At 40.1% G+C, this 242570-nt stretch overlaps 1 protein-coding gene and 1 pseudogene across 9 annotated transcripts; both read left to right on the forward strand.

The window, feature by feature from the left end:
- Positions 1-8817: 8817 nt before the first annotated feature.
- LOC118622369 lies at positions 8818-9613 on the forward strand (annotated as a pseudogene).
- Positions 9614-26911: 17298 nt separating this feature from the next.
- MBNL2 (muscleblind like splicing regulator 2) lies at positions 26912-183585 on the forward strand. Of its 9 annotated transcripts, none has more exons than XM_036249548.1 (10): positions 26912-27117; positions 75113-75894; positions 131714-131878; positions 140377-140577; positions 143533-143796; positions 149848-149901; positions 150538-150691; positions 157606-157641; positions 158921-159015; positions 180792-183585. In XM_036249548.1, the coding sequence occupies exons 2-10, from the start codon at positions 75721-75723 to the stop codon at positions 180804-180806; spliced, it is 1158 nt and encodes a 385-aa protein (XP_036105441.1). In that variant the 5' UTR covers positions 26912-27117; positions 75113-75720; the 3' UTR covers positions 180807-183585. The 9 variants fall into 9 exon arrangements, with proteins under 9 accessions (XP_036105441.1, XP_036105440.1, XP_036105443.1 ...); XM_036249546.1 differs by lacking the exon at positions 26912-27117 and adding an exon at positions 84846-85073 and having other exon boundaries at positions 75105-75894; positions 180792-180909; XM_036249547.1 differs by lacking the exon at positions 158921-159015.
- Positions 183586-242570: the final 58985 nt, after the last annotated feature.

Consider the following 242570-nt stretch of genomic DNA (forward strand, 5'->3'; position numbering starts at 1 on the left):
CCCCTATTTAGAACAATCTCTCTCTCCCAGTCTTGCTCTCCTTTGGACTGTATGTACTTCAAGGACATATTGTTTGTCACTGTATCATCAGAATTTAACACCTTATATAGTATATAATTGGTGTTTAGAAAAATTTGTCAAATATATAAATGAATGAATAAATATTCCTGTCTGAATGGCTCTAAGAATAACTGTATTCAACTACTTGTTTATTAATCTTGCTGAAGTCAATATGTTGATAATTTTAGACTAGAAATTCAATATGGCATGTAGAGTAAATTAGCATGATGTAAGCCATAGTACTGAAATTATATATAATGGCATAATTATACCTGGTATCAGATCATTAAACATGATAAGTGACTTTAAAAGGTTTCCGGTGCATTCTCATTAATGGTTGATTCTTGGTAATCTTGAGCGTTTTTAATATTGCCAATTGACTTGCAACTTGGTGAGAATCCGTTTAAGTTGTGAGAGCCTCATATTCAGCAGCATGTTTTTCTCTTCAACGGTACAGCAAATGTTACTTTATACATTTACTACACTGGACAGCATCAGTCAAAGGTAAGTGGACAATAATCTCCACGGACTTCCATGATCCCAGTAAGACAAATGTGTACAAGTGGCTGTATTTGTTTCTGCCTAGAGAATATTAGTTTTCAAATAATTTTGACCTTAATCTTTCCCTTGCTGTGTCCTATGTCAATTCTCTAAAACTATAACAAATATGAACCACCTTTCTGTGCCTTGCAAGTTTGGTGCTCTGTCCCTCCAGCATCCTCTGGGTATGATAGAACACAGAAATAACTGTGTTGAGGGGGAGGTGGATCCAACCGATATAGGAAGCAAACAACTTTGCATAGAGCCTATAATTCACCAATTTCTGCACAGAAATATTAAAATTGCACTGCATTTGAAATACCATAAAGAGTGTTCTGGGAACTCTAAGAGTAGACAGCCCCTATCCTTCGATTTTTTGTTGCCACTTAAAAATTACTTAGCACTCTTGTGTCATTTAGGGAAGCAGGATCCAATTTAAATGGTTCGGAGAACCAAACAAGGGACTATCTACAAAGGTGAAAGGAGGCTAAAGCCACCTGTAGGAGATGTTGAGGCACCCAGAGGTTAGCAAAGTGGGAAACCATGACCACCTTTAGGTCTAAGGGGGAGAGGAGAGGAAAAGTGTTGCTGGGGCCGTGGGGGAGGGGCCCATGGCAGTAGCTGGAGCTGTGTAAGGTTACAGTCCTTTCCAGAAATGCCACTCAAAACAAGAAAGGAAAATTTCTTCTCCGGGGTGTCCAGGTGATTCAGTCCACAGAGAATCTACTTCAGGGCACAGAAAGGTGAGGATGAGGTAAAGACAAAAGGAGAATAAATAACCAGCTAAACTCCACAAATCTAATTACCACGACCCCCCACCCCACCCCCACACACACATACAGTCTTCTGAACCATCTCCATTTCCAAGATATTCTCTGCCGGCAGGTGTTACTGAAGAATGGTCATTGAGAACCAGCAACCTAAAAACATGCAATTTAAATTGAATGTTCCTCTAATGTCTCTTTTGTGATCCTTGTTATTCAGATTGTTTACATAGACCATGGGTCACCAATTACTTTGCCCCTAGAGCTAGATTGTGGAATGCCAGGAAATTGCTTTCAGTGATACTGCAAATTAAAAAGCAGAGTCACAGAACCTCAAAAGACATTGATTATCCCGCCTGCTACTTGACTGGGGAGGTCAGATACCTCCCATATTAACTCTCCTATCTGTAAACTTAGTGAAAGGCTTTTCTTTAGCTTGAGTAACAAATGCACTTTATTTCATATAGAGATAAATTGTCTTGATATTGTGCTTCTATTTTTATTAAAAAGTTACTGTCCTGTGCATGCACAGTTATTCTGCCTTATATCCTACATGTTTACTAAAAAGAAACTGAAGAATAAATTCATAATCTATGCAATAGGTTCATATTTTTATAAGTGAAATTACCGTTACCCACCCCTGGGTAAGGTGATGAATGTTTTGTATTCCTAGTTATTAAGTTTGTTTCATTGGAGTGTCAAACTCAGCTTTATGTTTATTTATTTTCCTGGAATAATATTGATAATCTCTCAAATGTTTTCTACTACAGTTGGTTTTCTTTTTCTTTGCCTAGAGATAGTGTTTCATTTGTTCAGGCATTTTTTTATTAGTCTCTTTCCCCCCAGCTAGTTATGCCCCTTCTCTATGCTTCTTTATCATACTTAACTCTTGAAAAAAAATCACAGGAACAATATATTTGTGTTCTTTGATCTACAAATGCACTACTTTTATATTTAAAGTACTTGCAATTTCTTGACTGTAGTAATGTTTCTCTATAGAATAATATCAATAGGTATTTGGGATCCAATTAACTAGTTAAGTTTGTTAACTCCTTAAACATTTGCCTGATTTTTATCCTTAGCTGTTGCTTTGCTCCCCACTCTGGTTATGTATCGAGCCCCTACTTCTATGCTGGACACAAATGTTAAGCAAGCACAGACCCTGCTACCAGGAAGATTTCAATATAAATAAGTCTTCCAGAATTACATCTCCTGCCCCAGCCTCCACCCTGGACCTGATTCACCTTCAGTTGCACTCTCCTGACTGTCTAATAGGCATCTCAGACTGAGCATATGTCTAGCTAAACCCTGTACTTCCCTCCACTAATCTGCTTCTCCCAGAGTCTTCCCTTTCTCACTAAATGACAACTCCATCCTTCCAGGTACTCAGGCCAAAGCTCTTGGAGCCATCCTGGGTTTCTTTTTTATTATCACATTTTACAACCATCCTTCAGAAAGACCCATTCTGTCTTCAAAATATATGCAGACCCTCCAACCTGATCCAAGCCACCACTGCCTCTTGCCTACAGCAATAATCCATAACTTCCTCATTGGCTTCACTGTTCCCCATTATCGATCCTAAATGTGTGTCAGATCATGTCATTCCTCCACTCGAAACCTGCCAGTGGCTTCGCATATGGCTCAGAGTAAAAGCAAAAAATCTTACAGATTGTTTGCAGAAGGACCAACATGATTTGCTCTTGCTACCTGCCTGGCCTTATCCACTTTCATCCTCTACCTAGCTCATGTGTGCTGCTCATACTAGTCTCCTTGCTGTTCCCAGAACTTACTGAGCCTCTTTCCCTTCAGGCCTTTGCATGTACTGTTATCTCTTCCTACAGTATTTGTCATCCAGCGTCCTGATAGCTGGCTCTCTTCCTCTTTCACATCTTTACTCAAGTATCACCTTGTAAGAAAACCCTTCCCTTCCCATCCTGTTGACAGAGCATCCCTCTCCCCTAGACAAGGAGAATGGTCTGATCTTTCAGAACATGGGGAGCACACACAGGGGATGGGAGATAAAGAGGAAGAGGAGATGCTTGTGGCCAGACCATTGAGAACCTTGGATGGCGGCCACAAGTGTCAACTTGATCCAAAGACATCAGGGAATTATCGATGGTGTTGCATAGGGTCATGGCTGAAATGACATCGTTGGAATAAACTGATTCTAGTTAGTGTGAAGGAAGGATTCAGATATCCTATTCAAGTTACTACTGTAGCATGGAACTCAGAATGAGAGAAGCCTGGCTTCCAGCTCTGCAGTGTTCTAGCAAGTTACTTAGTCTCTCTAAGACCTCAGTCTCCTCCTCATCTTCCTGGAAGCAGTAGTGGTGCTTTAATCAACAGAGTTGATATGAAGATGAAATGAGTTAATACATATAAAAAGCTTAAACTCTTCTGATATATGGAAAGTAACCTGTTTGCTATTTTCAGAGCCTTATTCCATAGTGAAATTGAAAAACAACGAAAAGGACAAATTCTAAAAACATTTTGCAGGTAGATGCAAAAAGACTCACATCTTGCAAATGCTTAGAATTGAAGAGGATTCTGATGTTTTGCTCTTATGTGTCTGTATCAGCCAGGGTTCTTAATTGCAAGTGCATAAGAGAATCGGCCCTAAACTAAATGAAGCATTTAATCCTGCCTACCTAACTCGCCAAATCTTCAGAATGTCCAAAGAATCAGAGTTGGAAACTATTTAATATGAACAGTGCACAAAGCATACTGCAAAGGCCTTACTGATGCCTTGCGGAGCAGACACCACGATGTGCACCTCAGACCTGGGCAAGGAAGCCAGAACTTCGGCGCTTGCTGTCCTGGAAAGCCCGAAGCATCCAACGGCCACCACTGCCAGAACGTGAACTCAAAATAGGGCCTAGTCTATCCCATTCGTCTCGCTGATGAGGAAGTCATGCTTGGTCTCGGTAGCCTGTGTGAAGCACCTTTGCCAGAGCTTTAAGGAAGGCCGGGAAAGAGACAAATTTTAAAAATGCTTGGAGGCCACAAACCATGACAAATATCAGTTTCTTCTGTGAAGAGAAACTAAGGTCAGGAGAAAGCACGTATTTGCTCGGGGGTAAGGAAATGCTGAAAAGTTGGATTTTGGGTTGAGATCCTAATGGAATACTCAACAGAATATACACAGCAGACATTTGGATGTGGATTTGGGGTTCAGACTGCATTATGGAGATGGTCGTACAAAAGTGGAGATTGCTGAAGCAATACAAAAGCATAAAATTGTTTGATAAACTCTTAATGTGTAGGTTTTGGACATTTCTTCTGCTTTTGCTTTTTTAATTTTGAGAATTTATTTATAGTTGATAAAGTAAAAATGTACAATGCTAAAAATTCGATGATGTTTGATTTTGTTAAGTGACAGGTTTATCTTCCTGTAAACTCTCTAATAGTCAAATAAATATTTAATTTAAAAATTAAATAATTTTTACTTAATGGTCAAATCATTCGATCACTAATGAATTATTTAATTTAAATTAGAATTATTTAATGTTTGATTAAATCATTTAATTTTATTTATAATTATTTAAATTTTAAAACTAGTATGTTTTTATTAAATTTATGATTTCATTATTATTAAATAATAATTATTAGGATTATTTAATATTCATAGTTATTTGATTTTTGCTTTTTAAGTCTTAATGGACAGAATATTGATTAATAAATATCTTGATGCATCAAGAAAGATCAGATACATTTTTAAAAATATGTTTTTATTGGTTTTCTAGAGAGAGAGGAAGGGAGAGAGAAATAGAAACATCAATGTGAGAGAGAAACATTGATCAGCTGCCTCCTACAAACCCCCTACCGGGATCAAGCCCATAACCCGGGCATATGCCCTGACTGGGAATCAAACAGGGACCTCTCAGTCCATGGGACTACCCTCAATCCACTGCACCGCACCAGCTGGGCCAGATTCAATTTTATAGTTAATATTCAAATCGTTTGCCAATTTGGGAGCCTTTACATAAATTTTGGAGGATATTTTTTCCTTCAAGTACTGGATGCATTTCTGATTAGTTTTCCTGCCTCACAGGGTTGTTGTATCAGTCAGGGTTTGATCGGGAAGCAGAGCCGCTATGTGCATTGAAACAAGGAATCCGTCATGGGGCCAGGCCTGCCTGTCAGTGCAGGAGCCTGTGGTGCAGCCTCTGCAGGCTGCTGGCTCTGCACCTGATTTTGAGCCTGAAGTGCGGAGCTTCTGGATTGGCCAGACTGGCAAATGGAAAGGAAAGGTGGATGTGTTTGAGAGCAAGGACAAATGGGAGCCTCCACTGATAAGCTGGAGCCCCAAGAAGTCAACTGGAACCTGTGAGACAAATTGAAGCTTGCATCGGTCTCTCACTACCTCCAACCACAATCCCATGGGTGGAGGGCCAGAGGCTGGGCAGAAGCTGGTGTCTTTCAGCACAAAGGTGCACACGGTCCTGCTCTGTGCCCTGGAGCAGCTGAAGGGACAAATCTTAAGGGAGCTGGAAACAGGAAGAGTTAGGGTGCTGTGCCACACCAACCAGGCCAGCCGGTAGATGAGCCACAATGTGCACACTCCGCCACAGTGCCTGCAGCCTTGCACTGACCTTCACCTCTCGAAGGAAATGGGGCTGTTGTTTCTCTTCCACATCTCGCGTCAAATGTTTCTTGTGCCCTGCACTAACCCAGAACCTTATAAGGAAAGGAATCCAGGGAAACGTAGTTGCAGCTTAGCTAAATTGATACACCACAGTTATAAGAATTTCTACTCATAATATTTGCATTTTATAGGTTATCTCTGTATAGAATATTAATAGACATTGGACAACAAAAACTTCTTTTAGGTTACAGTTTTCACGATTTTGATTGCAAAAAAAATTTTAAATAAATTTGGGCCCTATCTCTTTAAAATGTGTAGTGTACTTAATCCCTCAAGTATGACTTGTATTTAAATAGTTTATTTAATATTCTAGCACCTACAGACAGCACTAAGATGAATGAAGCAATTGTGGAGCATTTTTAACTAAGTAGACTTACTGAATTGCTGTATGCTAAGGAAGCACTTCGCTCTGCCCTGTGTTCCTGCAGACAAGTTGCATATGCTTAGAAAAGTGGGCGAAATGGTTCCTCAGAAAATCTAGGCTGCTTGACCTCTGCCCACGGTCCTGCAGTGGTACAGTGCTCTTACTTATTTTCTTTCAAATTCTACTTCTGTTTACGAATGTTCATTATTTATCATCCATCTTTGTCTCTTCCCCTATTTTGATCTCAGACTCGCCTCTCTCTCAGATTATTTCCTCTCTCTTGCTCATTAAGCTAATAACCTAGAAAGAGAAAAAATAGAAAAGTTCTTCGAAAGCCACTTCTTCCTTGAAGCTCTTAAGTGACAAGCTTTTAATGATTTATTACTTTCTTCTTGGTAAAATGAGGCTGGGGGTCAGAGTCATCTGCCCTTAAGAAGGAAAATCAAACTTCAAAGATTTCTTATCTTCAAAACATATAAACCCTCCTGTCTGATTCTCATCTGGGCTTGCAATTATTTCCTTTCCCTCCATATTACACGATAATGCAGTCATACTTGCAATGTTCACGTGATTGACTATGTTTTGTATTCTGTAAAAAATAAGCTTCTTTCCACATATTATACAAAAACTATTTTTAGATTATGTCTTTCTTGATATATTGGTGAGCACATGGATTATAAATGGATTGGTGGATGGGTAAGTGGATAGATAAGATAGATAAATAAACTGAGTGTCAGAGAGAAAGAGCCTATTTGAAGTCATTTACCTATTATTCCTTTTTAATACCAGCAATTTAAAGTTTAGAAAGATTTGTTCATTAAGGAGATCTTATTTATAAAATAAAATCTATTGGGGTCTTATCTATGTATCTATCTATCTATCTATCTATCTATCTATCTATCTATCATCTATCATCTAGCTATCATTATCTATCTAAATTATAACTGTCCAAACATTCTAGAATCTGAGAATTCTGAATTATAACTCACTAATAGTTCAAGTCCCTCATTTTATGTATAGCAAAGAGAGGCCCTAACAATATAAATAATAAACTTAAGCACAGAAGCCAAAACTTGAACCTAGATTTTCTAAATCCTATTGCCATTTGGAGAAATATATTGCCTAAGCAACTTGCATGTAAAATTGTCTCATTAGATCAACCCCATTTAAGTGTTAATGCTGGAATACAAATGATATGATTAGTGGGTTGGTAGATTTATTTCTTCATCTGTACTAAATTATGTTACACCTATAAGATTATGGCCTTGTGGTTAAATCACAGCTTGAAACTGGATATTTGATGTTTTTGATTAGTTGTTCGTATTTTTAGATGTGAAATGGTATTATGGTTATGTTTTTAAAGTTCTCTTTTAGAAATACATAATGAGATTTTTATAGATAAAATGATCTGATATCTTAGATTGTTTCAAAATAAAATAGTTTGGGGGGAAAATAGATAAAAGAAGTCTAGTCTTATTTGGTAATTACTGAAACTGTGTGATACATACATAGGTGCTTATTATATTATTCCCTCTACATCTTGGATTTTTTCATAACAAAAAGTTAAAAACACATTGCGCCTGGCCTGTGTGGCTCAGAGGTTGAGCATCAACCCAGACACCAAGAGTCACCGATTCGATTCCCAGTCAGGGCACATGCCCAGGTTGTGGGCCAAATCCCCAGTGGGGGGCATGCAGGAGGCGGCCAATCAATGTTTCCTCTCATCGATGTTTCTATCTTTCTCTTCCTCTCTCTCTAAAATCAATATAGAAAAACAATCAAAAGAAAAAGAAATCTATTTAAAAAACAAACAAAAGGCCCTGGCCAGTTTGGCTCAACGGTTAGAGCGTCGGCCTGCGGTCCGGAGAGACCCGGGTTCGGTTCCCGCTAAGGGCACGTACTTCGGTTGCAGTTTGTCCCCGGCCCTGGTTGGTCGTGCGGGTGGCAGCCACTCGATGTGTCCCTTCACGTCGATGTTTCTCTCTCTCTCTCCCTTCCTCTTGCTCCCTCCCACTCTATCTGTACCAAAAAAAATGGAAAAATATCCTTGGATGAGGATAAAAAAAAACAAAAAAACAAAAAACATTGCCACTGGAGCGTTAGAACGATGAGCAGAAGCTCTGGAGTAAGAAATGAGGGAGATTTGCCACTTACTAGCTCTCCATCTATAGAATGGATGTAAAGTAGCTTCCTTGTAGGGTTATAAAATTAAATGAGATAACACATATAAAACCCCTAAAACAGCCACTCCTAGCACTTTTGTAATTACTCAAATTTTGCCTAATGTAGTATTAATGTTGTTGTCATTATTTGAAGAGATGCTTTATCTCCATGGTTTTCTGTTTCCCTCCACAACTACTATAATGGTTAAAAAATAAATGTTAAACAAAAGACATGAATACTATTATCCTGGGTTTTGAGATAGAAGTGCTCACTGTTTTCAGATGACACCTTTTGGCTCTCAGAAGCACCATGGGGTTGGCAAGAAGAGCCGCTTCACAAAAGGTGGAAACAAGGGAGCCAAGCAGAAAGTGGTCGGTCCATTTCCTAAGAAAAATTGGTATAATGTGAAAACACCAGTGACGTTCAATACAAGAAATGTGGAGAAACACTAATCATGAGAACTCAAGGAACCAAAATCGCATTTGATGGTTTCAAGGGTCGTGTTTTTGAAGTGAGCTTAGCTGATCTGGAGAATGATGATGTTACATTTAGAAAATTCATGCTAATTACTGAGGATGTTCAGGGCAAACACTGCCTGACTACTTTCCATGGCATGGATCTTACCTGTGACAAAATGTGCTCCATGGTCAGAAAATGGCAGACCATGATTGAAGCCCACATTGATGTCATGACTGCGGATGCTTATATGTTTGGTCTATTCTGTGTTGGTTTTACTGAAAAACACAACAGTCGGATTGGGAAGGCCTCTTATGCTCAGCATCAACAGATCCACCAAATGCAGTAGAAGGTGATGGAAATCATGGCCTGAGAAGTGAAGACAAATGACTTGAAAGAAGTGGGCAATAAACTGATTCCAGATAGCATTGGAAAAGACATAGAAAAGGCTTGCCAATCTATCCACTCCATGATGTCTTTGTTAGAAAAATCAAAATGCTGAGGAAGCCCAACTTTAAATTGGAAAAACTCATGGAGCTTCATAGTGAAGGAAGAGCTACTGGGGATGGGACAGATGCTAAAGTTGAAAGAGCCAGTGAATATGCACCCTCAGTCCAATAATCTGTGTAAAACTCTAGACTTTTACTGGTAAAAAATAAAAAATTCTATTTGTGATATAAAAATAAAATTTAAAAAACAAAGTTTTTAGATGAGAAGCACCAAAGAAATCGGAAGGTTAGATTGCAGAATGCAGGAAGTAAAAGAAATGTCGTGATTATAAAGATGAACATCTACCAAAATACAAGCAATCTGATATCCTACACTTAGCTGAGAAGTAGACACCATGGGTGGCTCTGGCCTGGGGCTGGACATTGTACTGGCTGTCACAGCTAGCAAACTTTATTCATTGCCAAATAAATTGTTCAATGTTGACTCCCTTTGGCTATTCTTTTCCTTCTGTGCTTATCTTTCTCCCTCAGTTCTCCTTCCACTGCTGATTTTTTTTATCATTTCTGTATGGAGAAGTGACATGGTTAGAATGATGGGTAGACCAGAAGGATCTGTCTGCAAGAACTATATGGGATACGGAAAAGCTATAGGGAAGGATGGATACCTTTAAGTAGAATTAAGGAACCAGCACATAATTCATAGTATAGACCACTTTCAATAAAAAGGTTAAAACCCACTGTTTTGCAGAAGACATTTTGGGGGTCACTGGTATTTTGTTAGTGCCCATTTTAAACACAGTTTAGTGTATGGATGTGGAGACAAAAACCTGGCATTGTTAATTCACATATACATTGATAAATGCAAACCAGATCAGTAACCCAATGAATAGAGGCCAAAGTCTTTAAAATATCATAAGAGTCTACACACTGTCTGAAGTACCACTGACTATCACCCCACCCCCCACATTGTAACTAGTCTAACATATTCTCCTACCACTGCTATCGCCACCCTAGTGTGTCAGGTAAGCATGCCATTATTTCAAAGTCTTTGTATTTGTTTTTCCTCCACCTCAAAAATGGATCCCTCAGGTATCTCTGTGATTTGCTTTCTTAGTGTTTGAACAAATACAACCTTCTTGGTGTGGTCTCCCCTGACATCTGGTTAATACTGTAAACCACATCCATTATCCCATTTCTCTGCTTCACTATTCTACATAGCATTTATCATCACTTAGCACACTATGTGAAATTTAAAATTTAAAATTATGAATCTCTCCCCACCCCATGAAGATATATATTCTTATTTATTTTCTTCTTTAATAGATCCCCAATACCTAGAACACTGCCTGGCACAGTCAGTATTAAACAAATATCTGTTTAACTGAATAAATGATAACAAGTGAATGAACAAGGAAATTAGGCACTCAAGGAGATGTAGAACTTGTCATTACAAAGTGTTGCTCATTCATTTTTCACTGGCAAAGGCCAGTGTCCTCTCCTGCCTACCTATAGGATCTGTCTTCTGAGAACCAGCTATCTGTCTCAGGATCTGATTTGCCCCAGACATTCACAGCAGTGATGAATGTCCCCTTTCTGGGATAAATGCCATGTGGCCTTCCTCTGCAGCCTGCAACATGAGATCATCTTCTCAGTTCAGGAAGCCCTGCTTTTACATGAAAGACACACACATCAGGTGAGGGCTGTAGTTTGTCACAGGGCCCCAGAGCTTGTCTGTAGGGAGCTTTAAGGGCTGTGCTTGAATTTAGTGCCTTGATAAGTTATTAAATGTCTTAGAAATAGGCTTATCTGAGGTAATAAAATGTCCATTTTTAATATTTTACAAAATACATTCAAAAGAAGGCAATTTTGTTCATCTAAGTACACAAAAACAACTCAGGCTGTTAAAATACTAGCAATAAGATAGAATCCTACCATTGTTTCCATGAACATACAAAGTTCATTTATTGTGGAAGCATTTATTTATATATGCTTAAATTAACTGTTTCAGAAAGCAAAATATACACTTCCTTAAGAAGGTTGAACAGTTTTTAAAAATTATGTAAGAGTTGAATGATTTATCAATTTATTTAAGAAATCTTTTCTTCTGAAGGAACAGGAAGGTGGTTGGATTTCAACCCACTTCAGCTCAACCCAGTTCAGTTTCCCCAAAACTTCTAGATGTTGAGCCTCCAAGTCAACACAGTTGTCTATAAAACAAGTCAGTGGGCTCCAGAGTAATGTTCTGCATATAAAGTAAATGACAGAAACAATGCTCCTCTTAAACGCTTTCCTTCACCAGTGTTCTTTTTTAATAGTAAGTTAGAATCTGTAAGTCCTGCATTTTATAACAGAGTTTCCTTTTAAAGCCTCTAATTACTGACATTTCTGTTGGATTACAACATATCAATTTTTCTCCTGCAAGAAGAAAATTCTCACTCAGAATGAGATTTGTCAGGGGGTGACAGATGTTTTTTCGTTGGATGTGGATTTAAGTAAATAGTTAAGACAGTGGAGCTTTTCCTAAGATGATTTAATAAAGCTTATTAATGGGGTTGATTTCCATAGCTGACACGAATAGAATACAAAATTTCTCTCTGCTGCAGTAACACGTCATCAAAATATAGTAATGTTTTAAATGCACTACAGTGTTAAATCTTAATTCTAAATGTACTCAAACTTGTTAAGACAAAAGACAACACAGAGGGAGCAATATTGGAAATGTTAGAAAATAGTTTCCATTTATTTTCCTGTGTGTCTAACTCATGTAAAGTGTTCAGTCTACCTCCTCAAGAATGTATTCATGGCCTTTCCACTGTTATGAAAGAAACAAACACCGAGTTATTTTTGAAATGATAGATCAAGGTTATTAGATCAATCAATATGAAAGCCAAGGAGTTAGAGCAGAGCTTCAGCTCTCAGTAAACATCCCGTCTCTATCAGCTCTCTCCACAGTAATGAATCAGCAAGAAAGCATTTGACCCAGCAAAACTCACCCTTGAGTCTGAATTGTGATTCACACACTTCTGAGCCTTGGAGCATTTCCATGCCCCGGCTTTTGGTCTTCACTCACCGCGGTGGCTGCGGATGCACAGTCTACCCGATAAGTATGTGATGGTTCACATATTAAGATCTCTTAGTCCTCCTTCCGCTTAAAGGAGAGGAAGCAAAGAAGGTTACACATTGTTTGATTCCATTAGTTCCTGACAGTTGATAACTAGTTCTTGGCTGTGGAATTTGTAAAATGTGAGGATTAAGCTCTGAATAATAATAATAAAAACAACTGGCAACATCCATTGAATATTTATTTGAATGTTGACAGGAAGTATTCGAAGTATTTTCTGGACACCAATTCCTATAACCCTTCCAACAACCCTTTGAGGGTTACTAGTCCCCAGTGCAGTGATGAGGAATCCCAGGCAAAGCCACATACATGCTGATCCGTGGGAGAGATGGGACTTGCGTTCAACCACTCTACCATGATGCCTTTTGATAGCAGCAATATAAATAATAGTGTGTATTATGCCGAAGTAATGAAATGAGAGTATGGGATTTAGAGTTAGCAATATGAATTCAGGTTAAATTTGTGCACCAAACTAGTAGTGTGAACTAAAGTAAGATATTTATTTATTTTTTAATATGTTTTTATTGATTTTTTTTAGAGAGAGGATGAGGGAGAGAGAGAGAGAAACATCAATGTGAGAGAGATACATTGATGGGCTGCCTCCTGCAGGCCCCCTACTGGAGATCGAGCCCAAAACCCAGGCATGTGCCCTGATCTAGAATCAAACCAGGACCTCTCAGTCCATGGGCCGAGACTCTATCCACTGAGCCACAGCAGCCAGGCTAAAGTAAGAAATGTAATGTATCTAAATCTCAGTTTCCTAACATATAAGGCAGATTTATTAAAACAAGGGAACAGGCTTACTTTTCTGAGTTCCCTCTGTCATCCATCGGTGGCTCCTCTCCCCCTGCTCACCTCTGTCTCCTAGCACCCTGGATCTCTTCTTTCCTTTCCTGTAACAGTCCATTGAAAAGCTCAACTAACTACTCAGGGAAAACCTGTAAATGGCCCAAGTTGTGCTTGATATCACGGAGAGAAGCATTATAGAGAAGTATTGTTTGTGGCACTTGTTTTGCTGTGGATTTGCATTTCATTTCCTAAAGTGCATTATTGATATTAATATGAGTTACCAAAACCAAATACATAAGTTTGAGGATAAAATTAAACAGATTTCTTTATTGCAGAACTTGTATGATACACTATGTGAGTCTCCCAGTGAACAATGTGGCATACAGTGTTTCCCAAACACATCTAAAAGGGAACCAACCCTTTTTTATTTCCCCAGATCATCTTGCAGGACAAAGAATTTAGCAGGAAACAATGGGGGAAGGTTTTGGACACCGGGGGCCCCGATGGAACTCACTGCTTGGGGTTGTTTCGGTGACAAAGGGAGTGGGGCAATGAGACCGGCCACATACTTCTGATTCCTCTGCAGAGCTGGAACTTGAGCCTTTTGAGGAAGCTGCAGCCTGGCCCAGATTGCGCAACAGAACCAGATCGTTTCTAGAATTCTAGAAGTAACAGGTGATTGATCCATGGGTTTATCTTATCAATCTCCTGGGATATAGAAACCCCAGGTACTGTCCTTAGACTATGAGAGGCAGTGTGGAGAAGTTTCAGTTGCAGCTCTAGAGGGGTCAGGGAGGGGCTTGAGAGAGTTAAGGAAATAATGACAAGATTTACAAACGATGAGAAAAGAGACAGGGGAGAAACACCAAGATGATCTAAAAGTGGTAAACCTGTGACCAGCCCCTATTGGTGCATACCTACCTCAGTCACGTTTGGTTGAGCAGGTTGGGTACAGCACACTCCAGGGGTGCACGTATTTCAGGAATGGTGGCTGTAGAGTGTGACCACGACCCGAGTAAAGCATGGAGGTGTGCCACGCACCACCTCCCTGGTCAAACACAGTGGCCCTGGACATTAACCTCAGTGGCTAAGTAGACTCCCTGAAAATGTGTTCATACAAAGTATTATTTTGTTTTGCCAGGCTGTAGCTGGTTTGTCCATTAAGCACAGCTCGTAAATGTAGAGGCAAAAAAAATCTAACAGGCCACCCAAGCAGCAGAAAACACCCAGGATATGAATTCAAAAATACCATAAAGACTTGATTTGGGTAATTATGAATTTATACATTAAACCTCTATATTTCCTTTAGAACATTTCAGGAAGTTCTCTCTGTTTCCAGGTTTCCAAGATAATCTCTTCCCTTATTATTTTCTTCTATGTGAACAGGAAACCCCACCAAAAATTCACTTGCCAACTCCCTGCTAAAACATGGCAATTGAGGATGACTCTGCTCAGGTTTCATGATTAGACTGTGTCTAAATATGTGTGCCCACTGAGGAGCCTAAATTTTTCACAGAATCTGGGACCATTCTTCACCTCAGCCCCTAGGTTCTATTGAGACCCCGGATGCAGTCTTCAATCTACTGTGCCTCGGTTTCTCTACTTGTAAAATGAAAAGAAAGTGATCTCCCATATTGAGTATGAGTATGAAGTGACAAATTATTGTCAAGTGCTTTTCAAAAGAGAGTGCCCAATAAATACTCAATAACAAGCTTTCCAATATTAAAGACAAAAAGATAAATCAGGCAACCCTTTCTTTCCTCTGAGAACAATGATAGAACTGTATTTGGGTGTCAGTCTAATCAGGGCAATAAGTACTTACCAATTAATTCAGTATGAAAAATGTGTTCTAATTGCCCACTTGGTAATATTTACATTTTTTTCTAGAAATTTGAGAATATTTTGTTTTGCTATTTTCAATATTTAAAAATTCTTTAAAAGAAAGATATTGATTTCTGACCAAAAGACAATGGCTTCATTATAGTTAAATGTGAAATCTTGAGACTAGAAAGTTTTTAAAAAGTGTGGTCCAAATTATTAGCTCAGTGGCATTATATAACCCAAAATGTATATGAGGCAGAGTTATAAATGCTTAATTATGTTAAAAATAACTTTAAAATTAAAAATATCACCTGCACTTCTTAGTCAAGGATCCGAGAAGCTGAGAACTTTAAAAATCACTTTGGAGCATGACGGTCACGTGTGATGACAGCTCATGAAGCAGGGCTTTGTCCCCGGGTACAGCTTGCAGTGTCGAAAGCTGAGAGCCCGATTTCGCCAAAGTGTCACATGTATGTGGATTGTTTTCTATTCATTGATAGCATTTTTTCCTGTCAATATATACCAATGTTCATTACTATAAATAAATATAACTTAAATGATTCTATATCGCTGTGAATTTTTCAAATGCTATTTGAGGCCAAAGCCTGTATTTAAACTTCTAAGTGGAGGAGTCTCAGTCCAGTTTCTGGTGCGGGAAGGATGTCTGGTTGCTGTGGCTCAGCGACTTGTAGGGAATTGTGGTGGATGGAATAGACCTTGGGGAGGGGTGGGGAGAGGGGGACAGGAGTTGGGAGGGACTGTAACATCTGATGCATGATCTGACCCTGTGTGAAAATCCTCACTGAAATTTTGAGGAACCACAAACTTCCAGAAGGTTAACATCTTTTCTCTCTTTAATAAAGGGCAAACATTGTGCTTCTATCTGGATTGTCGCCTTTAAACAAGGGACTAAAATCTAATGAAGATTTCTTTCAGCTCCAGAATCCAGGATCCATAATCTCACCGTAATTGCCCCAGGTCTGGACTGCTTTGCAAAGTGAAATAATTGCGTGAGTAAGGGATCAGGCTTTTGTTGGGGAGGCGTGTGATCCGATGAGTTCAGGGCACAGAGAGGGAGCTCGTGGGCATGAGCCTGGGAGACATGAGTGTACAGCAAAGCTCTAGCAGAAACTAGAGTGCGTGGAAAAAGCACAGTTCTCATTTTGTTTTGCTGTAAAAGAGAGACCTGCTAACAAAGTTCAAGACTGTAATGACTCAGTGAATATTTAAATATAGTTCTTTCTTTTTTAAAACCTTTCAAATGAAGAGATCTATAAAGCTTTGAGATTTCAGAGAAAGAGCACAGGAACATGAGACCAAGATGATGTAGGGTGATGACATCAACATCAGAATGCTGTTGCTAAGGTGAACCTGTTTTCCTCCCTAATCCACATGGAAGGCGAAAGACTTGCCCATTTCTGGTAAGGAGTATATCTATGACACGATCCCTTTTCTGTAGCAAATAAAACAAAGCCAGATGCTTTCTCTTTGCACAAATTATTTTTAAAATAAAGATTAAAATTTTATTATAAAACATAACACATGTTCTTGGAAGAAAATTCAGAATGTTTTATGTAAGTCTGAAATTTTAATTTATGAAGAATGTACACTGAGATCTAAGTGGATATCAGAATGAGACAGTTTGATGAGTCAGCCTGAAAAGAGGAGTATTTTGAATTTAGTGGAAAGGGAGATACGGAAACATCTAGAACTGAAAAGAGAAAGCTGTCACCTTATGATTGTTGACAGAGGGAAGACAGCAGGGGAGTCCTGGGTTTGAAGACAGAAGCAGTCATTTATAGCTGTTGGCTGAATAATGGATGGTGCCATTAGTAAAGAGGGAACAGGGCATAGCCAAGAAATACTATTGAAAATACAAGGGGTAGAACTTAGCGACAGATTGGAGGCCAGTGCAGTTGGACCCAGAAGTCCCTCCCACATGAACATCTTCCAGAATTCTCCCTGGGTTTGCATCTTCTGCTTGGACCATGCTTCTCCAGAGATCCCATGATGAGCTTCCTCACCTTTGCAAAACTCTGCTCCAAGCCTTTCTCCAAGAGTCCTGTCCTGCCTACACAGTGGAAGCCACAGGCATCCCCTCCGACTCCAGCTCAGATTGTCTGATCCCCTTTACTGTGTCCTACTTTTTCTTTTTTTCCCCTTAACACTTAAGCACCCTCTAACTTATGTATGATTTTTCTCTTATGTTTGGAGCCACCATGGTGTAGTTGTAAAGAAAATGGTCTCTGAAGCCAGCCTGCAGGGGCAAATGGGCTTCACCACTGGCTTGTGTGAGGCCCCAGAAAGGCTGCTTAATCACTCAGGTGACTTCTCTCATCTGTAAGATTGGGATAATAACAGCAGGTATTTTCACAGTGTTGTACTCGACACATAGTAATTGCTCTGTAAATGTTTAATACCCAGCTCCCCAAACCCTCTCCCCTCGGGCAACCAGACTGGGCTAGATTAAAGAGAAATATGGAGGATGATACCTGCAAGGTTGGTATGCAAGGACCCAGCTGAGTCTAACAGTCTCCTCAAAAATACTTCCTAGTGTTACATTTATTTTATTCTTTATTTTTTATATTTATTGTTGACACTATTATAGATGCCCTATCCCCCTTTCCCATTGTTACATTTTTAAAAATCTGCTATCTTTTACCCAAGCCTATATACATGTTTATGAAAACACACCCATGAGCCGCGGTTTTTCTACCAGTATCCCCCAGATCGTGTGTGTTCAAACATATCCTTCAGTGGAATAGTTATCCTGTAGTTATGGGAGTTCAAGGGGCACTGTGAGTTCCGCTACTCCTTTGAGTATAAATGATATTCTCAATAAATTGTATCATAGCTGTGAAAAAATGTTTAATCAATAAACAGTCAGCTCCTTCTCCCTTGGGACTATGGGGGCTCCCGGGAAGCAGTTGTGATGAGTGGCATGTGGTACAGGAAAGAGGTGACACATTTTTTTCAGAAATTGGTGTTTTCACTGGAATACGGAATCTAGACAGGGTTAAGATTTGGAAGGGTAGTTATGCCCACTAGGGACCCTCTGCTGACCAGAGAAACCTGAGTAAACAGTCTCCCAGATGTGACTGAGCAGGAAGGCAGTGAAGACTGGGTCCAGCAAGCATCCTAGAGCCACAAGGACTTCCAGGTGACTGTGGTTCCAAGAAATGAATAGAAAGTAGGATTGAAGTAGTCAGTGGTAGATGACTCAAAAGTTTGGCAAACTTGAGGATCTTGATCAAGTAGGAAGATGTGGCATCAGATAAAAGTGGAATGAGGTAAGCAAATATGGACATGTTCCAAAAACACAGGAACGAAAAAAACAAAACAAAACAGATGTATCTGGGCCAACGTTTCCCAAAATGCATCCCCCAGAACAACATACTAATGAGATTTATTAAAATAAAAAAGGTCTAGGGTAACATAATTCTCAAACGTGGCAAACTATGTACTTCTTTTTGGAGATTCACAAAGCACATTCCCAGAATACAAGCTCTGAACAGTCCTTTGGTGAGAGTACATGTCTACTTGGTCATTCCATCGTTTCCTGGCTTTACTCTTCTCTGGCTCCTTTTCCTCGGGAAAATTTTGAGACTAATGTCCAGAGATCTCACCTTCAGGATCACTGCATAATTCTTCAAGGTCCTCCTGGTCAGGTCTCATCTTTACACTTTCCATGCCTGCATTGGGACCAATACATAGCAAGTATTTGATAACTCTTAATCACATGAGTAATAGAGTGGATCTAGGTAGGGTGGTAATCCTGGAAGAAACAAAAAGAGATTAAGATGGGAATGATAAACTTGAAAGAGTTTATCAAGGAACCTTCAACTGTAGTCAATCAAAAACAGTTGTGCTTATTGTTTAAGTGAAAGCTTGAAATCAAGGCTGCACGTACCGTGCACACATGGCATACTTTGTTTCCCATACCTCCTTCAGACTTCCCCTCTGAGATTACAGGGTCTGTTCCAGCCAATGAGCTGACATACTCCCACTGTTGCAGAGGCTTGCCCATGATCTCATCAAGGTCATCTTTTTTCTCAAACCCATGCACTTCAGAACCTTTTGATAAAGAGGTTATGCCCATGCCATTAGAGACCCTTTCTAGGGGTCTGGGATGCTCACTGATATACTGTCAGGTGGCACCAAAGTTGCATTCTCAGTTGGTGTTTTGACTCTTCCCTGGTTTTCACACATGTGGTCCTGATGACCCTTGGAAGGCCCTTAGGCAGCTCCACACCAGTGTTGATGCTTGCCCTTCTGCCTCAAACACGATTTTCTACTCATCCTGCACCACGTTTCAGTCTTCCCACATTTTACTCACTGATTTAACAAATATTTATCATCAGTCCTTTGTGTCAGGAACTGTAATAGGCACTTGGAATATACCAATGAACCAAACACAAAAGGCCCCCCAACCATGGTATGCTTACATTCAGAGGAGGAAACAGACAACAAACAATAATCATCAGGTAGGTTATATATCAGGTAGTAGGTGTTACGGAAAAGAAAGAAAAAGTAGAACAAGGGGAGTGAATCTTCTTCCATCCAATTACTACTGGACCCCTGTCCAGTTTGGCCCTTCATTCAGAAGATGGGCAGGAGATGGAAAAATCCTTCAAGTAATCCAACAGGAAGCAGAGCATGCCAGCTACCTCTAGCATTTCAGGTTTGGAGGAATCAATTCTATGTCAGAAACACTACCTTGATATAAGGAGATGGAGACAGAGTCTAAAGATACTCATTCTTTATTATAAGTGAAGGGTCAAATTATAGTAAACACAATAGTAAATATGAGGAGAGCGTGATCATCTTCCAATTAGCCTATAACACCAGTGGGGATGAGCTACAAAATGTAAGTGTGATCTTAATGAGAAGAATCATAGGAAAAGACTCCTTCCTTCCTCTTTGCACTTATTATCAGAATTCACCATTTTGAAAGGCAAATGGTCACTTGCAAGTTCCCCTCCCATGAACGGTGGGAAGCATAAGAATCCTCTTCGTCTCTTCATGTTCTTCTCCTTTGGCCCACAAACATCTGAAATTCTTAAGGTCCATAAACTTCATCCATATCTCAGAATCTTCTTTTCAAATGACCTCAGTGTCAGGGCTGGGCATGTCAGGGAACCTCTGACCTGATCTCTGCAATTGCAAATGCCCTTGGGCCTCAGGACAGGAGAGAAGCCATTGCACCAGAAAGAACAATGGGGTAAGTTGAGGTTGACCAACCTGTTGGGACCCTCGCCTTAGGGTCATAGTTCCCAAACTGTGCTATGTGTCACCCTGGGAAACTGCAGTGAATTCACAAAGATTCCATGGGACATTTCATATTTCCAGGAGAAACACAGCAATGTTCACATTTGTCAGACACTGTGAAAACTATTAATTTGAGGTAACTCAGTTTCAGAGTTAGAACCACACTACATTCCTTTCAATAGTATATCTTTGCAAAGGTGGACTTTCAGCAGTTGCTAAGATGAAAAGCGCGTGCTCCATGAAAGTCAGCGTGAAGCAGGCAAGAACAGTGGTTCTGATTTCGAGCTTTGACAATTGTATACAGTGCCCAGTAGGCACTCACAATCTATTAATAACTAGTTAGGGCTATTTAGAATGAAATAAAAATATTTTTTTTCTTTCAAACATTTTATATTAACTTCTCAAACAGTTGCTAAGTTGTTAAAACATAAATACTAAGTTGTTAGAACCCAATTCTTTAATAAATAGAACAATTACTTCTTTTGGCCTAAGAACACAGTGAAAACAAAGATGGAACATCAAGAGTGCCACAAACCAAGAAAGTGTGGAAATCTCTACTTTAGTCCATTATCACTGTTTTGACATAGTAGTAATCACTCTTCAGTGAAATCTCACCAGAATTCTAGAATCTACGAATGATGGTGAGGTTGATGATGATAACGCTAGCAGTCATAGTAGTAGCTGACATACACTGAGCGTTTATGTGCCATGTTCTATGCAAAGTATTTCCCAGACATTATTTCATTCATATGCTTTATGCACTTTATTTCATTCCATTCTCCTTAACCCAGAAATGTTGGACCTAATTTTTCCCAGAGTCTTCTGCCCTAGACCTACAGAGAAAATTTAAAAACCTTTTTTGTGATAAATTCCATTGAAAACACTATAACTTTTTTCTGACAATTATAAAGCCAATTTTCTCTTCCCTGCTGCATTTTCAATAACCACACATTAAAAAAAAAAAAAAAAAATTGCCAGTCTCTTTTACAGGATGCAGATTTTCTCCAGAATCCTAAATAAAATTCATCAACCAAAATTAATTCAGCACTGCTCTATGCAAGGCTCTATGCAAGGCACTTTTTGGAGGACCCAAAAAGACCTTAATGCATGGTCTCTGCCTTCAAGGGACTTGCAATAGGTTTTATACAGAAAACAACTAGGGGAAAATTTAAAAAAAACAGCATATACTAAAGGACTAAGTGGGTAAGTATAGGCTAGAAATATGTTGAGAGAGAAATGCACCCTAAGACTGAATTGTTGGAGGCCAATGCCACCTGCAACTTGCCTTCCTGTCTCACTTCTCTCTTGCTGTAAACAACCTTCTTTTGCTTTCTAGCCATCTCTTCTAGAAAGGCTATACTTCCATCTATTCTAGGACACTATCACTTTCTACTTGAAGGAAAACTTTGTTTCTATGTAAATCACCTTCATTTTAGACATCATCAGAGATTAATTTTTAACTTTCCTCTTGCCTATAAGCTTTCCAACTTTGGTATACCCTTCTGTAGTCTAGTGTGTGTGTGTGTGTGTGTGTGTGTGTGTGTGTGTGTCTATAAAATTCATTGTCTCTATGGCTTAACTATCAATTTTTTGCTTGAGCTGTGCATTTGTCTTTGCCATTTTATTACTGGTTCTATTTTCAAGTTATCTGTTTAACCATTCAACAACTATACCCTTCTGTAGTCTAGTGTGTGTGTGTGTCTATAAAATTCATTGTCTCTATGGCTTAACTATCAATTTTTTGCTTGAGCCCTGCATTTGTCTTTGCCATTTTATTACTAGTTCTATTTTCAAGTTATCTGTTTAACCATTCAACAACTATTTAGGTATTATATCACTACATGTTCTAGGTATTGGGGATAAGCTGATGAGCAAGAAAGACATGGTCACTTCTCTCACAGAGATTGGTGAGGTACATAAACAAGTAAGACATATTTACAATAGACTGTGATAATTGCTATAATGAATAAAATGTCAAGGTGCCAGGAAAGTCATGGTGGTCAGGGAAGACTTCCTGCAAGAGGTGGTGTGTGCATTTACTGTCTGATGGAAGATGTTAGATGGGTATAAAAGGAATAAAAGATGTTTTATACAGAAGGAATCTATACTCTAAATTATAAAGGGCATAACACATACTACAGATTAAAATCAGTTTTAATACCGATGTGAAGTAGGGTGAAGTGGGATGAAAGTGAGTTCAAGAGTATTATTGAGGAAATATATTTGAGAATTAGTCTAGGAGTTCATCCTGAAGATAATGGGGAGCCATTTTATGCACATAATAGCATTATAAGACTTGTATTTTTAAAATATCAGTTTGGCTGTGGTATAGTGGATAGAGTGAGAAGTTAAGGCAAGATTGGAGGCAAGAAGTGAAGAAGAGACAAAAAGAAGAAACAAATAATGGTGGGGACTTGAATCAGGGACACAGCGGTGAGGATGGAAAGGTTTGGCTGGCTTTGTGATCTAGGAATTTATGAAACTTGGGAATATTTGAATGTTGGTAGTGAGAAAGAGGCAGGGAAACATAAGAGAAATATAATTCAATAGAATAAAAAATGATTTTAGTTTGGGGCAAGGTGAAAATTAGTTATCTCTGACACATTTCAGTGAAAAATTGGGCCTAGAGGTCAAGAGAAAGAGATGAAGTTATAGATCTTGAATTCATAAACCTGTAGAATATAATTGACAATTTCTACTGGACAAAACCAAAAGTATTGTCTTTTGTTTGAATGCTTCTGGCCACCTCCTTTATTTTGATGTAGTTTTTCATCTGCTAGACACTTGTTCTATGTTTGATTTCTCAGCCATTTCCTTCCTATTTAGTGTATCATGACTTCAATAAACTTAACTTTCTTTCCAGAGTTATAAGACTTTCAATGTTGAGATAAAGAAAGAAGGACAAAAAGAAAAAGAAGGAAGGAGAAAGGAAGAGAAGAAGGAGAAAGAAGAGAATAAACAAAAGGTCCATCTTGAATCCGCAGTATGTTGCACTGAGCATTTCATTAATTCAACACACATTTATTGTTGAGCATCTCCTCTTGTGTGCCAGGTACATGTCAGGTTAAATGCTGGAGAGACAATGATGACTTCTGATGATGACAATCTGGTTGAGAAGATAGATCTTAAGTAATTAACCAAATAAATGTATTGTCATATCCTGTGAAAAGTGCTATAAATTGAACAACGTTTACAAAATCTTGCTCCTCAAAGAGTAGTCCATGGACCAGCAGCATCAGCATCACCTGGGAGCTTGTTAGCAAAGCAGAATCTCAGTATCACCCAAGAACTACTGAGATAGAATGTGCATTTTAACAAGATCCCTGGGGGATTTGCATGCACATTAAATTTGAGAAGCTCTGCTCTAGAGTGCAAAGGACTGTGAGAGAAAACAATAAGTTTTCTCGTGAAGTCATCTTGGAGGTCAGGGAAGACTTCCCTGAAGAAATGGCCTGTGAGTAAGCTACCCAGGTAGGCGGTGGCTGAATAGCACAGGACTTTGTAGGCCATGTTGAGGACTTTGATCTCTTTCCTAAAAGAGCAACCCAAAGATATTTAAAGGTTAGTTTAATCAGCTCAAGCTGGCATAATAAAATGCCAATGGCTTAAACAGTAGAAATGTATTTGCTTATAGTTCTCAAGGCTGGGAGTTTGAAATCAGCAGGCCAGCATGATTGGGTTATGGTGAAGAGTTTCTTACTGGCTTGTACATGACTGCCTTCTTGCTGTGTCCTCACTTGACTGTGAGAGAAATGATTTCTCTGCCTGATATCTTTTCTTACAAGGGCACTTATCCCATCATGAGGGCCCCACCCTCATGGCCTAATTACCTGCCCAAGGCCCCATCTCCAAGTACCACCACAATGAGACTTACGGGCTTTGACCTATGAATTTTCAGGGACACAGTTCAGTACATAACAAAGCTTTTAAGCAAAGGAGTGTGGAATAATCAGAAATCTGGTTTTGAATATTTATTCTGGCTAACATATAGAAAAAGGGTTGAATATAGGAGACCAGCAAAGGAATATATGCAGGAGGCCAGCAAAGAGGCTGCTTCAGTAGCCATGGTGAAAGACCCTGATAGCTTAGACAAAGCTGCATCGGTAGAAATGGAGCAAAATAAAACATTTAAAAATATTTAGGTGCTTCAGTTGACAGGCTTTGATAATGGATTTCCTATGATGGTTTCAGGAGGAGGGTCAATAATGACTGCCAAGTTTTTGGCTTATGCAGTTGGATGGGTATGATGTCAATTCTTGAGATAGGAATCATGAAATCAACAAGTTTGTGCATGGCATTTTGCTAAATGCAATAAACAGTAGCCATTATTTAGGAAGCATTTATCATGCCCAGCCACTGTATAGATGTTTTACAAACATTATAATATACTACACAATTTGAGATAGATCGACTCATCATTAAGGGTAGAGTGGTCCGGTAAAATGAACAGTTCAGAATTCTTTCAAAGGAGACGAAAATCAAAGGGAAGATAATATGAACAAGAGACCCACAACAGAAAAAAGAGGACACGTGCTGATATCTAAAGGTTGGGTAAGATTTTGTTACGTGGAGTTCTTGGGAGTCAGGTGTGGGGATGGAAGGCAAGAGCCAGGTCCTGGAGAAATATGTATGACTCCATCAGAAAGTTCACTTCGGAAAACAGTGTAGAAGAAGTTGAGTAGAAAGGGGCGGGCCAGATTATAAAGGACTTGAAAGTCTGTAATTTAGATTTTATAGAGAAAAGAGTTTGAATATGGAAGGAACATGACCTTACATGACAGGAAAACCTGTCTGGTAACAGGGGAGCTTGAACGTAGGGAGGCTTGAGTCACAGAAGCCGACTTATTAGCGTTGGTATCATCCAGGTTGGAGTTCTGGACTAGCCAAGAGGAAAACTCCACAAAACTTTCTTTCATTGCATGAAAGTAGAAGAATGAGTCAAGGATGACTAAAATTTCAGGAATAAAATGACGAGAATGTTAGTTCCAGAGTCAGAATCAGGAAAATCAGGATGAAGAGATTCGTAAACCTGTGATCATACACTTACATGCAGTATAATGTTTGATCACAGAGATCATTTAACTTTTCAGGAAAATGGTAGTAGACAAAAGCTTGCAAGTTATGATATATGATGAATTTACATTGGGATAAAAAAGATCATTAGATTTGAGTGGAATAAAGCATGGTATTCTGTTGAAGAAATAGCCTAAAATCATATGAAACATTGTGTTTTTAAAATAGAATTGGCAAAATCAAAAGAAACCATTGCATCCTACCCCAACTATAACTTCATTATAGATGCACCAAACAATTGCTTCTAAACAACAGTGCATTAGGTTCAAACTTGCAGATGAATGGGGCTTTGTTCCCGCTTTGGTCTGATCATGTAATCATGACATAGTTTTATAAAATTCAAAATGCTATGTTTAGTGGAAGAAAAATGTATGCTTTTTATACTTTCCCAATGCCATATGTTTTTTTGTGTTTTGTTTTGTTGTTTTCAAAGCATTAGGAGCACTGTTGACTGGTGGGAACAATAACCCTTGCTAATCTTTCCACTTCTCTTTCCTCTTTATCTCAGGGAACTTCAGCACGCCCAGAATATCCTTTGTGGAGTGGCACCTGAGGGGGCTTCATGTGCTGTGTGTGCTCAGCAGTAAACACCTTCCTGTCATCATTGCTTCACTAATGACAATATGGGCCAATGCCCAGTATTTATCAGATGATACTTAAGGTACCTTAGGATTAGGTTAAGGCCCACGTAATCATCTCACGAGGGCCTGCCAAGAACACAAAAAGGTAGTGTATAGATATCAATTTCATTGTTCAGAATTCCCTATTTCAAGTCCCCAGTGGTCTGAAAACTTAGATGAACGATATATGGAATATAGTAATGAACCACTGCAATAACAGATATTATACAGGAAAACTGTGTGTGAGGGTACAGGCATGTTTTGACTTTGTTCACTTGGGCTCACACGTTCTTCCTCACGAATGGAAATCACATGCAAATGTTTTGCAAGGTATTAATTTCCATGGCAGACACTGAATTGTTTTTCCTTTTGAAAACATATGCTCTCTCAAATGGGATGATGACTTCAGCTTCAGGTACACAACCTGGATTTCTTTGGAATCTGCAGAGTTTTGTCTGTTCAAAAGTGTTCCCAGTGCAGCCAGGAGCGTAGGGCTGACTGTCTTCAAGGGTGTTTTCTCCAGCTACCCCTCTCCCTGCTCTGCCAATTATGTGCCACTTTGTCTGGGTGCTATGATTGCTTTCTTCTGAGAGGGAAATTCCTCTTTCATCAGTATGGATGCACTGTTTTCACACACTGCGAGTGCTGTGTTGCTGTGTCAGTCATCCTATTAGGGCCAGTTTCGGGCGAGTAGGGCTGACGAACTGGCTGGGGATTGGCTGCCCAGGGCTGGGAGGGATTTGTCGGGAGGGAGGGCTGCAGCTTACAGCAACAGAGTTTAGACTGTCTTTGCTTCATCATCTGAAGGCAAAATTTTCCAGCTAAGGCAGACGGCGCTCAGAGTACAATAAACAGGGACCGACCGGAGAACTATTTACATGGAAATTTCTTCCTCACGATGCAGGGGAGAAGCCTGGGCCCTTTGATTCTGCCAGATGTTTCTGGGATTACTGTAAAAGGGAAGGAGAGGCAGAGCTAAACAAGGTAGGAGAATCACCTCCCACCCCCACCTCTTCTTCTTCCTCTTCTTCTTCTTTTTTTTTTTTTTTGAATGTTTAAAGAGTTTGCTGCAGTATGCTGCATTCCATGTGTGTGGCTTCAGGGAGCCAGGGAAACTGGATCCCACTAATCCAAACGTAATACTTGCAGGGGACCCTGGAGTTTTACGTAACATTTTGATCTCAGAAAAAGAAATGGCAAAGCTTGGATCTGTGCTGCCTGTTTGGGAGTGCGGCATAAAACGAGTTTCTGTTCAAAGGCTGGATCCGTTTATTATTCGACAACAATTTGAGTCCTTGGGAGCCTTCTTTTTGTTGTTGTTGCTACAGGAAATGTTCATACTGCCATAGTTAGTTCCTGAATAAATAAAGTTTACAGGGATCCTCGTATGTGAAAGCAGACTTGTAATTAAGGGGGGAAAATCCTTAATAATCATCGATTGAATGTTTAGCCCCCAAATATATGTATGTATTAGAAATTAGGGACCGACCTAGCTCGATAATGCCACTGCTGTAATTGGGTTTAAAAAGCACATTTGTAACAAGCTAGTAAGAGGCAGGTTTCTGACAAGTTTTCAATACTGTAGTTCAATGTTTACATTTCTTTTCCTGGCATGTCGGAGCCTTTGTCTCCAGCTTAAAAGTGGAACATTATATTCAAAAGTAAAGCTGGGTTAATAATGCTTACTGCAATTATCTGATCTTGATGCATTTTTAATGAGAACACACAGCCAGCAGAATAATTGAATGAGGGCAGGCCAGCTTTTAAAGCCGTGTATTCACTGTGTCCAACCGGATCAACTTTCTTGCCGAGAAGCAGCCCTGAGAAATGATGGAGAAGATTTATTTATAACACACTTGGCCCAAGAGAAGGGAAGGATGTATTTGTTAGAGAATTCTTTCTGCCCTTTTCCGTTTTAAATTTCTGCCAGGCATGAGGAAACTGTGCTTTTTTGTTAGGCCTCGGAAGCATGTGTTTACAATAAATGTGTAACATTTTTAGAATAGTTAGCAAGCATTGAAGCGAAGGAAAAAAAATCTGATTTGCCTGCCCACCACCACAGTGAGTGAAACATTACTATCCTTTTAAAAGACAACGGTGAAATGGAAAGATATTTGTTAATCAAGTAATATGTGCGTTTGGGGAGATGATGAAGTAATAAAAAAGGAGGGCATTCTTACAATCTTTCGGGAAGATGAAGTTTCTCCCGTGCCCTGCCTGCTTTGTGAGGAACGGTGGAAGTAGGACCCCTCTGATTCCGGGCAACGCCACGTAGATGCGCCCAGACCCACTGTTTTTACTTCCAAGGAGAAGTGCAGGACACTAGCCCAGAACTTCTGACGTCATCTCCCAACTATTTCTGCTGTGTGTTCTTTTATTCAGGCTCGTGGAGAGGAGTCTTTCTTTACATTCTGGCCAGGAACGTTCTAACTCTCAGTTGGCAGGTCTTGAGTTATGTCTTCAGAGCGTAGCCCGTCCTTTGTAAGCCCCAACGGTCCTCCCGCATAAATAGGACACCTTCTCCTACCTGCCTTGTATCAGTGGGTCGGTCAGAGCAGGTTCTCAGCGGGGCTCTGGCCGCATTGGCAATAAAACAGCGGGGAGCAGAACAAGGCCCAACTTCTCTTTGGGGCAGCCCACACTGCCACCTGGGTGGACAGCCCCTGTGGCCCCATTCCCACTTCCCCCGGAGCCACTCTCTAGGACCCAGGTCATGCCACCAAGCTCACAGCTAGTCGTGATGGTGGAAATAGCTGCTTCCATATAAAGAGCACCAAGTCCTAGTGCAGAAAGGGCCAAAGGCAGGGCAGCCCAGTACTACAGGCTGTGAACCCATGTCACAGGTGGCACCCTTGGTTGTAGATATCAGGGGAAGGTTAGTTACTAATAAGGAGCCCTTGAGGAAGGAATTTCCTTTCGAACAGACTGGACTTCTCAGGAGTTCCGGTTCTAGTTTGCATCCTCTTTGGAAATGCTTATGAAGCCTTGAGCAGGCACCTACCTCAATTTTTTTTTTTTTATCTCTTAATAAATTGAATAATGCTTGCTACACTTAGCCTCATAATCATAGCATTTTGAGAGGCCTTGACTTTGTACCAACAAAAAAGAAAGTTGTTTGTCTCGTGGCACAATGAGCTATTTAAAGCACAAAGGGATAAAAACCTTGTACTAATGAGATTGTTGACAAATGTCTTAGGGTATTAAAATATATAGTCATCTATACAAAATCCTTCCCTCTACTTTGTGCTCATGTAAATTTTTAGGGATATTTATCCTTAGCCCAACAGATAAAATTTCCAAGGAAATCAGAGCTTTGCCCTCTGCATCTTCTCCATCGATCTAATGTAATATATGAGAAGCTGTGCAGACCAGGCTGTTTCAGACGTAGGCCTTGCGGTGCCCCAGAGCATGTAGTGCTATTTTTTTGCTTTGACTTTTGCATTAAATTTGTGAAAGTAAAGTGAAGAAGAGAGCAAATAAGAGAAAAGGAGAAAAATACACTTGCAAAATATACTGGTTATGCAGCTTTACTGGTTAACAGCCCGGCTGTCTGCTAGTTGTTGTAATTTGCTGTTGCTATGGTGAAAACAAATCAATATCACATGGCTACCAGCCAGTCCTGAGCTCAGGGAGTGTCACAGAAATTCAAGATCAGGTACTCAAGATTCCAAGCAGAATCAGGAGAAGAGAATTTGGATATTGAGCTTAAGAGAATTCCTTATGGTAGACTGACTAGGATCCATGTAGCATGCGTTTTCTCTTCTTCCTGCCCTTTCTTACTGATAGCAAGAGAAGATGGGAAGGAAGGCATATTGATTTGTTTACATTTTCCAAAATGACAAACCTATTATGAACGTGGAAGTGGGTTGCTAACATTGCAAGGGGGTAGAGGATTCTGATTCAGAAAAACATTGGTACAACCTGCCGGGCAGGTTGATTGTTGAAAACGTAGTCCGGGGGCCTCTCAGATCTCCAGGTACAACTGCACCTGGGAGCTGGCAGGGTCAGAAATAGTTCCTACTGTCATGTCAGGCAGAGAATCCTGGCAACTCTGGAAAGCAGGTGGGTGGTGGAGGTGAAGGGCATCATGGAAGCAGGGAGGTATGAGCCATCACCCTCAGCGAGTAGCAAAGTCAAAGGAACGCTGTAGGTCCGCAGTGAGGCCCGGTGAGCACGGAACCCCAGGGCAGAGCCGAACAGAGCAAAGGTCGCTCAGCTCATTTCACAAAACCTGCATGAGGTCCAACCTGAAGGCCGGGCGAGGACAGTGAGGAAATGGCTGCAGAGAGAGGGAAGGTGGCCTGTGCCCAGGTATTCTTTTCTGGAATGGTCGCCTGAACCTGCTGGGCTTGTTTGTCCACAGATGTGTGGAGCAGAAAACTTGGGGTTTTGAGCTTCGATTTCTCTCTGAAGAATGAGGCAGGAAGTCTTAGGTGGGCTTTGTAGATCAGTTGCAATGCTGTTTTTCTGCTCTTGACTCAGCTCAGTGTTTGGTTTTGAATGCTACAAACTGTGAGGTGCAGCTGTGGTAGTCTTTGTAGTAAGGAGTTCTTGACGGCTCGTGGCGGAACCATGGCTGGGTCTGCATCAGGCCTGTGCCTCCTGTGCTCCGCTTGGTCAGCTGAGGCTAGCTAGTCCTACTTCTGCTGCTAAGAGTGAAAATACCTGCGAAAGGTAAGGCCCTAGGGTTTCTTTTGTGAACCTGAGTTACAGACTTGATGGACCAGTTTTCAGCTGCCGTGCTCTCGTCAATATGGCACAAACTCTTGGGAATAAAAGTGGATCACGGATTTGCCTCAGTGGTCTGACAAAGAATGCATTGTCTAGGAGATCCTAGGTCTGTATATCCCATCAATCAGTCGACAAGTGTTTATTAAACACCTCTAGAGTTGTCTGGCTTCTGCTGCTCGGTTAGAACAAGTCAATCACCCAATACCTTTGTATGTGCAAAATGAAGGACAAAAAGAAGAGATGAAAAATTGTAAGTTTCAAAGACTTTAATAATAACTTTGCTGACTAATGTTAATTTAACACTGATAACAATCAGGCACTAATTGTAGGCTTCAGAGAGTTTTGGGGTTTGGAGGAGAAAAAGAGAAGAAATTTCGAGTTTTAAACATCTATATGTACTTTCTTCACCTCCATGATATTCCTCGTCATAAATGCTGTTTAAATAACATACAAAGATATAAGATGAACAGTCGACATATGAGAACGATGTCTCCTCAAAAATCCCAGATATAAGACAGCTGAGAGCAATCACCAGGTTCAGCAAGCTGAGATTAGCCCCAAGGTGACTGGAGAACATGGGCACATCACCTACAAACCCTTAACCACCAGTCAACAAAAGGAAATCCCAGGCCCTCTCCCACACTCCCAAGCCTCGGGCTGCTGGGGAGACCCTAATGCAATTATCTCATCCTTCCCATCCCTACAGGAAACCTGACTCCTGACCCTGGAGGATTAAACTTTCCTCCATTTTCCCCCTTAAAAACAGAGTTACTTAAAAAAAAAAATCTATTTCCCTTTTAAAACATTCTTTTTTTTTTTTTTTTTTTTTTTTACTTACCCTAACATGAAAATTCGGATGTATTCTCTGGGTATAGGCAAGCTGCAAGGTGAGGGACCTAGTCTGGGGAGCATTGGGAGAGGAGACTGTGGATGCAACTAACAAGCTTAAAGAATTCTTTTCAGCCCTGGGTCTTGGGGGACAGATGGGCAGCTTCTAAGGTTTATGATCATTTACAGCAAGCTGGCTGCTGGAGAAGAGCTTTGGGGGTGGTCAGTCACCTCAGAAGACAGAGAGAGAAGGCAGGAAACCAGGAAAAAACGCCCCAGCTCCCTGGTACTAAGCAGTGTGCAATCCACAATCGCTGGGGAACAAGATACTTCAAAACAAGATAAGAATAGGTCAGCGCACAAGTGTCTTCAGAGGGATAATTAACATATGTATAGTTCTTACTTTTTACAAAGGGCTTTCACAGACATTATCTCAATTAATAGTTCAAATAGAGGATGGAAAAACCAGGGGCCTAAAGTTAGAGCACTGTGGCTGGGGTGTGCTAGGGACCACTCCTGGAGGAGTGATACATCGGATTTTCAAACTTCTCTTCATTTATTGTTTTCAGTGGGGAATTAGCTTTAAACTTGAAGAACCGGGAAAACGTATAAATGTCCCCGGTACATGTATGCGTGTCACTCTCCTGTCCCCAGATGCTTTCTTGGACAACAAGACCATTATAAGCAGTACAGTAGGCAGCCTAGATGCTGAGGCGGAGCGAGAAGACCGGTGGGTTGGCTTCATTTCCCAGCTCGGCCCAGGAGGCATGAGTGGGCAAAACCTAGGCCCCTCCACGGCCCCTCGCGTCCACAGCAGCGAGGTGAGCTTGGCCGTGGTGGCGAGGAGGGGCTTCCAGGATGTAAAATTCACTCATGGTGGCACAGTGGCCTGCAGGTTGAGGAAACCTCCGTCAACAATGGAACCAAATTCAACATATTTCATTTGCTCGTGAGAGCATCTCATTGAGTTCTCTTAAGCCCACTAACAGGGTGAGGGCACCGGGGGAAATTCATATTTTGGTGCCATGTGTTATTACATAGCTCAGGTAACTTGAACCTTAGAAGAACCCCATGAAGTTAATGTGATCCTCACAAAGTTGATGTTGGCCAATAAGCAAAGAGAATTGTGAACGGTTCTGTAATACACCTACGATTCTACAGCCAATACTTGGCAGAACCAGGATTTAAACTCAAGTCCAGTCATACCTCTGAATTCAACAGGCAGGCGACACTATGTTATCACCCGAGCAAATAAAATTGAGAAAATAAAAAGAACTCTCTTGCAGGAGGAAATAAAAGCCAAAGGCAGAGGTAGGAGGTCAATTATTTTAGAAATCTCAGATGTACTTTATATAATTTACATTACAATACATAAATACAGGGTGTAATAATAGTAGTAATGTCTTACATCATACATCATTTTAGTTTTATGCTTATCATCTCTTTCAATGGTCACAAAAATCCCCCTTTTGTCCCCACTTTAGATAGTAAATAAAAACTGAATTTTAGCGAGGTTAAAACTATGTGTTAAAAATCTCACTGGCCAAAAAGTGGGAGAGCTAGTCCTCAAAACTGCCTCTAAGTAAAACTGCACTGCAGTCTGACTTGGAATTGCCTTGTAATGGATGTTGCAGAGTGGGGTAGAGCCCAAATCAAGCAATTTTGGGAAGACTAATGTTTTTAATTAAGATATTGGATTGTTTTTTAAAAATCTATAAATTTCTGGCATCCTAGATGCAAGCTTCAATTAATCAACTAAAAAGTATCAGTGAAGCAAATATTATATCAGCAGTTTACTACTTGTAAGTGTAAGTGCTCTGGGAGTTCAGGAAGGTAGAACTCTGTTTGGGCTGGATGGAGTTGCAGATAAGGCTCCATGAAGGAAGAGATACTTCCTCTACCTCTGAATGGGTCCATTTTGTCTAGAGATCAGTGTTTCTAAAATGGGATATCTAAACCCCAAGTCTAGGGCAAGATCGTTCTCTAGGTAAGAAAAAGAAAAAGTTGAACTTATATCTTATAAATTATTTAGCTTATCCTTTTAAAATGTCAACTTTCTTGCATGTTTGATGACGTATATAACATTAGTATTGTTATGCAAGAATAACATTTATAAATAAGTAACTAGCCTGACAATGGTCATTCTTGCTCAAAAGTAATTTTTCTTATAGGGGTATATGATCAAAAAAGTTTGGATTGTACAGTGTTCAAATTAGACAAATGAAGATCATCCTAAGAAGGAGGAACAGCATGATGTGATGTAGAAGCCAGAGTGGAACTTGACTCTGGAGAACAGTATTAGATGTTGGTCAGCAGTAGGAAATACAGTTGGACAGAGTGGAGGAAATCAGAATATGGAAGACTTGGAGACCTTGTGGAGGAGTTTGCATTCATTACCTGCAACATCACATCTAATGCCTTATAAGGAGTAAGATAAGGCTCGTAAGATAAGGTTAGAGTTTAGAAAATTTGTAACAAGAGATACCACTAGCCAGAAAACGTTTGAAATATTCCAGGCATGATGTTGGAAGGAGCTGGATTGAAGTGGCAGTGTAAGGAAGGAGGAGAAAGGGCAAATCCATCTATCTTGAAGGAAAAATAATAGAAGCTAGTGGGCACGTAGAAGAGTTAAAATGACATTGGAGATTCTAACAGGAGAACTATTGATGGGACCCTAACAAAAAATGGGGGGTAGATAGAAAAGGGGACCATTAGTGGGAATGTGGGGTCAGGGAAGGGAGGGAGAAGATGACTCTGAATTCTAGTAATGGTATTTTTACTTAATGATGGGGTCATCCAAGTGGGACATCCCATAGATATTTGACTGTGGGAACTGGGAACAGCTTAGACACCAGGCTGCAGATGTAAACTGAGACACACCTGTGTTGAAGCCACTGTTGAACCCTTGGGTGCTCACTACCTCCCCTTAGAAGGGAGCATAAATGGAGACAGCTGGATGACCAAGGATGAGCCTTGGGGAATGACTGCTGGGCCTAGAAGAGACTATGAACTAGCACGAATCAGGAAAACAAATACCCACACAGGAGCAAAACTGTCAACCAAAATCTGAGCAACCAAGACTGTTACGCAGCATGTATTGTAAGAGACACAGAATGTTTGCCAGATAAGAGCTTCATAGCTGTATCTTACATACACTATTTACTTTTTAAATAGTAAATCTTCACTAAGAACCAAAAGAAATCATTTTTTATTGTTGTTGTTAATCCTCACCCGAAGATTTTTTTTTTTTTTGTATGCCAGCTGAGGCTCTAACCACTGAGCAAGACTGGCCAGGACCCAGAAGAAAGTATTTTAAAACAGTGGTTATCAAGACTTCTACAGCAATATTTCAAAATCTGCATTTTGAAGGTGCTATTAGTTAGGGTGATTGGAGATATAACTGGACACGGGCCATCCTATTCTCCAAGACCCGCAGGTTCATTTATTCCTGGATCTAGGGCCTGCACGGAACCCAGCCATAAAGACTACTCTGCAGAAATGAGACGTGCTCACCGTGTGCGGTCCATTGAAGCCTTCACACCAGAGACCTGCAGGGACTAACCCAGAGCAGCGCTTCTCCGACCTGCATGTGCAGAGGGAATCACTTGGGGACCTCATTAAAAATGTAAATTCCGATTCAGTAGCTCTGCAGCCGGGCAAGGTTCGGCATGTCCAGTAAGCTCCCTGATGGTGGAGGTGCGGCTCATCCACGAGGTTCTAGGACACAGCGGTGGCTTTGCCAGTATAAATGTGGACAGTGGCCGCCCACTGGGTTGGAGGTGGTTTGAAAGGCGTGCTCCATCGGGCAGGGGGCCAGGACCTACCTTCTCAACCCAGTGGGCCTTTTCAGGCTGCTCAGGCTGGGAGTGGAGCTCAGCTGAGCTCACTTACCCCACGCGCCTTGCACCCTTGCACCGGAGCCGCTGCAGTCGCAGGCACGGAGGGAGGGACTCAGCCCGTGGCTGCAGACGGCCAGTCTGTGGTGTCTCCCCGTGGCTGCGGTGGTTGTCTTTGTGGACACACACTCTCACCAATTCCTCAAGAGATTTGCTAACTGCCTCCAGAGAAAGCTAGTGTGTTTGTTTACATGTCTGTGCCAGAGATATATATTTTTTCCCCTACGAAATACATGTGTTCAAAATCAGCTTTAGATTGTTTTTTTCTCTAGACAGTGGTCAGAACTGGAGCCTGCAAGTCTGACGTGCCTACTTCAGCCCACACCCTCGGTGGGGTAGGTCAGGGAACTTGGACAAACTCATGTTTCCCTTGAGATGTAGATAACGCTGTTCCCCCTCACTCTCTCCGAAGAACAGGAAGAGTATGGAGGAAGTGATAGGTGCAGTTAAAATGGAATTTGTATAAAAATGCTAGTTTTCAGGTCTTGCCCCGTGAAGACATGGTGATGTCTTACGTCTTGTTTTGTGTCTGTCTTCCCTCTCTGGGTCCTTCATTTTTTCTCAATGTCCCCCACATGGCCCCCTCTGTCCCTGAGCCAGGAGTCCACCTAAACTGATTTAAAGGAAGTCTTCTCTGACCAGATGCCCACTTAGTCCACACCCAGATGGCCAGTATTTTATGCATTTTTAATTTACAAATAACCTTTTAAGAACGAAAGGGAACAAGTGTGTTTATCGCATGCCTACTGGATGCCAAGCCCTCTGCTGAGAGCGTGAGGTACATCAACTGAGTTCAACCTTTTACAAAGAAAATCAAGTCCAAAGAGGCTGAGTTACCTATCAGGGTCAGACATGACCAAGCGACAGAGCAAGAGGTGAAACCCTAGCTGGTGGTCCCTAAGCTTCCAGACCTTTTCCAGTCATGCTATGTGGGGGTCGCAACACAAAAGGGGTTTGCTTCAGAAAACCTTCTCCTGCCTTTGTACACACTGTTAGCAGAATTCACTAAATAGTTAAACAGAACACAAACAAGCAATTACTGGCATACAGTGCAGGCATGAGTTCAGTTCTAGCTAGGAGTTCCTTCTCACAAAGGGACTTGGTAAGTCGCCAGGGATAGCTAGAGCATCACCGCCATTGTGATTGGCTGGCCTTTCCCGTACTGTACTCTTAATCCCCTACTTGTGTGCACGCAGTGCATGCTGGGAGGAGCTTAAGGAACTTGGTATGGAAAGTACCTGATAGATACCTTAAATAGATAGTGTATGCAAAAGCTCATTATCCACTGTGAGTCCTGTACAAAAGTGAGATGGTTTGCATTGTGGCTTTGCTACCCTCTGTGAGAATTCTTAGAAATCCCTTGTCTTCTCCATGGACTTACCTGTTCAGGTGCAGTGCTGTTTTCTCTTCCCCTCTCCCCTATCCTCCACCAGGGCATGGGGCTGCTCCCTGACCGGCTGTCCTCTCCCTGCAGCCTCTCTTTCTTGCCCTGCAGGCTCCTGAACTAACCCAGGGTCTCTTTCCCCAGGTTCTGTCCTCTGTGCCAGGGCTGTGCCTGGCATCCCTACTGAATGGCATACATAGATACCCTGTGTTTTCTGGGGTTCTATTCACACCTGCCTCTTAGCTGATAAAAAGGATTATTTATTTGTTTCCTTAGGAAGCCTATCATTTGAACCCTAAAGTATCAGCTTCCTGGCAGCCATCACAAAGACCATCCCCTCAGGAAACAAACAAACCCTATCTCTAGAGTTTCCCAGTTTCTTTTCTTTAAAGTTCCCTGTTGCAACTAGGCTGCAATTAAGAGGCAGGATCAAAGGGACTGACTGCCTCTGGGGCTGCTGGGACCTGCGAGCTTAGGTCTTCTTAACTCTTTCCTGCCCATGACCTGCTACTCCCATGACTTCTTTGTTCCTCCCGGTGCTCAGGTGTCAGAACAGGGGTGAGCTGGGGGGAGACGCACCAGAGCCTGGGAGGAACTTTTCACACTATGCGGGGTTCTGACAGCCCCTCCCTTTTGAGATCCACCACCAACAACACTTACAAATATACCACAGTGAGGTGATGGCCTGGGGGTAGGGGGCAGGAGCTGGCTGGAGGTGAGCAAATGGGAGGGGGGGGGAATGGAGACATCTGTAATAGTGTCAACAATAAACATAAAGTGAAAAGAAAACCCCAAGCATAAGATGAAAACCAGAAGGGAATCCCAAGTCGGAAGGAGTCGGAGCAGCCCCGTTCGGGTTCACCCTGTGCCTACCTGACCTTGTCAGCACTTTCTAATCGCCGCCTGACCACCTCTATTGACTGGACAGTCGCCACCCAGAACACCTATAACCATAGCATTTTATTATAAAATTCTTCCTTGTGTTGAAATGAAATGTGATTGCCCATGACCTCTACTCCTCAGCCCTTGTTCGGGCCTTTGAAGTGACTCTCAGCCAGTCAGATGCCTCTCGGGCAGGTGAACCCTCACATATCCAAAGATAGCAACCAGCCTGCTCCGATAGGAGCAGTTGGCACCTTCCTGATGTAATACCTTCCACTAAGCAGCCCAAGGCCCAGAGTTTTTCTGGCAGTGTTGTCACATTGTTGACCGTGTCACTCTCATACTCATCCCTGGAACTGGCTGTATTAGAGACAGGGGTGGGGTCTTCGCTCTCCCTCAGCTCTGTTTAGACCTGAGTACAATGTGTGTGTGTTTGGGGGTGCAGGGGGAAGCTGATGGGTGGTGGTAGGTGGGGAGACAGACATCTTCCCAAACTGTATGGGATTCTTTAAAAGTGTCTTCATTTCCAACGGTGGGCTCTAGGCACCTCTGAAAATCTTTGGCAAGATGCTGGGCATTGACTTGTAAAACTGCCAATAGGATAATTGATAGCTATATACAGACACATACACGCACACACACGTAGATGGCTCTAGATATAGATTCATATATACAGATGTAGATACATAGATTTAGATTTAGATATAGATGGTTATAGATGTAGATTAATATTTATATATATAGATAGAGACAGACATTTAGATATATATGCACACAGATAGTTACAGATATAGATTAGCATGTATACAGATATAGATAGGTAAAGAGATAAATGATAGATAAGTAGGTATTCACACAATTTGGATACCACGCTAAGACAGTTTTCAGAGGTAAATTGCATGTTTTGGGTTTTCTTTTGTTTTGTGTTTGGTGACATTTCAGTGGTGGCTTCTCTGTGGCTCTCAGCACAGTCCCCAGCAGCTCAGAGACACGCTCTGCCATTGGTAGATGCCAAGGTCATGGAAGGAACTAATTAATCCCAGCTCCAGTCAACAGCAGGCTGCACTGGCCTGCCTCCGTCCGCGGAGGGGGACAAACCAGGAAGGATTTTCTCCCTCGGTTCCTTCAGGGCCTACTCAGGACACCCTGAGCAAACAAAGGAAGGGCCGGTAAACCGTTTCCCGACTAGCTGGCCAGGTTTTTATCTCGAGAAAACCGGAGAAAGCCTGTTCTAAGGCTTGCAAACTTGAGCTGAGACAAGTCCTCCAGTTTTTCTTAGGAAAATTCCCAGGTTGATATTTAACCCAAAGATCCCCAAGCCCCAGCTCTATCACAAACTCTGCCCCCCCCTTACTACTAGTTTTACTAATGTCTTATAAACCCCAGCCAGCATTCCTTGACATGCTGAAAATTTGCCCTTTCTAACTAAAACTACACATTTTCTAGCTGACCACTAGGAAGCATGAATTTTTTTTCATGCTCAAGGTAAAATGTATGTCATATGACCCAGACCACACTAAATAATGGATTAGAAAAGGGAATTGAGAGGAGTGGTAATTTTTGGAAGCATTGGTGGCCAGTGACCCAAGATGTGAAGTTGGAGAGTACTGCCGTCTAAAACACTGTGGGCACCCAAGGTAACGTCAGTCCCCGTACCCAGATAGAAGTGGTGTCTGGAGTTAATTGTTCTGCATCTGTGAATTTTTATTTGATGTTCTGATCTCTTCCTTCCAGCTTGACTATTAGTGCAGAAAGCCCCGGAGAAGCGACAAGGCCTGTGTGCTTTGTCAGAGCCCCTCTCCTGGAGCTGTCTGGACAGTTGGGTTTTAGTCCATGGCCCTCCGTAGTTCCCCCCGGCCCCCCGAAGCTGCTAAAGCGGAGGGGGGGGGACCGGCATGGGAGTTAGTTTCCAGTTACAGCTTGGAACCCAGCAAATCCTGGAGTTAGGCTTGTGACACTCTCCATCTTGCTCACTGCTTAAAACATAAAAAAAAAAAAAAAGAATCAAAACCATATGTTCAATACAATATCAGGCTTCTAGTGTACACAGTGCTATTAAATAATAACCATCGACCTCTCCACATGTTTGAAGGCTATGGGAATAGGAGCCGACCTGCCCTGGCCCAGGCTGAGGCAGGCAGAGAAGGCGATTCTGTTCACTCCCTTTCTCAAAATGGCATGTCGCTGGCCTCCTTCCAGCTCCTAATGGGGGAAACAGAACGAGACTGCATTTACTGACTTATTTCCCTCCTTCACATCTTCCTTCTTCCCCGCACATTTTCAGGATTGGAAATTAGAAACACTTTTCTCCTACACACAAAATTACTCCCTCACACACACTTTTTTCCCCCTTCTTTGAAATGGCAATTGCTGCCAGAAAGGCTTCTCGAAGAACACATGCTTCCCCGGCCAGCTCAGTCAAAGGGCTAGTTTACACTGTAGCCAGCTCGTTAGCCATAGTAGCTAGTTAGGGAGAGGGGTCGCCTTTTGGAGAAGGGAGCATCTGACCGAAATGGAACCTGAGGGGGCATCCAGGGTCCTGATAATAGATTGTTTTCTCCATCTGGGTATGGGTTTCACAGATGAGTTCACATTGTAAAATTCCAGTGAGCTGGACACTTAGGATACATTTGCTTTTCTGTCTTTAATAAGGTTTTGAACCTGGCCAGTGTGGCTCAGTGGTTGAGCATCGACACATGCACCAAGAGGTCGCCAGTTCACTTCCCGGTCAGGGCACATGCCCAGGTTGTGGACCCGATCTCCAGTGGGGGGCATGCAGGAGGCGGCCAATTGATGTTCTCTCTCATCGATGTTTCTATCTCTCTCTCCTGCGCCCTTTCTCTTTCTCTAAAATCAATAAAGAAAAAAAGTAATAAAGTTGTGAAAGTATAGCTGGCTATGGAGAGCTGTCTGTTATAAGATAAGGGGAAAGCTAGTTGCAGGGTCTTCCTGTGCCCTTCTTCTACCCCACCCCTTACCTGTTTCCCCCTGACTTCTGGGCTCCAGCGGTGGGACTGCAGTCCCGTGAATGAGGGGAACAATGAAACACCATGGTATCCTCCTCCTGGGCCAACGGGAAGTTAATGCTTCAGATTCAAACTTGAGAAGAAAGGAAACCATCACTGGTAAATAATGATGATGGTAGTAACAATGCTCCTTCGTCATGGTGCACAAAACATCTCCTTTACTCTCCATGATTTTTGTGTTAGACAGAAACAGGAAAGTTTTGCTTAAAGGGTTTGAGGTTTTATTTTTTAATCCTATTTGGCAATCATGACTAGTGGAAGACAGGAACAATCTGGAGACCTCAGATGACAATGCTCTTTGCCCTTTCTTGCTGTGTAAGTCTAGATTTGTGGCAAGTCTGTGTAAGTCAGGGGAGCGCAGGTCTCAGAAGACAAAAAAGGGTGGTTGAAGATGACAGGAATCCAAGCTTGCAGGTCATCAACACAGATTTGAATCCTGGTCTCCCTACTTAGGATGAACAAAAGTTACCAATCACCTGGCACTTTGATTTTCTGGCTGGCACAAATCAAGATGGTATGACTCAGGATTTTTGTGAAGATTTGGTGAAACAATGTACCAAAGTGCCCCACACATAGTGAAACTCCCCATGTCAACTGGAAGGGGTGAATCATTGTTAATTTAATCTTTGCCTGCTCTGCCTGGGCAAATGTGTTTTACTTAGTGAAGTTTTCTTGGTGACAGAAAATTTTGCAGAAAAGAGGAATACTGTATGTCTTAAATTTCTCTCCCTTCCTTTCCTCTCATGAAATTAATCTTTAGTATAACAGATAGATATATAAATAAATCACCCTATTGAAGGAGGCATGGAAGGCTTCCTGGAGGAGACAGCCTCTGAGATGGCCTCTGAAAGGAGGGTAAGACTACAACACATGCACTTGGAAAGTGCCCATGCAGTTTCCTCTGGAGCATGGGGCAGAGTCCAGGGAGTGCTCGTGGAGACAGAGATCAAATGCTTGGCATGGCCTCCATGGTGGAGGACCCTGAATGCCAAACTATGGATTTTCAACTTTGTTCCCATGCAGCAGAGAGCCACCACATGTTTGTGAGCAGTTAATTGATGGGGCGAGACACTGCTTTGGGGGGATGACTCCCTGAGCACAGTTTAAAGCTGAGAACTGCAGGCAGCCAGGAAGGCGAGGGCGCACTGAGTTGGAATAGTGGCTGCGCGAATCTGGCAGAAGACAATGTGCTGATGCAGGAGCGACTTCCTCAGAGTGTGGGCAGGACTGCAGAAGCCAAGGGAAAGGGAGGGAGGGAGTTCCAAGATGACCTGGAGACCATGCACTTAGGTAGCAGAAGCACACAGGAGGAAGGGGGAAGATAATGCGATTGTTTGTGGTCATGAGAAGTTTGAAGTGACGTTGGCCTGTCTACATGAAATTGTAGGTCTAGACTTCTGTTGAGTACAGAGCTAGATGGGTACTGGGGATTCATCCACAGCAGAGTGGTATTTGAAATCACAAAGGACTTGCGATAACTAAGGAAATAAGTGATCTGGAAAGTGGTGGATGCACAGCCCCAGGGAATGCTTACATTGGAGGGGATTTCCTAGGCACACTCCCATTGACATAGCAAACCGACACACGAAGAGCATTTCAGAGAGGAGAGGTGTTCCTGGGGACATGCGTGTGAGCTTCAGCACCTCTCTCAATGCCTTCGGATCTACAAGAAGGGATTATCCTGTTCACTGTATCCTAGAAATAGTGCTGATCAGTGATACAATATGGACATGGATTAGGGTTTCCTAAAACCAGGTGATAAAGCCAGAGTCTAAAGAAAGGTCAGTAAAGGTGAGGACTGAGCCTGTGACCATGATGTATGGAAGTTAAGAGCACCCCTGCCCTTTGGGAGACACTGTTGGAGAGCGCTGACTGGGGAGCTGAAGGGACCGGGAGAGGGGAAAGTGAAAACATTTAGGGGGTGTGGAATATTTTAGAGCACTCTGAGAGAGGGGGAGGCGAGCGGGGAGGCGGGGCTGCGATAAGACTGTGTCGGTTTGAGGGAAGGTGGGCTGGGCGGGCAGATGGCACCTGGTACCGCTTTAAGCCCCAGGGCTGCAGGGGATGGACGGGTTGAGAGCACCAGGGAGCAATGGTTTTTGAAAATTTGTAGAAATAGCTCTGATTCTGCTACAACAGGGAAGGTGGAAAACATTAGATACATTTTAAGGAAGGCGTAAACTGAGGTTTAAATGCTTTCATTCTGGGAGACTCCCAGAGGCCTGTGTTTGAAACAAATGCTGTTTTATTAAAAATAACAGTAGAGGGAGGAGGCCAGTTTACTGCATCAATTCCCAGTTATTAATTAAAGATGAGCCTTGCATCGTTTCATGCTATACTGAAATACAAGGACTGCTGTTTCTTTCTAATGTGCTTTACCAATGTTACTAATTGTTCTTTTGTTACTTTATCACTTCCCTTAGAGTTTCCCTTAATTTCACTGGGTTCAGCAAAAGGATAATTCATAAACCTAACACCTTCTCCTAAGTAAAAAATCTGCCAGCATAGATGTCACATGTGTAATATTATTAGTCTCCTTATTGTAGTAATCCCCATGCGTTTTAAACTTGAGCCAGTGTCTGAGAAGTAGTAGGTGCTCAATAATTGTTTGTGGAATGCAATCAGATGATTGAAATGTCTTATTCAGACAGGTATTTCTATAGATGATTACTAGCTATGAGCATACTTACAAAAAAGGTCAAACATCTACCCAAATATACCCAGAAATTTCTATTACAGATGAAGAGAGAATTCCCCCATCCCCAGGGACTGTCCACATATTTAAGAAATTGTACTTCACTACTGAAGCGAGGCCATCTGAGCCCTGACCGCTTCAGCCAGGGCTCTTTTTCACACAGCAACTTCAGAGAAGACGTTTGGCTGATAAAGGCAATGGCCAGAGAGAGACTAAGGGCAAAATGCATAAACTGGGGAGTTATCTGGAACGTCCTAACTTTTAAGATAAGTTTTGGTTGCTTCATTGCTGCAGGACAGATACTTCTGGTTTTGTTCAGCTGCACAAAGTGTACAGCAAATCTCACAAAATGGATTGACCTATTTATTTGCCTTTGAGGGCCACTTGAAAACTAAGTAAAAAAAAAAAAAAAAAAACAAGCCTGCCCACAGTCAAAGCCAGAATGAGCTCTTATAGCCACTGGGACAAGGTCATATTTCTGCATTACATTCGCTCCCCCATCCAGTCCAGCCCCAGGAGAAGAAAGAGGTTGTGTTTTCTTCCCAAACCCATTTCAAAAGCCCTTACTAGTTACTCTAAACACTGGTTCTGTTGGCTGCACAAACTCTTGGGAAGCTTGTTCAAAAGACAAATGACAGATTCCTAGGCCTCAGCCCCTGAGATTCTGACTTGGTATGTCTGGGGTGGGTCCCAGGAACCTACATTTATTGCAAAAACACAGAGTGATTTGAGCACAAATGATTAACAGACCTCCTGGCAGAGGGGTTAAGAGACAGTGCAGTTTCTGCGTTCAAGTTCTGGCTCTGCCGCAGAGTAGATGCACAACTTCAGGCGAGTTTTCAAATGTATGCAAATCTCAGTCCTCTCATCTCTAAAATGAGGGTATTAATACCTGCTTCTCTGGGTGATGATTAGGATCAAATGAGAGCAGAACACAGCCCATATCAAAGCAAGCCGTTCAAACAAAAAACTTTCTACACTGCACAGAACACTCAATACATAATATTTGGATATATTTCTCTGGGAGAACATGAGGTTATTGGGGAATAATCCCAAACTAATGCTACGAACCCCCTAAAGAATTCTAGAAAGAGTACGAACTTAGACATTATTATTTTTGCAATTTCTTAAAGTTTTGTTATCACTCACAAAACTTTACTGTTTTTGCAACAAAATGCAAAAAGTTTTTATATTCTACAAAACAAGTTCATGGCAGACTCTTGGGAATACTTATATTTGGTAGGAATTATAAGACACCGGAGCACGTTACCCCAGACTACAGGAATGCAGTTGCTTTTTAAACGAGGAGGCTTGGGTCACATTTGGAGAGTTTCATACAGTGCACGTGTGCAAATGGAGTGCTCGACCCCACCCCACTGTGGTTGAGTTGTTCTGGCACAGACAGAATTGATTCTGTCCCCACTCAGGCCATTTTAAGGTCACTTGAACATATGGTAACTGGCTCACGGGGGGACCAAACTCGTGAACTTAAACTTTAGAAATGAATGAATGAATGAACTTCCTCTGGGGCTAAAAGCACTCCTGACATCTGCCAGTCCGCCCTGGCCCCCTAGGCCCTGAAGAAGGGTGAGCCCTTTGTTGCTTAGAGAATAAATAAGCAAGGATTGCTCCAAGGTGTTTCCTGCAGCCACGCACTCCTTCCTTCCGGGATGTCGGGATGTCGTGGCCCAGTTGCCTGTGTTGGAAGACTCAGTATCGCATATCCTTTTGTCCTTTTTTCCCCACTGAGAACCCGCCCATCAACAGCAGAGAGATTTTCACAGGTGAGGTGCTTGCCGGTGCCCCAGACCATGAGATTTGGGTCACACACAACAAGAGGAGAGTGTGGTGTGGAGCCGTTTGATCAGCACACAGGGAGAAATAAAAACAGGAAAATAAAAAGTAGAGTACAAAGAGAAATTTATGATACTCTGGGGTAGAGGAGAAGTCTTAGTGTTAACTTTCAATTGAGACAGATTTGCAAATATCTCCAAATCAAAGCATATTTGTAAATCTCTAAATCCATAGTGAACCATTCGCAAAAGCCTCACTCCCTCCATTTAGAGAGATTCCAATTGTGTGTCTTGTATGTCGGTGCTATTTAAAGCAAGCAAAACAAAGATGTTTGGTAGCCAGCAACTGCACTGAGGTGTTTACACATGTGCATCTCTCTCTCTCTCTCTCTCTCTCTCTCTCTCTCTCTCTCACACACACACACACACACACACACACGCAGATGCATACTGCAAAAGCCAGTGGAGAACTTGGACATTAACTCTCTTTGGACTAGAAGTCCCAGACACTTAATTTTACTCTAATTCAGGAGTAGGGCAAGGCCATCGGAGCCGGGCCATTGCGCCCGACTCCAGTAGAGTGAATTTTGAGTTGAGAAGGATGCCTGGATTTAGATAACTGCAAATGAGAGCGGAAGACAGCCCGTATCAGAGGAAGCCGTTCAAACAAAAGCCAATAGGAGGAAATGAGCCCTTATTGTGTGCACACATGGGTTCCACAGAAAGGAAATTGCCTGATTCACGACACTTCCCATGCCTCCTGGAGCCGAAGGAAAGGCTGAGTCTGTGTTCCCGTGACCTGGAGGAGGTGTCTTTCTCAGCCCGGGTGGCTGTAGTGATACTGCCAGGATTTCAACAAAACCACCACATTCCTAGACTTCCAGAAACTTTGATCGTAAAATGTGTCCTTAAGAAGCCAAACGGCAATTCCCTGTGTTCTTCCTTGTGCTTTAGAGTGTTCGGACCCAGGAAAAAGTGGAGGCCAAACACTTGGTTCAAATAATTTGGTCTTTTGATGGGTGAAGCTCATTCATTCTTCAGGGTCCATCAGGTAGCTGAGACACAGCCTTTGCCCAGCAGGGCAACCTCTCTACAGGGCCTTTCCCAGCTCCCTGGGGTGGCTGCCTGCGGTAAGGCTCCCATGATCAGCCCAGAGGGATTTTATGTCCAGGCCCCTCAGCTAGACAACAGTAGCATCAACAACCTCACTACCTGCCATCTTCCATCCAAAATATAATCCTGAACCCAAGCTTTCGATTTTGCAGAGTGCAGCCTGGTGCCTGCCTGGAGCTTGTCCTGGGCCCCATGGGAAACAAACATGTATGACATCCCCAGTCTCCAAAGATTTTAGGGTTTAGAAGAGAATCATTCATTTCAGTAAACATAAGAAACAGGAATTTTCCTGGCCCCTGGAGCCCTTGGGTGAGGGGTGGGGCCACCTAAAAGTTGTTAAAGAAGCATGGAATGAGCAGAACTTATTTTTTTCTCCTCTGTGTTGCTTGATTGACAGTTTGAGTACATTAAGTGGCCTGTACATGGAGTTGTTTTCCGCTGTCATCCTCTGAGAGTGGTGGTGGTGGAAGGAGACGTGGAAGACGGCGGAGTCAGGCCTCTGCCTGGACCCCGGGGGTTCAACACAAGTCCAGAGTTACCACCCTGCATCCTCTTCTCCATCCTTGCCCAGTGGGCTAGAGAGTGGACAGAGGAGAAAAAGTTGGTCACAAGACAGCGCTCCTTGAACACATCAAGTTCCACTGCAGTTTAGGTAGATGGTTTGCAATGTACTCTAGAGGATGAAAAATTAAGGTTTGAAATTTTCTTAAAGACTGCTCTTGGGTCATTTATTTATTTAGTCAGTCAGTCAGCGGACCCTAAGTGAATACCCAGATGTTGTTCTGGATGCTGAGCTAGAAAAAAATGTGTTATCCTAACACTTGGACTCAGTTGCCTCATGTTGTCGTCTGACGCAGGGTCAACTTCAAGGACGGGGCACAGTGGTCAGGGAGGGTGGCAGCGGCTCTCTGGGGCAGTGGAGATGGGGGACAGGGCTGGCAATGATTTTCTAAGAAGGAACATTTGAACTGGGCCTTGAAGGATGTACCAAATGACAGCAAGCAAAGAACAGGGAGAAGGGTGTCCAAATCTCCTTCTAATTAGCATGCTCCTTCTAATTAGTGGCTTTTGAGGCTTATCATTGCATCTATAAACTAAGACTAATAAGAAGCTATATATTTTTTTGCTTCTTTTCTCCCCCTACTCTTCAAAGGAGAAAACATGAATTAAGAGTTAATTTGCCTAAAAATGGAATTGCCTTATGACCCAGCAATTCCACTTCTGGGAATGTATCTGAAGAAACTTGAAACATTCATTCAAAAGAATATATGCACACTATGTTCACTGCAGCATTATTTACAATAGCCAAGATCTGGAAGCAGCCCAAGTGTCCATCAGTAGATGAGTGGACAAAACAGCTGTGGTACATCTACACAATGGAATACTACTTGGCCTTAAAAAGGAAGAAAATTTTACTCTTTTTGACAGCATGGATGGACCTTGAAAACATTATGCTGAGTGAAATAGGCCAGTCAGAGAAAGACAAATACCACATGATTTCACTCATATGTAGAATTTAATGAACAAACTGAATTAACACACAAAACAGAGACAGACTCAGTGAGCAGGCAGGCAGCTCTGGTGAGGTGGGGGTGTTGGGGGGGATGGAGGGATTTAGCAAAAAGGAAAAAAAGAGAAAGAACTCATGAACACAGACAAGAGCGTGGTGATTGTGGGGGAGAGGGGGATGGGTGGAGGTAGAAGAGAGTATGGGGGGATAAATGGTGACGGATAAATAAATAAATATTTTTTAAAAATCTAAAATAAATAAATACAATGTTTTAAAGAAAATGTGTTAATTTGCCAGCAAATAGCATCATGTGGACGCAGAGAAACGTGACCATTTTATTCAGCATGGCTAGGACTGCATAGTTTGGGGGACGTACCTTCCAGCACAGATCATATTTGTCCCCAGTTGTCAGAAGAGGCAGGAGAAAGGGTGGGGTGAGCCTCCCCTGCAGGGTCCTGCTGCTTCTCCCTCCACCTCTGCTTCCCACAGCATCAGAAAAGGCAAGAGAAAGAACTCACTTTTCTTCCCAGACCACAGTGTGGACAGTATTTGGCCCTCCCCGCTGGCTGAAAATGACAAAATACAAAAACAATTCATCTCACATGATGCTGGATAATGGTGGTTTCAAAATTCCTCACAGTTTAAAGGCTCATTTACAGGATGAGGTCATAGAAATGCTTGTAAAACTCCAATGTGATGCTTTAGCCATGTTTAGTTTATTTCAAATATTACCACTTGCCCCAAGGAAAATCCCACTTACAAAGATATTTGCAGTGAATTTAAGTTTGCTTGCATTTCAAACATCATGACTTTTTTTTAAAAGAGCTGTCCTGAATAAACACAGCCTGTAATTTTGAACGCAAGCAAGCAATTGAGGGATACAGAGAGAAAAGGAGGCCAGGGCCCAACTGTACTACTGAATAGCTCATGCCCAGGACTGCTAAGGGAAACATGTCATCTAATAACAGAGACATGTCAACGTACATTCAGAATGATTCCACAAACCACTGGCGTTCACTGAGAACCATGAAACTTTGGCTTTTCCGTGTATCCACGGCGCTTTTGTGCCTTTGTTTTACAATGTAGACTAGCTGATAATGTGCCTTGTTCCTCATTGACTTTGCAATCTCATTCTTTGCCACAAATATAATGGCCTGTTTGTTTTTCCACTGATGCACACTGGCCAGAGAATCAGACATTTGTTTCATGGGGCTTGTTTTGAAGAAATCAGTCCTGGGTACATCTTTATACTGCCCATAAAAACAGAGGCTTATCTGGGTGAAAGATACCCCAGGTCTGTGCTAGGGTCGACTTACATTTATCCACTACTATAGAAAATGAAATTGAAATAGAATAAAACTTCATTTCAATCTAATAACCGAAGATCCTGAATTATAGACTATTCATAAAGATGTACACTTTCATTAATTATAACGACATACAGCAATTTGAACTGGCCAAGAGTATTTTATCTCATAATGGCTCTTAAGAAGTTCTTATTAATGAAGAGATAAGAATGATTTATGAGTAGTATTACAGGTATTTATGTCTAAATGAATGGTAATGAAATGCCTGAGAAGTTTGGTCTCCTAAGTAGGGTAAATATTCCCTTTAGAATTATGTCAAGACTGTTAATTTATTCAGCACACACGCCCCCTCTGCCCCCTTTCTTCATAAGTAGTTCAAAGGTAACCTTTAGCCTAGACTGGGGGTGGTTTCAATTCAAGAGGGAACGCTGATCAGTTGGTGGTGGCTGCCTGCCTGGAACTTGTTTTGAAAAAGTTTTAAGTGCCAAGTCCAGGTTCACAGGGAGAAAGGATGGTGGCCAATGCGTCATGCCGGCCATGGATGGGCAAGGTGAGAAGGGGAAACTAGTGACATCCGTTTACTGTTCTTGGCATGGGGCTTTTCCAAAGGGTTACAGAGTTGGAATGCTCACAAAAGTCACCCCTGGAATAGACTGAAAATGATAGTAACTTCTATGATGCTGGTAATACCTTAAGTAAGGAAATTAAGTTTAATGTATTAAATGTAGCTATGGGAAATGCATTTTCATTTTTACTAAGTTTGAGGAACAAGTTATTTTGTAACTCTTTTTTATCCTGAATGTGATATTAGAGGTCAGAATGAACAGGATTTTTGCAGGGACATTTTGTCTATTGACTGAAAAGAATTCCAGAACTTTTAACATTTTGAGAGCCTCAATAGATGTTGGCTACTACTGCCCTGGCTGGGTGGCTCAGTTTGTTGGAGCATTGTACACAGAAAGGTTGTGTAGTTTCGATTCCAGTGTCAGGCACATAACTAGGTTGTGTGCAATCCTACGGGTGGCACATGGGAGACAACCATTCAATGTTTCTCTCTCTCTCTCTCACTCCCTTCCTCTCTCTAAAATCAATAAACATATCCTCAAGTGAGGATTAAAAAAATAAATAATGTTGGCTACTATTACTTATTCTTCTCTCCCCCCTCCCCCCCTGCCTCTCTCATATATATATGAATGGTTATTGAATTTCAAATGTTTATTGCAAACCACTTTGCCTTTTTATTTAAAAATGAAACGTGAATGCCTACGCTTTATGTTAGAAAATTATCTAAACCTAGAAAGGGGAACTTTTTATAGGAGGATAAAGACTGTAAAGTATACAATAAAATCACCAGTATGTGTAAGAAACCAGAATATTGTCCTGACATTTTATACAGTATGTAAATTGCACTTCTAATCCAGAGAAGTCTGCTTTTAGTTAAGCACTGTGAATAAAGTCCTGTTTCTAAAATTCTCCATCTCTGTCTTTTGGTGGGAGGGGGCAGGGTGGTTGGCAGTAAAAAGAGGCTTTTTTTATTCCTCTAAGAAGGCTTTTTATTAATTTCTTTTGCTGAATTTTTGACCCTGTAAAGAAAAAGAGAGCTATTGTACCAAACCATAGAACAGGACAGGCTCCCCCAGACGGGATGTTTCCTTCCTGCTGAAAGACACAGATATCGGCTTTATGGGCTGGTTACAGTCAGCCTTATCGAAAAGCTGGTAGATTTTCTTAATATACTTATTGCTGTTCTGTAAATAGCGTGGGGGCAGTCATGAATCTGAGTCACTTATGGGGTCAGAATGAGACTGATACTGGTCATCTTGGGAAGAAAATATCGAGTAGCCTAAATAATGAAACTAGTCATTGGCATTTTTTCTTATGTGCAGTCTGACAACTCCAAACCAGTCCTTTGAGTACCTGTGATCTACCTCCAAGATTTAATAAGACAGTGCACACTGGGAGCATCTTATTCACTGTATACAATTCTTTGCAAATGCAGCTGATAATATTAATGATGATAATTGTATTAAAAGTTTAATTAAGATGTAAAGAAAGCTCTAAGATTATCTGCCATGTTTCTTTAAAAACTGCAGTATGCTTTACTTGTTTCTTTATATGCAAGAATATTTGGAGGAACAGGGACTTGATACCATGGACTCATGCTTCATCCCAAACCTTAGCCAACCCTTCTAAAATATGTGCTATAAATACTCAAAGGGATCATGCCATAACATGGTATCTTTTTTTTTTTTTTGGTTAATCCTCCTCACCTGAGGATATTTTTTCCACTGATTTTTTTTTATTTTTAGAAAGAATGGTTGGGAAGGGGAGAGAGAGCTAGAGAAACATTGACGTGAGAGAGACACATTGAGGGGTTGCCTCCGCATGTTCTGGGCAGGGGAATGAACCCACAACCCAGGCACGTGCCCTTTACTATGACTCAAACCTGAGACCCTTTGGGTTGAAGGCCAGTGCTCTAACCACTGAGTCACACTAGCCAGGGCCATTAACCATTTAAAATGCAAAAAATAAAAAAATTTTAAAATGCAATGTTCATTTTTGCAGTTAAGAATGAGAAAATCCTGATACCTTTTTTTCTTAGAATCTCTCCCCCACTTGTATTCTAAAATCCTATCAAAACAAAAGAGGTGAAGTGAAGGTGGAGCTGTTTCCTAACGTGTAATGTGAAAACCGTTGTATTTGGCATCTTAGTGGTTAATCTTATGCTACTCATGTTTTATTACTAGAAGTAATAATATGCAGTTATAATTTAACACTTTATGCTGTTCTATGAAAAGCATCATGCAAATTTTACTGTTATTATAAAGCTACAATTTGCAAGTCATTGCCATTCTATTCATTATTTTATTCAATTTCTTTTTTTTTAAGTTGTCCAGCCCCTCTACCACAGCCCACTCACCATGAGTTTGAATTATTCGAATTAACATCAAGTTGTTTAAATAATAAACTGTGTTTTACCTTGTGACTTATTTTTCAGAAAGCCTTTATAGTTATAATTTCTGAATAGCAACTTGGACAATAGGCTATGATATGCAGTATGCTGGGCAAAGTTTACAGTAACTAAAATGTGTCCAGACATAGCAAAACAGTGTGATTTTTCCTATCTTGCTGCTTTCTTGAACTTCAGGATGTTCAGTCTGGAAAGTGTATCCATGTTTTATAAATGATTGTCCCTAGATCTTCATAACATTTGACCTATTGTTCAATTTTAAATGAGGAAATAACATGGTTTACAAGCATAAAAGCCCAGGGGGCATTTTTTGAATTTTTGTCTCAGAACATTTTTGTTTTATTTTATTTTCTGATGATAAAATATTTTCTTCCTGAAGAAAAAAATATAAAATAATACCACATGGTAAGCATTGGGACCTGAAATACTGCATTGTTAGAAAACATGGTTTGAAAGAGCTGCTTAATGCCTAATGCTATGAAAATGCCTTAATTTATTCTAGCATTTTTTGTTACATTGATTCTAATTGTTTATCTTCATAAATTATGCTACGATTAACATCCATAATACATAAATATTTAATCTCACGTCTGTTTTTTTCCTTTAGTATATATATATTCCTCAAAGTAGTGTTCCTGGGAACAACTATATTTTCAGATCCCTTGCACATGTGAGATTATTTTTCATTTTCATATAGGAAATATATTATGATTGAGTTTATTATTTGGAGTAGTAAGTTTTTCCCTCAAAATCCATAGGCATTTTTCTTTTGCCATTTAGTGTTTTATAATGCAAAAGTAAAGTCAGAAGCCAATGGATTTATTTGTAGTTAATTCTTCTTTTGGGAAGAGGAGCTAAATAATTTTAGAAATCTTCCTTTGTCTTGGTGATTGCTAGGAGGTTGGTTCTCAGAGCTTTTTTTTAATTTAATTTAATTTTTTATTTTAGAGAGAGGGAGAGAGAGATAGAACATCAATTGGCCGCTTCCTGTATGCCCCCCACCAGGGACTGGGCCCACAACCTGGGCATGTGCCCTGACCAAGAATCAAACTGGTGACCTCTTGGTGCATGGGTTGACGTTCAAGTACTAAGCCACACCGGCCGTGCGGTTCTCAGAGCTTTTCATTGGTTTTGCCTAGGCCAAGGAAGTTTCTTTGGATCTTTGTTTTTCTCAGCTCCATTTTGAACCTCCCAAGATTTCCTTACCTCTATCTCTTAATTATTGTTTCTATTTTATTTATGTTTTTATTTATTTATTATCTCCAGGGGCATTAATAATTTTTAGGTTGGGTCTTTGTTTTCTGACCTCCGTACCTGTCAGTAGTTCTATGATCATTTTAATCTCTTTCTCCTTTTTCTCTACATTCTGTAAATATGTCTCAAGTATATTCTCCACCTCATTGATTCCATTTGGTACACTGAGAGTGCTTTACTGCATTAAATCAGCTTTTAACTCTATCAAAGTGTTGATTTCTTCACAGTCCTCTCTTAGGTCCACCAATCGCCACCTTTATTTCTGACTTTCTCTCAATCCCTTTTCAATTCAATCTATTGTCTTCTCATCTTTCCTTTCCTACTTCCTAAGATCGTGGAGAAAGGATGAGCTTTCCCGCACTTCATTGAAAACACTAAGCAAGATGTAGTCTTAATATTTCTTCTTCTTTTTTTAATGATAAACCTTGAGCTCTCCATCTGGACCCTCTTTCGTTTGCAGAACCTTCCCATTCCTCTCATATTGGATCTTTGTTGCGTATCTAGCTTTTCATTTGTTGTCAGATTTTTATTCATCCATCCATCGTGAGTACAAAGAGGTCTATCCAGGCTTGGTCTCTTTACCCAAGACAGGGCAGGGAAATCTTTTCATAGCTCCTCACTTGCTGCCTATCAATAGAATCCTCTCCTCAAATAGTAAGTGGGAGATTCTTTGGTGTAAATTCGATTGAGTTCAGTGGTTCAGCAGCTTCAGTGTAGGGTAGAGTGAGTTCTGGCCATGGGTACCCAGCAAGGATGTGTCCTCTGTGCTCAGTTTTCTTCTTAGAGATTACTTCTCTCTACCCAACTTTTCCTTTGCTTGGCCTGGATGCCAAGTATACAGCTCATCTAAGCCTCCTTGTTGATGCTATTTCCTCGTATACAAGGGAGACGAACCATTGAACTGTTAATTTTCAGTTTAATGTAGCTACTGGACAAAATTTGGAGTTTTTCAGTATGACAGTAGTAGCACAGAGATTTCAAAACATATGGCTGATACATTTCCCTTATTTCGAACACTACTTAAAACTTTCTTTTTCCATATTTTTTATCCATCCTTAGTTATCTCCCTGGGGATTTTGTGGGGGAAGCTGGCTATCTACTTATGCTCAAGTTGGCATTATACCAAGAAATCAGAAGCTTGTACTTAACATGTACTGAAGTCATTAAAAATAACTGATCTTTTTGTTCTTTCTTTGAATTGTTTTTTATTCCTAGTAAGACTTCCATGCCTGTTATCAATGAAAGATTCATCTATATATTTTTTGCCCTTTGTGGATTATCTTTTTAATCAAATCAATACAGAATTTACTTGGGGTAATAGCAAAAGTTAAGTTTATAAATGAATTTATTCTCTATTTTTCTAATTATTCTAAACAATACATATTGAACAAGGTACCCTTTCTTCATTGTAGTACTTGGATCCTAAGTTCTTAGGTATTCTGGGATCTCTTTCAAAATACTTTTAGTCAATTCCATTGATTTATCTGTCTATTCCTTCAAAAGAAACAAACTGTTTTAAGTGTACAGTATATGTATCCATCTACGAAGGCCAATTCTATATATCGCAATTCTTTTTCAGAAATGTATGTTCTGTCCTCATCTGTTTCTTCTTTCAGATAAATATTAAAGTTATTTTCAAGTTCTTTCCCATACATATAACAACCTCCTCCAACAACAAAAAATCCTTTGAGCCTTTATTAAAATTGTGTTGAATCTATAAATTACTTTATAAGAACTATTATAGTAAGAAATAATATTTTAAATAACAATGCTAATCTAGAAATATCTCACAATTTCACTCCCTTATTAGTTTATATCTCCAGGTAAAGTTTGTTAATTTTTATGTCTGTCTGAATATATTTTCAGTCAGCATTATTGCCAATTGTTTTATGTTTTATGTAGCTATTATGAATGATATATTTTTCTGCTATATATTCTCCCTGATTATTGCTAGTGAACAAGAGAACTATTGGTTCCATTTAACTTCATTTAGTTATCTTATTTCTGGCAGCTTAACAGAACTCAGTTTTTTCTTCTGAGAAATAAATTCAATTCTCTTGAATTTTCTGGGAATATAATCATATCATCTGATGATAATAATAACATTTTCTCCTCTTTTCCAGTAGTTATGCCAAATATTCCTGTTACATGTTAATGTATTGGCTGCATCATTTCTTTACTTTTTGAAAATTTGAACAGCTGATCTTCTGAAAATGGTCATAAATAAATGATTAGTGACAGAGGTTTTCTCTACATTTTATATCCTGCTATGAATGTGTTTCCCCAGGGAATTTTAAACTAATTATAGCAACCAGAAGTAGATTTGTTATCTTGCTAACTGAAATCTAAGACACTTAACCATCTTATAAATATTACTTTTATGATATTAAAAACAAAATTTAGACTGGACATATGTTTTCTGCTTCATGGAAAGTCTCTTTGATATATAAGTTTAAAATAAAAGAACCATCGCCTTGGCCAGTTTGGCTCAGCGGTTGGAGCGTCGACCTGCGGTCCCGAGAGGCCCGGGTTCAGTTCCCGCTAAGGGCGCGTACCTCGGTTGCAGTTTGTCCCCGGCCCTGGTTGGTCGTGCGGGTGGCAACCACTTGATGTGTCCCTTTCACATCGATGTTTCTCTCTCTCTCTCTCTCTGTTCCTGTCTCTCCCTCCCACTCTACCAGAACGAAAAATGAAAAATGTCCTCAGGTGAGGATAAAAAAATAAATAAATAAATAAATAAAATAAAAGAACCATCTACTTTTTTTTTTTTTGCTCTGTCTCATCCATCCATACATCCATCCATTTATCTTCTCAACAAATATTATTGAACCCTGTACTTAAAGCAAAGAAATGAAAAAGTCTAATTTCAACCCTATAGAATCTCAGCTCAGACTTATTAGAGATTCATAGTTCTGTTCACACAGTTGTACCCCAAAATGTTCATAGCTTGATTAAATGTTATCCAATGAAAAGTTATATACTTATTAAGTTCTTATTACATTATAATTATACACTTATGAGTTACAACTTGATTCTCTAAAGTAGAAACATCTGTGACACATGAGTAAAGACAAATACCACGTGTGGATTCTGTTCATTACCAAAGGCCCCTCTTTTCCACCTCTCCAGCTTCTTACCCAGGTTTCCCAGTTAAAGAAATTTTGGAGCTATACAGATAAATGCAGGGAAATTAAACATGTCTCAAGTTTACGAGTTTTCACATCATAAAAAAAAAAATGCATTAGCTAATCCTCCCTTAATAAAATAGTGATACACAAAAATTTTCTTTTTACAGTAACACCATACTTATTATAATACTTATTATAGAAATTATCATATGGTGTTCTTCAGAAGTTAACATTGTAGAAAATGTGCTAGATTTTTCTTAGGAGTTTTTCAATTAAAACTTTTCAAGCATATAAAATTTTGCCTCATAAATGTGGCTGAGTAAGAATTATTTAGACAGTAAGATTAAAACATAGCACTGAATCATTTCCAATTTTGTTAATATTTATGATTTCTCTTTGAAAAACAAACTATAATTCATGCTTTAAAATCTAAAAATATAAATAATTTCCGTTTTGGAAACATGATGAAGGATTTTGTTACATTATTATGAAAAGGAAGGCATTTAACAATATTCTAGGAGTAGCTCATGAAAATTTTTGTTGTAGAAGTTTAAATTAAAACAAAAACCAATGTTATGGACTTGCCCTATCACTCTTCTTCTTACTTACCTCTAAAATTCCTCTGAAAAGCATTTGCCTGTTTTAAAAATATTTTCTTTCAGTCTAAACATTTGATTTGAACTTGTATTTTGACTTCTTTGGACTTTAAGCCTAGTTCCCCCTTCCTTATAGTTGTAGGGATATACGATGACCTACCATTCCAAATCTGCTTTTTAATTACTGTATTATCCTCAGTCGTAGTGTAAGTTCCTTTTAAAAAGTAGTTAATTTGATGGGTTTTGTAAAGCAAGTTTGATTCTTGTCAAGTGTGAGCAAACACAACTAAACCCTGGTGGGTGCTGCTTCTCAGTGGCGTGAGCAGGCCCGGCGCTCTTGGCTGTCCCTGGATTGTAGTGAGTTATCATATCAGATCGTCTAGCCCCTCGGTGGCACTGATCCAGGGCATACCCCACGGTCACTGTGCACATCTGAACGGTCTGGAGGAGCACCATCTTTTCTTCCGAGGAGGACGAGTGTCCGGGTGAAATCTTTAGCTTCAGTGAACTTGTGCTTCTGCTGTAGGGTAACAAACTAAACCCCAGTGGATCACAGGTATCTCCCTAGAGACCCCTCTCACTACTAGGCAAGAAACATGATTCCAAGCATGTCCACGGTAGAAGTGGCCCTAGAGACTCTGTTGCTCAGTATTTCTCAAGTTTTTCTTTCCACTGAGGCATGCTAATAGCAGAGGAGAGAGGAGCTGGTCCCCTGAGGCTTAGGAGAAGAGACAGAAGTCTCTTTATTTATCTAAAGTCTTCTAAACCTTGCCTTCTACTCTATTATACGTGTTTGCTTTAATATAAAAACAATTAAAGTTACTTGCCCCATCAGTGATGAGACTTTCTCTTTTATCCCAACAAATTTTTAAAGTAAAATTGATGCTTTCTTAAACTACATTATTTTTACCTTTGGCCATGTAGCTACTCACCTGTGTTTGACAACCACTGTTTGGTCCAGCGTGTTCTTTTCTAAGAAATTCTCGCCCGAGGATATTTTTCCATTTATTTTCAGTCAGAGTGGAAGGGAGGGAGAGAGAGAGAGAGAGAGAGAGAGAAACATCGATGTGAGAGAGACATATCGGCTGGTTGCCTCCCACACAACCCCGACCAGGGCCAGGGACCAAAACCACAACCAAGATACGTGCCCTTGACCAGGATCAAAGCCCGGACTCCGGTCCACGGGCCGACACTCTAACCGCTGAGCCACACCGGCCAGAGCCAGCATGTTCTTTTTATGGTTGGGTAAACTGAGGCCTGGAGAGGGACTGTGGCTAACCTCGGATCTCCTGACTCGCATGTGACCATGCGGAAACTAACACTCAGCTCTCCTGTCTCCCACCCTACCCATTGCTGACAATTAGGCAGTTAGGCTGAGCAGGCAAGTGTGTTTGTTTCAGAGGGCCTTTATTTGTATGCTTTTACACTTCACAGATGAAATGCTCCTTTCTTCTAGAGACTTCCTGTGACCTAATGAGCTAAGTGTGTTTTTGATGAGGATGAGAAGAGCTGATCCAATTACCTAGGAAGCATCCATCACGTACCCCTGGACTTACACCTGCAAGCGACCCACCTTCTTTCTGACTCTCGAAACCAAAACGCTTCTCTTTCTGAAGGAAACCATCAGGGAAGCTTAAAGCGTCACTTAAGACAAACAAGAGGGAACCTTTAAAAGTATTGGCTTGGGGTTATGGATCTCTATTATCAGTTTTCTTGGAAAATATGGTAACTACTATTTGAGAAGCTGGATGAAACCTCAGAACGTCTGTCAGCAGAGTTGATGGGGAATTGGTTTTAGCAAACAGAACAGGGAAGAACTCGAGGCCAGGCTTAATACATCTTTGCTGCTGCTGAGTCATTGTTGCTGGAAAAAGTGATGCAGATGGGATCGTCTCTGCCCGGTGCTGCAGAGGTTATCAGTGTGACCTTAACCAAAATGTCCGGCAGCAGTATCGCAATCCTCTCCCACTGCGCGCTAAGGACCCTAGGAATGAAATGCAAGGCTTCCAAATTCTTTCATAGACAGTACCTAAGTAGTCTTGGCAACAACCTCGTGTGGGTGGGACAAAGGAAGTTGCCAGTTCTGTGGCTTGATCAGGGCACGTGGTTGTATGCGCTGTACCTCTGATTCATCAGCGTGGATTTCAGCGAGCCACCCATTTCTCACCGAAATGCACACTTTAAAAATCCTAAGGAAGTCAGTTTGATCACTACCAAGAAGACACATTCCAATAAGCAAAACATCATTTACATATGTACGTAGAGTTTCATTGTAATCATAGCAATGTAATCAATGCAAATCACTTTGCATTCTATCCCTGGTTAAAAAAGAGACTGCACTGGCAAAATAATGTTGTAGATGGAAAAGCATTCCCACACGGTCATGTTGCTTTTTCATACACAGTGTTAGTGACAAAAGCGTGTTTGGTTATTGGACCATGCAGAGCGTGTAAGTAGGTAGCCATGTGATGATCTGCACGGCAGGAATAGGTATTCTTCAGACTCTACCTTTTTTCCTCTCTCATTTTATCTTGTCGGGTTTGTTTGGATTCAAAGCTATTGGTTCTCTTAGAGAAGGAGGCCAGACCAGTTTGAGGAATAAGCAGCATTAGAAGAGCAGTTGAAGTCTGCACATGGGGACGCAGGTGATGAAATCATTTTGGAAAATAATGAACAAGTAACTTGAGAGTGTGTGTGAGGGTGGTATCACAGGTTATGCCAGGTTATTAATTTTCCGACTCAGCAGTATGCCTCTTAAAAAACACTTAAAGGAAAATGGATATGTTTTTGAAAGAAATGTGGTTGGTAGGGGAGGATTAAGGAACCGAGTGAAGTTCACAGGTCAATAGACCTGGGAAAGCACAGCCACTTACATTGAAGTAAGAATTGTAGAGTTGAAAAAATATGCAAAACATGTAGTTAAGACAGCACCATTTAGTCCCTCGAAGTCAAAGTCAATGTCTCAAGATTTCTTGCTTCATCTATACAATACCAAAGCCCCTCGCTCTCTGTTGTTTGTTTGCTCCCCCCCCCCCCCCCCACTGGATGCTTCTGGAAGTGGCTCAGTCAACTCCTGTCAACAAGGGAGCACGGCCCCGTGTGGAGGGTATGGTTGTCAGGTCTACACTTTGCCCCCCCAGTCACAGGAATTCAAGAGAGCGCAGACCCGTTCCTCAGTTTCCCCTTCTGTAAAATGGGAGGAAGCACAACTGTCACCTCAGAAGTTGCTTGTGACCAGGAGCAGTTCAGCCCATGACGTCCCCCCCCCCCCCCATTTCCCTGTTGCACTTCTTGAAGTGGTGACCCACTGTTGCCATGGTGACACAGCACAAGGTAATGTTGCTCAGAAATAATGACAACTGGTGGCAGCAGGGAAGCAGAGCCCGAGTGGTGATTAGTCTCCAAGGAGGGCCCTGTCTGGGCAGAGAGGCAACAAAAGAAGCAGTTCTGGGCACGAGGGAAGGACGGGGAGGGCTTGTTCCTGTAATCCCCGGGCGAGGATGCGGCTACCTGCTTCTAGCAGTTAGCAGGCATGTTACTAATAACCCGTATCAGTGCCTTGCATTTTGATGGAATATACACTCTGTTGCCAGGTTTATCCTTTTTTTATTACTCAGAGCTCCAGGTTTTAAGTGCAATAAATATTTGTTGTTGATTTCAATTCCAGCAGTTAGTTCAATTTCCTGAGAGATAAGGGGAGTTGTGGATTCAGACTCATTTCTGTAGCCTGCTTTCTACTTGGGGCCTGACTGGTTCCTTGTCAATGGCAATTATAAAAGTGTGGCAGGAAATTGATTTTTTTTTTAAACTTCTAGTGTGACTGTAATGACAACAAAATAAAAATCCTGTTTTGATAGATCAATCTCTCCCTGATCCTGAAGTCCTGAGTTCTGATTTTCTGTGGAAGTCTAATGCTGCTCTGTAGGGAATGTTTTATTTTTTTAAGTGTTAATAAAAATATCATCACCTGCATGTCTGACCTTGTTGGTGTCCTTCCCACGGGGTTCCAGCAAACAAGTAGCATTCTGTATCCTTCTGGGGTCTTCTGAACCGTTGGACCGTCCAGTCCACACACCCATGTCTGGTCCCATGCCCGCATACTTGTGTTCTGCAAAGTTAGGGAGTGAGGTTCTTCCCAGCAGAACCTCTCTGGGATGTAGACAACAGCTGGGTTACAGATTCTTAAGAAGAAGGGGACCTAGCTATAGCCACTGCTTCAGGGGATCAGGCAGAAGAAGACCCACTCTCTTTGGTCTGCCTGCAGAGATATGTTAACCCCACGAGGTAAGCTGTGTTGAAGGTTCATGTAGCTCAAAAACTGGACCTTCCCTTGCCAGAGAATACCAGTGCCAGGGATGGGGCCTCTGGGAGCCCAGCATATCAAAGAAGACGTTTGCTCCACTCTCAGCAAGCTGTTCTGCTGACATCCTCCTGGAGCCAGTATTGCTGGCATTCAGAAAGTTCGAGTCCTTCAAACCGCAGCTGCTGCCACTACCACACCAGGAAGACAGGGTTAGGGGGGTGTTGGTGAGCTTTTGGTACATGGTAGCATGCTGTGTGCTGTTCTAGTAGGACAGAAAATGTAAAGAAGAAGAATAAAACCTCTGAGGTATCAAGACCCTAGATCAGGGTCCTTGTTACAGCCCGGGACTTAAGTATCGAACACCTGCTCCTTCCTGGATGCTGAATGCAGAGCCCTGCCACCTCTCACCCCACCTGGAGGCCCCTTTGTTCTAGACTCGGGAACAGGAACACAGTGGTCTGCACCAGCGCCCCACCACCCCATACGGACGCTCCTGTTAGATCCCACAGCTCAGGAGGCCTGCTAACAAATCTAGGCCAAACCCAGACAAGCTGATAAGATTTTCAGAAGCATTCCTAAAAATACATTTTCTCCTTAAATCAGCCTTGCCAATCACTGTACAATCACAGCAGTTTAAGGGCAAAAGTGGCCTTAGAAACTGTTGCACCCCCTCTATTCTAAAGCTAAGAAAGTCCCCAAGTACTGCAATAATGGCAAGAATAACAATGGTTGAGAAATATTTCAAATCCCATCATGAAGATGAAACAAAGCAAACCACAAAGGCAGGCGGAAACAATAGCCATGTAGTATGTTCATTCATTTACGCGTTCATTCATTCATTCACTCCTTCAGCAAGTATTTATTGAGCGCTTACCACGCCCTGAAGGTTTGGTGTTGCACTGGATGTCAGAGATACAGATCCTGCCACCACAGGTATTACATTATGGTTGGAGGAGAAAATGATAAGTAAATGTGTACATGTCAAATAATGATAAGGACTTTGTAGGGAAGAAAGCAGGGTAAGCCAGGCTGAAGAGGTAGGGCCACTGCAATATTCCATCAGGAAAGGCCTCCCCCTGGGCTGTCATCTGAGACTGTACTATCTGGGAGAGGCACATTCTTAGCAGAGGGGACAATAAGGTCAAAGCCTGAGGCAGGCATGTGTTTGGCTGCTCAAAAACAAGCCCAAGGGGAGTGAGCAAGGAGAAAGGAGGTCAGAGGAGGTGTGGGGCTGATCAGGGAGGTCAGTGTGGGCTGTCTGTCTCTTGGCTTTCACACCCAGGCATTGGGAGCCAGTGGAAGTACCTGGGAAGAGAAGTGTCAGATTACATTTCCAAAGAATCTCTCAGTGGGATCTGTTGAGACCAGCCTGCAGGGGGCAAGGGCAGAAGCAGGAGAGATTGGTTGGGGGTGGTGGTGATTGAATTAACATAGGTGAGATAATGGCGGATTAAATACAGGTGGTGAGAAAGGGCTTGATTCTGGATCTCTCAGAACGGTAGAGCCAATGGAATTTCCTAATGGATCAGGTGTAGGCTACCAAAGTAAGGGAAGGAGGGACGGGGCGGGGGAGGGGAGAGTGACAGAGACAGAGACAGAGAAAGGATTCCACCTTGGGAGTCATCACTACCTAGTGGGTTTTAAGCCATTAAGCTGGAGGAGAGAATGGTGAGTCAGCAGCCTGGTGGATTCTGTGTTCTAGCCCTTTCCTCCCTGCTCCACACACCATCCACAGATATGCTGGCTGCCTCCTCCTCTATCGACACTGGCCACCAGGCACGCTCTCTGATCTCTCTCATCTGTATCACCTTCCATCTCAGAAACTTTATGTCAGTGGTTCTCAATAAATGTTTGTTCTGAGCTAGTACCTGGGGCTCATCTCGCTATTAAAGATGCGAACCCCAGGTTAGTACTGTCATCCCAGGAATCTATCAGTGGGCTCTGCGTCCGTGCTTCCTCCAGCACCTGCCTGCCCCTCCCACTGAGACAGGCACTTCTCAGGCCCCTCTTGTGCAGCTGCTCTTCTAATCTGAGGGAAGCCGCTGGCTCTTTGCCCCTTTGCAAAGCACATGAGATTATTCTGTGCTGAGCCCACGACAGATCCGGTGCCTCTGGTCAGGAATACCAGCCATGCCCACTTCTGCGATCACGCACACCTGCCAGATATACACATTAAGGTGCTTTACGACACACTTAGAAACAATTATATGATGACAGATACATTTCCACAAGGAAAGGATAGCGCGTTCCCTCACCTCCTCATTTTCAGGCCCCTTCCTTGTACTCTGGTGATAGCCCAGGCCTCTTTGTTATTTTAAATGGTCCCATCTCTAAGGCCTTGACCTTTGAAACTGGCAGCATTTCTTCTCTGCCCCTATTCTCAGCTTGTGGAGGGTGGATGGAGAAAGCAAGGGAACATCGCTGCCCGTTGCAGAATGTGATCCTGAGATCTCACTAAGGTTGTTCCTCCTGCGCCACTTGACGGCCCTGGCTTCTCTCTCGTTCCCTTCCACTGCCAACAGGGACCATGCTCCACGCCGGGAGTTGTCTGTAAGTGCCCAGCCCCACCTCTGCCTGTCTGGGCCGGTAGGACATCTACCTGACTGAGATCATAGGGGCCACCGTCAAAACTGCCCCATTTCATTTCCCTGCTCTCTCACTGAAAATCAGGCTGTCTCCCTACTTCCCGCCGCCTTTCAGCCCGTGTCTGAAAATGAGTATTTTATTGCTTGCCAAGGCTGAGTGAACACGGAGAAAGGAGGTCAGTGGTCCTGCCCCTCCCTTTCCTTTAGGTGCCTCCTCTGGTCAGTCCCAGCTCTGGCCCACTCGGCCACCCAGCCATTTCCCCAAGCTCCTCTGGTGTTTCTCTCCTTCCATCCAGAAAAGAAAGGAAAGGCAGGAAGTGTGATGGGAGAAGCAGGGAACTCTCCCCTTCTGGGTGCTTCACCTAGTAGTGCCTGCTTCCACTCTGTGAGCAGACCTCAGGTTCGAGGGTGTCACTTCTCCAGGAATGCACTGGTGACCAGTGTCCGTCTGATTGCAAAGCACAGAGAGTTCAGAGCTTTCCTTGCTGCCACATGGTGTTCTTGCAGCACCAAGTACCCCCAAGAGCCCCAGGAACACCCCCCCCCCCCCGGAGCTGTGAGCCACAGAAAGTGCTCCCTGGACAGTCAGCAGTGCCGGCCTGGTTATGACATGTCGCCACTACTAACTCAGTTCTCACGTGCCTTTGGCCTCCTGTGGCAGTGGGCTTCTTAAGCTACTTCCTCCATCTGGGAACTCCAAGCTTCTCTCCTGGGACCCTTGATGTTGCGATATTCAAAGCATCTTCTGTCTCTCATTCTTTTTCTGCGGTTTCATGGCTTCTCTTTTTTTCTGCCACCTCTAAATAACTGAACGAACAGTCCTTGACGCCATTCAAGGTTTTCTCCTAGATATATGCACAGATGTAGATGTTATGAAATCTTAATATGTGTCTCTCTCCCTCACACTCACTTTAGCCGTTCGGTGGTTTTAGCTGTGTCTCCATGACCACGACCTCGAAGCTCCCATTTCCACTGGCTTCCATCTCCTGACACCCTCCCTCCTGGGCAGAGTACCAGTATCTTCCTGCCCACACAGGACTCACACTGTGAAGTCCTTCCTCTTTGACAGATCTCTTCCTTGCTTTCTACATTCCCAATCCCCAAAGAGGATTTGTTTTTAATGAATTTACCCCAGCCATGATCTGGACTCGCCTCCTCCTTTCCACCACTGCACTGTAATGTTCAGCCCGGATTATTCCTTTTTGCCTGGACCATTGCTATACTTTCTAACCAATTTCACCCCCTGTGAGCTCTTCTAATTCTAGTGTATCCTTGGTGATGCGACCAGAGCACTTTCTCCAGTTGGGTTCTTGTCTGTATCTCTCCAGTGCTCCCCAACATCTACCATTCTAGTGATCCTCATATTTTATACCCATCTACTTAAGTCACACTTATGTAGCCTAAGACCCTACAGCACTGTTATCAATGGGGACAATATCACTCCCTAAAGAGAACTTTGGAAATTTAAAGAAGCATTTTCTCCGTTGTCTGAATGACTAGGGAGCATCTCTGGAATGTGATAGGCAGGAGTATCGGAGGACTTTGACATCTTGCAGTGGATATGACTCCCTTGGAGTTAAGAACAGGCTTGTATCTCATGACTTCTGAGTGTCCTACTGGACATCCTCATAGATAAAAATCCTGTTCATAGTGATTTGCGTCAAGATCTTAACTTTGTTTTGTATTATTTACACAAAGTGGTTTTCTTTAAATTTATTTTGTATATTTTGGACAGTCTTAAAATAACTCAAATTTTCAAGAATGCCATAGCTGTAAATTGAGGCAAAATTATTCTTTAACTTATTAGGAACCTTAACAGAAATTGTTTAGTGTTTTGAAAAGCCCCATCACTTATCACACCTATGTCGGTCTGCACCTGTGTCTGTCATATTCGAAATAAGCTATATATACAGGTATGAGTGTCTGACCACTTCATTCTGCCTTCTAATATACTTGTGTCTGAATACTGAAATTTTTAAATCACATGATTTATTTTATAAAAAGTTACTTCCTCTGATAATATCATCTCAGTTACAGCAATATATTGGAATTTTTAAAAATGTGTGCATGTTTATTTATTTATTCATTTTTTATCCTCACCCGGGGACATTTTTCAATATTTTGTTCAGATAGAGTGGGAGGGAGAGGGAGAGAGAGAGAAACATCAATGTGAAAGGGACACATCAAGTGGCTGCCACCCGCACGACCCAACCGGGGACAAACTGCAACCAAGGTACGTGCCCTTAGCGGGAACCAAACCAGGGTCTCTGGACCGCAGGCTGACACTCTAACTGCTGAGCCAAACCGGCCAGGGCAAAAAATGTGTGCATGTTTAAAAATGTCTACATTATTCATTATTTTCATTTAGCGGTCATAAAAGCTATATTACAAACATCTTGCCCAAGAAAGGGAGTATTAGCATTTGTAGGTCTACCGGCAGATGAAATAGCTATTCAGCTGGTAGTAACGGAAGAGAGAAAAGGGAAAAGGTCAGCTGCAAGGCAGTCCCGTCCACCAGAGGCTGTGGCCGCGGAAGGAAGTGGAAGTCCTGACAGAGACTTCTCTGGGAATTCGGGGCGAGACTGCAGCCTGCAGCTCGATAATCATTCTCTCTGACTGCAGCCTCTGGGCCCTGGGCAGCCAGGAAACCGGTAAGTGCTGTCAGTCTTAAATGGTATCTAATGCGATTGCTTTGATTCTAATAAGAGCGGCTCCTAACTGAATTATAAATGTTTACATGGAAAGCACAGATGCAGGGGAAAACATAATTTGAATACAAATATGTGTTGAATAGATTATATCTGCTGTAGTTGCAGGAGCATATTTAGAAATTTCTCCTCTTCCAGCTGAAGATGGGGTTTCTTTCTCTGGCCATTCCTGGAAACCACAATGAACATGGACTGGAAATTTTCATGTGTTAACACGAGCCCTGATTTTATGACTTTTTCACTCGTGCTTTAGGATATAAGACACAAGGGGAAAAAATTAGTTGGGAATGCCTCCTTTTATTACTGTTGTCATGAACATTGGCTTATCTGACTCACCATGTGACCTTGGGTACCCAGGTTCATTTCCCCTATGGCAGTGGTTCTCAACCTTCCTAATGCTGCGACCCTTTAAGACAGTTCCTCATGTTGTAGTGACCCCAACCATAAAATTATTTTTGTTGCTACTTCATAACTGTAATTTTGCTACTGCTATGTCTTAGGTGACCCCTGTGAAAGGGTTATTCAAACCCCAAAGGGGTAGCAACCCACAGGCTGAGAACCGCTGCCTCTGGAAATGTATTTGGAAGTACGGGCGTGTGCCATGAAAAATGGAGACATTGTCATTAGCGATGTGGGTTTGGAATGAGTCTTGAAAGAGCGAATATCACAGGTTTGTCTAACTAATACTCTAGGAAGGACTTCAAGTGTGTCCGTCACAGAAAGGGACCCTCTACTTCCCTTTATATACACTTGATTTATTTTACAGAAATTTATAACTTTCAGTGAGTAGAAGTTATTTCCACCTGTTTTATGTGTGTGAGTGTGTGTGTGTGTGTGTGTGTGTACATGCACGTAGATGTAATAAGGATGCCTCATCTGAGGTTGGTAATGGTTAGATACCATACAGAGAGTACTAATAATATATGACTAAGTACATTTTGGTTGTAGGACATATATTTATGGCCTAGGTATTTTTTAAGCCCCTCGATTCCGAAGAGGGACACCGAACTTCAAAGAGCTTATGTGACATTACACAGCCACTTAGGGGAGGGGGTGACTAAAATCGGGGTTGAAAAATTGGTCCTTACCCCTAAACCCTGCAGAAGTTTCAGTGTACCATTACATTGATATGTTCAATACATTTAAAAAGGAATCCATTTAAAGGTGTTTAGGAATAAGAATCTTAAGGACAATCACTTTTGCTGCTCCCTTCACTCTTCTTCGGAAAGTCAGTTAGGTTCGTCATTTCTTTTGCAATGGGACCTTTCTCCTTCCTGTATTTTTATTGGCCCACTGGGCTTCCCGGGGCTAAGCCCCAGGGAGGGACCTCTTCTCAGTGGCTGTGATTACGGGGCAGGATTACACCCACTCTTGGAGGTCAAGTGGCTCTCAGCCCGCACTCCAGGCCCCGCTCCTCCAGGTCCCTCTCCAGCCCAGGCGTCGGCATCTGTCTGATAGGCCAGGATGCAGCTGAGCGGTTCCCTGATCAAGGGAAAGAGCACATTGAGAGCTATTTTAATGTAAGCTCCAGAAATAGAGGTGGGATGCTCAATCATGGAACCACTCACAGGAAGGAAAAATCGTTTTTGAAGAAATATATTTTTAAGAATTTAAAAAAAAATCAAAGGTAGGAAACACAACGATCCTCAAAATTAGACCTAGGAAACCCAAGGAGACATCGCCTCTTTATTGTAATTAGATTTATGCAAAATAAAATTAAAGGCATCCCATAAATTACTTAATGGATGATGTCTGACTCAGAAAGCAGCTTGTTTTGCGAGGATCCTTGAATCAGCGCCCTAGGAGGCCGGTGCCTGGCAGACAGCTACACCACCCGAGATGACCGAGAGTAAACCGGGGAGCGGGGAGCGTGCGCGGCAGAACTATTTTCCTTAAGGCAGTCTTACATTTGGAACAATCTCAGTCTCAAGATCCGACAAGATTGATGTTTCTCCCTTTAAAACCATATGAACCAGCTACAAAGCCCAGGCGAGGCAGGGACACCTGGGGTCCGCAGCCCGGGCTTGTCCGAGGGGTGCGGGGTGCGGAGGGAAGGGAGCCGGCCTCCTGGGCTGCAGACGGAGAGGCCGAGCTTCCCGCACTCCCCGCCCCTTCGCTGCCAGGCCCGGCGACCCGCCCTGTGAGCCGCACATTCCTCCCCACAGTCAAATGTCACACATTTCTGGGAATCTAACACCTACACGGGTTTTTAATATATTTTGAAAAATGAAGTGCTGTGTGAGTGAAGACCCTAAAAATAGCTTGGGATGGATGATTTGTAAAGTTGAGTGGCGAGTCCTTTGGCTTTGCAGGAAATACAGCAAGAACCTTGCTTCTCTATCCTTGAACTTCAGTTTTGCCTTTCCTTTGAAGATGAGTCACCCAGGGAACCTGACATTGTTGTATCTGGTGTTCTCTGGAGAGAGTGCGGGCTCCGGAGCAGCCCCTCTGTAAGGACTTCTAGTCCTAAGAGACTGAGGACCGAGCGGCTGGTCCCCAGGCCCCCAAGACAGTCCCTTCTCAGACAAGGGTCCTGTGAACAAACGCCCGTCCACCCCCACCGAAGGCCTGAACAAAGTCTGCAGACTATGAGTTAGTCTATTGTTTTTTGAACTCTCATGGAATGAGGTCTTATCTAGGACAAATCTCTCAGGTGTTTTCTGCTTAGTCTAGTTTTGTTTTGTTTTTATTGATCAGAAACATAGCCACGGGGAGGGGGCGGGGAGCCCCCCAGCCTACTTTCCTGTAATTGTTTTTGTGAGAATCAGTGAACCCAAGACCCAGTGATTAGCTCAGGACAAACATCTTTGTTCCCTCAGCAACCAGCGTGATGCCTGGCACAAAGGAGGGGCAAGAAGTGCTTACTGCAGTGGTTCCCAGATGAGCTTGCTCAGAGCCGCGCCCTGGAGAGCTTGTTGAAACAGACTGCTAGGCCCCAGCCCCAGGTTCCCATTCAGGACCTCTGGGCTGGGACCTGAGAACCAGCACTTCTAACAAGCTCCCAGGGCTCCAGCTGCTGCTGGCCCAGATACCACATTTTGAGAATCGTTGGGCGGAAGATTCTGGGTTTTGAAGTTCAAATAATTTATCCCTAAGAAAACTCCTTACCCTAACCCCCAACCTGCTTGCGACAGGGTAAGCCAGTAGCACCAGCTGGAATCTCCCGCAGGATAACACGGAAAGCCCCCATTTGAAGACTTCTTCTTTTAGATTAGACTTTGGTCCATGTGAAAATGCAAACGCTCGTTAGAGGGAGATCCGGAGTTCGTATGACAACCATTTGTTGAGCATATTCTACATACCAGCCACTAAACTGAACTCTGGAGATTTGGAAATCAATATTTACAGTTCTTGCGAATTAGAGACTAATGATATCTACTTAAACATTATTATCAGACAGTGTTGAAAGATAGCCCATAGAGTGGTTATCGGAAGGGGAATGAAAGCCCTGGCTGGGTGGCTCAGTTGGTTGGAGCATCATCCTGTACGCACAAAGAAGGGTTGCAGGTTCAGTTCCCCGTCAGAGCACATACCTAGGCTGTGGGTTTGATCCCCTGGTTGGGGCAAGAATGTGAGGCAACCGATCAATGTCTCTCTCTCACATCTGTGCCCCCCCACCTCCTCTCTCTAAAAATCAATAAAAACATATCCTCAAATGAAGATTATAAAAAAGGGGGGATGAAGGCAGTCCGGCAGGAGCACCATTCCAGGGTGCAGGGTTGGTTAGGTCTTGGCAGGCTGGTGACTCAGCTGCCCCTTGCAGGGACCGATCATCTCTCCGCGAGGGGCTGGGAAAGGCAGGAGAGGGACGACGGGAGGTTGCCGGACGCCTGACACGGGTGAGGAAAGGCAGAACCAGCAAAGCAACAAGGCCAGAGGAACAACTACTTCAAGTTTCTGCCAGGTTCTGCCCTGGGAGGAGCTGATTGGAGAGGGCTTGGCTGGGATGTGGCCAGTAAACCTGAAGCACAAGTCAAAAAAAAAGTAAGAAAATGAAAGCAAAGCGTTGGGAGAAAGTTAAACACAAAAAGGTAGAAAGTCATGTGAGCAGGAGACCCTTCTCAGTGCAGCTCAGAAACTTCTAGGAAAGGTGGATGGTGCCTTGCGTATGTAATTAGGGCCAGTGCTGGCAAAGATGGGACCTTTCTGAAAATTAGAAATGTACCTCTTTCCATACAGATACATTTTAACAGGGGCCCCTCTAGGCAGGGGGAAATGCCACCCACTCTTCCCCCCTCACCCCCGGCGCTGGGAATGTAATCAGTGGCTGGGTCTCCACCGAGCCCTCAGACCAAGAAGGCTCTCTGTCGAAGCTACCAGCCTATTCGAGCTACATGTCACACCCAGGGTGCCCACTTGGACCCTGAAAGTATTTCATTCATTTCTGGGTTTGTAGAAGCTGGGGAAAGAAAGCATGCTTTAGGCCTTTGTAGTTACACTGTGACTTTTGTACTTGGAGGAACTTCTCTGTGGTTCCCTTCGGCTGCAAACTAAGACGGTCTGAGACGTGAGGATGCCCCAGAGACGTGGCCCCGAGTGGACCGTGCAGTCAGCTCTTTGATCTCCGAGGCACTGTCCTGCTTTTAGAACGTATGGCTGGAGCAGATTCACCCCAGGTACACTCTGGTCATTGAGACAGAACTACCGCAGAGAGCGGAAGCCCGAAAGTGGGTTTGGTCAGTAAATATTTACAGAGCGACAACTCCTTTCATCACCTTGCTTTCGGTATGTTTATGTTTCCTCTATAATCTGTTCTTCGTGGCAGCAACCTTGTAATGTAGGCAGGAACTATTTCCAACATTTTGCAGATGAAGAAACTGGATCTCAGAGAAATTGACTTTCCCAAGGTCATAGGAAGGATCCTTGGCAAAATGGGGGCTACAAATGCTAGCTATTAGGACAGGGTACTTTTCACCAATCCAGAGAATTCTATGTTGGCTGATAGAAGAAATGCATAAGCCCCTAACACAGCATCATCAACAGAAATATAATGTGAGCTACATAGATAATTCTGAATTTTGAGGCACGAAAAGTGAGCTTAATTTTAATAATAATATTTATTGCAATTTGTGAAATGTACTATCAAGTCACCGTGTTGTAATCATAAAATAATATTAACGAGATGTTTTCACATTCTTTTTTCTATACCAAGTCATTGAAATGACTGTGTATTTTACACTTAGAAGTTTTGATTTTATATACATCTCAACTTAGATGCTGAATTTTGATTGCAAATACTTGATCTGTATTTAGATTTTATAAAATTTACAACTGAAAAGTAGATTCATGTACGCAAGTTGGTCCAAGAACATTTAAAACAAAACTTTTCCGATAACTAAGTTGAGGATCAGTTTTAAGTTAAATTTACATTAATTAAGAATATGCCCTGGCCAGTTTGGCTCAGCAGTTAGAGCGTCGGCCTGTGGACCAATGAGTCACGGGTTCAATTGCGGTCAAGGGCACATACTTCAGTTGCAGTTCGTCCCTGTCTCTGGTCAGGGTCAGGCAGGAGGCAACCAGTCGATGAGTCTCTCTCATGTCGATGTTTCTCTCTCTCTCTCCTTCTCTTTTCCTCTCTCTCCTTCCCTTCCACGCTATCTGAAGATAAATAGAAAAATATCCTCGGGTGAGGATGAAAACAAAGAATACACACAATTTTTAAATTTGGTTTCTCTGCAGAACTGGCCACATTTCAAGTGCTCAGTAACCACATGTGGCTAGTGGCTTCTGTTTCAGAAAGTAAACCCTAACATATAACCCTTCCTCTGGGGAACCTGAAGTCTGGCAGAGGTGACATGTATCTTGGTTTATGTGTTAGCATAATTTAAACTTGTCCCTTGATGACCATGTTAGTCTTCTCCATCCCTTACCCATCATTGCCCATCCCCTTTGGTGGCCTCCCCTAACCTAATCCAGACCTGTGTGTCTTCCTTGTTCCCACAGTTCCCTGCCTGTACCTACTCCAGAAGATGGAGGTTGTGATGGCCCAAGGGAGGTGGTGTCTTTGATAACAGTAGCTCTATAACCTTTAGGCTAGAAACAGAGAGCAACCTGGGAGAAAGAATGGGTTTCTTGGAAGCTAGGCTAGCAAAAGGACCAGGTGTGGTGTGATGCACCTTCCTTTCCTTCTGGAACATCTTTGACATGCACAGGACTCTGTCCATCAGAAAGCGAGGCTCCTCTGCTTTAATAGCAAGTTCATCTCGATAGAGTCTGACCATCTAAACTCTACTTGGATTTTCACAGTAACCAGAAATGGTCATCTGTGTCTCCAGAAGAAAATGTGTCTTGATATCTAAAAGTGTAAGCAAAAGTGTATCATTCACAGGTCTGGGTTGCGGGCATTGTTCCTGTTTTAGGAATACTTGAGTAATTATCCGTTTCCGTTTATGCATAAATATATGTTTGCCTGTTTATTTTCCTTCATGGGGAACCTTGTCAAAAACTATGCTGGTGCCTTTGAGAATGAGTGTCTCCCGTGTCGTGGTTGTCCTGTATCTCTGCGAGATCTTGGTCCACAGGATTCAGGACTCCATAAACATTTTTGCAAATATAAATTAGGTGTGTTCAAGCTATCGTTTTAAATGTCCTTATTGTCAGTGCCTCGGCTCCACAGAACACACAGGCAGAAATGTTTCCTTGTCCTTGCTTCCGCCATCCTTTGTTCTCCAGGGGAGTTGGAGGTGGGGGTTGAGGTAATGAGGGTGCAGGTCCAGGCTGGTCTGCGAAACCTGACCCAGAGTAAATTTGGTTATTAAACTCATCTTCTTAACCGCCCTTAAGTTAAGCTATTTGATGTTAGCTGCTGGGAACACAATGCTGCCAAACAGACAAGCAGGAGCCTGCCTGTCGCCTCAAATATTTTACAATTGAAGTTAGGTATGTGTCATAGCTTTCAAGGTTGCCAGTTTCCTTAAATGCACATCCAATTAAAACTCATTCAAACACTTCTACTAATAAGAAAGAGAGGCATTGGGATGAAGTAGCACTTCCCACTCGTCCCAAGAGACGCCCTGCTCAATAAATGTTCCATGATCACATAAGCTTGAGAGACACTATTGCGTCTCTTCCCCTATTAGAAACTCGTTCAAGGCTGAAAAAAAAAAAAGACCTATTGCATGGAAGCTTGTTCAGGTTGGTTTACCTGGAGTTAACTAAACTTGATTGATTGTGGGACCTACATTCAGGAGCACTTGAAAACCACTTAAGAATTATTGTTCTCTGAATTTATTTGGAACATGCCGATTTTAGACAATGTGCTTCCAGTCTCCGTTAAGTTCTTAGTTGTACCTTTTTTAGAAGGACACCAGGCTAAGCAAGTATTTAAGGTTGCTTATGGCATACACAATTTATGAAAATGGTCAAGTTCTGGTATTTCGTCCTTTATTCTGCCTGACTCAGTAAAGTTATATTGTTAATGCTTTAATAATTTCATAGTCCTTTAAAATAGTAAAAGAAATGAAATAGACTGCTTTCAGAAATCTGAATTTACTAACTACGTTTTTGTTGAATATATTTAATTCCAGCATTTTAAAATTGTGACTCCATTAAAGTCTAAACTAAACTAACCTAAAACCAACTTGCATTCATTCAGTGAGTGAGTCAATCATCAGTTAAATTGAGGCCCTCATAGCCATGAACTAAGGCACTAGGGACATAGACTAAAAAATACAAATAGTCCTTATTCTCTGAGGGTTCACAGCATAGAGGGGGATACTAACATTAAGGAAATAATAACAGTAGACAGAAAAGCATAGGAGATACAGAAATAAATATCAGAAAACTTCTACCTATTCATCTCCAAGTTCAAATCTCTGTAAAATAAAAGGGATATAAAGAATAAGGAGCCCAAAATGACAGTGTCCTTATTGTACAGGAGAGGCATATCCCAAATAATTGTTTATAGTATTTTCAACAATAAAATCAATGGCCCAAATGTGGAATTGATTGGAAGCCACGGTTCTATTACACTGTTTTGGCGATTAAGCACATTAGATTGAATTGTTTCAGAATGCCTAATTATTGTGTCTGCCACACTCATCTCTTTGAATCATTTCTAACTTTTGGACTGCTGCCTAGATGGGTCACTTCTGCAATACGGTTGCAGTTGTGTATTTTTTCTCCTTTTTTTTAATGCATAACTTTCTTCACTCTACTCAAAGCTCTCAGTTGCATTTCACAAATTCTAGATAAGAGCTAAAGAATTTGTTAAAAAGTGTTGATTCCATTAAGTTTGGGTGTAAGCTGAGCTTTTATTGATATTTTGCAGGTTCATGATTTAAAAGTGCCTGTGTGAAGTTGCTTCTGCTGGGACCTGCAGCCTGGGAGCACTTGTGTTTTCAAGTCTTGTTTTCCTGTCAAATACACGTTACACTGACCTTACGAGTGGATGAAGATACCTCAGTTGTCTGACTTTACCAATTGCTGATTTCAGAGTTTAAAAACGTGGGAGGAAGAAGAAGTCCTGCTAAGATCTGAACATCTAAGTGGCTTATTTTTCCAGCATCGTCAATAGCTGTGAGCTTCAGAACTATATATATTCTCCCAAGGAGTGCCATGTTTTCGAAGTCACTGTATTAAAAACAGGCGTGTCTGCAAAACAGTCAGGAGACTTGGACGTTTACAGCCAGAGATGACACTGAGTGTGCTTTTATTTTGGCCCGCAGTCTTCCAGTGGGGCACATTGATTGATGAGTGACTGCCTGCCAATACATTCTCTTTTCACTCTGTTTCTTAGATTGGACTTCATTAAGCAATTTATCACTTACCTTCAGACTTACATGTGGGGTTGTTCACAACAGTAGTTTTGGATCATTGGAACTTGGATTGATTTCATCATTTAACAGAAACTAACAGAATCCAAATTACTTTATCGTCATGGCTTTGAATGTTGCCCCAGTCAGAGATACAAAGTGGCTGACATTAGAAGTCTGCAGACAGTTCCAAAGAGGAACGTGCTCACGCTCTGATGAGGAATGCAAATTCGCTCACCCCCCCAAAAGTTGCCAGGTTGAAAATGGAAGAGTAATTGCCTGCTTTGATTCCCTGAAGGTAAGATAATGCATTTTATGTGTCATAGCAATGCTGCATTGGACTTTCAAGTGAAATGTTTTTCATTGTATTTTTATAAAAGTTGAACTATTGTCTTTAGATTCTGTTTTCTTGTTGGTGGTGACTCTTGGGAGATTTTCACTCAATTTTTCTTATACCAGGCATATATAAATTTTTTACGGATCCATGTTTAAATTAAAAATATATGATGCTGTATTTTTGGTCTGATATGACATTCATGTACCCAAGAGTTTTAAATCAAAGTCTGGCTTGTGACAACGAAAGATGAATATTTTATTAATGTTTAATCTTCCGGAGGTTATATAAAGGTGAAGAAATTGAATGTGTCACTTTCGTGTACCAGTTATCTGATTCACCTCGTCGAGAATTTTCTACTCTTGAAGCTTTCTTTCTTGACCAAGGGCTTCCTAAAATACTTCTGAATATGATTTTCATTTTCTTTGACAATTTGACATGGCTAATACATTGTCGAGTACACCCTCCATACTCCTGGAGAGCCTACTATGTGAGAGTAACACCTAATACATTACAGAAGAAATGGGTGTGATTCAGGATGGCACCCTTGATGAGTAAATGTCTGGTAGGGAAAATACAGCAACTACATCAGCAAATAACCATAAGGCAAGACATAATGCATACCTCAAGGGAGGACTAGAGATGACTTCTGCGAGGGTCACAGAAGGAGAGCTGGTTTCCAGCTCACTGTTTCAATAAGTGTTTCTGGAGGCTGTGACCTAAGCTGTATACTAAGTTGGGTGGAGTTTGGACTTGAAGAAATGGGAGAATAATAATGAAAATTCTAATGGAAGGAAATGGGGAGACTTAGCTCATAATTCTTTGAGGTTTATTTTACCCTAAAATTTTGGATTCTATGAATCTCAGATTGTCTAGAACAGTCCTAACATTATCATGATATTGTTTACCATGGAGATAAGATATATAGCTAAAAAGAGCTTATGTTTATATCTCTGCATCACTTTATTTAATAAGCTTAGCAAACAATAAAAAAATGTTGATTCATGCTTTTGATATATGATTTGGGAAATTACTGTACCATGAGTTTGCAAAATAGTGACCTTAGCCTATTCTTGGGTATTGAAAGGACAGGATAAGGTTTTAGGGAAAATTTTTTCTTAAAGAAAAAAAAAAAAAAAGTCTTATGATTTATAAGTCAAAATTAAAATGTGAAATTTCAAATCATATATTTAAGTATACGTTAAAGGGAAAATTTGTCTATTCACTAAAAGCAGAAGACTACATTGATAGCCCAACTGAAGTCTTTAAAGTGTTAAAATTTAAAAAAAATAGATATACTATTAACTCACCATCTGCCTTGATTTTATTCTTTTTTTAATTATTATAAAATAGTTGATTAAATTTTAAAATCATGAATCATTTTGTCTACACAGGAATGAGTAGATGGACAAAATATAATTCATATAAACTATAACAGTATAAGCAATTCTTATATTTATTTTTAAAGTAAAAAAATAAATATGTATTTGCTTCTGTGATTATCACCAATAGAAGCAGTCACTATAAAAGGCATTGTAGATTAAAAACCAGATCCCTTTGAGATGACATGGAAGGACCTGGAGAGTAATATGCTAAGTGAGATAAGCCAGTCAGAGAAAGACAAATATCACATGACCTCACTTATTTGTGGAACATAATGAACAAAATAAGCTGTTGACCAAAAGAGATCCAGAGTCATGGAAGTAGGGACCAGACTGACAAACCTCAGAGGGATGGGGGTGGGAGGAGAGGGAAGAGATAAACCAAAGAACTTACATGCATGCGTGCACAACCAATCCACATGGACACTAGGCTGGGGAAGGCAGGAGGGGGGTGGGAGTGGAAAGGAGGGGGTCAACGGGGAAGAAAGGCGGACATCCATGATACTTTCAACAATTAAAAATAAAAAACAAAAACCAACAACTCGACCATAACAACTTCCAGATACGAAAACTGGTCAGAGATAAGAAATTCCCCCAAAGCCTTCATTTTATTAATCCAAGTCTTCTCTTGTTGAATGTTAACTATTAAACTTAAACTGACATTTTAGCTAGTTTCTTAAAACTTTTAATTTTTTAAACTAGTCAGGGAAATATGAGGAAATTGTGCCTGACCTAGTAAGGCCAAGTGTTTCTTGAGTGTCAACAGGACAGCAGACCCTTGTAATTCACGTACACTGTGGGTCCACCAAGACCACAGTTTTTGAGGATTCCAAACTGTGGAGGAAAGATCAAGAACAATTATGTAAAAACATAAACCAAGCCATGAGAATGCTGAGCACTGCTCAAGTGAAAAGGAGCTTTAAAAATAATTTTCAGAAGTGCCTGATAGAACCATTTTCCAGTGTTGAAGCATAGTTATCTATTGCCTCAAGTCATCAGTTCCTTTTTGGAATTGTAAATTTTCAGCGTATTTAATTTGAGCGTGTGTTATATATTTTTTTAAGTTGTCAAACTGTAAAGAATGTGAAAAGAGCCCATAGGCACAGCAGTGAGACAGACCAGAATCTGAATCGCTGCTCAACCACTTCCCAGCCTTGGGTGGGTCATTTATCACCTCTTACCTTGTCTCATCTGTGAAAGGAGGGTGATCACCTGTGAGACTGACTGAGTGTGCACAGTGTCCAGCAGGGGCTGGTACACCCACCTTGCAAGGTGGTTGTAAGGACTGCAAGACCTGTAAATAAAACACTCACTCAAAAAGAGTAGCTAAAAAGAGTGATGATGATAAATGTAATTGAAAAAATGTAGTTGAAAAAATAAAATAATATAATATAACCAAATTCAGTAATTAAAAACTAAATAAAATAAAGCAATACTGTAGGTTTAAAAAAAGTGATGCTGATGATAATACTTAAGCTATTTAATTTTATTTCATTTAATATATTTAAAAAGACAGTGTTGTCCAGTGGAATGAGTCTGCAGTGGAAAGAGAGAAGGGAAGGGGCTTTGAAGTCAGACAGGCCAGGGCTTGACCAAACCCTGGCCAGGACACATTACTTTACCTCCTTGATTTCGGTTTTCTATTATTGAAAACTGATAAAACAATTCCTACTTCATAAGACTAACTGGCCTAAGACAAGCCAGATGCCCAGCACAGGGCTGGGCATGGCATTGTCGTTTCTTCCCCTTCATAATAACTGTCACAGTATAGGCATTGATTTGGACCACTGGCTTTACAGGCAAGACGTGACCAGCTCTTACAACATCCAACTCTGAATGTGTCCAAACTCAAAAATCTCCTTCATGAGTGCTAAAACCTCAGTGATACAGATTAGTCATGACATTACAGTCATGTTTGGGGCAGACATCATGTTTATTGTCATGTATACAAGATATTTTCTGCAAACACTGTGAGATAATTTTATTCATAAAAATAGGTAAAAGGAATTTAGTTGGCCTCTCAGTATAGAGACAAGTCCGCTGTGAGGCTGGGGTATTCCTTTTTTTGTTTTTTGTTACGAGTTATTTGTATATGGGAATAAACTTCCACAAATGCATACTAAACAAATTTGTGGGTGTTTGGAAAAGAGATTTGCTGAGAAAAGAGAGATATACATATATAAATACTTTTATAAAAGATGTTTCAGGAAATATAGCAGAGTTCTTCCAGTAACGTTTGTACTTTATTCACAACGCTTACCTTGTTGCATTTTATGCGAAACTACTGGGCATGCAAGAATTTGTGATTTTTTTTCTTTAAGTTGCAGTATTCTTGTGAACAGAATTGTTTAATTCTTTTCTGGAAAGCTAGAACATTCTGGAACATTGTGTTCCATAGCAATGTTAACTTAACAAAATACAAATTGCTTTATAGCAACAAACATGTCTATAGCAAAAGCCTTGAATACCCATCTCTACACGTCTGTGTTCAGAAAACAGTTTCCCTCACAGTCTGAGATTTTTCTTTACAGGTTCTTCCTCCTGTAACTGATAGACATTCATATGGACTTTTTTGCAAATTAAAACATTCAGAGATGAATCAGCTTTAACACATTGAGAGTAAATGTTTTGGCATTTATCACTTTCATCAGTATTTAATGTATTTGCTTGGACATCTGAGTTTGAATTCAGCTTAAAAAAATGAACCATTTTTTAAAGTATGTTGCTAATTTTTGCAAAAAAAAAACCAAAAACCATCCAAACAAACAACAAAACAAAACTCCTAGAATATTTGAAAAAAATTTTTCAGACCTCGCATAGCTTTTCACAACGAAGACTAGTTCAAAGACAGTGTGATTCTTTAGTCCTTAAGTCAGATGATGTCACGCCTCCATTCAAGGCCTTCTCATGGTAACCCATCTCGCCCAGAGTAAAGATCTTACAAAAGCTAGACAGCCCAGGAAATCTGCTTCCCACTCTCAGTCACCGGACTTCAGACCTACCACTGTACCCTCCTCCAAGCCTTTCCAGCCACCACTTCTTTGCTGTCCCCTGGATATGCCGCGTAGGCTTCCGCCTTAGAGTGTGTACACCTGCTCTCTGGTCTGTCTAGAATATCCTTGCCTCAGTTATATGAAAGCTTGTTCTCTTGTTCCCTTCTGATCAAAAATGCCAACAGTGAAGGCTTTCTGCAGTTTTCTCATTGCTGGGATCCCCTTTCCTCACCGTCTTGCTTTGCTGTTCTCCCTAGCACTCATCACCATCTGGGAAAGGATATACTTGATGGGTTTTGTGCATCATCTGTCTCCCTTCTCCACTCTGCCAGAACGTAAACTCCATGTAGATGGTGATTATGTCTTGTTCGATCGCTGTTGTATCCCAGAGCCCAGAACAGTGTCACCTACATAGTGGATGCTCACTTGGCTGGAAGAGCATGTTCAGCAGGGCAGTGTTGAAGCTTCTCAAACAGGGCTGCTGCATATGGTTGTACAGGGATGCACTGTGTACTAGAGGTGCATTTCTCACTGTGGACCATGTGATCAGCACCCCCTAGAGTTGTGCAGTGCAAAACCTGTGCATCAGTATCTCAATAGATTTTTACATCAGAGAGTTCTGTTCAAGAATTGGAGTCATAGGTAACTCAGGAAGTATAACGCAACATTGGAAAATTGACAAGTAAATTATTTCGTTTTCTCTGAAGCTTCATGTGATACAGAAACTAATTTTTATTACTCTTTCATTTTTTCTAAATTTCAAAAATGTCAAAAAGTAGATCCTGCTCATTTATCTATGGGATGCTGGCTATAAATTGGCTTGTGGCAAATAATATTTTAGTCTTCATATTTATGGATGAAAATTTTAAAATTAAAAGTGGTAGGTATGAGACTATTTCAGACATTTCTTAAGAACATATCAAAAAAGGTATCAGATTATATGCATGTATATGTAAACAAGGACATAGACAATGCTGGGGGGTGGGATTGTCATGTCAATGGGGGGAAAAGGAGAAACATCTGTAACAAAAATAAATGAATAAATATTTTCTTTATAAAAAAGTATCAGAATATGTCCTTGACTTTAATTTTGTGTTCTTGGATTGCCACTGAGCTCTTTAAGTAGAGGTTAATTCTTTGCAAAATGTCTTGAGTATTTTCTAAATTATATGCCTCATTTTGGCCTGATTCAAAAATATAATCTCAGAAAATTATTTGTCAAGTTATTCTATTTTCAATGGAAATCAGTGTATTCATACAGAGCTTGCTATCTGCCTGGCATTTTTTATGCATTATTTATTTCTTCCAAAAATTCTGTAAGGTAGCTATTATACAATCAGCTATTACAGATACGGGCAGATGTTCAAACATGTAAAGGAACTCACTTGCAACTTGTAACTGGTTGGGAGGGGAGCGGACCCAAGGAAGCGAGGCTCTAAACCTGCACCATCATTTCCTCCTCCTAACTCCTCTTACAGAAGACATCACTGATGCACTTAATTCCAGAACTGCTAACAGCTGAATAATATCCATGTTTAACAAGTTTCACATATTAAAGTATAAAAACATTCTAAAATAGAGGCCCTCAGGAATAGACCTGTTCACAAAATTAAATATTTCAAAAACAGAGAAACTGTGAGAGAAAGCAAGGTACATGTGTGTGTTTTTGTTTGTACCTGAATGCAGATATTATACCCTCACTTACTAGGTCTCAGTCACGTAAATAGTTTTGGTCCAAGGTGTGTCTGTGTGTTTCCATGTGATTCTGAAAGTATACATGATTTCAGATGTTATCATATAGTAAAATGCAGGACAGGATCATACTTGAAGGATTCTTGGACCCACCAATTACACTCCCTGCATAATAGGTCCATTTCCCTATCATTTGACTTCTACCCTCCTGGGTCCATTGACCACATCCCCTTCATGCCCTCCCTCAGAACTGTTCAGACCTCCATATAACAGTTTTCTCCTCTAAGTAAGTGTCCTAGTACAAGCCTGTAAGCTTCCCAAAGACAGGATTGTGTCTCATTCATCTTCGTGTCCCAGCACCTAGCTCGACGTCTGGCACATAGCAGAAGTGCAATAGCATCCATCCAACGAAGGCATAAATTAACAGAGAAATCCCTACAACTTTTCAAAAGAGACTTATTGATGATCTTCAGTGAACCTCAAACCCAAAACTTTTCTGCATGGCTATTCCCCATTTTCTTTAACATTTCTGGTTTTGTTTTTTGTTTTGTAAGCCTGGCCAGCCTCTCCCTAGAATTCTCCCCTGCTCTTCCCCCCCGCCCCCATGATATACTCCTGGTTCCTTTGTCACTCCACCTTTCCCTCCTGTTTTACCTCCAGTGCCACTCCTTCCTCCCCTTGCTCCCTAACGTGGAGTCTCTCCAAGATTCAGTGTTGGTTTTTCCTAGATCAGGTTCAGTGATTAGTGCTAAAAGTGTGTCTACACGCACGTATTCAGTTCCCACATCTGTGCCGATCAACCCCAATTCTGCTGTGTGCCCTTTCCTTGACAACTCTGTATGAATGGTCTATTGTCACCTGCAGTTCAGCCTATCTAAATCCAAACCTTCATCCTGTCCCCACCCCAAGCCATCACCCCACTTCAACCCTGTGCCTTGTTCCCTATTCACAGAACCTTAATTTGATCCTGATCGCCATGTCAAGGACTCTTAGTTTTGTTTGTTTGTTTGTTTTCCTGCTTCTTCTGATGGTAGGGAAGTATAATATCTTTAAGAATTGTTGAAAACTATGGAATCTTTATCCAGAAAAGTGGCTATACTTAAAGACTATTGCAAACAATGTCAAGATCTCAAGGGCTTCATGTTGGTATCTAAACACTATCTATGAGCTACCAGTAAAGAAACCCTCATCTACAGAGAAATCGGACACAGTAAAGTGGGCAGAAGAAGACCAGGGGGTCATTAAAGATACTTTTTGGTTATTTCTCAAATTTGTCCTGAGCCAAGAAGAACACCAAATCTTTCCTAATCAAGTCACATTCTGAGGGTCAGAGGGTTAAGACTTCAATATATCTTTTTCTTTGTGTGTGTGTGTGGGGGGGGGGGGGCGGGGGGGAGGAGGGAGTGCACAATTCAACCCATAACAATAATATCTAAACCTAGAAAACACCAGAAATCAAATGCTGTAGTCTAATTGAATAAGCCTGAATTTGGTTTCAGAATCCATCTCCACACTTTGCCTTGAATAGCCACAAGCTCATTGGAGTTGGCAAGAGAGGAGACAAAAAACTTTAGTCTTGCCCTGGCTGGATGGCTCAGTTGATTGGAGTATCATCCCATTCACCAAAAGTTTGTGGGTTCAATTCCTGGTCAGGGCACGTTCCCAGTTGTTGATTTGATCCCAGGTCAGGGTATTTATAGGAAACAACCAATAGATGTTTCTTTCTCACATCGATGTTTCTTTCTTTCTCCCCCTTTCTGTCCCTCTAAAATCAGTAAAAACAGCCTGGCTGGTATAGTGATTGAGCGTCAACCCATGAACCAAGAGGTAGGTTGCTGGTTCAATTCCCGGTCAGGGCACATGCCCAGATTGTGGGCCCGATCCCCAGTGGGGGGCGTGCAGGAAGCAGTCAATCAATGTTCTCTCTCATCAATGTTTCTATCTATCTCTCCGTCTCCCTTCCTCTCTCTCTAAAATTAATAAAGAAAATAATAAAATAAAATCAGTAAAAACCTATCCTCAGGTAAAGATTAAAAACAAAAATAAAAACAAAAAACTCCAGTCTTTGCTACTGAGTAGAAGAAGGAATATTGATAAATTGACCTTCTATTATCACAATATTCTGTGGTTAAAACATGTAAGAAAAAATAATTCCCAGAAAAAAAGAAAAGGCAAAACTTATTTTCCCCCAAAATCTATGGAGTAAAATATTAATTTTAACCTTAATTATAGTCTTTAGTAGTTACATTTGTTTATTATTCACTTTGTTTTTTGGCAATGATGTAAACTTTTGTTACCCTGCATAGTAGTTCTTAGGAAACCATTTCTCACCAAAGCTTAGGGAGAATGGCACATTTATCATATTAAAGAATTTGTTTAATATTCTATTTTGTCAGTACCCTTCTTCTTTTATTCAGAATTGTGGTGATTTATTTAAAAATTTTATTTATTTATTTATTTTAGAGAGAGAGAAAGTGAGAGGGAGAGAGAGATAGAAACACTGATGAGAGAGAACATCGACTGGCCGTCTCCTGCATGCCCCTCACTGGGGATTGGGCCCACAACCTGGGCATGTGTCCTGACCAGGAATCAAACCGGCAACCTCTTGGTGCATGGGTTGACGCTCAACCACTGAGCCACTCCGGCCGGACTCAAAATTGTGTGTTTTTTAATTTTAGAATGTTTTTGATACCATGATGAACTAGGAAGCAAAGATTTAAAGTTAAAACCCTGGCCTGAATATATCTGATCCCTGGCTTTCCTGCATATAATATCATATCACTTCATCTCTGTGGGTTCCAGATGCCTCATCAGTAAATATTCATTCATTCATTCATTCCCTCTGTAGCAAACAAGAGGTACAAACTCGAAATCTGCAGAATCAGCGAGTAATATGAATGAGAGACTCAGCGCTTACTGTTGGCAAGACACAGGGATCACTGGAGACTGCAGAACATTAACTGAAGAACACATAACCCTTCTAAAGATGGCAGCTGCCACCCAGCCGCAAACAGCTGTTGCCTGCCTTGTGAGAATCCTGGGGAATTTTAAAAAAGAACCAGAAATACAAATTTTGGTGTGAAGCTTCTCAATTTCTTTTTAAATTTTTATTTAATTAATTGTATTGAGGTAACATTGGTTCATAACCTTATATAAGTTTCAGGGGTATAACATTATAATTTGATATCTTTTTTTTTTTTTTGATATGTGCCCCTAGCGGGAACCAAATCCGGGACTCTCTGGTTCGCAAGCTGACACTCCAACTGCTGAGCCAAACCAGCCAGGGCTAATTTGATATCTTATGATCACCACCAATCCTCTTTTACCCATTTCTCCCTCCCCTCACTCCCCTTCACCTCTGATAACAACCAATCTGTTGTCTGTATCTATGAGTTTGTTTTTGTTTTGTCTTTTTTGTTTTATATTTTTTTCACATGAGTGATACCATAATGGTTTTTGTCCTTTTTTGTCTTACTTATTTCACTTAGCATAATACCCTCAAGGTCCATCCATGTTGTTGCAAATGACAATATTTCATCTTTTTTATGGCTGAATAGTATTCCATTGTATGTATGCACCACATTTTCTTTATCTGTTCACCTGTTGATGGACACTTAGTTTGTTTCCATAGCTTGGCTATTGTGAATAATGCTGTTATAAAATAGGAGTGCAGATATCTTTTCTAATTAGTGTTTTTTCATGTTCCTTAGTTAAATACCCAGAAGTAGAATAGCTGGATCATGTGGTAGTTCTAGTCTTAACTTTTTGAGGAGCCTCCATACTGTTTCCATCATGGCTGTACCAATTGACATTCTTATCAACAGAGTATGAGGGTTTCCTTTTCTCACATCATTTCCAACATGTTATTCCTTGTCTTTTTGAAAATAGCCATTCTAACAAGTGTGACATGATTTCTCATTGTGGTTTTGAAGTTTCGTTCTTTTTAAATCTTGGCAACAAATTAAAATATTTTTAAACCTTAAAGATCAAACAAAACATGTCTGTAGGATAGATTTAGCCTGTAGGCTGCCATGTTTAACCTTTGAAATAAACAAATATTGATCAATTAATAGATGTTGCTAAATACTGGGAATAGAACAGCATATATAGCATCTTCCAACAGTAGATAATCAAAAGCAGAATGAACTTACTCTGCTCCTCATCATTTTGAATGGCTTTATTTACATGGTGATTTATTCTCTAGTTTTCCCCTTACCTCATTGGCAACTGCTTCTCCCTCTCCCTGAATCTCCTTCCTCCTCTTGACCTCTAAATGCTGGCAGCTCTCCAGGAGTGGTCCTTGAACAACTTCTCTGCATTTCCTCACACCCACAGTGGATGCCTTACTCGTCTTTTAGCTCATCAAGCATGGTCTTGCCTCAGAACCTTTGTACTTTTGGCCCCTCTGCCACAAAACCGGACTCATCCAACCCACTGGCCGTAAACATTTTCTATATGCTGAATATTTCTTAATGTCTATGTCCATCCCTGATTTCTCCCCTGAACTCTAGACCCATGTATTCAATTGCCTACTGACACATCTACCTGGATATTTAAGTGACATCTCCAATTTAATATGTCCACTTATAAGTTCTTGATTCCTCCTTCAACCCATTTTTCCCATTGTACCTATTCCCAATGGATGATACCATGCATTCGGTTGATCAAATTAAACATTTTAAAACCCAACTTAAATCTTCTCTTGCTACTACCACCATATCCCATCCATCAGCAAGTCTCATTCTCTCTGTCTTCAAAAGATATCCTACATCCAAATACTTTTCAGCACTACTTTCATGACTACTGCGCCCCAAACCATCATCATATCTCACATGGACTGTTATCATAGCTTACAGAAGCTCTCACTTTGCCACTCCCTACTCCAGAAGACAGAGTGTCTCATAAATGGCATGTTATTGTCTTGCTCAAAATCTTCCAATAGATGTTCATTTCATTTAAGGCCCCATGTGATCTGCATTTCTGGCCCCATAGGTTGACCATGCTTTCCCTTACCACAGTCTCCCATCACATTGGCCTCTTTGCTCTGTGGGGCCTTTGCAAGGGCTGTTCCCTCCACCTGGAATGCTCTTCCCTCAGATAACTGAAAAACTCAGTTCTTTACTTTACTCAGAACTTTGCTTAAATGTCACACATCTATCCACAAAGACTTCCTCAGAACTTATCCTTAAGTGATGTTATCCATCCACATGTGTCTTCCTTGTCTGTCTCCACTGTTCGAAGGTCAGGCTATCAGGTAGTACCCGGCAGCTGCTGGGGGCTCAGTCATATTTCTAAGAACATAAATATATCCCTAAATGCTATACGTTTAAATATGACTGTGCCAACAAAATCTGATCACTTTTCTGGTTACCTGTTGCTCAACTTTTTTTCCCATTGATCTATAGGCAGGAAAAAAATATCAAAGTTAAAGGCTTTGTACATATAAGCTCTTTGGTTTCCAAAGGTGTTTCTGGGTCATTTCATGTTTGAGGCTGCATGGTTAGGCAGGTCCTATGGAGACTTGCCCCCAAGTGTCAGCTAAGAGCCATTAAAAGTCATGTAGTGGTTTGTTGGGCCACCATGGGCAACTTGACAGTTCCCAAAAGCCTAACCATAGACAGATGCTGGTGCCAGACATTTTCGCAAAATAGGGGGTGTGAAATACCTTTGTAGTTTTGTTTTGTTTTGTTTTATATTTTGGTAAGAACACCTAACATGAGATCTACCCTCTTAACAAATGTCTAGGTGAGCAATACGCCATCGTTAGCTATAGGGACTGTGCAGTGGAGCAGATCTTGAGAACTTAGTCATCTTGCATAACTGGGACTGTATGAAATACTTTTTTTTCCCCATGAAGGTACATTCTTTCGATTTGATGGTTCTTTTATTCCAAAATTGTTTCCTTCTTGTTTTTTCTGATTATTATAATATTCCTTTCTTTTCTAAACAAAAAAAATAGATGAGTTTTGTTGTTCTTTTTTCCTTAAGGGTCTTACTCAGCAAAAGAAAAAGTGAGCAACTCTATGTCAGTTTCTCATTTTTCTTGGAACTATTACTGCTCCCTACCATGCAAAGGGAGGGTCCTATCTCTCCGTATTGTCTGGCCCGAAATCCCCACCATCGGAAGTACTCCTTTGAGTCACACACGCAGGAAAGGCTTTCTCCTTAGAAAGTCACTGTTGAGTTCACATGTTACCTGAGAGGATGCTGGAATTTCTTCAAGCCTTTTCCTTTTAGCAAATGACAACAGCTTGATCCACTGACTAAGCCAGCGATTTTCAACTGGTGTGTGTTGGTGGGCACACTGGTGAGCTACAAGAATTTTTAAAACATGCAGGACCTGACTAGTCAGGGGCACTGACCTCTTTTTCCTTAGGTTGTCAAATAAAAAAATGACAACAACCAACACAACAAGAGCCATCTGGTGTGAATGAATCAAAATGATACCTATTTTTTTGCAGATCGGCAATATATATATATATATATTTTGGTATGTCTCAGAATTTTAATAACTAGTGTATGTGTGCCATGAGATGGAAAAGGTTGAAAATCACTGGACTAAGCTAAATTTCATTTTGGTATATAGGAACGAGTCCCTGAACCATGCAGGAGGCTCAGCCCTGGCTGGAAAGACCAGGGTTACTCTGGGGTAGCTTAACCAATGACAAACTTCACCTGTTTTACAATTCCCCATGGACTGACCTGCTAATACTAAATAACATATTCTTTCCACTTGGTTTGGTTCAATTTCCTCTGGCTCAAAGATTATAGTCTAGTGTGCATTACTTTCTCAGCACTGTCATGGCCAAGAACAAAACCGATAGAGGATAAATCCTTTTCCTGAACACCCACCTTTGAATTTCAGGAAGTGAGTGGATGTTGACATATTTATTTGTGATCAACCTTACCTCACCATCTTGCCTAACCAACCAGCACTTTGGGAATGTGACTGATGAGACTATTCCCTGATGACTGAGATCTTACCTATAATGAATATTAAGCCCTGTAGAAGATGAGGTATCACCAGGAGATAAGGGAAAGGAAAATGACTCAGAGGCCTTAACCTAGTTAAAACCAAACAAAATGACTGGATTGAACTGTAGGCATGTTTATATTTCATCTGGAGCATTTCATATTCTTAAAAATGAATTGCTTATAATTTTTGACCAAAGTAAGTGCTGTGCATACTAAGGTACATTAGTAATCAATATTAATATAAAAGCTTATTTGGTGAAAAGTAGAGTACAGTACATGTAAACTTTTTAAAAAATGCCCATCTGGTCCACATCTCAAATCTCATTCGGAAGAATATTTCAAGTGCTCCCAGCCCTTAGTAAAATTGTTAATAATGACACTGAAGATATCATTTCCACACCTGTCATGAAACTAAGCGCTGACCCAGATGCTCAGGATCTAAAATTAATCAGCAGCAGCCTCATTTGAGAAATTTAATTCACAATGCTTCTCTTGCATTCCCGCTGGGCACTAAGTTGTTAACAGGAACTGTTGTCTCTGGAAACTACTGGAATAGCAGACTTCTTAATAAAGAAATCTAGTCGATCCAGGTGTTCTGAGCAGCATGTGAAACTGAAGAGAGAAAAATTTCATTTTCTAGAGAACTTCAATATCTTATTTTTGTTGTTGTTAATCCTCACCAGAGGATATTTTGCCTTTGATTTTCAGAGAGAGTGGGAGGGTGAGAGAGAGACACATCGACTGGTTGCCTCCCACACGACCCTGACCAGGACTGGGGACTGATCCTCAACTGAAGTACATGCCCTTGACGGGAATTGAACTCAAAACCCTTTGGTCTGCAGGCCGATGCTCTCACTGCTGAGCCAAACTGGCCAGGGCAGAACTTCAATATCTTTATCCATTTGTTTATTCTGCGAATAGTCATTGAGCCACCACTAAGTGCAGAAACAAGACGCAGGAAGCTTCTTCCTGTGGAACTCAGAGGGGAGGAAACAAGAACGAGAAAACAGACTAATCAAATAATCACCATATGTCAGGACTCCTATTCATTCACGGAATACTGAGTGCCTACCAAGTGGCAGGCATTGGGCCAGGCACTCACTGGCATTAGTATGTTCTAAAAGCAGAGCGTTTTCCTGACCTCGTGGGATTTTCATTCTAATGAGAGTGACGGAAAACAAATGGGTAGAAACAGCTCCCTCACCCTAACAAAAATCAGTTATTTCCAAGCTGTGAGAACTGCTAAGAGGGAAATAAACAAGGTATTGGTACAAGACAATGTGACTGGGGATGAATTTAAAAAGAGAGGGTGGACCCTGGGATGCTTCCTCCAAGGGGTTGCTTTCTTTTCCTTTCGTTTTTTTTTTTGTTTTTTTTTTCTTTTTACTCCTCACTGGAAGATAATTTTCTATTGATTTTTTTAGAGGGAGTGGAAGGGAGAGAGGAAGAGGGTGAGAGAGAGAGAAGAATCGATGTGAGACAGACACATTGATATCTTGCCTCCTGTATGCACCCCGACTGGGGCCAGGATTGAACCTGCAACCCAGGTTCAAATAGACCCTTGACCGGGAATTGAACCGGTGCCCCTTCCATGTGAGGGCCTGGACTCCAAGGGGTTGCTTTCTGCGCGGAAACCTGAAGGAGGCAGAGAGAAGAGAGAAGAGCTTCCCCAGGGAAAAGAGCACTAAAGCCTTGAGATGAAAGCACTTGGCCGAGTTCTGGAAACAAGAAGCCAGGGTTAGACCATGAACAGGTGGTCAGGGGGAGAAGGACCGGAGACGACGAATACGAAGAAACTGTGCAGGAGTTTGAATTCTGTGCTCAGTACCAAGGTTTCAGCATGAGGATGACACTCCCCTGGGCCTTGTGACAAGGCCGCTCTGCTGGAGAAGGAGTTGCAGGAGGAGACGTTCCGAAGTATGTGCGTGGTCCAGGTCACTGCAGTGCTGCCAGACAGGGAAGGTGGTGGCAGAAATAGAAAGCAATGTATGGACTTTTATATTTTGGAGGTAGATTTATTCGGAAAAGTGCATCATGACAGGTTAGTAAGAGAACCAATTACTGTGCATCCTAGCCCGATTTGTTCCTTACCTTCATGCTGCCCAGAGCTGATTGTTTGAATGGAATGGGGGAACTTCACTCCCCTTAAGAGTGTTTCTCCAGCCCTAGTTGCCCAGCTAGTTATTTTATTCTTTTTTTTTTTTTTGTAATTGATTTGTTTAGACAGAGACAAAGGGAGAGGGAGAGAGAGATAGAAACATTGATGAGAGAGAGAAGCATCAACATTGATTGGCTGCCTCCTGCACACCCCCTACCGAGGATCAAGCTGGAAACCTGGGCAATTGCACTGACTGGGAATCGAACCAGCAACCTGTTGGTGCAAAGGTCAATGCTCAACCATTGAGCCACACCAGCCAGGCTGGTTACTTTATTCTTAATGTTCTCTAAGGTTATTCTCTCTGTGGTCACTCAGGAGCTGGATGTAAAACAGAGCTCCGGGGAGAACTTGGTTTATTATCTGAGCAGACGCACAGCTTATAAGATCAGACTGCTAGTATAGAAAATCCTTCTAAATGTGTCTTGTGTGATTGAAGCTCCTATTACTTTTGATTTATTCTTGGTCCAGTCTTGAGATTGGCTTGAATCTCATGAACTTTTTCTTTGAAGTTTTAACAGAAAGTTCTATTGGATAATTTATTTCTTAGAATCATTTTTTATTTCCAATTTTAATCCTAAATTTAAAAAGCTAGATTCTTCTTACCTACTTCTTTTATTACACTGTAGAAAATGTTGCCAAGATCCAAATTCATCTCTCAGAGAGCTGTATGTCTCCCAAATTTCTACAATCTCTAACTGAAGTAAAAATAACTTCTTGATAAGTGGTACAATTTCTTTTTTATTTGTTTATAGACTTTCTTCTCATGAAGTTTCTATTGAGTTACATTTTTCTCAAATAATTATCCATTTCACTAAAGTTTTCAATGTAATCACTCAAAGTAATTTATTCTGTCTCAATCTTTCTAATTTTAATAAATATATTAATATATTTATTAATAAACTTTTAAATTTATTTCTCTTCCTTCTGTTTATATATTTGATTAAATTTGCCAGATTTGCCAGAGATTTGTGTTTTATTTGAAGAACATGTTCTTGGTCTTAGCTATCAGTTATACAAAAGATAGATTTCTTTTTTCTCGTTATGTTTCTTGTTTTTTTTTTTGTTGTTTTTTTTTCCTGTTTTTATTATTTTCTTTCCAGCTTTCCTGGAAAGAAAATAATAAAATTATTTTTGTCTTTTTTTTCTGAGTTCTTATCCTATATATAATGTTTAGTTCTCTTTCTGTATTCTTTTCTTCAAAAACATTTAGGGCTGTGAATCTACTACATAAAACAGCTTTGTCTGCACCTCATATTTTCTGTTCAATAATGTTTCACATTTGCTATTTTCTAGTTTCCTTAACTCAGTTATTTATATGACTATTTCTAAGTAACCAAGTAATTTGGGATTTTTTTTTTTTTTTGCTTTAAAGTTTCAATATTAGTTTCCAGTAATATTTTATTATTAAGATAATAAAATTGTGAAATTTTTACTTTAGAAAGGCATTGGAATATTTTTTGGTTTAAAATATATGATCTGTTCGTAAATGGTACATGATGCTTGGAAAGAGGCATTTTCTGTTCTTAAATACAAAGTTATATCAATGCATAGATATTTATCCAAACATTGAATAATTCATGTACTTTATGTCCTTAATTATTTATTTTTGTCTCCTTGATGTACCAGACAGTTATAGTAGTGCACGAAATTTTAATTCTACTCATGTAATTCCTTGAATTTCTAACAACTTGTACTTTTTTATAGAATAACGCTGTTATTTCTGCTTAGTGTTTCATGATTTTTATGGCTTTTTTTTTTTTTTTTTTTGGTATGTGCTGCTAGCGAGAACCGAACCTGGGACTCTCTGGTCCACAGGCTGACACTCCAACCGCTGAGCCAAATGGGCCAGGGCAGCTTTTTCATGATTATACCTTGTATCAAAATGCAATGAAACTTTTTTCCAAGGTTATTATTTTGTAATATAAGTGTACTATCCCTCCTTTTTTCTTCATGCTTTCCAAATATATGTTGTATTATTCTTTTACTTTTAAAAATTGATTTTAGAGAGAGAGATAGGAAGAGGAGGGAGAGAGAGAAGAGAGAGTGATACATTGATTTGTTGTTCCACCTATTTATGCATTCATTGGTTAATTCTTGTATGTGCCCTGACTGAAAATTGAACCTGTAATCATGGCATATCGGGACAATGCGCTGACCAACTGAGCTAGCTGGCCAGGGCTATTATTCTTTTACATTCAACTGTATTATGTATTATATATTTTTTATTTCATGTAAACTTCATTTCTTTGAATTTGATTTTTAATTTAAAAATATTCTGTGCCCTTGATATTAAATTTTTCTGTTATTCTTCTTTTGGAACTTTTGTCAATGGCCTACAGAAGCCTCACTAAAGGCATTGTCACATGATGGAATTGCACCAAAACAGATAGAACTCATTGACTTCTGGTGTTCCAGAGATACTAGAAACACAGAACGTAATAGACCTACTGGTCGTATTTATAAAGATCAGGTTCGATGGGAGAAGAGAGATCAAGCATCCACCATGAACTCTGTTGCGCACACTTGGTGGCAGGCCACAAGCACAGTGCACAATCTTCTTGCAAAAGAAAAAGACTTCTTTGACTTTCCCAATCCCAAACTCTCCCATTATCTGTTTCCCTTTGGGCTCTAACTTCTTCCAAAACTCCTCACTAATCATGTAATGGTTCTGTTCAATATTGTGCCATATTCCTTGGGAGAGACATAGAAATGTAAGACTCAGTCTTACTCTGAGGGATTTTAAAAAAATAAGTGAGAGACAAAAAGCCATACGAAATTAATGATTAAATACTAAATTATTTGGTACTAATTATTAGTGAATGAGACTGCCTTTTAAAAGAGAGAGAATTATTGGCTGCAGTGTTAGGGAGCTTTGTAGGCTAGGTAGAATTCAGCTCAAAGGAATGACTGATCTTCATGATCTGTATCCTATCCCTGTGGCTCCCAAATGCTTTACCCTTGATCTGAAGATACCTGTTCAGTAAGTCTGAGTGTGGATCCCAGGAATCTGTACTTTTAGAAGCTCTTCAGTGATTCATATACGTAGCCAAATTTATATATTATTTTAGCCCTGGCTGGGTACCTCAGTTGGTTAGAGCATCGTCCAGTATGCCAAGGCTGTGGTTTGATCTCCGGTCAGGGCACATACAAGAAGCAACCAATGAATGCATAAATAAGTGGAACCACAAATCGATGTTTCTCTCAGTCTCTCTCTCTCTCTCTCTTTCACTCCCCCCGCCCTCAAATCAATAAATTAAAAAATATATATATTACTTTTTTTTTATCCTCACCCGAGGACATTTTTCCAATTTTTATTCAGATAGAGCAGAAAGGAGAAAGAGGAAGAGAGAGAGAGAGAGAGAGAGAGAGAGAGAGAGAGAGAGACATCGATGTGAAGGAAACACATCAAGTGGCTGCCACCCACACGACCCAACCAGGGCCAGGGACAAACTGCACCTAAGGTACATGCCCTTAGCAAGAAGGGAACCCGGGTCTCTCCAGACTGCAGGCTAACCGCTCTAACCACTGAGCCAAACCGGCCAGGGTGAAAATATTACTTTAAAAGATCTCATCACACACTCTGAAACTGTTTGTTCTTCTGCATAAAATCCATTAAGCATCCTTGAAGTTCTTACTTAAAGTTTCCATTTGTCTTCCAATGTTCCAATAAGGCACAAAAAACTATTTTGTTTCACTGGTAGAACTTTCTAAGTCAGGATAAAAAAAAATATTGGACACCTGTCCCACCCCCTGCACCAATTTTAATTTCAATATCTACAACACAACAGCCTAGAAGTCATTAGGCTTAACTGTAAACTATAAAACAACCAATCCAGTTATTGCCAGTTTAAACTATTATGGTGCCATTGGGAGGAGGGAACAACCAGGATGTAAAATTATGGGAATGACTTAGTGAGTGAACTGGATATGTTTATACTGGAGCAAGATTCAGAGAAGACATGATAGCCCTCTCCAGATATTAGCATTTTGAAGATGAAGAAAACTTGCTCTATGTAAAGAATGGAGCCAGTGTATGAGGTCTACAGACAGGCATTTGTTCAATATGAGGAAAAATATGTAAACGTGTCTGAAGGGATAAGAATTCTCATCTCAGGAACTGCTCAAATAATGCAAGCCTGGGATTTGCATTGTGTCCTTTGAAAGGTTATTTCTATTCCAAAGATACAAACAAACAGTCCCATGCAGAACTAATTACTAAAATGGCCAACCTCAGCTTAGCAAGAGACATTTTCCCCGGTGTCAGTATTGGAATATTTAGTTGCCCAGCAACCGGTAAATATCTATGACGCAATGGAAAATCATTAGTTTGTTGTCTGAGTTGATTGTACAGCTCCTAACACTACACTTGGTTCATTTCATTGATGATAAGTATTCCCATTATAGTTTGTTACAAATCAAGATGGTGCTTAATTGTGACTTGCACAGTTCTAATTTTTATCAAACACTGGCCAGCTGCACAACTTAGCCATAATGTACACAGTAGAAAGAGACGCTTGGTCCATGCAGGGGATGACAGGATAAGGGAGGGAGAACAGAATAATTTGGGGATCTGTAAAACTGTTAAACAAAGTTAAATCTAATAGTGTTCTTAGAGTGAAAGTACAAGTTTAGTCACAAACTCTTCAACTTTGGAATTCTGTGGATTTTGAAAGGGGGTTGGGGGAGAGGTGTACTCCTTGGTACCCTGGATTACCAAGTGCCCTAAGCCTGGGAACTGTAGTTTCTCCTCCTCCTTCTTCTAAACTTCATGTGGTATCTCTTCACAACTTTCACAGATCTTTCCATAGTCATGACTTGATACAGACCTGCAGACTTTACAGTAGTACAAAGGAAAAGGTTTTTTTTTTAATTAATTAATTTTTAATTAATTTATTTTTGTTACAGATGTTTCTCCATTTTCTCCCATTGACACCCTCCTCCCCGCTCCCACCCCCCTTCACAGTGTTGTTGTCTGTGTCCATGGTTATGCATATATGCACATAAGTTCTTTTGGTTTATCTCTTCCAACTCCTCCCCTCCCCAAATTCTGTGGATTTTTAATAACAGCATTTAAGGTACAGAGCAAAGTGTAAAGGTATAACACATTATAATCATAACTTTCTATTCCCAGTCTCTTAGGAAACTAACAAAAATGTATCTGGATAGTTTAAAAGTTTGATCCTGTTTATAAAGAGCTGCTTTACATGATAAGAACCAAAGAACTGTTATTTGTCAAACTTCCGCATTAAACATCTGCCAAGATATCTTATTAGGTTTCTCTATTAATGACTCCGTACATAAACTAAACCATGGAATCCTGTCAGATTCTATCCACACTACATAGCTGAGACACTCATTTCTCCTCCTTTGTTGGATCTTTCAAATCCAAATCATAATTTACAAAAGTGATTGACTTTCTCCCTGAAAGATTTAGAATTGCTCTAGGTAACTTTTTATTAGCCAGTCCAGGACATTTGTACCACCATATAATTAATAGCATTTTTAATGAAAATGATGGCATATTAATTGGTAATTTTTGGATGAGTGTTCTTCCTAATTACTTATTAACCTTTAAATCAGATATACACAAGAGAATGGAGCAAGATTTATGTCTTTGAGTATCTGAAAGCTTTTTCAAGGTGCTTTTTATAAAAAGAATCCAAAGGCACTGTTTCCCCACCCCCTTCCCCCCAGAGGAAACTCAAAATTCTATCAGGAGCTAAGTGTGGTATGATGATTAACACATTAATATGCTATAGAAGTTTCAGTGTATCTATTCTTGGCACTTCAGTGAATCATCATTAATAGAAGTATGGTTTAATAAGATAGCAAAGATGATGCCATCAATTTTTCTTTATCATTTAAATTCATAGTTATAAAGAAAAAACCTATTATTAGTTGAGATGACTATTATATATTCAAATAGTCTACTTGAATATATGTGTATGTGTACGTGTGTGTGTGTGTGTGTGTGTGTGTGTGTGTATTACAAAATGAGGAAGGCTAGGCCCACAGATTTCTAGATCTTTGGCTCCAACCATCAGGTCTGACTTCATGGAGCTGAGAAGGCTTCATAGGTAGCCATGGTGAACCTGACTCATTGCCATTTATTTTTATTTATTTAAAAAAAAATTTTTGTCCTTTATTGATTTTAGAGAGAGAGGGGGGAGAGATAGAAACATCAATGAGAGAGAACATCAATTGATTGCCTCCTGCATGCCTCCCACTGGGGATCAAGCCCACAACCTGGGCATGTGTCCTAACTGGGAATCTAACCGATGACCTCCTGATGCATGGGTCAACGCTCAACCACTGAGCCACACCAGCCGGACTGACTGATTGCCATTTAAACAGTAGGTCCTTTTTTAAAAAATATGTTTTTATTGATTTTTCAGGGAGAGAGAGAGAATCATCAATGTGAGGGATGATTGAGGATGCCTCCTGCGTCCCCTTACGGGGGATTGAGCCCACAACCTGGGCAAGTGCCCCGACCCAGAATCAAACTGAGACCTCTCGGTCCATGGGACGGCTCAGTCCACTGAGCCACACTGGCTGGGCCAGTGTGTCCATTTTAATGAGTAAACATAAACTAGATGAAGAAACAAATCACTGGTTTTCTGAGGGCAAGAGTCCATTTTCATTTTCTCGAATGGGAAAGGGCATCCCACTCCAGGGTCTTCTCTGTGTGCCTGACTTGCTTTGAGTTTCTGTTGGGCATTTCTGTCTAACACTGTTGAATGAGAGTTACTATTTTGAAGTTACTATTTGAATGAGAGTTACTATTTGAGTGCTTTGCACGCTTTCTGGAGATTCATTTTGTACCTGTCACTTACCTACAGGCCTCTACCCCTTTACTTTTTTTACTTTCTCTGTCTCTGCCTTAATCCATTCATCAAATGTATTTATTGAGACCCAGTATACTCCAAGATCTCTCTTTGGCATAGAGGGTACCGCAGTGAAGACCTCATACCTGCCCTCAAGTTGCTGAGGGTTTGGTGAGGGAGGTGGGTCAGAGGTAAATATCGGGCCACTGTCTTACAGAATGATAAGTGCCAGGAGGGTATCTCTGTGCCCTAGAGCATGGTGCTGGGGTACACGCTCTGGGAGCACACTGTGGATTAGCCAACTCAGACTGAAAGAATGAAGGTGGTGTTGGTGGGTAAGATGGCAGAACATGCCATCTCTGAATCTTCCTTCTCTAACTCCATGGGGCCACCTATTTTTTGTTGCCTCATCTTTGTCCTTTTGCCCTATTTTCTGTTGCCTCATCTTTGTCCTTTTGCCCAGTTTCCTAGGTCTCTCTATCTTCCATGTCTCCCTATGAGATCAATAGCTGCTTAAAGAGTAGGCCCTGTGAGGCCCATTCATCAAACCATGACACAGCAATAAAAAATAAGACACTGCTGAAAGGCCCTGCTGCAGACTGGAGTAGGCTGCAGGCTGAGAAAGGAGTGTGAATAGTCATCCTCCCACAGTGCTTTGCCTCCCAGTTCCAAGAGGTCTGCCTGCAGTTGCAGATGAAGTTGTAATGGAGGCTCTGCTCGCCATTCCGAAGAAGAGATAACTGCCAAAAGCAAGATGCAAAGACAAAATACTAAGCTGTAGAAAGAGCAGCAATAAATACATATACACAGTCAGAAATAAATGTTAAAATGAGTAGATAAAAATATTATTTGAAAGAACAGACAAATGAGAGAAAGTAACAATCACAGCTGCCATTTACTGAGCACATGCTGTATATCATCAACTGTACCAGCCATTTGCAGTCTCTAATGTGTAATTCTTAAAACAAATCCTTGAAGGCAGATTCTTAAAACAGGTCCTGAAACAGTCTTTGTCACCAAGTATGAGCTCAGTGACTATTTATTGAATAAATCAATATTTCTATTTGCTTGATGCCTGTCTATCTTCTCCCCAATCCCTGGAATAAGTTCCTTGAGGGCAGGAACATCATTTTGCCTTTTTCTATATCCCAGGCAACTAGAATGGAGGCTGGCACATGGTAGGCACTCAATAAATACGCCTTTTTTGAAAACTGAGGACACTGAGACTTAGTATGGTTTAGTATTCTATGCAAAATCACACGTAAACTGGGATGATTGGAACTTGATCCCAAGTCAGCCAGTGCTCTTCCCTCCACATCACACCAGCCTGGCCTTTTCTTCCATACAATTATTCTCCAATTATGTCAGACTGCCTGGCTGGTGTGGTTCAGTGGGTGAGCCATGCATCAAGAGGTCACTGGTTCGATTCCCGGTCAGGGCACGTGCCCAGGTTGTGGGCTCGATCCCCAGTGGGGGGCATGCAGGAGGCTACCAGTCAATGTTCTCTCTCATTGATGTTTCTATCACTCTCTTCCTCCCCCTTTCTCTCCCTTCCTCTCTAGAAATCAGGAAAGAAAAAAAAAATTTTTTTTAATCATGTCAGACCTGCTTATATTCCAGAGACAGTTTGCTGTCTATAATTTATCAATACAGTTTTGTTTAAAGGACTTAGCACAATAACATGTATTGGTGAATACAGTTGGCTCTTGAACACAGTGGGGGTTACAGGTGCCAACCCCCCAAACAGTCAAACGTCCACATACATATAACTTTTGAATCCTCCCAAAACTTAACTGCTAATAATCTACTATTGACTGGAAGCCTTACTGATAACATAAAAAGTACATTAACACATTCTTTGTATGTTATATGTATTATATACTGTATTCTTACAATAAAGTAAGCTAGAGAAAAGAAAATGTTACTAAAGAAATAATAAGAAAAAAATTTACAGTATATTTTGAAAACAATCCATGTAGAAGTGAACCTATGTAGTTCAAGCTCATGTTGTTCAAGGGTCACCATGTTTAGCACCCATTAAAGTGGTGATTATTAGGTTTTCTAAGAAAGAATTTGGGGGAGGGGAGAGAAAAGGATGGAAAATTTCTTTCTTCCTGCCTGTGTTACAAAAGCACTGGAGGCTCTGGCTGGGTGGCTTGGTAGTTGAAGTGCATCCTGTACACCTAAAGGTTGTGGGTTCGATTGCCTGTCAGGGCATATACCTAGGTTGTGGGTTCAAACCCTAGTCAGAGTGTATACGGGAGGCAACGGATCAATGTTTCTCTCTCACATCGATGTTTCTTTCTCTTTCTCTCTCTGAAAAATATATCTTTGAGTTAAGGATTAAAAATAACCCCAATCCAGACCAGTATGGCTCGTGGACTGAGTGTTGGTCCATGGACTGAGAGGTCCCAGTTCAATTTCCAGTCAGGGCACATGCCCGGCTTCTGGGCTCGAATCCCCGATGGGGGGCGTGCAGGAGGCGACCAATTGATGTTTCTATCTCTCTCTCCCTTCCTCTCTCTCTAAAAAACCAATGAAAACATATTTTAAAAATAAAATAAAACAGAGGCAGAATGGACGGCCGGGCCCCTGCAGCGCAGTGGGGCTTCAGCTATTGAGATGATGTACTTGAGTCTCCTCATCAGAATTTATTTACATTGTTAAAAGGTAAAGACAAACTCACTGATGCTTTATGGCTCGTCCTCATAATTATAAGTTCACTGTGATAACCTAGCATGTGAAGCAGACTGTCTAAGCTCATAGTGTGAGAACGTGGTGAAGCACGTAACTCGTAGCGAGCCTGGCCGATTTGGGAGAAAGGCAAGAGGAAAGCAATGGGGTGTTAGGAATGATGGGATGGGGGCCGGCAGTTGTTACAATCTTCAGAATAGTCTAAGTGACTCGGAGTTTCAAAAATTGTGATTATTGACGGTGTTGAAAGCATATCATACTAGATTTCAGCTACTTTCATCTTTCTAGTTCTAGATTTTTCTGAGTCTTTCTGTAATAATCTTTTCTCTCTAGTTTTAAAGATTGCTAATATTGACAATGTGATAGGGAATTATGCACTCTTATAAGCTATGGGAGTACAAATTGGCTGAGACTTTTTGGAGGACGATTTGGAAATATAAATTATATTCTTAAATGTTTATAGTAGTCAAGTCAGCAATTCCATTTTTAGATATTTATACTAAAGAAATACTGACTATGAAGAAAACAGCATGTACAAGGGTGTCCATATCAGTAGTCTTAATAATAGTTAAAAGTAAAAACAATCACAAAATTAATCCACAAGGTAATTTTGGGGGGCAGTTAGTTAAATAAACTACGGGTCATTGATACTATGTGACATTTAAAAAATAAGTTAGAATTACTCTACCTATCTGTCTATCATCTATAGCAAATGCAAACACATCTGACTTGGAAAAATCTCCAAAACATACAGGAGTGGGTGAAGTAGGTTTACAGGTGTAATACAAATAAATAATATGATAATTAATAAATAATAATACAGGAATAAACTGTATTTTGCATACTCACAACTAAAAACCTACTTTTACCCACCCCTGTATTTAGTAGGGGAAAAAAAATTAGTTGCAATACTTTATACACTATTATCTGTTTGTATTTATAATACATCCCAAGAGATATATTTCTACAGGTATATATGTAATGTACCTATTTATATGTATTGGAAATTGTATTATAATATCACTTGTTATAATATATCATATTTCATAATGAATTATATAATAGTTGAATATAATATATCATAATGTATATTATATAATTATATATAGATATATAATTATAAAATGCTGCAAAAAGAGGCTGGAATTCCTTCTATATCATGGCTCTGCTATTCTTTAAGCCTTAGAGTCTTAGAATATGTGTGGCCAAGGCTGGGTCACTGCTACATCCAAGTTCCAAGCAGCCTGAAAAGAGAGGAAAGAATACAGAAGGCGCTCACTCCCTGTCTCAAAGGTTCCAAGTTACATTTAACACACATCAGTTCTACTCAACAATCTACTGGTGAAACTTGGCCAAGCATCTACCAAGGAGGACTGGAAATGCATCCCCAGGCTGGATGACCACATACTCAACCGCAGATTAGTGTGGTGGAAGTCAAAGGAAATACGTTTTGGTGGACAGCTAGCTGTCTTCTCCGCCATCCAGAGAACATAAACACAGAAAATGGGAACACAAAGTTTGCTCTAGAGTGAGGATGGGCAGCATATCAAAGGAAACCTTTGCTTCATCAGTGTTCCTCGAGTTTTTTAATGTGAGTAGGAGAGCTTATGACTGCTTTGGAGCTGGTAATGAGGTCAGTTGCCTAAGCTCTTGTCTAATTCTGAGTGGGTAATAGATCCACGCGGCCCACTTGACCTCTCAACTCACCTCTCATAGCTCTTGCAATGCCGCTTTTCTATTCGTGTTCTTCTCCACCTTTGATATCTTTACCCTGCTAACCTCCATTGAAATGCTTCAAAAATTTGGTTGCTAAACACCTACTGGATTGTAATTTTATTAAAAATACAGGTGGCCACCAGCCTTTATCTTTGCACTGGGATTTTCTCATTCACTCTGTAGCTCACAAGTATGTGGTAAAAAGTTGGAGTGATGAGACAGAATTTTCATTGACACTCTCCTTCCCCTTCAGAGAGGCCGGTCTAACTGGCCAAACAAGACATCAGTGTCTGAATAAATGAGTAACAGTGGCAGTTGATTGTGCCCAAGTTAGTGGCAAAGCCATTAAAATAAGAACTTCAAAATGGTAAGTGATCACTGGGAAGGAGGTTTAGGTGCAGATTCCTCAATGAAGCAGGACTGGAATTGGGTCCCTGGGCATGTGCTATAGGTGTCTAGACATGAGAACATGAATATGTATTGGGAGGATGGCATGAACACTTACTTATTGCCTGCTATATGCTGTGTACTTTGCCAGGCAATTTGCAATCATTATTCCTTTTACCCTTACAACGTATCATTATTTTACAGATAAGGAAAGTGAGGCAAAGAGAGCTTATATTAATGATTCCAGGTCCCAGGGCTCGTAAGTGGAAGAGGTGAGATTTGTGTGTCTAGACCTATTTATTTTCTGGATCAATCTAGAAGTATCTGGTTTCTGGTTACCTCACTGTGTCTCGGAGCATTTCAGGCAGGAGGAAAAGCAGGGGCGATGGAATGGAATGGAGATGAGTCTGGCCGGTTGAGGTGCAGGGAGGAGAGCAGGTTGAGTGGCAGGATGTCATTACATATGCTTGGGGGTTGAGGTCACCCTGGTGTTTGAGTGCCCTGGGAGGAAAGGATTGAGTTACTTTACAGGAAGTGCTGTATCATGCTTCACTTGGCATTGAGCTCTCTCCCAGCCCAGGGGGAAAAAGTTCTATGAGTCAGTCCAGCTCCACTGGCCTAATTTAACAATTTAACCAGTTAGAGGGGTTTATTAGCAGAAAACAAACCCAGCCTGTTTTAGCTCATCAATAGCAAATGGTGATGAGTCGTGCGTGGCCACAGGTTATTTGTAGTCACTGGAAACAAGAGAAGGTGGCTCTTCCTGCCCAGACCTATGTGGGCTTAAGAGCAGCAAGCTCTGCCTACCGTTCTGGTGCCTTCTGGTGGACCCTGCCTCAGTGCTTCCTGGGTGAGTGTGTGGCAGTGTTCGCTTAGAGATGTGCCCTTTAAAACCTCTCCAGGTAACTGCAGCAGGTCTTCAGCACATGCTCAGCCTTGAAGCTTGCTCAGCGGTCTCTCCCTGGTACGGGAGCCATCTTCGCTTGCCCTTCCTCAAGAAGCCCCTCTCATCTTGAGAGACAAAGCAGAAGTTCCCTTCCTAGGCTCTTTCCCCTTCTGTCATTCTCTGACCCAAGCCAGAGACCATTGCCAAAGAGCTTTCCTATAGAAGTGCCTCATTCTGATCAGCCAAATGGAAGGAAAGCATCCCAGTCAATTTAAAAGATGAGGCGGGAGTATCCTGTGTTCTGGAGAAGCCGAATGCTAAATGGAGTAGTTCCAACTTTTCCCTGAAGCAATGTGTTCAGGTGGGAACAGCCTTGGGGTTCCTCGAGCAATGCGTAATCTGGTGATATCCTGTAGACTAATTTCAGATCTTCTTTTGCCCATTTTGTGGTTGTGGAGACAGTCAGAGATTTGAAATAAATCTGCAGCCCCCAGGAGGCAGGCAGAGGGTGTCCGAACCAGGCCCTGTGTGACCGCCGACCGGCGCCTCTGCGCCTCGTTGCGCCGCTTCCAACGCGGCTTCAGGCTGGAGCTTGGCACGCGGGGGCATCGCAGTTTCACTCCCAGAAACGGGACAGTTGTCGGGCAAAAAGACATGTGAGTGGGCACGGGGACAAGTTTGCCGGAGGTGAGGTGTCAGAGGTCTATTCTGGTAGGAATTTCTTGAGTATTGGAGACTGCAGTTGGCAATGCCAATTTAGGCAGCAGAAGTTATGAGGCTACAGCCCCTTACGTGAAAAGAAGTAGCGTCAGAAGAGGAGGGCACTGGGGGTGGGCAGGGGGTTACCCGCAGTGAGGCCAGGAGAAACCATAGACACCAGCCAAAAATTGGAAAAGCATCAGAGGGGAAAAGAAGGGGGCGCCATGATCGGAGACTCAATATGGACCACGTGGAGAGTCCAGAAACCAAGGGAGGCTCAGCCAGCCAGCTGTTTTCTCTAACCTCTCCAGGCTGCTACCACGATGTTCTGAATCATGTCAAATTCATTAATACCATATCACGTTCTATTGAATTCTGTAACCACGAAGGACAAGGAAGTATTTACTTGCTCAGGAACCGCTGCTTTGGGTGGCAGACGCCCCTGTTTTCACAGCAGTTCCCTCCAACTGGGCTTCCTTTTCCGAGGAAGTATTTGCTGAACATTTGCCTTACATAAACAAATAGAAAAATAATAGACTATACTCCCTCTGAACGTTATAGGAGAGGGTAGGCTCCCATTTAATGAGGTTTGGAAACAACATAGCAATTTTGACATCCTGTCAAGCTTGTTAAATTGCGATTCTACCAGAATTTTACATTGTGCCAAGAACCAGCAGGTCCCAGGGTATAAATTAGGCATAATTGGATATGCACCAGTTCTTTCAGGTCACTGGGATATAATTTAATGCTATAATTAAATAAATGATACTGTTGTGGCCTATAAAGTTCTCTCCCAAAACTTCTAGCCCACTCTCCGGAAGTGAATGGGGAAGTTGAGTCCATTGTATGGTTTATGTATGTCTTACATAGCTGACCCCACAGCTGAAGAATGGCTCTAACCCAGACCCATAGGTTTATCTTTCCAATTGAGGGGGCAGGGATTTGCATTTTTAAGAAGTTCTCTGATTAGTTCTGTTGGAAAGTCATATTTGGAAAATACTGTTTATGTTACTCAGTGAGGAAAGTTTTGTCATGTATTTTATTCCCCTGAACTTTGTCGAGATGGACCTGGTGGGTTTAGGTAGAGAGGTTGAACCTTGCCTATACCAACTATAAATTAAAGTTTAATGTTAAAAATATATGTACCTTTTTACATAGGTCAAAAATATTAAAAACAGACATATTTTTACTTTTTAATTTAATGATATTTGCTATTGTCTTTTTCTATGTTACCCAAATTCCCTAATATATTTGACCTGGGCCAAGAGTGTAATGATCTGAAAAGTGAAGGATTTTACAGTAAATCAAAATATAAGATCTCTGAAAACCTGGTTTTGGATTCCAGATCTATCATATTGATAAGCTGGCTGACCTAAATCAAGTAATTTGCAAAGTAGCAATAACAATGCCAATACGTAGTCTGCTTAGCTCATAGAATTTTCATAACTATCAAATGATATGCTGAAGATGACAGTGCTTTGCACACTATTAAATGCTTACAAATAAATTCATTACTATATAGAATTAAAATAATAAGCTCTTTGTTTTGACCTCCAGGGCAGCCCCCAAAGAGGGGAACGTGGGAGGGGTTCCAGCTGTGCTCAGAGAGGCTCTTTTTGACTTTTCTGCCTCATATCTGATTTCTATATTGGTTTTCTACATAGGTTTCATTGGAATACTGCTGCTCAGGAAAAAGGGGGTGTTGAAAATCACTCTTCTGTATCCTCTTGGGCTTTCTGCCCAAATTCTTTCTTCTTTAATTGCCAGCCTACCCTTAAGCAAGTAACTGCTCATTATCACCTTCACAGAAATTCTTAAAAGCTGAAATTCCAGTTCACTTCCTTCCTGACTTCTTATCAGGAATTCTGATAAAATTCTTCTGTTGAGTTTAAAAGTAATAGTTAAAGTGTGTTTTTAGATGAATTACTATTATTTTCAAATTTTATTTCTACTATCACTATGCATAATTAAGAAATTACTATAATAGAGTTCCTTCTTAACTAATTGCAATCTACTGCTTGGAAATAAGAGTGAAATGTTGGGCTTATACATGTATCTGGCAAAATAAGCAAATCAGAAAACGGATCAGTCCCTAATGCTCAGCTAATATTGAGTCAATATAATTTTAGGTTAATGGCTTAAAAGCCTAAATTATTACTTCAAAATCTCAAATCATATTTGTAGGCTTTCTATATTTTTTGTCAGATTCTTCTGGTTAGTTTCTCATAAAGAGTTCAAGACATTTGACAGAGAGTGAGTGAACCAATCATTAACATTTCTAAGAGGAACTGAACAGGAGAGGAGGCGGAAGAAGGGATAGAAAATAGGAAGGAATGGAACAAACGCATACACACACACACACACACACACACAGGTTAAGGGAAAGCTAAACAAACAGAATTGCAATGGGGCTTTTCCTGCCCCAAGCACGGAGGCATGCTGACATTGTTGGAGCCCTGGCTGAGCAGCTTCCTACTGCTAGTCTGCACATACTTCCTCTATTTACCACACAGAGGGAGATGGAGAGAGAGAGAAATTTTCTAAAACCACTTCCCAGTCCTTGTTCACTGCATTACAATCTGATTTTTACTCCCAGAATCCACCAAAACTGTCCTTGATGAGATCCCCAATAACTACTTATATGCCATATCCAATGATCATTTTTGCAATTTACTCGACCTCTCAGCAATATTTGCCAATGTTAGGTACTCTCACTTTCTCACCAGGTAATGCCACTTTCTCCAAGTCTTACTTTCTACACGTTTTAAGGGAAAAAAGACTTGAACATATTTTCCTTAGACTAAACCAAAACCGTATAGTTTTCCCAGAAATGTATGAATGAAAACAAAGTGGTTACTTTGGAAGCTGACATGCCATTATATTAGATTTCAGAGAAGTCAAGTAATCCCATATTTCATATGACTCCAGGTGAAAGAAAAAATATTTAGTCAGCAACAGGAAAGGGAAAAGTAAATCCAAAAGCTCTCTTGTGCAGATTTGTGTTATAAAACCCGAACAATTTAATGTAGAAGCAATATGGCAAATTATATTAGTCAGGGACTATGAATCACTTTTTAGACAAAAGAATATTCATGATACGTTTGTCTTTTAAAGATAAAATAGATCTCTTGATCATAGAATCACAAAATCGTCAATCTTGAAAGACTTTAGAGACTTAAATTATTTTCAACCCAGTGCCAAGACAGTGACCCCTTCAGGGCAAGGATCGTATTTTCTGCTTCCTCTTCAAAATGTCCAGAGTGCTGAGTCAAGGGCTGAGCACTCCTGAGATTCCCTTAAATAACAGTCAGTGATGTGGATGCTGCTCATTCACAGGTCTAGGGGCTAAAAAGAAAATCTCAATTTCACTTTCTGGAATTGTCTTTCTCTTTGTTGACAACCTATTTTGAGCCATAGAACTATTATAAAAATAAGGATTATATCCCTGTGTCACTCATTGAAATGGCATGCAAAGAGCTACACTGGAGCTTTTGTTGCCTGACAAGCTTTGGCAAGCTGCCACAATGCCTGCAGGCCCCAGTTTATGCAGAACCTGCACATGACCTGCCCATTCAAATATTGTTTTGAGGGCCTTACCTTTATATCACCACAGTACAGTCACTAACAATGATTCCAGATCAATACTCCTCTCAGAGTTGTCTAAGGAGTCCTACCAGCTGTCACTTAAGGGTAATTAACACATCTTTCTCAATTATGCATGCTGGTGGAAGAATTTCAAACATTTGGCTGGATAACAAATGCATCCCCTCTGCTAGAGAAAGGTCATTCCTCTGGCCATCTGGGTATTTACTTTTCTTTAGAAATGAATTTCCTGGTAAAAATAATAATCTCCTATTCAACACTGGCCATGCCCACAGACCAACCATCTTAAATGTTACATCTGACCTTTGTCTTATTTATTCCACTATTCACATACATCATGCTTAGTGTGCATGATGTTATGACGAGAGCAATCTTAGATGACCTTGATGTGTTATTGATCCCCATAGCAGAGTATCTCTTTTAGCTTTGGTGTGTTCATAGAAGGTACCAGCAACCACTTTGAGGGAAGTTGTAAAAGAAAAGGCCCTGAAAGATGTGCAGAGATGGTAAGTCCTGACTCTTAAGTAAGGGCAGGCTAGCAGGAGGGAACAAACGTGGTTATAACACTATGGTCATAACCCTTAACTGCCAGCAAGGTACCAAAACAAAAAGCCTGGTGGAGGAGACATGTCTGAATGGGACTAGGAAGGTAGTGGAGGAGAGGACATCTGAGAGGGGATGTGAGCCACAGAGCACAGGCTGGAGGCAGGCAAGTGTGGGATGTTTGGAATCCGAGAGTGATGCAGTTGGACTGCAGTGTGGAGGAATATGGAGCGTGCAGGGTGACGAAAGGACAATGCTGCATTAAAACAGGATTGTGGGAGAGCTTGAACACCAAAGTGAGGAATTTGAAATTCATTCGGTAACTCAAGACAGTGAAAGATTTGAGCAGGGAGATGAAAACTTGGAAAAATGAACTTTGCAACTGTTAGAGGTTGACTTGCATCTCCTCCAAATTCATATGTTGAATTACAAAGTGTAGCTTTATTAGGAGATAGGGTCCTCACAGGGTTGATCAAGTTAAAGCAGGGTCATTAGGGTGAGACTTAATCCATGTGACTGGTATTCTTATTGAAATGGGAAAATTGTATGCAGAGGTACACATAGAGGAAAGACAATGCAAAGAGACACAGGGAGAAGATGGCATGTTGAAACCAAGGTGAAGGCCCAGAACAGATTCTCCCCTAGAGCCTTCAGAGGGAGGGTGGCCCTGCCAATACCTTGGTTTTGGATTTTAGCCTTCAGAACTGTGAGACAGTATATTTATTTCTGTTGTGAAGTCTCCCTGTCTGTGGTACTTTTCAGCCCTAGCAAACTAATAGACAATGATAGTGTGTGAGATGGAATAGAGGGGACAGAATCCTTGCTCTAGCAATGAAATAGTACATGTCTCGCAGAGGATGGTGGCAATGGGAAATCAAAGGAAGAGAAAGAGATAGAGATGCTTCATGATTGAACCACTGGCAGAAATGTCAAGGTACGAGGTACAGCAAAGAATCAGCTCCTCATGCTTTGTTCAGGGTTTGCACTGGGCATGAAAAGGCCTGGGTTCTAGTTAGTCTTGGCTCTAACTCCAAGCAGTTCTGTGATCACTGACAAATCCCATCTCTCTTTCTAGGCTAGTGTCTCTATTGCAAAAGGAGGGGATTGCTCTAGATCATCTTAGATCTAAGAATTTTGATTTTATGACACCAATTAGATGAAGAAGTTTTATGTTAGATGCAATAAATAACACGTTTGTATGTGTGCTTTTGTGTACATAGGAGTGAGCTTTATTTTATAGTCCACCTATTTCTACAAGGAATTAGAGGGAGCCTTCAAAATTCAGCATCATGGTTTTTAAAAAGAACAACAAAGTGGAAAATCAGTCCAAAAGAAACAAGAAACATATCACAGGTCACCTGAGATGAACTCATTATTGGATTTGAACTGTAGCTCCAAGTTTCCTGGCAATTAAAGCAACAAGAAATACATGTGCTCATTGTCTGATAAAAATCGGTGTAATATGATTAGTTCTTGAGAAAAACATCTAGATATGCTGAGTGCTCAGATAAGATTACACTTAAGAATATGCTGATTCAAGATACCCTGAGAGCCATGCAAAAATCCATACTCTCTAATCCAATAATTCCACTTAAACCAAGGAAGTAAAAATGGGAGGCAGGACTATGCTATAAAAATGCTTGTCACAAAAATTTTTAAGAAAGTGCAAAACTGTAAAGAACCCAAATGGGAGAAATCATTCATTGTGGTGCATTCACCCAGGGAAGTGTAATGCAGGCATCAAGAACTAGATCCCTCGCTGCTGAGAGGAGCAAGCTGATGATAGGCCCAGTGAAAATACCCAGAGGATAAAATTATTTCTTCACCAAGATTTTAACTATATAAAGTGGGGAAAGTATCAAAGCAAGTCCTCAAACATAGTAATAACTATAATAGGACGGTGCTCTTAAAAGTGACCCTCCCCCACCCCCACGCACATTTTTCCAAATTGTTAAATTGTTAACAATTAAATTTTAAAAAACAAGCCAATTCACATACTTTAGTTTTACTTTCTAGCTACATATTGTAGGATTACATCTTTTAACTATAAGAAAATGCTAAAATAGCAAACTGAAATTTTATTACTTGGGGGGAAAGCTGTTAATTTCTTGAAATAGTTTTTGTTTTGTAGAAATTGTCTTAACATTGGATGTTGGTGGTCATGCGGAAGCCCTCCTTGTTTGCTTCTAGGTTACTGAAGCTGGCTAATGTAAAACCGTGCTGAAATGCCGGTAAGGGACCAGTGGTGGGTTAGGCTCCATAAGTCCTCTGCCCATAGCACCTTCCTAGGCCTCCATCCCTTGGTTAAATCTATTCTAGTCAACTCCCAGGCACCAATATTCCCCCTTGGCATGACCTGCCCCATTGCTCATTACAGATACTTTTTCTCTGTGCCATTCTCCATCTTGTTATTTCTTTGAAGGAAAAGAGCGCCTATCCCTGGTATATATTCGAATGACACTAATTATGACCAAGAACTAACTACTAGTGTTGAGTTGAAACACTGAAAAATTTTTACTTATTTTTAATTTATTTTGGTTAATTCTCACCCAAGAATATTTTTCCATTGATTTTTTTAAAGATAGAGTGGAAGGGAAGGAGGGAGAGAGAGAAACATTGATGTGAGAGAGACACGTGGATTGGTTGCCTCCCACACAACCCCAACCTGGGTGGGGATAGAACCTGCAACCCGGGTACATGTCCTTTACTGGGAATCAAACCTGCAACCCTTCGGTCCTTGGGTGAATTCTTTAACCGCTAAAGCCAAACCAGCCAAGGCAAAACACTGAAAAAATTTTAATTTGTAAATCCCCACGGCATGTGAGAATAACCTAGAAATGAGCCGGACTAGGCAATAACTCCAAAAAATTGGTTTATAGAAGAAAGATTTAGGTGCACATGTCATGAGCTGGTCCAGCCTTTGGCAAACGCTTCCAAACGTGCAAGAATCAATCCACATTGATAGGATGCGGGGGTGAAACCCATCATTTTGAGTGGCGCAGAAAAAGCATTTGATAAAACCCAACCGCCTCTCGTGATAAACAGAAGTTCCTCCTCTACTTGCAGCATTTCTCCCGCTTCGCCTTTCTTTTCTAGCTTTTTCCTACTTTTGCATTTTTCTCACAATCTACTATTTCCTTTAACCTGAGCAAAAGGATTAACAAATTACTCCACACTAACGTTTTAATGATTTCAGGTTTTTTTTCATTGTAAAAAGGCCTGGATCAGAAAGAGTAGGAAATATCTCCAAGAAGCGAGTCTGTAATGCTGAGGATCAGACCAGGAAACCCCAGGAGTCTTTCTCCTCCCCAGTGGTCTCACTGACTCACAGTCTGCTCCAACAGCAGCCAGTGGGTTTAAAATGGAAATGTCAATAGCCTATGACTCAAGCATTCATGTACCGTTTGTCACTTCCTACTTACCGGTTTTTGAAAAATTAAAATCCTTTTTTAACATTGAAGAATTTTCTCTGAGCTCCATACTACTAATTATGTTTTTATTACCTGTTGATTAAGAACACGCCTTACAAAAGTTACTGTGAATTCAATGAACTATTATGTGCTTGAATCTGCATTTTATTCCTGACTACAGCGTTGTATAACTTTGGAGACCATAATACATATATTTGCAAGTCATTATGTATTCATTCCACAAGCCGTGGTTAGTGGCACACACATCCATGTTCCTCTGGCAAAAATCCCCTCCACTGGAGCAGCAAAGCTCCACAGAGGGAAAAACATTGATCATTTCAGAGTAAAATAAGTTCCAGAAAATTCTTAGCAGAAATTTTACATATATATGCCAAAGAGAACTACATGCCTCAGTGCCTTAGGACCACAAATTTAAAAACGGAGATCCCCATGCTACCCCCTAAGAGCTAGAGCTCCAATGGCTCTTAGCACCCTAACATTTGCCAGGCTAACGGTAGGTCCAATGTGTTCACTTTAGATCCTGCAAATAGAAGCTGAGATGCCAGTTTGGTTAGCCCGGGGCAAACGCTCAGTGCTCCTCCCTGCTTTCCTTCTCTTCTACACAGCCAGCTGCACGCCAGCCCTCTACCACACGTGATGAAGTCCTGCCCCTTCACGGAGGGCAGGGCGGAGAAACTCACGTTCAGACAGTGTGCTCTTGGTGGGATACTCATGCAATTAAAAGAAAAAATTATATTGCGCAGAAGGGAGAAACTGGGGAAGAGGAGGTAGGAGGATTACTTGATATTGTTCAGTGTGACTTGGGTTGGCAGGACTTAGACCAGGACTTTCTGCCTTAAAGACCTTTTCTTCTCTTGCCTTTCTTCAAGGAGCATCTGCAGCCTGTTGCTTAAACAGCCTTTGATGGATGGCTTTGTCCCCACAGTGCAGCTCCAAGAGGTAGTAAGAGAGACAGGCTGATCCTTTCCCAGCTGTTCGGATTTTAGAGCTGAGCTGGAGGCTGTGGGGATAGCCATCCATTTTCTTTCAAGGAGAGCGGGAAAGGTCTGGGGGCTGGCATGCTAGAGATATGGTAGCCCCCCACCCCAATCTGGGCCTCTTGAATTTAAGCCCTTCTTGCTCTCCCAGCCTCTGGCCCATTCCCTGATCACAAGGGCAGTGCTAAATGGAGAAGTGTATGAGATCAGCAATATTTAGTGATTGGGAGTCTGACATAATGCACTTTCTCATAATTTATTAAAGTTGCTAATACATTTCAAAAATATGTGAAGAACATGGAAACCTCTGGGTAAAATCGTTCAGTGCATTAACCCTCCATTGATTTTGCATCTCAATCAGAGTAAAAGCCCAAGTCCTTCTGATGACCCGGAAGATTCTCCACCCTCTGGTCACCTTGCTCCCCTCACCTCTCCCATCTGAGTTACTACCCTAACCTTGCCTCCCTCTGCTCCGGCTGCACTACCTGGTTGCTCTCCTGGAGTGACAGCCCTGCTCAGTGTCATTGCACGTCTGGGCTCCTCTTCCCAGGCTTGTTTCCCTGCTTCTTCCAGACCTCAGCCGCCATCTGCTCACTGAGACCTTCTTCGGTCACCCCAACAAAAATTGTCAAGTTCACCACCCACACACTTCCTATCTCCTTTAGATTGATTTTTCTCCCTAGCACTTAACACAATCATACCCACTATATATTTTACTTATTGATCTTGTTTCGAGTCTGTCTTCCCCCATTAAAATGTAAGCTCCCCGAGGGAAGGGACTTTTGCCGATTGTTCATTAGTCTCCCTCCATGCTGACAGCAGTGTCTTCCACAGAGAAGGTGCCAATTAAATATGCATTGAGTGAGTAAATGACCGAAAACAGTGCTGAAGTCTGTCCAAGGACATGATTGTCGGAAGCATCTTGTCATGATATCTTTCCTCCACCGAGATAGTCAGCAACTAAGATCAACAAGGTTGTTGAGGGTTGTGGAGGGGAGGAGGCCAGATGCCGGGCTGCACGGAGTGTTTCCCTTGGCTTTCCAGAGAGCTAAGGTGGAATCCTGACTTTACCACCAGCCACCAATGGCTCTGTGACTGTTGACAGGCTATTCCACATAGGTGAGTCATTTTCCTCAATTCATTCAATATGTTAAAGAAAGATAATGGCACAAAATTCTAGGGTTGTTGTAAGAATCAAGGTCAATGTATGTAAAACATCTGGTGGATAGCAAGCCTTCATAAAAGTAAAAGCTATTTTCATATATGTAAATCATTGGTTTTAATTTGTAGGTGTTTGCATTATTGGTAAAAGTAGGAATTCACATACTTGTTGGCATTTTCATTTTAGGGAACACATTGAGACTATTTTAAAACTTCTTGCAATTTCCATGTATATGTTTGTCCTTGTAAAAAATTCCGTGTATTTTTTATCCTTTTAGAAATTTTTAAAAAGCCTACTACATACAATTTTATTAGATTCCGGTATGTATTTGTACTATTTAGGGATCATTAAATGGGAAGAAATAGTTTCTAAAGCAGTGAAAATCACCTTCAAGTTATATTTGTTCACCTCCTAGATCTCATCCTACAAGGTTTACAGGGTCTTGCCTTGCAAAATGTGTCTTCCAAAGATTTGTTTGTTAGTAGACATTGATGGTATACACGCTCTATGCAGCACTGTGCTCTACATTGTTGGCTGTTGTGAGGCAAATGAGAGAGCTTCTACTCAGGAGCAATTTACAGTAAAACCCTGCGACTGAGTTCTGACAGCCCTAGTGATAAGAGCAGGCATTAGGTTTTCTGCATCACCTGAGAGGAGCAGATTGCTAGAGAAGTGCAGGGATGGCAAAAATGCTTTTCCAGGGGTGGATGGGGAGTGGTTGGAGAATGATTCGTGTGGAGGAAGGTCTGCTAAACTGGGCCTTGGAAGGGGAGTGGCATTTGGACCATTTGAATTGGAGAAGAAGACAGAGGAATGGAAACAGCTTGAAGAAAGTCATAGAGGAGGCTGGAAGGCACCAGGCCTCAGGCTTCCCAACCCCGACTGGACGTGAATCTAGGTCATATGAAAGGAGAACAGTGGGATGAGCCTAGAAAGGAAGGAAGCTCATTGTCTGACACCACTGAGGCCTTGCTCGTAGATAAGAGTATCTGGGCACAATTCAGGAAGACATGGATATTGTATGAGGCTCTGAGAGGGAGACTGATGCACCCAGGGCCATGGCTGAAGAGGTTTCTTCATGGCTGTCAATACCTTTCACATGCTCAGGCCTCCAAGTGTCCATCTCCAGACCACACCTCCTCCTTGAACTTCAGATCACTGTATCCACTTGCCTAATGTGACACCTCTACTTTGATGTTATAGGCATCTCAAACTCAGTATGTTCAAAACACAACTCCTGCTATTTCTCCAAAACCCACCTGACCCATGCCTTCTGCACCTCAGTTGATTACAATTCCACTTTACCAGAGTGCAGGCTCAGAACTCCTCTCTCCTCCTTAACTGATCTCTTTCACACTCGAGATCCAGTGTCAGAAATCCTGTTGGGTCTACCTTCAAAATATCACCTGAACCTACTTCTTCTCACCACCTCCACTGCCACCAACCTGTCTAAGCCATCATAGCCCCTCCCCTGATGACTGCCACAGCACGACTAGTGTCCCCATGCCAACTCTGGTCCCCATTCTCTATTCTCAACATAGCAGTCAGGGCAACCCTCCTACAATGTCAGTCAGATCATGTCACTCCTCTGCTCAAAATCCCCATTTCCTTCCAAGTAAAAAAGTCCTTTCAATGGCCTATAAGGTCCTACATGGTGAAGCGTCTGTTACTTCCCTGACCTCCTTTTCAACTCTGCCCTGGCTCAAGGTGCCCAGGTTCACTGTCCTCCTGGTGCATCTTCAGGTTCATTCACCTTAGATGTGCCAGGCATGCTTCCTCCTTGGAGTACTGGTACTGGTTGTTATCTCCACCTAGAATGTGCTTCTTCCAGATGTAGGCCATGCCCCACTCTCCACCTACTTCCAATCTCTGCTCCAAAATTACTTTTGTCGATAAGGTGGATGCTGCTTACCAAATTCAAAAGGGCAAACCAACCCCCTACAGCATTCCCCATTCTACTTATCTCATCCCCCACCACCTAGAACTTGGCACATTCTACTCTTTAACGTATTTATTACATGTATTGCCTGTCTGCCCTATCCAGAAGCTAAGTTCCACAAAGACAGGTAACTGTGAATTTTGTTACTGATATAGTCCGTGTTCCTAGAACATTTCCTGGCACATGGTAGATATGCAACAAATATTTGAATGAATGATGGGCAGAGTGCTGCTGGAAGGGAGACCCATGAGGGTCTGTAGTCAGCATCAGGCTACATAAACAGCTTGTACTGGCCTGGTGGGGGCAGTGGGAATGAAAATTGAGAGATGGTGCAGGAGACAGAGTGTACGTGCATCCAGGACCACATAACGCCATGCAGGAGGCATGAGGCTTCGTGATGGATGAAGCACCAGTCACAGGTCAGCCTGTGTGGAGCTGTAAGATACACTGTGCTCCGGAAGCAGGCACTGTGTGCTCACCCTGCCCCTCTGTCCTGATTGATCACAGAAGCAACCAGGTGAAATGCAGCAGATAAGAAGGAACAAAAACTGGTCCTGCACAAACAGCTCCAAATGGTATGACCTCCCAGGGAGTCCCACAAAGTTCGAGCTCTGACGTGCCCAGGACAGGCAGATGTTTCACGCTGGGGTCATCTAAAGGAAGAAGAGAGTTGCCCACCCTCCACCCTACTCTTTCTGGGAAACTGCCCCCATTTGAAGTTTTAGGCCTTTTTAGTCAGGCAAAGCAGAGAGATATTCCTGAACTGTACATGCATAATTCTGAAACTATAGCTTGAATATGTATAACCCATTTATCTCCCTGAAGTCTGAGTGCCTCACTTAAACATTTCGAGAGCTTTTGATCTCCCCATGACAGGGTTGTTAGTCCTAATACCTGGAGATGTGCTGAGAAGGGCCTACTTTGGTTGTTCCTATCAATCATTTCTATCAATTAAAATTCACCCGTATTTATAAAATGTACTCAATCACTTTAATTGCATTTGTAGGAATGCATGATTTATGAAATATTACATGCATCTTCTGGCTAATATTAGACATAAATATTACTTATTACTATGGTTTCTTCCCTTTCTTCTATTCATGTATATGTGCATTGCAGATCTGTGCATCCAGAGATTCTCAAAGATAGGAACAATTTATTTTTCACCTTTGCATCCACTTGGGCTCAGGATAGTACCAGACACATGGTAGTAATCAGTAATTTATATTCTCAGAGGGTGGCAGTTGTGGCTGAGCCAGGTTGAGTAAGTTCAAACCTTGGCTCTTCCCCTTATAAGCTGTGTGACTTTGGGCAAGCTGTTGAACCTGTCTGAGCCTTGGTTTCCATATTGGCAAAGGGGGGGATAAACATAAGACCTACCCCAGAGGCTTATAATGAACACAAACACAATAATTCCTGTAAAGTACTTAGCACCATGCTTGGCACATCACAAGCATTTAATAAACAACATTTTTAGAATTATATGAACATGTGGAAGAAGTACTGTGATCAAAAACGGTGGCTTGGGGTTACACTGTCTGGGTTGAAATCCTTGTTTTGTCTCTTGCTACTTTTATGACCTGGGACAAGATTGTTACTCTCCCCAGGTATCTGTTCTCCCTTCTATCCAATGAGATATTTAGTGGCGCCTCCCTCTCTCATAGGTTTGTCTAAGACAATGCACGTGAGACACTTAGCACAGTGCCTAGCATATATATAATAATTAGTCAATAATAGTAATAATACTGGAATGTATTTGTACTCAACAAATATCACGAAGTATATTACCGTGTATATTACCATATGTGTAATTCTCTTTAAGAAACAACAACAACATTGGACTATCTAATAATGGACTGATTTAGTTTACAGATAAATTTGAGCAGTAGTTTCTAGACTATCAGGAGCTTACGTATCCAACCAGTGGCAATGAATGGGGGCATTTGGTGTTTGTTGAAGGAAAATACTATACTTTACAGTGTATGGGGAGGTCATAAGAAGCAGAGGGAGTAACGTCATATCTCAGTGTTTGGCTGGATCAGATGGGAAGGGCCCCCGAGTCTGGAGTTAATTCTGCAAACTGCACTGAAGAGATGCTGACTGTGAGCCCAGGAGTGCTGTCTCCGTCTCTCTCTCCTAGGTTCATTTTGGAGAAATGTTCAGCCACAGGAAGTCGAGAAATTAGTAAGGGTCTACTGCGAGTGGGGGACAGTGAGGGCAAGTCCAGGAAGATGATCCTTGGTGGGTCCGTGGGTGAGCAGCAGCTGTGCCCAGTGGCCGCAGGGCCCAGCCAGCAGGCTTTTCCAGATGCACAAGCCAAGCAGAGCTTTAGTCATGAAGGAGCCTGGAGGAAGGCAGGTTCTCAGACCTTGAACGTGGAGGTGGAGGAACGAACCTTGTGGTGCCTTAGAACATATGAACTGAGACGCCCAGTGGGTGAACAAGGTCGGGAGGAAGGCAGAAACTTGGAACTTTGGTCAGAGCGGCCACCTAGCCATCAAAACTGGAGGTGCTGAGTCGGCATCAGCCAGGGGCAAAGCCCAGCCTCAGTTCAGGACTTGTCCTGGGAACCTGAGGAAAGAAGGAACAGGGGAGGTGGTGGGAGGGTCCAGTTATGGGAAACCCACACAGCAGGCCTATTCTCTGTGCCCTCTTCTCTACGGTTTTCCTCGACGGGTCAAATGCTTGTGAAGGCGGCCTCATGCGTGAGACCACAGGAGCCTGAATTGACCTTTGTAAAAGCAACTCCAAAATTCTGGCCAGATTTACACATTTTCTTTGACTTCCCTCTTGCTTGACTAAATGACCCCCACCCTATGCAATTTTAATATCAAGAACAATTTTTATATCCTGAGAGAAGGATATAAAAATTATCCCAACATTTCTCTTTGAAAATGGATCTTCAGAGACTCAGTAGGCCTTTATGCATTACTAATGAGTTCTTTAGTGAAACATTTTGTCTGTTACTAAAATAAATCTCTCCTATTAAGTCTTCCATATGAAAAATCGGATAGCATTTAAGCCGACTAGTTTCATTTGTAGAAAATCACTGTACTTGTTAAGGATTTGGGAGTTGTTATAGTTTATTTTTGATCAGACAGAGGGATCTTATTAGCTGAGTTCATGAAAAAAATTAGAACACACATTCACAGAACCTTTGTGTTTTGCTGGTGTAGCCACCACTCTCATGAAAAAAATACATTATCTAGCATTCCTTATAGGTGACTGTATTAGTTTCCTAGGGCTGCTATTGTGAGTACCACAAACCAGGTGACTTAGAACAACAGAAATGAACTCTCTCACAGTTTTGGAGGCTAGAAGTCTGAAATTAGGGTGTCAGCAGTGCCCTGTTCCCTTGGAAGGTCTAGGGAAGGATGTGTTTCTGCTCTGGCAGCCTCGGGTGCCCCTAGGCTTGGAGATGGCCATCTTCTCTCTGTGTGTCTTCACGTCGTCTCCCCTCTGCGCATGTTCCTGTCGGAATTTCTCCTTCTCACAAAACACCGTTCATGTAGGATCAGTACCCACCCCACGACCTCATCTTAATCTAATCACCCCTGTAAAAACCCAATCTCCAAAAAAAAAGTCGTCTTGTAAGGAACTGGAGCTTTAGACATCAACACATCTTTCCAGGAAGACACAATTCAACCCATAACACTGACCAGAGCCACCCCCCCTGACATTCATTATCACACAAGGTTACCCATCAGTTCTAAACACATCTTTTCTGTGCTGAGCCAAAACTGTTCCCCATAGCTTCTCCCACTGACCACAAGGGGCAGTGGAGAGAGCTCCTTCTTCAGTCAAGGCTGACTATCATTTAGCAACATGACCTTGGGAAGTACCTTCAAACCCTTCTGAGCTTCATTTTCCTTCCTTTAATCTGGGGTAACATATTACAAGAATGTTGTGAAGGTCTAATAGGATACTGTATGTAAAGAATACTTTTCAAGATGAGATTCGAATGTTCCATTGGATTTCATGTTTCTTAATAACGGCTCTGCAGGGGGGCCGACCACAGCAGACTCTGGGGCCTTCTGCCCGATTAGGAGGTCTAGCCCAGCCCTGCACTTACGACCTGTAGCAACTCTGGGAAGTTACTGTCCCTCTCTCTGTCCCTCTTTTTATCCCATAAAATGAGAATATTTACAGTATTTCTGTTGAGATCTTGTATTGAAAGTTAGAATATGATCAATAAAAGCACTAGCACAGCCCTGGCCTGTTTGGCTCAGCGGTTAGAGTGTCAGCCTGCGGTCCAGAGAGACCGGGCTTCAGTTCCCACTAGGAGCACGTACTGCGGTTGCAGTTTGTCCCGGGCCCTGGTTGGTCATACGGGTGGCAGCCACTGGATGTGTCCCTTTCACATCGATGTTTCTCTCTCTGTCTCTCTTCCTCTCTCTCCCTCCCACTTATAAAAATAAATAAAAATAAAAAATTTAAAAAAGCACTAGCACATGTTAGGTGCACTATTATATGTCTGAGCTGTTTTAATTGAGAATAGGCTTCCATTCCAGTTTGTGGCATAGAGTAGATGCTCCGAAAATGTTTGTTGAATAAAGAAATGGAACCCAGCCTGTGTGGCTCAGTGGTGGAGCATCAGCCCATGCACCAAGAGGTAGCCGGTTCAATTCCCGGTCAGGACACATGCCCAGGTGTGGGCCCAATCCCCAGTAAGGGACATGCAGGAGGAGGCCAATTGATGTTCTCTCTCATTGATGTTTCTATCTCTCTATCCCTCTCACTTAAAAATCAATAAAGGGAAAAAATTATTTTCTTTGAAGAAAGAAATGGAGGCATGGCTGCCGCTCCCGGAGACAGACGTGCTAAGCGCACACGTCCGCTGTGTAAGGCTGCGCAGCCTCTGCCCGCCCAAGCGCACATCAGCACTGGGGCAGTGGTGCAAGGGGCCACGCCCGACCCGTCCCAGGCTGCTTTCCCCAGCTAAGTGCAGCTGACTCCTGCTGCAGTTCATTTTGCAGGTCAGTCCCCAGCCACCAAGTAATCCCAACCAGCCTGAAAGGAGTGTTCTTTTCATGTTACTAAAATGAGTACACTTTAAAAGATACTCTAGCTTTCCAACTTCTTCCAGTTGCTTCTTCTCCCAGTAGCCCTTGTTTTCCTGAGCTTTTCCCCAATCTTCCTCCCCTTCCTAACCGCCCCTTCCCCATGCTCCAATCCAGACATCACCAGGCCCTTCTCCCACCTCCTCCTGGAAGCCTTCCCAACTTGACACCAACAACTAAAGTACTCCGGATTTGTCACAAGCATATGTATAATCAGGTGTGATATGCAAAATATTTTAATGTAAATACCTCCCAGGTGGGCAGCAATCAATGGGGAATGTACCCGATCTGGGTCAAGGAGGCCCCCTACTGTGCCAGACTTAACTCTTTGATTCCTGGGATCGTGGGGGAGGGGTCAGATTTGGGGGAAGGGATTGCAGTAACCAGAGAAGTAGGGAAAACACCTGAGACTTGACAGGCTTGGGGCAGTGGCTGTTTCCATTCTTTTGGTAGACAGCACAGCTGTATGGGAGCATAGCCACGCAGTGTCAGGCTTTAAGACTGATGGGCTACAGGTCTGAATTCCGGGAAAGCCTCTGTGAGGATACTGATTCACCACACGCTTTTCGAATCAGGCTGAAAAGGACTGTACAATAACAGAAGACGTGTAATAAGGTTTTGTCTCTTTGGACAGACTTCACTTATTTAGAAAACAACCCCCCCTTCTGGAATTGCTAATAACTGATGATAATAAAAATAGCAGCCAATGTTTACTCAGCATTTACCTAGAGCATTGTTCCAGGTGCTGTGTCTGAAGGTCTAGGAGGCTGCGGGAATTGATCCTCCACACAGTGGCTGTGAATAGGCTTGTCTTAATTTTCCAAACTGCGAACTCTCACTCCCCACCCACCTCCCTCCACATGTTCCCAACCAGATGATCCGGTAAAGATTTTAGTTGGAATGTGGACTGTCTCTCCTCTGGAGTCCCCCCTGGCTCCTGAAGTGGGTAGAGTTCCCTGCAGTGTCTTCTCACAGGCACCTGAATCCCTGACATGGCACTGAGCACTCTGCGTTTCCATTGCCCATTAGGTATCACAGGGCTTGCCCTGGCTGGTGTGGCTCAGGCGGCTGGGCCTCACCCCCCGCGCTGAAAGGCTGCCAGTTCTGTTCAAGGTCAGAGCACATGCCCCGTGTCTGTTCTGTTCCTGGGGGGGAGCAGCCAATCAGTTTCTCTCTCACATCTATGATTTCCTTTCCCTCTCCCTGCCCCTCTCTCTCTAAAAATCAATTTTAAAAATCTTTAAAAAACATCATAGAGCTTGACCCATAGAAGGGGCCCAATAAGATTTGCTGAAGGAAAGAAAGGAGGCCGTTTTCTAACATGCATTGAGTGCCCACTGTGCAAGGGTCCCTGCACTGTGGGCTTTGAGAGCTATGAGACATGGACTGGAATGGCCTGCTCTCCCCCACAGGGAAATTTCTACTGCTGTGTTATTAATATTTCATAGAGCTTCTGTTTCACCCATGGCTATGGCAATGCTCACATTTGTCAATGTGATGTTAGGAAATCTAGACGCTATGAAATCAAATAGCCACTGGACAGGTCTGTGTTATGCTGATATATCATCAGGATGCACACGAAGCAGTGTACCTCTGTGGCTCCGAAGACATGTGCCATCTAGTTGAATAAAATATGTTTCAAATGAAGCATCTGATGCCCAGAAATTAGTTCCCTTAAATCTCTGGAGAATGGAAAGACTATTTTTAGTCTCACTGATTTTTCTTAACTGACACATTTTCGGTGAACATACAAAGCTAACAGGAGAGATAACCCTTACCACTATATACAGGGCTTAGCCCTTTAAAATTGACAAACAGCTCTTTCCAAACATAAGACACAAGTAGTATGAGAAACTAAATCTACCAGAGCAATCAAAATCCATTAAAAAACACACACATTTAAACATGCTTTGACATGGCAAACGGCAAACAATTGATCCTCTTCGCTTCTCTTCCCCTTTATTAATTTTATTTTTCACTTGCTCTAAATGATCACAGAATTAGGTCTTAATAGCACAGGCCAATAGTGTTCGAAGGAGCAGGCCAGTGGCATTAGCAGGGTAATGAATGAGTCAGAGCTGTTCACACAGCCCTGGTGATGGCCCCAAGGTGTTCCCGGAGTCTCCGGATAACAGGCTGCCCTAAATGCAAATCCAGAATAGGAACACTGGGAGCGCACGCAGCTCCCTCTAAGGAAGTTAAAAGCACCAGCACTGGGGGACAGCTCTGGGCATCACCCCCACTGTCAGGGTGTGGCAGTGGAATGATCTATTATGCCTGTTCCGATGGTTTCCTGGGAAAGAAATGCAAACTAAACTACAGTTTCCACTACAATTTAGGCCATCCACAAGGTGATTCCCGCATTTTCTTGCCCTCCCCCACACTCGTGGTTGTGCACAGACTGGTAGTGGGTGAAACTGGAGGCATTGGTAACTGCCCATCAGTCTGTGCCCTTTTCCCTAGTTTACCCCTCCAGCGACTTCTCCGTCCTCCTTGTGTCTATCTTCCTGCACATTTCCTCTGTACCACGGAAGCAGCAGAGAAAAAGGAACACATCCCCCCAAAAAGAGAAGATGATAAATATTCCCTTTTTTTATCTTCAATAAGTACATTTGATGCTTTTAACAAGAGTCTTACATATATAGACTATAAAAGATGAATCGTAATGTAAATTGAACTAAATTAATTATACACAGAAAGGGCTTATTATAAATGTATACCTAATATTGATGATACGGGCAGTTGTTCATTTTTATGGAAGTTCTAGTTAATCATTTGCTCATAGTGAGTCTCCAAATCCATAGTTTCCTCTAATTCTGATACCCTTATGGGGTTGACTATCATTAGCTGTATTATGTGGCTGGAACGAGTAATACAAAGAGCTCATGTGCTTCAATTAGTTGATTTAAATTCAAAAGAAGTCTAGCCCTGGCTGGTGCTGCTCAGTGGTTAGAGTGTCGGCCCACACACGGAAGGGTCACAGGTTCAATCCCCGAGAAACCAATCGATGTGTTTCTCTCGCATCGATGTTTTTTTCTCTTTCACCCCCCACCCCCATCCCTTTCACTCTCTCTAAAAATCAGTGGGAAAAAATATCCTCAGGTGAGGATTAACAAAAAAGAATTAGTCTAAAAGCCTAATCTGCCCCTTGCCTTCAAGTAGGGGGATTTCATTTCCAGAGTTAATGTTATAAATTAAGCTGTAATGTAAATAATCATTCTATTTTCCTACACTTTTGCTTGCCCATGTCCTTCCAGAAATGTGCTGGAGAAGGACCAAAAAGTTCAGGCCAAATGTTAAAGTCAGCCTTTGCCACCTGACTTAGACCCATGAAAATGACACACCAGTATAAATCTGCTCACCTACTCAAATCAAGGCCTTCATTTTTATCCCACTTTCAAAAACCTTGAGAGATTTTGAAACTGTAGAGAGACGGAGACTGAGCATCTGCTAGTTTAGTCACTTAGAAAAGTCTGCTAAACAGCTTACCTGTCACAAGGACCAAAACAGTGGTCTGTTTGGTTGAATTGTTCACTTTCAAACTGTGTGTGCTGTGGGTCCTTAATAAATCCTCCTAGACATAATAAATTTTGACTCAATTTGCCACTTGTGCCGATACGCCTCGTCACGCGGTCTCCTCACAATTGTCAGAACATATCGGGACTGTTGCCAACATGTATCCCTGGTGTCACGTTTTACTGTAACTGCTGGTTTATGTAGCTTTCCCCTTTTACTAGATTAGGAACATTCAAGGGAAAACAGATGTGGAATAGATGCTGTATAACAAGTTATGATTATTTTTTTCAGAGCCACTTTTGCTGTCTCTTGAGGTCTTACCACCATCAGAGGAAGTTGAGACGTGGAAATAGAATCATCCCCATTTGACAGATGAGAAAATTGAGGCACAGACTATTCTAAGTTATTTATAAAAGTTCATATGGCCATTTTGGACTGAAGCCACGACCAGAATTTCAGGATTGCCCCACTGTAATCCATCACTACTTTCAGCTCCAGATTAGTCATGCCATGTGAGTCAGCCCTGGCAAGTTTCGGTAGGGAAGATATCAAAGAAAAACAGATCTGAGGCTCTTCTGAAGAGATAAATGCCAGTTTTGGCACTGATTGTGAGAAGGAGGATAATAAAGGGGCAAAGAGCTTGGTAGGCCACGGAGAAGCACAGTGATAGAGAAACCGAACTAATATTAGAAAGGTTGTTCTTAATACCGTGTAGTTTTATCTACTATGCAGAGAAGTGTTAATGGTAATAGTAATAATGAGGATGAGCATGATGATGATGATGATGATGATGATAATAGTAATAATAATAATAATACAGAGGGTTTATTATGCGCCAGGAACTATTCCAACACTTTATATGTGTTAACTCTTAACCCTTACAAAAGTCTGTGAGGTAGGAACTATTGTTATCTTCATTTCCCAGATGTGGCAACTGGAGGCCACAGTGCCCCCAGCAGAGCTGGATTTGAGCCCCAACAGCCCAGCTCCGGAGACCGCGCCCTCTCCCACGGGGTTAACCCGCTTCCCCAAGAGAGGTTGCAAGACAGACGCGCTCAGGAACCAGACTCCAGGACAAGAGCACCTGTCCCGCTATCCGGGTTTCACTGAGTTCATTTCACACGTGTGGAATGCAGGGAAACCCGAGGGGTTCTTCCACGGCCTTCCCATGGCCAGCGTTGGGGTCTGGAGCAGGCTCCTGGCCTCCCAGTGTCCCCACTGACCGTTCAGAGTGTGGCCCCTCGGCCTCAGCCGTTGAGTCAGCACGCTCCAACCCGCGGCCTGGCCTGCTCTCTTGAAAACATCATCACGTGCTGAAAGCAGTTAGTGGCCAAGTCCCAACTGAAAGAGGCAGAATTCAGTAGGTCAGGCTGTGAACCTGGCCCTCCGCCGGAATTGTTCTCTCCCAAAGGGGCCTTTTCAGAGTCTGCTGATCAATGACATGGCCCACACCAAGGCGCAATTCAAATTATTCCCAAGTAACGCATGCAGCAGAGGCCTGTGAACTGTCTGGATTGTAGATCATATAAAATCCATTGCTTTTCCCATGGAAAACAAATGGGATATAGTTGTCTATAGGCTGTTCCTCTGGGCATAAACTCCTATTGTTAATTCGTTTAACAATCTTCTAATTAATGTTTTCTCTTTTCCTTCCATATTTTAATTGACTTTTTAAATTAGGAGCATACTAGGAAAAGATTCTAAAAATTACTTGTTTTAAAATAAGCAATTAGAAAATCTCATGTTCCAATTATGCTTTCTCTGTCTCGCACCGACCTGAATCTGAAATCTTTTCTTAGACAAAGCTGCATTTATTCTGTCCCACGCCGCGTAATGGCCGTGTAATTCTGATAGCTCCGATCTGTTGTTCTGCCAAGTACATATTTCAGTTACGGAGCATCTTCCTTCATCATGTTGAGAATCAATGCGTGTACTCTGTATTAGAATTTTCTATGGTTGCTTATTTTAATAAACTTAATTCAGCTGTAAAGTCTTACTTGTTTCTAATCATCCTCCCTAATCTAAGTATTCCAGGAGTAGAGATTATTTTTCGGAGGTAGAATAAACTGCACAAATCCTATGTAATCTCAGAATTATGTCATTTAAAAAAAATAGTGGTCTTCAAACAATGTGAACTGTAATAAAATTAGAGATATCACATCTACTAACCAGGGTAAAATTTTACATGTGGCATAAAACCTAGGACTGATCTTGACAGTCTCCTGCTTAGAAACGGTCAGTGGCAATGAAATGCATACCTTTTCACTTCACTCTCCAAGTTTCTTGTTATCTCGCTTCAGTCTACTACTTTCTGCGTCATCTTTTATCACCCCCACCCCAAACCATACCGCCTCTGTACTCCATCCTTGAGGAACCTTGTGAAAGCCCCCAAATGGTACATTCTCTTTCTCTAGCTCTCATTGTTGTATTCTCCCTCTCAGCACACACACACACACACACACACACACTCACTCACATTTCTGCCACCACTCACCACCCTGCCAAATTTATTCTCTCCTCCAGGTCTCAGGGTAAATGTCACTTCTTTAAGCCCTTCCCTGACCTACTAGTATCAACCCTAACCCTCTCCCACTGTCCTCTCTCAGCATTTTCCTCTAGAACATGTATTTCTGTTTGTAACTACACATTTGTCGGTGTCATTATTTGGCTAATGTCCTTCTTCACCACTCGACTGCAGCTTCAGGAGGGAGGGCCACATATCTTGTGTTTAATCACCTTCGGTTAAGTAGCGCTTAGCCCAATACCGGGCACACAGTAGGACTTGAGTAAATATTTGTTGAATGAACAAATGAGCAAGACCCTAGCCTGGAAGTATACCAAGTATACCAAGAACAGGGGTGCGTGTGATGCAAACCACTTGCTATTTCCATACCGGGTTGTCCCACCTGGGGTGAGCTAAGACCCAGAGAGGGCCTGTGTGACTCCACATTAGTCCCTGGTGTAGCCCACCTCCCTGGCCTTCGCCTGGCTCCTGTTTTCCGGTCCCACGAGACTTTTCGCAAGGGCTCTGGAATGCCCCCTCCTGTCTCCATCCCACAGAAGCTGCACCAGCCCCTTCTCTAGGGCCTGGACCCCACCTCTCTTATCTCTCTGGAAACAGGTTTTAACCAAAATCTGAAAGGGAGGAAGAGTTCAAATAAAACAAAAACAATCCTGGCAGCCACAGGAAGACGTTTCCGACACATTTTTTATCTTTATGTCTCAGAAATCAGGAGACACTATTTTTGACGCTCTGGTTTCACAGTGACACACAAGACGCTTTGCATTTCCGTCCGCTGCCCTCTCCATTCGGTCCTGACAGCTCGCGCCGATAATCAGCAGTCGTTGTGTGATGATATGTATCCTGACAAATCTTGTGCCTTGACAAAAACGTCCTTACAAGTTGTTTACTGTGTCAAAGAGCTTATTCTATCTCGACAGCAGTTTTTCCGGTAGGATTTTAGAACCCTTACTAAAATCTGCTGCCTAGAGTTTCCCAGGGCTGGACTCCATATGCTTCAGGCTTCCATGTGCCACACCCTTCAACTTATGAATACTAGACTGAACTACTGGACAGGGCTGTCTCTTTAAATACGGGTGCTTACAGAAAGACCATGTAGAATGGAAAATGATGTTAAATATAAGATACTTGAAAAAATATAATTAAGTGGTTTTTATCATGTTTCGAAGTGAAAGTTTATAAAAGAACCAAAAAGCCAGTCCAAATACAACTAAATCTGTTATCTTGCACTTCCTGTAAACAAAATGGCATAGACAAGTATTATTCTTTCTTTGGTGATAATGACGCCACTTCCTCCGTGCCTACTATGTGCCAAGTATTTTTCTCAGCCTTGTTCATGTGTTAACTCATGCAAACAACGGGTCTCAAAGGAAAGCACAATAATCATTTTCATTGTGCAGATGAAAACACAAAAACAAAGAACCTGCTGCACAAGGAATTCAAGAAATTTGCTCACAGTTACACAGGTAGAAATAGGCAGAGCCAAAGGCACGTGTCCAGACTGCCTCCAGAGCCTGTAGTTTCATCGCTCCTCCATCCTCTTACCAGGAGAGACCCAGGCAAATGATCTTTTGATCTTTTTCCATTCCTAATTCCTCATATATATTTTATTATATTTAATATTGTAATATGTCTTCTATTAAAGTGTGAAGAATAATGCTAGATTTTTTATCCTCCCTGGATTTTAGCTGTTGCTAATAAACAGCTTGGTACAGTGATGTGAGTCCAGTAGACCGGGTTTACAATCCAGCTCTACCACTTACCAGTTATATGACCTGAGGAAAGTTCCTTAATCTTTCTAAGCCCATTTGCTATTTTGTAAAATAGGGATCGTTGCAGCTGTTTTAAAGAGAAAATGAGATAACCACCTATAAGTTGTCTGGCACATGGGTGATCAATAATATACCTTACCCCAAGTGTGTAAGTAAGAACACTAGGAAATTGCATTAATTCTCAAGAAAAAGAAGGTTCCATCAGTAAATTACTAATTGGGTATTATAAATTATGTTCTATTGGCGGCAAATAGTTTATATAGTTTCTTAAGATTCCCAGTTGTATCAAGAGATAACAGCATTTACAAGAAAGCCGTATTTTTTTCTGGCCTAATTGAAATTTTCATACGCAGCTACAAAGCACTACACTAGAAGAGAGGGACCAAATTGACTATTACCTGAATGAGCAAAACTGAACAGCCAGACTGGTAGAGGCGAGGACGTTCCACAAATTGCATCCCATTCTGTGGAGCTCTGCTTTCCCAAATCCTCCCGTTAGGCCCATCTGTACCTTTGTGTACATCGGCCTCTAAGTGGACCTTGTATACATGAGACTTTCTGGTGTCAGCTTCCTAGTGAAGTGATTGTGACTAAAGAGAGTTTGGATTGAGGTTGTCAGAGAGAAACCTGGGTGGCTTAGCCTCTCTACAAGAAATGTTACTCTGTTTCATTCTCCCCCACCCTTGCTGATGGGCAGTAACTGTGTCTTGTATCCCATGGCCACCTCCCATCATATGTATGTATCTGGGCACCTGACAGAAGGCAGCCAATCCAAAGCCTGGCCATGCCTACGCTGTAGGAGCCGGCCCCTCCTGAGTACGTTCATGGAGATTTGATTTCAGCAAGCTGAGAGACTAAAGCAATTATCAAGGGAGGGCAGAAAGAGGGGATAAAATAAGAGGTGCTGAAGCTAGGGCTAGGGGGCCCCTGGGATGTCACAGAGCAAAGTAAGGTTAGGATAAAAACTTTATCCCAAAACTTGCAGAGCAAAGTAGTTGGAAAGAGAGAGAGGTTCCTAGATGGCTTTGATTCAGGCTATTTTTAATTATGGTTCCGCTTTACTGGTATCTCTATGATAGACCTTCCAACTCTTGACCATAGAAAGGTGCATGAAATATAAACTTGAGACTCAGGAGACATGCTGACATTGCCCATTGTTATAGAATTTTATTGTCAGAAACAAAATTGGTTCCCTGTGATGTGCCCAGGTCCTCATTCTGTGTCCTCCCAGCAGAGGGTGACACAGTCTCCAATGCTGCTAACAGTGGGGTCTTAGGGCAAGACTGGCTGATGAGCACAGACCACCAGGACTGGGCCTGAGATGATGTCCCTCCTTCTTCAGAAAGATTCACGCTAGGGAGGGAGCCTGAACGCCAGAAGTGCAGCTGAAATCAGTGGGAAGCAGAGTGAGAACTCCAGATGTTTAGAATTAGGATGACTGTAAACCAATTTGTATCCCCAGATCCACAAGATTGCTTTTAAAAATTATTTTTGTGTCTGGTAAACAAACCCATATTCTCTCTTTTTTGTTGTTGTTGCAAATAGACTAATTCTTTAGGGAATGATAATACTCATCCTGGTTAACACAGTTTGCTATTCTTTCTCCAGAAATTGCATAATTCACATCAACATGATTCTCTCAATTGGTAGTTTTGAAAACTTGGGACTTCAGTATAAACACTACCATTTGCAATTACTCTTCAAGACTGGTTTGATGCATGTGTCACCTAATAATTTTTTTTTTTGCTTTGCCAACTTTAATGTCCAAATGCTACCTTAGCCATAAACATTCTTCACTATGTCATATCATGATAATAAATTTGATACAACTGTCATAGGAGTGAGGCAGGGACATGGTGTAGCAGCTTTTGTGTAGCAAACTAATCAGCTGCAAGTGATTATCTGAATTTATGCCTGGAAATTTTACCTGTGTATAAATGACTAAGAAAAGTCTGCTCCCATACTACCATTGCCTCTTCTTCAATAATGCAAATTAGGGGAATCTTCAGCCCATCTTAAACACAAGAGGTTCTTATTATTATTCCTACTTTGTCATTACAATAGCATGCACAACCCAGTGTATAGCAGGTTCAAAGCCTCCTTTTTATAAATCACAATAGATGGCCTCCTCTGACGGCCCTCCACACTGCTTAGGAGAAGGCTCTGTCTTCACCCTCAGCAGCCACATCTCTTTAGAGTCTGTGGTCAGAGATAGAGCCCATAGAAACAACTGCCCTGGCCAGGTGGCTCCGTTGGTTGGAGTTTGTCCTGTACACCAAAATAGGTTGGGATTCAATTCCCAGTCAGGGCATATACCTAGGTTGCCGGTTTAATTTTTGGTCGGAAGGCAATCAATCGTGTTCCTCTCTCACATCTCTCTCTCTCTCTTTTCTCCTTCCTTTCTAAAGTCAATAAACATATCCTCAAGTGAGGATTAGAAAATAATAATAATAATAAAAGAAGGAAAGAAGAAAAATAAAAATAAAAACAATAACCAATCAGTTTTTATTTCTCTTTCCCCCTTCCTTTCCAAAATCAAAAAACATATCCTCAGGTGAGGATTAAAATAATAATAAAAAGAAAGAAGGAAAGAAAAATAAAAACAACAACAACCAATCTCAGGAAGCTGTTCTACTTAACAGATTTGAGCAAGGTTGATCATTCCTAATGCCTGATTCACTCCTTGTGTGTTCCAGCTCTGTTCTATGTTCCAACACATGCATTCGTGCACACACACACACACACACACACACGGGATCCTTGCCTTTGTATATATGGAGTGAGTGTGAAATGGTTAACAATAGAGTTGAAAGCTACTTATAACGGTCCTAAACCAAAACATTCATTTTACAGGGCCGTTGTTCAAGAGAGAACTGCAAGTATCTTCACCCTCCAACACATTTAAAAACTCAACTAGAAATTAATGGGAGGAACAATTTGATCCAGCAAAAAACTGCAGCAGCAATGCTTGCCCAGCAGATGCAATTTATGTTTCCAGGAACCCCACTTCATCCAGTGGTGAGTACATCGCGTCTAATGATGGGCTTGATGATTAAAGCGCTGGTGCGGGCGATGCCACGTTGACCCGGGATGGCCTCTCTCTACTTTGTCTGTGGCTACAATTAAAGCAAATAGCCTTGACACTAAAGGGATGCTGAAAATAGGGTTTTTACAATTATGTAAATGGAAAGACGTGTGTAGAAACAGTAGGCAAAGACAATTTCTAATCCGTCTGGGAAATCGGTGTTGCTCCAGCTTTTTCTTACCAGTAAACGATATTTGTACCATCTTAGAATGGGAATAGTTCTACATTTTCATTCAGAGTATGAATGGATGATCTATGTAAAGAAGAGGTTTTGATGGCTAAAACTTTTTTTTTTAGCAAGGTAGCTGACAGATTATTTAGCTCAATGGCATCATTTTAAGAATGAGGAAAGTGAGAAACCAGGGATTTGGCCTGGGACTGGGACTCAGACATGCTGACCAGCAGCCCAGAGGGACGCCTTAGCCCCAAGCCTCTGTCTTTGGGAGGCCTGGCAGGGGCGCGGCAGCTGTGGCAAGGACGACAAGACTAAGTGTGTTTCATTGTGTAACTTTTTCTCCCTGATTTCACGGTATTTCAAAGTCCTCCTGTACAGGTCTGGATGTTGTTGTAGGCATGAGGCCCTGGAGGAAAGGAGTGCATTTAGCTTTAGCGGATTTCATTTATATTTGTGAATTATTTGCAAAAACAAGCTAATTTAAAAGAAAAAAAACAAAGCCAGTGAAGTGAGAGAAATTTGCTTAAAAAAAAAAAGTACATACACAAAAGACTATTGTTAAAAATCAGCCTTTATTGTATAAAAATTCTACATCATAGAAAGCTGCTAAGTTAAAAGGCAGAGTTCCCGGTGAGTTAAATTTTCTTATTGTGTGTCTGTGAGATGAGGTGGGGAGGGCGAGTGTGGCTCAGAAAGAGGGGAGAGAATCTGGGGAAATTGTTAGTCAATCTGCTGATGTCAAGGTCAAGAATGGTGGCACAAAGTAGCCGGGAACCAGCTCTGCCTAGATTGAAAGAGAAAAAGTTCCAGCCCTGGCGGGTTTGGCTCAGCAGTTGGAGCGTCGGCCTGTGGATCAGAGAGTCCCTGGTTCGGTTCCCGCTAGGGGCACGTACCAAAAAAGAAAATCTCCAGCTGAAGGTGGCTCCAAGATAAATTAGATCTAGTCTTTAGGGGACAGTTCATGGGAAGGGCAAAGTAAGATTCAGGCGCAGGGAATTACGATTTTGGCTGAGGCAGGAAAGGCTGCCTGGAGGAAGTCCCAAACAAACGCGTCCTAAAGGATGAGTAGAAGTTAGTCTAGATGAAAGGACAACGCAAATAGAGTTCTAAATACATTTAGCACCAAAAATAGGCATTTAAGTGGATCTATTTAAAACCATGCACATATATAATTTATGGTTCTCTTTATTGATGCACAAACATAAATTATTTTATTAAGTTACCTAAATGCTAAAATAATTTAATTATAAGATATTAAATAATGTCTATGGGAATAGATTTAGAACCACCAAGGTCAGCCTAGTAACACTGTGTTACATATCGCACTCATTTTCATCACTCACTTCTTATGTATGTAGAATTCATAAGGATGGACCCTGGTACTCAGTAACGGCAACCTCGATAAGAAAATTTCGTTCTTGTTGTTAACTAGTAGTTGAATTCTGTTTGAAAGTTATGTTTATGTATTATCTCAAATATTAATTAGAAATCAATAACCATGTTTATTAAAAAAGGAGTATTGCATTTAAATATTTTAATAAAGTGTCTTAAGTTATAAGAAGTATTAGAATAAAAAGTGTAATAAATTAGGAATTAATGACCTAGTATAGTATAGTAACCCGCAAAAGTACCTGGAACATGTAAATGTCACCTTACAAGGAAACAGTCTTTGCATTGTGATTAGGTTAGGTATCTTGAGATGGAGAAATCCATCTGGATTAATGCAGTCACCCCTCTCTCTGCCAATACTCCTCCAAGATCTAGTTTTTCCCCTGGATAATCAGCAATCCCTACAGCAGCAGAAGACAGGTAGCCCACACCTGACTAATGGTCACAGAGTTTGGATCCCTGGCAGGCTAAAGATAACATCATGACCTAAGTTATATTTAAGTTCCTGAGTCCGAAGATGGAACCACCCCCTGGCTACTTTCCCATGAAACCGGAACAGAGGGACACTGGAACAGACCTCAGAGCTGTCCTTAAGACTTGAAGAAATGACTCATCACCCTTACCTTACCTGCAACCAGTCAGCTCCCCAGCATGACCTCAAAACCCTAAACTATGATGTCTTGTGATGTTGCCCTATGTAATATGTAACAGACATGCCATTGCAGAGTTTGGATTTTTTAGCATTAGCTTCCCATTCACCTAAATAAATAGCCATTCTTAATAAAATAGCCAATATTTCCCTACTGAAAATAAATAAATAAATGCAATCACAACTATCCTTCTAAGAAAGAAACAAAGAGAGAGTTGACACGGATAGAGAGGAGAAAGGCTATGAGCCCACGGAAGCCGAAACGGGAGTGATGTGGCCACAAACCGAGGAATGCCAGCCACCACCAGAAGACAGAAGAGACAAGGAGTGGATTTCTCCCTAGAGCCTCCAAAGTGAGTGCGGTCTTGCCAACGCCTTGATTTTGACCCAGTGAGATGGATTTCAGATTTATGGCCTCCAGAACCATGAAAGGATACATGTGTGTTGTTTTAAACCACCAAGTTCATGGGAATTTGTTAGGCCAGCCACAAGAAACTAACACATGCAGAGCCCGGCTGGTGTTGCTCAGTGGTTGAGCGTCGACCCATGCACCAAGAGCTTGCCAGTTCAGTTCCTGGTCAGGGCACATGCCCAGGCTGTGGGCCTGATCCCCACTGGGGGGCATGCAGGAGGCAGCCAATCGATGTTCTCTCTCGTCGATGTCTCTATCTCTCTCTCCTTCTCCTTTCCTCTCTCTCTAAAATCAATAAAGAAAAATATATTTTTAACAAACAAGAAACTAATACATGCAGAAATTGCTTAAGATAAATAACTTGATAGAGTAACAAGTACACTCCATTTTTTAGGTTTCCCTCCAAGTTAAAATTCTCTGTATTTTTCCACTCCCTCTATCTCCTGTCCACCCTGAAATCTCTCACCAATGACTTTCATCTTTCTAAACTGATGGTCACTTTTGCCTTCATTGTATTCACTCGAGCTCTTAGCGATATTCAACACATGTAATAAACCTCTCCTTCGTGGGGTACTCCTCTCTCTGATCACTCCTTCCTTCTCTCTCTAATATGCCTCTCTACTAGTAGTTGAGGCTTCCATACATTGAGGATCCCAGAACTGGACATGTCTCTCATTTACCTTCTCCTTCTAGCGCCGCCCATCCCTGTGGCTGTACATCATCCACAGACCAAGAGTGATCGCGAATGTGGGTTTCCAGATTTCTCTGAGTCCCAGGCTCCTGCATCCAACTTCCTACTGGATTCACCTTTAAATTCCTCACAGGATCTCAGCATGTTCATGACCAAACTATTTACTCCACTATGTTCCCTTGTTAGTAAACGCAGCCAGCAGTTTCAAACTAAAACTAAGCAGACTGTCTCGTGCATGCTTTTCCATGTTCGTTTCATCAGTGAGTCCTGACATCTCTATGTCCACATCCGTTTGCTGCTCTACCTCCCAGCACTCTTGTCTGAGCTACCATCAGCCTTTTATCAAAATACTTTATGAGCATTTCCTTTCTGATCTCTCAGTTTCCACTCTTGCTTTACGCATCCTGCATATAGCAACCAGAAGAATCTTTTTAACATATAAATGGCATCACATCGCCCCTTCACTGAAAATCTTTCAGTGCTTTCTGATTGCACTGGAGACAAAGCTTAGACACGTAACCTTGTCTGTGATCTGGTCCTCAGCCGACTCACCAGCTCATCCTGGCCCACTCTTCCTGTCTGCAGAGACCACACCAGACCCTCCGTTCTGTGCATGCACACAGCTCTTGCTCGCATCGTGGCCTTGGCTCTTGTTGGAAGTATCCTACGACCCTTCACACGTTAACATCATCTCATTCATAAGGACTCCAAATCTGTTCCCTCGATGTACACCGGTCTCCATCACGTCAGTGAGGCCTCCTCATTTCTACTTATCCATACAAATGAGTTGTAATTTTTTTTGTTCTAGCCCGTTAGAGTTTAAGTTCAGTAAGTTTACACACAGTGTTTTGGCATCGTTTTTTTTTTTCATGTGAAATTTTGGCTTCATTTATTCAGTCTGTACCAATAAATATTTACTGAATCAGTGAAAATGCAAATCATTCTTTCCACTCATAATTCGTCTATCTCAAATTCACTATATTTGAAAATTCCCCTTCACTTTTTCCTTCCTAGAAGTTTTTGTCTCCCCATTCCTGATAGGATATAACAGTAATTCTTTTCTTCTTTCCCACCACACTGCACACAGCTTTCATATGTTCGTTCAAGATACAGAAGTGGTGGGTAGCCTTTAATAAGATAGAGATTTAAGAGCCTATACAATAGTCCTTGGGGACAAGGTCTTACATCGAGTAGCCTGCCCTCCAGAGATGCTTCTGGGAGTACAGGGAGGAGTCTCAAGGGATGCCATGTTTTAAGCTTTTTTTCGGTTTAAGTGCCAAATACCTACCCTTTGAAATCAAAGCTTTCTAAATGTATAAACTTCCACGCTCTTCTTTTAAAAAGTCAATTGATGAAATTTTAGAGCCAGAAATATCCCAGGCCACTTAGTCATTACTCAGTACCAGCCCTTCCTTGCCACTGCAAAATATCAAAGAACATCTGGGCACGTGTGTGTGTGTGTGTGTGTGTTAAACCTTTGAACCTGGATCTACTGACGTAATGTACTGACAAAGAAGAGTGGAGAGTTCTGGGGAGAGAAACACGGAAATGTGAAGTACAGAGGGAAAAAAAAAGAGCAAGACTAGCATGTCAGAAGCTATTTTCTTCCAGAAGACTTGCTGTGGCTCTTGTCCTCTGGCCTCTCCAGCTGCAGTGAGTGCGAGAGATGACAAGGACCGAATGGATCCATCTCAGACAGCCTGGCAACGGCCCTTCCGCAGAAACCTTGGGGCAGCTCTCCGAAGCCCTAGCTGGTGTGCTCCCAGGAACAGGACCTTTCGGAGGCGCTGTCCTCTGCTCAGCTGCCAGCTAAGAACCCGATTCAGACACCAGGCTGTGCCGTCAGCCTAGACTCCACCTCTGGACGTTTAATTTGCTGGGATCTGAGAGCCCATTTCCGGAGGCAGCAGTGCCCCTCGGGGCTGGTCAGAGCAGCTCTACAGCTCTTACCCACAGAAGACCCTGGATCATTGTGGGACACAGCTCCCCGCCATGAACATCTCTCTTTTTATGCTCCAAAAACGTAAGGGCAGCTAGTATTTTTTCCTCCTCTGTTTTAAGAAATTACCAACAAAATCTAGCGAGTGCACAAAAATGGAAATAGCCTCAGACTTGGAGCTGGGAGTCCTGGTTAGTCTGTCCCGCCTCTGCCTCCGCAGCAGTCTCTGCACTAAATTGCTTTAACCTGTGAGACTGTGCCGCGCTCCCTGCCGCACGTGCTCCTCGTGGGTGCTGGGAGGATTAAAGAAGGCAGCGTGTGTGAGAAGGGATGAGTCAGGGACATATACGCACGACCCACAGACACAGACCGCCGTGTGCTGATGGCCAGAGGGAAAGGTGGGAGAAGGTGGGGGCAGGTGGGCAGTGGGTGGGGGGGACATCTATGATAGTGTAAACAACAGAAATAAAGTTTTAAAAAAAGCTACTAAAATACCAGCACACTAGCCACACAGTAAAGCATAACTTTTAGTTTCGCATGAAAGAAAAAATATATTTCCCAGCCCATATTTCAAAAACGAGAAGATATTTAATAATATTTATACCGCTATTATTATTTTGCTATGCTGATTACATTCCTGTTATAGAATCAATGATTAATATTAGGGGGAAACTTTATTAGTACTAATTTTTACACTACTGATGATGGCTTCTATGTACTGAGTTCTGACCGTGGAAAGGGGGAGAAATAACACCTTCTTCAGCTGACTCTTTAAGCTAAGGAGTTTTACTTCCCTTCTGCAGATGACACTAGAGCTCGCTGAGGTTAATTTCCCACTTAAGATATAAATTAATAACTGGCAGAGCTCTGGATTTAAATTTGGGTCTCTCTTAGTCCAAAACGTGTGTTTTAACTTTTAAATAATACTATGAACTATGTTACAGCTATCATCAATAAACAAACTAAAACATTTAGATCATTAAATTAGATGAACAAGTAACACATTTTGAAAAGCAAAGTTTAGTTCATTACAATAGATGTGTTGCTATCCAAAAAGATTTAGGGACATTAATTTTGAGGTTCTGATAGCCTAAGACAGTCAACCTGCATTTGTGTCACCATCCTGACCCTGGATTTGAATGATCCACAGGAGAGAGGTTTGGGGATTTGCTGCTATAGAAAGTCAAAAATGGAGGTGTGGGGGAGGGCTCTTTTCTCTAAATGTTTACTGTGATAATAGTCTCTGGGTTAAATTATACACTTAGTACAAGTTTTTGAAATACTTATTTTCCCTCCTCAGACAGTGATCCCCAAACTGGACCATGCAACAAATCACGTAGTAAAAAATTTTAATGCAAATTTCAAAGCCCCTGCCTAGACCTCCTGAGTCAGAATTTCTGATTTCTCTATTTATGAAATCCCCACAGGCATTTCTGATATAGCTGGTGCTTTGAATCACTGATCTGTCGTGATTTATGACCTTTCAGGATTGACTTTTTTTAATCCTAACGTTCTATAGTTCGTATACCATTTAAATTACTTGGCTTTGTTTCCATATTGCTAAATTATGAAAGCTATAGTTACTGAAAACCACAACTTTCTATAATTATGACTCAAATGGGTTGAAAATGGAAAACATACACATATAAAATTTTGTAGAAAGTCAAGGGAGGAAAAAACCCTAACTGCCAGCTATTTCCCATGTTGAGACCTCATGTTGCAACATTCTTCCAGAGTGAATTTTATGTCTGAGCCGTAAAGATCTGAGAGCGGCTCGTGGGAGGACCCAGCGGCCCTCTAGGACCATCAGAATCACCCGTTTCAGCCCCCAGCCTCTCAGTCAAGACTTGGAACCTTCTGAGAACTCCCCGGTCCAACTATCAATAAGTCCCTGTTTTCTAACATGATCATTTCTAAGAGATATTTTTCAGTATTGCTGTCAACAAAAAATGTGTTTAATAAACATAGATTGTTATTTTCCCCATATGTTCAACCATTCGGAGCCATAAATAGACAAAAAGAATGTTACCCACAATTTATAGAGACGTACCATGACATGGCCAACAGCATAGTTGTACATTAGAAAGTTGTACTAACATATTATTGAAATATCTGAAAACTGGTCCTAAAAATAAATAGGTTAAAAGTCATCCAATAACTAAAAAACAAACCAACAAAAATTATTCAGGTACAATTTAGTGTGAAATTTAGTATAAGAAAAATCTTTACTTAGCATCTGAAATTTTTAATATTGCTTCTTTAAAAAGCGAAGCAGAGTTTCTTGTTCTCTTAAATGTACATTATTTCCTTTCTGAAAGGCATATTTTTAGGTGGAGCTTTCAAAAATAATCATCCCGTCAACCCCCTAGCATATTTCTTCTTATCCCTGGACAAGCAGTACAGTGAGAGAGAAGTTTAATAAGCTACTCTATGCCTTAATACCTGCTGTGTTAATTTTGTGACCTAGGAAACCAAACCAACTTTCAACAGCCAATTGAAAAATTGGCCACTTGAAAAGTTCAAGTTTTTTCATCCAATTTCTCAAGAAGTAGAGGTTAGTTCAAGACATACTTGAGCCAGAGGAGGAAATAGCAGGTCTATATTAAAATTGCAGATGAATTTTGAAAATATACACGTTAGTGAATATGGAAACATACTGGTAAGTCTGAGAAAAATAAAATCCCGAGTAATACCCACTTTTTCAGAATGTATAAACTTGGTCAGGCTATAATCAAGGTGTTTTTTTTTTAATTCCTCTCCCTTTGAGAAACATGTAGGAGGAATCAAACATTATGATTCAGTATTTTATAGGTTTTACTACTTTAATTTTATCACATTTAATAGTTTGGAATTATGACCAATTAGAGTAAATATATTTTCTTGAGGACACTTTCATAGAAATAAAAGTCTAACTTGTTGCCTATAATCAGGTTCCTATTATGTTCTTCCATGTTTTTGTGTGGTTTTGGGAAGGAGAGGATCTATATGGGTTTAATTTTTATTAAGAAAAAAACAAAATAAGGAAGCTTAATGAACTTTTATAGTTCAGAATTGATTTATGCAACTAACATAGAGTCTTGTAAATGATGAATAAATTATGCTCAAATGACACTTGCTGGTGATATTTTAAAGTTTTATTCTAAAGGTCTTTATCCTGTGTTATCTTTCTTTAACAGCCCACTTTTCCTGTAGGTCCCGCAATAGGGACAAATACGGCGATTAGCTTTGCTCCTTACTTAGCACCTGTAACCCCTGGAGTTGGGTTAGTCCCAACAGAAATTCTACCCACCACACCTGTTATTGTTCCCGGAAGTCCACCCGTCACTGTTCCGGGCTCAACTACAACTCAGAAACTTCTCAGGACTGACAAACTGGAGGTACTTCCATATTATTTGTGGTTTGAAATGCATTTGTGGTAAAAGTGTACTTCTATGTAAGTGAATGCTTGTAAGAGAATACACACACATTCATCTAAAATCCATGCATTCGCGATTCTTTGGTTTGAATTTAAGGCCAAGTATAAAGGAAATTGTTCTGTAAGAAAAGAGTGAATTTAACACAAAAAGTCAGCTGCAAAATATTAACAACCAATGGAACACTGAATCAATCACTACGAGGGCCATAGCGAAGGCTCCTGGAAGCCTCCAGCTGTGCTGGGCATTAACCTCTGCTGGAGTCTGGCTAGGTCTCCCAAGGGGCAAGTCAGAAGCCCACAAGCCAGGGCAGTAGGGGACACTCAGGGACAAGGGTGGGAGTCAGTAGGATTATGACTATTGACCAGTTGGTATGATCACATTTCAGTATTTTAAGAACTAGTATGGCTGCACTACAGCGTTCCAGAATATCAGCCCTAGCTGTGTTGTTGGTAAATGGGGAATTGGAGGCTGGGAAAATTTATTGATTGAGATAGTTTCTTTAACTCAAATATAAGTGTTTTATAAAAGTCAAGAAAACAAGTACATATATTTATAAAACATAATTCTTTTTTTTTTTTGTACGTGTCCCTAGTGGGAACCAAACCCAGGACTCTCTGGTCCACAGGCTGAAGCTCCAAATGCTGAGCCAAACTGGCCAGGGCTAAAACATAACTCTTAAGTCATGAGCTAAGATTTTACTTATCTGTACTTTACTGGGTAAAATTTCTCTTTAATCAGAGTCAGAGGATTTATCTTAATTACTGTATCCTATGATATTTAATAGAACATTTTATATGAATGTGAAGATTTTAATAGATTTTTTTTCAAAGCACTCCTTTAATTCCACTACCAATTAAAGTTGTTAGGTGCCATATGTATGGTTAGGATGTACACCGAGCTTTATGTTAAATCCTTTGAGAATGTTCTTTCAAATGTATATTTGTTTAAATATTTACCCAGTAAAGGGTAAATACTTGAGAGGGCAATAAAATGTTGCTCCTAATGTAAGTTTCAATCCAGAGTATATGGATCTCAACATGAAAAGACTATCAACTCTAATTGCTGCTGTTTTGATCTAGCCTGTCCCTGTGAATGCTGGGCAGACCTTTCATGGGACTAGAAAAGTGTTTTGGGCTCCACCTGCTGGACCCATGCAGCTTTAGTGTGCAGTACGTGACTGTGTAGTTTAGAAAACAGATTAAATAAGCTGAGTTGGGAACAAATTGTCCTTCCCAACAGGACTGGTGGACAAAGGTATATGTAAAAATGATTCACAATGACTTAAGCAGAACAGCAGTTCATTTCAAACCAGGAATGAAGTCAGCTACACACAGAGACCCTTGGTAAATGCTTAATGGCTGGTCTATACCTCTGATGCAGTCTCAGACTGAAGTCATTCCGTTTATAGAGGAAGTCTTACTCAGAATCTGTGGGAACTTCTTAGCATTTTTTTTTTTTTTGGTACGTGCCCCTGGTGGGAACTGAACCCGGGACTCTCTGGTCCGCAGGCTGACTCTCCAACCACTGAGCCAAACTGGCCAGGGCCTTAGTAATTTTTATTGTGCACAATTCATGAACTAAAGATGGAATGTTGGCTGATATTCAAAGTTGGAAGAAACAATTAACAGTTTTGTGATTTATCTGTTTACTCTTCAAACTCACTTGGCGGCTGGTTAGTGAAACTGTATTTCCCAAGCACAGTTGACTTTCACAAGGCTTGAATGTCATGTCAGTTGACCCTTTGTATAACATCACTGATGACCAAGATGTGAACCACCACTTAAATATATCCACTTTGGAATTGGAGTCTACAAAGAAAATAACTTAAATTTTATTAGTAATTCTTCCCTACTAATGATATTTATAAATATAAGTATTATGTACATGTTATTCATGTTATTTTATGTTATCAATATTCAGGGCAGAATTAAAAATACTCTTTAAATTATGTTTTAAAAAACCTTTTCTTTATACAATAAACTCTTGATTCTCCAGAATTTTCAGAACATGGAGAGCATTCTAGTTACTTGAGATTTCAGGATAACTAAGGATTAAGGAATAAAAAAGAAACAACACACCAACACTTCAAACTCTATTCTACTTCCTTTCTTTCTTTTCTGTTACCTCTTTCCACATTTCTCTCTTTTTTACCTTTTTCAAATATGTTTATTTTTTTTCTGTGCTGTCAAAAATAGTAATATGATGACCTTGAATGAAAATTTTAGTGTCGTAGGTATTGTAGTTCTTCTGATTTATTAATATAAGTATAAGTTATATTTGTAGAAAAGGGGAAACCTAGGGGCGAAAAGAAGTATTCAGATTTGTCCCACCCCCATTTCCCATTCTCAGAGAGGAGGAACAACTTTGTCATTTCTCCCTATTTTTTTTGGAGTTGTACAGCTGTGACCTGGTGGCTTAAACTATGGTGAAATTATCCCTCCATGCAAAAAAAATCTATGGCATCCCAAAATTATCCAAATTATATATATATATATGTGTGTGTATGTATATATATACACACACACACATACACACACACATACATATATGTATATATATAGTCCAATTATACATATATAGTCCAATTATATATAATCTCAAAATTACTATATATAATATGTATGTATATTCCAGAGACAGTGGAGGCCTTGTTGGCTTTGTAACTTTAGCCAAACTGCAGATTTTGACTTATTTTCTTAATATCGAGTCTCAACCTAGAAAAGAAGGCAAAGCAAAACTGAAAATAGTGTTTATTAAGAATTCTGGCTACTTGCGTTCTTGATCATCAAATTTTTATTGTAAATGGTACAAAGCCACCCTTCAAAGAAAGACAAAGAGTCAATTCAATTATGAAAACACGCCCATGGCCGTCAGGCTTTCTCCTGCATTGTCTGCTCTTGTCCCCCTGTGTCCCAGGTATGCAGGGAGTTCCAGCGAGGAAACTGTGCCCGGGGAGAGACCGACTGCCGCTTTGCACACCCCGCAGACAGCACAATGATCGACACGAATGACAACACCGTAACCGTTTGTATGGATTACATAAAGGGGCGTTGCATGAGGGAGAAATGCAAATATTTTCACCCTCCTGCACACTTGCAGGCCAAAATCAAAGCTGCGCAGCACCAAGCCAACCAAGCCGCGGTGGCCGCCCAGGCAGCCGCGGCCGCGGCCACAGTCATGGTAAGTGGGGCGCGCCCACCGCGCACCTTCCTCCTCCACGGCCTGCGAGGCTCCCACCGCGGGGCTCAGGCTCTAAAAGCAGTTGGGGAATAGGGAAGGCTGCTATTCCTGCTGCTCCGCTGCCTAAACTCTGTTGTTGTTCCCCCCTTTTTGTTTTGTTGCCCCCTCCCTCCCTTCTTCTGCACAATAGGTAAATCCCTCAGGCGCAGGTACCCAGGGCCACGTGCCGCCCTCCCTCAGACCCAGTTCTGGGTGACCCGCTTGGATTCTTCCTCAGAGCGGCCCAGGGGCCTCGCAACGAACAGGAAGGTGGGCCCAGGGGCGTGGGAAACGGGGCAATGGACTGCAGCCCCTCGGAGGCAGCCCTGGAGCAGAGCAGCTAGCCACAGGTGCCCAGTCAGCGACCCCCTCGTCCCCATTCCTGTTTTCCTCTCTTCTTTTAGTTATCAAAAGGGGACGCCCTGAACTTGTTCTCCCTAAATGAAAGTTTATGCAGGACTTCGAGTCATGAGACAGATGAAAATGGAATTGTACTGGCTGGTGCTTAAAATTTTTTTAAATTAACTTAGTTTTTTAAAAATGTTACAGGCCTGTAACGCAGCCTCGAGAACCCGAGCCCCTTAGGGACCAGCAGCAGCCTCATGGTCGGCATTTAAGGGCCTGTCACAGCTCCAGACTCCCAGGCCCCACCCCAGACCTTGGGGAGCAGAATTCAAATTTTAAAATATCCCCAGTTGTTTTGTATGCTCATTAACATTTGAGGAGCATCTGCCTAGAACACTGATTCTCAAACTTGGCTGTATTTTGAAATTAGCTGAGAGGTCTTGAAAGGTTCAAAGTCAGTCCCTTCCCCCAGAGTTGTTTATGTTGCTGGTCCGTAGGCGGCCTGGGCAGTGGCCTCTTTTGAAGTTGATGCCAATGTGCAGCAAAGTTTGAGAACCACCGGATGAGGTTGTAGAAGTTTCTAATAAATTTGTTTTAATGTGAGATCTCTGTCTTATCAGAAGTCTATGTGAACCCATGCTGAGCACTGTGCATTCAGCATTTAATGAGACCTGCCATGCTGCCGGGCAGAAGATATACATTAGGCAGGTTTCCTTGCCCTCAAGGAGCCCCAAGTTTAATATGTGGGAGCAATAATGTCCTCAGTAACATGAGGGAAATGCATAACGGGGTCCAGTGGTGCATGAAAGCCTCTGTCCTCCCTTGGAAAAGATAGAGATGGCTTTCAAGATGAAAGGCAGAGTTTAAAACGCACCTCATCCATTATTAACTGATCAAAATGCAAGTTCATCTTATTCAACATTCTTTCCTCAAATGTTTCTAAAGACCTGGCCCCGTGATCAGCAACAGGCAGGGAGATGAAGGCATGAACCTGCCCTACGTGGTCCCACTCAGTGTGGTTATAGAGACCTTTCCAATCTGAGGCGTATTCTCAACAATCTTGAGCGTTGGGTCCTTCGTCTCTCACTGTTTCTTCTCAGAATACCTATCCATGTAGCTTTTTTTCCTCATGTCCTTTTCATTCGTGTGTCACTGGACAAAACTGATTTTCCTGGATGTGTGAATGTCTCTCTCTCTGGGGATGTGTGCATCCAACATAACAGAGTTGGTACAATATAGAGACATTCTCCCCTCTTATTTTGTCTAGTAAAAGAGTGGTTTTAAAAACTGATTATAATTGGGAATGGGGTGTTGAAAGGAGATGAGAGTAAATTGGTTACTTAATGCTTTTAAAACAGGAATTTTTTTAGAGAGCAAATAAAGTATTTTATTTATTTCTCCAGTATGGTCTCCACCTTGTCATCCACTTAGTAAAGATCTTTCCTATGAGAGGTAAATTATTTTTCATTGTAATGATTCTTTAAGCCAGCCCCAATTTATCCTAACTGGTATGTTGATTGTTGGCACAAAGAACATATTTTCCCATTGAATTCATATTATAAATCATCACTAGATATCAAAGCTATCCCCAAGGTTAGTCAGGACTCTGGTTGCAAGAGACAAAAACCCAACTGAAGTTGGACTTTACCAGATCATGTAGTGTCCTCCAAAGAGAGTAGAGGTAAAACAGGGCTCAGGGGTGCCTGGATCCAAACGCGTGAAAACCATTAGGTATCTCTCTTTCTCTTTTCTGCTTTTCTTGGTATATCAGCTTCATTCTCTAGGACCAGTTTCTCTATACAATGCTCACCATGGCTTTGCACACCTTCCATCTTTGAAGGAACAATGTACCTACTTTATGTAAATGGTACATGACCTGGGTTGATGGGGATAAGAGAAGAAATAGCCACTTACACACACAGGTCATTCTTCAGCCTGTTATCTTTAAATCAAGACTGTACTCTTCTGTGTGCCTTTCTGTGCATTCTCACAGCATACTTGTCAAGACACATGGAGGTTATTGTGGTGGAGGTCAGTATATTTAGTCAACATAGTTTCCTGGATTGTTACGTTGTGCCCAAATTTGGAGTTCTGCTATTTCAGGGAATCTTGCAGCGTCATCAGAGACAACCCAAAGGAATGTGGTTTTGGAACAAAAGCCAGCTTCTTTCTGATAATGACATGAAAATTACTGAATCGGTCCTGTCTTTTAATAAAGTGAGAGGCTCATTTGAAACCAGCCTAGGTGCACTTGGAAAAGTCAAAGTATTCTTACTCTAAAAGCAAGATGACTCAGTACACACACACACACACCACTATTATTTTATTTTCTTATTTGAAAGAACAAATGGAGTAATGATTGCAATCAGAAGATATTAATATTCCATTCACCTGGGTTTCACATCTTAACACACAGAATTTCTGCAGTGCAATTTTTTATTACTGTCCAGAGATTCCCCCTTCTTTTGATTAATCAGATCCTCAAAATGAATTTAAAACTTTGATTCCAGAAAAAGAGACTTTATTTCCATTATAGCCTTATTTATTTATTTATTTATTTATTTATTTATTTATTTATTTTTTATTCATTTATTTATTTTACAATACCTCTTAAAACATGAGCATCATCTTCACCAGAATGTTTAAAATGTGAAAATAAGCCCGACGGAGCGTCTCTTTGGTATCACAGAGGCCATCTGATCTTCTGGCATGCAGTCTTTGCACACAAAATGGGCTGCACCAGGAAATGCCTATTTTGTAAAACATGTACCGGAACTTGGAAGTCCTTCCTGCCTGTTCACATCCTTTTATTCCACGTTAAAGCGGCAGCTCTAGTTATTGTCGTCAGGGTTTCCTGACTCCTCAGATTTGGTGTTTGCCTGTAAGGCCCGGCATGGGCCCTTAGTTTGCCTTAACCTGCAGTTGAATGCTTCCTTAATCCAGACAAAGGAAAACCTGGCTGCATGTGCACGAGCTGGAGGTGGCCTAGAGGGCGCAGAGGATAAAAATATCGGTCAGACTAGCAGAGTGAATGCCAAGTGTCTGGCACATAGTAGGAACTCAATGAAAGAGAACCTCTTTCTCTGCGTAGGTGACTAAGGAAGCTCCCAAGATGCACTGGGTTTGGTGATCTCAAAAGTCTGTTCTAAGCCTGATGATCTTTCCGTATAAGTAAATAATATCAGTCAAATAACATTCTCTAAATCAGAACATCTGTGTACTACAACGCTGTACTATAACATGATTATTCATCCATACAGATTCCTCAGTACTGTCTACTCATGTGCCTCAAAATGTGAGGTGTGTGAGATAGGAATACTACGCTGGGTCCACCCAGACCCTCGGGTTTCTTTCAAAAGACACGGTATTTGCATCTAGTAAAGACAACCTACCATACGGAGTGGTAGAAAAGGAGATGCTGTCTCTGTCCAGCTCAGTTTAGAGCTGAGTTTCTTTACATTCCTAGATTAGTATAATTTTTATGAAAATTAAGTGTCAGAAAACTAGGATCAGAAGAAAGAAAACATTAACCTCCCAGGTTAATTCTAGGGAGAAATATTTAATATTTCCTTTTCTACTTGGAGACTTCATCAAATGATCCTTTGTTAAATCAAAATTTTGTTCATAAATAGCCTTTGGAGACATAATCATTCTTCTAGTTAGCACATCAGAAAAGATCAACTCCCAGGGACTGGAAAAGTGAAGGAAAGAATTGAAGTCAAAATGATTTTGAGTTTAACCGTCTAGTTAATGTTCTCAGTGCATTCTATGAGAACAGGCTACGTAACCTTACATAGTTAGCACAGACTAATTGACGCGAAAGAAAATGCATTATTTAGCTATATAAAACTATACGGGAATTAAAGGTTTTAAATAAAAGTGGTGTCATGGAAGTTATATAATGGAGAACTTAACCTTTGAGGAAAGAATGTCCAGTATAAAGAAGCTTTATATTGTGGAGTTGTTGGTTTATTAAAATGTTCATAATTCTTTTAGAACAGTGATTTCATAATATTTGATTGCCTCTATTAAGATTGCCATCCAAAACATTTTCTCCATTGGCCATGCTAAATCTCTTCTGACCTATAGTCCTTTCCGCTTTATTTCTAACCCTTATCCAGCCCATAGCTCTTCTATGAAATGATTTCCTACCATTTCTATGCATATAATCCCGAATCATCAAATAATGATAAATAACTATTTTCCAAGGAAGATATCATTTACTGTGCCCCATTTTGAGGGTTTAGTACTATTCCATTTTATTTCAAATATTATAGTTCTAATTCAGAACTTTAGAATATAACATTTGTGTTTATTATACAAACCACAAACCTTAGGAATTTACCTATTGTGCTAAACTACAAAAGGGGTATTTTATTTCTTTTTTCTTCTTCTTTTTCTTTTTTGCATTGGAGCTATTCTATCAAATTTCTTTATTTTCACAGAATTTCATCCTAGAATTTTGAGATTTTTTTTTTACAATTATCAAGGAATAGGAAAATTTTTTCATTGTGGTCTAAATCAGTCAATATTTATCATTTTATCTGTTTAAATGAAACTATCTGCCCAAAAGTATGGTTATAAGTTAAAGATATTATTTTACTTCTATTATTTCAAACAGTACTTTGCTATTTTTTAGCTGTTTGTTAATTTTAGCTATTGTACTTGTTCTAGCCAAGAGTTACACATCTCACTGACTAGGTTGGTCACTAATTGTAGCTAAAAGTACAAATAGGATTATTAAATATAAATTATTTTGATAACTGAGAACACTAAATACCTTTTTAAAGGGTACTTTGTTAGTTCAATCCGGTAAGTTGTTTGAGATAAATTGAATTCTAATTTCAAATGTAGTGGACAACTTAGAATGGATGATAAGTTAGTCATCAGAAACAGTACGATGGAATAAAAGTGGGGAATTTGAGAAACTTAATATTCAAATTAAAAACTTATGAAATTTGAAACCTTATTCCACATTGCCAAATCCATGCTAGCAGAGTGAAGAGAAGAATTGAGACAATTATCCACATGATTCAGACAAAAAATTAAGATCCAAACCCAAACAGTTTTGCCTAAATAATCTTGTGTTTGAATATTTTTTTGCCTGAATTTTTTTGTCTCAGTTTGCCACTTCATTTTGTTAGGCTAGATCTTCGTTGAAATTATTTTTATACAATTTAAGATATTATCTTTTTTTGACTTGGATCTTATATACTTAGTACACTGATTATTTTATATTTGAAAACTAACTTATCAGAAGTTCTTCAATCCTATGGCCCTTAAAAGTTTTGCATTTTTTTTTTCTGAAGCAATATAAAAAATGCTTATGGTGTGTATGCAAGCTGCTGTTTTGATTAACTTTCCTGAATTTCAAACATCTATATTTTACTCTCTTATATGCTTTTAACTAAGGTATAGTAGATGCATTTTTGCTTCAATACTAATTTAAGGTGTAATATTCATTTCTTTAGAGAACATTTTTGTTGTTGTGCATGCCTAGTGTTTTGTACGTTGTATATTGCATTCAGAATATTTTTTTCCTTCTCACCTATCCACAATGCAATGCCGTTCCCATGATGCACCTCTGCTTGCTGTTTACCTGTATGTTAATTCGCTTGAATCCCATTGGCCCACTGCCATCATGTGCTCGCTGCCTGTTATTAAAAGACTCAGTCGACTGCCAAAGCAATGAAGCGACCTCTCGAAGCATCTGTAGACCTGGTACTTTGACCTTTCACCTTTCGCTTTGCATGTAGCTTTTCAGAGAACCATCTGAGATTTGTATTACTTGTAAAATATTGGTTGCAAAAAATCATTATTATTAATTAATTAAAAAACTCAATAAGGTGTTTAGCCATCTCATTTTCATATATAATATGTAAAATAAATTAATCCTAACAAATTTTAATACCTTTTCCAAAAGAGTGAAGCAAATTTAAATTACTTGGCTCAGAAAATGTTCATTATAATTCTTATTAACATTTAAATTCAAGAAATTGTCATCTAGTTAAAGAAAAAAAAATAGGTTTTAATAATAACACAAATGCTTCTTTCCCTCCTTAGAATAGTTTAACTCATTTTAAAAGCTGAAGCCATTTTTTTGTTGTTGTTGCTTGATAGTGTTTCTTTTCCTTAGTTGAGATGCTACTGTTTTGGGTTACAGAAATCATGCTTTTGCTCTCAATAACAAATTCTCACTCATTCAACATTGCCGCTGTTTAAATTAAGGTGCATGGCACAGGCATCTCCTTAGCTGTCATTTAAAAAACAAAGAATGTTGCAATTGATTATCTCTGTGGACACTGAAGGTGTATTTACTTTGAGTTATACATAGCTTATCCAATTCTTCACTTATAGGCCTTTCCACCTGGTGCTCTTCATCCTTTACCAAAGAGACAAGCACTTGAAAAAAGCAACGGTGCCAGCACGGTCTTCAATCCCAGCGTCTTGCACTACCAGCAGGCTCTTACCAGTGCACAGTTGCAGCAACACACGGCGTTTATTCCGACAGGTATGTGCCCTGACAGTTCCAAGTCCTGTGTCCGTGTGCCCTTCTGGTCATGTGCTTTCTTCTCATTCCTTTAAACTGTTTGGTGGCATCTAGTTTGCTTTTAAAGGTATAATAAATACAGCCTGAAACTCATCATTATCCTAGCTATCTAGATGTACTTACCTTGCTTGGAATGATAGCGAAAGACTGTTAGGATTCTAAAGCCAAATATTTTATACAATTAAGTGACAGATTAAACCCATGAGAAGCAAATAGCAGTTAGGCTTTTTGGTTTCTTTTATTTACACATGCTGTGTAAAATTGTTTATGTAAATATGACCTTTTATGTGTGACAATGGAAATTTGTCATTAACCCTGAATGACCTAAAAAAAAAAGCAATTCTTGAAATACTAACCTTTTCTTTTCTTTTCCTATTCAGAGCACTAAAACAAAATTGAGGCTATTCAAATTAAAGCAATCCTCTACTCATACGTTCACATCCATTCTTTCTTCCACCCTCCTTCTCAGCTTCTGCCACGTTTGCAGACAGATCTCTTTTCCTTGGTTTCTAAGCCAATGCCTGATACTATTAGACGCTAAGGTGCATTAACTCTATCATTTCACTAAAAACTGAATTATATTAATCATAGAATATTGAAGTTAAAGGATTCTTCGTGGACCTCCTCATCCACTTGATTGTTTTACAGATGAGAAAACTGAGGCCCCCTCCCCCCATGTGAAGTGACTTCCCAAGGTGGCACAAGTAATGAGAAAAAGACCTAGAACCTAGTTTTCCTATGACCTGTGCAATTTTTGTGATGTGACACTCCCTGGGCCTCCATACGTGGAGGTCACAGAGTTCTTTAAAGCTTAGTATAAAACATCAAATAAGAGTGAAGAAACAAAAGTACAGTGCATGTCAACCTCCCTCCATTTCTTACCCACCTCCCGACCAGACTCACAGACACAAGAGTCACCATTAATTGACTGTGGTTTTGACCTTTAGTCTGTGTTAAAAGCAGAAGCAGGAATAATATTCTCATCATATTTTCTAGAGTGTCAAAAAATAAACCAAAAAAAAAAACAACACACAAAAACAGAGTGACTTAAGCCTTAGCAAGAAGACTGTCCATTGTGTTCTTAGTTTCAAAGTTAAAATTTTCATTTTAACTGGGTGAAGACTGTGTGATAGTAACTTAAAGGTAAATATAGATGAATAATAATTTTATCATAAAGAGTTAATGATTCTAATCCACACGGTTGGACTTTTGGGGGTTTTTATCCATCTTCTTAAATCTCATAGCATATCCAGAGTTAACATAGGAGGGAGTTGAATAAATATTTCTATGGTATTCTTTGTATAAAATCTACACTCTGAAATAAATGATTAACATGTTAATAACACAAATTCTAGTAAAAATATAAATTACAAGTAAAATGGTATTTAGTTTCCTTATTTTAGTTCTGCTCTACTCTTAAAAAATGCTCATAGATCTGTAGAGTCAGTCTCTGAAGTCAGTATTATTAGGGCTTCACTTCTCTGTTACAACCTTAATTAGAGCCATTTCAGTGCAGTATAGCACAGCAGTATTTGTACGTGTAATCCATTGGATATATCATGGTTGTAAAATAATTACCAGAAGGTGAACTTACCTTAAGGTCCTGTGTGATTGCTACAAGTGTCTTATTTTATAGACCTCGTCACTAGATAGTTTAGGAGAGAAAAAGTAGGGAAGAATATACTGAGGGGAAGATCATAAAAGGACAAGTCTGTTTCTGAAGACTGGGTGATGATGCGACTACCATTTATTTCCTGGGAATGTCTATGAAATCCTGGAGCTAAACCGGGCAAAAGACCGAAGTCCTCTAATTCATATTTAACACTTCAATCCAATGATGATTGATTTGCTAAATCACTGAAAGAATCCATATTTTAAAATGGTTCACCCAGAAACCATTTAAAGACTTCCAAAGCAAGAATGAATATCATTCCTTATGCAGTGACTTGATTATCGTTGATGAAATGCATTGTATTGAGGACCAATAGGCTGAACTGGCTGCTGTGGTTGTGCACCTCTGCCCTCTGCTGGATTCTTTAAGAACTGTTCAAGTGTGTCCAGCCACCCTCAATTGAGTGGACTTTGGAAGCCAAACAATGGATCCTAGTCCACTTAATTCTTTGAATTACAAGTGTTTTCATCTTTAATGTGATATAAATTTAGTGAAAAAACATGTGGATCTTATGCTCTGAAATAGTATTTCAACTTCTAGGAAGTTTTCACATTTCTCTTAAATGATGAAAGAGAAAATAATTTTATTAAAAAGGGATTAGTATAATTTTTTGTAACTAAGTGGTTGGTGGGCCTATTATTTTTAAACGGACAGATTTTGATTTTTCAATAAATACTTTAACAATTGTCATAAATACAAAACAAAAAATATTTTATGTTCTCCCAGAGGTTACCCTTTATTGACAGGTCATTCAGAGTGAAGTTTTTGATGTGCTACTAAAATTCTCCCATTGACACAATGTGAATTTGGGTTTTAGAAATTTTGCCTTCAGGCCGTGGAGATATTAATGTAAAATATTATGCAAAAATATGGGATTCTTCTCCCAAATCATGTTAATATAATTATCACCCTGGCTGATGCCCTAGTACATTTGCAGTGGGTGGGAGTTTTTCTTTTTTTGATAGAGATTATTTTAACCTAGTAGTTATACTTTTTCTTTGCTATGTTAGGAAAGTGGCAAAAACCACACACACTTACAAAAATAGCAGCATAATAGTTCTTGGCATTTCTCTGACAGGTTTATTCTGAAGTACTGTAAGTATTCTTAGAAACATTCTCACATTATTCTTCAATATATTCTGCCAGTGGCAGGCATAATTATTTGCATTTTGCAGATGGAAAAACTGAGGCTGTGTCTATGCTGCAAAGTGGAATATATAATTAATTGAATTATTCAGGTAATTCTGACTCACAAAATTGAAATATTCTGACTCTAGAGTTGAAATATTTGTGCAGCTGAAAGAGAAAACATTTGAGGCTTTGTTGATAAGAATTAGTGCCTTAGCGAAATGCTTCAGCCAATAAGAACAAAGATGCCCCACTGACTATCTCCTTGATTTATTTCATTATATTGGAATATGGAATAATTAGAACAAAGTGCTAGCACCAATGTTGCCTAGTGATTAGAAACAATAGTGTTACATAAGGTAACACCTTCGAGATAGATTTGTTAGCGTTTGATGGAAACTACATCTATATAAAACCACAGCAAATTTTATGTATCCTGTTCAATTCAGAATAGTATGCTCTGGGTTCCAGAGCCAGTAATGGGAATACAAAGGAGTTCATAACTAGGCAAAAACCAAACATAAGGCAAAGCATTAAGGGCTATGTTAGGATATGAGCAAAGCTATTTGAGAGTGAAGGAGAAAGAGGCATGTGCAGTGACTGGTTGACAAAGGATGTGGAGAAAGCAGGACTTCTGTCCACAGAAGGATGATCTTACCAATGAGCGAAGAGCATCCCTGGTAGTGGGAACAGCGTGGGTTGGGAAGAGTGTACTGGGGAAGAGCAGGGGGTCCATTGTAGCTATAGGATGAAGTACATAAGGGACCGGGGTTGGGGTGGAGGAATCAGAGTGGGATGAAGAGGCAGAGATGGGACCTGAAAGTAAAATCAGAACCAGAATCTGGCGTTAGGTAAGACAACCATACATAGCAAAAGTTATGTGTTTCCAACATTCATATCACTTTTAGGCCACATGGAGCCGAGGTTTATCCAATTAATTTGGCTGAGCATTTCAGCCAGATCCTGAACTGAAGCCATGTGACAAGCCCAGTCCTAGCCCAGAATGGCTGCAGGAGCTGCTGTTGATGGTTTGCAACACAATGACATCCACATGCATGACACAGGAAAGCCCTCCAAGAAAGTCCCTCCACATTGGAATGCAAAAGAATAACATGGAATTTTTATAGGGATAACTTTGACTCTAGCTATGTTTGACTTTAAAATGAAGTCATTCACAAACTGGGTACTTCAAAAAATTTTAGGAACAAATTGCTCTCAACTCACTTTTACCAATGGCTAAGAACATTCATTGAACCAATTGGCCACCCACTGTGTGTCCCGTAAACCTACACAGACATAAATAAACCCAACACTGCTCTCTCAGAGGGTACAGTAGAGAACACAGATGAATATTCAAGAAATACTCATATAAATATATAATTTAAAATGTTATGAGTACTGTGAGTGAAAAAGTAAAGAGTTCAGTAAGATTTAAAATAGAAAACTGATTTAAATGGCATATAGAGGCAGGTAAAAGAACAATTGAACAGTTTTCTAAAGAAGTGACATGTGCCTCTAGACCTGGAAGATGAAAAGAGCGAGGTAAAGATTATTCTAGTCAGAGGGGACAGCTTTTGGGAATCCCAAAAATAGGACAGAGGTGGATGTGTTTAGTTCAAAGAAATGAAAGCCAAACATGTCTGGCTCGTGATTCCTGGGGAGTGGGGTATAGGACAAGCTGAGGAGATAGTCAGAGACTGGACCACAGGCGGCCTTTATCCTAAAAGCATTGAGAAGGCAGTGAATCATGTCCAGCAGAGAAGTGAACTGACCTGTATTTGGGAAAGTTTACTCCGCCAGCAGAGTGGAGAATGGACGGAGCGGAAGACGAGGCGGGAAGCAGAAGGCCTGTTAGCTGTATCTGTGGCGCTGAGCCCAGAGACAAGGGAGATCAAAACCTGAGAAAGGGCAGTAGACATGGACAAACGGACAAATACAAGATACATTTTAGAAGCAAGGCTGCTTTGACTTAATTGGTGATTTGGACCAGGAAATTTCACAAGGGAAAGTGGTGTCAGGCATACCTTTTATTTTAAGCTAGAGTTACTACATAGATGGTGATGTCCATGTAGCATTTCCTGAGGTGGAGAAATAGTCTCTGGGAAGGATCAGTGTTTGGACGTGTGTGATTTGAGACACTTGTCAGACATCCAAGTTGAGAGGCCTGGTGAGCAGTTAGATGAAAAGACCTGGAGCTTAAAGGAAAGAACTGGACAGGATACATACATCTGGTAGCCATAAGCTCGTAGATGGTATTTAGATCTTAGAGTGAATGATATTGTGGATTCAATGATATACCAGGGAAAAGTATAGAGTAGGTGAAAAAGAACCATAACTGAGTCTTAGAAAAATCCAGCATATATAGAGAGAGTGAGTAGGTGTGAGTGTGGGTGTGGGTGTTGGGTGGGTGTGTGTGTGTGAGAGAGAGAGAGAGAGAGAGAGAGAGAGAGAGAGACATAGAGAGAGAGAGAGAGAGAGAGAGAGAGAGAGAGAGAAAGATCAGAAAATACAAGAGAAAAGAGTGGTTTACTGTGGAGGGAGTGGCCAAAAGCTAAACGTTAACGAGACTCAGGAAGTTCCAGGAAGTCAGTGAAGGTGAAAAAGCTCTCTCTCACCGACGGCTGGAATACGGAATTCTTTGGTGATGTTAGTAGTTCGAGTGAAGAGGTAAAAATGAAAGCCAAATTGGAGAGGATAAATGGGGGCAAGGAAGTGAAAATTTATAAGTAGGTAACTTTTAGATAGTTTGATTGTAGGAAGATGAGAAAGATAGGGCTGGAGAAAAACTGGGTGTCGTGAACAGGATTTTGGGGTGTTGGTGTGTGTTTTCGTTTGGATAGGCAAGCACGTTTGCAGTAGGCCAGCTACATAGCCTCTTTTCCTGACTAGATGTCAGGCTGACCAAGATGTAGATTGGACAGAAGTCTCCCTCAGGTGTGAACAGTTCAACAGAGAAAATGAAGACCTACTCTTCCTCCAGTATCTCAGAAGGCAGTTCTAAACCCTACGTGGGTACACCGACATTCATTACAAATGGATTCTTTGGCCCCCACATGATACCCAATCTTCAATTATCTTTTTTAAGTCCACAATACACATTAGTATTTATGGTCAGAATTTTCTGATTCACCCACAGGCAAGGCAATAATTCTCCAGGAAGAGCTAAAATCCACCCTCCCCACCTCCCACTTACCCACCTAGACATCAACTTGAGATTTCCTAGGACTTTTGCCAATGGTCCCCCTCAGGGATCACCTGATAGCAAGCTATGACAAAAATTCCTAACCCTGGTCCTGAGTGGAAAGTCTGCACTCTTTTGCCTCGATAGTGTTTAGATTTCATTGCTGGGCACCACTCCCTTCCCATATGAATCTGGCAGCAGAAAGTAGACCCCTACACATCCAGGCGATTCTGCCACAGGAGCCTCAGTCTTCCTACAGTGTAGGGCTTTCAAGCAGTGATCTAAAATTCACCTGACCTATAAGCCTTAGATTTGGAGGATCCAGAGCCTTAATTACTGACTGTTTTCATTATCATATTGTTAGCAACACACAGAATTTTACAACCAGACGAGCAAACGATAATGCAATAAGGTCAGTGTAATTCAGTGTCTGCCAAACCTGACCTGGATTCAGGAATAGAATTCTATTTCCAGCCTTACCCTTGACTCACACTACGAATGACCTTGGAGGAGTTACTATGCCTCAGATTTTTCATCTGTAAAATATCCACTTCCTGCGTTGGAGGATTAACTTGATCATGTCTGTAAAGTACTTTGAGGTCTTTCAGGAAGGACACTGCAGCATTATCACATGTCATTCTTATTAGACTCATGTCATTGTATAAGAAAGTATGAAAAGTAGTCTAAGGAGTGAGCTTTGAACAATTTTGGCTTAAAATAAGTCAGATATATTTGTATCAGTACTGAAAATGTGAATGACTCTAAACGACTGTGTTAACTAACCCTACTTATTTCTGGTTGTGCTTCAATCTCACTTTGAATGTTAACTCTAAACCGCTAACCTGTTTCTTTCCCTTTATCCACTTTTTCCACCTACCATTGCATGACATGCAGGGTCAGTTTTGTGCATGACACCCGCTACCAGTATTGGTAGGTTTCAAACTTTTTTATTTGTCTTTTATATTATGTATAATACTTCACTTGCTTGAAATTTATTTCAGATGGTAGAAATGCTTTAGGAAATGGTAGATCTGAAGGCTTATTTGGCTTTAGAGTTAACGTATAGGTATGTTAAATGTACTTGCATATTTAAGAAAGTGACCTTTTTAATGTGACTAGAACAACCACTACAAAACATAAAACCACAAGTACGAGTCTGCTTTTAAATGATCTGTATTTTGTTTTTCTTTGTAGTTTATATGGTTTAGCAAAAGAAAAAAAAAAAAAGCGTATTCTCTCAGAGAGGCAGGCTGATTTCATCAATGTTTTAAAGTTTCATGGTGGTGTGCCTTTATCTCCTCTCTGCTGTGTGTTAGAATTATCAGAGTTTCCCAGAAGAATTTTTTTTTTTAATTATTAATGGATGTATTTTGAAAACAAATATCTGACCTGCCTTGCTTATTCTTCTTTTTAATTTTAAGTGTTGATTTAGTTACAATGATTATTTGTACCTTAGCATTGCCTTAGATATTCACCTTAAAAAATATATAGTTATCCCCACTCATCCCAACGCCTTGGTACAGAAGCCTGTCTTTAGGACACGAATTACTTCCATTGAGAGTGAAGAAAAGCAAGCATTGGCAAAATTTCTCTGGCTATTTCACAATAACTGTTAGAATTTACATCAACGCCATGATTTTTGCTCCACAGTTTATTGACCCATATAGACCACAATCGCCAGTAATTTCCGTTCAAACCAGCAGCCCCAAATTGACAAAAAAATTAAATTTCAACTTAACCACAATAAAATCTAAAAAATATCCTATCCCAAATTAGGCCTACATATTGAACCTTTGCTATTTTAGAATTATGATTAACAATGAATATCATATACTCTTACTTAACTGGGCATTACATTTTACATCTTTAGAAGCAGCCATTATTACAGACGCTATAGACTCTGAATTGGGAATGATCGATTGTTAGAAGTAAAATGTTTGTAAATACATCAACCAAAGTAATCTGCTTTGGCCTTTCTGGGAATCACTGATTATGTTTTAAAACTTCCTTTAATTGTACTTGTAATAAGCTATTTTCCCTTTTTTATTTCTCTCCCATGCTTCCTTGCTTTGCATTGTGATTGCATGCCATCTGCTGGTTTAACCCATGATGGCTTGCTGCTCTGATATTCACCATGCCAAAATACCACTTCTATTACCATAATGCTACACCCTCCTGTTCATTGCTCCCATGGTTCCCCTCCTGAAAGTACCCATGATGCACAGCGCTACGTCAGCCACTGTCTCTGCAGCAACAACTCCTGCAACAAGTGTCCCCTTCGCAGCAACAGCCACAGCCAATCAGGTTTGCTCCTTTTAAAGCTTTCTTTCACAAATCCCAAACTCTAAATGAGTGCTGATATTTAAAAAAAAAATTCTCAGTGAGAATTTTTTTTTCATGTTTATCCATCAAATTTTATTTTTTTAATTAGTTTATAGCAAGCATTTATGGACAGGTTGCACTTATTTAGAGTTAACATTTACTGCAAATAATGATGTAGCTATGTTTTGTGTTGCACTGTTTGTTTTCGTACCTAATATTGTGTAATTAACCTGACAGGCTTAAATTCCTTTTAGTACAGCATTACGTATCCAGTGGTTTGTGACTTGCCACAGAGAAATGACAAAAGCTCTCGCGCGGGTGCTTCAAAACCAGCTAATTTTGATTCGGTTCATTCAGACCCTGTCCACTGGTATGGAGGAAAGAAATTTTCCTCCTAGAAAAGTCCCCCTTTTCCATAGTATCAAATTTGCGGTCTGAATGATTCTTGTTAACATTTCACCTTGGTCGCAGGTGCTCCCAAACTCACTTGGTTCCCACTGTACAATCTGTTCAGACACTGGCCTGAGAGCCAAACCATCCTGGAAGAAGAGGATTTAGGCACTGAGTTCGCAAAGGCTGGATGTAACTGTTTCGGGACGTTCACCTCTGTTGGTTTAATGCATGTGCCAATGAGACAGGGGCATACCCCTTCCCTGCCAGGGCCAGTTGGCCATTTCCCACTCTGTAGTCACAGGCTGGCTGTAACCCTAACCCCAGCCAACCAACTTGCAAACGCTCCTGGTTTGGGATGCACTTGAGGATGAGTCAGCATACACTCTCACCTGGCCTAGAAAGCACTTGATTGCGCATGCCCACCCTTCATAGAAGAGCAATTTTGATTTTATTTTTAGTTTAGCTTTTTTTTTTTTTTAAGATAAAATCAACATACTGACAAAAGATGAAAGAGTTACAGGAGTGGGCTGATAGGGGTTGGGGGTGGGGATCCAAGATAATGAGAAAAACTGGAAAAACTTGTGTCAGGGCATAACTGGCAGATTCCAGAATGCAGTCTGCAGGTGGGAAGGGCTGATTCACACCTCCCTCTGCATTCAAGTGAATAAGACAGTCCAGGGCTATAGGTTTCATCATAAAAAAGGTAGGCGTGAATGCACTTGAATGAAGGAAGACAAGTAAAATCCCACGACAGCTCTTCCCGTGCCCTCTAAATTGTGACAGCGCAGGAAAAATGGAGGGGGGACTACAGGCCGAGTGGGCGCTCAGAGGCATATGTGAACTCTTGGCGGTTCTTCATCGCTTCACTCGCCACCTCAGAAATGCCAGCTTCCCTCTAAGGAAAGCCAACGCTGCTTCAAAACAAAGAGCAGCAAATCCGTTTCTTAGCTGGGAGACTTGTTTTTAATGATGGGATGGGAGAAAGGAGAGGCAGTTTGCATCCTTCCATTATTAGGTTCAAAGACCTCTTTTCATTTGCTCGTTCCTAGTAGGAGAGCTGGACAGCTGTTTCTTTTATGTGATAGTGCTGCCTTCTTGATCCATGCTTTTGTGATTTCTGACAGAATGTTTGTTACAAAGTCCCTTCCTAAGAAAACACGTTTGAAGTATAACAGAGTAGTATTGGTTACAATGGAATTTCACCTATACTTTATGGCAAGTTAAGTACCTCTAATACAGAAAGAGCTTCTCTAGGAATGGAAAGGGAGTCAAGATAAAGAAATAATTTAGAGTTTTAGGATAAATTACTTTATTATGATAAATAAGTTCTTGATCACATCTCATACAGATTTTTCCTGTCAAGTGATTGTTTTAGCACCTTTGGTAGAAACGACTTTGAGAGATTATATACAAATATGTAGGTTTGTTTATGTGTGCAGGAAGGCAGGGATAAAAAGTATAAAATATTCAGAAGCCAAAATATATCACTTCACAGCAGAGTGTAATTGGTAAAGAAACTAACAAGTTTAACTTCAATTCAACCAAAAGAAGTATAATTAAAAGAGTACCCCACAGTAGCTTCAAGAACCCTGGAGTGTGTTGTGCGGTGTTGAATTTACTAGCCGCGGATCGCACCTCAGCGACGAAGGAACTCCCCGGCAGCACCTGATGAGGGTCTGCTTGCGCAGGCAAACCACAGAAAGAGAAATGGTAGTGAACATAAACTGTCAGATGTGATATCCTTTACGTATTTTCAACAACTTTCAAAGAGCCGAGCAGCTACCAAAGAACTTGGAAATTCTTTCTAGTGCCCAGGAATTCAGAGATTGTTGATGACACTTTACCCATTAAACTCTCATTGAATCACATCCACATGAATTCTGTGTCATTTAAATGGAATGAAGCTCGGTTTCTCATTGGTGAGAGGAAGACTAGAACTAGAGGTCCCTGGAATCACTCCCAGCTCTCAGATCCCACAAGCCTGTGCTGCTTTAGCTGGTGCACTGGGCCCGAAGTAGCAGACTGCACAGGTAAGCACAAGCAGAGCAGAAAGTGGTGCTGATGATTTCAGCGGTCAGTAAGGACTAGCCTTCTGCCCTCTTTCCTTCATCGAGAGATCTGTCTTTAACACAAAATGTGGTAGGGTCTTGACAGTTTTTCAGTTCATTTGATCAAGTTAGACTGTCAGTTCAAATAGTTCAAATCTCATAGGTATGTGTAATTAGATCCAAGTTCATTCACAGAAGGAAGAGACAGACCAGAACATCCTGTGGTAGGTCCTCCGGTTCAGGGTTTCTTTATACGGGACCCTTGGTGAGTCAAGATGAACAAGCAGCAAATGGACGAGTCCTGTCCTCGGGGCTTAATCAAAATGCCAGTGACACACGTTTTAACTGAACTTAGACTTGTAGTTTGAAATGATAGGAAGACAAAATCCAAGTACTTCTGGGAAATAGAAAATAACTTTTTGGTTATTTAGCTCTGAGAGTAGATATGTAAACAAAAATACAATAAATAAATTTACTAACAGCTATTTTCTGTTTCAGTGAAGGACTTTGAGCCTTCATATACAAATTATACCTAATAATATTATCATTTACAAACTACTTATGTATAAGATACTATTTTAAATGATTTTTTATCATATAACATATTATGTATTATATATATCATATATTTTATATTATATGAGAGAGGATACATATGTATGCATAGACTCAGTTCTTACAACAGTCTTATAAGTATGGCTATCGTCATCCCCATTTATAGATAGTTAAACTGAAACAAAGTTGAACTACCTTAGACAAAGCTAAATAGCCAATAAATGGTCTTGTTGAGATTTAATCCAAGGCAGTTTAACTCCAGAGGTCTTGGTGTTAACCACCATACCACACTGCCTCTCTCTATAATTTTAAATATACCAAAGTCACTTCTTCCACAATAAATCTATCTTTTGAATGAGACCCAATAGCAACAAACCCTGTTGCTATGGAAGAAATGAAGGAATCTTGCTAATGCAGCTCGAACAAAGATGAATCCCAATCTGGGAGATGAAATTAATTTGAGCATAGCTTCAAAATTGTTATGTAATAGGTCATGTTTAGAAACCATATAGCAGATATATATATACACATATATGTGTGTGTATATATATATAATATAAACATTTAATAATATATGTAATACTATAATCAGTGAGTAGACTGAAAATTATAAATAATTTCTATACAAATAAGATAAGTAAAAAGTAAGATGCAAAGTAAAAAAGAATTAGTCATTCATCTTAGTGAAGCCAAGTTCCTGGGCATATTTTGTGAATCACTGTCCTAGACTTTACTCCTAAACTCTGACAATTATCTCACAAATAGCTCGGTAACAAGGGAAATTATAAATGAAAATGAGAATATTATATAAATCAGCCCATTTAAACCAACTAACAGATGGTCAGAATGTATAACTCTATAGAAGCAACAGTAATCCCAGAGTATATGCTAAAAGAAGTAGAGGAAAACAGTTTGGTACCTGGATTGCCTAGTTTTTTTTCATATTAAAAATTACTTAATATAATGAGAGTGCAGATTTGAATTCCTGTAACTTGAATTATTATAGTGCTTTATTTTTATTTTAAAGCTACATTCTGTTTCAAAAGAGGAGAAAATCATTTCCAAACAAATATATTTTAAGTCTTAGTTTCTTCATTATACACAGAGATTATTCAGTTTACCTACTCACATCCTTGAAGGCCCAATTAAAATACAATTTACACTCTGGGTCTTTCCCTGAATCCCTGCAGCTAGACGTATTTTTCCTTTCCTCTGAATTCTTTAAGGTCTTTGTCTGCATGTTTCTTAAGCATCATCACTAGAGAGAAAGAATGATAAGCACACATGTGTGAAGGTGGGAAAGTGTAAAGTTGGGCAGAGAAGAACTCATAATAGATTGGTCAGAGCTTCAGTTTGCAAGAGTGGCTACAACATAGGTTTGATTCAGATTGTACAGGATGAGCCAGGTTAAAGGGTTTAGCCCTTATTTGGCCACTGAAGAGTTTTCAAACAGGGTAGAACGAGCAGGAAGAATGAGCAGATGGATTCTAGGCGGGAGAGTCTGCTGAGACCATTGAGAAGTTCCAACAAGAGCCTAACTGGGACGAGGGCAGCTGGCAAGTGGCCCACTTTGTCTTGCCTTTGCCCGTGACATAGAGAGAGTTACTTTTAGCCACAGAGAAACGTAAAAACTATTTCATACTATAGCCAAACCTGTCTAACCAAATGTCACATGGCAGAAAAAGAAATCTGGGCTGACACGAAAGATTGACCACAGGAAGTTGTCTCTGTAGGACCTGAACTGAATCCCTTCAAGAACAGCAGTTGAGTGGACTCAGTGGTCAGATGCCTCCAGCGTGCTAACCCTGAACATGCAGCTCCCGTCTCCCTGCCTAAATGAGACTTCAGAGCCACAGAAGATTAGAGGCCCGCAGGCCTTTGCTCAGAAGGAAGAGTCCCTTCAGACTCGGTGTGAATATATATTGCGCATGTTCCCACAGTTAGAGCTATGTGGACAGTGAGGGCAATTCTTCACCTACTGCATTCTGGGTCACGAGTCCAGGCCATGAAGAAAATTCTTGCACATTGGATATTAGGATTTTTTTTATGCAGTACTCCATCGCTACCTTTAAAGCCAGTGAGATCACATTAGATTTCTGGCAATATGTTACTCAACAATCACATCTCAGAAAGTGAGAACTCATCTTTAAAATTATGACTTTAAGGTCTTATCTTCTGAACCCTCCCCAAAGACTGAATCCATTTAACAGGAAGTTGGCCTTAGGAGAGCTTAGTGAAAATTTGTTAGTACGTATCATACACACACCATTTTTTGTTTACTGGAATATTCGATGTCAGAAAATCCCCTTTTCCAGACATGCCTGATATAAATTTACTATAGATGATCAATTTCAACAGTATCTTATCAGAAATATGAAATAATTACATGCACCCAGATTCATGTATTATGCTTTGTCTGGCCTGTTACGAATTACTAGAGAGGGAAGCAAAAAGCAAATCGTGAGATTTTACTGGTTTCTCATATAAATGTGAATACAACTCCAAAGCTATATATATATATATATACAGACTCTTGAGTATATAAGTTAGCCTATACTAACCAAGAAATCTAGAAAAGCAAGGTCACGTTTTACTCAAACTCTCATCTCAAAGAGTTGCATAAAACAGCTATTATTCAAAGCCATCTGTCAGAACTATATTCAGACAAATGTAGGAGGCGTCAAATACTCCCCGCTATCCACCGCTTGACCATAAGAAGAGTCTTGGTTCTGCAAAGCCCGCTGTGGGAGGAGTAGACTCCTGTCAGGTACCTCTCCTGAAACACACAGCAAAGTGGCTGCCTCAAAGTGTGGATGATCAAACTGTGAAAAGATTCCTTTCTGTGGTTTGCTGGTTCCTGGGAACAGATTATAGAAAGCAGCTGAGCCCCAGGTAGGTTATGCTCCCAAAAGGCCGAGACAGCAAGTGTCAGAATCCAACCCTTGTGAATTGTCCTCGGCTGAGACATCTATCTCGGCATCACACTGCTACAGTTGTTTAGCCATCTGCAACTTTTTGCTGATATTCTAACTATAGAAGGGGTTCCGTTTCAGTAATGCATCTGGTTGCTTCAAACGAGGCAGCATTGCCACCTCAAATATTTTGTGGAGGGAGTTAGAAGTGAGTAACTGTGCGTGTGTGTGTGTGTGTGTGTGTGTGTGTGTGTGTGTGTGTAGGGAGGAAGAGGGAGAGGGAGAGAGGGAGGGAGGAAGGGAGGGAGGGAGGGAGGGAGGCTGGGAGGAGAGAGACAGAGGAGCCTGCTGTATTTATTCAAGTGAAAAAACAACTACAAAAAATACAGTATTTGTATTCAGTTATTAGTTAAAACTTGTTGACAATTTGAGTCTAAATTCCATGGTGCAGTGTGGCGAGGGCATTGGAATCCAGACTTGCTGGTGTGGTCAAAATTCTTTAGAGGAGAGGTGGGAGGGGTACTTTGTCTTGGGTGCACTGGGCTCTGTGAGAGCCATATAGGGGCGGATTGTTTTTCCTCCTCAAGAAAGCAGAAAATAAGAAGACAACAGACCTTTTCTTTTCCGGAAACAGCTGCTTTGCAGGACTACCATGAGGTTAAATTAATAAATGAATTTGCAGATTCTCTAAGGAAAGGCTGAGTTATATAAGTGTTGTAATCTGGTACATTTTCATTTTCCATGAATAATTTACACCTCACGGTGAGAAACTTGGGGAGAGTCCTTCAGTGTGTAGCACCTACAGTCATAATATCAGTTCCAGTTCTGTGCAGCTGCGGAGAAAATGTCCAGGGTTCTCATGTGGAACTGTACTGCCTGGCGGATTGTCCTACTCAGTGTACCTCAAGTCCCATCCTCGTTTGCATTTTGATGGAATTTGGGGAAATCTTTTTAAATTGAAACCTCATATTCCCCATAGTGTTTTGACTTTTGTTGATGGTAATAAAATCATGCTCAGGTTTTCTAATCTGAGCACAAGGAATATATAGTTCATTCTGTCTGTGTGTTTATTTCCAGCTCCTGATTTGATTTGTAAAGAGAGAGAGGCTCGCTGCAGGGCAGGAACTCAGATCTATTGCCAAGGGGTGACGGATGAAAGGGGTCCCGTTTCAATAAAGGGTGCTTGAACAGAGTCAGGTTCTGATTGACAGGCATGCTCTCCCCCGGTTCTGCCACTACGGCCTACCTTCTCATGCTTGTACCTGCATGTTTGGGGAAGTGGCCAGTTTTTCTGTATCGGTGAATGGAGAAGAGAAATCTCTACTGCTTCCCCATAAGAACAGCCAACCAACCTGGCTGTCGCTCCACTGTTAACCGGAGATGTGTCAGAGAAACTGGCATTAGGCCCGGCCTCCCTGCCCCTTCCAGCTTTCCCTCTAAGCGGTGGCTTCCAAGCTGAGCCACAGAGCATTCTAGACGCCACCAGTGTGGGGAGGTGCTGGGAATACCTAGGAGTTTACTGCCTAGGCAAAGAGATGTGAAGCACTCAGACAATGTCACAAATGAAACAGTCATATTCTGAAACATTATTGTGTGGGAAGTAAGCTCATGGTAGGGCCTTATCCCTAAAGTGGGGAGATACGTCTTGAGGGATGGGAAGGAATTAGACAGATAATGAACAGGTGAAGTTGCTCCTGAGTCATGTGAAAGTGGGGGGTGAAGATGGGGGTGGGGTGAGGGCAAAGGGAACTGGCGTTATACGTGGACCAGCACGATGCTTTACGTGTTCACATCTAGCCCAATCAGATGGGTCCTAGTCTCCGTCTGTGCACGTGACAAAGTCAAGGCTCAGATTTGGCCACAGTTCTAATCATAGTGGAGCCTACATTTGACCTCAAGTCTATCTGACCCTGAAGTCAGTGCTTCCCCTGTAGCCCACATTGTTCCCCAGTAGCCTGGGAGGTTCAGACAGGAGTTTCAGAATCAGTCTCGGACTCTGTCCCACGACAGAGGCAGGTGGAGCCGCTATTACTACATCTGCTCTAAAGAGAGGGATTCCTGGCTCTCCCGTGGGCTGAATGCCGAGTTCCAGGCCATGCTGCAGTGCGTGGGAGGGTGACGGGGAGGGTGCGTTTGGGCAGTGCCAGAAAATTCAGCCGAGTAGGTGAGGAGAGGTTACCTTACTGGGGGCCTTGAATGGCAGGAGGAGGATGGAAGTGTTAAAGGAGAGACTTGGAAACATTCATCTACTGGAAAAGGGTGGGTAGATACAAGCTGGGATGGGCTGAGTGCAGGCTCACTGGTGAGGATGGCACATTGACGAATGTTGAAATTGGGAGAGAAAATATGGGAAGGATGAGTAACAAGAATCAGGGAATTCGGGGAGGCATTCCAATCCTTTGCTCTCCCGGTGGCTCTCGTCCAGGGTCTATAGTATATCATGGATTTCACTGACTTCTCCCGGCCACGCCAACCTACCATGAAACAGCTCTCCCAGTGACTTACATAAAAAGAATGGTTCTTGTTGACACATCTCCACCTTCATTTGTACTGTACAGGACAAATCTGTTGACTGGTGTTTTCTGACATTGGTTTACGAACAACTATAGCTATTCCAGCCTTGAGAATCTGTCGCCCTTCGGCATTAGGTGTAACAGGCTAGAGCTTTCGGTCTGCCTGTTTTACTTTGGGTGATCAAATTGTATTATTCTTATCATCACTCCCCTTGCTCTGGAGTTTTCCAAGATCTCAGAGTTTCTGGCGATGAGCTTTCCTGGAACCAAGTGCAGACGCTCTTCACCTTTCACCGCAATGCGTTTCTGGAAACAGCATCCTTAAGCTGGTCGTTGTCAAGTGTCACCCTTTCCTCGGAGTCACAGTTACAGCAGGCCTCGCAGGTGTGACCCAAGACCTGCACCGACTGCAGCAGAGTTTGGAGGGGCAGCAGTCGTCCGAGCAAGCTCACCACAGTCATGCCGTATCTCCACAGTCACACAGGAAAGGAGAGTGATGATGGGCTGCATCACACACTGGAGCAGGAGCCCGGGCCAGCAAGGTGGCCTACCCAAATCACATAAGTAGTAAGAGAACCAGGACTAGAACCCAACTATCTGTGTCCTGCCCAGAGTAGTGCTTTTTCCCTTTCAGCACACTGCTTTCCTGAGAAAGTGCTTTAAATGATCATTTAAGGGGCCCCAAGCATACATACAGGGTGTGGCAAAAGTAGGTTTACAGTGGAGAGTACATGAAACAGCGTTTATTCTTGTGTTATTACTTATCGATTATTGTATTATTTTCCATATGAACAATTGTCAACCTGTTTTTGCCCCACCCTGTATACAGACAGCACAAGGAATACTCAAGAGCTCTCCCTCATTAAGCACTGGCAAAATACTAGACATTGTGCTAAGCCTTTTATATGAATTACCTTATGAAAACCCAAAACAGATTTGTAAGGGACTCTTCTTATCCCCAGTATATAGATGAGGAAACTGCAATTTCAAGAAGCTGAGACACTTGCCCAAGATCATTTCTATTAAGTGGCTAAACCAGATTTTGAACTCCCCCTGAGCTCCTGACCTTCCATTTTACAACGAGAAGTACTTAGAATGGTTAAATGATTCACTCAAGGTTACATGAGAGTTAAAACTCATCTCCTAACACCGTGCTCCGCCCTCTCCCACCATCAAACCACAATCCATCACGAATATGCAGCTGTACTTTTTTTTTTTTTAACAATCAATAGCTTTGCTTCCTCCTTAGAATTTAGAAAGGTTACTGAGGTATCAAAAGATACCCAGGGATGTTAAACTCAATTGCTCCTTGTTCTCCAAATACTTTTCCCAGTAATAATCGTATAGCTCTCCCATTAGTCATTCTTTCAATATGTGTCACCGTTATATTGAAATGTTTGAAAGGGCCAGAAGCACTTTAGTTATGAGGATTTAGGAGAAAAGGAATTGCTTGAACCAATTCCTGTTGTTTGCCTTCTTTGCTCTTCTCTGACTCCTGCAACACTGGGGATGGCCTTGAACAAGGAAAGAAGTTAAAACAGGGAAATCTCAGGAGTGTATAAAGAATGAGAAAAAAACTTCCTTGTATTCCTTTGCCTAAAAAAAAAAGGTGTTTAAGAGTTTCTTTTTTTTTAAACATCAACTCATAAGTCCCCCCGTTCCTTCTGCTGTGTAGGTGGGACCTGTGTGAGAAGAGGTGAAGGCTTGACAATTGAAGTAGCGATGTTTATTAGGCAAAACTGGGTGTGCAGAGTGTCCATACATAGTGGTTTGCTCTAAGCACAGTGTTCTAAGATTTATTAGTAATTGCTATACCTTGCCTAGAAAATTAAAAGAGGTGAAATATTAGCATGATAACAGTAGCATGATGTGCTCACTTGCACCAGGCACTCATTAAATATCTTAGCTAATCCTCACAACTCATGAGTTAGGGACACTGCTCAATTCCTACTATAGAGATGAGGAATAACTAGGAGTACAGGAGGCTGAGTCATTTACCCATGTGACACATCCATGAGGCCTAGAAGCTGGGTTTGAACTGGGTCTAACTTTAAAGAATGGGGGTTCTGCCCCTCATGGGATGTTAACTTCTACTCCTTGACCCTGATCATCGTATGCTGCTGGCTGTTAATGTCTTCATAATAAAAGATTTTAGTCTGAAATGGTCAATATGAATGACAGTTGGGACGTTCATAAATAGAGAAAGTCAACCCATATGAAGTTGTCAGTGACAGGTCAAGGTGTACATATACTGAACCAGAAGTAAGTGTATTTGATTTTTGTTTTAAATCTTTGTCTCATCAAAAAAATCAAATTTATTTCCAACATACATGGAGTGTCATCCAAATCATATAATATTTAAATGTACAATATTATTATTTGAATGCCTATTCAAATAAAAGTTAAAACCATATTTTATTTAGGGTTATGAATCTTAAATAGACTAAGGAAAGGAAACAAATATTCATTAAAAACCACTATTACATATCAGACACTTTATATACACTATTTCATTTAATACTCAACAGAACTCTGTGACATGTCATATCTATTTTCCAGAGGAAAGCAAATCTTAAAAAAAATAACTTACTTAAGATTAAAGAAGTAGGAAGTGGCTGGACAGTCTTAGAAGTAAGATTTGCCTGCCTCCAAATTCCGTTCCCTTATGTGTCTACTGTATTTGAATTAGATTAGAGATTATTATGGCCAGTGTAGGATTGGGATTAACCTCTTTATATGGTTCCCTTAAAAACTCCTAAGTACTACATTTTAGCTACTGACTTAAAAAGTTTTAACAATTTAAGAAGAAAGTTCTACTTTTGAATATCCAAGTGTAATATCACAAATGGTCTGAAAACATTGTTGGTTGATGAGACCAATAAGGAAATTCAAATTTCCCTCTGTCAACAACAGCTGGAGAAGCAGAAGGACAAGGGCTCCATCCCACCCCTCCCTGGAGGGCACACTGGCAAGTGAAAGAGTCTACAAGAGGAGTCCCTCATCCAGCACTTTCATTTCTTAAACAACAACAATTTAAAAATAGATGTCCTGTTTTCCCCCACTATTTCCACAAAGCCTCACCTATCATTCTCAGGTTAATTAAACATCACTTGTTGAGAGTGAAGGTTTTGGGCAGCCTGGAGGAGGCAACTGTGAAAGGAGGGACCAGAAGGTTAACTTCGTGTAAGTAAAACCATAGAGCTCACTTAGAGAGCAAGCCGGAGAATTCAGTGACGGCTCAGGTGAGCATTCAGGAAGAGCCAGGGATCTCATTTTGAAGCCAAAATTGGGAAGGGTGTAAAGAAGGGCGGGAGAGGGGGGAAAGGAAGGAACTAAGTATTGTCAAGAAAGGGGATAGAAAGTTATTGTTCAGTGGTTACAGAGTTACAGTTTGGAATGATGCAAGTTCTGGCGATGGATAGTGGTGATGGTTGTCCAACAGTATGTGTGCACTTAATGCCACATTCATGAACTGTACACTTTAGAATGGTTAAATTGGAGAGTTTTACGGTATGCCTATTTTACCATAAGTTTTCACATTGGGCAAAGGATCTGAATAGACGTTTCTCCAAAGAAGGAGTTAGGACTGGAAAGAAACATGTCTAATTGTACTTAAGTTTTTGTTGTATTAAATCCATAGTGCAAAATTACTCTTTTCTCATTAGAAATTCCTCATTGCGGCCGTGTTTTCCTTTGGGAGTTGTTTGCACAAAGCGAGTAACAGTGCAAACACAGGTGGCGCCTCCCCAGTGAAGCATGTCTGCTGGGAGCTGGGGCTGTGCTCAGGTGTCATGCCACGTCGGCGTCCACCGTTTACTCGGTGGCAACACGTCTTCATATCTTTCCCGAGTAGATGTTTATTGAGAACCCATTATGTGTTTCTTATAAAATTCACAGTTCTGGGAATATAGTATTGAACAGAACCATCCCTGTTCTCGTGGGTTTTACATAGTCAGGGGACAGGTAGTAGACCAACATGCAAATAATTATCACATAATAAGGAAAAGTAGAGATACTGAAAGAATGGACCCAACCACCGAGCGTTGGGGGAGGACAGTGAGCAATAAAGAAACAGAATGTAGGAGCGTTCATTCTTCATACGTGTTTTTCCTTCGGTTTCCGGTTTGCTGTCTGCTGTACCAGTGTATTTTGGTGCTTCGTGCGGAGTTGTTAGGAAGGATAGATGGTGACCAGGTTTGATTTCCCACCACCCTGCCGAAGGCCAGTGTGGTACAAGCAGAGTCGAAACCAAAGTTCAGAAGGGTCACCAAGCTGGTTGGTGGCACAGAAGCCTTCTGAAATTCCAGCCAGGATTCCTTATGATTTTTCCTTTGCACCATGATTTTACACACAGTTGAGTGGTTTTGTTCCTCTCCACCCCCCACCCCAACACACTAACACAGAGACAAAGAATTAAAAACAAACAAAACAAATTACACTGGAAATGTTAGATGGCACTGTCATCTACCAGTTCACGAAATGTGCACCATTAAAAGACGTACCTCGTATCCTGTGCGTAACATTAATCTTACCATTCCTTTGACTGAATCTTAGTATTTGGTTACTTTTCTGCCTTTAGTGTCTTAAAAGCCAGTTCTTAGCAGGCTGAATTAGACATTCTGTTCCACAGTTAAAATGAATACTTCAGCCAGAATGTGCCCAGGATTCTAAGGCTAACATAATGGGGTGGATACAAAGGCAGGGCATTGAGCTGGATGGGGGACTTCATGTTGCATCCAACAGGGCCTTCTTTCTGTGATTTTTCTTGGCCTGAATATTCAGTGTATTACTGGGAACAAAACCCAATATTGAAACAAGCAGGTATAAATGAATAGTTGGGAAATTTCTTTTCAGTTGCTGCATAATTTTTTTTTTTAAATATAAAAAAGTTTTCTTAGATTCTACCTTCATGTCCATAGGTCACCTTCAGTGAAATGGCCTCGGATGTGGGCAGCTGTTTAACCCCAGAGAGCTTCATGTGCTATAAATCTTGCAGTAAATCATCTCACTGTAAATATTCTAAATACAATAGTTTTAGAAAAATATTTTATAATACTTTCATAATGTTTTAGAATATTTTATTAAATAGTGTGGCCCCAATATTATATATTGTTTCTTGGTTTAGTAGATGAATAAAGCCTTCTTTAATAGGCAGATGGTCCCTGATTTTTAAAATGTTTGTTCAAAATTCCTTTTGTCACTTGGTTTGGAACTCAAATAATTTTCCTATAGAGACAGTGACGGGCTTGATGGATAGATAGGTCTCCAGCCTGGTCCACAGTAGTTTAACTCATGACATTGCTCAAGGATAATACTGAGCTAACAGCATGGAACCAGCCAGATACCATGTTCACAGGTGGTTCTATATCTTTGAGATTCAAGAAAGATGCCAAAAACATATTTGTAACTCAAGCCCCCAGAGAGCTGTGTGACAGGAAAGACCTTCACCTTCCCTACCTGCTGGCGCTAAAGGAACCTTAATAACATGGTGAGTTCCGTGACCGGAATATTCACTGGCAAAGGTTTATGGGATGGAAGTGCGATGTATAGTGTGCAGTCAAAAATGTCAGGCGATGAAGAAGAAGGAAAAAGCTGGGACCTGTTCCTGGTCCCGACCACCAGATGCAGTCTTACCACCCTCTTTCTCGTTGTCCTTGGATGCTATGGCTTCATCTGCCGACTTCTTTGTCCCTGGCTGTCATGTGGCCCTGCTATTCTGGGGTTTTGTTTTGACCTCTGGTCTCTATAGTCCAAACATGGTCTCAATAGCTCCTCTCTCCCTGAACAATCACACAACACTCCTGAGTGTGTTTTTGTCTTAAACACTTCTATAGCATCAGAGGAAAGCACAAGAAATAAGTCTTGTCTCATATGCCTTCACTTTCTTCCTCATTTATATCCTGTAAGTGAAAAAGTCACTCTTGGTAACATACGGATGTTTAGATTATCTGAGGACTAGATTCTCATCTCATCATGAAAGTAACAGAAATGGTCCTCGAATTCTCTCAGGAGAGTTGGGATTGAGAGGGGCTGGCTTTGGGGTGGAAAAGAAGGTCATGATCAAAGCCTCACCGAAATATTCACAGGAGTCTAGATGTTCCCACATGTGACAGACTTGTACAAGGAGCGAGATCCTACTCAACTCATAAGTGTCTGTGTATGTATGTTGTCCAGATAATATCAATGTGGACCCTGGTCAGTAATCTTCAGTGAGGCCAGTGTTCTTGCCTTTCATGCGATTATTAATATTTTTAGTAATTAACTCATTAGTATTTTCCAATTATAATTTTTTATATATGAGAAAGTATATCTGAAAATATTTCTGTTCAAATATCACAGAATGGAAAATATTAGACAAATGAGTCATCCTAAAATGATATGTCATTTAGAACAAAGGACGTAGAGCTTTGAATATAAACTTTCTATAACAGAGGCCAAAACGGCAGTCCTGACTAAATACTCCATGAGGTTTGCTAAATATTGTGGACATTCCAACCCACCTTAGGTTGCTCTCCGCAAGAGTGAAACTGATTGTCATATTTAAGTACTTTCTCCTACAACCCCAGTTCATGCCTTTTCTACATAAATCAAAATCCCTTTTGATAACAAGTCAACTATGGCATGACACACTGCCATCCCTGAGAACAAAATCCCCCCCAAATAATAAATATGAGTATTTTTCAGTGTCTTTTTATATACCACCAATTATCTTTGAACTTTTTATACGATGAAAGTTTATGAATAGTCTTGAAACTGGCCAAAGTTCTTGAAATTGTTCCTCTATTAACACAAAGCATTAGAATTGCCCTGATAACTCTGTCCGTCATGAGGCCAAAGTCAATTGCATTTGACTTTAGTAACCCATACTGTGATGAAGTACAGCTGTATTTCGCAGCCAAATATGGACAGATGTCCCTCTGCCTTTGCTTCAATCAAAATGCTTCACCAGTTTTGCCTCTCAGACAAAATCGGGACATTTCAGACAGTGGTGGCTGCCACGGAGAAGGTGTGTGGAGGAGCAGGGGACAGATGGAGGGAATATTAGACAGTGGAGAGACTGAGGAGGGAGGGATACCCGTGGCGAGTGAAGAGGAACAGGTGGGACAGAGTAAGAAAACGGAATCAGTGAAAAGCTGCTGGGCCGGTGAGCAACAGGCTAGCCGCCTTAGCTAGGCCTTGTTTCTAGGAATTCCATTCAGTTTCCTCATTTTTAAATCAATAATACATTTTGTTTAAAAAGACAGTGAAACATCCTCTCTTTAATTACTTCCTGAGGGAACGGGGCCTTGTTACCATGGTAAAAAATTTCTAAGAAATCAACCGAGCCCTGGCTGGTTTGGCTCAGTGGTTGGAGTATTGGCCTGCAGACCAGAATCCCGGGTTCGGTTCCCACTAGGGACACATACCAAAAAAAAAAAAAGAAAAGAAATCAAGCAAGTCCAGAAGTTTTCTTCAAGTGGCATTTTTTATCTGCCATGTGTCCATCCCCTGTGAGTGATTCTGTCCCCAGCCTAGAATATTTTTCCTTTTATCTGCACATAGCAAGGGTGGAGGAATGTTTACATGTATGTTGTCTAAAAGGCTCTTTTCCTGCCTCCATTGCTGCCTCTCACTCGTGAGTGGTCAATGCTGGACTGCTGATGCCAACGTGGTGGCATTGTGTCCTCTGTAAATCCTACTGACTCCGCCTCTGCAGCCAGCAGTTACTAAGTGCCTGCCATGTACCCAGCCCTGTCCGACACACTAGGGACATAAAGATGAATGAGAAATTGCCCCGTGCTTACAAAATTCAGTTTGCTGTGGACCTAGTTAACGCAGCAGCCCTGCTTGGAAATGTCTACTTGACTTCCCATGCTAGTGATGCCTTCAGATTTCAGCAAGGCCATGCAAATATTTTATAAGGTATATATTATCTACTACTTCAAACTCAACATTACAGAGACATTGTTGGATGGCTTTTCACAGGAGGATTTAACTGAAACATTAAATGATTCCTCTTTTCTAATTGTTTTGTGGTTTGGATTTATAGGAACAGTTTGTCTTCACTGAGATGTTTTTCTTATCAGTTAACCCAAGCAGTACGAGTTCTTGCTGAATTTGATACTAAGTTAACATTTGAAAAGGTAACTCATTTGACATCCCTGAATCTTTGCAATGAACCTATTTATATAAGAAGTGTGAACATTTCTAGAAGTTATCTAGAAGTTCCCAGTTTCCAGAATTATCCACATGTTCAGTCCCTGGAGATCAACCACAAGGTAGAAAACTCAAAAAGTACTAACATTGGTACTTCTGAAGCACCGAGGAATTTACCTTTCTTCTTTGGCATCCCTGTTGCATGCGATCTAGTTAGTTCAGCTGTTGAGTTTATGAGGCGGATGTGCTCAAGTTCAGTGTTTCAGCCTGTGCAGAATATTTTACTTTCAATCAAGGGCATTTCTCACTCTGGTCAGCTGTATTCAAGTTCCCAAGGGTAAGGATACGTGGATGGCTCCGCCTAAATTCATCATCACCTTGGAAGAGACAAGGCAACATGAATATTTCATACTCGGTGAATCAGTCAAGGGAAGAGTAGTATTTTCTTCTTAGGTGGAGGGTGCCTCCTGGTCAAGTAGTCTATTCCTTTGGGTGAAAGCCAAATGCCTGAAAAGTTGCAGGACTAACTTCCCATTACACCTACTCTCCTGAGCCCGCCCAGCGGTGTGACTGCTGCCCCCTGTGCCTGCCTTCAGCCTTGGCTGCTGCCGCTGGGAAAGCCAGCATTCCAGGTGTGCTGGATATCTCCTCCAAGAAAGTAAGGCTCAGAAAGGACACAAACCAGCAGCTCATAGCTGCATGCAGCCCGAAGATACATTTGACCCACACAGAGTTGTTTTCTATAATATGAATTAGTTGCTGACTTTCCAGCTTTCGTTGGAAAATAGAAAGGTCAAGAAACATAGAGCCCAGGTTTCTGCAGGTAGCAACTGGTTGGAGCTGAGTAGCTGCTGCTCCATTCTTTCTAGTCATAGGCCCTTCCATCTCCCACACTCCCCACCTGACCCCCTCACTTATGTAACTTTCCTGCCTGGTCCCAGAGGCGTAGTATTTCGGCATTGCCTAGCCCAGTCCCAGTCCTCTTTTAATCAGCTTGACTGCCATTGCACTACGAGTCAATGGTAGGAACTTCAGTGAGGATGCAGGGATTATTAAATGGCTGCTCATAACACATTTGATGGGGGAGCAACCCATTTGATGTTCTTTGGGGCCATTCATGCTTAGTCTTCAGTAAATAAATGTGAGACAAATTATGCATCGGGTCATGTGGGAGTAATTTAAGGGTGTGAATTAAGCAGAATTATCAGATTCTTAAGTCTAACCACCTGGAGGAGATGCTGGTGGATAAGTAGACTCTATTGCAGCCATCTGATATTTTTGCGTCGCAGAAACTCTTGTTACAATAGAGGGCCCGCCAAAGATTTATGAAAGCACTCATAATTTGAATCAAGTGTGCCTTTATTTTAAAAATAGAATCGCCGATTTTGTGGGCATCAGCTATTCTCATTTTTGCATGTTCTCCTTTTAGTGGAAAAAGAATTGAAAATAATGCTTTCAGTCCAAGATTTTGATTAGATTGGCTAGTCCTATTTAATACCTTAACTCCCTTCTCTGTCATGGTTCTGTTACACAAAATAATACTTATCTGAGGGACTAGTCTATCAGGGAGGGCAACAGGAATCAATATAAGCAGCAGAGCTGTGTCTGGGGAGGGGCTTCTGCTGGTGTGGGCAGACACTTTGCAGCGCCCATCTGGGGGAGGCCCGGGGTAGGATGTCGTTGGCCCCCAGGCAAGCCCTCAGCAATCCCTCCCCATCTTGCTCCTCTGACAGTCCCATCCAGTGCTCCAGGCCCCACCCTACTGCCCACTTTTCCCTTGATTTGCAAGTGTCCAGGGAGGTCTGAGCACCCACCTCCACTGGCACCATAGAGGCACAGACATGCTCTTTGGAATCACTGTGCCCACTACTCCCACCGCAGACTTGTCACCATGCCCTGGAGGGGGCGCCCATGCCAATGAGCGGCATGAGCTAACATCTCTAAGCTCATGCTGGCTTGTGCAAGCACTTGGTGCATCATGGAACCTGGTTAAAACTGTGCTGTCATTTCCACATCTGTAAAATATGACTGGCAACATTGACCTGGCTCCTAAGGCTCAGGTAAAAATTCCTCAGTGCCTCCTAGAAAATCAGTCTATTAAGATGAAAACAGACATTAATGATGCTTCAGAGAGGGGCCTCTTAGTGCACCCAGTGTGGTGGCTATTTCTCCGACTTGTACACACTCTGGCAGACCTCAGGAGAGTTTGCACCTGCCCCTTCCAAGAACACATGGCCTGCAGCACCTGGAGGTTGAAGAAGGAACTTTGAACATCAGTTTGAGCTTTGACAAGTACAGAGCAGGAAGGATGCCACTGAGAGCCAGATTATCAATCAAGGTCACTTTGGTGAACTGTGATTTAATTGACCCTTTTCTTTTTGATGGACAAGCTGAGGATTAGGGGTTGTCAATGTCAGATTCATAGCCCATGTTCCTGGGCCATTTATAAACGTGGTCTTTGGGAATTATAGATTCTATATGGAAATATTCAGGCACCTTCTGAAGCTTTTCATCCTCCTGACCATTAAAATTGCAATGGAAATTGAAGACCTTTTTATGTAAAGAACATATTGTATATGTCCATAGAGAACTAGTATGGAAAAATGTCTCTCAAGGAAAACAATAGGGAACACACAAAATAGCCCTGCTCATCCTATTTTAAATTACGTTTCTTTGGTGTGAATTGAAAATATAATCTGACTAAAGAAAAGCCATATTAAAAACTAGACAGAGATTCCTCCTTCCCTCCATATGGCTTCTCCACACTCTCCCCCTCGACATATACACTTGGCTCTTCCTGCCAGAGGTGTTCTCCCAGCTGGGAGCTGTCCCGCCCTCCCCAGTGCCTGTCCTGTCCTGTCTTCTGACATCAGAAGTGGAAAGCAAATGGGCAGCAGTTAAATCAGAAGCACTTAGTTGGTAACTGCTCCTCATCTGGATTCCTGTCCTGCCTGTATTTCCAGAATGTATTTCACTCCGGAGCACACTTAACACAGGCTGAACCAGCAAGCTCTATTTCTCAGGGAAAAAAATTAGATAATCAAATTATGTTTTCAAGATAAATAAATACCACCACCAAAATAAACACTCAAATCTTTCCTACCTTTAAGATTAAATATCTTGAACTTCTTGAAGCTCACAGCTACTAGGAGCATGATTCTTTTTTTTTTTTTTTTCTATACCACATATATAGCCCACAGAGAGCCAAAGACATAGACCAGGGTATGGCCAGTGTTTTCTGGCCAAGATGCGAGGCAGGAGTAACACCTGAGGGTTCAATAGTACCAGCGATCATTTTATTTAGGTCTTTACCCATTAGGCTGAAGCAGAGGGGAAGAGCAGTCGGGGTGAATCCAGTCAGTGCTTGTAGTTAACTTCAAGGCTGATGTACAGTTCAATTAAACTTGGGTGGTTGTATATGTCCCTTTGTCAAAGCACTGTTGTCACTAATATCTATAATATAAATTTGGTCACTGCTGGGCTCTCTGTAGAGTACTTTTTGTTCCAGATGGTTAGAAATGTCATTCTATATAGAATTTTAGCTTCAGTTAATAAGCAGGAATGTGAATATATTCTAATATATATATTATTATATATCCATCTAAGAAATTACAAGATTTTCTTCCCATAAATATTTTAGAGAGACTCTTGCTAAAGTAAAAGGAAAGAAGAAAGAAAAACAGGACATGATGTAATATCCTGGGGGTACATTCTTATTTGGAAACCTTATGGGCATCAGTGAAGCTAAGGAATGAAATAGAATAATTCCTATTTAACAATAGAATATCTAAATCTAATAATGAAGTTGTAATATAACCATCTGAAGAATTTGAATATTAGCTATTTGTAATGACTATTGAAAAATAGTGTGATACTTACATATAAAATCATATTTCATTATTTTTATTTGTCTACCACTATACGAGACAAGGAATGCCATTTTTCCCAGTTAATTTTAAATTCCTAGAAAATTTTAAAAGCAAAGAATGATATTTTCTGAATTTTCCATTTAGTATAAATATTTAATATAAATTATGTTTTTATCATTTCATGCATATCTGTATGTTCCAATAAAATAAAGGATACTCATACTTATTTCATGGGAGAAACTAATTGAGTATTTATACTGAAACTGTTTTATATAAACTGCAGGAGTACCCACTTAACAGGGAAATATCTACATGTGTGAATTCTAACATAATGGGACACAAAATTATACTTGTAGAAATGAGGCTTTTATTGATAATCAGATTCTGGTGTGCAGGAATATTAGCTGACCTTGGTAATAAAAAATTTTTACTGGTTATTTTCTAAGCAAAGACTCTTGACTATTTATAATAAACAAACGTTTTGTTTATTCATTGCACAAAGTTTGGTCAAAGCATTGCACAAAGAAGAAATATTTTTGTTCGAATATGTTAAAAATTTAGCTTTTAAGCTTGACATTTAGTGGACTGGGTCACACCGGGCAAACTCCCTGTCCTTTGCATGGTTATGGAGTTGGAAGTGAACTTAGGGATCAAACTCCACAGACCACAGTTTGCATTTGATAGTTTAGCATTATCTGTGCTTTTGTATTATTAAGAATGTTTTAATGGCTTTATTAGAATAGTACCCCCTTTTCTCTTTAATATGGGACATTTAAACATTCCCTGAATTTGAAATTTGTTGTTATACCTACAGAACAAAATTGCTTTTGATGAGAACACATCTTTGAATTATATATGCAAGTTAATAAATAAATAATACTTAACTAGTTATACATTTTTAATATTTATATTTAAAATTTGCAAACAACTTTTCACATACAAATTAATTCTCTCATTAGACATTCTTGATCAGTTTAGCAAATACTAATTGAAGATAATGTGAACACACAATAAAGAGATATGAAGCAAAAATTGAAAAAATGAAACTAGAATCTAAACACATTGCGTGTCCACATACATGCTGTCCGTTTTACAGAAAAGACTGTGCATTTGAATCATCATTCTTATAGTGGCCACTTAGCAGAAGTGCTTAAGTATAAAATTTTTCAGCATGAGGGGCGGGGGATTATGCAAAATTATAATTGCATCAAAATTGTGAAAAGTTGAATAAAATTCTTATTTTCAAATGTCTGTTTTCAAAGAGTAGAACTAAATTCATTATTTTCCCTCACAGAAGAATGTCTAAATCGCACTTATCTTTTTCTTTAACAGATAATTCTGAAATAATCAGCAGAAATGGAATGGAATGCCAAGAATCTGCATTGAGAATAACTAAACATTGTTACTGTACATACTATCCTGTTTCCTCCTCAATAGAATTGCCACAAACTGCATGCTAAATAAAGATTTAGTTCTTCTGGACAGACCACAACTCTAAGAAGCTAGTGCTGCTATATCATATATGAGTATTAAATATGGTATGCTTAGTATATTCCAACCTAAGATAGTTAACTACCTGAGACCAGCTGTGATGTTTAAAGATATAAAGGATCAAGTTTACTTTTAAAGGGTTTCTAAACATAGTTTCTGTCCTAGGAATATTGTCTTATCTCCATAACTATAGCTGATGCAGAAAGTCCAACCAATTTACTCATTTCGACTCAGAATACTTCAAAGTTAGCAATAAACAATTAGCATTAGTTTAAAAACCTATTCCAAGGGCAGGTTCACTTCCAACTCCAATTACTATCATTTCATTTTCCCACTGGATCAAAGGGTATGTTTCACTTCTTGACATGAATGCTGCAGCAAAGACAAGAAGTGAAGTAAAAAAACCTGATACCTGTCTTGCAGGTCTAAACTCTGAATGGAAATTCAAGCACAAGTACTGGGGACACATCAAAGTGTGGTATTTGGTTTGCCTGGAGATGCCGTATTGAATCATGTGATTCTAGAATAACACTAAGTAGATTGAAAAAGAAACTTTGCACGGTATGAGCTTCATACCCCACCAAACAAAGTCTTGAAGGTATTATTTTACAAGTATATTTTTAAAGTTGTTTTATAAGAGAGACTTTGTAGAAGTGCCTAGATTTTGCCAGACTTCATCCAGCTTGACAAGAATAAGAGGCCCACGCCCACAGTCTAATCGAATGGATTAGCCTTTCAGACTCACCATCCGTTTGCCTGTTACAGAATAACTCTTCTAAACTAAAAAGCTAGTCAAACAAGGAAGCTGTAGGTGAGGAGATCTGTATAATATTCTAATTTAAATAAGTTTGAGTTTAGTCACTGAAAATTTGACTGTGACTTTAATCTAAATTACTATGTAAACAAAAAGTAGGTAGTTTCACTTTATAAAAAAAAAAAAAAATCCATTACTGTTTTGCATTTCAAAAAGTTGGATTAAAGGGTTGTAACTGACTACAGCATGGAAAAAAAATAGTTCTTTTAATTCTTTCACCTTAACACATATTTTATGTCTCAAAAGTATAAAAAACTTTAATACAAGTACATACATATTATATATACACATACATATATATACTATATATGGATGAAACATATTTTAATGTTGTTTACTTTTTTAAATACTTGGTTGATCTTCAAGGTAATAGCGATACAATTAAATTTTGTTCAGAAAGTTTGTTTTAAAGTTTATTTTAAGCACTATCGTACCAAATATTTCATATTTCACATTTTATATGTTGCACATAGCCTATACAGTACCTACATAGTTTTTAAATTATTGTTTTAAAAAATGAAACAGCTGTTATAAATGAATATTATGTGTAATTGTTTAAAACATCCATTTTCTTTGTGAACATATTAGTGATTGAAGTATTTTGACTTTTGAGATTGAATGTAAAATATTTTAAATTTTGGCATCACTGCCTGTTCTGAAAACTATATGCACCAACCATATCATTTTTTTTTTTTTTGAGAACAAAGAAATTCACCATTTTAATTAATGTTGGTCAAAGTCTAATGACTATCTTATATCATAGATTTGATAACTCTATCAAAAGAAATCATATTCTAAGTGTAATCTTACATAGTGCTTGTATCGTTACATTTGCTTTAATTTGTGAGAAAGTATTGTATCTAACTTGTATTTCTTTGGTAGTTTCATCTTTATGTATTATTGATATTTGTAATTTTCTCAACTATAACAATGTAGTTATGCTACAACTTGCCTAAAACATTCAAACTTATGTTCTTTTTTCTTTTTTCTTTGTTAATTCACTTAAACTCATTGAATACATAGTATACATTACTAAAAGGTAAATTATGTGAATCACTGAAATATTTTTGTAGACTAATTGTTGTAACATTGTCTTTCTTTTTTTCTTTTGTTTCATGATTTTGATGTTAAAAATTATTAGCACACAACTATTTTCAGCCCTTTAATAATGGAACATCAAAAACATCACCTGTATCCCCAAGCAAATATAGAGGACTGTATTTTTACTATGATATCCATTTTCCAGAATTGTGATTATAATATGCAAAGAGTCATAAATATGCCATTTACAATAAGGAGGAGGCAAGGCAAATGCATAGATGTACAAATATATGTACAACAGATTTTGCTTTTTATTTATTTATAATGTAATTTTATAGAATAATTCTGGGATTTGAGAGGATCTAAAACTATTTTTCTGTATAAATATTATTTGCCAAAAGTTTGTTTATATTCAGAAGTCTGACTATGATGAATAAATCTTAAATGCTTTGTTTAATTACAAAAACAAAATCACCAATATCCAAGACATGAAGATAGCAATTCAACAAATACTGTAGTTAAGAGATGAACTCGCCACTTGTATGGGAATTACATTTCACTCTTGGTTTTCAGGATATAATAGCACTTCACCGAAATATTCTTTTAGCCATACCACTGGTAACATTTCTACTAAATCTTTCTGTAACACTTAAATTCCCTCATTCATTACCTTACAGTGTAAACAGGAGTCTAATTTGTATCAATTCTATGTTTTGGTTGTAATATTCAGTTCACTCACCCAATGTACAACCAATGAAATAAAAGAAGCATTTAAAAGGATTTCTAATCTTCCTCCTTTTTGTGTTGAGACAGATTGATAGTTATGCAAACAAAATGGTTTTTGCATTGACAAAAATAACATTTGGTAACTTCAAAGGAGAGCAAACTCTGGTCTTCAAATGGGAGGTTGATAGCTTTTGCTTTTGCTTTTGGCTTTTTTAAATAAGAAAAACAATTTAAAAGGATCATTTTAGAAGTATTTTTAGTATTCTTCGAAATTAGAAGTAAAAATAAATCTTACCACTCGGCCCTCTTCTTCAAGATCTGCCTGAATATGAAGAGGTGTGAACATCAATAACCAATGGAACAAACTATCAGTTTGAGACTCACAGATAGAGAGCTGACAGCTGTCAGGGGAGATGGGTTCGGTGGTAGGAGGGATTGAGAAAAAAAAAAAGAAAAAACTCATGGACGTGGACAACAGTGTGGTGATTGCCAGGGGGAGGTAGGTGTGGGGAGGTGGAGGGAAGGGTATGGGGGGATAAATGGTGATGGACAGAGACTTGACTTGGGGTGGTGAACACACAATACAGTGTACAGATGATGTGTTGTAGAATTGTGCACCTGAAACCTGTATAATTTAACCAGTGTCACACCAATAAATTCAATAAAAAGATATATATATTTCAGTTTCATTAACAGACAAGAAAGTGCCCAATAATCCATAAAACCAATAATCCATAAGACAGGCTGCTGCTAAGAGTCTAGTTGGACAGCAGGGCTGAGACCTGAGGTGGTGAGTCCTGTTCTGTGGAGACATCCTGGCCAGGTGGACCAAGGAGAGAACAAGAGCTGAACAAACAGAATGCCCCTTCTCAGACTTCACCTTCCTCAGCCCGTTGGGGCTCATGGTATTTCTCAAGGAAGGTGGTATTAGCTTTTGGGTGGGAACATTCCTTGTCATGTAAGGATTGGCAGAAATTGCCTCCTGTGTGGGAGAGAAAAGAAGGTTCGCTCCATGGCAAGTTGAAAGCTTCAGGCCTTCGATGTGGTTATAATATCCCTAATAAAGGTAGAAAACACAAATAAAGAAATAAAGGCACTTGTATTTTTAAACTATGACATCAGGATTTCCAAGGGTAAAAATACTTTCACACATTTATGGATACTATTTGAAAAACTGGCTACGCGTTTGGACAAGCAATTTTTTTAATGTAATGCAGAGGGAAAGTTGCTATCCTATCAGTTGCTCCTGATCAGAAAATACTCGGTGTTAATAGTAAGTTCAAGCTGCCAAATTTAGAGAATAAGTTGTTAAGTGAAAAATCTAAGACAAATGGCACTTAAAATTTTTCACACCTGGTTTTATGAAGTGTTATTTTTGTCTGTAGACTGACTTTTTATGGCACTACATCACAATCAAAAGTGAAACTCAACATCTGGCTGGTGTGGCTCAAGGGATTGAAAGTCATCCCAAGGGACTAAGCGGTCCCGGTTCGATTCCTAGTCAGGGCACATGCCCAGGTTGTCGGGGGATGGGGGGGGCATGCAGGAGGCAGTCAATCAATGTTTCTCTCTCACATTGATGTTTCCCTCTCTCCCTTCCTCTCCCTCTGTAAAAAAAAAAAAAAAAAAAAAATCAATAAAAACATTTCTTTTTAAAGTGAAACTTAACCTGAGAGGACAAAACTAGTTTATGTCTTCAGCATAGAAAATATTTACATAAAAATATCAATTATTCTATCATTATCTTCCAATAGAAAAGAGTTAACTAAATTGTTTCAAACCCAGAAATAAACTCTTTACTATTAAACAAAGTTCTTTTGCAACACTAAAAATGTTAGAAGCAGCCAACAAACCAAAACTGCAGTTTAACATTCTGATATTTGTGAGCGAAAAAGACTGGCTCGTTAAAGAATGATTTCTTCCCCCAAAATATCCTACTGACTCTGAAATATGAGGTCATCATTGCTGTTGTATTAGTCTAGCTCCACAGAAATAACCAGTCACTATGAATAAGTATGGCTCATACATACTGAAACATACTAATGACTTCTCTACATACCCTTGGTGGGGGTTAGGGGGGCAGGAATGAAGACGGAGTGGAATCAAGAATGTTCACCAGGGATCTACTTATGTGCTAAGCTCTATGCTAAATAGTCTAAATAGGTTTCTAATAAGCCTATCCTGTCATTGAGGAGAGTGACTAATAACTGATAAGCAAATTCTAACTGCTACGAGATTCTTACTCAAGGCACGTAAGAGACCCTGCTGTGAGAAGGGGCTTGATTCTAGGCGACACCGTCAGTGTGGCCCTCAGGACAGCCAGATCCACAGCTCCGCTGAAAACCTCTGGGTGGTTTCAACTGCATGACCAGTGGTCTTGTGGCCTCACTTTCTCCTTCTGGTTCCGCTACTTTGAAAAATGACAGCCTACCCATTTGAGGTGTCCCTTTACCCCTCGATGTAAATGTCATATGTGCTATTTACTGAGCCTGTATTCTAATCATATTATTTCAGACATCCCCACCAAATTTGGTGAAAACCACATAGCTATTTTCATGCAATAGGGTATAACCAGAAATTAACTTTGTTCTGTTCATATTCATTTTGCACAATCCTTAACATTAATTAAGAACTATTATACCCAAAACGTGAATGAGAAATCAAGTAACTCATTCAAGGTCACAGGAGCAGCATAACCCTCAAGCCCTAGCTCTCTTAAGTCTATGGCCATGTTGACATGAGCTTTATTTGTGGCATTCTTCAGGTTGAAATTTCATTGAAGAACAGAGTAAACATCCTGGCCAGTGTGCCTCAGTAGATAGAGCATTGGCCTGTGCACCAAAGGGTCTCAGGTTCGACTCCCGGTCAAGGGCATGTACCAGGGTTGCAGGTTGGATCCCCGGCCCCATGCGTGCAGGAGGTGACCAATCAATGTGTCTCATATCAATGCTTCTCTCTCTCCTCCCCTCGCCTCCTCCCTTCTACTCTCTCTAAAAATCAATGGAAAAAATATTCTTGGGTGATGATAAATTTTTTTAAATAGGGAATTCAGAATAAAGCATTTATCTAGGTTTAAGATGATGCTAGAATAAGAATCCTAGGTTACATGAACAGGTTTTTTTTTTTTTTTTCTATCACTGGAATATGATTTATGAAATATTTGACACTATGGGCTACAAAGTACTTGTCTAGATTTAGAACAGAGCCCAATTCTTTATTTGGACAAGAGGCAACTGGCAAAAATGTTACATTGCACCAACTCTCCAGTGTTATCGAGGTTTTTTTATTGATTTTTTTTAATCCTCACCCGAGGACATTTTTCGATATTTTGTTCAAATAGAGTGGGAGGGGGAGAGACAGAGAGAGATACATCAACGTGAAAGGGACACATTGAGTGGTTGCCACCTACACGACCCAACCAGGGCCAGGGACAAACTGTAACCGAGGTACGTGCTCTTAGCGGGAACCAAACTCGGATCTGTCTGTGCCGCAGGCCGACGCTCTAACCGCTGAGCCAAAACGTCCAGGGCTTGTTGTTTTTTAATCAAGCTCCCATATTGTTCTCTTGAAATAAAAAATAGTGAAAGTCATTGAATTTTTCCCAATGAGGATACGTCATTAAGCCATGCTGAAGCAGCCCCTGAAAAGGTGTAACATATCACAAATAGCCAGAGAGGTGAATTTCTAGATAAAGGTCACACATGGCTCATGTACCCCGAAAATCCAATTATTCCAAGTCTGAGAAGTTAGGTTTGTTGTTCCTTTTTCTGGTAACTTTGCTATGGGGCTTTCTGGGGCTTCGGCTTATATAAACAAAGGAAGAAGTTCATTTATCAGTCCTTGTGTATAAGCTAAAGTGATCTAAATTCAGGAACTCTAACTTTTCTTTTACTTGAAGCAAACCCTACCTTCAAACAAAAGATGATCCCACAAAAATACACAAGCAAAACAGTAGCAAAATGCTCTAGTTGCAGGGGGCTCTCCATTCTTGAGATGCAGCCTCTAATAAGCTCTGCAGCCCAAAAAGGGAAAACCCACTCACTCAAATATAAAACCTGTGGCTTTACAGAGGAAGAAAAGGATTTCAAAATAGCACAACCGCTTAGGAAAACCTGGCTCATGAGCTCTAAATATATCTCAGCAAATTGATTGGATAAACACAGAGGCAGCAAATATACTACAGAATGAATATACATTCAGCACTCACATACATATTTATATGGAGAGCAATCTAAACACATTATCAGCCATAAACAGAAAGCTAAGGACTTTTCAGTTCTGCAGAAAGGAAAGATCAGTGTTTGCATTTCAAAACAGTCTAGCGACTAAGAGCTCAGTTTCCAGTCACACCGCCCAAGTTTGATTCTCAGCTCTGCTTTTCACAGCTTCTAAACTTCAATTTTTGTTCATCAGTAAACTGGGTCTAAAAAAGAAGGTCTACCTCACCAGGACATTATGAGGATTAAGTGAAAGAATATATACTGACCATGCACTACAGCCTGACTCTGAGCATGCTGTCGGTGAATATTAGTTATTGTTCTTAAAATAGTATTAAAATAGCCCTGGCTGGTTTGGCACAGGGGTAGAGCAACAGCCCGAGGACCAGAGAGTCGCAGGTTTGATTCCAGTCAAAGGCATATACCTTGGTTATGGTTCGGTCCCTGGCCCTGGTTGAGATTGTATGGGAGGCAACCAGCCAATGTGTCTCTCTCACATCGATGTTTCTCTTTCTCTCTCTCTCTTTCTCCCCCTCCCACTCTGTCTAGAGATAAATGGAAACATATCCTTGGGTGAGGATTAAAATAATAATCATAATCATAATAATCATCATCATAATAATAATATTAAAATAAGTTCTTGTGTTTCCCTACCAGTATTTATGTTCATGTTCTGCCCATACATCTCTAGGCAACTAAGAAGCACTTCTTCTATTTTCTGGATTGTCAATTAATGTCAACAGCTGACAGGCAAATTATAGGAAATTTATAATAACAATTAATAAGCTGCATTATTTCTGTGGAAGCCTGCAATTACTTCAATTCAGCAAATGCTCAGGGAGTCCTGGCTAAGCTTTCAAGGGACGTGAAGATGAGCAAAGTCCAATCGCAACCCTCAAAAAGTTTCCCATGTTGCAGAAGAGGGAAAATATACCTGTGAAAACAGAGAAAGGATGAGGAGCACTGTATTCATTTCCTAGGGCTGCCGTAACGAAGCACCACAAAGAAGGTGGCTCACAACTCCAGAAACTTATTCTCTCACAGTTCTGAAGGCTAAATGTCTGAAATCAAGGTGCCAGCAGGGCCACGCTCCTCTGAAACTCTGGACAGAGTCCTGCCGTGCCTCTTCCTGGTTTCCGGGGTGGCCATCAACCCTTGGTGTCCATTGGCTTACAACGTATCATGCTACTCTCTGCCTCCACCATCACATGGCCTTCTCCCTTTGTGTCGCCTTCACATTATCTTCTCCCAAGGTCACCCATCATATGGGATTAGGCCCACTCTAATGACCTCATGTTGACTTGGTCATATTTGCAAAGACCCTTTTTCCAAATAAGGTCACATTCACAGAGGAACACAACTAGACCCACACCATGTAATAGCAGCCTCAAAAAAGATTGGTTTCTATGGGTATCAAAGTATTAATGAAAGGGTTTTTAGTGCCTTTTCATGCCGCTGGTCATTATACAGCATGTCGAAGATCCTACCTACAGGCTATATAATGACCAGAGTCACAACCCCTCAGGCCTCTTTCATTCATTTGTTTTGTTTCTGTCTGTAAAATGAAGAAGTTGGACTACAAAATCTCTCACTTCTTTTCTAGGTGCAACATCCTGTGATTTAATTAGCAACCTAGCACATTCAATATTTATTTTACTTGGTAATTTTGATTTGTAAGTATTTTTTATTGTTTATAAATTTTCATTGATAGGATTAGTTTTACTTAGATCATACTACAGGGACAGGGTTTTTCTTTCTTTCTAGATGCATGACAGATTTCAACAATCATTCACAAGAAGTTTTAGCCAGGCTTGGCTAGGAAGGCTAAGCGTTCTAAGTGCAACAAGAACAGTGATTTCTAACATTTTGTGATAACCACTTAGCACGAATCATCTCAGTTAATCTTTCCAATAACCCTCCATGATTGATTCAATTATTAGCATCCCCATTTTTAAATGAGAAAACTGAGGACTGGAAAGATTAGGTCACTTAACCAAAGTCACAGAGTTTGCAGTAAAACGGGCACTGAAACCCAGGCAGTCTGACCCTGGTCCACAGTGCTGCACTACCTCACTACCCCAAGTGTGGTCCTCGTCCTGCCACAGGAACACCTGGGGACTTGTGAGAAATGCAGAATGCCAGGCCTCACCACAGACCTACTTAAGCAGTACCTACCCGCATGTTACCCAGCTTCTCAGGTCATCCACATGCACACTGAAGTCTAAGAAGTGGCACTGTACGAACCAGGGCCAATCCCCTTTACAGGCTCTGTTGACTCCAGAAAGCAATGAAAGAAGACCAATGCCAACACTTGACCATTTTGATTTTGTTTTTTTTATATGTACATATGTATTGTTTTATCCTCACCCGAGGACATTTTTGCACTTCGATAGAGTGGAAGGGAGAGAGGGAGGAAGAGAGAGAGAAACATCGATGTGAGAGAGACATCAACTGGTTGCCACCCACACAACTCCAACCGGGGCTGAGGACAAACTGCAACCGAGGTACGTGCCCCTAGCGGTAACCGAACCCAGGTCTCTCTGGTCCGCGGGCGGACGCTCTAACCACTGAGCCAAACCGGCTAGGGCACACTTGACCATTTTGATGTCTCTATTCAATAACTAAACTCAAAGAAATTGAGTGACTGGATACAAACTGTGGTCTCTGTGACTTTACTCCTGTCTTTTCTAGACCCATTCTCCAGTATGGCCGCCAGCACCTTCACACAGAAATCACATCACAGCACCCTCCCAGTCAGAACTGGGTCCACTTCGGTCTTGTGGGGTCTAAAGATTATAAAATTGGGGGGAGATGTCTTAAAGAAAAAGAATCCAAAAAATAAATATAGAATTAAATATGAAAATAAATATACAGAAAAACAAAATGCCATTTTTATGAATTAACCATCGGACACATTTCTATAATATGTTTTGTTTAAATTTTTTACTATAGCCCTGGCCGGTTTGGCTCAGTGGTTAGAGCGTCGACCTGCGGTCTGAAGAAACCCGGGTTCGGTTCCCGCTAAGGGCACGTACCTTGGTTGCAGTTTGTCCCAGGCCCTGGTTGGTCATGTGGGTGGCAGCCACTCGATGTGTCCCTTTCACGTTGATGTTTGTCTCTCTCTCTCTCTTCCTTTCTTTCCCTCCCACTCTATCTGAACAAAAAATGTCCTCAGATGAGGATAAAAAATAATAATAATAAATAAATAAATAAATTTGTTTACTATATCCCCTTTGATTACATCCTCATATGATAATGTTTTTGTAATAGCATTTTCTATATAGGGAACAGAAAGGTAATTCAATCTTCTAGCATAGTTGTCTAAAAAAAATTTTAGTATCAATGTTTTTGTATTCATGATTTAATGTGCAACTTCATACACATACATACATACAAACACACTGCTACTTATGTACTCTTGCAGATTGGTGCCCTACAAACAAGAATTTTAATAAGTTCTATTCTTATAATTCCAATCCTAAAAGAAGAAATATTATTGGGCATTTGCAATTATCCTGACAGGTAAGTATCAATAAAGGCCAAATCCTCTGCTTAGAATTGTATGCATCTGATGGCTAGAATTTTCCAGACTACCTTCTATCACATATATTGCAAATATTTTTTTCTCTTCTACTGCCTGCTCGTTCCCAGGGCTGGGTGTTGCTGGACACACTCCGACTGCAAAGCAAGCCTCTTGCCCTGCACCTTGTGGTTATACCATGTGAGCTGGCACCTATACCGCATGGCTAGTAATGACATGACCATTCACAAAAATGGCTATGGGCCATATAATTATCTTTCATGAAACTCAAGCTGAAAGTATTCCCATTCAACTTTTTCAGAGCCAGACCCCAAAAATAACCATGGTCACTAAAGCCACCCCACAAAAGAGAGTGTGATAGAAGGGAAGTTAGTGTGGAAATAGACCGTGGTCTTCAACAATTGCAAATTTTATAAACCCAGGACCATGTGAATACATTGCTAGGGTTCCACTCAGATCCTTGAAGGACTCATGTAAGTGAGAGGTCCTAAAGTACAAACTTCATTAGCTTCTACCTCTGACACCTATTTTAAAAAGCAAACAAACTCCAATAGTCACTGGTTTTCTACTGCTCTTATGACAAAATCTATACTCTTTACCCTGGCCAACAACATCACCAACCTCATCTAATATCATAGTCCACTGTGCTACTGTCCAACCCCTTGAATCTCTTTTCTGTTTCTCAGACACATGGAGTGCTTTCTGCCTCCTGAATTCCTATTCCTGGTGCACAGAGGATGGCGTGCACAGTGGTTGCTGCAGTGTGCCGTCCTGCAGAATGGAGCACTTACTCCCCAGTGTTGAGGAGCGCTGCAGCTGTTGGTCCTCAGTTGTCAGCCTTCCTCTGGAATTGCATTGACTAAGGAGAACTTCCTTGTCCACAGTCACACTCTCTCACCCAGCACGCCCGTGTCCAGTGAATTGATAGAGAAGTATTAAGGACCACGGCTTTGCCCAACTGAAGACAATTTCAAAGGGCCATCCGCAGCTCCCAGTTGGGTGGGCTGAGGCCTTTGTTAACATTGAATTGCAGCTCAACTCTCCTTCTGCCCAATCATGCTTCCTTCCTTTCCACAGGCTCTGCTTCCCAGGGAATCCAAAGTGTGATGGGGAGGTAAACCTACCACTTATTAACTCATTATTCAAGCATTTGATTTCCTTTCAAACTGATGCAAGAAATATATTTAAAGTCACAATTTGATACTTTGTGGCAAAATTATTTGCCTATACAAGTGTCTTGACTGAGAAAGTACTAAAAATCATTAGAATAAAAAGAATGATAAAAAAAAAACTAAATATTTTTTTACTATGGATTCCAAAAATGGCAAATTTTACATACTTGAAGGGGAAATACAGCTTTTATTTTAAAAGGTACCAGTGAGCCATGCTTCACTTTGTTCACATCTTCACTTAATCTTTATATTCCTGAGCCCTAAGTCAATACTTCCTTGCAAAGAAACTAGCAACATGATCACATTGGTCCTTATGGAGGTCAAGTATCTTCATATAAGGTTAAAACAGCGGTTCTCAACCTGTAGGTCGCAACCCCTTCGGGGGTCGAATGACCCTTTCACAGGGGTCGCCTAAGACCATCGGAAAACACATATTTCCAATGGCGATTCATAACAGTAGCAAAATTACAGTTATGAAGTAGCAACAAAAATAATTTTATGTTAGGGGGTCACCACAACATGAGGAACTGTATTAAAGGGTTGCGGCATTAGGAAGGTTGAGAACCACTAGGTTAAAATAAAGTGTATTAAATTTGCATTTGGTAAATACAGTCCTGGGGCCAGATCTGGCTACAGAACACAAGGAGTCTAAAACTCCAAAATTTGGCCTTATTAATGCATCAGAGTCCCTTTGAAGCTAACTGAAGTGGTTTTCCTATATCATCCATGGTATCTGCAAGTCGAAGTGAGTCACACTTGGGAGTTAATGCAGTTTATATGCACTATTGGTAAAAGCTTCCATTAAGACAGCAAGGAGTAATTAAGAAAACATACAAGTAATCAATGTCGAGATTATTCCAACTCCTCCAAGAGTCATCAAGATGTTTTGACTAAAGACTACATGTTGGGTAGTTTTGCTCTGGTAAAAATCTTTACAGAGATCAATGAACATATTTAGTGCATGAACTGCTGACAAGCTAAGGGCACAGAGACTATAACTTTCATATATTCTACACACAGGAGCCACTAAGAAAGACAAAAAACCATGTCAATATGAGGTCCTTTGCTGATCGTTGGCCTGGGTAACAATAACCATACTCACTCTGCAACATTAAAAAGCAATATAGCAAGTGGTTAAGACCAAGGCATTGGTAGCCAAGCTAGCTGTGTTCAAATCCTGGCTCTCCACTTTCCATGTGGCCACAGTCAAGTGGGTAAACTCTTAGTCCTGTTTTCCTTTTCTGTAAAAAGGAAAATTATAGTATCTACCACATAAGGTTGTGAGAATTAAGTGAGTTAACATTCACAAACTTTTAGGACTGTGCCTGGAATATAAAAAACATTGGCATTCTTTGAAAAACGAATCGAACTTTAAAATGTTTGCCATTTGAATGGAGTTTCTTTATGTGTATCATTTCTCCAGCGAGGCAGCCTCCCAGAGCTGCTCCGTCCAGTTAACTGGGATAGTCTGGTTGCCTCACAGTGGAATGAGGTAAACCCGTGGCCAGTCACCAGACACTGGCTGAGCTCAGCAGACAACTCATCTTTTCATATCTTACAGACTACCATTTCTGGGAGCACAAAAGAATAAATACAATGAATGAGTCTCCGGAGGAAAATAACAAAGGCAGCTGAATAAAATACTAAAAACATCTCTCCAGTTGCACGGTGGAGCTGTCAAGAAAGTAACACACAGAGGCTTAGAAAAGGAGGGGGGGATACTTTAACATGAGCTAGCACCAAATCTACCCTTTGCCGGGTGGCATGTGTTCCACTCCAGTACAGTGGAATCTCCACATGGCTCAAGAGACCAAAAGCAAGACTGCACCCATCCCAGGCAGAGGCAGGGCTGAGTTGAGCCCCAGAGGTCTACACGCCGGCAGTGTCAGATTAGTGTTCCCTCACCTGTCTCACGCACCAACAAGCCTAGTAATCAAGATAAAGAATATTATTAATGCAATATTTCAACAATCAAAACTAACAGGAAAAAGTCCATGGTGAGGAAAATATCAAAACTGTGAACAAAGACCAGCTGCTGATGTGTTGACTTGCCACTCTATGTCACTGCGCAACAGGGTCTGTCCTTTCCCGCCGGCCCGAGGCCCTTGCAGGGTGGGCTGATGAGAGTAGACATTGGTCTGGCATCAGAGTGAGCAACACAAAGCTTTATATATGGCTATATTGTTTTATTGTTAAACTTGTCTTAACATTTTTACTTGGTCACAGTACAAGAGGACATTTTGAAAAGTATATGAGAGGATATTATGAAAAATGCCCACATTTTCCCTTGTGCTTCGGGTTCCAATATGGCTCTATAAGGATCTGCTATCTGGATATGTTTGAATGATTGAAATTAAAACCAGTGGGCTAAGAGTCAGTAATAATAATTCCTGTTCTAAGTCATACATATATGTGTATTATGAAAACAATATTTTCCTTAATTAGACATACTATTCTATTTATTATCCCCTTCTCTAAAATTTTTAACATCCTGGTCAGTAGCCACAGGACTGATTTCACAAGCCCTAGACTTAAACACACTGGTCTAGATTCACTACTAAGAGCAACCTAGATGAGTATAACTTCCATTTGGAAAAAAGAAAAACAATCAATCCAAAAGAAGGTGGTAAAAGGAAAATAAAAAGAGAGAAACTGGAAAAAATAAAATAAATGAAAATAAAATACACAAAAATTATAAAAACAAGATAGTAGAAAGAAATGCAAACATCATTAATGACAATAAATTTAAATAGATTAAACTCTGTAATACATTATTTCCAGACTAGATTTTTAAAAAAATTGAGGTATAAGCATACATAATAGGCATATCTAATACATAAATACATAGAAAGTTGAAAAGTCAAAGCATAAAAGAGGAAAAATTAAGAAAAACTAACCAAAAGAAAGCTGGTATAACCACATTAACATCAAATCAAATAAAAATGTTAAAGCCAAGAGCAATACTAAGACATTTGAAAAGGCCACTCTCTATGATCACATAGCCATGCACCAGAAAATCAGCTCTAGACTGGTATGTACAAAGTAGCATAAATACAATGGATATGAGCACAAATTGAATTTAAACAAAAATTGATAGAACTCTGAGGGATTCTCATCACAGTAGGAAATTTAATACATCTGCTTAGTAATTTGCCTTATCAAGCAAGATCAAGTACATGAGGAAACATTTGAAATATCTCAACATAATTAACAACAAAAAAGAACACAATCAACATACTTGGCCTAATGAACATATAATTAAAAAATTAATATGCATTATTTTCTTGCACATAGGAAACAACACAACAATTTACTCCATGCTAGGCCATTAATGTAGGCCTCCATAGTAAATTGCAAATAATGCATGCCCAATCATGTTTTTCTGATAAAAAATGCAATTGTTAGAGATTTATGATAAATAACTAGAAACTCCACCTGTTTACTAATTTTAAAAGTCTTCTGAATGAAAGCATAGTGGAAATTAGAAAATATTAAATTGAACTACGATGACATATATATAATTTCAAAGATGAAAATAAAATGATAAAGAAAAATATATAGCCTTCAATGTTTAGATTAGCAAAGAAAGTCTCAAAATTAATAAATCAACATCCAAATTAAGAAGTTAGAAAAAAAAAAGCAGTGTTAAGTCCCAGTTAAAGTATAAAGAAGAGAATAATAAATGTAAGAAAACTTTTCCATAAATTAGAAAATATATTATGTAGAGAATCAAGAAAGTAAAATGTGATTACAGGAAAAAAATAATGCAACAGACAAGATTAATCAAGCAAAGAAAGAAAGAAGGCATAAATAAAGAATCCAATTAATGTAAAATGACATGACTAAAGATGCAGTGCAGACTAAAGAACAGGAAAAGGACATGATGCACAGTACATGCCAACACAATCTCAAGAAAGCACAAGTTACCAAAGCTACTCCAAAAATACAAAATCCTTATGGAGAGGTAAAGGCCTGCTTAGGGAACAGTCAATGGTATTGTAATAATGATACATGGTGTCAGGCGGATGCAAGACTTATTGGGGGAATCACTTTGTAAGTTATATAAATGTTTAACCACTATACTGTACAGCTAAAACTCATAAATGTTGAATGTCAGCAGTAATTGAAAAATTTTTTAAATTTTTTAAAAAAAGAAATAGAAAATTAAAGCAGATTCTACTAATCAATCAAGCTAATTGAATCAGGGGTTAAAATCAATAGCTCGTGCACACAAACAAAAAGGCACAGCCAACTTTATAAGTAATTTTTACCAAATGTTCAAGAAACAGAGAATCCAATTTCATACACATTCTTGAAGGTGACGGGAAAACAGAAGCATGCCCTAATTCATGTTAATATTAAAGTGATAACAAAATCAGAAAAGGACAGCAAAAGAAAGCTAAAATTATGGGGAATGTCACTCATGAAAATAGATATTTTATCACATTATCAGTTTAATGGAGGAAAAAACATATGATCTTCCCAAGGATACAAATACATGATTAAATAAGATATACATTTATGATTAAAAGCTCTTCTGACAAATTAGTAATAAGAAACAAATTGCAATATCCCAATAAAGGACATATATAGCATTACAGCAGACATAGCAATTAATGGTACAATGTTAAAAGAACTCCCTGTGATATCAGGAACAAGGCAACTTGCAAACCATTGTAGCTCTTATTGCTCAACATTGTACGGTAGGTCCTAGCTACTACTGTAGTGCAAGAAAAAGAAATGAAATCTATAAAAAATAAAATAAAGAAGGAAAGAAAACAAGCAAAGCTCATTATTTTCAAATGATGTGGTTTTAATGAAGAAAACACTACATCAACAGGTAAACATTTAGATTAATCAATGTGCTGATCTAATTGCTGGAATTAGAATTAATATGCTTTAATTAAGATCATCTTATTTGTTGCAATGATACATGTCAGTGGATTAACATCATGTAAAGCTAATTTAATGGGAGCAGGCGAGAGATGGGGCTCCACTCCACCAGTCACTTCGGGATGCTGCTGATAAAGACGGCACCCCATTCAATATGTGGCACCAACAGTCTTCCTGGCATCAATATCCAGTAACTTACAGGGAATGGGGCAGAGGGGCTGCAGAGGAGGTTTTTATGGGGTACCATCACAGCTGCCCACATTCTATTTGTCAGAAGTCAGTCATATGGCCACACCTAAATGGAAGGAATACCAAGAAGAAATATGTAGGTACAGGAAAAACGGAGAACATCTTTAATAAAAAACAAGGTTGTCTCTGCCACATAACAAACAAAATCTGGGTAACTGTACCCAACGGCAGTTTAAAAGCTGGTTTTTAAACAAGATACCAGTGACAATAGTTACAGAAGTATAAATTACTAGGGATTAATGTAACAAAAGATGTACAAAGTTTTTTTTGAGGAAAAAACCAACTTTTTGAAAAACCTTAATAAACAGAGATATCCCATGTACACAAATGAGAAATAAAACAATATGACTAAGATGTCACTTCTTCCTACAGTAGTACCGCAGTTTTCACGAAATCCAATGAAAATACTAACACACTTGTCTATGGTACCTGACAAACAGATTCCAAGACGTATATGGAAATGCGAAGGATTAGAAATGCCACAACACGCCTGAAGGAGAATGTGGGAAAGGATTTCCCAATCAACATCAAAACTAATAAAACTAGAGTAACTAAAACAGTGTGGAACCAATATAGTCCTAGGCAGGGCAGGCCAATGGGATAAAATGGAAAGGCCAGAAAGAGGCCAACTCGACTCATGACAGAGCGACAGAGGGACAAGGGAAATCTCCGGGAGCAGGGAAACCATGCAATGACCGGCACTTGGGTGTGCGGCTATCTAATAAATAAATAATGATTGCATTGGATCCCTACCTCCCACCACACATGAAAATGATCAATTCTTATTAAATGAAAGGCTTAAATGTAAAAGAGCAAAACATAATTTTTTGAGAAGATAATAAGTAAGAATATATTTACCATCTTGGCGGTAGCGTAAGATACATTAAATGTTTTACAGAAGCCCAAAACCATAAAGAAAAAGGATTAATAAATGTAACTCCTTTAAAATGAAGAATTCATTATATCCAGAGGATCAATGAGAAGATACAAACTGAGAAGATATTGGATACACATATAAGAGGTAAAAGATTAACATCTCGAATGTGTAAAGGACTCCTACAAATCTATACAAAAAAAAAAAAAAGACAAACAACCCAATATAAAAATGGGAAAAATATAGGAACAGACATTTCATAAAAGATGAAATAGAAATGGCCCCAAAACATGTGAAAAATTCTCCACTGCATTAATAATTGGGAAATGTAACTTAAAATCACAATGAGATATCATTTCACACCTATCACTTCATCAAAAAAATTAAACATAGAATAAGAGGTTATGGGGAGTTAAATTGGTATTTTTAGAAAACTATTTGGCATTACCTAATAGAATATGTGCAATGGGTAAAGGGTTGGGGGTAAAGATCTAATCCCTGACTGACCAGTGATAATAGCAGCCAGGAGTCATAACAGAAACTGATAAAATCTGCTTCTGTCAGTAACTCACACCAGTGCCCTGGTTTAATGTCTTCAAATATGTCAAGTAATGCAGCATCATGGCTATTAAGCTAGTAGCTTTGAGATCACATTGCCTAGGGTTAAAGCTCGACTCTGGCCACTCATTAATTGTGGACCTTTACAAAACCCTTAACCTCTCTGTGCCTCAGTTTTACCATTTCTAAAAGGGGACAGTAAGATTGAACATTTAGTGAGTGCTATTATGATTACCAATTCTTTGGAGGTGAGAATCTAAGTGTAAGGGGGTTATGACGGCACAGATTGGGATGGCACATGCTGAGAATACCTAGAAATTTACTTACCATCTGGCCAGTGTGGCTCATTGGTTGAGCATCGACCCATGCACCAAGAGGTTGCCGGTTCAATTCCCCATCAGGGCACATGCCCAAGTTGTGGGCCCAATCCGCAGTGGGGGGCATGAAGGAGGCAGCCAATTGATATTCTCTCTCATCGATGTTTCTCTCTCTCCCTCTCCCTTCCTTCTCTCTAGAAAAATCAATAAGAAAAAAAAATATATATATATATATATTTAAAAAATAATAATAATTTACTTACCTTCTGGGCTTACTGTCTTCTCAAGACTATTCTATCAGTACTGTCTTAAGTGATGTTTGGTATATCTTAATGTTTCTTATAGAGTATGGCATGCTCCTAACAATTTCATTCAAGTCAGAAAACATTGCAAATTTCATACCCAGCTTCCAAGCAAAAGTAAAGAAAATAACATTGCTGCTATTTTAAAAACTAATTACTAGTTAAATACTTTCAGATTCACATTTCCTGTGGGAGGGGGGAACAATCTGCCTTTGAAATAAAGGTAACTAGCAGAGCTATTCAGCAAACCCTTTGTTCCAAGCAGGGCTTTCCTTTAGCACAACTCACACTGTACCCTGCTCAGAAAATAACTTAATCAGTTTAAAGGGCAGACTATTAAAGCATCTAATTTTTAACATATTTAAAAATATCCACCCATGTCACTAAAGAGATATGGATGTCACCCTGGCTGGTGTGGCTCAGTTGGTTGAGTGTCATCCATGCACTAAAAGGTCACTGGTTCTATTCCCAGTCAGGGCACATGCCCAGGCTGCAGGTTCAGTCCCCCGCTGGGGTGCCTATGGGAGGCAACCAATCAATGTTTCTCTCTCACATCAATGTTTCTTTCTCTCCCTTCCTCTCTCTCTCGCTCTCCCTTTCTCTTTCTCTTATATCAATTAAAAAAAACATTAAAAAGAAAAAGAGATATGGATGTTGTTGGTGAGTTCCTTGATTTTTAAAAGCTCTATGGTGAATAAATGTGTAAAGATACCTAGTTTAGTGTCTGGATTTGAAAACAACAATGAAATTTAATCACAAACCATCTACATTTGGACCATAGGTTTTGAGAGAACTTCATATCATCAAATTTCAGCTTCTTTGGAGGAAAGTTCTTCCTAAATATTTTCAATAATTCAATATTTTCCATTTTGATAATTTTTGTATATGTATATTATTGGTTCTTCTCAAAAGAAAGAATATAAAGAAAAATCATTTAGAGCTTTTTGCTTTCTAATAATTTAATTCAACATAATTCCAAATGTGTACATCATGATTCAGACCCTGTACCTGGTACCATCTGGATAATAAAACTTATTCACAAAGTTGAATATATTGAGTTTGAACTCACAATTCTGCAGCTTCACATGTCAGTTTCATAATTCTACGAAATTGCACAAACTTTTGAATTCCTCCATATTATTTGGTGTCAATAGAACACATTCTCTTTTCTTCTTCCCTTCCCAATAAAAAAAGTGGTCCTCACTTGCCATCTCTATTCCCTTATCTCTGAATTACTCTTTTCATTAAAAAAAGGGGGGGGAGCATTATGTAATATTTAAGGCATTAAAAAAAGTGTACAGAATAAAATAACAAATGACCATGTACCTATCTCTCAGCCTAATAAATAACGTATTTACAACACAGGTGAAACCCCTGTGAACCCTCCTAGATCACATGACACTCCCTCCTGAATTTGAACTATATACCATTCCCATGCATCTCCACAATTTTATCATGTATGTATCCTAAACCACATGTAATTTTTTTAACTTTATACAAATGATGTCATAGAGTATGTCTTCTGCAACTTGCTTTACTCATGCATCATTATATGTGAGAATTATGCATACATATATACATAGTTTATGTTAACTAATTTTCACTGCAATGTAGCATTCCACTATATAAATATACTGTAATTTATGTCCTGCCCTGGCTGTTGTGGTTTAGTTGGTTGGAGTATTGTCTTGTGCAACAAAAGTTTGCTGGTTCTATTTCTAGTCAGGCCACATGCCCTGGTTGTGAGCTTGATCCTTGGTAGGGTGAGTGCAGGAGGCAGCCAATCGATGTTTTGTGCTCACATACGTGTTTGTCTCTCTCTCTCTGTCCCTCTTCCTTTCTCTTTCTCTCTTGATATTGTCACTTTACATTTTTTGCCAGTCTGCTATTGTATTGTGTTTTAATTTGCAATTCTTCAATTACTGGTATAGTCAAGCCCCTTTCTTAGAGTTAATCCCCTTTCTGGCCACTAGAGTTTTCTGAAAATTGCTCTACATACCAATCTTTGCTTTTGATATAGGAAGTTTTTTTCATTTAAAAAAAAATGTTTTCTTTATTAATTTTAGAGAGAAAGGAAGGGAGAGGGAGAGAGATAGAAATATTGATGAGAGAGAACATCATTGGCCACCTCCTTCATGCCCCTACTGGGGATCAGGCCCACAACCTGTGCTTATGCCCTGACCAGGAATTGAACCAGCAATCTCTTGGTGCATGGTTTGATGCTCCACCACTGAGCCACACCGGCTGGGCTCTATTTTTAATATAGTCAAATTTATCAAGCCTTTTTTTTATGGTTTGATAAATTCCTCCTTACCCTAAGGTCATAAGGATACCTTCTTATATTTCCTACTATAATGATTTTACCTTTCAAATTATTCCACTGAGAATTGATTTTCTTATACGCAGTGTATTAGAGACCCAATTTTATCTTGTTTTTCTCTTGAGAAGAATGGAATGCCCCAGCACCATTTATTGAGTTGTATATCTTTTTCCCATTGGTCTGAATACCCACTCAGACATAAATCAATTTCCTATATGTGTGTGAGCTTCTTCCTTCTTCCTTCTGGGTTTAGTTGTTGTTGTCGTTGTTTGTTTGTTTTCTTGTTAAAGTAAACCCATTAGCAGTTCGTGCTAGAAGAGTTGGTGAGTAGTAATGTTCCTTAGAAATGTATAAAAATATTTGCCTTTTCATGAATGACATTTAAGTGAATAAGTAATATAGTTGCCCCAAGCATTTTGAAGGTATTTCATTCTTTTCTGTGATCATCAAGATCAGACATGAGAAGTCAAGTGCCATTTTCATTTTTTCCTTTATACATAATCTGTCTTGCCTCTTGTAGATTTGTACTTTTTCCTCTTTATCTTTGATGGTCTAGCATTATCATACAATGTTTTTAGATGCAAATTTGCTGTATTTATTTTGCTTGGTGTCTGTGTGCCTTTTTAAACTTAGGGTTCTTTTTTTGTTCAACTCTAAAAAACTTTTAATAATTATTTTAATAATGCTTCTCCACCATGCTCTTTACTTCCTCCTTCTGGCACTTCTTTTAGCTGTATATCGAAGCATCTCATTTTATCCTTCATGTCTCTTTATTTCTTTTTACATATTTCCCATCTCTTTATTTCTCCATTCTGCATCCTATGTGATTTTATCAGGCATATTTGACAATTCACTAATTTTCTCTTCATCTGCATCTATTGTTTAATCTAGTTCCTGATCTTTATTTTAATGACAATCTGTCGTTGCTTAAAATGTCTGTATGCTTCCTTTAAAAATATACATGCTCTTTCTTCCCCAAAATATTCAGTTCTTGGGATAAGAACCCTATGCCTTCCTTTACTCCTTTGAAAAGTTTAAGCCTTTATTTGAAAGTCTCTGAGAGATGACATTATTTTGTTTTAAGTGTTGTTTCCTTGCATATGAGTCTCCTCAATGTTTTGCATTTTTTTCCTCTGAAGCTGTCCTCTTTGGGGCGGTCTCTGTGTTGTTCTACAGTTAGGAGGTTATTTTCCCTCCCAGCATCCAGGCTTCTGTATGATGCCAGTGGGTGGAATTGTTCAGGCTTCTGACAAGATAGTCCCTTTACTGGGTCCTGGCTCCTACTAGACAAGGGGATTGCAGACTTGACTCTGGTACCAAGTAGGCTTAATAACTCTGATTACTAAGGTATGTTTCCTGTTCTGGAAGCTGAATGGATGGCTTGTGGCATCCTTGACCTTCTCATATTCACATTTTACATGCTTACCATTGGGAAATTCATTCACTTCCTTGGGATAAATAGCACTGCTAATGCATCAACTTCTGTTCACTACTTTAGCAGAATTCCTTCCTGGCAAGAAAGTGTTCCTTAGAGATCTGGTAGGTATTTAGTGAAATTTGTTTTGTAGCCACCATTTCCATGTGTCTAGATGGAGGGTATTTCTTAATCCAACTCACTCAACCATTCCTAAATAGAAACTCTCCTCTTTCCTTCTCGTTTCCCCCAGTCTCCAGGTTTTCCCTCTGTCTCATGCTCATAGCCTTTCCTTATTTTTGGTGCTCTCCTCTTCCTCTATTCATGCCGCATTATGGTCTTAAAGCTTCTGGCTTTTAAAATTAAAAAAAAAAAAAAAAAAAGGCTCCTAACTTTGGTCTTAGCTTCATAGTCCACATGTTTGCCCTTAGAAAATTATGTTCAAGTCTTTGGCATTAAAAAAAAGAAGTACATTATGACCATCAATCTAGGCCACATATATATCCTGATCTCTAATCCCCTGTAACTTCCTCCAACTGCTTATATATGCACCCAAAAATGTTACAGACACTTCAATCTCAACATATCCAAAACAAGTTCAGGATTGGTCTCATAAAAGTCTTTATTTACTCTCACAACCCCCATCTTTGTAAGTAGCTCTTTGCATCTAATTGCTCAGTCACGTGAAGGCAGAAACCTGGGTAATATTGCAAATACAGCCAATCAAAAGTAACCTCTACATTTTTTTGCCCCTTTAGCAAATCTCATGTGCATCCTCTCTTCTCTCTCTACTGCAGTGATCTGAGTTCTGGCCCCCAGTCCCTCCCCTCTGGAATGTAATAATAGTGGCCTAGATGATCTTCCAACCCCACTTTGGTCTTGCCAGATTTTTGTAAATAATCACAGTCAAGAACTATATCATAAGATTTTCTTATTATTTCTCTTATTGTTGAACCACAAAATCACCAAAAGGAACTTCAAAATATCATGTGTTCATTTTTGCTCTAAGATGACTTCTGGATAGCAGCCTAAGATCCAGCCTTTCTCAGCTTTACACTAAAATATGTATGACACTCAGGGGGGAAAAAGAAAAGGAATGACTACAAAGACTGTCAGGCATCCTGTTGCCAGACTATGAGAGGAAATTCCAATAACAAACTCTACAAAGCTAAAATGAATATCAAAATCCATGGGTGATACCGAGTCCCACATTGAGTCTTGAAAAGGAGCACACGCAAGCCTGCAAGGCAGAAGAGAGAGGCATTGTTCCTCTTTTATCGCCCTCCTTGGGGCTCCAGGTTCCAGTCATCACCAGCCAGGACTCCAGGCAGCCAGCCTCTTTTGTAGATAATACATTTTGATACAGTCTGAGTATTATTTACTCCCCCTTCCATCCATCAAAAATCATGTACCCCTCCCAAGGAGATTAAAGCCCAAAATCCCTGGAGAGAAACAGGAGAAATAAAAAATGGACACTAGAAACTGGGCTAGCTCCCCTGACTATCTCTCATTACCTAATGATGAATATTAACCATATTCAGATAAACTTACTGAAACATTTCCTGAACAAACCCTATCTACAAAACAAGTCCCAACTATCTTATACTACATTCCAGGCATATTCTATAGATTCAATCTGTTATAAGATAGTAAAAAGCTAGCAACATTCCGGGACAAGCAAGATAGGAAAATTAAGACAGATAGTTAAACAGCATTTCGCAGCCATCTAGCAAATCCTACCTTCCCTAAACCAAGGACTATTAATAGTAAATGGTTTACACTTCTCCTCCCCAACCAGAGAGTAAATAGCTTAAATCACCCCACTCAGGGAGACAGATAACAAAATCCAATTAGTGCCATTTTCCAACCACACCCAAGGACAGACAAATTGAGAGAATAAATCTCATTTTGGTACATCAGCATAAAGCTGATTTATATTTTATTGGTCCTCCCCTAGGACTTTCCCTAAACATCCAGCCTTTTAACCCCTGAAGACAAAGGCCCCAGTGCACTCTCCCTCCAAGGAGCATGCCCACGCCATTCCCTCGCCCCTCTCCTTCCCTCAGACACTATCTCCAGAAGACTCGAAACCGCAACCGCAACCGCAACCGCAACCAGAGGGAGCAAGGGGAGCTTGTGCTGGGCTAACCCCCTGAGCCTGTCTCCAGAGCCCACTTTTCCTTAATTTTTATTTTATTTATTTATCTTATTTTATTTTATTTTTTTCATGTCTGTGGTTCTTTTTTGTTTTTGTTTTTGTTTTTGTTTTATTTATTTATTTATCTATTTATTTATCTATTTATTTATTTATTTATTTATTTATTTTTGTTACGGATGTTTCTCCTTTTTCCGGCACTGAACTGATTCCCCTCTTTGCTCCCTCCCCGCCCTGTCCCCAGCATTGTTGTCCATGTCCACTGTTCAGGAATACATGCATATGAGTTCTGTGGTTCATCCCTCCCCCACCACCTCCTCTTCTGGGGATTGTCAGTCTGTACCCCACTTCCACGTCTCTGGGACTACCCCATTCCTCAGACTGTTATGTTCATTATATTCCACAAATAAGTGAGATCATATGATACTTGTCTTTCCCTGTTTGGCTTGTTTCACTTAGGATGACACTTTCCAGGTCCCTCCATGTCGTCTCAAAGGATAAGAGATCTTTCTTTCTTACCGCTGCATAGTACTCCATTGTGTATATGTACCACAGCTTTTTTATCCATTCGTCTACTGATGGACACTTGGGCTGTTTCCAGATTTTAGCTATTGTAAATAGTGCTACTATGAAAATGGGGGTACATATATTCTTTCTGATTGGTGTTTCAGGCTTCTTAGGGTATATTCCTAGAAGTGGGATCACTTGGTCAAATGGAAGTTAAATTTTTAATTTTTTGAGGTAGCACCATATTGTTTTCCATAGTGGCTGCACCAGTCTGCATTTCCACCAGCAGTGTACTAGAGTCCCCTTTTCTCCACACCCTCGCCAACACTTGTTGATTTGTTTGATGATTTGTTGATGGCGGCCATTCTGACAGGTGTGAGGTGATACCTCATTGTTGTTTTAATTTGCACCTCTCTGATGATTAGTGATGTTGAGCATTTCTTCATATGTCTCTTAGCCATTTGTATGTCCTGTTTGGAGAGGTGTCTATTCAGCTCCTCTGCCCATTTTTTAATTGGGTTCTTTGTCTTCCTTTTGTGGAGTTGTATGAGCACTCTCTATATATTGGAAATTAACCCCTTTTCTGATGTATCATTGGCAATGATGTTCTCCCATACAGTGGGTTGCCTTTCCATTTTGGTGGTTGTTTCTTTTGCTGTGCAGAAGCCTTTTAGTTTGATGTAGTCCCATGTGTTCATTTTCTTCTTTGTTTCTGTTGCCTTAGTGCTTCCACTTTTTTATACCTTGCTCTATTTCTTTTCTCAATGACCTGTGGTTTTCTGCGAATAGTTCCTTTATTTCTTTGGTTAAGTTTATTCCTAGGTATCTTAATTTTTTTGCTGCAATGGCAAATGGGATTTTTTTTTAGTTTCTCTTTCTGTGACTTTATCATATAAGAATGCCGTTGATTTCTTGACGTTAATTTTGTATCCTACTACTTTGCCAAATTCATTTATTAAGTCTAGTAAATTTTTGATGGAGTCTTTGGGGTTTGTTATGTATAGTATCATGTCATCTGCGAATAGTGACAGTTTCACGTCCTCCTTTCCAGTCTGGATCCCTTTTATTTTTCTTTCCTGTCTGACTGCTGTGGCTAAGACTTCCAGTACTATGTTAAATAAGAGTGGCGAAAGTGGGCATCCTTGTCTTGTTCCTGTTCTTAAGGAAATGCTTTTAGTTTTTGCCCATTGAGTATGATGTTGGCTGTAGGTCTTTCATATATGGCCTTTATTATGTCAAGATATGATCCCTCTATTCCCAGATTGCTGAGCGTTTTTATCAGAAATGGGTCCTGGATTTTGTCGAATGCTTTTTCAGCATTCTATTTATCTTTAAAACAATAGCTGGGTTTTGTCACTAAGCCAAGCATCAAGCTGAAAAGGAACTAAATCTTGAATTTCCTTTGCAGTTTTGAGGTGGATATCCATAGGTGACTCCTTTCCTGACAAAGAACAGAGGAACTAAAGGCAGCAAAAGGGTAGGGGAAGGAGGTAGTTGGGGTCACGCAACAAAAGGAAGTCCAGTTTTTTAATCTCCACAACATGGTTAAGTTGTTAACCTCTCCTGTTGTATTAGAGCAAGTAAATGTCTTGGAAGGCCAACAAATGTTACAATGATAGAGCAGGAGTGATATTTTTATAAGTAGCCAATGGGTCCACCTTAATTTTTTCTTCTTTACTGGTTCTAACCAAATGATAGGAAATTATAGTAAATTTTAAAGCCAGTTTTATATTTGTTGCACAGTAATAAATCAACCATCCAAATATTTTTCATCATTACTCCAAATTACCCAGATAGCCTTATTATGAAGTTGCTGTTCATTTCATTTACATAGTCATCCCTGAGCAAACATACTATGAAGAACTTGTCCCTTCATATTGGTTACAAGAGTAATGATCCCATAATGGTTTTAAAGGCACAGGAGTTATGTTTTATATTCCCTTTCTCCCAATTCAAAAGTAAACTCGCTCTTGCTTTTCAGTCATTTGTTTAATAAATATTGAATTCTTGCTATGCTCCAAGCACTATGCTAAGAAGTAGAGGCAAAATGATGAGAAATTATGGCCTCTGACCTCATTGGGCTTACTTTCCCTTAGTAGAGAAAGAGGCCAAAAAAAAAAATTTCATAATAAATGCACATTTTACTGCTATGAAAAGAAGGTCTTGTGAAAAGTGTGAGACTCTATAACAAAGGAAACGGAGTTAGTCTGGAGAATTAACAAAGTTTCCCTAAAAAAGGACTGTACACTGAGACTTGAAGGTTGAGGATGAGTTAAATAGGAAGGATGCAGGAAGAATGAGGACAGAGAATCTTCTAGGTGGAGCAAAGCAGTGCACAAAAGGCCTTGCTGCCTGAGAAAAGAGGTTTATGAACACTGAGGAAAAAACATCCTTAAAAGCCCCTCATTGATTCTAAAACATACCACTTCTCTCTATCTGCAATATAATTTAGTAGCCAGGTTCCTGAGATTCTACACAATTTTATTCTACTTAATAAAAGTTAATTAGTTAGCAGTTTGGAAAGCTTAAAATTGCCATCTGTTTTAAGAAGTTGGGTGATAAACACAATTTGTAATATGAAATAGAGGAAAAACAAGATGCAAATATCTGAGTATGTTTGAATTCAGTTCTTGGTTGTTTGTTTTGGGTGGGAGGGTCATCCTCCTTCCTCCTCCCTCTCCCTGAGCTCAGATGCACGGTCCTAGGGTCTGCATCTTCCCTTACTTTATTATGCACTTTCCTTTGAAATAAAAGGCAGCCTACAAAAACCAACTCAGGATTCCATCATCAGTTTTTCTGGTCAGTCTGTCATTGGACTTACTGACGAATATAACGTTCTGATACATTTTGCTTGAGGATCCTGGGATAGAAACTAACATTATTTTTTTAGAAATATCAGGTAGGAGGAAGCTGGTGGATTAGGCACATCTGAGAGTTCACTTCTTAAAATTTCCAAAGTTTGTTTCACTAATTCAGAATGACACTTGAAGCCATTATTTCATTCAATGTTTTTACCTACTGGCCAGCATGCTCTGATTTCTGCCTTGTCACAGGCAATACATTAATCTCCTCCCTCAGTCCTGACATGCAGGATTGGCACAGCATTTATTAATTCACCTTTCACTTAAATTGGTTTTCTTTTTACTTTCACTGCATCCAACAACATCTTGGACTAACTATCTTTGTTTTTAGCATAATGTAAAATGGGGTCAAACCTCTACTTCTTAAGCTGGGTTTAATAAATAAAACTAATAGCCGAGATTGATTACCCATTTTGACAGCAAAATACAAAACCTAAGATGGATTGTGTAATTTGCAGCTCTCTGACATGTATTACATTTCTAGACATAAGATAAATAATTCATGTAAATAACCAAGAGAAGACACCCAAGAATGAAACTGTGTGGTTATCCTTTTATAGCACTGAAATTAATGACAAATTTCATTAAGTCTTGACTTAGGGTGCCCCATAAATGCATTTTAACTAAGTATGACCTAATTGCAACCAGTGTATACATAAAGGAAATTCTTTATGTTTTTTTCTAGAGGCTTTTTAATTAAATATCTAGACCCCTCAGTGAACTCTGTGCCTACAGTTTTCTTCATTTCTCTAAAATCTACCTATCACCTTGTGATTTAGGAAATTAAAGTCCCTCAGGTAACTAAGGGGGCGGGGAAGGGCAAGCATAGAGGATATGAGTGTTAAATTCTTTTTCTTTGGTGCCAGGAGAGTAGGACCTAGTGGATCAAATATGAAGTAAGTGTTGAATTTTGTTTATACTTCCCATGCTTAAATTGATAAGCTTAACATAATCACTCAACCCGTCAGGTTTCATAACTTGCAAGATAGGGATACAAAGTCCATTTCATAGGGTGGTTTCATGGTTTAAATAGATCTCAGGAAGCCAAGATAATCCTGATATCTTCCCACGGAAGTATATAAAAAAGAGATGATGTGATTGTTTGTCAGAGTTTTAATGAAGAACAGTGGCCATTGGCCCTGCCGCTGCGACATTAAAGCCTGGGACAAGAGTGGCTACATTGCGAAAGCATCAAGAACAGGGTCCCTGGCTGCACAGTGTGGGTCTCCGGGCCCCAGGATGGAAAGATGAGTTCTCCCAGGTTCTCAGCATCTCAGAAAGAACTTGAGTGCCGGTGCTAAGTGCTCAGCATTGGACACTGCTTTGGCCAGTGAGGTCCTCCTACTGTCTACAAGGCAACAGGTTTTTCTGGAATATTCTAAAGATGAAGAGAGTCCCTGTTTTCCAGAAGTTTATAAGAGTTGTTTATAACAGGAGCTGTGAGCAACTAGCAACTTTTTTAATCTTTAAAATTATTTATTATTATTATTATTATTATTATTATTATTATGTTATCATTCCCATTTTACAGAAGAGAAAACAGAGAAGAGTTATTTGTTCAGTTCCACAAAGATAGAAGGGACACAAATGAGACTCAACCTCCAGCCTTTACCTCACTCTCTGCCCTATTGTGTGTGCACCTGAGGTCCTCTTTTGTGTTACATTATTCTTTGCACAGGATTAAAAGTGAACTAATCTTTACCAGGGATGACAGTTTGACTTATAGGATTTCCTGGGTTTGGGTTCCTGTTTAAAAGTGCTGAAACACTGGTAGTTCTAGGTGTAATTCCTCCCCAGGAAGCATTTTTAGTTTGGATACACTTACCTGGGTTGTTGGGTCTCCACATGCATTGTATTGAGCTTCAATAACCAAGGAGCCCCTCTCTGCACAGGGTATCAAGCCAGTCATTCTAAATTTTCTGGGAAGATGAGAAATTAGTGAAGAGGTAACATTTTGAATACATTTAGATTAAAGCAAAGGCTTTGTATTGTTGAGTGAGGGGCAGTTTAGGGGAGTTGGTGTCTTTGACAACTTTTCAGCAATTTTTGCAGCTACAACAATACCAGGGGCTACTCCCTAGGAATAGGAACAGAATCAACCCTATTGTCAGGTCCAGCCCCTCCACTCTCCCATCAAATTCGGCACCAGCATCTTCAATGTCTAACTGGTTTTTCTTAGGGCTTTCTTTTTGTCTGCAACTCTTAGTGTTTCCAGACTGCCGACTTCTCTAGGACCTTCTCTATATTAAGCAAAAAGAAAACCCAGGAAAGTCACAACTGTGTCATTCCTTCGCTCTCAAGGTGCCTAGTGGGTTGCCCTCTTCTTGAACTTTCAGAGTCTTCTTATGTTTTCTATATCACATCCAGAGTTTTTAGCTGTATTTAGACAAATAGAGAAAAGTATGCCTACACCATCTTTTCAGAAGTGATAGTTCCCTTGACTGTGTGTGTGTGTGTGTGTGTGTGTGTGTGTGTGTGATGTATGTGTGCATGATAAAATATATTAACATAACATTTGCCATGTTAACCATTTCTTTGTATACAGTTCATGGGCATTAATTACATTCACAGTACTGTGCAACAATCACCACTAGCCATCTCTAAAATTTTTAATACTCCAAACAAAATCTCTGTACCCATTAAACAATAATTCCCCACTCCCTTCTTTCCCTCAACCCTGGTAACTATTAGTCTATTTTCTATGTCTATGAACTTGCCCGTGCTAGATAGTTCATATAAGTGGAATCATACAATATTTGTCCTTTTGTGTTTGACTTATTTCAGTTAGCATAATGTTTTCAAGGTTCATTCACTTTGTAGCATTTCATTCATTTTCATGGCTGAGTAATATTCCATTGTATGGATATGGTACTTTGTTAACTCACTCATCCTATTGATGAACACCTGGTTTGTTTCCTGTCATTTGACAAGGTAATGCTGAGGGCTAAAGGGAAAGGGGGCAGTGTAAGTATGTAAGCATCCCACCTTGGTTTACCCTGGTCCCTTCCCTCAGTTCTGTTAGAGGCAGCAAAGCACAGAGAGGCCTGACTCTAAAAATGTGATTCCCAGCATCCTGAAATAATCCCCAGCCAGCTTTCCTCTAGGAAGCCTGTGAACTTCTGTAGTTGGCAATGCAGTACTCGCTTGCTTTAATAACCTTCCAATATGTATTTATTCACAAGTAATCTGACTTTTTAAATGCAGAAAAAGAAAAAGAAAAGAAAAGAATATTGTTAGTCTGTGCACATCCCTGCTGCTCCAGACCTCATCAGTCCCTGTCACAGCACAGCCCTACTCAGACTGTCCAGCACTGTCACCAAGTCCCAGAGAACCAGCCAAGCAAACTGGCAGGGAAAACAGAAATGGGAAAACCCTGCAGGAATGTGAAAATTTGTGTTTAAAGAAACAGAACATTTTTACATCAATTTAGATTTTGTTGGAAGACACAGTTATGGTGCCAATGCTATAATTCAGGTAACCACGTAAAAATTTTGCTTAAAGACTTTAGGAACCTGAGACACATAAAGCAGTGTGACTTCTGCTAGGAACCCCGACATCACAAGGATAAGCACATACCTCTGTCCTGACTGAGCTCCATGTTCTGAGAGGGCTGCACTAAGGTGGGTGTAACTTCCTGGGGTGATCACCACTTTCCCACTTGAAAGTGAACACTCCATAATCACTACCTGAGCATTCCACAAATACTACCTGACCTTGTGTGCTTATTTCTAGTAGAACCAGTTACTCCCCAAAGTTTTAAAATTTTCAGTCTCACTGTCATCAGAGTGTGCGGTGTTTATTTCAGATATTAAATATTTAAGGGTAGGAGACTGCTTTGCTTTCCCAAATGACCTTCCATATTGTGACGGGCTCTGGGATCCTGGCTCTCATTTCCCCATGGCAATTCAGTTTGTGATGAACATTAGACATGGCATTCTTGGAGATTTAAAGATCAGACGTCAAATCCTCATTTATACTGAAATCTGAAGATTAAGCTGATGGGCCCTTGGTTCCATTCCAAACATTTTTATCCAAAAATGTTGGGTAAAACATATAAATATAACTATATCAAAACCAAAGTTGAAAGATGGAATGAGAAATCACTGGATACAAAAACAGAAAAAATTCAAAGCTAGAGTGGTAAATAGGAATTTATACGCAGGGCCATCAGACCCTGATATAAGTCCAAGTCCTGGGGAAGGAAGGACAAGTTGGGGTTTTAACATCCACAGGGAATCCATAGTTCCCAGCTCAGGCAGGTGGAGAGCTAGGATAAAGCCAAAGACCTTAAAGAACTTCCAAATCTATGAATTTGGGACTAGAGGTTGGCCAAGAATCTACTAAATCTACATCCTTCTCCTCAAAAAGAATTTAGATTCAGTTGAAAAAAGCCCAAGGAAAAGATCTCTTGGAACCAGAAAATTCAGAATCTTTACAATGAAGTTTTTTACCTTTGTTTAAGTCATGCATTTTTAAAGTTAGGATTCATTGCCTGGTCGATGTGGGTCAGTGGGTTGAGCGTCATCCCATGGACTGAGAGATCATGGTTCAATTTCTAGTCAGGGCACATGCCCCGGTTGTAGGTTCGATCCCCAGTAGGGAGTCTGCAGGAGGCAGCTGATCAATATATCTCTCTCACATTGGTGTTTCTATCTCTCTCTCCCATCATCTCTCTCTAAAAAAATAAAATAAAATAAATTGATAAAAATGTACTTAAAGTTAGGATTCATTGAGACACTGCAGGTAAAATCAAGTTTTCAGTTCTGTTTCTGATACACATTAGATGAATCATCACTCATATTGTCTGTCCTCATTACTATCACAGCTATGATTCTCTAAATGTGGTCATTAATATTCCATATTAGATTTCTTATCAACAGGTTGCAAGAGTGGTTTCCCCCAAAATAATGTTTACAAGAACAAGTAGGGCCCAGGAAAAAATGTGTTTGTTACTAATCAAATTGTTGTGCTTCACCAATAAAATGATTAAAAGCAGACTTAACACTATTTGCAGAGTTCATTGATCCAAGCTTTTGACTTCACTGTCAGGAGTTCCATACAGTAAAATAGATCTGTAACCCTACTGTAAATCTGAAGCTATTAGGATACTTAGGAGTCCTGACATTGTGGCCAGTCCATGATAGATGGCTCAATAATGACCATGTAGGAACAACACAGTGCTGATGAAGTTTCCATGTGGTATGTTGTCTCAATCACCATTCTTCACTTACAGACACTTCTGTAGTCTACATGTACTATATAAAGTTGTTATGGAAATGTCTCTGTTCTCCACTTTAAATGAAGACCTTGACTTCTGTTCTCCAATATATCTTAACCATAATAATTGTAATAATAGTGAATATTATTGACTATAAACTAGGACTCGTGCCATGTGATTCACATACATTGCTCATTCATTATTTACAGAGAAAAAAGAGACTCTGTGAGCCTAAGTAACCTTTCCAAGGTCCTATATTGAGAAGGTTAGAAAAGGTATTTGAGCCCAGGTATGTTTGACTCAGATAATGCATATAATTATGGATATTCTTTTATTTCCTATAATTACTGCCTCTAACAGTAAAAGTCAATATTGGGAAGAGAGTCCATTGGTGGTCTACATTTACGATACAAATTTTCAATAATGACACTAACATTGTAATAAGAAAGGGATTTTTTATTTATTGATTGTATACATCTATTAATCTGGTATAAAGTGGATATTTTAACATACTACACATCATTGAATACTGACAATATCACTAAAAACTAGCTTTATATTCTAATTTTACAGTTCTTACTCCCACCTTATAGTTTGAAAGCATTAAGGCTCAAGATAATTAAGTAATTTTTGTAAATTTGTGGAGTAAATAGGTGGCTGGATTCTAGTCCAGATACTTGATACTAGCCATGCTGTCAACCTATAAATGCATCACAAAGATTGCTTTTATACTAAGTACATGTATATAAAACATATTTATAATATTCTTTCACAGACATACACAGTCTCTATTTTGTATTAAGGATTTACCTGAACCAAAACAATCAAAGTATTCCCCCAAAACGTAAAATTCTTAGATGTTTATATCACTGACTATAGACTGTTAAAAGCTAAGAGGGACTTTAGGCTCATGAAATACAATCCACTTAAACTTAAAGTGAGGTGATAAATGCCCCAGAGCAGCCCAGTTTATACAGCTAGTGATTAGTGGTGGGATTGTGGGCAAGTCTCCAAAATGGCAGCTACAATTTGATTTGTTCAAAAACCATGCCAGTTGTGAAGATAAAATAAATAAAACAAATAGCACTATGTCTATCATGTAACAATGTTAGCTAGATGATTATGATGATGATTAACATTGTTCCAACGTGACTATATTAAAATTAAGAGATTGAACCTAATGAATCTTATAGTAGCCCACGTCTTATACCCATACACCTGTGGTCTTTATGCACATTGTAAAACAATGACATTCTCCACCAAGTGATTTGTCTAGCCACAATCATCATTTATTCACCAACTGTATAAGTTTTTGTCTGGTTTCCACTGAGCATATAATGAATATGTTTTATAAAGTTTAAAAAAAAAAAAAGCTGAGCCCTGGCCAGTTTGGCTCAGCGGTTAAAGCGTCGCGACGCCTGCGGTCCGGAGAGACCCGGGTTAGGTTCCCGCTAAGGGCACGTAATTCGGTTGTAGTTTGCCCCCGGCCCTGGTTGGTCGTGCGGGTGGCAGCCACTCGATGTGTCCCTTCACGTCGATGTTTCTCTCTCTCTCTCCCTTCCTCTCTCTCCCTCCCACTCTATCTCTACAAAAAAATGGAAAAATATCCTCGGGTGAGGATAAAAAAAAATAAAATAAAATAAAATAAAAAGCTGAGAACCTTCGGGCTTCTCAATATGTAAGTCACTCAGAAACTGAATTCAAAGCCCAAGAGTAGAGTGACGATCCTTCAGTTTGCCTATGGCAGCCCCAATTTATGCCTGTGTCCCAGCATTATACTAACAGCACACTTTTTTTACTCTTAAATGTGTCCAAATTTAGATGATGAATTGTGCGGTCTGAGTTTCATTTCCACATTGATTTAAAAGTTAAATATAGAAAAAAAGTTTAACTGGGGGAAGAGAAGATGGTTGCGGGCAGGACTGGAGGGAGGGTGAGTGTGTGAGAGAGTGAGCGAGTGTGTAAGAGAGTGTGAGTGTATCTGAAGTTGGATGACCAAACCCGAGCAATGCAGAGATGCAGAGCAGAAGGTTCCTGTGCTGTGGCCTTCAGGGCGCTTCTCCCTGCACCACAGGGAGGTCCCACGATTTTGGAAGATCCCAGGTCTTCCCTGGGAGGAGGCAGTGGGAGCGGCTAGGGCCCAGCAACCTGAGCCCACCAGCACACCTGGAACCATCGAACCAGTGGACACTCTGTGTCAACACAGACTGGTGCACAGTAGTGGAGCTCCCAAGGTTCCAGTCGTGGAAGCTGTGGACAGCCAAGAGCCCAGCACCATCCCCCACAGTAGCAGCCTGATCAGAGTATAGATATACCCCCAGCAACATAAGCTGGGAGCAGACATCTATCCCCAGGCCACAGAAGCACAGACCAGCAGCTGAGACCCATCCCCAAAAACTACAACAAAAGCTGAGCAGGAGTTGAGCCCGATGGGGCAACAGCACTCCCCAGCTGCCAGCAGCGGGACCTGGGGCGCCACAGAGGCTGTGCAGTCCAACAGCTCACAAGAGCAGTGAGAAGCCAGAGCCCAAGAGGGACTGGTGCGATCTAGCTGCCCGCCCTCAGGAACTGCAGCGGTGGCACCAGAAAGGCCTGTGCAACCTAGCAGGGACTGTGTGATCTAGTTACCTGCGGGACCTGTTGGGTGCTGAAATACCTGAGAGGCCTGTGCAACCCAGCAGGGACTGTGCGATCTAGTTACCCATGGGGTCTGTGGGGGTGCTGAAGCACCAGAGAGGCCTGTGCAATCCAGTAGGGACTGCACAATCTAGTTACCCGTGGGGCCTGTGGAGTGTTGAAGGACCAGAGAGGCCAGTGTGACCCAGCAGCCCATAACATAGGCATAGAGCCAGGTCCCCAAAGGGACTGTGCTATCCAATTACCCGTGGGACCTTCAGGATGCAGGGCACCAGAGAGGCCTGTTAAACCCAGCTGCATACAAGATAGGTTTAGAGGATGTGAGAATGGAGGTGGAGTGAATAGAAGCTATACAGATGATCTCCCAGGACCAAACGAGAATTACAACTAAAATAAAGACAAATCCTCAGAAAAAAGCAACAGAAAAGCAGCAGGATAGGATCATATAACTAGGGACACTGGTGCAATCTGCGGAGGTGCAAGAGGGTGTAGGGCTGGGAGCCCATGGACAGCAGCAGTCTCAGCTGTGAGTAGCACGCTGAGGGAATAAAGACCAAGCCCACTCCACAGAAAGCCAGGACAGAGTGCTAAAATAGCCACAGCCACTCACCTGGGGGCTACAGCAAAGGGAGGGCAGACTGGGCTGGAACTCTGTAGGGACAACCTGGATTTGGAGGGAACTCAGAGTTTTTGCCGAGTTGCGGCCATAAAGGACGGTGGCCAGTGTGCTCTTTCCCAGAGATGTGGGGGAAAACAGCAACCTACCTCAGAGATTCAGCCTTTCCCAGGTGAGGCAAAGAAATGCAAATTGAGGCTCATTAACAATCAGCGTCTATCCCACCCTCAGGAAATCTTCTTATGCAGAACACCAGGGCTACATTCCAAGGCACTGAGTAACTGAGACTACTAGCCTCCAGGAAAAAGCTACAGGATAACTGAACCATTCCTGGGCTTGCAAATCTACCCAGGAAAGAAAGACTTGACAGTAGTGTTTAATGTGGGCCCACCCAGGCTCATCCAAACCCAGTAGAGGGAGCCACAAACAGCAGAACACCAACACCCACAGGGAAAATTTGGCAGGCTCCAAAACCCACTGAGATAGCCAAAATGGTGAAACAAAGAAACAAATCCCAAATGAAAGAACAAGAGAACTATCGAAGATGAGATCAATGAAATGCAGTTAAGCAAATTATCAGATATAGAGTTCAGAGCCATGATCTTGAGGAAGCTCAACAGCATGAGTAAGGACATCAGCACCATGAGCAAAGATATAGAAACATTGAAAACGAACCAAGTGAAAATGAAGAATGACATAGCAGAAATAAAGAACACATTGGAAGGACTAACCAGCAGCGTAGAGGAAGCTGAGGACTGGATCAGTGAATTAGAAGACAGGCTAGAAAATATCAACCAATCAGAAAACCAAAAAGAAAAAACAATTAAAAAACAGGAAGATAGCTTAAGAGAACTGTGGGACAACTGGAAATGTAATAAGATTTGCATCATAGGAGTCGCCGAAGAGGAAGAAATGAGCAAGGGTTAGAGAATTTATTTGAAGAAATAGTGACAGAAAACTTTCCTAATTTAGTAAAGGAAGATGGCATTCAAGTTCAAGAAGCACAGAGAGCCCCAAGTAAGAAGAATCCAAACAGGCCCACACCAAGACACATAGTAATTAAAATGCCAAAAATTAAAGACAAAGAGAGAATCCTCAAGGCAGCAAGAGATAAGCAACAGGTTACCTACAAAGGAAACTCCATAAGACTCTCAGCTGACTTCTCAACAGAAACACTACAGGCCAGAAGAGAGTGGCACGAAGTAATCAAGGTCATGAAATACAAGGATCTGAATCCAAGACTGCTCTATCCAGCAAGGCTATCATTCAAAATAGAAGGTCAAATAAAGAGCTTTCCAGACATAAAAGGCTAAGGGAATATATTAACACCAAACCAGCACTGCAAGATATGCTAAAAGGACTGCTGTCATTAGTAGAAGAAATAGGAAGAAAAATAGAACCACACTTAACAAAAATGGCAATAAATAAGCACATATCAAGTATCACCTTAAATGTGAATGGTTTGAATGCTCTGATAAAAAGACACAGAGTAGCTGACTGGAAAAGAAAGCATGACTCACATATACGTTGTTTACAAGAGACCCACATCACAACAAGACTCTAAATGAAACACTAGACCAAATGGATTTAATAGATATCTACAGAGAATTACACCCCAAAACTGAAAAATTCACATTCTTCTCAAGTGCACATGGGACATTCTCAAAGATTGACCACATGTTAGGGCACAAACTAAGTCTCTACAAGTTCAAGATTGAAATCATATCAAGAATCTTCTCCAGATCACAATGGCATGAAACTAGAAGTCAATTGCAACAACAACATGCAAAGACATTTGAAAACATGGAGGCTAAATACCATGTTATTGAACAATGAATGGGTTACCATGGAGATCAAAGAAGAAATTAAAAACTTCCTGGAAACCAATGAAAATGAACACACAACAACACAAATCTATGGGATGCAGCAAAAGAAGTTCTGAGAGGGAAGTTCATAACACTACAGGCCTACCTCAAGAAAAAAGAAAATTTTCTAAGAGGCTCTCTAACCTCACAACTTAAAGAACTAGAAAGAAAACCCCGGAGCAAGTAGAAGGAAGGCAGTAGTAAAGATCAGAGCAGAAATAAATGACATGGAGACCAAAAAAGCAATTCAAAGGATCAATGAAACAAAGAGCTGGTTCTTTGAAAAGGTAAACAAGATTGATTGACCCTTTGTTAGACTCACCAAGAAACAAAGAGAGAGAACCCAAATACACAAAATCAGAAATGAAAGAGGAAAAATAATAACTGACACCACAGAAATACAAAGGATTGTTAACAATATTATGAACAATTATACGGCAACAAATTCGACAATCTACGTGAAGTGGACAAATTTCTAGAAACACCTAGTCTCCCAAAACTGAACCGGGAAGAGATGGAAAACTTGAACAGACCAATAACAATTAAATAAATTGAAGATGTAATCAAGACTCTCCCAGCAAACAAAAGCCCAGGCCCGGATGGCTTCACGGGGGAATTTTACCGAATATTCAAAGAAGAACTAATACCATTCTCCTCAAATTATCTCAAAACATTCAAGAAGAAGGAAGACTTCTAAACTCGTTTTATGAGGCCAGCATAATTCTAATTTCAAAACCAGGAAAAGACACTACGAAGAAAGAAAACTACAGGCCAATATCCCTGATGAACATAGACGCCAAAATCCTGAACAAAATATTAGCAAATCGGATCCAGAAATACATCAAAAAAATTATTCACCATAACCAAGTGGGATTTATCCAAGGTATGCAAGGCTGATACAATATTTGTGAATCAATAAATGTGATACACCACATAAACAAAATGAAAGAAAAATCATATGATCATATCAATAGATGCTGAAAAAGCATTCAACATAATCCAGCACCCATTTCTGATAAAAATGCTCAGCAATCTGGGAATAGAGGGACCATATCTTGACATAATAAAGGCCATATATGAAAGACCTATAGCCAACATCATACTCAATGGGCAAAAACTAAAAGCACTTCCTTAAGAACAGGAACAAGACAAGGATGCCCACTTTCGCCACTCTTATTTAACATAGTACTGGAAGTCTTAGCCACAGCAATCAGACAGAAAAGAAAAATAAAAGGGATCCAAATTGGAAAGAAGGAAGTGAAACTGTCACTATTCGCAGATGACATGATAGTATACATAGAAAACCCTAAAGACTCCATCAAAAATTTACTAGACTTAATAAATGAATTTGGCAAAGTAGTAGGATACAAAATTAACGTCAAGAAATCGACAGCATTCTTATACACCAATGATAAAGTCACAGAAAGAGAAACTAAAAAAACAATCCCATTTGCGATTGCAGCAAAAAAATTAAGATACCTAGGAATAAACTTAACCAAAGAAATAAAGGACATATTCGCAGAAAACTACAGGTCATTGAGAAAAGAAATAGAGCAAGGTATAAAAAAGTGGAAGCACTCAAAGGATAAGAGATCTTTCTTCCTTACCGCTGCATAGTACTCCATTGTGTATATGTACCACAGCTTTTTTATCCATTCGTCTACTGGTGGACACTTGGGCTGTTTCCAGATCTTAGCTATTGTAAATAGTGCTGCTATGAACATGGGGGTACATATATTCTTCCTGATTGGTGTTTCAGGGAGGGACCTGGAAAGTATTATCCTAAGTGAAAGAAGCCAAACAGAAAAAGACAAATACCACATGATCTCACTTATATACGGAATATAATGAACATAACAGTCTGAGGAATACAGTAGACCCAGACACATGGAAGAAGGGCACAGACTGACATCCCTCAGAAGAGGGGATGGGGGGTGGGGGGGTGGGAAGAGATAAACCACAGAACTTATATGCATGTATGCATGACCAATGGACATGGACAACTAAGCCGGGGACAGGGTGGAGGGGGCTGTGGGGTGCCAATGGGGTAAAAAGGTAAAATATCTGTAACAAAAAAATAAATAAAAATTCATATAAAAAAAAAAAGTGGAAGCACTAAGGCAACAGAAACAAAGAAGAAAATGAACACATGGGACTACATCAAACTAAAAGGCTTCTGCACAGCAAAAGAAACAACCACCAAAATGGAAAGGCAACCCACTCTATGGGAGAACATCATTGCCAATGATACATCAGAAAAAGGGTTAATTTCCAATATATAGAGAGTGCTCATACAACTTAACAAAAGGAAGACAAAGAACCCAATTTAAAAATGGGCAGAGGAACTAAATAAACACCTCTCCAAACAGGACATACAAATGGCTAAGAGACATATGAAGAAATGCTCAACATCACTAATCATCAGAGAGGTGCAAATTAAAACAACAGTGAGGTATCACCTCACACCTGTCAGAATGGCCGCCATCAGCAAATCATCAAACAAATCAACAAGTGTTGGTGAGGATGTGGAGAAAAGTGGACTCTAGTACACTGCTGGTGGGAATGCTGACTGGTGCAGCCACTATGGAAAACAATATGGTGCTACCTCAAAAAATTAAAAATTGAACTTCCATTTGACCCAGTGATCCCACTTCTAGGAATATACCCTAAGAAGCCTGAAACACCAATCAGAAAGAATATATGTACCCCCATTTTCATAGTAGCACTATTTACAATAGCTAAAATATGGAAACACCCCAAATGTCCATCAGTAGGCAAATGGGTAAAAAAAGCAGTGGTACATATACACAATGGAGTACTATGCAGCTGTAAGAAAGAAAGATCTCTTATCCTTTGAGACGACATGGAGGGATCTGGAGAGTATTGTCCTAAGTGAAACAAGCCAAGCAGAGAGAGACAAATATCACATGATCTCACTTATTTGTGGAATATAATGAACATAACAGTCTGAGGAATGGGGTAGTCCCAGAGACGTGGAAGTGGGGTAGAGACTGACAATTCCCAGAAGAGAGGGTGGGGGGGAGAGATAAACCACAGAACTTATATGCATGTATGCATGAAAAATGGGCATGAACAACAAAGCTGGGAATAGGGTGGGGAGGGTGGAAGAGGGGGGTATCAGTGGGGGGGAAAAGGAGAAACATCTGTAACAAAAATAAATTAATTAATTAAATGTTTAAAAAGTTAAATATAATGCTATTTTAGAAATGATGGCAAGTTTACAAATGTGACCTAGGCTTCAATCCAGAAGTCTTATATGTCCCATCACTGCAAGTAGGACAATAAGGAATTCCCTGTATTTATGGGAGAAACTATACTGTTTTCTGGGTAAACTAGATGTTGTCTTGCAGGGGAACTGGCTGATTACATATTTCTTTTTAAAAGAGAAGAACATTACCTACACAACAAATTGTAAATAGAAGCAAAACACCTCCTTCATTATGAATAGCTGCGGGAAATACTCAAATCCTCCTGGACTATCTGCTCATGGCGGACTGGTATCTGGCTCTATGTCTGGGTTTGTGTGATAAGCTGCATCCCAGGCCTCATGTTGCATTACCTGGCTATTGCCTGGAGCTTTTATATTTCATTTTGTTATTAACGCAAAACAATAACATGCATGAGAGACAATATTACCATCATTACAGAAAGGGCACTCTATGTCTTCCGGGGAATATAGCAGGACTCCCTAACTAACCATCCTGAAGCAGCTCCAAAAGTCATTTTCACAAGTTATATGCAATTAGGTTCTCAACAATGCTTGGGCCATAACATATAATTGATGCTGACAAACTGACAGCTGAATGCTGTTCATTTCCAATGTAAACATAACAGAGGCTTAAGAGAACACATCCTAATGGAATACCATGTCTTTGTCAGGAATCTTCTGGTTGTAAGTAATAGAAACCCACAGATAATAACTTAAAGTCAAGAAAATTCTAGTATAAGGTTTAATGAAAGACACATCTTACAGGGCAATAGTAGAAAATGCTATTAGATCTCATAAACAGGAAAGCTCTCAGGAACTAAATGGGCCATCACTGTTTTGCTCTACTATTCTTTATGAGTCTGCATCATTCTTTAGTTTTTCTCTGTAGATTGACATTCTGTGCTGATTTATTTGTATCCAGAGCCCAAAATAGATCTCTCCAGTTCTGTGCTGATTTATTTGTACCCAGAGCCCAAAACAGATCTCCCCAGTGTAGTTTCTTATCCCTTCCTTATTAACGTGCCCAGCTTTCTGGATTCCAATTCTAAATTCCTAGGAGGAAGCAAATCTGACTGGCCCATGAGATAGACAGGATGTGCCAATGAGCTATGACCAGAGAACACATATGCGATAAATATGGGTCCTTAGGAGCCTGACTTGAGCAAGCATTCCCAAAGAAACCTATACGTGGATATGAAATGGTCACGTGCATTTTAAAGATATCGCTCTAGTACCAAGGAACCCTATTTTCTATTTTTCCAAATACATTTGGAAATAAGTTGGGCATACATGCACACAGAAATATCATGTTCTTGGTAGGTAGTAATACCACTTTAGTATACTCAGTTGTGCCTCTGAAAACTTCTGTACATAGAGTCAGATGGTTTAATTCTTGAATCATGCCAAGGGTCCCCAACCAAGGCACCCAGAGGGGACTCACAATGAGGAAATGAAATTCATTTTTTTCTACTCTGTCTGTTGTCATGTGGTTATTCTTTCCTGAGTCCCTATGGAGTTCTTGTGCCACTCACCATCTCTGAGCTTTCCTATTCTGTCTACACCAGACCTTCCTTAGGCTGGAAAGAAAAAGAAGGTCTTTAATAAAGAGATTAAGAATGTAATAAATATTTCCTCAGGCAGTTTGTCCAAGTACTGCCATTCAGACATCCTTGATTTCTAAGCAACAAGGAAAGCTCCTAGAATTTAAAGGGGAAACAGGCAAAACTAGATCAAAGACTTAAGTTTTTATAAATTATCCTAACATTTTTTAACCTTGATGACACATATCTTTTAAAACTCATTCACCTTGGTGATTTGTTTTATAATTGTTTATTTTTTTATCTAATTAGAATTGTCTTACAGACAATTTTTTATTGGAACAGAATTTGATGCAATTCCTTTTTAGAATAAATTTATATGCAATGAGATAGAAAATGTGAGCTCGTCTATAATGTCCACTATTTCATAAGATCCAGAGTTGTTTATTTGTGTTTAGTACTAGGATTTGGTTAGAAGATTAACAAATGATTATATAAAGGATGTGAACCAGTTGTGGTTCTTGTGAATTAAGCCTATATTACTGTTCTTTGAAGAGTTATATTGCTTAAAAATTCCTACTGTTACAATTTTTAGCTAGTTTCAAGTTCAAGTTCAAAGTTTAAAAACACCATTGAGCTCTGGCTGGTGTGGTTCAGTTGTTTGGAGCATCATTCCATACACCGCCTAAAGGCTGTGGGTCCCATTCCCAATCAGGGCAAATACCTAGGTTGTGGGTTTGATCCCAAAGGTACATACGGGAAGCAAATGATTGATATTTCTCATATCAATATGTTTCTCTCTTTCTCCCTTCCTCTCTCTCTAAAATCAATGTATATCCTCAGGTGAGGATTAAGAAAATAAAAGCTAAAAATAAAATAAAAACACCATTGATATGAAATACTATAAAAGTAATAATAATATATTTCTTTTTTCAATCCTCACCCCAGGACTTTTTTTTTTTTTTTTTTTTGCATCTATCTTCAGATAGAGTGGGAGGAGGAGAGGGAGGGAGAGAGAGAAACATCCATGTGAGAGAGACACATTGAGTGGTTGCCACCCACAGGACCCCAACCGGGCCCTGGGACAAACTGCAACAGAGGTACATGCCCTTAGCGGGAACTGAACCCGGGACTCTCCGGTCCTTGGGCCAACGCTCCAACCACTGAGCCAAACTGGCCAGGGCTATGAAAGTAGTAATAATATATTTTAAGAGAGGATAATGGAATAATTTGATAATTCGAAACTTTATTGTAATTTTAATACCATTTAATATTTTATATTTAATCCAAACTCAATCAACATTGATTAACTACAAATTACTGACTAGCAAAAGCATTATAGGAATTAGAAATATGGGGGAGGGATTATAGCTTCTCCACTCTTCTCTCCCCTGCCCCAAACGTCTATGATTCCATATACTAGCTGAAAAGACAGATGGAAATAAAAGAAATATAAAACAGGACAAATAGTAGTACATATAAGAAGAAAAGTGCGGAGTGTTTGGGGAATATGGAAAGAGGGAGATTAATTCTAGTTTAAGGAACACATGGGGAGGTGAAATTTAAACTAGGTTCTGAACTTGGAATAGGGATACTAGTTATTCAATATCCTCAGTAGCAATTTTCAGGATCACCACTAAAAGTGTAATTTTACTTCAGAAAATACAAAATTATATTGTTACATTGATTTTCAACATGGAGGCCTGTCAGAATTATCTAGAGGAGATATATATACAGATATACCAAATAAACACATGCATACCCTTCTTTCCCTCAGATTCTGAGTTAGTGAGACTTGGGGATTGGGTGGGATTTGGGCATACCTCCCCCGCCACCCCATTTACATACACTTAGAAAGCAAGACAAAATATGAATGCCATAATGAAAGCTTTCACATAGACATACTCCAATGTGAAACAATTTTTTAAAAAACAGATAATGTTGCCCTGGCCGGTTTGGCTCAGCGGTTAGAGCATTGGTCTGTGGTCTGGAGAGACCCGGGTTCAGTTCCCGCTAGGGGCATGTGCCTTGGTTGCACTTTGTCCCCAGCCCTGGTTGGGTCGTGTGGGTGGCAGCCACTCGATGTGTCCCTTTCATGTCGATATCTCTCTCTCTTTCCCTCACACTCTATCTGAACAAAATATCGAAGAATGTCCTCGGGTGAGAATAAAAAAATAAAAAACTAAAATAAAAAACAGATAATGTTAAGGTTCTTGGAAAGATCTCATATCACTCTTAAAATTAGAAAATGTATCACTATAGTAAAGTTTTATTTAAGGTTATCTTATATGTATTTATGAAAAGTACTTCGGTCCTTTCTGGAACCAAGTGGAGTAAAAATATGAAATAGGTAGATGATAGATATCTGGATGGATAATTACTGACCTAAATGACTTAATGCTCTCTATTATTACTTTTGGAAAGCCACTGTTTGAGGAAGACTATGTACAGACCTGTTCCCATGCACAGGTGATACATTAAATCATGGTTACATTTCTTACTGGTCCTCAACCTCACCCCCACCCATAAGTCACAGATCCAGATAGAAAAACTCCTCGGCTTAAGACAATCTACATCTTAATGTACAGAAAGCATTAAGACCTTTGAAACTGTAATTTCAGTATAAAAATCTTAGTAGCATATGCTATTGATTGTTCTCCCTTCTCCCTTATTTTACTTGGATTGCTTATTTTAACCCCACAATCATAACCTCAAAACATCATACATTGTCCATTTTGCCTCCCATCACTCTGTCAGTGAGTAGAGTAGAACTGACTTATTCAATCTCAGTCTGGGAGCAATTGTTGTTCACATAATCTAATGACACCAACAGGTTAATATTTCTTAATTTACATATGGTTTAGGATCTTTTCGCTGGAAATAATGCAAGTCTGCATGCAAAATAGTCAAAATCTTTATTTAGAAAACTTATCAATACCAGAGACCAGTCCCCAACAGAATAGAATCAAGGCAACTTGTATTATGAAGTAGTTCAACTTTGTTCAACTACCCGAAACGATACTCTAAGGAAAGTAAAAAGGCTTAGAATCCCTGAAATGTCTCTCTCATTCAAATGGTACTGGACTCAACTTTGCCAGCAGTGCCATTGCACAAAGGTAGCACTTTGACTAAGCAAACAAGATTTCTCTTTTTCAACTGGTATTACCATTTGAAGGTGGTTAATTTTTAAATTGAATTTATTGGGGCAACATTGGTTAATAAAACTATATAGGTTTCAGGTGTACAATTCTAAAATACATCATCTGTATATTGTATTGCGTGTTCACCACTCGAAGTCAAGTCTCCTTTCATCACCATTAATTCCCCTATACCCTCTTCTACCTCTTTCCATCCCCTTTCTCCTCTGGTAATCACCATACTGTTGTCCGTGTCTATGAGTTTATGGTGTTCTTTTGCTTAATCTCTTCACCTTTACACCCAGCCCAGAATCCCCCACCTGGCACTCGTGAAGTCCAAGACCTTAGACTGACATCTACCTTACCTATTGTAGAACTACTCTTATGAGCTAGAAGTTTCTTTGGGGATAAGCCCAACTTTGAAGAAACATTTATAATCTTGTCCTTGATGTTGAGAAGATCCCCACTCTTTTCCCTTGTTTTTAGGTTGTGTGTTAAAAACAGGATTTTTAGAAGCAAAGTTAGAGTCCATTCAATCAATCATTTATTTGCAAACATTTTACAAATTGCCAAAAAGTTTTATGCAATGTGCCAAATGCTACTAAAATCCAAATAATCAAACTACTGTCCCTGTCCTCACTCAGTACAGAAGGCAGTGCAATTATGTGCAATTGACGTTAACACAAAAGTCTCTCAGAGATACACTGAGGGACATGAACAGTGAGACATAAAATATGTCTCAAGTACACAAATCTACATAAACTGGTTAATCTCTGACAAAAATATATTTCCTCCACTGTATCAAAAGAGAGACTATTGTCACCCCCAGCAGGAACCTAGAAGTTGCCTTTACTTCAAATGGGCAAAAAGTTATTGATGGGAAAATATTCTTTTGGAAACTTATGTTCTAACTCAAAGTTATTAGGCTAACCACAGAAGTGTGACAAGAATTGTGAAATACACAACCTAAACATAAACCAGAAAAGAAGATGTTAGAGAATAATAGACCTATGTGAAAATGTATCCTAAATAATCCTGTACCTACACTTCTGTTAGCCACTTTTTCAAAGCAAAACCTAATCTTTAATATTATGGATGGTTTATATATACATATACTGAGGAAAAAGTCACCATTTATTTCTAGCATGGTGCCTTGCATGTAGCAAGTGGTCTAGAATTATTCCTTAAATGTTGATGTTAGAAACCAAACAGCATGATGCAAGTTATAAGAATTTATTTTATTTTTTTTAAACACAGGTATCTTTATCCTCTTTTGACTTTTGGAATTTTTGATATTCTATTTTGATCTTTATAAATTTGAGGTAAGGGTTATAATTTTCTAAATTCTTTTTATTCAAGAGATTTGTATTAAATATTTGCTTTAACTTTGCCAATCAAACTGATATAAAATGGTAGCTAAACTTTTTTAATTTTTAATTTTTTTATTAATTTATTTTGTTATATGTTTCTTTTTTCCCCCCATTGACAGCCCTTCCCCAGCATTGTTGTCTATGTCCATGGTTACACATACATGCATATAAGTTCTGTGGTTTATTTCTTTCCTCCACCCTGCCCTGCCCCCTCTTCTGAGGTCTGTCAGTCTGTACCCTACTTCTATGATTCTGTGTCTATTTTGTTCATCAGCTTGTTTTGTTCATTATATTCCACAAATAAGTGAGATCATGTAACATTTGTCTTTCTCTGATTGGCTTGTTTTGCTTAGGATAATACTCTACAGGTCCTTCCATGTCATTATCTGACTTTCTTTGACTAATAATGATATTAAACACTTCTTCATGTGTTAATTGGCCACATGTGTTTTGGTTTCTGAATAGAAATGTCTATTCAATTTTTTGCTCACTTTCTTTTTTTTTTTTTCCTCACCCGAGGACATTTTTCCATTTTTTGTTCAGATAGAGTGAGAGGGAGACAGAGAAAGAGAGAGAGAGAGAAACATCAGTGTGAAGGGACACATCGAGTGTGGCTGCCACCCGCACGACCAACCAGGGCCGGGGACAAACTGCAACCAAGTACGTGCCCTTAGCGGGAACCAAACCTGGGTCTCTCTGTACCGCAGGCCGACGCTCCAACCGCCGAGCCCAACCGGCCAGGGCTGCTCACTTTCTTTTTAGGTTGTTTCTACTTTTCTTATTGATTTGCAGTTCATTCCACACTCTCGATACTAATTTGTATTGGGTTTTGTGTGTGTACTGTGAATATCTTCTAGTTTGTAGTTGTATGTTAACTTCCTTTATCTTGCCATGAGCAATGGCTCTAAATTTTGATGTCATGACATATATCAATTTTTTATTGTTGAAAGTATTAAAATATCCCTCCTTCTTCCACCCATAACACCCCTCCTTCTGCTCCTACCTCTCTCCTGTCTTCCCCACACTAATGTCTATGTCCATTGTTTATGCATATATGCATATAAATTCTTTGGTTTATGTCTTCCCACCCCTCTTCCCTCTAAGGTTCATCAGTTTCACAACCAATATGTGCTTCTTAAACCCTTCACCTTTTTTTCCTAACCCCCAACACCTTCCCATCTGGCAACCATCAAAAAGTTCTCTGTATCTATGAGTCTGTTTTTGTTCTGCTTGTTTATTTGGTTTGTAGATTTGGTTGTTGATAGATAGATATTTATTACCACTTTATTGTTCATATTTTTTATCTTCTTCAAGAAGACTCTTCAACATTTCATGTAATACTGGTTTGGTGCTAATGAACTCCTTTAGTGTTTTCTTGTCTGGGAAGCTCTTTATATATCCATTGATTCTAAATGATAGCTTTGCAGGATAGGGTAATTTTGGTTGTAGGTCCTTGCTTTTCATCACTTTGAATATTTCTTGCCAATTCTTTCTGGCCTGCAAAGTTTCTTTTGAGAAATCAGCTGACAGTCCTATGGGAGCTCTCTTGTAGGTAACTAATTGCTTTTCTCTTGCTGTTTTTAAGATTCTCTGTCTTTAACCTTTTGCATTTTAATTATGATGTGTCTTGGCAAGGGCATCTTCAGGTTATTCTTGTTTGGGACTCTCTGTGCTTCCTGGACTTATATGTCTGTTTCCTTCACCAAGTTAGGGGAGTTCTCTGTCATTAGTTTTTCAAATAGGTTTTCCATTTCTTGCTCTCTTTCTCCTCCTTCTGGAACCCCCATGATGTGAATGTTGGTATAACTGATGTTGTCCCAAAGGCTCCTTACACTATCCCCTTATTTTTTATTCTTTTTCTTTTTGCTGTTCTGATTGGGTGTGTTTTGCTTCATTATATTCCAAATCAATGGTTCGATTCTCAGCTTCACCTACTCTATTGTTGATACCCTGTAAATTATTTTTTATGTCAGTTAGTGCATCCTTCATTTCTGACTCATCCATTATTAAGCCCTTGAGTTCTTCACTAATTTCCTTGAGTATCCTTATAACCAGTGCTTTGAACTCTGCATCTGTTAGATTGTTTATCTCTATTTCCTTTAGTTCTTTCCCTAGGGTTTTGTTCTGTTCTTTTATTTGGGACATGTTTCTTTGTATCCTCATTTTGCGTCTTTCCTTGTGTTTGTTTCTATGTATTAGGTAGAGTTGCTATGTCTCCTAGGCTTGATAGGGAGAGTACTGAATTTATGTATGCTACCATCTTCTTGAGGGTTTTTTGTTGGTGGTGGTGGTATGTATCTTAAGTCTCTTTTAATCTGTAAGTTCTGCCTTCATCTCCTCTTCTTTTTCTTACAACTAATTTATTGAAGAAATCAGGTTATACATTCAATAGACTTTCTATTGTAAGATTTAAAGCAATACTCCAATTTTTAATATTTATATAGGAGATATTCAAGTTTTGATTTCTTTAGTCAGTTAGCACGTTATATATTTGTCAATTTTGTATAAGTTTACAAAATTTTTGATACAGTCGTTATTTTCTTTTATTATTTTTTAATCTCTAATTTAACAATAGTTATATCATCATCTCCCCACAATATTGTTTTTGTTTTGATGTTCTTCTCTTTATTACTATTGCCAATGGCTCGTTTATTATTTTTCAAATGACCATTTTTTGGCTTTGTTGAGTTCTCCTATTGTATCTTCACTTTTCATTAATTTTCTCTCTTATTTTTATATTATTTTCTTTCTTTCTATATATTTTTTGTTACTATCTAATTTCTAAAAAAGTGCACTTAGCTAATCATGTTTTTTTCTTTTCCAATATAAGCATTAAAGCTATAAATTTTCATCAAAGAACCACAGGTTTCGCAATATAGTAATTTCATTATTGCTTTATTCCACATGTTTGTAAATTTCTTATTTAACCCATGAGTTATTTAGCCTAATGGATTTTCAAATTTCCAAATACATGGGCTCTTCATTTGTCTTATTGTTTTTAAATTTTAATGTAGTTATAAATTCAGGGTTTGAATTATACCTATTCATTGAAATGTACTGAGATTTTTCTAGTATGTGATGAATTTTTGTGAATATTCTGTATGTGCTGGGGGGAAAAATGTGTGCTCTTATAATTCACTGCAGAATTCTAAATATGTCCATGATTCCAATTTTGTTAACTGGCTATTTAAATCTTCAATATCTCTGTAGCTTTTGTCTGCTTAAATGATCAATAATTGAGAGAGGAATATGCATTATGAGGGTAAATTTATTCATTTTTTTCCTATAGCTGTATTAGTTTTTGTTTTTTATAACTTGAGGCTATTTTATTAGTGCATACATACATGATTAAAATTATTGGTGTACTGGATCATATTATCATTGTGCAGTAATTCTTTTCATGCCTAAGAATACTTTTGACAAAGTGAGTTTAATCTGATATATCACTATACCTGATTTCCTTTAATAAATTGCTTGATTATATTTCTAACAAACTTTTAATCCAATTTTCAGGATTTTATCCTTTAGGTGAACCTCTTATTAATTGCATATAAATCATTTTTTTCTTTTAACTGATGAGTTTTCTAATTTTTTTTTAATTGATTTTACAGAGAGAGGAAGTGAGAGGGAGAGAGAGATAGAAACATCAATGAGAGAGAAACACTGATGGGCTGCCTCCTGCACATCCCCTACTAGGGATCAAGCCCGAAACCCGGGCATGTTCCTTAACGAGGATCAAACCAGCAACCTCTTGGTGCATGGGACAATGCTCATCCAACTGAGCCACAATGGCTGGGCTAATGATTTTTCCAAGTAATTATTAACACCTTAGGATCTATTTTGACTTTCTTATTTTTTCAAAATTATAAAAGCCTATTATTTTTAATACTATTCTTCCTTTTTTTTTTTTTTTTTGTTATATACATGTATATAAAATCTCTCCCTTATGGAGAAACATCTGTAACAAAAATAAATTAATTAATAAAAAATAAAAACAATTTGAAAAAAAAAAATCTCCCCCTTAAGAAGGCAAGAACATCTTTGGCACATTCTGGAACTTCTTTTTATATCCCCATCATGTTAATATTATCTAGACTTTTAATTGGGGGGGGGGGTGTATTTTCTTTATTTCTTTGGTCTTAAATATATTTAAAGACAAAAACTGATTTTACTAAAATATTTTATTATCTTTTCTTCATACATCTTATGCAACATTGCCTAGAATTTTTCTACCTTTTCCTCAAATATGCATGCATTGTTTTCAATATGAGTCTCTGTGTGGCAACATTTCTGAGGCACCTCTATGCCTGAAAATATTTTTATTTTATTCTCATTCCTGAATGACACTTTAGCTGCATATAAAATTTCAGTCTCTAAGTTATTTTCCTTTCAATATTTTGAAAATCTTACTCTATTGTTTCTATATTTATGCTGCTATTGAACAATTAGATGTTAATTTTTCACGCTGTAAACTTTTTTTTTTAATCCTCACCTGTGGATATTTTTCTATTTATCTTTAGATAGAGTAGAAGGAAGGGAGAGTGAGAAAGAGAGAAACATCGATGTGAGCGAGACACATCGACCAGCTACTCCTACAAGACCCCAACCAGGACCAGGAACAAACCACAACCAAGGTACGTGTGCCCTTGACCGAAATTGAACCTGAGATTCATTGGTCTGCAGGTGATGCTCTGACTGCTGAGCCAAACTGGCTAGGGCACATGCTGTAAACTTTTTATTGATTGATTGATTGATTGTTGTTGTCATTATTATAGATGTCCCCCATTCCCCCACCCCACCTTTGACCAGCTCCACCCAGCCCCTGCCCCACCTCAGGCCTTCACCACACTACTGTCTGTGTCCATGGGCTATGCATATATGCCTATATGTCCTTTGGTTAATCTCTTCCTGTCCCTTCACACCCCTCTCCCCTGAGATCTGTCACTCTGTTTCATGCATCCATGCCTCTGGATCCATTATATTTGTCAGTTTATTTTGTTCATTAGATTCCACATATAAGTGAGATCATATGATATTTCCCTCTGTGTGTGTGTGGCTTATTTCACATAGCATAATAATCTCCAGGTCCATCCATGCTGTCACAAAGGGTAAGAGATCCTTCTCTTTTTACAACTGTATCTATTCCATTGTGTAAATGTGCCACAACTATTTTATCCACTCATCTACTGATGGGTAATTGGGCTCTTTCCAAATTTTAGCTACTATTAATAACATTGCTATGAACATAGGGGTGCATATATTCTTTCTAATTGGTACTTTGGGATTCTTAGGATATATTCCTATAAGTGGAATCACTGGGTCAAACAGCAGCTTCATTTTTAATTTCCTGATAAAATTCCATACTGTTTTCCAGAGTGATTGCACCAGTCTGCATTCCCACCAGAAGTGTACTGGTATTCCTTTTTCTCTACATCTTCACCAGCACTGGTTTTTTTGTTGACTTATTGATGGTAGCCAATCTGGCAGGTGTAAGGTGATACCTCTTTGTGGTTTTAATTTGCATTTCCCTGATAATTAGTGACACTGAACATTTTTTCATAGATCTCTTTTCTATCTCTGTGTCTTCTTTGAAGAAGTGTCTATTCAGGTCCTTTGCTCATTTTTAAATTGTACTGTTTGTCTTCCTTTTGTTGAGTTGTATGAGTTCTTTATATATTTTGGAAATTAATCCCTTATCAGATGTATCACTGGTGAATGTGTTCTCCCATACAGTAGGTTCCCTTTGATTTATTTATTTAATTTCATATTTTGCTGTGCAGAAGCATTTTAGTTTGATGTAGTCCCATTTGTTTATCTTTTTCTTTGTTTCTCTTGCCCTAGGAGATGTATTGGTGAAAACACTGCTTCAGGAGATGTCTGAAATTTTACTGCCTATGTTTTCTTATAAGATTTTTATGGGTTCACAACTTACATTTAAGTCTTTTATCCATTTTAAATTTATTCTTGTATATGATGTAAGTTGGTGGTCTAGTTTCACTTTTTTGCATTTACCCGTCCAATTTTCCCAGCACCATTTATTGAAGAGACTATCTTTACTCCAATGTATGTTCTTGCTTGCTTTGTCAAATATTAATTGACCATAATGGCATGGGTTGATTTATGAGGTCTGTGTTCTATTCCATTGGTCTATAGGCCTGTTTTTGTGCCAGTACCCGGCTGTTTTGATTACAATGGCTTTGTAGTATAGTTTGATATCCAGTATTGCGATCTGTCCAACTTTGTATTTCTTTCTCAAGATTGCTGTGTGTAATCAAGGTCTTTTTCAGTAACATATAAGTTTTTGGAATATTTGATCTAGATCTGTGAATTATGCCATTGCTATTTAAACAGGGATCACGTTGAATCTGTAGATTGTTTTGATTAGTGTGAACATTTTAATGATGTTAATTCTTCCAATCTGTGATCACAAGTATATGCTTCCACTTGTTTGTATCTTCCTCTATTTGTTTTTTCAATATTCTACAGTTTTATGAATATAGGTCTTTTAGCTCCTTGGTTAAGTTTACTCCTAGGTATTTAATTTTTTTGTTGTTGCAATGGTAAATAAAAATTTTTTAGTTTCTCTTTCTGAGAGTTCATTATTGGTGTATAAAAATGCCATTGATTTCTGGATGTTAATTATTTATTTATTTATTGATTGATTGATTGATTGATTGATTCATTTTTTAAATCCAGCAGTTTTTGGTAGAGTCTTTAGGGGTTTCTATGAATATTATCATGTGATCAGTGAGTAATGACAGTATGACTTCCTCCTTTCCAATTTGGATGCCTTTGATTTTTAGTTTTTGTCTGATCACTGTGGCTAGAGCTTCCAGTACTATGTTGAATAAGAGTGGTGAAAGCAGACATCTCTGTCTTGTTCCTGATCTTAATAGAAACACTTAGTTTTTGTCTATAGAGTATGATGTTGGCTGTAGGTTTGTCATATATGGTCTTTATTATGTTAAGGTATGATCCCTCTATTCCCACTTTGCTGAATCTTTATCATAAATTGGTGGTGGATTTTGTCTAATGCTTTTTCTGCATCTATTGATATGACCATATAATTTTAATCCTTCATTTTGTTTATGTGATGTATTTGTTGATTTGCGAATATTGTACCTCAGAATAAATCCCACTTGGTCATGGTGTATGATCTTTTTAATATATTGCTGGATCCAATTTGATAACATTTTGTTGAGGATTTTAGCATCTATGTTCATCTGAGATATTGGTCTGTAATTTCCTTTCTTTGTAGTGCTTTTCTCTGGTTTTGGAATTAGGATAATGCTGGCCTTATAAAAACTGTTTGAAATTCTTCCCTCCTTTTGAATTTTTTGAAATAATTTGAGGAGGATAGGTGGTAGTTCTTCTTTGAATGTTTGGTAAAACTCCCCTGTGAATCTATCTGGTCCAGGACATTTGTTTACTGGGAGTTTTTTTCCTCACTGCTTCAATTTCACTAGTTGTTATTGGCCTCTTCAGGTTTTCTCATTCTTCCTGATTGAGTATTGGAAGATTGCATGTTTCTAGAAATTTGTCCATTTTGAGAGGTTGTCCAACTTGTCAGCATATAGTTGTTGTTCAAAGTATTTTTTCTTTACAATCCTTTGTAGTTCTGAGATGTCAGTTGTTATTTCAACTCTCTCATTTCTGATTTTATTTATTCGGGTCCTCTCTCTTTGTTTCTTGATGAGTCTGACTAAAGGTTCATCATTCTTGTTTATCTTTTCAAAAAACGAGCACTTGGTTTCATTGACATTTTTTATTGATTATTTTAGTCTTTATATCATGTATTTATACTCTATTTTTTTAAATCCTCACCAGAGGATATTTTTCCATTGATTTTTAGATAGAGTGAGAGGGAAGGATGGAAAGAGAGAGAGAGAGAAACATCAATGTGAGAGAGACACATTGATTGATTGCCTCCTGCATGACCCCGACAGAGGCCGGGGATCAAACCTGCAACCAAGGTACGTGCCCTTGACCAGGAATTGAACCTGTAACTCTTCGGTCCTCAGGCTGATGCTCTAACCACTGAGACAAACTGGCCAGGGCTGTACTCTCATTTTTATTATTTTCTTTCTTCTACTTTTTCTGGGTTTTTCTTGTTGTTCTTTTTCTAATTCTTTTAGTTGTAGGGTTAGATTTTTTTTTCCCTTACCCGAGGACATTTTTCCATTTTTTGTTCAGATAGAGTGGGAGGGAGAGAGAGAGAGAGAGAGAGAAACATCAACATGAAAGGGACACATCGAGGGGCTGCGACCCGCACTACCAACCAGGGCCTGGGACAAATCGCAACCGAGGCACGCGCCTTTAGCGGGAACTGAACCCGGGTCTCTCTGGACCGCAGGCCGATGCTCTAACTGCTGAGCCAAACCGGCCAGGGCTGTAAGGTTAGATTTTTTATTTGAGTTTTTTCTTGTTTCTTGAGGTAGGCCTGTAATGCTATGAACTTCCCACTCAGTACTTCTTTCACTGTGCCTTACATATTTTGGGTTGTTGTTTTAATTTTTTCCCTTGATCTCAGTGGTAATTCATTCATTGTTTAATAACATGTTATTTAGCCTCCATGTGTTTGAATGTTTTTTAGCTTTTTTTATTGTAGTTGATTTCTAGTTTCATGCCATTTTGATATGAGAAGATGCTTGATATGATTTCAATCTTGTTGGATTTGTTAATACTTATTTTGTGTCCTAACATTTGGTCTATTTTGAGAATGTTCCATGTGCACTTGAGGCGAATGTATATTCTGCTGCTTTGGGATGAAATGTTCTGCAAATATCAATTAAATCCATTTGATCTAGTGTGTCATTTAAGGTTTCTGTTTCTTGTTGATATTTTGTCTGGAAGATCTATCCAGTGATGTCAGTAGGGTGTTAAGGTCCTCTACTATGGCTATATTGCTGTTACTCTCTCCCTTAAAGTTAACCAAGAGTTTAAAAAATATATATTTAGGTGCTCTTATAATGGGTGCATGTATGTTTACAGGGGTTATATTTTCTTGTTGGATCAATCCTTTTAGTCTTGTGTAGTGACCTTCTTTGCCTTTTGTTATCGCTTTTGTTTTGAAGTCTATTTAGTCAGATATGAGTATTGCTGCCCTAGCTTTTTTTCATTTCTATTTGCATGAAAAACATGTTTTTCTATCCCTTCACATTTATTTTATGTGATTCTTTTGTTCTGAGTTGGATCTCTTGTAGACAGCATATATATGTTTCATATTTTCTTATAAAAGGAGCTACCCTATGTCTTTTGATTGGACCACTTAATCCATTTTCATTTAAGGTTATTATTGATAGGTACTTACTGTTATTTTTTTTCTTTATACCTATGTTCTCTCTCTCCTGATTTCTTCTCCTTCTTAAAGTAGTTCCTTTAACATTTCTTGCAAAACTAGTTTGGTGGTAATGTACTCCTTTAGCCATTTTTTTTTCTTGGTCTGGGAAACTCTCTATTTTGTTTTGAATATTAAATGATAACCTTGCTGTATACAGTAATCTTGGATTCAAATCCTTGCTTTTCATTACTTTGAATACTTCATGCCAATCCCTTCTGGCCTGAAGTGTTTCTGTTAAGAAATCAGCTGACAGTCTAATGGGAACAACCATGTAGGTACCTTTTTATCTCTCTTGCTGCCTTTAAGATTCTTTGTTTTTAATGTTTGTCATTTTAATCATGACATGTCTTGGTGTGGGTCTCTTTGTGTTCATCTCGATTGGGACTCTCTGCTTTCTGAATTTGTGTGACTTTTTCCTTCACCAGGTTAGGGAAGTTTTCTGTCATTTCTTTAAACAGACTACTCCTTGCTCACTGTCTTCTCCTTTTTGTACCCCTAGGATGCGGATGTTGTTACATTTCATATTGTCCCAACGTATCCTTAAACTATCCCGCTTTTTAATTATTTTCTTTTTTGCTGCTCTCATTGGTTGTTGTTGTTTTTTCTATCTTATCTTCCAAGTCACTGATTTAATCCTCTGCTTCATTTAATCTATTTTTAATTCCTTCCAGTGTATTCTTGATGTCTGATATAGTAATCTTAATTTCCCACTGGTTCCTGTTCATAGTTTCTATTTTCTTTTTTTTTTCTTTACTGATTTTAGGGAGAGAGATAGAGACATCGATGAGAGAGAACATCGATTGGCCACCTCCTGCATGTCCCCCACTGGGGATCTGGCCCACAACCTGGACATGTTCCCTGACTGGGAATCAAACCAGCAACCTCTTGGTACATGGGTCAATGCTCTACCACTGAGCCACACCGACTGGGCTCTGTTTTCTTTTTCATGCTTTTGTAGTTGACACTATGTTCCCTATAATTCTCACTAAGTTCCTTGAGCATCCTTATAACCAATGTTTTGAACTCTATATCTAATAAATTGCTTGTTTCCATTTCATTTAGCTCTTTTTCTGGAATTTCTCCTTTTCTTTCATTTGGGGGTTGTTTCTTTGTCTCCCCACTTTAGCTGTCTCTTTGTGTTTGTTTCCATGTATCAGAACTGCTATCTGATGGGGTGACCTTATGTAGTAAGGGTCCTGTGGAATCCAGGGGCACTGTCTACTTTTTCTCCTGAGCTGAATGTTCTAGGAATGTTCCTTGTGTGGATTATTGAACCCACCTGTTGTAATTGGGTCTTGATTGCTATTAGCCTATTCATGTGTGGGATCAACCCTCAGTAGCTGACTTTGAAACTCAACTCCAACTATGTTATACAAGTTATTGTATAGGAGCAGTCTCGACATGGCTTCTGTAGTCCTTGGTTAAAAGTCTCCTCTTCAGATAGTCTCCAGTTACTATTTCAGGGTAAATGTTCCCCAGCTAAGTGGTAACTTCCAGTTTGGTCCTGGGAGTCATTGTGAGCAAGATCCCCCTACTCCGCTGCCATCTTCATAAAAGCCAGGATGTGGACCTGTCCATGAGCTTTCTATTAAATGCCTCTGAGATCCATTTCCTTGTGTTGTCAAGGTCCAAGCTTGAAACCAGACAGGGAATCAAGACCTAGCTGGCTGCAGCTTGCTGGGCTCCCATCCTGCTGGTGTACCTCCACATCACGCTGCCTGCTGTCAACACTGCTTCTTCTGCCTCTGGTTCCCATAACAGCCACTAGTCAATAGCTGATGTAGTACAAAGTTTCTTCATGAAAGTGTCTGCTCCCCAGCATCAGAAGAAAGTTTTAGACTCTTTTGCATTCAGGTTGATTTGCACGAAGATTCCTCTTGCCAGAGAGATCAGTATAGCTCTTCCCTGTTCAACCTCATAATGTAAATTTTTTAAATTGTCTCTGTCTTGGACATCCCAAATTTCCCTACAGTTTGTGTAGGTATGGGTTTCCCATATCATTCTTCTTCGATGCTCCATGGGCCCTTTATTCTGAGGTCTTTTGTTTGTTCATTCATCTATCCATTCATTTATGGGAAATTTAACACTATCATTTCTTTAAGTCACCCATCTATTTTTCCTTCTGTTCTTTTGGGAATTTCAAGTATCTGTATGTTTCTACCTCTGTTTCCCATATCACTTGGTATTTCCTTTTTCCATTTCTCTGAACTTCCCTCCACCTCCTGGGAGATTACCTCAATCTGGTCCTTGTCCCTTCTGCTGTCTTATCCTATCTCTCTTGTTCTTTATATCAATTATTATATATTTCATGTGTAATGTGTCCACTTGGTTACTTTTTGTTTCTTTTTTAATATAGCTAACATTATCCCTTATCTTTTAAAATATGTTTATTAGGCCATTTTAAACATTTTAACCCATTCTAATATTTATGCTTTTGATGGAATCTATAATCTATTCTTTTTTTTTCTTTTTTTAGTCTTTTGAAATCACTGTACTTCTCAAATTTTCTTATTTGACACATGCATTCATTTTTCTCTGGAAATGTGCATGAGGATAGGCCTAGGGTGACCCACTAGGACTGAGGAGTTTTCCTGGATGCTGGACTAAAACCAGGACAGTTACAAGTAAATAAGGATGGTTGATCACCTTACTACACCCCATTCTGAGTAATGCCAAGTTGCTTAGTGGTGAGAGTAAATGAGATCTAGAATGGAGAATCACAAACCTAAAACAATCACAGTCAATCACTCTTTAACGATTAAGAGTTTATCTTCTACTTCCCCAGAGAGAAGGGACATTAGTAGGAGCTATCCTGGGGTTGTAATTCACCAGCCCAGGATAGTTAGAATAAGAGGTGTGAGGGAGAAACTGCCCTAAATTGGTTAGGACCTAAGGAGTTTCTTGGCTCCTCACAAGCACAGGGCTTCTGTGCAGCCCTGATTTTCTTCTTTTTTTATTTTTTTTAATCCTCACCCGAGGATATTTTTCTATTTATCTTCAGATAGAATGGGAGGGAGGGTGGGAAGGAGAGAGAGAGAGAGAGAGAAACATCAACGTGAGAGAGACACATCAACTGGTTGCCTCCCGCACAACCCCAAGCAGGGCCATGGACAAACTGCAACTGAGGTACATGCCTTTGACCAGAATTGAACCCGCAATTCATTGGTCTGCAGGCCAGCTTTCTAACTGCTGAGCTAAACCCAGCCAGGGCTGATATTCTTCTTGAGAGCACATGGACCAGAGCTCAGAGCCACCACATGTGTGGCAATGGTGAGAAGCACAAGCAGATTTTCAACAGTTCTTTTCCTATAGTATTCTCCCACAGCAGGGCTGGTTGCTTATTGCCCAAAGCTTAAATCCCCACTAACTACCCTATTCTCCCAGTCCCTTTACCAGTTAGAAAAAACAAAAACAAAAAACTTCATTACTAAGGTTTTCTCATAGTTTTCTTCATTTGAGGGTATCTGACCCTTTGTAACACTTCAGTGGTCTTGGAAGAAGGAGCAATAAAATGCTAGTTCATCGTCTTAATATCACATATTTGTATAGTTTTTTAAAATTTTTATTTTAAAAAAAGTGTCCCCTGGCCATTTTGGCTAAGCAGTTAGAGTGTCGGCCCGCTGACCAATAAGTCTCGGGTTCGATTCCAGTCAAGGGCATGTACTTTGGTTACAGCCCTGGTCAGAGTCATGTGGGAGGCAACCAGTCGATGTGTCTCTCTCACATCGATGTTTCTTTCTCTCTCTCTCCCTCCTTCCCACTCTATCTGAAGAAAAATGGAAAAATATCTTCGGGTGAGAATTAAAAAAATATAAGTGTCTTAGATATATGGAAAAGTGATTTGGTAAAGTATTATAAATATTAGTTACATTATTATGAATAATTTCAAGATGTTCATATGCCTACTATGGCTTAATTTTTTTAAAAATGCTTATATTTATACAGAAAATAGCATTATTTCTACATTTGATCAGAAACCACATAATGTCTGACAAACTTCTAATTTTTATTACAAGTGTTTATTATTGTTGCTATACTATTACATTTGGCATATCTATTTTATTTCTGAAATGTATCATTAATCTATAACTTATTATTCCTTACAACTTTTTTACTAAAAACATTTTTATTAATCCAAATAGGCTTTTATTTTTAATAACAAAAATTTTGTTTAATAAAAAGCTACATATTTAACAGAAAAATTGTTAAAGCTAGAAGTTAAAGGCACTTTGCGGGAGAGTCCTTTTATAATCCAACTGAAAGGAATTCGTTTTACATATCAATAAAACCCAAATTCAGAAAAATTATTTTTATTACTGACAATTTCTGGAAAACAAAGTTGATTATATTTTCCCATTGAGAAGCAATGATAAAATATGGGGTTATATTCCTGTATTCAGCATTCAGCACTGGTCTAATTATCAATATGTCATAAAGGCAAAAAAATAGCTACCCTAAAAATCCATACTAATTTAAAATACTATTCCCGGTTCTATTAAATAGGCATAGATACATGACACATATTAACTACAAAAGGTATTTCATGTACTATTAAATGCACACATAGCAAGACAATGTAATCAGGGACCTGAAACTAAAATACTTACTACCTTTAATATTAAGTCATCTTATCATCTTAGAATTTAGGATGTTGCTAGGGAAATAGATGGCACAAGACTCTTTAAAAGGTCATCCAGATATTTTTAAAC

This window comes from Molossus molossus, unplaced genomic scaffold (assembly GCF_014108415.1).
Source record: "Molossus molossus isolate mMolMol1 unplaced genomic scaffold, mMolMol1.p scaffold_m16_p_9, whole genome shotgun sequence".
In the NCBI taxonomy this organism is placed as follows: Eukaryota; Metazoa; Chordata; class Mammalia; order Chiroptera; family Molossidae; genus Molossus; species Molossus molossus.

What these genes read in the sequence shown, in the direction of transcription:
- MBNL2 (XM_036249546.1), top strand. Translation starts at nt 75,721, where the DNA reads ATGGCTTTGAATGTTGCCCCAGTCAGAGATACAAAGTGGCTGACATTA. An exon ending in GAACCCCACTTCATCCAGTG is followed by an intron (nt 131,879 to 140,376) that starts GTGAGTACATCG and finishes TTTCTTTAACAG; the next exon opens with CCCACTTTTCCTGTAGGTCC. An exon ending in CGGCCGCGGCCACAGTCATG is followed by an intron (nt 143,797 to 149,847) that starts GTAAGTGGGGCG and finishes TGTTATTAAAAG; the next exon opens with ACTCAGTCGACTGCCAAAGC.